We start from the raw sequence: 288,358 nt of genomic DNA, 5'->3' as shown, positions 1-288,358 counted from the left end.
AGGAGTTTGAGACCAGCCTGGGAAACACAGCAAGACTCTGCCTTTACCAAAAAAAGTACAAAAATTAGCTGGGCCTGGTGCTACATGGCTGTGGTCCCAGCTACTGGGGATCCTGAGGTGGCAGGATCCCTTGAGTTCAGGAAGTGGAGGCCGCAGTGAGCTGAGATCATCCTGCTACACCCTAGTTTGGGGGACAGAGAGGCCCCTATCTAAAAAAAATAAGTTATTGGAATTTTGTGGGAACTACATTGACTTGTAGATTGCTTTGGCTAATATTGCCATTTAAATAATATTAAGTCTTCTAATCCATGAACATGGAATATCTTTTTATTTATGTCTTCTTTAATTTCTTTCAGCAGTGTTTCATAATTTTCAGTATATGTCTTTCATCTCCTTGATTAATTCCTGAGTATTTCATTCTTTTTGATGTTATTATAATGAAATTTTCTTAATTTCTGTCTCAGATTGTTCACTGCTAGTGAGTTGAAATGCAACTAATTTTTATGTGTTGATTTTTTATCCTAATACTTTGCTGAATTTGTTAGTTGTGACAGTTTTCTTGAGTGTGGAATCTTTAGGGTTATCTACATACACAATCATGTAATCTGTGAACAGAGATAATTGTATTCTTTCTTTTTGACCTGGATACCTTTTATTTCTTTTGCCAAATTTCTATTTTTGCCTATCTATATTGTCTAATTGTTCTATCTAGAGATCCTAATACAATGTTGAATAGAAATGGGGAAAACTGGCATTTCTGTCTTATTCCTGATTTGAAGAGTAAAAGTTTTCAGTCTTTTGTGATTGAGTGTTAACTGTGTGTTAATTTTTCAAATGACTTATGTTAAAGTTGAAGGAAGTTCCTTCTATTTCTAGTTTGTTGAATATTTTTATCATAAAAAGATGTTTAATTGTGTCAGATGCTTTTGTTGCATTGATTGAGATGATCATTGGGTTTTATCCCTTTATTTTTTATTTATTTATTTTTGAGATGGAGTCTCGCTCTGTCACCCAGGCTGGAGTGCAGTGGCACAGCCTTGGCTCACTACAATCTCCACCTCCCGGGTTCACGCCATTCTCCTGCCTCAGCCTCCTGAATAGCTGGGACTACAGGCACCCACCACCACGCCCAGCTAATTTTTTATATTTTTTAGTAGAGGTGGGGTTTCACCGTGTTAGCCAGGATGGTCTCGATCTCCTGACCTCGTGATCCACCTGCCTTGGCCTCCCAAAGTGCTGGGATTACAGGCGTGAGCCACCTCGCCCACCTCTGGTCCCTTTATTTTGTTAAGGTGGTGTACTATAGTGATTCATTTTGGTATGCTGGAATCATCTGTGCATTCTAGGAATAAATCTTTCTTGGTCATAGTGTATAATCCTTTTAATATGCAGATGAATTCAGTTTCCTAGTATTTTTTAAAGGATTTTTTCATCCGTATTCATAAGGAATATTGGTTTGTACTTTTTTTTTCCTTGTAGCATCTTTGTCTGGTTTTGATATTTAGGCAACATTGGCCTCATAGGAAGAGTTAGGAAGTGTTCCAATTTCAATTTTTTGAAAAAGTTTGAAAAAGATAGGTGTTAATTTTTCTTTAAATGTGATAGAAATCACTGATGAAGCCATATGCTTTGCTTTTCTGGGAGATTTTTTAAATTACTAATTCAATCTCCTTATTAGTTATAGATCTATTTATATTTTCCATTTCTTCATGATCTATTCTAGGTAGGTTTTGTTTCTAGGAATTGGTCCATTTCATCTAAGTTACCCAATGTATTGGGGCCTAATTGTTCATAGTATTCCTTAAAATCCCTTTTATTTCTGTAGAATTAGTAGTAATGTCTTTGCTTTCATTTCTGATTTTAGTAATTTGAGTTGTCTTTTTTCTTAGTCTAGGAAAAGATTTGTCAATTTTGTTTATCTTTTCAGGGAAAACTTTTTATTTTATTGGTGTTCTCTATTGTTTTTCTAGTCTCCATTTCATTTCTTTCTTCTTTAATCTTTATTATTCCCATCCTTCTACTTGTTTTAAGCTTAATCTCCTCTTTTTTCTCATTTTTTTAAAGGCATAATTATTTCTCTCCTCAATCCTGTCAGTTTTTGCTTCATGTGTCTAGGGCTCGGTTTTTGGGTCCATATATATTTATAGTTGTTATTTATTCCTGATGAATTGACACTTTAATCATTATAAAAAGTTCTTCTTTATCTTTAATAACAATTTTTTGTCGTAAAGTCTTTTCTGTCTGCTATTAAGATAGCCACCTTAGCTCTCTTTTGGTTACTATTTGCATAGTATATCTTTTCTGATTCTTTTAAACTACTCGTGTCTTTGAATAAAAAATATGTCTTATAGACAGCGTATAGTTGGGTTAAAAAATCTATTCTGCCAATTTCTGCCTCATGATTGGACTGTTTATTTGCACTTAATGTAATTATGATATGGTCAGTTTACATCTGTCATTTTGTTTTATGTATTTTTTTTGTTCTTCGATTCCTTCATTATTTCTTTGTTAACATTAAATCTCTTATAGAATACAATTTCACTTTCCATTGTTTCTTTTAACGCATATTTTTAGTTCTTTTACTATATATTTTAGTTTACTATATATCTTCTTAATGGCTACCCTGGAAATTACAATCAACATCTTAACTTATAAAAATCTAGTTTGGATTAATACCAACTTAATTTCAATAATTTAAAGAAGTTTGCTCCAATGTAACTCTACCCCGTCTCCTCTCCTTCATGTTGTTATTGATATACAAATTACATTATATATATATATATATATAATGTATCAATGCAGTTTATATTTTTAAAAATAATTATTTCAGTTATCTTTTAAAATATATAGAAGAAAAACAATTAGAAGCAAAAATACATTTAAATCATCTTTTAAATTTACTCTACTCCAAGATGCCACTTACACTACATTGCCTCTGACCCAGTTATTTGGGCACTGTGTGTGTGTGTGTGTGTGTGTGTGAGCACCTGTAGAGCTATAAACTAAAAGATTTACTTCACTAAAGAACCACAACTATGGGATCCCCAGGAAACTTTGACAAAGGTAACTAATATCTGTTGGTGATCATAGAAGGTTATCCAGTTTAGCTCTAATAGTGAAATGAAAGCACCCAGGACCAGTTCCTAGATCTAACAGATGATGATAACGTGCCCAGCATCAATAGCAGTAGTGATGGTGGACAGAGGTATCTTGAGGCTGTTGGGCTTTCAGTGGTGATGCCAACCTCTCAACTTTGGCAGCTTCAACTGTGGTATGAAGATCTGTTCCGGACCACCCAGTGCTCAAAGAGCAACTGGGACTGATCTGTTGGACCTAATCATTCCCTAAATAAGAAACACTGGGAGAGTCAGCATTCTATGAATTTAAATATTAAGATGAGTGGCTTTCTTTTAAATCATAACTAGTGAACAGAAATGTCAATAAATTTAAGCAACACATTTTAGTAAGAGCCCTGCCAGTGAAAAGTAAATGAATAAACAATGATATTGTTTAATAGATTATTTCTCTCCCTTCCAGTGCATTTGCTTGATGAGATTTACAAAGTCTAGAAGCTCCTGAAGAGTGGGCCAACACCTTATGCACCTGCAAGGGAACTCAAAATAATCATAGCAGCTCACACTTAGTCTTACCCTGGGCCAGGCACTGTGCTTCTCAAAGTGTGAGCTGTGGATCGTTGCTGGTCCATGATCTGTTTGTTAATGATCCATGACAATAAGTACACAAATCAAGAATAAACATTTAAACATTTTTATAGCAATTTGACATTGCTGCAACTTGAAGGTAGGTGATCATTTTCACTGAGCTTTACAAAAATGTCAGTCCAAGTTTGAAAAAACCAAAACCAATAAACAAAAACTAATTCTTTTGTTTGGATAGCTTGAAAAGTACTGTTCTATAATATTATTATTTTTTCCACTTTACAGATGAAGAAACAAACTTAGATTAATTACTTGCCCCGGGATACAGTTAACAAGTAGGTGCTGGAATTTAAACCCAGGTGACCTGACTTGGAGTCTGTAGTCTCAGGGACCATACCGTGAGCAGTAAGCAGCAGCTCCTTACCCCATTGACAGACATTTGGCCTCTGGTTGTGGCAGCAGCAGCTTTTAGCAGAGCCCTTCCATTTAAATGACTCTGTCCTTGAGCTGACCAGTCATTGGTCAGGAGGTGAGCACGGGGTGGCTGATGGGGCCTGGCCACTAAGGTGGAAGACTATAGGGCATAGGTATTTGTGTTAATAATCACGTATGTCCAGAAAGCCAGGGGTTCCAGCCACAGAAATGAGGGTTTCAGCACACGGCACTAATTACCATGATTTCACAGCTGTGATCAATTCACGTTTTCGCACTTTGAGCTCAGGCCTGCTCTGTGGGGACTAATGTGAAGAGGTGTAAAAATAAGTTCTGTTTCCAGCCAGATTAATTACAGGCTCTGCTGAGGCCCCAGTGCAGACTGCCTGGACTGCAAGATTGATTGGCTTAGGCCCCGGGTCCAGCTGAAGGAAGGCTACATGGGCTGGCCCAAGGCTGCCCCAGGGGATGCGACTGAAGTCAGAGAGGCAGCCCAGCCCTGCCGCTGTCCAGCTGTGGCTCACCCTGTAGCCTCCTCCTGAGGGCCTTCCCTCCATATGCCACCCATCCATCTCAGAGATGTTCAGGGAAGATTAAAATGAGGCAACGTCTGTAAAAGCCTAGGACATGACACAGAGTGTAGGGGATGCTCAACAGAAGCTAGTTGTAGTGCCGTTATTATCAGTGTTATTTATTTTTATTGTTATTAATTTTCTTTTTTATATATCCTCCTCCTCCTACTAAATCCTAAGTTCTTTGAGAGCAGGGACTTTTTTTTTCTTTCAGAAAAATACAGAGTGCAGAACACAAGTCAATGTGTATGCCTTTGATGCATGATTTTCCAAGCCACTAAATGAATTGTGAAGTTAAAAAGACACTTCTGAGAAACAGCTATAGAAAGCTGCTCACTTTGCCTAGAGACAGAAGTCACAGGTGATGGGGCAGGGGCAAGTCTTTTGTGTGTAAAGAGGTAGATTATGGGTAACAGATGTAAAATCATGTTTTCTGTTCCTGCTGACAAGAGGGGATCAGTACACTTGTTGGGATGAAGTGTGTTTGCCCAAATGGAAGGCTTTGCTAAGAACTTGTGGGGGCTCCTTCAGGGGTGCCCCAAGAGAAAAGGCAGGAATGATGAGTGTGGCTTCATGAGAGCAGGAGTCTCTGCCCCTACTGTGTTGGAACTTGGCAGGAGTGGTGACCACACAGCCTGTCCATGCGCCATAAGTGGGCACACTGATCCAGGTCACCCTGTGACAACATGGCCCCTCCAGAGCCTGCAGGGAAACAGCAGCCCAGCAAGACAGGGGGTGGGGCACCTCTGAACAAAGGTTTGGGCCAATCAAGAATCGGAGCTCCTAACAACAATTACTAAGATGCGTTGAGCTGAGCACTCAATAAGCATCATCTGCCCTTCTTTATCTGATGAGTTCTCGTAACAACCTTTTATGGCAAATACTAATAGCATCCCCATTTTCCATGTGAGGAAACTGAGGCTTAGGTCAGGTAAGTAGCTTTTTCAGTGTTGCTCAAGTAAATACGTTTTAAGAACCCTCAGCCTCACTCTCCTCTTCCTCAGGGCACGCTTTTTTTTTTTTTTTTTCCTTCCTACTGTGTGAGCTGTGGTGGGCATGTTAATCGGGATGCCTGTCTTTCCCTAGTCTTGGGGTCAGGCAAGTGCTTGAAGTCAGGATAAGCAAACTCTCCTTCCTGGGACTCTGAGGAAAGGCTCATTGATGGGGGAAATGGAGGGAGTGGATTCATTCTAGCTCGGCTCCGGGACCAGATGGCCGTGGAGCTCCTGTTATGTAAATGTCAGGGACTATCCTGGCTCCATCCTGCCTGCTTCCCTAGCTGCTGCCCAGCACTCACCTAATAAACATCTTTTGAGCTGGAGTTAGCCCGAATTGGTTTCTGTCCCTTGTGACCACTGAGCCCTGGCTGATGCAGTCACAGGCTGGCGAGCAGAGGTACCAGACTTGGGTCCAGGTGGCCTGGCTCCAGAGCGTGCCCTCCCCATTGCTCCAGGCCAAGCCAATGGGCAGTGGCCACCACAGAGCCCCCTCTATGGAACCCTCAGGATGGAAAGAAGGGACTCTGGAAAGGCCGAGGAGGTCCACTGAGAGTTGACCGACAGGAACCCCTGCTTCTCTGGCCTTCAGTGTGCATAAGGAGCTCAGGTTCCAAGTTTCCAAGTGATGTGCCTCCCATTCCAGCTATATTTACATCTTTTGAGTGATGTTCAGAGGTGGTGGCCTTGGTCCCATCTCCTGATGGCTGTGGGCCTGCTCAGGCCAACATTTTAGCTCCTAGGATGGTCCTGGAGCTATGGCCCACCTTTTCCCCAGGTCTTGACTTTGCCTTGCCTTCGCCACAGTCTGCTTTGTCTCTTGGCTGCCTCCCTCCTGCTCCTAGAAGGGCCTGGTACCAGCCATGGAAGCTGTGATGTGGTGCCGTCCACGGTCAGCAGCTGCCAACTCTACTAACCTGGATGGAAGGACTTAGTTCCCAGGTACAGAAATAGGAAGTTTCAGGAAGCTGGTGAGAGAGAGTGGCTGTGGTTGGGGGCTGCAGTCACACCTGTGTGAGGCTGGCCTATGCTCACCCTTACAAGGGCTGATGCCTCCAAGCAATTGTTCTCCAATTATGTTGGCTTTTCTGATTCCCTTAAAGATTATTCTGCCCAGTTGGCCAGATCCACTGCACGGGCAATCCAATTTGGTTGGGAAAATGCCAGCCAGATCTTTTTCCAATCTCATGTGTTTCTTTGCCCAACCTGAGATTCTTCTATCAGACTGAATTTTTTCCTATTTTTCCTGGCTCATTACATGGCTCTCTGGCCCATCTCTTGGGCATCAGACCTCCTGAAGTCCTGCATTCAGAGTCCCAGAAGGCCAGCAAAGAGGCCCAGGGTAAAAGATAGGGCTTAAAAACAAAATAGAACAAAATAAAAACCTTAGAAAAAAGGCAAAGAATATGTGATTCAGTGAACTCATTCAGCAATGTGGAAGAGATTAGTTTTCAATTACTTTAAATTTGAAAAGCAAAATAAATACTAATAGACTGAAGCAATTCATTAATCTTATGATGCCATTTCTTTTCATTTGATACAGAACATAATTGATTACCACCTATTTATTTTCATTTAATTTTTGAATAGGTGATACATGCATGTGGTTCACAAACCAATAATTATAAAAATGTATACAGAAAGTTTCCTTTCCAACTTTGTTCCTCATCTGCGCTGCCCCACAACCACAATTCAAATGTTTTTCAATGACTAAAATCTGTCTTTCTAACCATATTTGTCCTCCCCTGGGCTTAGTTTTAACTTAATTTTATCCCACAGATTAAAAAAAGCTATTTTATCACATTATCTTTTGAGAAGATTTTTGCTTTAAAAAAATGGTATGTGATACATAACCGAGACTGTGTTGTCATCTTTGAAATTCTTTTCCCTGGTGTTTTTATAAGCCAGAGTCTCCACTGACCTCAGATGACCTGATAAGTTTTGTGTCTCAAAATCCCAGAAAGATTTGTTGAGTGTCAATTGGTATCTTGAGGTCCATGTAGTCAATGATAAATACCATGCCAAAACTCATCCACAGTGGCAATGAGATGTTAAAGCCCTGAGAAGGATCTCTGGCCAGTCATGCCCTCTGTCCCTTTAGGGTCTCAAACTGTCAGTAAGAGCATGTTATTTTAGACCAAACCAGAGAAGTGTCAGGGGACAATGGTGCTCCTTGGGAAATGCCTTCAACTCACATCAACAACCATGCACCAAGCTCTGTGCCGGGTCCTGAGAAGGAAAACATAAGATGGTTGTTAGGTAGTTGGACGTTTTGGCTAGGGGTGGCATGCAGAGAAAGAGGGAGTGAGAATATGCTAGAACAAGAGCAGTAGAAAGAATGGTCTTCAATTCTGGCCACACATTAGAATCATCTAGGGAAGATCTTTAAAACCATTGATCCCTGAGCCTCACATCCTGGAGTTTCTGGATTCTGATTTATTTGATATGGAGTGGAGCCCAGGTATGACGATATTTTAACGTTGTCTCTAGGTGATCTGACTATGTAGCCAGATGATGAACTCTAAGGTCATTAGAGTCCAAAATATTTACTTTGAATCTCATTGAGATACAAAAGCATGTGATTACAACTTGTATAGTGCAGGTTTCACATTACAGATATCATTTTGTTCTTAGAGAGTAAATGGAACAATATAAATGGATTTCCCTTGTGGTATCTGAATAAAGCCATCATATTTATGTGAATTTGACTGGAGCCAAGGTTAAAATGAAAACAAGTAGTGCAAAACCCAGCCCCTTTACAGTTTGGCCAGGATAATTTGGATGGTCCCTACCTTTATGGCTTGTTGTCTTGCCTCTCCCTTCTACATTTCCCTCACTGCTCCTCTCTATAAAATGATCATTACCATCTTCTCTTTGCATCTCAAACATTTCCAGAGCTCCTAGTGGCTTAGAGGGGACACTCGTTCTCCAATTGGTCCAAAGGTCATGTTATGCTTGGAGAAAGCACAGTATATGGCTCTGAGGATATGAAGTGTGTAACTTTTTGTTTTTGTTTTTTTTGAGAGGCAATCTTGCTCTGTTGTCCAGGCTGGAGAGCAGTGGTGCAATTTCGGCTCACTGCAGCCTCCACCTCCTGGGTTCAGGCGATCCTCCTGCCTTGGCTTCTCAAGTAGCTGGGATTACAAGCATGCACCACCATGCCTGTCTAATTTTTTTTGTATTTTTAGTAGAGATGGGGTTTCACCACGTTGGCCAGGCTGGTCTTGAACTCCTGTCCTTAAGTGATCTGCCCACTCAGTCTCCCAAAATGTTGGGATTATAGGCGTAAGCCACCGCGCCCAGCCTAAAGTGTGTAAGTTAATCCAGTGTTTCCCAAACTCATTTGACCACAGAACACTTTTTGTGAACATGGGTGTGAAACATGGTCCACAGACCTGAGCTTGCATCTTGAATGAAGGCAGGTCTGTTTGCACATCCCCAAGATGGCCTTTAATGATGCTCAGATGCTCACCTTATGGCCCTTATGCTCTTGGGTGGCCTGTCCCATCTTGAATCAGGGCTGAGCTGTGTGACCTCCAAGGCTAGCTAATGAAGGGGGTGTGGCTTCCACCTTGTTTTCTTGGGTTGCTTCCTCTTGGGGGAAGCCAGCCACCATGTTGTGAGGACACTGGAGTAGCCCTCTGAAGTGGTCCACATGGTAGGGAAGGGTAGCCTCCCATCTACAGCCAGCACCACTGTGGCTGAGCCACCTTGGAAGTGGACCCTCTGGTCACAGTCCTCCAGCTGACCAGCATCTTGATGAGAACCTCATGAGAGCCAGAAGTGCTAGCTAAGCTCTCTCAAATTCCTAACTCACAGAAACTGTGAGAGTTAATCAATGTTTATTGTTTTAAGCCACTACGTTTTGGGGTAATTCGTTATTTGGCAATAGGTAACTAACGCACCTGGAGATTTTACTTTTGGGTCTCAGTTTCCTCATCTGTAAAGTGGGCATTACAGTACCTTCTTTGTAAGGTTATCATGCCAATCCTAAAAGGAGAAAATGCCTGACCTATAGTATGTGATCAATAATTGGTAGCTATTTTTATGAGCTCTTCTCCATTCTGATCGGTCTTTTTTATTTCAATTGTCTTAAAACTTCATTGTACAATTTCATTTTAACTATTTATGCCTATATTTGTAGTTACAACTAGATGGAAAGCTTATTGTCTTTCATTTATTTTGTCTCACCTGACAACACGTAGAAAACAGTCTTTTGGTTTCGCAGTGTAAGTGATAACAGGTGGGCTGTTTAAAGGCTCATTTTGTTGTGTCTCCTTTGGGGATCTTGCTGACCATCTCTACCTGCTACTTCATCTTACAGCCAAGTGTGAGGCCTGCCCTCTGCTATATAACTATGCTTTAGAGCCACAGGACAACCTCTTTCTTATTCCTAACCTTGGGGGTCCCATCTTGCCAGGTAAGGGGTAGAGATCTCAGGTGACAATGAACCTTAGTAGGAGCCTTACTGCTCAAGTCCTGTGGTTCCCTTTCCCTGAAAGGCTTCCAAATCTCTCCACTTCTTTGTCCCCACCACTACCACCCTAGGCCAGGCCACCATTATGTCTTGCCAGGATTGTCTCCCCACTCCCTGAAATTATGTCCGATATTTCAGCTAGAATAATATTCCTAAAGTTTAAATTTGATTATGTCATGTCCCTGCTCCAAACTCTTTTAAATGATTTACAAGACCTCACGAGTTCTCATGTCTGTTCACCCTTCCAGTCCCAACCCCCCACAATATCTATTTGCAGTTCCCAAATGTGCTAATCTGTTTCTAGTCTCTTAAGCTTTGCACATAATTTTCTCTCTGCTTTAGGTCACGTAACATATAAAGTTCCAGAGACTCCTCCAAACAGCATTACCATCAAAAAGCCACGTTTCTTTCATCCCAGATTAGCTGTAGCTGCATAAAATTCCACTATCCACTAGTGAGACACTCAAGAGTTTAATAAGCACTTCTTCCTGTTAGATTACAGATAATTGGCAGGGTGAGTGGGTGGGGGATGGAGAGTTACACCGGAGTCTGGCTTCTTGGCATTAAAGATCATATTGTCCATGTGATTCTCCAAACCATTTCAGTTTACTTGGGTCAGTGGGCAAGAGCAGTTAGATGTTAAGTGAAAGACCAGGTTAGAATTCTGGAGCCCGGGGGTCAATACACGGACCACCACCCAGCCCTGACCCTTCTTCTGAACTCCAGACCTGGAAAGCCAATTGCCAATTGGACGTCTCTACTCACATGTCCTGCAGACAGCTCGAATTTCTCATGTCCACAACCAAACTCATTGTAGGCTCTCTCAAGCCTTCTCTTTCTTTGGTATTATCTCGGTAAATTAATGGAACCATTAGTCACCCAGTCCCTGGGCCAGAAACCTGGATGCCCTCCTGTGCCCACCTCTAAATCTCAAACACAGTCACTTACCGTGTCTTGCATGTTCTGTATGTTGAATATTTCTTCGTGGTGGGTCTTTTCCTTTCTATCCACACTGCTTCTGCCTTGGTTCTGATTGACATCTCTGTCCTGCACCATGGCTACATCAGTTTCTCAAGAGTTTCTCTGCTTCCAATTGTATCTTTCTCCATACACTCCCATAATGATATTTGGAAAATGCAAAACTCTCCTGATTAAAATTCCTCAGTGACTCCTTTACTCTGTAAGGTCACGTCCCACATCCTCGCCATTGCACACAGGGACCTCGATGAGGGGCTCCTGCCCTCCTCTGCAGCCTCCCCTTGGCTGGCACCCCACTCACATCCTACAGCCTGGCCATGGTAAGCTCATGCTGTTATACTGTTCCTGTATCAGGCTGTGAAGTTTCATGACCCCTCACCCCCCACTGCCTTTTTCATATCCCCCTCACTTGGAAAGTTCCCAAACAGCCCATCAAAGGCATCTTAAAGTCCTGAAAGACCTTCTAAGACTTGGCTCAAACACAGGCTTGCTGAAGCCTTTCCTGACCACCACCCCATCCTCTCCCACTTGGCTGAGCACTTACAGGGTGGGTGTTCCCCATTTCAGCAGCAACTGGCTGACTGAGGGAGGGGGTGTGGGGGGATGGAGCTCCAGCCGGGCAGGCAATGATATGAAAAATTTGCTCAGCGGAAATCATCAGTGGAAGGGAGGGTGATCCAGGATTAACTCTACTTTGAATTTGGCACCAACACTTTGGCCCTCAGCCTATATGAAACCAGAGTGGGGCTGAAGGAGATGAGGCTGCTGGCTGGAGGAAATCTCTCCGGGGGATAGCAAAGGGTGGCAGATGTGGTCTCTGGCCCCTTGAACCTTCCATGCTTCTTGCTTTGGTGTTTGTGGAAATCTCAGTGCGAATGTGTGGTGGGGTGGGAGACGGGGCTCAAGACAGGAGAGAGGAAGGGAGAGAGACAAATTCATGAGTGCGGACAGCCAGAGGCTGGGAGGAGGCTGAGGCCTTCAGTCGGGGAGGGAAGGGCCAGGCTCTCAGCTGAGAAGGGGGAAGAGTGCGTCACCTCATTTAAAAACTCTTTACCAGGCAGCTTGACATTAAGATTTGCACCTCCTTTGCACTATCCATCCAGAATCCTGCTTCCACATTGCCCTGGAAAAGCAAAGGTGTGGGAGTGAGCGAGGGGTGAGGCACACCCACCCTTCCTGCCTCCAGCCACTTACCCAAGATTTGGTGACCACAGAGACCCATTTCCCCACAACGGATACCCCTATTTTGTCCGCAAATGAGAGAAAATGGAAGCCTAAGAAAGGAACCCTGCATGTAGCATGTAATCCTGCGGTGGTTGGCTCGCCGGGCCCTAGCACGGGCCCCTGCAGCACTGGCAGTGCTTTCCCAAACACCGCGTTTTTGATTTAACCAATTCAAAAAGGAGTTAACTTCTCCTGAGGAGTTTCACGTAATTGGAAACATGCATTCTGGCAAAGACAGATGGAGAAATTTTTGGTACAACTCCAGCAAAAAGACCAATTTATCAACTGCAGTGGGACTGATGGAGGCTGGTCTGCTGCAGCCCGGGAATTTAGGTAGGCAATGAAGCCCGGGGCTGACGGTAGGTAGGTAGGCAGGCAGGCAGGCAGGCAGGTAGGCAAGTAGGTAGGTAGCTGCCTGAATGGTGACGGCAAGCTGGACAGAAAGGCGCATGGAGAGAGCTTTATAACTAAAAGGAGCAGGCAGTACTGAGAAAATGGAATCCTTTTCCCTAAAGCAATAGCAAACTTTTTCCAGTGAGAAAAATGAGAGGCCGGGCACGGTAGCTCACACCTGTAACCCTAGCACTTTCGGAGGCTGACGTGGGTGGATCATCTGAGGTCAGGAGTTTGAGACCAGCTTGGCCAATATGGTGAAACCCTATCTCTACTAAACATGTAAAAACTTAGCTGGGCTTGGTGGCACATGCCTGTAGTCCTAGCTACTCGGGAGGCTGAGGCAGGAGAATTGCTTGAATGTGTGAGGCAGAGGTTGCAGTGAGTCAAGATCACGCCACCGCACTCCAGCCTGGGTGACAAAGTGAGACTCCGTCTCAAAAAAAAAAAAAAAAAAAGGAAAAAGAAATGTGAGACCGGTGATATGTCAGTGACCAACAGCGGGCTTAATATGATGCTCAGGTGTATAGATGATCAATGTTTTGTCCACACTATGTGGTATAGAGGGGGACAGAAGGTGAGTTCTCTCTGCCACTGACTGACATATTTCTTAGCTTCTCAAAGCCTGATTCCTCATAGATAAACTGGGGACATGGATGCCTACCTGCAGAGCTGTCACTAGGATTTAAAAATTACTTATAAAGCATGCCTGGTATAGTAACTGGTGCTCTGTATGAAGGATGACCTTGCAGGTAACTTCGGATGCCTTGACACCTACCATTTATAAGATCTTGCCAGCCAGCTCAGGAAGGGAGAGGAGGTGCCACCTCACCAAGCATTTAGGTCCCTGGGCCATTTGTTTTGGTGCCTGTGTGGTTGAGGACGTTCCTCGTGAGGAGCTGTGATGCCCTACTTGGCCATGCTCTTCTCTGCTCCTGATCTCACCCTCAAACCTCTGGCCTGGCCTCCGTCAGATCCTGATCTCTACCCTCTGTGCCTCTTCCCTGACCCTAAGCAGACTGCTCTCAGCTCCCAAAGACTTGGGTGTCTTTATTCACCTTCTCTGATTCACAAGAAGCTTCCTGGAATGATTACCATGACTCAATTTCATTGGAAATAAAAAGTTACCCAGTAGCAGCCTGCCCTTTTAACACAACTTCATTTCTGAATTTTAGAGACAGTTCCTTGGTGGTGAAGAGCCAGGCTTTGGAGTGTGCATGTCTGAATTCTAACTCTGGCTCAGTTACTCACTTCAGCAGTGTGACTTTGGGTGAGTCGCTTAACTTCTCTGAACTTCATTTAAATATTTAAATAAACTATAAAGTAAGGGCTGGGCACGGTGGCTCATGCCTGTAATCCCAGCACTTTGGGAGGCTGAGGGTAGGTGGATCATTTGATGTCAGGAGTTCAAGACCAGCCTGGCCAACATGGTGAAACCCCATCTCTACTAAAAAAATACAAAAATTAGTCGGGTGTGGTGGTTCACGCCTGTAATCTCAGCTACTTGGGAGGCTAAGGTGAGAGAATTGCTTGAACCCAGGAGGGGGATGTTGCAGTGAGCTGAGATTGTGCCACTGTACTCCAGACTGGGACAGAGTGAGACTCTGTCAAAAAACAAAACAAAACAAAACAAAAAACAACCCTATAAAGTAAGAATAACAACAACAAGTTCATAGTGATATTATGAAGATTTAATTAGTATCTAGCACTTGGGAAATGTTCAATAAATGGTAGCTATAAAAATAAGATATGTCAACGGGTGTATATCAGTGTGTGCATATGCTATATACACAAATATAAATAATCTCTACCCCTCCTCCAACACGAATCTTTATCTGGGGTCACAGATAAAGTAACCATTCAAGAACCAGGTGACTCAGTTGGGACCTGGCTTCTTTGACATGGAGTCTTGCTTTGTCGCCAGGCTGGAGTGCAGTGGCATGATCTCGGTTCACTGCAACTTCCTCCTCCTGGGTTCAAGTGATTCTCCTGCCTCGGCCTCCTGAGTAGCTGGGACTACAGCTGTGTACCACCACGCCCAGCTAATTTTTTTTTTTTTTTGTATTTTTAGTAGAGGTGGGCTTTCACCATGTTGGCCAGGATGGTCTCGATCTCTTGACCTCGTGATCTGCCCTCCTCGGCCTCCCAAAGTGCTGGGATTACAGGTGTGAGCCACCGTGCCCAGCCGAGACCTGGCTTCTAATGCGAGCACTGCCTCTAACCAGCTGAGTGACCCTGGAGAAGCCCCCTCATATAGATGGTTCTCTAGAGGCTTCTATGAAGTCTGGCCAGAAAGCAGGCACTTGTTATAAACCGAGACGTGGAGCGCCGTGCTAGGGGGCAGGGTTTGGGAAGCAGGGGTCCTCACAGTTTCACGCTTGTCAAGAAGGAGCTGTGTAAAAGAAGGGGAGGGGCCTGCTGCCTTTTGACTCTGCCTCTCCTCCTCCAGCTTCCTTGGCCACCACAGCCATGTGGACTGCAGGAGAGAGGCCTCTCCAGGCTGCCTTTTCCTTCGCTTAGCGCAAGGCTGCTGCCAAACTGAGGCTGCTTGTTTCCTGAGCTCCTACCCAGGTGGTAGCAACTTCCCAGATAAAGCAGGGTCCTCTGTGACCCCAGGAGCCCACCATGTGCTGGAAGTGGTCTCTTAACACTGGGATCAGACCCTTGGGGCTTTATAATCCCGGTTCTTAAGTTGGATATTGGACTGTCATTCTGACACATAAACAGAATACTTGAAAAATCCAGGCCCTAGAAAACCAGGATTAAGGTAAAGTTGAGGTGCAGGGGCAGTGGGGTCTAGAAGAACATGGACTAAGAGGAAGGGAAAGAAGCTAGTATAGATAGCACGGACTAGTGTGTGCCTGACATTGGACTTAGCATGTTACATCTATTCTTATCTCATTTATACTCTTCGACAATAGGCAGCACTATTACCAGTCCCATTTTAGAGATGAAGAAGTTAAGGCTGATAGCTTCAGTGACTTGCCCAAGGTTACCCAACTAGTAAGTCCTGGTGCCAGGATTTGAGTCAAGGTTTTTCTGACTTCACAGCTTAAGCACTAAACCACTAAACCATATGAGACAGCTAAAAGATACTCAGTTCTCTCCACAGCCTTGTGAGGTGCAGGCATCACTATCCTGATTTTCCTGTTGTGAGAAGTATGACCCAGACTTTCCCAAAGATTCCCAGCATGGATTGGAAGCTGGGTCTGTCTTACACCAAAGCCTATGTGAGAGCAGGGCCTTCCTTGTCTCCACGGGACACGTGGAGGGCTGGTTGGCCTTATCTCAGCACAGGGCATGCGTGAGTGCAATTTTGTGATCCCCGCAGGACCGAAGACTTTTAATCATTTTCACAACACTGACCACTTCTGTCCATTTAAAAACAGAAATTTAACATAAAGAGGAAGCATAACATTTGTTGTTACGATTTGTTGAATCTGTTACTGTATTAAGAGAGCCATTTCAACTCACTGAAAGTGTGAGAAGTATTTTGTATTTAAGCAAATAAAAGTCTCAGGAGTCCACTAATAATTATGCAACCCCAAATTTATGGTTCCTAGGTCTCATTGGATAAAATGTGAAGCATAACAACAAACTCGTTAGGTTATGACGCATTAAAAGAATGTGAAAAATTTATTAAAGCAACAGACAATGGTGAAATAGACAGCTTGGGGCCTGATACTTGAGGATGAGAATACGAATTTTGAGTATATGCCAAAATTGCTCTTTGGCAATATTCATTAACATCTGTCACAAAAGGTCAAGAGACCCAGAAAATATGCGTAAAAATAATTAACCACCAGGTTGAGGTGAGCAGGGAAACCAGGCCCAGGGGAGGTGTGAAAAGGCTTTGCAATGCCTGGAAGGCTTCCTCTTCAGTGTGTGGGGGCAAGGAGCGTAGACTCATTGTGGGGATACTTCCTAGGCAAAAATGTAACACCCAATATGCCAATAAGGAGGCCCTGAAAGGAGGGGTTTTCAGCAGTGCCTCCTTTTGAGGATGGTGAAGAGAATCATTTACAAATCTTTATGTTTGCCATTATTGTACTCTCTCAGTTAAGAAATATAATTTTGGGCTGGGTGTGGTGACTCACGCCTGTAATCCCCAAATTTTGGGAGACTGTGGTGGGAGGATGACTTGAGTTCAGGGGTTTGAGACCAGCCTAGGCAACATAGCAAGACCCCGTTGCTACTTTAAAAAAAAATTTAAAAAATTAGCCAGGCACAGTGGCACATGTCTGTAGTCCCAGCTACTTGGGATGCTGAGGTGGGAGGATTGCTTGAGCCCGGAGACCAAGGTCACAGTGAGCCAGGGTCATATCACTGCACTCCAGCCTGAGTGACGGAGTGAGACCCCAACTCTAAACAAAACAACAACAACAACAGAAAAGGAAATACAAGTTTGGCTCTTAAAGTGAATAAATGCCGTCTGGTTCATGTTTTCATGGTTACATTTTAAATAAACTGGGGCTCATTTAGACGAATCCTGGGAATACCAGTGATAGCACTGCTCTGAGCAGCACCTTCAGCTCTTGAAACTACTCCAGCTGTTTGGGTCCTCCCTGCTGAGCTTCCAGACGTCAGGGAGCAGAGACAAACAACTCATGCTGTACCTTGTCCAAATTCCTGACCTGCATGAGCATGAGAAGCAGTTGTGTTTTATACCACTAAGTTTGGGTGGTTTGTTATGCAGCAATAGAAAACCAGAACACGTGGAATCTCCTAAGTTTTAAATGCCATGCCTAATTCAAGATTTTACAGCAACAATGGCAATACCACAACGCTGGCCAATACTGTGCAGACCAAACACGATTGCTGAATCTGTTCCCATAGGATACCAGCTTGAGACTTCAACTTAAAGAAATTATAAATGGTAGGTGGTCGATGACCAGTGGGACAAAAGAGAACCAGCAAGGAGGGCGGAGATTTCTTTGCAGAGAGGTGGCAGGCACAGGGATTAGTGGGGTGCTCAGAATTACAGCAGGTTTTCAAAAAGTGAACGTTAAATGCAAGAAGGTTCTCACTGAGAGGCCAAAGGACCTTAATTGATCTGGAATACATTGGCATCTCATGTACCGTATACTTAGTTTTGGAATTCACTCAAGAAAACCACTGATAGCTATTTCAGATCCACAAATACCAAGTATTTTCTCCTTGCAGGCAATCTCAGTCTGGAGGGTCCCATTTGTTTCATCCTTGCCTGGGAGCAACTAGGCACTGAGTTTTCCCAGGTTGCATTGTGAGAAAACACTAGAATGGACAGGACAAAGGCAGATAGCATAAGGAGACTGGCCCTTAGCAAATAGAGTCCATGCGAATAAGTCTGTATAGACTCAGGACAAATGTAACAAACTCCTACATGGGCCAGAGTTCTCATCTCATGGGTAACTTGTTTCTAGTTACCCCTTGGATTGTGAAATTCATTTATACAAGATTGCCGATCAATTGCAGTTAGCAAAGAGCACAGACCATTTTCAAACACATTACATATTGGAGCAAGAAGAGGTCTTATCATTCAGTCTTCTTGTTTTATAGACAAGGAAAAGGAAGGCCCAGAGAGGGAGAAGGACCTGCCCAAGGTCAAACGGCCAGTTAGTGAGCAATTGAACCTGGAGCTCAGCTTGCCTTTCATTGTGCAACCAACTCATTTTTTCTCTGCTTTCAGTAGCTTTCTGTTTGACTTCCTCTAATCACCTTCAGAGCACCGTTTATATTCTTCTTCATGATTTCAGTAACTTGTGAAGACAGTGTATTTTTCTAAGAAGGCTGAATTTTTCTAAGCCACAACTTTCTGCTGCTTTTATAGAATATTATCTGTGCAAGGCTGTCATGAGAGTGGCTTATGTTGTCTTCTCAGCTCTGATTACCACCGCTGAAGTGGGTGGGCTTATGTGGGCACTTACATTCTATAAGAACCTGGTTCTTACTCCATTTCCAATTCCTAAGTGACTCGACCCAGGAGAGCTAGCCCATCAGCTGGACAGAAACCAGTGATTCTCTCTCAACACTTGCTACCAAGAGACGCAGAAACCATGGCTGGATGGCAGTGAGCTCTTGAATTAAAATGTTATACGGAGCAATGGCTGTGTGCAAGCTGAAGATAAGCAGTAAGATTTAGGGAAATCTGCATTGAAGATGGACAGGGGAGCAAACCTACAGAAAGAAGCCAAGGCAGGATCATGTGGCCTGGAGTGGGCAAAGGAAAGCAGTGCTATCCTCTTGGGGCTCCCCTGCCAATTGTGCTGTGGGGCCTGGCTGATAGCCTTTCTACTTGAACCAGCTGTTTCTTATAACCCACTGATCTTCCCTCAGTGAGCCGTGGCCTAATGGTAGAGATAAAATACGTCAGGTCATTGAATACCTGTAGATTCTAATTTGGCAAGTGTGGAAAGGGCCTGGATGGCATATTTTAAAAGACCTTACTTCACAATTCAGCAGACCAGCCAAGGTCAAGAGCATCGTCCTGCAGAATAAGGTCCTGGCTCCTTGCACGTACACATCCTCTTCTGTGCCTTGGCCTTGTCTGCCTCATTCGCCTTACTTTGCCCCAAGTCCTGCCTCAGAATTTATGCTCTTGAGCTTATGCTCAGAGATTTTCGCTAAGCTTCAGGGCTAAGCAGGATGGAATCCCCTCAAGGGCATCCTCCCCTAAGCTACAGAGCTACTCAAGGGGTCATATCTCCCTCTGAGTCCGCAATTCCTTCCCTCCTCATTTACAACCTTTCTCCATTTTATACCCTAGACTTCCCTCGGTCCTGGGGAAAGCACAGGAGGAATTAGGCCTTCTCTGGGGCCATCCCAGGTCCTCACCTGCCCCCTGCCCCTGTGCTTCCTTCTACCTCCTCCTGGAATCACCCTCTTTCCTACAGGGAGTACCTCCCTTCCCTCCTCTCCACCTGTCTCCCTCCCCCAGCCTGAGACATTCAGGCCAGAAGAACATCCTGGTATCTGCTGGGGGTCAGAAGGCTTTGGGAACAGACCTGAGCTGAGGGTGAAAAAGGGGGTCTGGTGTTCCAAGATGTGTCCTTCACATTCATTATTTTAGCTGACTTTTTTTTGAGCCTAAGAGTAAATGTAAACACCTATCTCAAGAACAGACACTTTACAGGGAGCTGTCTAGTACCACCTTAAGCTGAAATGAGGAAATATTTTCCCAATTAGCAAGACACCTTCTATTTCCTGAGTCTTGAGTGCCTGTTAATAGAGCAGTGTGTGGTTTCCATCCTGCTCACTGGTGGCTTCCTGTAACTTGAAGATACAATATTCTTTTTGGTCTCTGAGACATCAGGAAGGGAACCTAACTTATTGGGTTATCACACTTCTGACGCCCCTGCCCCCAATTCCCTTCTTGCTGCTACTTCCCTCTCCTATGCTAGCTGTTTCCTTTGCCTTGAATCTCTTGTCGTTGCACCCCTTTACCACGCTGACTCCTGTCTTTTTTTTTTTTTAAGAAGGAGTCTCGCTTGGTCGCTCAGGCTGGAGTGCAGTGGCACGATCTTGGCTCACTGCAACCTCTGCCTCCCAGGTTCAAGCTGATTCTCCTGCCTCAGCCTCCCGAGTACCTGGGGTTACAGGCTCATGCCACCACACCCGGCTGATTTTTGTATTTTTAGTAGAGATGGGGTTTTACCATGTTGGCCAGGCTAGTCTTGAACTGCTGACCTCAGGTGATCCACCCACCTTGGCCTCCCAAAGTGCTGGGATTACAGGTGTGAGCCACCTGGCCCGGCCAACAGTTGTCTTGGCATCAACATGACTCCACATTTTTATTTTTCATACAGGACTCTGTTAGTTATTTTGTAAAGGAGACTCTGGACACCAGAAATAGCACCTCCCTCTGGAAGCTTTCCTTGATTTCCTCTCCTTTCTGCTCTCATAGACTCCATGTCTGTCTCCATGGTGCACTGATCAGAGATAAGCACAAGGGCTTGATGATGGCTGAGTGATGGGTTAGTGGAGCCCTATAGCAAAGGGTCTCTTGGCCCCAGGAGTGATAGCATGAGACTACAGCATGATTATAGGTGCCTGGAAGGAGCTGTGGAAAGGGGTGGGTGATGGAGAAGCAGAGGATAATGGACGGGGAGAGAGCAGAGAGGGAGGAGCCACAGCCCATGATGGGGCCAGCCTGGGAAGAGAACTGGCTCTGGAGGTGCATGTTGGGAGGACCTGGAGCAGAGACACTTTGTAGAGAAGAGGAGATGACAGCGGGTACCTGGCAGATGGATGTCTTTGGTCCTGTAGGCTTGTGACTTTCAAATTTGTTTGAACCATAAATCATAATAAGGAAAACATTCTACTTCACAATCCACCAAATAAATATACATCTACATGCTGTCTGAAAACAAGTTTCACAAAAAGTACTTAATTTTACTGCATGTGAAGCACTGATACGTTCTATTCAATTCTAGTCTCTTTTATTGAAAAAAATGCCGGTCAGACCATCTAAATTGATCTTACAACCCCTTAACAGATCAAGTTTGTGCATGTGTGTGTGTTTACCAGCATTTTTTTTGAAAAAATTAAATTCACAGAAAGATTAAAGAACAGTGAACATCCATATGCCCTTTATCTAGATTCATCACTTGCCACATTTAGACTATGTACATGAATATAATACACACATATATGGACATGTACATATGTGTGTACATGTGTACACACACACAACTGATTCCCCTTATTCATGTATAGTTATACTCTAGAGAGTCATAGTGAACACTGAATTAGATAATATGGAACCATTGCTCCTAAGGGAGATAATATGGAACCATTGCTCCTAAGGACTAGATTGCTAAGAGCCTCTGCTGACATTTTCATTAAGCTTGTTTTGTGTGTGTTTGAAGACACTTTATGTAATGTATATTGTTGATTCAGTAACACTGAGCATATGGCCGTTAGTGCTATGACTCATGTCTGAATGAAGCTTCTCTAACATGTATTTTCTCCATGAGGTTCATCACAGCCATCTTGCTCATGGGAACACTAGATAGTGCTTCAGCCTTGTGCGTGGGGCAATCTTAAATAGTGAAATCACCAACAAAAACAAAAATGCAAAAAACGTGCCACTAAATAGACCACAGAAAGGACACTTGTTTACAGTGTGAAACAAGAAGACAGAGTGTTGGTCAACCTTCCTTGACCTCAGCTGAGAATGTTTGCATCAGGTGACTCAAAGTTTTCTTCACTCTGTGTATGTCTGCAAGTAACTATCAAAGCCCTACGAATATTGATTCAGGGGGCTATAATTCTGAAATACATTTTAGCAAGTAGGCAAATCTGCAAATATAGAATGTCAGTGATGAGTATCAGCTGTATGTATGTGTGAAAGTTGCAGACAGTGTGTCTCTTCCCCCGAATGCATCTTTTAAGAATAAGGATATTCTCCAACATAACTACATGACCATTACCCCGCCCAGGATAACTAACCTTCATTCAATAAGATCATCTATTATGCAGTTTATATTCAAACTTCTCCAATGTTCCCCAAGAATTCGAAAAGCTGTTTTTTTTGGGGGGGGGCCTAAATTCAATCAAAGCTCACCCACACATTGCTTTTAATTGTGTCTCTTTAGTCTCCTTTAATCTATACATCTCCTGCCTTTTAAGAAATTGACGTTGGTATGTTTGGAGAGTCCAAGCCAATGGTCTCTTAGAATGTCCCACATCCTAGATTTGTCTGGTTGCTTCCTCATGATTAAATGTCAACGAAACCTTTCGGCAGGATTACCCCAAAGCGGGTATTGTGTACTGCTTTTGCAGGCCAGGAGAAGGCTCCTATCACTTTGTCCCTCTGTTGGTGAGGCTGTTTCATTCCTTCATTAAATTACTGCTGTAGAGAGGGTGTGATGGCTCACGCTTGTAATCTCAGCACTTTGGGAGGCCAAGGCAGGAGGATCCCTTGAGCCCAGGAATTCAAGACCAGCCTGGGCAACATAGGGAGACCCCATCTCTGTACAAAATTTAAAACATTAGCCAGGCATGATGGCACATACTTGTAGTGCCAGCTAATTAGGAGGCTGAGGCAGGAGGGCTGCTTGAATCCAGAAATGTGAGGCTGCAGTGAGTCATGATTATGCCCCTGCACTCCAGCCTGGGGGACAGAGTGAGACCCTGTCTCAGAAACAAATAAATAAAAATGAAGTGCTGCTCTAAGTGAAGTAGGGTCAGTGCTGTAGAGGTGAGGGCCTGAAGAGTGGAGGAAGAACCAGGGATCATTGTTGTGAATGGGGCAGGAAGTCTTAGGGGCTGAATCCCAGCACTGAGAAGCAGCGGCCTCTCTCCCAGGAGCAGAGGGCCTGCATCTGTCCTGGAGCCCTTCCCTTGTCAAGGGCATGAAGAAACACAGCGTCAATGTCTGGGGGCCTACTTTCAAGTTCCAGTGAAATTAGGACAAAGTTCCTTTAGGCTTGATATCATTTCTTTTAAGCCTGGGGCTTGAAGTTAGAGCATTCTAAATGCGTAGGAAACTGTTATGAATAGCAACAAAAGGCAGAGTAACTAACACCTGACATAGCTATTTTCCTTGCCATTGCCTCTGCATGATTTAATATTTAATATGCTTGTGGTCAAACCAAGTCTGAACAGGGCAAGCCTGACGCATTTCTAGCAACACAGCCAGGTGGCCAGGAGCCCAAAGTGATATAACTGCGGTTTACTCACAGGCTTTCAGAGTAACCTTTAGGGCTGGTTGAACTCTCAGACACCACTTAGCATTTCCTAACCATGATCTGTAATGCATTTGGGAAGCCCGTCTGAATCACCCAATTAGATCATGCTTTCTAATGGGCCTCAATGCAGAGATGCTGCCAACAGCTTTGGCAGAGGCACACAGCCCCCTTCTTTACAAGGCATCTTCCACTTTCTGTTTTTGATTTCACTCTCACAACATCACTGTGTTGTATCCCAGGCAGATGGTTACTTTTCCCATTTGCAGATGAGGAATCTGAGGCTCACTGAAGTTAAGTGACTTGTGCAATGTCACAAAACCATTGAATGGTTGCTGTGAGCTTTCAACTCAGGAAAGGGCTTGACTTTCCCCTCAGGTGCCCTTTCCACTCTGGTGTTGGGAGTTAAGCAGAGGCAGACAGGTCATTACTGGATGGGAATTGCCCTGTGAGCCATTGCCAGCTATGTTTCTGTGTTTGGCCTCCAGCAGTGCTTGTCTGATCAGAGACAGGGGTTATGTGGTTAGAACTGGGAAGAAGGCACCCACTAAAATTCTCTAGTGACTTGTTTAACTTTTGTTTTAGGTTTAGGGGTATAAGTACAGGTTTATTATATAGGTAAATTGCATGTCACAGGGTTTTGGTGTACAGATTATTTCATCACCCAGGTAACAAGCAGAGTACCGGATAGACAGTTGTTGGATCCTCACCCTCCTCCCACCTTGTACCTTCAAGTAGACCCCGGTATCTATTGTTCCCTTCTTTGTGTTTACATGTACTCAATGTTTAGCTCCCACTTGTAAGTGAGAACATGGAGTATTTGGTTTTCTGTTTCTTTGTTAGTTTGCTGAGGATAATGGCCTCCAGCTCCATCCATGTTGCTACAAAGGATATGATCTCATTTTTTTTTTTTTTTTTTTTTTTTGAGACGGAGTCTCGCTCTGTCGCCCAGGCTGGAGTGCAGTGGCGCAATCTCGGCTCACTGCAAGCTCCGCCTCCCGGGTTCACGCCATTCTCCTGCCTCAGCCTCTCTGAGTAGCTGGGACTACAGGCGCCCGCCACCACGCTCAGCTAATTTTTTTGTATTTTTAGTAGAGACGGGGTTTCACCATGGTCTCGATCTCCTGACCTCGTGATCCGCCCACCTCGGCCTCCCAAAGTGCTGGGATTACAAGCGTGAGCCACCGTGCCGGGCGATCTCATTTTTAAAAAATGGCTGTGTAGTATTCCGTGGTGTATATGTACCACATTTTCTTTATCCAGTCTACCATTGATGGGCATATAGGTTGACTCCATGTCTTTGCTCACTGTGAATAGTGCTGCAGTGAACATACATGTGCATGTGTCTTTATGGTAGAATGATTTATATTCCTTTGGGTATATACCCAATAATAGGATTGCTGAGTTGAATGGTAATTCTGTTTTGAGTTCTTTGAGAAATCTCCAAACTGCTTTCCACAATGGCTGAACTAATTTACATTTCCACCAGCAGTGTATGAGCATTCCCTTTTCTCTGCAACCTCGCTAGTATCTGTTATTTTCTGACTTTTTAGTAATAGCCACTCTGACTGATGTGAAATGGTATCTCATTGTGGTTTTGATTTGCATTTCTCTGATGATTAGTAATGTGGGCATTTTTTCATATGATTTTTGGCTGCATGTATGTCTTCTTTTGAAAAATCTGTTTATGTTCTTTGCCCACTCTTTAATGGGGTTGTTTTTTGCTTGTAAATTTAAGCTTATAGATTCTGGATATGAGACCTTTGTCAGATGGATACTTTGCAAATATTTTCTCCCCTTCTGTAGGTTGTCTGTTTACTCTGCTGGTAGTTTCTTTTACTGTGCAGAAGATCTTTAGTTTAATTAGGTCCCATTTATCCATTTTTGTTTTTGTTGTGATTGCTTTTGGAGTCTTCGTCACCAAATCTTTTCTGTAGCCTATACCCAGAATGCTATTTCCTAGGGTATTTTCCACAGTTTTTATATTTATGTTTCACATTCAAGACTTTGGTTAATCTTGAGTTAATTTTGGATATGGTGTAAGGAAGGGGTCCAGTTTCAATCTTCTGCATATAGCTAGCCAGTTATTCCAGCACCGTGTATTGTATAGGGAGTCCTTTCTCCATTACTTTTTTTTGTTGACTTTGTCAAAGTTCAGATGGTTGTGGAGGTGTGGTTTTATTTTTGAGCTTTCTACTTTGTTCCATTGGTCTATGTGTTGGTTTTAGTACCAATACCTTATTGTTTTGATTACTGTAGCCTTGTAGTATAGTTTGAAGTCTAGGTATAGAATCATATTGTCTACAAACAGAGATAGTTTGACTTCATCTCTTTCTATTTGGATGGCTTTTATTTCTTTATCTTGCCTGATTGCTATGGCCAGGACTTCCAGTACTATGTTGAATAGGAGTGGTGACAATGGGCATTCTTGTTTTGTTCTGGTTCTCAAGGGGACTGCTTTCAGCTTTTGCCCATTCAGTGTGATGTTGGCTGTGGGTTTGTCATAGATGGCTCTTATTATTTTGAGTTATGTTTCCTAAATGCCTAGTTTGTTGAGGGTTTTTAACATGAAGGGATATTAAATTTATTGAAAGCCTTTTCTGCCTCTTTTGAGATGATCATGTGGTTTCTGTTTTTATTTCTGTTTATGTGATAAATCACATTTATTTGTTTGTATATGTTGAACCAACTTGTGTCCCAGGAATTAAAGCCTACTTGATCATGGTAGATTAGCTTTTTTATGTGCTGCTGTATTCAGTTTGCTAGCATTATGTTGAGTATTTTCGCATGTATGTTCATCAGGGATATTAGCCTGAAGTTTTCTTTTTTCATTGTGTCTCTGCCAGGTTTTGGAACCAGAATGATGCTGGCCTCATAGAATGAGTTAGGAAGGAGTACCTCCTCCTCAATTTGTTGGAATAATTTCTGTAGGAATGGTAGCAGCTCTTCTTTATACATCTGGTGGAATTGGGCTGTGAATCTGTCTGGTCCTGGGCTTTTTCTAGTTGGTGGGCTTTTTATTACTGCTTCAGTTTTGGAACTCATTATTGATCTGCTCATAGATGTGTTTGTAGTAGTCCCTGAGGGTTTTTTGTATTTCTATTGGGTCAGTGGTAATGTCCCTTTTGTCATTTCTGATTGTGTTTATTTGGATCATCTCTCTCTTTTTTTTTCTTTATTAGTCTAGCTAGTGGTCTATCAATCTTATTTATTCTTTCAAATAATGAACTTTTGATTTTGTTGATCTTTTGTATATTTTTGCATCTCAATTTCATTCAGTTCATCTCTGATTTTGGTTATTTCTTTTCTTCTGCTAGCTTTGGGGTTGGTTTGCTCTTGTTTTTCTAGTTCTTCTAGGTGTGATGTTAGGTTGTTAATTTGAGATCTTTCTAACTTTTTGATGTGGGCGTTTAGTGCTAGAATCTTCCCTTTTAATATCTAGTGACTTCCCAGAAGGTCAGGAGGGCTCCCTCTACTGGAAGCATCAAAAGTGGCCCACAGCTTGGTGGTCAAGACCATAGTGTTAGAGTTAGATCGAGATTGGAATCTCAGCTCTGCCTCTTACTGATGTGTGGCCTTGAGCAGTTTGTTTAACCTTGCTCCTTGTAAGTCTTCTTACCTATAAAATGTGGTTTTATAGTTTTTTATGGAGATTGAATTATTGTATGTAAGGTACTTAGATAAGTAGTAGACACTCTACAATTAATAACTGTTATTGTATAATGCACTTAGTAAACACTCAATAAAAAGCCATTGTCATGGCATTGAGACATTTTCATGAACAGTGTTTGCTACTTGCAGACGATGTCATTGAGAACTGAACATATTCTGTGACAGTGTCTCCCAGAGGCTAAAGAAACTTCCTAAGTACAGAAGCCTGTGATTTGCACCTACATAATGTGCTCCATGAGACAGTTTTCCATCATGTCATCAGTTGTGCTTTGAATAAGTGCTGGACAAATGGAGGTAAGAGCTGTGTTTCTTGCCCTCAGGGAACTTATGATCTGGCTGGGGTTGGCCAGTGGGGGAAGGTGCAAAAACCCATGCATAGAAGATAAACACCAAATATGGTAACATTGTCCATATGGAGAGAATTGGGTCCCTTTGGAGTACAGAGAATTAGGGGATGCAAGAGCCCGGGTGGCCAGGCAAGTCCTGGCATAGGAAATGGACTTGAACAGTAACATTAAGTCATTCCTACTCCCTCCTTGCTGAGCAGGAATGAGAACGCGAACTCCCAATGACAGGTACCGACTTGGTGTCAGTTCAGAGGACTTCCCAGGCCTCTCTGCCCTTTGGTGGGGGTGTTACCTTGTGTTCAATTGTAATTCTCTCAGAGGGCCCAGGAAGCTGGTGTGGGTATTAGTCAGGGTCAGGCCATACATGGGTCTGGGAAGCTCTGTCCATCTACCTGTTTGTCCACTCAACTATCTATATTTGTCTATATGTCTGTCTGTCCACATCTGCTCATTTGCCTGTCCATCTCTTCATCTGTTGACCTGTGTATGTCTGTCCTTCCACTTATCTATCCATCTGTTCGTTCAATCATCCATCTATCTGCTGTCTATCTGTGTGTCCACCTGTCCTTTCCATATTTCTATTGCTCATCTTATTCTACAAAAGATTTGCAGTGGATTACAAAAAACACAAGGAAACAAAACAAGCAGACACACACACGCACACAAGTATGCACACACACACAGGATTAGAAAGGTCTGTGAAGCTAAGAAGTTGCAAATGGGAAAGGGGGTAAAACTCAGACTATGTAGAAATGACATAATTGGTTGCTGCTATAGTTGAGCCACAAAGTTGTCTCCTATTTATTTTTACAGTTATCTTCCCTGAAGTAGACCCAGTCTACTATTTGTTTATGAGAAAAAATATTTTTTCTTGTTTTTAGCTCAAAAATAACTTTATCTCATGAGGCTTCCTTCAGTTTCTGGGGAGAGGCAGTTGTTGGTAGTTTTATATGGTGGCTTCTAAGTCAGACCAGCCTGAGTTCATATACTGCATCCATCATTCAACAACTGAGTAACCTTGGGCTCACTGAGTCTTTCTGTGTCATACTTTCCTAATCTATAAAAAAATGGGATAAGCCAAGTATCATCTCGAAGGGCTACAGTGAGGATTAACTGTGATTGTATATATCCAGAACTTAGTAAGGTGTGGGACACGTAATTAATCTTTAATATGTGACAGCACTTGTTATTATTGAACCTAATCAGGTTTTGAAAGCAATCTCTTGAGTGTGGTTGAGCATTAGCATTCACTCAGCTTCTGCATGCAGAAATCATACAGAAAGTCAAGGACAGAGCACCTGTGCCCAGGATAGTGCCTGCTAGCCTTGGATGGGCAGGGTAGACACTCTCATTCTCCAATCTGTCCTGTCGATTAGCAATCTGCTTTTTCCCTGTCCGTCAAGGTCCAGTCATGGGGGAGTACTTAGCCAGACTGCCCTGACCTTGTGGTCCCAGCTGGGAAGCAGAGACTAGGCAAGCTGCTGCGACTCACCTAATCTTCCCAGCAGCCATCCCTTTGTGCTTAAAGATGATAAATTGCATGGGAGAGTAAGTGTGCATCCCTCTCCTTGGCTGCAGTTGCCTCTCTCCCTCAAGCTGTGTATAATAGCCAGCAGCATTTCACTCTTAACCTTGCAGTCTTCCTGGGCCTGATTTGCATCCACAAAGTTTCTATGTCCTATTTAGGAGTTGAACCATCTCTCCTTAGAGATCAAGGGGTGTGGGGCAGGGGACAAGCAGGAGGTGGTGTGGCTTATTCTGTCTGAGAGCAAGAGCCAATAACTCGGTTGTGACTGTGTATATTTGTGTGCGAGGGAAGATAGGGTGAGAATGGAATAATTCCACTTTGTTTTTACTTTTAAGTATTGCACAAGTGGTCTCTGGAGTCCGCTGGCAGCTGGTAGACTTTGATTTAAAAGCAATGAATTATATCCTCCAGTTGTGAGTAAAATTACAAATATCTTCAAGATGTGCAGTGCTCTGAGAAAGGGAGCTCACTCATCCAGGCTCTGTGGATGCCTCCTGTCCAGAGAAGGACACAGCACCTCTCTCTGCAGAGGGGAAGCGGGAAATGGGGAGAAGACTGTGGGGAGCATGTCCCACAACACAGGGACTAGAGAAGAGTACGATTTAGGGACATAGCCTGGATCAGATATGGAGTAGGCAGGAATGGGAAGGCCAAGTGAAGCGACATGGGCCCCTTTCAGGCTCTGCAGGTAAAATCCTCTCAAATTCGTGTCTGGGGAGCAGCTGTGTAGTAGAATACCTGGTATCATCAGGTCGAATGGATGCTACTTGATGAAGGCTTCTTCACCTCAGCAGCAAATATATATATTTGATACAATGTCTCGCTCTGTTGCCCAGGCTGGAGTGCAGTGGTGTGATCTTGGCTCGCTGCAGCCTTGACCTTCCAGGCTCAAGCGATCCTCCCACTTCAGACTCCCAAGTAGCTGGGACTACAGGCACACCACCACACCTGGCTAATTTTTGTATTTTTTGTAGAGACAGGGTTTCACCACATTGCCCAGGCTGGTCTTGAGCTCCTGGGTTCAAGCCATCCTCCCACCTTGGCCTCTCAAAGCACTAGGATTACAGACATGAGCCACTGCATCCAGCCAGCAAATATTTACCAAGTGCCCGCAATATAGAAATAGAAAGTCAAAGCTGGGTGTCATGGTTTGGATCTGTGTCCCCACCGAATCTCATGTCGAATCGTAATCCCCATATTGGAAGTGGGGCCTGGTAGGAGGTGATTGTATCATGGGGGCGATCCTTCAAAAATAGTTTAGCACCATCCCCTTGGTGCTGTCCTCATGATAGTGAGTGAGTGATCATGAGATCCGGTTGTTTAAATGTGTGCGGCACCTCCCACTCTCGTTCTCTTTTCCTTGTTGCTCTGGCCATGTAAAGTGCCTCACTCCCCCTTTGCCTTCTGCCATGATTGGAAGCTTGCTGAGGCCTCCCCAGAGCAGGAGCCATTATGCTTCCTGTATAGCCTACAGAATCATGAGCCAATTAAACCTCTTTATAATTTACCCAGTCTCAAGTATTTCTTCATAGCAGTGCACGAACAGACTAATATGCGGGACATAGTGTCTCCCGCCTGTAATCCCAGCACCTTGGGAGGCCAAGACAGGAAAATGGATTGAGGCCAGGAGTTTGAGACCAGGCTGGGCAAGATAGCAAGACTTCATCTCTACAAAAAATAAGAAAAATGAGCCAGGTGTGGTGGCATGTGTCCGTAGTCCCAGCTGCTCCCAGCTGCTTGAAAGGCTGAGGCAGAAGGATTGCTTGAGCTCAGGAGTCTGAGGCTGCGGTGAGCTATGGTTGCACTACTGCACCCCAGCCTGGATGACAAAATGAGACCCTGTCTCAAAAGAAATTAATAAGGTATGGTGCTCTTGGGATATGAAACCCGTGGATAGGGAGGACCAACTTTTTGTATATATGCAGGTTCCACAGGGCCAACTTCAAGACTTGAGTATGTGTGGATTTTGGTATCCAAGGAGATCCTGAAATGAATCCCCCAACTCTACTGAGGGACTGCTATATATTCAATAATTGTCTTTCAAAGAGGTCACATCTTCTTGGTATAGTTAAGCATACTGCAGAAGGAGGTGAAGCAAGATGTATACTTGGGGAAGGCAACCAAAGGGAAAGGTTGCTGAAAGGGAGATGTGGCCCCTTCCCAGCTAACCCTTTGGCCAGGGGCCCAGCTCCAAGGCCCCTAGTCCAAACACCTGGGAATGAGAACAGTGGGGCATGCCATTTTGAAAAGAAAAAGCACTAATTACCTGCATAGAATAGATATTAAGAAGAGATTTGTCAAGGGATTTCAAAAAAAAAATCCATTGATTTAATAACTAACCAATTTCCTTATGGAAACAATGACATTTCATCAAGCACATGTTTAACTTTGGACATTCAACAATTTGCTGGATAAAAAAGAAACGCATGCGGGAGCACACACACACACTCACTCACTCTTAAATGGTCTGGCCATTGACCCTGTCAATCTCAGTGCTTACAGACCTGGTGAACATGAATGGGAAATTAGAATATAGGCTTTCTTCAATAGGTCTCAGTTTTTATGAACCGTACACAGAGTGTGCATTTTGTTGCTTTGGTGTTGAAAAATTTTTTTTTTGTTTGTTTTAAAATGACCAATCTACCTCATTTCGTACTCACTGAAGAAATGAATCTGTTGTAATCGTAGAGGAAACCTTGGCTTTGTTGGACTTACTGAGCGATACTGTCTTCAACATGGTGCTGTCCTAAGGAAATTTCAAGAGTACTTTTAATCATTTGTGAGCATATAAGTTTAGTTTTAGATGCATATAATATAAAACTCAAACTAGTGACTTAAGATGAATTTTGATATCTTTCCAACAAAAATGTCCAGAGAAGAAAATGGTCCGGGTTGGTGACTCTGTGGCTGTGAGAGACCCAGGTTCTGCCTGTCTTCTGCTTCTTCTATTTGCCAAGACCAGCTCGGTCGGGGAGACCCTAACCAGCGGCGCTAGAGGAATTAATGACACACACAGAGAAATATAGAGTGTGGAGTGGGAAATTAGGGGTCTCACAGCCTTCAGAGCTGACAGCCTCGAACAGATTTACCCACGCATTTATTGACAGCAAGCCAGTGATAAGGATTTTTTCTATAGATTATAGATTAACTAGAACTATTCCTTACAGGAAATAAAGGGATGGGCTGAAATAAAGGGATGGGTTTGGCTAGTTATCTGCAGCAGGAACATGTCCTTAAAGCACAGATCGCTCATGCTATTGTTTGTGATTTAAGAATGCCTTTAAGTGGTTTTCCACCCTGGGTGGGCCAGGGGTTCCTTGACCTCATTCAGGTAAACCCACAACCTTCTAGCGTGGGCATCCTGGCCATCACAAACATGTCACAGTGCTGCAGAGATTTTGTTTATGGCTAGTTTTGGGGCCAGTTTATGGCCAGATTCTGGGGGGCCTGTTCCCAACACTATTATTGGCACATGTTTTCCAACTCAAGGCTACCCATGACCCAAGATGATTACAGTAGCATCTTAGAGTCACGTTCTAGGCAAGAAGGAGAAAGGGAGGAAAGAGCACAAAGGTGACCCTCCCGGTCAAGTAAACTCCTTTAAGATGCTTTCCCAGCAGCTCCAACGATGACTTCAGCCTGTATAGCATTGGCCACATCTAGCTTCAAGGGAGACTGGGTATATTGTTACCCAGACTAGTCCTGGGGTTCTATTAGCGTGTGAGTATGGGAGAATGAGTGTTGGGGAGGAAATAGTCTCTGCTATGAGTTTTTTGCTTATGAACTGACTTTAAAATCCAATCTCCACGTAAGGTAGATCTCCAGTGTAACTCAGAGCCCTCCAGGTCTTCTGGGGCTATTTGTGACTTGCTCATTCCTAGAAGGCAGGTATGCTGACCTGGGCTAACCCAGAGGGCACTAGGGCACCAACTGACATGGTGTGAGTTTGCTCTGCAATTTGGATGGAGAGTAGAAGGGCAGAAAGTAGGTTCTTCATCCTTACTTTATAGAGGAAGAAAGCAAGTATGGCAGTGACAGTTTCTCAGGGACAAGAAGGGCTAGAAACATGGTAGTGCAGGATGCAGGAAGGACGAGGCAGAGCTTTATTGGTGGTTGGGAGGCTGTGGGTGGGGATGGAGGTTGGGGTCTTTAGCACTTTGTATCACCAATGGTGAGTTCTGGGAGCCTTCTGTAGAGGATATGTCAGAAAATGTTTGGGAGTGTATCAGGCCATTCTTGCCTGGCTATAATGAAATACCTGAGACTGGGTAATTTATAAAGAAGAGAGGTTTAGTTGGCCCGTGGTTCCACTGGCTTTACAGAAAGCATGCTGCTGGCATCTGCTCAGTTTCTTGAGAGGCCTCAGGAAGCTAATAGTCATGGTGGAAGATGAAGGCGGAGCAGGCATGTCACAGGCCAGAGCAGGAGCAAGAAGGGTGGGGAAGATGCACATGATTGTCAATGACCAGATGTCCCAGATCTTGTGTGAACTCAGAGCAAGAGCTCATTTATCACCAAGGAGATGGCCCAAGCCATTCACAAGAGATCTGCCCCCATGATCCAAGCACCTCCCACCAGGTTCCCCCTCCAACATTGAAGATTACATTTCAACATGAGATTTGGGTAGAGGCAAATATCCAAACTATATCAAGGAGTGTACAAGTACCCACTTTTGGAGTAGGCACTCTGCCAGGGAGGGAAATGTTTTTCTGCCCGTACACAAATATACGCCTTGTTATATTGACTGCTGGAGTTGGCCAATTTTCTTTTATTCAGCATACCACTCTAGTCTGCCTTTGGTCTGATGTTCTCTTAGAGTTATTCTGAGAAAATATAGCCTGAGAAGATAAGCAGACAAGTAGACAAAGACAAATGTACAGGGATGTTCAATGCAGCATTGTTCAAAGAGTAAAAAATTGGATACAACCTAAATGTTCAAAATGTTCATCAATAGCATATCAGTTAAATTATGAAACAGCTATCTAAAGAATGCTGTGGGGTCCATAAAACCGAAGCCAAGATTTTCTTTTTTTTTTTTTTTTTTTTTTTTTTTATTATACTTTAGGTTTTAGGGTACATGTGCACAATGTGCAGGTTTGTTACATATGTATCCATGTGCCATGTTGATTTCCTGCACCCATTAACTCGTCATTTAGCATTAGGTGTATCTCCTAATGCTGTCCCTCCCCCTCCCCCACCCCACAACAGTCCCCAGAGTGTGATGTTCCCCTTCCTGTGTCCATGAGTTCTCATTGTTCAATTCCCACCTATGAGAGAGAACATGCGGTGTTTGGTTTTTTGTCCTTGCGATAGTTTACTGAGAATGATGTTTTCCAGTTTCATCCATGTCCCTACAAAGGACACGAACTCATCATTTTTTATGGCTGCGTAGTATTCCATGGTGTATATGTGCCACATTTTCTTAATCCAGTCTATCGTTGTTGGACATTTGGGTTGGTTCCAACTCTTTGCTATTGTGAATAGTGCCGCAATAAGCATACGTGTGCATGTGTCTTTATAGCAGCATGATTTATAGTCCTTTGGGTATATACCCAGTAATGGGATGGCTGGGTCAAATGGTATTTCTAGTTCGAGATCCCTGAGGAATCACCACACTGACTTCCACAATGGTTGAATTAGTTTACAGTCCCACCAACAGTGTAAAAGTGTTCCTATTTCTCCACATCCTCTCCAGCACCCGTTGTTTCCTGATTTTTTAATGATGGCCATTCTAAGTGGTGTGAGATGGTATCTCACTGTGGTTTTGATTTGCATTTCTCTGATGGCCAGTGATGATGAGCATTTCTTCATGTGTTTTCTGGCTGCATAAATGTCTTCTTTTGAGAAGTGTCTGTTCATGTCCTCTGCCCACTTTTTGATGGGGTTGTTTGTTTTTTTCTTGTAAATTTGTTTGAGTTCATTATAGATTCTGGATATTAGCCCTTTGTCAGATGAGTAGGTTGCAAAAATTTTCTCCCATTCTGTAGGTTGCCTGTTCATTCTGATGATAGTTTCTTTTGCTGTGCAGAAGCTCTTTAGTTTAATGAGATCCCATTTGTCGATTTTGGCTTTTGTTGCCATTGCTTTTGGTGTTTTAGACATGAAGTCCTTGCCCACGCCTATGTCCTGAATGGTATTGCCTAGGTTTTCTTGTAGGATTTTAATGGTTTTAGGTCTAACATATAAGTCTTTAATCCATCTTGAATTAATTTTTGTATAAGGTGTAAGGAAGGGATCCAGTTTCAGCTTTCTACATATGGCTAGCCAGTTTTCCCAGCACCATTTATTAAATAGGGAATCCTTTCCCCATTTCTTGTTTTTGTCAGGTTTGTCAAAGATCAGATAGTTGTAGATATGCGGCATCATTTCTGAGGGCTCTGTTCTGTTCCATTGATCTATGTCTCTGTTGTGGTACCAGTACCATGCTGTTTTGGTTACTGTAGCCTTGTAGTATAGTTTGAAGTCAGGTAGCATCATGCCTACAGCTTTGTTCTTTTGGCTTAGGATTGACTTGGCGATGCGGGCTCTTTTTTGGTTCCATATGAACTTTAAAGTAGTTTTTTCCAATTCTGTGAAGAAAGTCATTGGTAGCTTGATGGGGATGGCATTGAATCTATAAATTACCTTGGGCAGTATGGCCATTTTCACGATATTGATTCTTCCAACCCATGAGCATGGAATGTTCTTCCATTTGTTTGTATCCTCTTTTATTTCATTGAGCAGTGATTTGTAGTTCTCCTTGAAGAGGTCCTTCACATCCCTTGTAAGTTGGATTCCTAGGTATTTTATTCTCTTTGAAGCAATTCTGAATGGGAGTTCACTCATGATTTGGCTCTCTGTTTGTCTGTTATTGGTGTACAAGAATGCTTGTGATTTTTGTACATTAATTTTGTATCCTGAGACTTCGCTGAAGTTGCTAATCAGCTTAAGGAGATTTTGGGCTGAGACAATGGGGTTTTCTAGATATACAATCATGTCATCTGCAAACAGGGACAATTTGACTTCCTCTTTTCCTAATTGAATACCTTTTATTTCCTTCTCCTGCCTGATTGCTCTGGCCAGAACTTCCAGCACTATGTTGAAGAGGAGCGGTGAGAGAGGGCATCCCTGTCTTGTGCCAGTTTTCAGAGGGAATGCTTCCAGTTTTTGCCCATTCAGTATGATATTGGCTGTGGGTTTCTCGTAGATAGCTCTTATTATTTTGAGATACGTCCCATCAATACCTAATTTATTGAGAGTTTTTAGCATGAAGCGTTGTTGAATTTTGTCAAAGGCCTTTTCTGCATCTATTGAGATAATCATGTGGTTTTTGTCTTTGGTTCTGTTTATATGTTGGATTACATTTATTGATTTGCATATGTTGAACCAGCCTTGCATCCCAGGGATGAAGCCCACTTGATCATGGTGGATAAGCTTTTTGATGTGCTGCTGGATTCGGTTTGCCAGTATTTTATTGAGGATTTTTGCATCAATGTTCATCAAGGATATTGGTCTGAAATTCTCTTTTTTGGTTGTGTCTCTGCCAGGTTTTGGTATCAGGACGATGCTGGCTTCATAAAATGTGTTAGGGAGGATTCCCTCTTTTTCTATCGATTGGAATAGTTTCAGAAGGAATGGTACCAGTTCCTCCTTGTACCTCTGGTAGAATTCGGCTGTGAATCCATCAGGTCCTGGACTCTTTTTGTTTGTTAAGCTATTGATTATTGCCACAATTTCAGAACCTGTTATTGGTCTATTCAGAGATTCAACTTCTTCCTGGTTTAGTCTTGGGAGGGTGTATTTGTCGAGGAATTTATCCATTTCTTCTAGATTTTCTAGTTTATTTGCATAGAGGTGTTTGTAGTATTCTCTGATGGTAGACTGTATTTCTGTGGGATCGGTGGTGATATCCCCTTTTTCGTTTTTTATTGCATCTATTTGATTCTTCTCTCTTTTCTTCTTTATTAGTCTTGCTAGCGGTCCATCAATTTTGTTGATCTTTTCAAAAAACCAGCTCCTGGATTCATTAATTTTTTGAAGGGTTTTTTGTGTCTCTATTTCCTTCAGTTCTGCCCTGATTTTAGTTATTTCTAGCCTTCTGCTAGCTTTTGAATGTGTTTGCTCTTGCTTTTCTAGTTCTTTTAATTGTGATGTTAGGGAGTCAATTTTGGATCTTTCCTGCTTTCTCTTGTGGGCATTTAGTGCTATAAATTTCCCTCTACACACTGCTTTGAATGTGTCCCAGAGATTCTGGTATGTTGTGTCTTTGTTCTCGTTGGTTTCAAAGAACATCTTTATTTCTGCCTTCATTTCATTATGTACCCAATAGTCATTCAGGAGCAGGTTGTTCAGTTTCCATGTAGTAGAGCGGTTTTGAGTGAGTTTCTTAATCCTGAGTTCTAGTTTGATTGCACTGTGGTCTGAGAGACAGTTTGTTATAATTTCTGTTCTTTTACATTTGCTGAGGAGAGCTTTACTTCCAACTATGTGGTCAATTTTGGAATAGGTGTGGTGTGGTGCTGAAAAAAATGTATATTCTGTTGACTTGGGGTGGAGAGTTCTGTAGATGTCTATTAGGTCCACTTTATGTAGAGCTGAGTTCAATTCCTGGATATCCTTGTTAACTTTCTGTCTCGTTGATCTGTCTAATGCTGACAGTGGGGTGTTAAAATCTCCCATTATTATTGTGTGGGAGTTTAAGTCCCTTAGTAGGTCACTCAGGACTTGCTTTATGAATCTGGGTGCTCCTGTGTTGGGTGCATATATATTTAGGATAGTTAGCTCTTCTTGATGAATTGATCCCTTTACCATTATGTAATGGCCTTCTTTGTCTCTTTTGATCTTTGTTGGTTTAAAGTCTATTTTATCAGAGACTAGGATTGCAACCCCTGCCTTTTTTTGTTTTCCAGTTGCTTGATAGATCTTCCTCCATCCCTTTATTTTGAGTCTATGTGTGTCTCTGCACGTGAGATGGGTTTCCTGAATACAGCACACTGATGGGTCCTGACTCCTTATCCAGTTTGCCAGTCTGTGTCTTTTGATTGGAGCATTTAGCCCATTTACATTTAACGTTAATATTGTTATGTGTGAATCTGATCCTGTCATTATGATGTTAGTTGGTTATTTTGCTCGTTAGTTGCTATAGTTTCTTCCTAGTCTCGATGGTCTTTACAATTTGGCATGTTTTTGCAGTGGCTGGTACCGGTTGTTCCTTTCCATGTTTAGTGCTTCCTTCAGGAGCTCTTTTAGGGCAGGCCTGGTGGTGACAAAATCACTCAGCGTTTGCTTGTCTGTAAAGTATTTTATTTCTCCTTCACTTATGAAGCTTAGTTTGGCGGGATAGGAGATTCTGGGTTGAAAATTCTTTTCTTTAGGAATGTTGAATATCGGCCCCCACTCTCTTCTGGCTTGTAGAGTTTCTGCTGAGAGATCAGCTGTTAGTCTGATGGGCTTCCCTTTGTGGGTAACCCGACCTTTCTCTCTGGCTGCCCTTAACATTTTTTCTTTCATTTCAACTTTGGTGAATCTGACAATAATGTGTCTTGGAGTTGCCCTTCTCGAGGAGTATCTTTGTGGCGTTCTCTGTATTTCCTGAATCTGAATGCTGGCCTGCCTTGCTAGATTGGGGAAGTTCTCCTGGATAATATCTTGCAGAGTGTTTTCCAACTTGGTTCCATTCTCCCCATCATTTTCAGGTACACCAATCAGACGTAGGTTTGGTCTTTTCACATAGTCCCAAATTTCTTGGAGGCTTTGTTCATTTCTTTTAATCCTTTTTTCTCTAAACTTCCCTTCTCTCTTCATTTCATTCATTTCATCTTCCATTAGCGATACCCTTTCTTCCAGTTGATCGCATCTGCTACTGAGGCTTCTGCAATCTTCGCGTAGTTCTCGAAACTTGGCTTTCAGCTCCATCGGCTCCTTGAAGCCCTTCTCTCCATTGGTTATTCTAGTTATCCATTCTTCTAATTTTTTTTCAAAGTTTTTAACTTCTTTGCTGTTGTTTTGAATTTCCTCTCGTAGCTCAGAGTAGTTTGATCGTCTGAAGCCTTCTTCTCTCAACTCATCAAAGTCATCCTCCATCCAGCTTTGTTCCGTTGCTGGTGAGGAACTGCGTTCCTTTGGAGGAGGAGAGGTGCTCTGTTTTTTAGAGTTTCCAGTTTTTTTGGTCTGTTTTTTCCCCATCTTTGTGGTTTTATCTACTTTTTGTCTTTGATGATGGTGATGTACAGATGGGTTTTTGGTGTGGATGTCCTTTCTGTTTGTTAGTTTTCCTTCTACCAGACAGGACCCTCAGCTGCAGGTCTGTTGGAGTTTACTAGAGGTGCACTCCAGACCCTGTTTGGCTGGGTGTCAGCAGCGGTGGCTGCAGAACAGCGGATTTTCGTGAGACCACAAATTCAGCTGTCTGATAGTTCCTCTGAAAGTTTTGTCTCAGAGAAGTACCGGGTTGAATGAGGTGTCAGTCTGTCCCTACTGGGGGGGTGCCTCCCAGTTAGGCTGCTCAGGGGTGAGGGACCCACTTTAGGAGGCAGTCTGACCGTTCTCAGATCTCCAGCTGCGTGCTGGGAGAACCACTACTCTCTTCAAAGCTGTCAGTCAGACAGGGACATTTAAGTCTGTGGAAGTTCTTGCAGAGTTTTTGTTTGTCTGTGCCCTGCCCCCAGAGGTGGAGCCTACAGAGGCAGGCAGGCCTCCTTGAGCTGTGGTGGGCTCCACCCAGTTCGAGCTTCCTGGCTGCTTTGTTTACCTAAGCAAGCCTGGGCAATGGCAGGCGCCCCTCCCCCAGCCTCGCTGCCGCCTCGCAGCTTGATCTCAGACTGCTGTGCTAGCAATTAGCGAGACTCCGTGGGCATAGGACCCTCCGAGCCAGGTGCGGGACACAATCTCCTAGTGTGCCGTTTTCCAGGCCCGTTGGAAAAGCGCAGTATTAGGATGGGACTGACCCAATATTCCAGGTGCCGTCTGCTTCCCCTTTCTTTGACTAGGAAAGGGAACTCCCTGACCCCTTGCGCTTCCCGAGTGAGTCAATGCCTCGCCCTGCTTCGGCTCGCGCACAGTGCGCTTCACCGACTGTCCTGCACCCACTGTTAGGCACTCCCTAGTGAGATGAAACCAGTACCTCAAGCAGAAATGCAGAAATCACCCGTCTTCTGTGTCGCTGGGGCTGGGAGCTGGAGACCGGAGCTGTTCCTATTCGGCCATCTTGGCTCCACCCTACTCAATTGTTTAAAGCTGTAAGTAGCTTTAAAAAAAGTTTTTTTGGCTTCAGATAATTTGTGGCACAGCTGGAGCTGTATAGACAACTAACCCTGGCTTCAAGATGAGTTTAACTTTGAGGCTTCCTTAAGATGGGGCCGGTTCCGGGTTCTTCACCCCTCCTTGACTGGGCACTGTCTGAAACTGATGTCTCAGGTCTGCCTCTACAAACTACTGTATGTTGAGAAAGTCCTGTAACTTTCCCATGCCTCAGCTTCCTCATCTGAAAGTCGAAGCCAAGATTTTCTATTCACTGGCATAGAATGAGCTCCATGACATATCTCAGAGTGATAAAAGGGTCACAAGTCATTCATTTATAGTAATATCCCATTTATATAAAATGTTAAAAAATATAATCTATGCATATTTGTGCACAGAACAATATCACAAAGGATGTGTCCCAAGATGTTTGACATGATGACATTTTATTTTTATTTTTTTGTGACGGAGTCTCACTCTGTTGCCCAGGCTAGGGTGCAGTGGCGCAATCTCAGATCACTGCAACCGCCGCATCCTGAGTTTAAGAGATTCTCCTGCCTCAGCCTCCCAAGTAGCTGGGATTACAGGTGTATGCCACCACACCTGGCTAATTTTTTGTATTTTTAGTAGAGACGGGGTTTCACCACATTGACCAGCCTGGTCTCGAACTCCTGACCTCAAGTGATCTGCCTGCCTCGGCCTCTCAAAGTGTTGGGATTACAGGCATGAGCCACCGCGCACAGCCAGACATGGTGATGTTTTAATCTTTTATTTTTTTTATACTTCCCTGTGTTGATTGAACATTCCAAGGATGTGCTGTCTTTATAATCCAGAAGAAATTAGGAATTTAGAATTTAGGAAAAAATACACGTATGTAAAAAACTGGAAGAAAACCCTCAAATGGCCATACCTTTTGGTTGGAATTATAGATACATTTTTTTTTCTCCTTTCTTCTCTTTTTTACCACCAGACTTTCTAGTGTGATTATGATGTTTATAATAGAACAATGACTTAAAAATAGTACTAAGAGATAATACTAATTGTTTTCAAGGATGGTTATAGATGCTTTTGCATTCATAGTTGTATATCTACATAACAATTCAACCTCTCTTGCATCCAGAAGCCTAGTCAAGAAGGCAGGCACATAAACAATGGACCTTAAACTAAGGTGACAAATGAGACATCAACAATAAGAACAAGGCCCCATGGGGCCACCGAGGAGGCACCAGGATCTCTGATCAAGCCAGTAGTGGGGTGGCAAATGACAATAAAAGAATATTCATTTGTAGGAATGGATTCATAAGTCAAGGAGTTGAGACAGACCCCATAGGTCATCCAGTTTCTTTCCTGTGAATGTAGCCATCTCCTCCCTTATATCCCATCAGAGGGAAGTCCGTCTTTTCTTGAACAATTGCAGTGACCAGCAAGCTCAAAACCATGGACGTCTGCTATATCCATTGCTGAATGCTCCATTTATTAGAAAGTCCCTGGTCATAGTGATCTCAACTCAGTCTCTTTGAAACTTGTACTCATTGTCCCTCTTTCTATTTTGTGGGTTAACAAGAGGCAGGTCTCTTCAACCATGACTGAATGCCCTTGGCAGTGGCTTTCAAACTGTCCAGTGAAAGCCAGGTTTCCCAGAGATGCCTCTTCTAAATGCTCCATTTTGAACTGTGTATATTCCTTTACAGAGTGAGGTGGGCACTGAGAACTTCAGCTCGGGTCGGGGCTGGCCAGCTCTGAACCTCACAGGAACAATAGTTCTCTTGCCTTGGATCTGCCTCTCTGTGTACAGTGGGGGCCCAGGACCTGTCATTCTTGCTACCCCATCTCTCATTGTGGCTTCTATTTCCTAGGTCCTCGAGGATTTTTCTCGTTTCCCAGTCTGACTTTGTAGCCTTTTGCTAACTTTCTGTGCAGAGATAGTTTTCTATTTTCTGCTTAAGTTAGTCAAAATCAACTTCTGTTGTTTGCAACCAAAGAACCCTGTCTGGTACAGATGGCATTCACTTCTTTATCATAAATAGATATTACATTAATCACTTATGTTAAGATTCTGGTTAACCAAATCCATCCTTACCCCACTGCACCCCGATTACTTTATACTGAGGCTGTCACTAAGCCAGATCTGTCTATCCTGTGCATGTGGAAGTGATCTTTTATTTTTACCCTTTAATCTGTCTCCATTACATTAAATTTTGTTAATTTGGTCAATTTCTGTTGGGGTTACTTTTAATCTGGATGCCTGGCTTTCATCTATCACACTTATCTAGGTTTTGTGTTATCAGCAGATGTCACAAAATAACATAATACATCCATGGACCACTGTCTAGATTCTGACTTATTTGCTTCTGAGTTTGATAATGCCAAGTGATGGTGAGAATGTGGGATGCCGGTGGGGGTATAAACTCATACTGCCACTTTGAAGACAGACTGCAGGAAATTAAAATAAAATTAAAAATGGAGATACCTGGCCGGGCGCGGTGGCTCACGCCTGTAATCACAGCACTTGGGAGGCTGAGGCGGGTGGATCACGAGGTCAAGAGATCGAGACCATCCTGGCCAACATGGTGAAACCCATCTCTACTAAAAATACAAAAATTAGCTTGGTGTGTTGGTGTGCGCCTATAGTCCCAGCTACTCGGGAGGCTGAGGCAGGAGAATCATTTGAACTCGGGAGGTGGAGGTTGCAGTGAGCTGAGATTGCACCACTGCACTCCAGCATGGGCAACAAAGCAAGACTCAGTCTCATAAAAAAAAAAAAAAAAAAAAAAAAAAAAAGGGAGAGAAAAAAAACCCACGACAACAAAAACCTACACCCTATAACAGAGAAATCTTATTTCTAGGTAAAACGGAAAAATTCCCTTGTCCCCCTTGCAGGGTGTGCAATGGGGGTATGGCTCGCTTCTTTGGTGCCCCACTGCTCAAACCTCCATGGGGAGCATGCAGACAGGCAGGCTGTGGGGCTCTGACCCCACAGCGGTGTCTGGGGGTGAATGTTTACCTGAAGCCCCAGTGGGCGTGTGTTACAGGGTGCTCTTTCAGTTTAGCAGTCCATAGGCAGCTTGTGTTACTCAGCTGAATTAGACCCCTGCCTTATCGCAAGGACGGAGGGCTTTCTGTATCCCGGGGTTTTTGCCTTGGTGTACCGGAAGAATCAGATCACACATGTGCTTGGAGAATGAGTGCAAGGTTTTATTGAGTGGAAGTAGCTCTCAGAAGATGGGGGAGCCAGAAGGGAGATGGTTTTCCCCGGGAGTCAGGATGCCCAGCAGCCGGGCTGTCCTCCGTCTGCCCTAGCCAAACTGCATTGTTCCAGGGGTCGATGGCCTGCCATTGTGTTCTTCTGCCAGCATGCTCCTCTCGACATCCTCTCGACGTCCACCTGCTTGTGTGTGCTTGTTGTTCTTCCACTGGTGTGTTCCTCTCGAGATCCAGCCACTTGTGTCTCTTTTCGCTAGGGTCTTAGGGTTTTTATAGGCACAGGATGGGGGTGTGGCGGGCCAGGGTGGTCTTGGGAAATGCAACAGTTAGGTATGAAAACAGGAGGGCCTGTCCTTACCTAGGTCCATGGGCATAGGCCCAAGGGTGGAGCCCTTGCCAGGGATTCTGCTCTTCTCCTCCCAGCACTTCCCTGCCCCCCTCCCATGTCATAAGTATACATGCTAAATAAGGTCTTCCGCATGGCACATAGAGCTAAGTATTAGAATGCAGATTGTAATAACAAAGTATTAGAAATGATGTACTGTATTCATAAAATGAAATATTGTTTTAAAAATAGATTAGATCAAATTTATTACCGTGGATAAATCTCAAATATATGATGTCAAATGAAAAAAAGGAAATAGCAAACAAATATACCTGGTATAAAACCATTTGTGAATTTAAAAAAAAGAAAAAAATACCTATGTGATTTTGGATACCTCTATGCATGGTAAAAGTTTAAAAACATATGGAAGGGATACATATCAACTTCAGACTAATGGTTATCTCATGGAGAAGAAGGGACAAGAAAGAGATGGTGTGAGAAGGACTGATTCTATAATGACTCTATAATGATTTATGTGGAAATCTTTTTAAAGTAACCTTTTTATAGATTTTTATGGTTATTAAAGCACTCAGTGCTGCAGATGACAATTTGGGGTCATACTGATCTGGGTCCAGTTCTGGCTTCAAGCTGTACAACCACAGGTAAATTGTGTAAGCTCCATCAACATCGGTTTTCTCATCTGTTAAATGGGAACAATAATTAAGCCTATTTTACAGACTTGCCATGAGAGTGGAATTATATTAGATACCTAAACTCTTGAGCATGGTGCTTGGTCTGTAATAGCGCTAAATAAATGTGAAATATTGGTTTCTTTCCTCTTGCTGAGGCTAGTGAAGCATAAATGGAAGAGGGTAGGAGTGGGAAGTGGTAGGATGGGGAGGGCAGGGAGGAGGATGAATAAGAGTTTCATTCACAGCCGATGTGGGGAGCAACACCATGGGAGAGAGGAACTCTGTGAGTGAGAGACGGCACTGAAGGAGAACGCAAGGAGTGAAACAGCTGGAAGCATTAGGGAAAAACAACCCAACACAGCAAGTAACCCAGTCCAGTGGAATGAGCTGGGAATCATGGCAGACCAGAGACCAGGAGAAGAAAATATATTTACACTCCTGGAAGGAAATGCAAATGGCAAGACAAGTCCCCAGACTGGAGCAAGCAGGCTGGCCCTGCATCCCTGCCTCTCCCTGGGGGCTTCGCAGTCCCCGAGTCTGCCTTTAGCAGGTTACTTCTTTCTTAATCCTTTTCAACTTTACTCAGATTCTGTCAGGAAACTAGATGGAATAGGCGGGGCTACATTTCTCTTGAAACAGTCTTTGACCACCTTACCCTGTGCTTTCAGGAATGCTATGGTTTGAATGATGGTGTTGCCTCCAAAATTCAGGTGTAGAGGCTTAATGGCTAGTGTGATAGTATTGAGAGGCGGGTCCTTTAAGAGGCGATTAGGTCATGAGGCTCCTCCCTCATGAGAGGGATTAGGGACCTTATAAGAGGGCTTGAGGGAGAGGATTTGCTAGCCTTTTCTTTGTGTCTTGCCCTTCCACGTGTGAGAATGAAGCAAGAAATGCTCACCAGATGCCAGCACCTTGATCTTGGACTTCTCAGCTTCCAGAATTTGTGAGGAAATACATTTTTGTTCTTTGTAAGTGGCTCAGTCTCAGGTATTTTGTTACAGTAGCACAAATGGCTTAAAACACAGGAAATGCATAAAGTGTGGTGACCCTATAAAATTCTGTGCTCTTAAAACCCTGAAAAGCTGGTATGAGTGAGGACCTTCAAAGATAACTCATTGCTTCAGCTAGAGAAGGGCAAAGGCTGGCCAAGTGACTCTCATTACCTTTTACCTTGAATCCTGCACCCCATTCTCCACTTTTCCACCTCCTCTCTTTCCCAGTTCAGTTTTATTTTTCTGAGATAGAGTTCAAATTTTATCATTCTTCTGCTCAAAAACATTCAATAGCTTCCCCATTGTCCTCAAAATTAAGGACTAGTTCTTTGGTTTAACCTTCAGGAACCTGCCTTAATTTTACCCTAACCTATTTTTCTAGCTTTTCCAACTTATTTTTCCTCTAGACTGATTCTTACATCACTACATTGCAGCTCCCCCCAACATTTACTGCTTTTCCATCTTTGTTCTTTTCATCATGTGTTCCCTCCATCCTCCTATTTCCATGTGTCCAAATTTTTCTCATCCTTCATAGACTACTTCAAATGCCATTTGCTTTGTAAAGCATTTTTGGATCCACTTTCCTTCTTCCCCTAGCTGGATGTAAGTATTCAGTTCAATTTTACTTAAGAAACTATTGAGATTGGAGTCCAGATTGCCAACTAGATGCAACCAGGAAAAGCTTCTTCCACTGAGGGACAAGACCATCAAGCAGACCAGCACACTCCAAGATCTTCAGTAGGAAGGCACTGAGAGCAGCAGATGGGGGACAGACAGAGGGAGGATGCAGGCCCTGGGCTGAAGTGGGGAGGTCAGTGGGGACCCTGCATGGGGTTGCTGAGCACCAGGACTCATTCCTGGCCGCAGGAAGTTCCTGGAGAAGGAGTGAGTTAAATAGGTGTGGAGCGGCCCACTCTCACCATGGACTTCTGGAATCCTAGCTGCATGAGACCCTATGACCCCCTGGGCATTTGAGCTGGCAGCGAGAGCTGCTTGGGGAGTTGGTGGGGACAGGTCGCTAGCCATGCAGAGCCCAGAGGGTTTGGTGCAGGAATGGCTGCAGTGGAGTATATTCAGGAACCCCCATCCTCCAAGGCTCACCATGCTCCTCTAGGTGCCTGTGACCTTTGTTGACTGTCAGTCCTGGACAGAGCAGGGCTATGTTGCCTGTGGGATGGGCAAACCCCATGTCTGAGCACCCCCATGTCTGCTTGCCTCTCCTTGGGTTCCTGCTTGGCTGTGCCCACTTGCAGTACAGCCTTAGATGCCCAACTAGGGCATTTACCAGGAGCCACCACCATATCTCCTTCATGAGCACACCCTGTGTAACCACTGGAGAGCTTCTGCAGATGGGCCAGCATTGGCATGCACTCACTTGCGGCCTCCTCCTGTTGGTTTGCAGGTGGGCATGGGTGGACCTTGCCACCCTGCTGCCACTGGTGCATATGCACAGACCTCACTGCCATGCCGTCACTGGACAAGTGCACACACGTGGTCTTCACCACCCCATTGCCACCAGTACCCAAGTGTGCATGCTGACTCTGCTGTGCCACTGCACTGCCACCCCCCTGTACATGCAAGTGGATTCCATTACACTGCAATTACTGGCACATGTGCATACATGGACACTGCTGCTCTGCTGCCACCCGTGCATGCAAACACTGCCATGCCACCACCCTGCTGTTGCTAGCACATGTGCATGAGCATGGACCCTGTTGCCACCACTCTGATGAGGCATTTTTTGCCAGCACCCCCAAGCAGAGTGTTGTGGCCAGTGGACTGGGAACACCTCAGCCCCTCCAGTGCAGCAGGTGCTTAACCTTGAGGGACCAGAGAACAAAGAAGCTGTGGGCCTGGTCCCAGCCCTTCTGGGTTAGAGAACACAGGCCAGGAGTGCTAAGCTGAGCCTTGGCTCCCTGAAATCCTCCAGAAATGAAGCCAGTATATTGAACCCAACTTAAACCACAGTCAAACCCTCAAGGGTATCAAGGATATAAAAGCAAAAAGCCCCATCCAAAAGACAGCAATTTCAAACATCAAAGGAACATCAGTTCACAGAGATGAGAATGAACCGGTGCAAAAACTCTGGCAACTCAAAAGCCAGAGTGTCTTCTTACCTCCAAAAGACCACGCTAGTTCCCCAGCAATAGTTCTTAACTAGGCTGAAATTGTTGAAATGACAGACATAGAATTCAGAATTTGGATGGCAACAAAGATCATCGAGATTCAGAAGAAAGTTGAAACCCAATCCAAAGAATCCAGTAAAATTTTACAAGAGCTGAAAGACAAAATAGCCATTTGAAGAAAAAACCAAACTGATCCGGTATAGCTGAAAAACTCACTACAAGAATTCCATAATACAATCATAAGTATTAACGGCAGAATAGACAAAGCTGAGGAAAGAATCTCAGAGCTCGAAGAATGGTTCTTTAAGCCAACTCAGCAGACAAAAATAAAAAAGAGTGAAGAAAACCCTTGAGAAATATGGGATTATGGAAAGAGAGACCAAACCTATGACTCATCGGCATCCCTGAAAAAGGAGGAGAGTGAGTGAGCAACTTGGAAAACATATTTGAGGATATTGTCCACAAAAATTTCCCCAGCCTTTCTAGAGAGATTGATGTTCGAATTTAGGAAATTTAGAGAACCCCTGCCAAATATACAAGATGACCAACCTCAAGACACATGGTAATTCAGATTCTCCAAGGTCAATGTGAAAGAAAAAAATATTACAGGCAGTTAAAAGAAGGGGTAGGTCACCAACAATGGGAGCCCCATCAGGCTAACAGGGGAGTTTTCAGCAGAAACCCTATAAGCTAGAAAAGATTGGGGGGCCTATATTTAGCAATGTTAAAGAAATTTTGACCATGAATTTTATATCCAGCCAAACTAAGCTTCATAAGTGAAAGAGAAGTAAAATCCTTTTTAGACAAGCAAATGCTAAGGGAATTAGCATTATAACCAGCCTTATAAGAGGTCTTTAAGGGAGTCCTAAACATGGAAATGAGTGACTGTTACTGGCCACCACAAAAACACACACACTTAAGTAATAGACCCTTGACACTATAAAGCAACTACACAATCAAGCCTAGATAACAACCATCTAACAATATGATGATAGGATCAAATCAGCATACATCAATATTAACCTTGAATGTAAATGGGCTAAATGCCCCACTTAAAAAGTGCTGAGTAGCAAGTCAGATAAAGAAGCAAGGCCTAACTCTATGCTGTCTTCAAGAGACCCATCTTACATGCAATGACACCCATAGGGCCAAAGTAAAGGGATGGAGAAAAATCTATCAAGCAAATGGAAAACAAACCAAAAAAAAGGTTTTATATTAAAATATAGCAGGGGTTGCTATTCCTATTTTTGACAAAACTGTCTTTAAACCAACAATGATCAAAAAGGACAAAGAAGGGCATTACATAATGATAAAGCATTCAATTTGACAAAAGGACTTAACCTAAATATATATTCCCAACACTGGAGCACCCGGATTTGTAAGACAAGTTCTTATAGACCTGCAAAGAGACTTAGATAACCACACAATCATAGTGGGAGGCTTCAACACCCCACTGACAGTATTAGGCAGATCAATGAGGCAGAAAACTCACAAAGATATCCAGGACCTAAACTCAAACTTGACCAAATGGACCTAACAGACATCTACATAACACTCCACCCAAAAGCACATGGCATACACTCTAAAATCAACCACATGCTCAGCTATAAAGCAATTCTCAACAAATAAAAACAAAAACCTGAAATAATACCAGCAATACTGCTGGACTACAGTACAATAAAAAAATCAGTACCAAGGAGATCTCTCAAAACCATGCAATTATATGGAAATTAACCTGCTCCTGAAGGCCTTTTGGGTAAACCAAGAAATTAAGGCAGAAATCAAGAAATTCTTTGAAACTAATGAAAACAGAGATATAACATAGTAGAATCTCTGGGATACAGCTAGAGCAGTGTTAATAAGAAAGTTTACAGTGCTAACTGCCCACATCAAAAAGTTAGATCTCAACTTAAAAACCTAACATCACACCTAGAGGAACCAGAAAAACAAGAGAAAACCAACCCCAAAACTCACAGAAGAAAAGAAGTAACCAAAATCAGAGCTGAACTGAATGAAATTGAGGCACAAAATAAAACTATACAACAGATGAACAAAACCAAAAGTTTGTTTTCTGAAACAATAAAATTGATACATTACAAGCTAGGGTAATAAAGAAAAACAGAGAAAAGATCCAAATATACACAATCAGAAATGACAATGGGGACATTACCATGACCCCAAAGAAATATAAAAAACCCTCAGGGACTATATGAACACCGCTATGCATAAAAACTAGAAAACCTAGAAGTGGAAAAATTCCTGGAAACATATAACCACCCAAGATTGGACCAGGAAGAAATTGAGACCCTTAGCAGACCACAATAATGAGTCCCAAAGTTGAAGCAGTAATAAAAAGCCTACCAACCAGAAAAACCCTGAACCAGTTGGATTCATGGTTGAATTCTACCAGATATATAAGGAAGAGCTGGACCAATTTTACTGAAACTATTGCAACAAGTTGAGGAGGAGTGACTCCTCTCTAGCTTATTCTGTGAGGCCAGCATCATTTGGGCAGAAACATAGTGAAAACAGAAAGCTTCAGGCTAATATCCTTGATTAACATACATGCAAAAATACTCAAGAAAATACTAACCAACTGAATCCAGAAGCACATCAAAAAGCTAATCCACCATAATCAAGTAGGCCTTAATCATTGGGATGCAAGGTTGGTTCAACATATGCAAATCAATAAATGTGATTCATCACATAAACAGGATTAAAAACGGAAACCACATGATCTCAATAGAAGCAGGAAAGACTTCCAGTAAAATTCAACTTCCTCTCGTTAAAACCCTCAACAAGCTATGCATTAAAGGAACATACGTAAAAATAATAATAGCTATCTGTGACAGACCCACAACCAGCATCATACTGCATGGGCAAAAGCTGGAATCATTCCCCTTCAGAACTGGAACAAGACAAGGATGCCCACTCTCACCACTCCTATGTAACAGTACTGGAAGTCCTTGCCATAGTAATCGGGCAAGAGAAAGGAATAAAACCCATCCAAATAGGAAGAGAGGAAGTAAAACTATCTCTGATTGCCAATGATATGATTCCATACCTGGAAATTCCCATAGTCTCTGCCTAAAGGCTCCTAGATCTGATAAACAACTTCAGCAAAGTTTCGGGATACAAAATCAATGTACAAAACTGGTAACATGTCTATATACCAGTATTGTTCAAGCTGAAAAACAAATCAAGAATGTAATCTTATTTACAATAGCCAAAAAAAGAATAAAATACCTAGGAATACAGCTATCCAGGGAGGTAAAATATCTCTACAGTGAGAATTCTAAAACACTGCTGAAATAAATCAGAGATAACACAAACAAATGAAAGAACATCCCATTTGTTTACAACAAGAATTACAAAACACTGCTGAAAAAAATTGGAGATAATACCAACAAATGAAAAAACATCCCATGCTCATGGATAGGAAGAATCAACATTGTTAAAATGACCATACTGCCCAAAGCAATGTACAGTTTCAATGCTATTCCTATCAAGCTACCAATGATGTTTTTCACGGAATTAGAAAAAACTATTCTAAAATTCATACAGAAACATAAACAACCCAAATTGCAAAAGCAATCCTAATAAAAAAGAACAAAGCTGGAGGCATCACACTACCTGATTTTATTTTACAAAACTAACCAAAACATGATGGTACTGGTACAAAAACAGTCACATAGGTCAATGGAAAAGAATAGAGCACCCAGATATAAAGCCACATGCTTACAACCATCTGATCTTTGACAAAGCTGACAAAAACAAGCAAAGGGGAAAGGACCTCCTATTCAATATATGGTGCTGGGATAACTGGCTAGCTATATGCAGAAGAATGAAACTGACCCCTTCCTTTCATCATATACAAATGAAAGGACCCCTTCCTTTCACCATATACAAAAATCAACTCAGGATGAATTAAAAATTTTAAAATAAAACCTCAACCTATAAAAACCCAAGAGGAAAACCTAGGAAATAGCATTTTGGACATAGGCCTTGGCAAAGATTTTATGATGAAGACTCCAAAGCAGTTGCAACAATAACAAAAATTGACAAGTGGGACCTAATTAAAGAGTTTCCACACAGCAAAAAGCAAACAAATAAGAAAAACCTATCAACAGAGTAAACAGAAAACCTACAGAGTTGAAAATATTTGCAAATTATGTCTCCGAAAAAGGTCTGGATGTTAGCATCCAAAATCTGTAAGGAACTTAAATTTACAAGCAAAAAACAAACAACCTCATTAAAAAATGGGCAAAGGACCTGAATAGACACTTTTCAAAAGAGGACATACACATGGCCAACAAACATAGGAAAAAAATGTCCATATCACTAATTATCCAAGAAATTCAAATCAAAACCACAATGAGATACCATCTCACACCAGTCAGAATGGCTATTATTAAAAAGTCAGAAAATAACAGATGCTGGTGAGGTTGTGTAGAAAAGGTAATGTTTATATACTGCTGGTAGGAATGCAAATTAGCTCATCCATTGTGGAGAGCAGTTTGGAGGTTCCTCAAATAACTTAAAATAGAGCTAGCATCCCACTTAGCAATCCCATTCCTGGGTATATACCCAAAGGAATAGAAATCATTCTACCACATAGACACATACATGCATATGTTCATCACAGCACTATCCACAATAGCAAAGACATGGAATTAACCTAGATGCCCATCAACAGTGGACTGGATAAAGAAAATGTGATACATATACACCATGGAATACTATGCAGTTATAAAAAAGAACAAAATCGTGTCCTTTGTAGCAACAAAGATGCTACTGGAGACCATTATCTTATGTGAATTTACATAGGAACAGAAATCCAAAAACCACATGTTCTCACTTAGAAGTAGGAACTAAACATCGAGGACACATGGACAAGTAGAAGGAACAACAGACACCAGGGCCCACTTGAGGGTGAAGGGTAGGAGGAGGGTGAGGATAATAAGAACTCTCTATTGGGTACTATGCTTATTACCTGGGTGATGAAATAATCTGTACACCAAAGCTGCATGACATGCAATTTACTCATGTCACAAACTTGCACATGTATTCCCTGAACCTAAAATGAAGGTTGGAAAATAAAAAAAAAGAAAAAAGACACTACTGTGCCAGCTGGGCATGAGAGGCAAAAAAGAATAACACATGGTCCCTCTCCTCTATCAGGAACACCTAGTCAGGAAGGCAGGCATATAAACAATGAACCCTAAGCCAAGGTGACAATAAGATATCATCAATGAGAACAAGGCCCTAGGGAGCCACCATGGAGTCAACAGCATTTCTTGCTTCCTAACTTTTCTCTGATTCTTCTCTTGTCCATTTCCCCCACCTTAGAATTTCTTTTATTATTATTATTATAGTACTTTAAGTTCTGGGGTACATCTGCACAACGTGCAGGCTTGTTACATAGTATACATGTGCCATGCTGGCCTGCTGCACCCATCAACCCATCATTTACATTAGGTATTTCTCCCAGTGCTATCCCTCCCCCCACCCCCACCCCACAACAGGCCCTGGTGTGTGATGTTCCCCACCCTGTGTCCAAGTGTTCTCATTTTTCAGTTCCCACCTATGAGTGAGAACATGCGGTGTTTGGTTTTCTGTCCTTGTGATAGTTTGCTCAGAATGATGGTTTCCAGCTTCATCCATGTCCCTGCAAAGGACATGTACTCATCCTTTTTTATGGCTGCATAGTATTCCATGGTGTATATGTGCCACATTTTCTTAATCCAGTCTATCACTGATGGACATTTGGGTTGGTTCCAAGACTTTGCTATTGTGAATAGTGCCGCAATAAACATAAGCGTGCATGTGTCTTTATAGTAGCATGATTTATAATCCTTTGGGTATATACCCAGTAATGGGATTACTGGGTCAAATGGTATTTCTAGCTCTAGGTCCTTGAGGAATCACCACACTGTCTTCCACAATGGTTCAACTAGTTTACACTCCCACCAACAGTGTAATAGGATTCCTATTTCTCCACATCCTCTCCAGCACCTGTTGTTTCCTGACTTTTTAATGATGGCCATCCTAACTGGTGTGAGATGGTATCTTATTGTGGTTTTGATTTGCATTTCTCTAATGATAAGCATTTTTTCATATGTCTGTTGGCTGCATAAATGTCTTCTTTTGAGAAGTCTTTGTTCATATGCTTTGCCCACTTTTTGATGGGGTTGTTTGTTTTTTTCTTGTAAATTTGTTTGAGTTCATTGTAGATTCTGGATATTAGCCCTTTGTCAGATGAGTAGGTTGTGAAAATTTTCTCCCATTCTGTAGGTTGCCTGTTCACTCTGATGGTAGTTTCTTTTGCTGTGCAGAAGCTCTTTAGTTTAATTAGATCCCATTTGTCTATTTTGACTTTTGTTGCCATTGCTTTTGATGTTTTAGTCATGAAGTCCTTGCCCATGCCTATGTCCTGAATGGTATTGCCTAGGTTTTCTTCTAGGGTTTTTATGGTTTTTAGGTCAAACATTTAGGTCTTTAATCCATCTTAAATTAATTTTTGTATAAGGTGTAAGGAAGGGATCCAGTTTCAGCTTTCTACGGATGACTTGCCAGTTTTGCCAGCATCATTTATTAAATAGGGAATCCTTTCCCCATTTCTTGTTTTTGTCAGGTTTGTCAAAGACCAGATGGTTGTAGATACATGGCGTTATTTCTGAGGCCTCTGTTCTGTTCCGTTGGTCTGTATCTCTGTTTTGGTACCAGTATCATGATGTTTTGGTTACTGTAGCCTTGTAGTATAGTTTGAAGTCAGGTAGCGTGATGCCTCCATCTTTGTTCTTTTGGCTTAGGATTGGCTTGGCAATGTGGGCTCTTTTTTGGTTCCATATGAACTTTAAAGTAGTATTTTCCAATTCTGTGAAGAAAGTCATTGGTAGCTTGATGGGAATCTATAAATTACCTTGGACAGTATGGCCATATTTGCAATATTGATTCTTCCTATCCATGAGCATGGAGTGTTCTTCCATTTGTTTGTGTCCTCTTTTATTTCGTTGAGCAGTGGTTTGTAGTTCTCCTTGAAGAGGTCCTTCACATCCCTTGTAAGTTGGATTCCTAGGTATTTTATTCTCTTTGAAGCAATTGTGAATGGGAGTTCACTCATGATTTGGCTCTCTGTTTGTCTGTTACTGGTGTATAGGAATGCTTGTGATTTTCGCACATTGATTTTGTATCCTGAGACTTTGCTGAAGTTGCTTATCAGCTTAAGGAGATTTGGGGCTGAGATGATGGGGTTTTCTAAATATACAATCATGTCATCTGCAAACAGGGACAATTTGACTTCCTCTTTTCCTAATTGAATATCCTTTATTTCTTTCTCTTGCCTGATTGCCCTGGCCAGAACTTCCAACACTATGTTGAATAGGAGTGGTGAGAGAGGGCATCCCTCTCTTGTGCCAGTTTTCAAAGGGAATGCTTCAGTTTTTGCCCATTCAGTATGATATTGGCTGTGGGTTTGTCACAAATGGCTCTTATTATTTTGAGATATGTCCCATCAATACCTAATTTATTGAGAGTTTTTAGCATGAAGGTTGTTGAATTTTGTCAAAGGCCTTTTCTGGATCTATTGAGATAATCATGTGGTTTTTTTTGATGGTTCTGTTTATGTGATGGATTACATTTATTGATTTGCATATGTTGAACCAGGCTTGCATCCCAGGGATGAAGCCCACTTGATCATGGTGGATAAGCTTTTTGATGTGCTGCTGGATTCGGTTTACCAGTATCTTATTGAGGATTTTTGCATCGATGTTCATCAGGGATATTGGTCGAAAATGCTCTTTTTTCGTTGTATCTCTGCCAGGCTTTGGTATCAGAATGACGCTGGCCTCATAAAATGAGTTAAGGAGGATTCCCTCTTTTTCTATTGATTGGAATAGTTTCAGAAGGAATGATACCAGCTCCTCTTTGTACCTCTGGTAGAATTTGGCTATCAATCCGTCTGGTCCTGGACTTTTTTTGGTTGGTAGGCTGTTAATTATTGCCTCAATTTCAGAGCCTGTTACTGGTCTATTCAGAGATTCAATTTCTTCCTTGTTTACTCTTGGGAGGGTGTATGTGTCGAGGAATTTATCCATTTCTTCTAGATTTTCTACTCGATATGTGTAGATGTGTTTATAGTATTCTCTGATGGTAGTTTGTATTTCTGTGGGATCGGTGGGGATATCTCCTATAGCATTTTTTATTGCATCTATTTGATTCTTCTCTCTTTTCTTCTTTATTAGTCTTGCTAGCAGTCTATCAATTTTGTTGATCTTCTCAAAAAACCACCTCCTGGATTCATTGCTTTTTTGAAGGGTTTTTTGTGTCTCTATCTCCTTCAGTTTTGCTCTGATCTCAGTGATTTCTTGCCTTCTGCTAGCTTTTGAATTTGTTTGCTCTTGCTTCTCTAGTTCTTTTAATTGTGATGTTAGGGTGTCAATTTTAGATCTTTCCTGCTTTCTCTTGTCCCCCTTCTTACAATTTCTTCTCTCTACACCTGTCGGAAGGTTGACTCTGACTGATAGTTTCCTCCCCTGCTTCAACCCCTCCAGAATCTTTCTTTTGTACATGGAGTAAAATCTAAACCCACCATCCTGACTTACAAATGCCCCTCGAAACGGCCCTTGTCCACCTTTCTGACTTTCTGGACTCCATTATCTGCCTCTACCTCCCACATTGCTTTAGCACACTAACCTTTCTGTTCTTTAAACAGCCCAAATGTTTCCCTTTTAAGACTTTGAACCAGTTTCCCCCTTTATCTATAATGCTCTTCCCTCCTCACTCTTGCCATTTCATTATCTGTTTAAATATCTCCTGCTTGGTGAGCACTTCCCTGACCCATCCAGCCATAACCAGCTGTCCAACTGCACTCTTACAGATCATCGCTGGCATTTGTCCTATTTGGCTGTTGATCATCTGTCTCTCCCCCTAACATAAGATCCTTGAAGGCAGAGGTCTTGCTATGTGGTTCATAGTTGCAGCCCCAATGCTGTAATGAAACAAGGCTTGGCACAGAATAGGAACTCAGTAAATGTTTGATGAATGATTGAGTAATAGAAAGATCTCATAGAAGAGTTGAGAGAGGAAGTTTATTATTGCAGGGAACAGCATTTTGGACAAAGGGAACAGCATAAGTGAAAAGGAATGAGGAGAGTATTAATAATTAGATAGCTGCATGTACTTCCCAAATGTAACATTTGGCTCATTTCATTAAAATTGCTTGTTAAATTGGCTTTCACTAAAGACTGTCAGTTTCTGAGGGCAGAAGCCTCATCTGTCTTGCTTACCACTGCATTTTCGGACTGAAGACCCATTGTGGGTTCGCAACTGTTGTAATGAATAAATGAAGGGAATAAAAGAAAGAGCAGTGGGACACAAGGCTGGAAAGATACTGTGAAGCCTCATTGCTAAGGGTTGAATGTTGAACAAAGGAGGTTTTATTTTTGTCCTGTAAAAAGTGGGGAGCCAGTGAAGGTTTTCTTGTGTGTGTGTTTTTTTGTTTTGTTTTGTTTTTGAGATGGAGTCTTGCTTGGTCACCCACGCTGGAGTACAATGGTGCAGTCTCAACTCACTCTGCTTCCCGAGTTCAAGCGATTCTCCTGCCTCAGCCTCCTGAGTAGCTGGGACTACAGGCATGTGCCGCCACATCTGGCTAATTTTTCTACTTTTAGTAGAGATGGGGTTTCTACTAAATGCTGGCCAGGCTGGCCTTGAACTCCTGACCTCAGGTAGTCTATCTGCCTCGGCCTCCCAAAGTGCTGGGAGTATAGACGTGAGCCACCACGCCCAGCTGTGTGTTTTAATTTTTTAATAATTATGTATTTATTGTATAACTTTAAATTTTTTTTTTTTTTGAGACAGTTTTTTGCTCTTGTTGCACAGGCTGGAGTGCAATGGTGTGTGATTTTGGCTCATCACAACCTCCGCCTCCCGGATTCAAGTGATTCTCCTGCCTCATCCTCCCGAGTAGCTGGGATTACAGGCATGCACCACTGTGTCCAGCTAATTTTGTATTTTTAGTAGAGATGGGGTTTCTCCATGTTGGTCAGGCTGCAGGAGGCTGAGAAGAAAGGTATAGTGAAGTCCCATACACCATTTACCCAGCCCCTTCCAATACAACCATAGCACAATATCAAAACCAAGAACTTGGTGTTGGTACAATCCATAGAACTTATTTAGATTTCACCAGTTTTATGCATGAATCTGTGTGTGTGTCGCTTCATGCCATTTTATCACCAGTGTAGTCTTCAGTAACCACCATCACAATCAAGATACTCAACTTGACTGTTGACTATCTTGGAAATGGTATTTGTTGAGTACCATTGCCACAAAATTCCCTTGTGTCACCCATTTGTAGTCACACTATGCCCCCATCCCTAATGCTTGGGAATTGGTAGTATATCCTTCATCTAATTAAGTTATTTCATAATTGTTACATAAATAGAATTATGCAACATGTACCCTTTTAAGATTGGCTTTTTTCAGTCAGCTTAATTTCCTTGAGGTTCACTCAAGTTGCAGTGTACATCAAGAGTCCACTGCTTTTCATTGTGCAGTGGTATTCCATGGTATGGATGTACCAGTTTGTTTAAGCATTCATCATTTAAAGGACATTTGGGTAGTTCCCAGAAGATCTTTACTTAAGGGAATAATAGCATGCTGACTTTTTTCCTCTAAGGAGAGAATTCTAGAGGCAGGGGAAGAAGGAATTTGACTAGAATAGTACTTAGTATAAAGAAGAGAAACAGAGACAAGTAGGAGGTCATTTCAATAGGACAAGAGGGAGATGAGGAGTGGAACTAAGGAAGTGGCAATGAGGATGGGGAAGAGGTCAGAGATTCAAGAGAGATTTCTGAGGTAGAATTGACAGAAAGGAGTTGGCAGGAATTTGATGTAGAAGATAAGATAAAATAAATCGACAATCCCTTAAATTGTTCTGGCTTGGTTAACTGCAAGATTGGTGATTCTATACACTATGATATGCTATTCAGGAAGATGGGGCATTTAAGGAGGAGAAAAACGAATCCAATTTTGAGCACCCAGAGTTTGAGATGCTTAACAAGAGATCCAAGTGGTAGTGCCCAGGGGTTCAGGAGAACTACCTGGGCAGGAGATGCAATGGAGAAGCTTCCAGAATACAAGTTATATTTGGATCTATGGAATGGATGAGATTGTCTGAGGAGTGCCTGAAAGTTGAGTAGAGAGAGAGCTGAGGACATAAGCTTGGGAAATCAACATGGAATGCTATGAAGGCATCAAAACAACGACAGGGAAAACTGTTGTACTGGCCATCAGGTGATCTTTGGGTGATCTTTGCACAACCAGTCTCAGTAGACAGCATGATGGGGCAGGTGAGGTGATGAAGGAGAGATGAAGCAGTGGAGGCAAGTAGTGAGAGCTCTGAAGAATTTGGGAGCTGGGAGCTACCTGCAGGATCTCACCAAGATCCCCACATACCTGGTGCCCCCTGTGGCCATGGGGGCATACACCAATCCACCAGATGTAGCTTTTCTGCAAGTCCATATGTGATCCTGGGACTGGTCTAAGTTTAGCTCTTGACTAACACCTACTTGCCTTCTTGGGGATAGACTAGGAATGTTGCTTTGGGTCTGAGAGATGAACAGGTCTGTGAACTGAGGTCTTGATACTAAGTGAAGAGAGAAGAGATAAGCAGGGGCTGGCAGAGCTGATAGAGTGAGGTCCCTGAGGAGTGGGAAGAGACTAGTGGAGAGATCTGTGTTGGGGGAAGCATATTTCTTTCCTCAGAATCTGAAAGTAATTCCATCAGGATGGGAGAGATGATGACAGTTGTGATGTGCAGGAGAGAGGGGCTTAGGCCACAACGTTCTCAGTGAGGTAGGAGGTCATTGAAGTTGAAAGCAAGAAAGTAGGGGTGTTCCATAGGTCAAAGAGAGTGATAAAGATTCAGAGCAATGCTGTTTCTCTATAGCACCTGTCACCACCTGACATAATACTGGTGTGGGATTTGGCTGTTTTTTTTTTTTTCTCAGTAGTATATAAACTCCATGCAGACAAGTTGTCTGTCTTCTTCACTGTATATCTCAGCATTTAGAATCGTGCCTGACACAAAGTAGGACTTGATAAATATTGAGTGGATGAAAGAATGAACAAGGAGGAGCAAAATGACTGGTTAGCATCACAGAGGGCCCAGCTGCGGTGGAAATAATTCCTTCCTTTTCTGCTCTGGCCCTCTCGTCTGTACTTGTCCCCTGTTGCCTTGTAGCTGAGTTATTTCTAGTCATGTCTTGTCCCCTGTCCTGCACTGAACACTCTTTGGGGCTAAGTCTGCAGCTGATCCATCCTGCTGTGTGCACAGGTGGTAGGTATTCAGAAATTATTTGCTAAATGAATTGATATGTGAATGGAATGTTAAGCAGCTTCAGTTGTTGCAAAGGTCCTTGTTTTGTTGCATTAAAATCTAGCTTCTTGTGACTTCTATACATTAGTTGACATTTTGCCATTTGGAATAAATGAAGCCTGTTTCTTCTACCCTTAGCCAGCTTTTCAAGTGTTTGAATCATTGCGGCGTCTCCCACACTTTCCCAGGTAAAGGCATGTGATTCTTGTGACTGCCCCTCCTATGACTGGTTTCCAAGCCCCCTGGCATTCTGGTCTCTCTGGGATAGGAACTCCCGTAGACACCATCAGACTATGCCTCTGCAGGGACCCGGGCACTCTGGTCCAGCACACATAGAAATGGCCAGAGGCCCTGTTTTTTAATCATCCCTTTCCAGAGTTTTACAGTCAACCTATAAAACTGTGAGGTCCAGTGAATTCTAAAATTAGAAGCCAGTCTGTCATTGGAGCTGACTTCTATGCCAGCAGTGAGGTACATCTCTGCCCAGCAGGACCTGTGACCCTGAGCCTGTTAAGCTGGTAGCACTTTGCAGAGAGTTGTACTTTATTCCTTTTTGGGAGGTGACAGGCAAGTGCCTCTGGCATTCCCCCTCTGTATTTTAACAGATGAAGATAATAAATAAGGCGCCCCTACATCCCTGGGGTCGGGGACAGACAGAAGCCTCCTTTTCAGCACTGCTGGGCAGAAACGGCTTTTGGTTGGAGCTGTTTTGCTGAAACTCTTCACTGTCTTTACCCCTTAGGACCAGGCTATATGGGGGGTTCATTAGCTCATATCTCAGGTTTCAGTCAGAGGGGAAGAAACTGGCCTCCAAGGAGCAAGGCTATGACCCTTATAGATAACCCAGCAGGGTCTATTTTTAAATTTATTGAGAGATAATTAGCATACAGTAAAATACATAGCTCTTAAAGGCTCAGTGCAAAGAGTTTTGAAAGTTGTAGACACCTGCTTAAACATTGCCTAAAGTAAGATACAGAACATTTCCATAACCCCCAAGGCTCTCTGGTGCCCCTTCCCAATGTAGTCCACCACCTTCCTAACCACTTTCTGCCTTCGATTATGATAGACTAGTAATTTCTGTCCTTGGGCTCCATGGAAATGGAATCGTACAGCATTCACTCTTTTGTGTCTGTCTTCTTTTGATCAACACAATGTTTTAGATTCTATCATGTTGTTGTATCTATCAGTAGTTTACTCCTTTTAAGTACCAAATAGTATTTCATTTCATGAACATACAATTTATTTATCTGTTTTCCTGTTAACAGATGTTTGGATTGTTTAAAGTTTTTGGCCACTGTGAACAGAAGCTATAATGAATCTCTGTGTGCAAGTCTTTGTGTGGACATACGGTTTTCACTCCTGCTAGGTAAGTATCTAGAGTAAATGCATGAACCTTACAAGAAATTTTCAAACAGTTTTTCAAAGTGGCTATGCCATTTTACACTCTTCTGCCCCACCCCACACCTGTCCCCAATAATGTATGTTCCAGTTGCCCTACATCTTTGGATGATGTCTTCCAAGTTTTATCCACTCTAGTGGGTATGGAGTGCTATCTTATTGTGGTTTTCATTTGCATTTTCTTATAACTAATGATGTTAAGCATTTCTCAAGTGTTTTATGGGTCATTTGTAAATCTCCTTTGGTGAAGCGTCTTTTCAGATCTTTGCCCAATTTATAACTTGGATTTTTTTGTCTTTTCTTGATTTGTAAGATTTCTTTATGTATTCTGGATTTGCTCAATATTTGCTGTGTGTGTATGTAGCAGTGTGTGGCCTGTGCCCTATTTCATCTTCTTAACGGTATAATTGGATAAGGAGACATATTTAATTTTGTTTATATCAATTTATCAATTTTTGTCTTCTATGGTTAGTGCTGGCTGATCTAATTTTCATATGAGAGACTCTTTTTAGCTGTGAGAGACAGGAGGTCTGAGATACCAGAAAGAACTTGGAATAATTGGGAGTGGAAGGGGCTGGTAGAACCTTCACCTTTTAAGGTTACAGCAGCCCTGCAGCTTGGTACTTGGAGAAGGCACAAGGTTAGTGAGTAATCAGGAGACCTAAACTCAAGGCCTGGCTCAGCCATTTACTACCTGAGTGACCAATTTATCCATCTGTAAGACGGGGGGTTGTCGCTGAGCTTACTCAGCCCATATCACAATGGGCTTTGAATAAACTGAAAGCCAAAAGGCGTTCAACAAGTGATCATGAGTATTATAATACTATAACCCCCATTATATTATAACCACCATTACATTATAACTACCATTATATTATAACCACCATTATATTGTAATATAATCACCACCACTCTTAGTATCATCCACCCTACAGTGGTCTATTGTCTTGTTTGTGTTATTTAATTCCTGCTTCCCTGTTTCTTACTCCTGAGTATTTCATGTTCAAAATTATTTTTCTTGGGGGACAGGTGGGAAGGAAAGACTGTAAAACTTGAATCCATTTTTTGTCACTTGTTTGTATTTCCAGAAAAAACACCCTTGAGCTGTACTAGTCCCATGGTGCTGTGTGCTGGGTGCTGAGCTATGCAGTGGGAGCCTCACATGAGAATCTGAGAGGTTCACAATGGATGGGGACACAGAGTGAGCCCCTGAGCACACTGCCACGGGTGTCTAGCCTTGTGACCTCTCATGGCTGCTTTTGTGATTTTTGTTCCCCCTCTACATCCCCAATTTTTAACATAACCTTTCACCAAAAAACTCATGTGATTGTAGGTAATTTATTTTGTCAGGAGTCAGACCTTACTTTCCCACAAGTTAACATGGGTTCATGAATTACATACAACCAAAAGTAACTGCCATTAACCTGTGCAGTTTTATAATTGGCTTTTTTAAAATGTCGAAAATGTTACAGGTATCCTGCTCCTACCTCTGAGAAACCCGAGCAGTCTGAGACCTTGGAAGGATGGTCCCTGCTCACTGCAGTCCACGTCTTTGAGAAGAGCTACAAGAGGGCAATCTTTCTTTTTCCTTGCTTTAAAGTACAGTCCCTCTTAGGAGCAAAGGGGGCAGGCAGGGAGTCTCTTTATGATGCAGATTGCCCATTTGTGGTGGGAATGATCTAAAGTTTTTGATAGGTGGAAAACATCCACTCCCATGGTACCCAGATGAGTTTAGGCCTAGAACTGTTAAGCTGGACCATACAGGCTGCACCTCCTCCAGCCAGACATGGGGGTTCAGCCTGATAGCCCAGGGCTCCTTGTTATTGCCCTCCAGAGGAGTGTTCAAAACGTAAAAGTGGTCTGAGAAAGGCAGCAATCTTGTTTTTTCATGTCTCCTTAGTTTATGGAGAAGCCAAAAAACTCCATAACAAATATTCAAATCCAGACCCTGTCTCCAACCTGAGATGGGTCCCCAGAGCCTGAGTGAGATGTGGTATAATCTGGAGAGGGAGGAGATGAGGGCAGGATGAAGTGGCGTGGGAGGTGGGGTGGTAAGTGTAAGGTCCTTGCCTGGCTGTGGCATCAGCAGTGAGTCCAGCAAGCAAAGGGTGTTAAGGGAACGAACTTGATCCTTGAGGCCTCAAAGCAGGAGTGGTCTCTGTTCTCTGTGTATATCTGAGAGAGGAGTTGGGAGGTGGGGAGGCAGCAAAGATAAGAGGCCAGTGGCTGGGTGTCATATTACAAAGCTGAGAGGAAGAAGCGAAGAAACGAAGAGCTCTCACAATAAAGATCAGAGAAAGCTGTGATTATGCAATATGCCCACTGCAGACAGACAGGCGGCACTGGCCCTTCATCTTTCTTAACCTCAGATTCCGAGAGAGCCTTTGTAGCCTGGTCAGTCACACACAGGCATGGGCTGGGCTGGGGTGAACGTCAAAGCCCTAGCAGGTCTCACTCTGGATAAGAGGGTAAACCTGGGGAAAACCGAACACATTTCCAGGTTAGGGAACTGATGCTCAGCCACGAGCCGAGCCTGGTTATCAGTTCCCCACATTTAGCCCCCTTCAAGTTGCCTCCACCCTCCCAACCAAGTACCCCAGGCCTCTAAAGCTCCAGCACTGCAGATGGTAGCGTGTGCAGGGCCCCAACCTGCCACACACTTGGCAGGCCCCACCCAGACGCGTGCCAACTTGAGCTGGGTAAAGAGTGAAACCGCAATCCATCCAGCAGTTGTTTTGTCTGCATGACACCAAACCAACCAGTTATTTACATTGGTGCCACATGGTAAGGAGAGCTATTTTGACTAAAACCAGCTCCTTGGACATTGTGGAGCCTGCACTTGGTACCACATGGAGGGAAGGTAAAGACGTATGTCAGAGACTTCCTCAGATTCAGGCTGAGTCAAACATCACTGCCCTGACTGAGACTGGGCACTGTTTTGGGGTGCCCCAATCTTAAGGCGTCAAGCACTTTTGTTCACTGCCACAGCTCTGAGTATATGTATGGCCTCTGTGGGTGTCCCTGGGTGCCCGGAGTTACAGAGAGCAGAAGGAACACTGTGCTGGGCTTGCAACTGAGAGGATTAGAAACCAAAGCAGCACAGACACAGATCCTCACCTAAGACAGCACTTGGCATTGGAGACGGGTTGCAGGGAAGCCAGTCTCTGGGTCATAACCTGGACGTGGCTTATCCCCAGGGTGGGTTCTGAGTAAATGTCAAATCACCAGCTTCTCAGGTAGGCAAATGCCAGGAATAAATGTGGACCATGGGGAAGGCACGAGAAACATCCTGCCACTTCCTAACTGTAGAACCTTTGCTAGATGAGGCCTCTCCTGTGGTCATCTGAGGTTGGTCTGTTGATTTCTGAGGTCATGTCAAATGGCTCAGATTCTAGATAATAGACTTAATCTTTTGACAAAACCTGGAGGCAATGGAAGGGAAAGAGCTCCACAAAATACCTAAGATGTCCGATTAATTTTCCCTCACCCACGCACACGCATAGAGGGCTTTAGACTTTTGGACAGTTTTCCCATTCATCACGTTGCCTTTGAATGCTCTTGCCCTAGATATCCACAGAGCCAGCCGCCTGTCTCAGCGAGGCTTCCCTGGATACCTGACCCCATGTTTTACCGGCTCCATCTACTCCTGCCACTTCCATCTCCCTTCCTGGTTTTATTTCTTTACTTAGCACTTACTATAATTTGATATACAAAATATTTTCTCATTTGTCACATTCATTGTCTGCTTTCCTCACTAGAGTGCAAACTCCGTGAAGGTGGGGAGGTTTCCTTGTGCACTGCTTGTTCACTGCTGTACCCGGTGAGCACAGCACCTGGCACATAGTGAGTTATTAATACATACTTATCAAATGACTAAATCATTGTTTTATGTTCTTTGAGTAGAGATATGTTATAGATGAGGACACTGAGGCAGAATGTATCTACGCTCATTTCCAATGACTAGGTTTGGGATGGGCTGAGAGCTGTGCTTTCTGCTGAGAAAGTGCTCTTATCTCTTCCGAGCAACCATGTTCCTGAGAGGTGGGTCCACTCATGGTGTCACCACACACATACTTTGCCCTCAGATGTCAGCCTGGTGACCCGTGGCACCATCTGGCACCATCTGGTGACCAGTGAGGAGAGCTGGGGGGTCATCAGTGGGCTGCTGAGGTGAGCGATTATGGGGAAGAACAGTTTCTAAGTGAATGCAAAGGGTTGGACCAATAGTCTGGGCAAGTACCAGCGGAGCACTCAGCCTGCCAGGTCTGTGCCCAAAAGTGGAAGTGGGGCACTGAGCCAAAAGAGATGGTTAGCCTTCAGGACTGGGACTAAGAGTGGGGAGTGCTGTGGGTGGAAGCAGAAGGGCCACAGGAGGGAGGGGAATCCTCACACACTTTTTAGGCTTGGAAAGACACAACGGCCTCAAGTCAGACTGGTCAGGCCTCACCTCTAGGAACCCTGATCTATTCAAGCTCTTAGTTCAGCCTCCTGAGTAGCTGGGACTATAGGCGCTTGCCACCATGCCTGGCTAATTTTTGTATTTTTTGTAGAGACGAGGTTTCGCCATGTTTGTTGCCCAGGAAGTCTCGAACTCTTAGCCTCGGGCAACCCCCACCTGCCTCAGCCTCCCAAAGTACTGGGATTACAGGCATGAGCCACTGCACCTGGCTGATGGTGATTACTTTCTTTTGACACTTGAAATATTTCACTCTCTTTTGCTTGCATGATTTCTGATGAGAAGTCTGTTGTAATTCTTACCTTTGCTTTTCTAGGTATTTTTTTTTTCTTCTTGCAATATTTTCTTTTTGACTTTGATTTTCTGTGATTTAAATATAATATGCCTAGGTGTAGATTTTTTGGTGTTCATCCTGAGCTTCCTTGCTCTGTGGTTTGGTGTGTGTCATTAATCATGAGAAATTTTCAATAATTTTTGTTTCAAATGCTTTTTTTCTGTTTTTCTTCTCCTTCTGGCATTTGCCTTATATATATACCTTTTGTAATTTTCCCACAGTTTTTGGATATTCTATTTTATATTTTTCACTGCTTTGTCTCTTTGCCTTTCAGTTTTGTAAGTTTGTACTGACATTTCTTCAAGCTCACTGGTTCTTTCCTCAGTCGTATCGAATCTATTGATGAACCCATCAAAGGCATTCTTCATTTTTGTTACATTGTTACATTGATTTCTAGAATTTTTTTATTCTTAGAGTTTCCATACCTCTGCTTATAGTATTCATCTGTTCTTGCATGTTGTCTAATTTTTTGATTAGTACCATTAGTATATTAATCATAGCTGTTTAAATTCCTGGTGTAATAATTCCAACATCTCTGCCGTATCAAAGTCTATGGATGTGTTTCAAATATGTTCCACTGACATGTTTGTCTCTCTCTCCATCAATACTATACTCTCCTGATTGCTCTAATTATATAGTAAGCCTTAATTTTGAGAAATGTGGTCTTTTCACCTTATTCTTCTTTGCCAAGGTGATGTTAGCTATTCTAAGGCCTGTGCCTTTCCAATAAATTTTAGAAGAAACTTATCTACAGCTACAAAAAAATCCTTTCTGGGAGTTTTGGTTGGAATTGAATTAAACCTATATATCAATTTGGGAAGAGTTGACGTCTTCACTGCGTTGAGTCTTCCAATCCATGAATATTGCATATCTCCCCATTTATTTAGGTCCTCTGATTATTTTCACCAGCATTTCATCAATATTTTGTAATTTTCAGCATTCATATCCTATATATATTTTCTTAGATTTATGCCCAAGTATTTCATTTTCTTTAGAGTAATTATAAGTGGTATTGTCTTTAATTTTACTTTCAGCATGTTATTAGCATATGTAAGTATAAAATGATTTTTGCGTGTTGACCTTGTATTCTGTGACCCTGTTGAATTAAATTATTGGTCCCAGGAGGTATTTTTTAAGAAATTCCTTGGGATTTTCTATGACAGTCATGTCAGTCATGACACTTGCAGATAACTTTATTTCTTTTCCAATCTAGATGCCTTTGTTTTCCTGCCTTAGTTCAGTGGCTATACCTTCCAGTAGTATGTTCAGCAAGAATGATGATAGCAGACATCCTTGGTTTGTTCCTAATCTCAGGAGAAAGCATATAGTCTTTCACCATTTCAGTATGAGATTAGCTGTAGACTTTTTGTAGATTTTAAAAAAATCAAACAGGCTGGGTGCGGTGGCTCATGCCTGTAATCTCAGCACTTTGGGAGGCTGAGATGGGTGGATTACCTGAGGACAGGGGTTCAAGACCAGCCTGGCCAACATGGTGAAACCCCGTCTCTACTAAAAATACAAAAAATTAGCTGGGCGTGGGTGGTGGGTGCCTGTAATCCCAGGTACTCGGGAGGCTGAGGCAGGAGAATCGCTTGAACCCAGGAGTCGGAGGTTGCAGTAAGCCGAGATCACGCCATTGGACTCCAGCCTGGGTGACAAGAACGAAACTCCATCTCAGAAAAACAAACAAACAAACAAACAAAACCAAAACACAAACAGGAAACAGTTATTTTCCTTCTAACTTGCTGAGTTGTTATTTTTTTAATCATTAATGGGTATTGGATTTTCAAATGTCTTTCTGTGTCAATTTATATGATACTATGATTTTCCATCTTTAGCCTGTTGATATATAGTTGATATACTGATTTTCAAATATGGAACCACTTGCATATCTGAAAAAAAAATCCTACTTGGTCATTGTAAATAATTCCTTTTATTCATTGCTAGATTGTTTGCTAATTAAAAATTGGCATCTAAATTCATGAGAGACACTGGTCTGTAATTCCTTCTTTTCTTCCTTTCCTCTTTTTATTTATTTTCATACTGTCTTTTTTGGAATTTGTACCAGGATAATACTGACCTCATAAAATGAGTTGGAAGTGTTTCCTACTTTTCTATTTTCTGAAAGAGACTGTATAAAATTGGTTACAATTTTTCTTTAAAGGTTAGAATTCTCCAGTGAAACCATCTGGGACTGGGAGATTTTTTTCTTTGGGAGCTTTACATTGTGAATTTATTTAGTGATTATGTGACTATTCAGATTATGTTTCATCTTGGTGGTGTATTGGTAAGTTGTGTTTTGTTAAGTTTGTAAGTGTGAAAATTATTTATAGTATTCTCTTATTATTCTTTTAATGGCTGCAGAATCTGTGATGATATCTCATGTTTTATTCCTGATATTGGTGATTTGTTTTCTCTTTCATTAGTCTTCCTAGAAATTTAGCAATTTTATTGATTTTTAAAAATGAGTCATCTTTTTAATTTTCTCTATTTTTCTATATTCAATTTTATTGATTTCTGCTTTGATCTTTATTATTTTCTCCCTTCTGCTTGTTTTGGATTAATTTTGCTCCTTTATCTAGTTTTTTTATTGTAGTTTTAATTACACTTATATTATTGTCATTGAGGTCTTTTCATATAATTAAGTTTATTTTTATTTATATATATATTTTTATTATTAGTATACTTTTAGGGTACATGTGCACAACGTGCAGGTTTGTTATATATGTATACATGTGCCATGTTGGTGTACTGCACCCATTAACTCGTCATTTAGCATTAGGTATACCTCCTAATGCTATCCCTCCCCCCTTCCCCCACTCCACATCAGTCCCCGGAGTGTGATGTTCCCCTTCCTGTGTCCATGTGTTCTCATTGTTCAATTCCCACCTATGAGTGAGAACATGCGGTGTTTGGTTTTTTGTCCTTGCGATAGTTTGCTGAGAATGATGGTTTCCAGTTTCATCCATGTCCCTACAAAGGACATGAACTCATCATTTTTTATGGCTGCATAGTATTCCATGGTGTATATGTGCCACATTTTCTTAATCCAGTCTATCGTTGTTGGACATTTGGGTTGGTTCCAAGTCTTTGCTATTGTGAACAGTGCCGCAATAAACATACATGTGCATGTGTCTTTATAGCAGCATGATTTATAGTCCTTTGGGTATATACCCAGTAATGGGATGGCTGGGTCAAGTGGTATTTCTAGTTCTAGATCCCTGAGGAATCGCCACACTGACTTCCACAATGGTTGAACTAGTTTACAGTCCCACCAACAGTGTAAAAGTGTTCCTATTTCTCCTCATCCTCTCCAGCACCTCTTGTTTCCTGACTTTAATGATGGCCATTCTAACTGGCATGAGATGGTATCTCATTGTGGTTTTGATTTGCATTTTTCTGATGGCCAGTGATGATGAGCATTTTTTCATGTGTTTTTTGGCTGCATAAATGTCTTTTTTTTTTTTTTTTGATACTGCTACTTGTGCTAGCCCATTTACTTTATTTTTTTGTTTTTTTATTTTAATTTTTTTTTAATTTTTTTTTTAATATACTTTAGGTTTTAGGGTACATGTGCACAATGTGCAGGTTTGTTATATATGTATCCATGTGCCATGTTGATTTCCTGCACCCATTAACTCGTCATTTAGCATTAGGTATATCTCCTAATGCTGTCCCTCCCCCCTCCCCCCACCCCACAACAGTCCCCGGAATGTGATGTTCCCCTTCCTGTGTCCATGAGTTCTCATTGTTCAATTCCCACCTATGAGTGAGAACATGCGGTGTTTGGTTTTTTGTCCTTGCGATAGTTTACTGAGAATGATGTTTTCCAGTTTCATCCATGTCCCTACAAAGGACACGAACTCATCATTTTTTATGGCTACATAGTATTCCATGGTGTATATGTGCCACATTTTCTTAATCCAGTCTATCGTTGTTGGACATTTGAGTTGGTTCTAACTCTTTGCTATTGTGAATAGTGCCGCAATAAACATATGTGTGCATGTGTCTTTATAGCAGCATGATTTATAGTCCTTTGGGTATATACCCAGTAATGGGATGGCTGGGTCAAATGGTATTTCTAGTTCTAGATCCCTGAGGAATCGCCACACTGACTTCCACAATGGTTGAACTAGTTTACAGTCCCACCAACAGTGTAAAAGTGTTCCTATTTCTCCACATCCTCTCCAGCACCTGTTGTTTCCTGCTTTTTTAATGATGGCCATTCTAACTGGTGTGAGATGGTATCTCACTGTGGTTTTGATTTGCATTTCTCTGATGGCCAGTGATGATGAGCATTTCTTCATGTGTTTTTTGGCTAAATACATGTCTTCTTTTGAGAAGTGTCTGTTCATGTCCTTTGCCCACTTTTTTGATGGGTTTGTTTGTTTTTTTCTTGTAAATTTGTTTGAGTTCATTGTAGATTCTGGATATTAGCCCTTTGTCAGATGAGTAGGTTGCAAAAATTTTCTCCCATTCTGTAGGTTGCCTGTTCACTCTGATGGTAGTTTCTTTTGCTGTGCAGAAGCTCTTTAGTTTAATTAGATCCCATTTGTCAATTTTGGCTTTTGTTGCCATTGCTTTTGGTGTTTTAGACATGAAGTCCTTGCCCACGCCTATGTCCTGAATGGTATTGCCTAGGTTTTCTTGTAGGATTTTAATGGTTTTAGGTCTAACATGTAAGTCTTTAATCCATCTTGAATTAATTTTTGTATAAGGTGTAAGGAAGGGATCCAGTTTCAGCTTTCTACATATGGCTAGCCAGTTTTCCCAGCACCATTTATTAAATAGGGAATCCTTTCCCCATTTCTTGTTTTTGTCAGGTTTGTCAAAGATCAGATAGTTGTAGATATGTGGCATCATTTCTGAGGGCTCTGTTCTGTTCCATTGATCTATATCTCTGTTGTGGTACCAGTACCATGCTGTTTTGGTTACTGTAGCCTTGTAGTATAGTTTGAAGTCAGGTAGTGTGATGCCTCTAGCTTTGTTCTTTTGTGTTAGGATTGACTCGGCGATGCGGGCTCTTTTTTGGTTCCATATGAACTTCAAAGTAGTTTTTTCCAATTCTGTGAAGAAAGTCATTGGTATCTTGATGGGGATGGCATTGAATCTATAAATTACCTTGGGCAGTATGGCCATTTTCACAATATTGATTCTTCCAACCCATGAGCATGGAATGTTCTTCCATTTGTTTGTATCCTCTTTTATTTCATTGAGCAGTGGTTTGTAGTTCTCCTTGAAAAGGTCCTTCACATCCCTTGTAAGTTGGATTCCTAGGTATTTGATTCTCTTTGAAGCAATTGTGAATGGGAGTTCACTCATGATTTGGCTCTCTGTTTGTCTGTTATTGGTGTATAAGAATGCTTGTGATTTTTTGCACATTGATTTTGTATCCTGAGACTTTGCTGAAGTTGCTTATCAGCTTATGGAGATTTTGGGCTGAGACAATGGGGTTTTCTAGATATACAATCATGTCATCTGCAAACAGGGACAATTTGACTTCTTCTTTTCCTAATTGAATACCCTTTATTTCCTTCTCTTGCCTAATTGCCCTGGCCAGAACTTCCAACACTATGTTGAATAGGAGTGGTGAGAGAGCGCATCCCTTTCTTGTGCCAGTTTTCAAAGGGAATGCTTCCAGTTTTTGCCCATTCAGTATGATATTGGCTGTGGGTCTGTCATAGATAGCTCTTATTATTTGGAGATACGTCCCATCAATACCTAATTTATTGTGAGTTTTTAGCATGAAGGGTTGTTGAATTTTGTCAAAGCCCTTTTCTGGATCTATTGAGATAATCATGTGGTTTTTGTCTTTGGTTCTGTTTATATGCTGGATTACATTTATTGATTTGCATATGTTGAACCAGCCTTGCATCCCAGGGATGAAGCCCACTTGATCATGGTGGATAAGCTTTTTGATGTGCTGCTGGATTCGGTTTGCTAGTATTTTATTAAGGATTTTTGCATCAATGTTCATCAAGGACATTGGTCTAAAATTCTCTTTTTTGGTTGTGTCTCTGCCAGGCTTTGGTATCAGGATGATGCTGGCCTCATAAAATGAGTTAGGGAGGATTCCCTCTTTTTCTATTGATTGGAATAGTTTCAGAAGGAGTGGTACCAGTTCCTCCTTGTACCTCTGGTAGAATTTGGCTGTGAATCCATCTGGTCCTGGACTCTTTGGTTGGTAAGCTATTGATTATTGCCACAATTTCAGAGCCTGTTATTGGTCTATTCAGAGATTCAACTTCTTCCTGGTTTAGTCTTGGGAGGGTGTATGTGTCGAGGAATTTATCCATTTCTTCTAGATTTTCTAGTTTATTTGCTTAGAGGTGTTTGTAGTATTCTCTGATGGTAGTTTGTATTTCTGTGGGATCAGTGGTGATATCCCCTTTATCATTTTTTATTGCATCTATTTGATTCTTCTCTCTTTTCTTATCAGTCTTGTTAGCTGTCTATTAATTTTGTTGATGTTTTCAAAAAACCAGCTCCTGGATTCATTAATTTTTTGAAGGGTTTTTTGTGTCTCTATTTCCTTCAGTTCTGCTCTGATTTTAGTTATTTCTTGCCTTCTGCTAGCTTTTGAATGTGTTTGCTCTTGGTTTTCTAGTTCTTTTAATTGTGATGTTAGGGTGTCAATTTTGGATCTTTCCTGGTTTCTCTTGTGGGCATTTAGTGCTATAAATTTCCCTCTACATGCTGCTTCAAATGTGTCCCAGAGATTCTGGTATGTTGTGTCTTTGCTCTCTTTGGTTTCAAAGAACATCTTTATTTCTGCCTTCATTTCCTTATGTACCCAGTAGTCATTCAGGAGCAGGTTGTTCAGTTTCCATGTAGTTGAGTGATTTTGAGTGAGTTTCTTAATCCTGAGTTCTAGTTTGATTGCACTGTGGTCTGAGAGACAGTTGTTATAATTTCTGTTCTTTTACATTTGCTGGGGAGTGCTTTACTTCCAACTATGTGGTCAATTTTGGAATAGGTGTGGTGTGCTGAAAAAAATGTATATTCTGTTGATTTGGAGTGGAAAGTTCTGTAGATGTCTGTTAGGTCTGCTTGTTGCAGAGCTGAGTTCAATTCCTGGGTATCCTTGTTAACTTTCTGTCTCGTTGATCTGTCTAATGTTGACAGTGGGGTGTTAAAATCTCCCATTATTATTGTGTGGGAGTCTAAGTCTCTTTGTAGGTTACTCAGGACTTGCTTTATGAATCTGGGTGCTCCTGTATTGGGTGCATATGTATTTAGGATAGTTAGCTCTTCTTGTTGAATTGATCCCTTTACCATTATGTAATGGCCTTCTTTGTCTCTTTTGATCTTTGTTGGTTTAAAGTCTGTTTTATCAGAGACTAGGATTGCAACCCCTGCCTTTTTTTTGTTTTCCATTTGCTTGATAGATCTTCCTCCATCCCTTTATTTTGAGCTTATGTGTGTCTCTGCACGTGAGATGGGTTTCCTGAATACAGCACACTGATGGGTCTTGACTCTTTATCCAATTTGCCAGTCTGTGTCTTTTAATTGGAGCATTTAGTCCATTTACATTTAAAGTTAATATTGTTATGTGTGAATTTGATCCTGTCATTATGATGTTAGCTGGTTATTTTGCTCGTTAGTTCATGCAGATTCTTCCTAGCCTTGATGGTCTTTACAATTTGGCATGTTTTTGCTGTGGCAGATGTCGGTTGTTCCTTTCCATGTTTAGTGCTTCCTTCAGGAGCTCTTTTAGCGCAGGCCTGGTGGTGACAAAATCTCTCAGCATTTGCTTGTCTGTAAAGTATTTCATTTCTCCTTCACTTATGAAGCTTCGTTTGGCTGGATATGAAATTCTGGGTTGAAAATTCTTTTCTTTAAGAATGTTGAATATTGGCCCCCACTCTCTTCTGGCTTGTAGAGTTTCTGCTGAGAGATCATCTGTTAGTCTGATGGGTTTCCCTTTGTGGGTAACCTGACCTTTCTCTCTGGCTGCCCTTAACATTTTTTCCTTCATTTCAAGTTTGGCGAATGTGACAATAATGTGTCTTGGAGTTGCTCTTCTTGAGGAGTATCTTTGTGGAATTCTCTGTATTTCTTGAATGTGAATGTTGGCCTGCCTTGCTAGATTGGGGAAGTTCTCCTGGATAATATCCTGCAGAGTGTTTTCTAACTTGGTTCCATTCTCCCCATCACTTTCAGGTACACCAATCAGACGTAGATTTGTTTTTTTCACATAGTCCCATATTTCCTGGAGACTTTGTTTGTTTCTTTTTATTCTGTTTTCTCTAAACTTCCCTTCTCACTTCATTTCATTCGTTTTATCTTCCATCACTGAAACCCTTTCTTCCCGTTGATTGCATTGGCTCCTGAGGCTTCTGCATTCTTCACATAGTTCTCGAGCCTTGGCTTTCAGCTCCATCAGCTCCTTTCAGCACTTCTCTGCATTGGTTATTCTAGTTATACATTCATCTGATTTTTTTTTCAAAGTTTTTCACTTCTTTGCCATTGGTTTGAATTTCCTCCTGTAGCTAGGAGTAGTTTGATCATCTGAAGCCTTCTTCTCTCAACTCGTCAAAGTCATTCTCCATCCAGCTTTGTTCCATTGCTGGTGAGGAACTGCGTTCCTTTGGAGGGAACTCCCTGACTCCTTGTGCTTCCCAAGTGAGGCAATGCCTCGCCCTGCTTCGGCTCGTGCATGGTGTGCTGCACCCACTGTCCTGCACCCACTCTCTGGCACTCCCTAGTGAGATGAGCCCAGTACCTCAGATGGAAATGCAGAAATCAGTCATCTTCTGTGTTGCTCGTGCTGGGCGCTGTAGACTGGAGCTGTTCCTATTCAGCCATCTTGGCTCCACCCTCCTTTATCTAGTTTTTTAAGGTGGGGTCTTAGCTTATTGATTGGAGATCTTTCCTCTGTTTTAATATAAGCATTTAGTGTTATAAATTTTCCTCTAGGCACTGCTTTACCAGTATCCCACATGTAGTAAATCCTCATTTAATGTCATCAATATGTTCTTGGAAACTGTGATTTTATGCAAAAGGACAACAAAATGAAACCAATTTTACCTAAGGTTAATTGATATAAACAAGAGTTAAGATTCTTTGGTGTCTCTGGTCACAAACCCTGTCAAACTTCTAAATAAAGACCCAGATTATTCTAATATTGAATGTTGGAATAAATACTAACTCTATATATTTAAAACACAAGTAAGATACTTGCTCAGTTGTTCCAATTCAAGGTCTCGGGTGGCAGGTGCCTGTCCTGGCAACTCAGTGTGCAAGGCGGGAACCATCCCTGACAGGATGCCGTCCCAATGCAGTGCACACTCACACACCCACACTCATCCTGGCACAATGTAGACATGCCAGTGGACCTAACAGGCACATCTTTGGGATGTGGGAGGAAATCAGAGTACCAGAAAAAACCCAGGAACACGTAAGGACAATGTGCAAACTCCACACAGGCAGTGGCCCCAGCTGGGAATCAATTTATTTATTTTTCTTCAGTGTTACAATGAAACAACATTGGATGAAATGACTTTATTCAAGGACTTGCTGTATTTTGAAATGTTGTATTTCCACTTAGTTTTGTGATTAAAAAATTTTCTTTTGAAACTTCCTCTTTGACTCACGGATTATTTAGAAGTGTGTTGGTTTCCAAGTGTTTGGAGATTCTCCTGTTATCTTTCTGTTATTTACTTGTAGTTTAAATCCACTGTGGTCCCAAAACATACTCTGTATGATTTCAATTATTTTAAAATGTTGATGTTTGTTTTATGGCCCAGAGTACGGCCTCTTGGTATATGTTCCTTGAGCAATTGAAAATAATGTCTACTCTGCTGTTGCATGGATTATTCTATAAAGGCTGATTAGATATGATTGATGGTGTTGATGAAAATTCTTCTATATCCCTGCTGGTTTTCTGTCTAGTTGTTTTATTTAATTGTTGAGAGAGGAGTGTGGAAGTCTCCAACTGTAATTGTGGATTTGTCTATTTCTCCTTTCAGTTACGTCAGTTTTTGCTCTGTTTTGAAGCTCTGCTGTTTGTGCATACACATTTAGGGTTGTTATGTCTTCTTGGTGGATTGTCATAAAATGTTCCTTTCTGTCTCTGGTAATTTTGTTTTATAGGTCTATCTTTCCAGTTTTAATATAGCCACTCCTGCTTTCTTTTGATGAATATTTGCATGATACATCTTTTTCACCGTTTTACTTTGAACCTACCAATGTGGTTGAATTTGAAGTTAATTTTTGTACATAAGAAATATTAGGTCATTTAAAAAACCATTTGTTCCCCTCCACCCCATACACACTTAAACACTCTGTCAATCTCTGTCTTTTGATCAGTATATGTAGATCATTTACATTTAAGGCAATTCTTGATACCCTAGAGCTTCAGTATGCCATTTTATTATTTTCTATTTGCTTCCTCTGGCTTTATTATTCTGCTTTTTTTGCCTTCCTGTGGGTTTTAAAGAATTTTTTTAGAATTTCATCTTGATTTATTTATTGCTTTAGAGATATACGCACTCCAAATATATAGTTTTTGTAGTATTTGCTCTGGATATTACAATATACACCTGTAGCATATCACATTCTTCTGGTACCAACATTTTAGCACTTTGAATGAAGTATGGGAACCTCATTTCCATTTAGGTCCTTTTATCTTTTCCACTTTTCAATATCATTGTTTTGAGTATCAAATGGTATTATAATTTTTGTTTCAAGTATCAAATATGACTTATAAAACTCATGAGGATTGTCATACATACCCTTACTTTTTTCCTGATGCTCCGAATTTTCCATCATTTACTTTGTTTAAAACACTTTATTTAGCAAATCTTTACAAGTATATCTGCTAGTGACACATTCCTGACATTTTCTTTCATCTGAGCATGTCTTTATTTTTTCTTCATTCATTGAGGTTAGTTTCACTGGGCATGGGATTCTGGTTGACAGTTCTTTTTCTTTCTGCACTTGTAAAATGTTGTGCCACTTCCTTCTGGCCTCCTTGGTTTCAAATGGCAAATCCTGTCAATTCAATTGTGTTTTCCTGTAGGTAAGGTGTTGGTTCTGTTTTCAAGATTTTGTCTTTAGTTTCCAGACATTCAATTATGATGTCTTTGCATTTATCCTGCTTAGGTTTCAGTTTCTTGAATGTGTAGGTTTATGTCTTTTACCACATTTGTTAAGTTTTCAGCCATTACTGTTTCAGCCTTACCCTCTCTCCTTCTGGAACTCTGATACAAATGTTGGCTCTTTTGTTAGTGTTCCACGGATCCCTGAGACTCTATTATTATTTTTTCCAGTCTGTTCTGTTGTTCAGATTGTGATCAAATTCTGTCAATCAATCTGTCCTCAAGTTTACTGATTCTATCCTCTGTCATCTCCACTCTGCTATTGAGTCCATACACTGAGATTTCTGCTGTTGTATTTTTCAGTTTAACAATTTCCATTTGGTTCTTTTGTATAACTTCTATTTATTTGCTCAGATTATATATATTTTTTCATTTAAGATAATTTGTATTTGGTTTCTGACACATTTTAGAGTGGCTGTTTTAAAAATCATCTTAATGTTGACATTGACTTTTCTCATTGAAATTGTGATTTTCCTGGTTCTTGGTGAGATAGGTGATTTTTAATTATATCCTGGACATTTTGTTTATTATATTAAGAGACTCTGGGTCCTATATAAATCTTTTTGTTTTAGCAGGCAGTCACCTGTTTAGTTTCAGCACCCAGATCTGGCCTGTGTTTGGGGTGGTGGGCCCAATGACAACTTAATTTTCAGAGCTTTTGTGGTGTGTTATTTTGATGTTTCCAGTCAGGGAGGCCTCTTTGTTCCTCATGCCTGAGACAGCCCTGGCTGGGTATTTTTTGTGGTGGAATCCTTCCCATACCGTCTGGCTGTTTCAGTGTCTTTGGACAGGGGAGGGGAGTCTTACAGCAGCTGTGGCCAATTAGCTTCCCAGGATGAGCTGCCTGTTGTGGCTGGGTCCCTCTTGCTGTTTTTGCCTGACCAACTATCTTTCAGGGGTGAGGGGAGTCTCAGGCCTAGCAGGAAAGGTCATTTATTACTGGCGGAGCTCTCATCAGTCCATCTTGCTGATGGTTCCTGCTTCACCCAGTGGTGTCAGAAGGCTTCTCATTGATCAGGGAAAGGGGCATTTCTGAGCTGCCTTGTGTTGCTAGTTGGGAAATGTCAGGCCTTGGGTCACCTTCTTCTACTGGTGAGGAGATGTAAGATGCTCTGCCACTGTGTTGTTCCCCCCACTCCTAGAGTTCTCTAAGCCAACTTCACTGCCTCTTATCCCCTTTCAAGATTCTCTTTTGGCTGTCTGTGGTATATTTACAGGATTTATAGTTGTACTTAGCAGAGAGCAGCATGGAGACACAAGTCTGCCATTTTGTAAACCAAATTCTCAGTCCAGTTATTTTTATATTCATCATAGCTTTCTGATTTCTGATATGATTTTCATAAATTTGAGATACCCAGCCCAGACACAAGAATTTAGGAAAGTGGATGGTCCTCACATACTGCTTTATTATGAAAGAAGTATTGTCTTACCTATTTTAAGAGGAAAAGTTTAAAAAAAAAAAAAAGAACCTGTGGTCAGAATGAGGTGCCAGCTGAATGTACCCAGGACACAAGATCTATTGTGAGCATTAAATGAAATACTACATGTAATACATTCATCACCAGTGCATGCATGCAACTAAGTACCCAATAAATGTTACTGTTCCCACTCTTCTACACAGCCCAATTTTTCCCTTCTCTGTTTAAAGTCCTTGAGGACATTAATAATTTGTCTTTTTCACCTTGTATCACTAGGGTCTGGAACAGTACCTGGCAATGAAAAAGTTTAGCTGCCTGAATAACATTTTATCACTTTTAACATTTGCATTTCCCCAAGCCATGCTCTTTCCTTCTTTTCAGTTTTTTTTCTTAAACTCCCTGTGATTCAGTTTCTTGTACGAATTATAATGCTTACTTAAGGCTTTCCCCTCTCTCTACTCACTTGCTGTGCCATCAAGCAGGAAGCGTCTTGTGTTCATGTATTTTGATGATTCTCTGCTACTTAATCATACCCTTCTTGGGAAAACGTACACATTTCCTTTCCTCCTGAAAATTTTAGGCAGTAACAATCACAGCCCCTGTGATCTAGCAGAGAAGGCACATTTCTTTGTAGCACTCATTTTATTTGCTTAGAGTAATGGAACTACCTCACAAGTTTTTAGCTGATTTATTCACTTCATAGCAGATAAAGCGGCTGCAAGGAGAAGCCCTAAATTTAATTCCAAGTTACTGTAATCTAATATCAAGTCTAGACTATAACAACTAGCATTTAAATCTTAATGTCGCCAAAGCCTATATATTACCATGTAAAATTCAACTCCAGAAAACATATATTTTGCTTTAACAAATGTTAAAATATATTTTGATCAAAAAATGTGTATGTGTTCTGGTGCTGCACTATGTGAACACACATTAAAGAACAATGCTCAGCCGGGTGCGGTGGCTCACGCCTGTAATCCCAGCACTTTGGGAGGCCATGGCAGGTGGATCACCTGAGGTCGGGAGTTCGAGACCAACCTGACCAACATGGAGAAACCTCGTCTATACTAAAAATACAAAATTGGCTGGGCGTGGTGGCGCATGCCTGTAATCCTAGCTACTTGGGAGGCTGAGGCAGAAGAATCACTTGAACCCGAGAGGCGGAGGTTGCCGTGAGCCAATATTGTGCCATTGCACTCCAGCCTAGGCAAAGAGGGTGAGACTCTGTCTCAATAAAAAAAAGGAGCAATGGTCATCCAATACCATCATTTCTGTGTACTTCATTGGGATTTCAAAACAAAACTTTCCAAATTACAACCCAGAGCCCTCTGTCAATTAATTCTACCATAACATCTGACATTATGGAGTGCAGAGCTAGAGTTCATGGTATTTAAAAACAAACAAACCTGAATGCAACATGAAGGTGGCTCAGGAACAGGGTAAAATGCTAGCTCAGGGTAAGTCAGCACAGAACTCAAGAATACTTAGAAACTTACCTTATGAGAAATCCTCGCAGCCACAATAGATGTTGAAGAAAGTAAACATTTTATCCAACTTTATTATTCAGGGAATAAAAATTATTTACTAAAATTTTTTTGTAATGAATTTTTCTTTGCATTGGAATAGGCGGTTTGTAAAGATGTTCTCTGTGTCGTTAAAACATGAGCTGGCACTTTGGGAGGCCGAGGCGGTATCACCTGAGCTCAGGAGTTCGAGACCACCTAGGGCAACATGGTGAAACCCTGCCTCTACTAAAAATAAAAAAAAAAAATTAAGCGGGTATGGTGGCACGCACCTGTAGTCTCAGCTACTTGGGAGGCTGATGCAGGAGAATTGCTTGAGCCCCAGAGGCGAAGGTTGCAGTGAGCCGAGATTACGCCACTGCACTCCAGCTTGGGCTACAGAGTGAGACTCCGTCTCAAAACAAAAACAAAACAAAAATGAAAACAAAACAAAACATGACCTGGAAGGAAAATACGAATTAAACACTTGCCACCAAAATTTGGATGAAGACACATAATATTCCTAGAATTATTTTTTCAGCAGAAACAATAAGGCATTGGTTCAAAGATACACATTAGATCCCTTCGAATCAATGTGATGTCATGAAAAGTAGAAAAGCACAAAGGAGATAATCTCTTAAATTCAGTGCTTTTAGATTAAGACTGTTTTAAAAAAGTGAAATTATCATTGTGTTTCTTTAATATTTAGAGAGAAATCCTTTCTGGACTAAAGTAGTGTATGTTTTTGAATCCCTTTGAAATAGAGATTAACTTTACACAGAGGGAACCTCAGCCAACTTTCAGATGGCAAAGCTGTAGTAGTCATGACAATCTTGTCATATCAAATACATTTATATGACCTGAAAAGCACTGATGTCTTGGTATGTGTCTGGGGCCATCTGGGTATTCTGGTTAGAATGGTCCAAACTTAGATAAGAAAACCTCACACAATCGAAGTGATCTGATGGTTCTTTGACATAAGAATACTGACTATATCTCATTCCAGGAGCACAGTGAAAACATAATGCCTAAGAAAATGAAGACTTTGTATCTAAAGCATGACTTGTTTGGTAAATAAATAACAGACATTAGAAAAAAAGTATTTTAAAAAACCACTTTTCCTAAAAAGACAGACTGACCACGGGTTCTGACTAAAAGCTCAAGGTTCAAATTCAACATTAATTATACTCTATGAAATTTCCAACGTTAGGCAGAGACTGGGATCATTAACTAGAACAATTCTACAAAGGGCAATATTGCTCTGGTGGGATGGTTAATTCTGCAGAATGGCATTTTATTTAACAGACAGCATGGACTTCATACGTATCCATTATCAGTGCCTTGAAAACCAAACAACTTTAAAAGTTAGCAGCAGTTTCTGCAAGTACAAAAATACACATTTATTACATAACATATGGTAGTAAAATTTGTCAAGATATATTATACAAACTCAAAGCATTTTAGATAAAGCATCAGTCTAATATATTATAGATTGATGGAGTATAATAAAATGACATATAGTCTGTCTTCAAATCATACAATATAATACTTTACAGCAATATTAACAAACTATTCACATTAAGAATTACAGGAGTATCTAAGGGAACACAGATAGTAGGAATGGTTATTAAAAACCCTCAGCAACTATTTTCTTCTATGCTTCAAAGTGGGTGATTTTTTACCTGCTAATATGAAAAAAAAAAAAGGCAATTTCTTCCAGAAAGACACTCCAAGCCATAAGAGCTTCATTCACATCTTGCAGTTCTGACAGTAGTATGCCCTAAGGGAAAGGGGAGTCCCTGCTGACTTTATATATTGTACCAAAAAAGATGCATATGGACACTTAGGAGTCTTAATATGTGGGACTGGTTAGTTATAAAGTGAAATCGACTTCACATCTGTGACTCAGATGGCCAGTGTCACGAAGTAGCTCTTTGGATACAGAGTTCTAAGAGATCACTGTAATGGTTAGCGTAAACAGGGCCATGTCCCCAAGAGGTAGGTAGCACCTATAGCTAATACTGAAATAACTTCTTCTGTCTTAGAGAAAACATTTTTTTCCCCTATAAATGAAAATGCAAACTTTAGAACAAAAAAGATAGAACATTTGATATGACCATTTTCTGGTGATTAATAAGACAAATAATCTGGAATAAGCTAGCTTGTGAGAGAAAGATCCATCTAATGGTGAACTAAAGAGAATAAATGGGCTCAGAGCAACTTCTTACAGGTAAGTACTTAATGTGAAAGAAGATGCACATCATTTTTAGTGCCATCCCTGCATACTAGTTGGCAAGGCCTGATAATCTATTCCTAGGTGATGAGATGTACTGCTGTAACCTTTAAGTAAGTCAAGAAAGCGGAGAAAGGTCCATGGATATAAAATAAACCAATGGAATATAAGCCATGAAACATTTGGGGCAAAAATATGGAACAACGTCTGGAAGTGAAACCAAAGCAAGTGGCTGTCTGAGAAGGCCTGGTAGCCACTTTGTTGGGTATTCTATTGTGGGACTCCTTATAACCTGCCAACCTCAATATTGCTCTCTCAATTGCCAAACTATAAAAATCAGAAAAGGGATGATTTATAAGTATGTTTTTTCTGGCTGACTGTAATCTAAGAGGCAGGACTGTGCAGAAACATTTCAGCAAAGTGATGCCATGGTTTGATCACATGCTAACAGCATTCGTGTAATTGAGAAAGGACAGTTGTTGTGGTCTTTTCCTCTACATTGAGAGTGAATGCTGTCACGAGGTCACCTTCTAAATAGAAAAAGTTGCATTTCTGAAGAATGCTCCTAGTCAGAGACACCTTTGAAAAGGGTACTGAAATGAGCAGCCATTTTCATCTTTCTCCTCACAACTCTGTTTCCTGAAGCCTTGCAAAGCACTTCAACACGGATGAAAAAACAAATCGACAAATACAACCAACAAAACTGATAACATGGTACCGATGGCTTTTGAGTCACTCTGTTTTTCTCCACTCTAGCTGTAGCAACGGGCTGGTTCATGGAATGATTCTGTAAGGACATGTGATTAGTAAGATCCCACAAAAATGGCCACTGGCTTAGATTTAGGGAAAGATTTTACATGATGTTCTTCATTACTGGACACACTTAATGTTTGCTTAGTGGCATTTTCCTTGCCTACTTATTAAAAACATTCCATGGAATGTAGATGGTTTCTCTGTACCCTTCCCCTCTCTCCTCAGGCCCCTATTCCTCATTCCTGATATCTTGGTCTTTTCAGGACATCAATCTCACAGACTGTTCCCATAAGTGGTTCCTCTACAGAAGATGCTTTCTCTAGCTCTCAGTTAGTATCTCTAAAACCACATGACAGGACCAATCCTAACCTTTAATAAGAAAAAGCCTCCCAAACACTTAGGTGACAAAATTTTTAGCATAAAGTATTTGTCAAGTAGTCTCGATAAAGAGAATTATTTCGTTGTCCTAAGTATTAGCAATGATAATCCTTATGCTACCTCTCCCAGGTATCTTATACAAAAGGGTCATAATAATTATTGTCTATTAATTATTATTAACCCAGTTTCTGTTCTTGTGGACATCAGATTCTTATTATGGTTAAGTGTCTTTGGTTAAATACCTGTCCTCAATGTCGCAGACCAGTGTAGGCCCTGACTCTGGGCTGGTCACATCCTCTAGAGTCCAAGAGCTGGCTGAGGCTCTTTCCCAAGGCAGAGAACCAGAAGAGCTCTGACTACCAGGCTCTATTTCCTCATGTGACTTCATGCACAGCTTAAGTCTGCTCTCCACCAGGCTGAATGGAGAGCTACAGTGTCTCTCTGAGTCCTGGAAGGGAGAAGAACTACACCTTTGGGCTGACTGCACAGGAGCCAGTCCTTCAGCTGCCCTTAAGGGCAAGTCTTTTTGTTCCTCTTGCAGTGAGCTGGCTTCTGGAACACCAGAAGCATGTGGGGGTGGCTCTAAGGGTCCTTTTGGAGAAGCTATTTTCTTTTCCTCTGGTCTGGCTGCCTTTGCTTTCTTTTTGAGGGACCAGTTTTTCAAACTGGCCACACCATTTCTCAACCATGTGCTGGGATGAAGAGTTACAGAATGCATTTGTGAATGCCACTCCATGGTGTCCTTCTTTGTATAGGCTGGGCGGCTGCAAGCCTGCCCTGATGAGGGACCGGGCATTCCAGAAACATGGCTGGCATTGCTAAAGTCAGGAGAAAGCTCTTCCTGTTTTCTCTGAGCCTGAAAAGTGCAATCTATTGGAGAGGAAGTCTCAGTGGGTGTAAACACAGAGTGTTCAGAAATCTGAGAAAAAGCACTGTCTTGGGAGCTTACTGATGAGCCGGATGGGGAAGTGCCTGGGGAGGATAAGCTGGAATAGCTGGTCCTTGGGCAAAGGTTTAATCTTGGGGGTAAAACCTTCTCAGTGTTTTGGTTTGTGGCACTACTCTTGCCCACCTCAATCCCCATGACTAAACTCTGATTAATAAGCTTCTGCCCCTCCATTTGCAAAGACTTATGCCGTTTGAGATAATCCTCCTCTCCATGCAAGAGACCGGCTTCACAGCTGGTTTTATGTTGTTTCTTTGAATAAATTCCCCTGAGATAGGTCAGCTTACGGTTCTGGTCTTCTATGTTGGGCTCTGAGCAGCGCCGATGTGTCCTTGGACCCTTGAGGGCATCTGCTGTGTGTGGTGGGGAGTATCCAGATGTAACCACATCAAAGGGCTGGTTCTTGGAATGATTCTGTGAGGACATAGGACTATAAGACGCCACAGAAATGGCCACTGGCTTGGACTTAGGGAAAAGTTTCACATGATTTCCTTCACTGCCAGACAAGCTTTTCTTCTTAGTGTTTTGAGTAGCGGCATTTTTCTTGCTGACATCAGTGCCTGTGACTAAACTCTGTTTAAAACATGTCTTTCCCTCTTCCTGGAGGGGTTGATTCTGCTTCAGATAGTCTTCATCTTTTTGAGAAAGAATTTCATCACAGCTGGACTTGCGTAGCTTTTTCTGATAAAACTCCCTGAGGTAGGAAAGCTTTGAATCCAGATAGTCGATGCTGGGCTCTGAGCAACGCCGGTGTCGCCTCAGGCTTTTTGCAGCATTTGCTGCAGCTGTGGACAGGTAGCTGGGTGTGCACATGGCAGACGGGGCCCTGGCATGATCCCGCAGTGGGATCTTTGTGTACACTAAAACGTTCACCGGCTTGGATTCAAGAGGCCATTTCATTTGAACATCTTCATCTTTAGAATGGGCCAAGTCAAAGTCGCTTAGGGTTAAAAGGCCTTCCACCTCGGGCTGGTCAAGATCATAGTCACTGAGGGTTAAGACAGAGTCCATGCTTCTGCTCCCTTGGCCAAGTTTCTTTACCAAGTCACTGCATGGTGCATCAACATCCTCATTTAGCTCATTTTCCAAGCTGTCATAGGAGGAGTCATTCAGTTGAAAGCAAGAAATATCTGTCAGAAAAATTAAACCATGATTAACATATTTACTTACCACAAATATACTCATGCTTCCTTAAGAACAAACTATGGTGCTTAGCTGAATTCTCTTTTCATGTGGAGTGTTTAAATTCCTACTCTCAAGAAAGAATCTTTCACAATCTCAATTGTTAGTGAAGAATAAAAATAAAATTGCTGGGATATAGGAGATTTATCTCAGTTCCTGACGAATGGGCTTTCCTTAAGTAACATTTTCTTAAAGCAAGGAACATGTCATATGACCAAGAAATGGTAAAAAAAAAAAATGAAGGAATTAATGCCTTCATAGTATAAGTATATCCAGATTCTTAGTAAGACTCTGCCTTCTAACAGATTGCTCGTGTTATACATACTTAACACTAGTCTTGGGGAAACCATTTACTAACTCTAACAATGTCTCTTAATATCCATAACCTTATTTAATCTTTACAACAACCATAAAAGTTAGACATTATTTTTATCCACATTTTAGAGATAAAGACGATGTTCAGTGGCATAGAATAGCTGGCCAAAGATAACATATCTAGTACTTGATGGCACAAAGATTCATATTCTGAAGGCAGCTGTATGTCTTCGAATTCAGTGTTCCCCCACCCTCCCAGCCAAATGATGCTAGTTGTTTCAAACTGTTTCATAGCACACCAGAATTCTGAGGTGTCTGAGGGACCAGTACGAGGAAGGAGAGGACGAAAAAAAACCAAAAAAACAAAAACAAAACACTCATGCCTCCACTACCTCTGGGCTTTCTACACCAGTTTCAACCACAGCAGTTCTGTTACATATATTAGGGTTATTCATAAAGTTAAAAAGCCCATCAAAAAACATCATGCCACAGCATGCTGCCACTAACTTATTGAAGGCTGGAACCTAATCTTTATATAGTTCTTAATCCCACTACACTGTTAACATATGCTGACCTATTGGCAGGCCATCTAAGGAAGGATCAAAAAGCCCTGGGCCCCACTGACCTGGATCAGAGGCTCCTTTCACTTTAGTTGCTATGGGCTCCAGGAAAACCCCTATCCCAGCATGTTTACAAAGAAAACCAATCCAATTATTCACAATACCTGAGGCATTCTCTCTAGTGTCACATCTCACTGAAACCTCTCTGAAGAGGGAAGTGATTTCTTCTCCAAATATCCTAAGGCAGTTCTCAATCAGAAATTGTATAAGCAGGGAAACCTGTAAGAAAAAGGACAAACGAAGTACTACTTTTCATATTACATGTTTATAAATCACATTTCATATATAAATCCTGATTTTTAACAAAAAGCACATGTACCCAGAGAAAAATTCATATCTACTTTAAAAGTACATTAAACAGTTTTCCCTAAAAAACTATGATACTTTTAAAAGTAGTTTGGGCATAGAAATGTAATCAGTGGACTAAAGTTATTATTTGTAGCCCTGGCTTAATGTTAACAGTTTATACCAATGGCTCTGTCTGTAAAATTGGGTGAAGAAATAGATTTTGTTATTAAAATTTATAAAGAATCATTAGACAAAGACTTATGAAAACTATTTCTTGTGTAAAGGGCAGGCTGTCATAAGCTTGGGAAGAGGGCTCATCCGCGAGTGCACTGTGAAGGAGAAAGACACCTAGGAAGAAAACTTGTGTTCCTGACAGTCTCTACCCAAGCATTTGGCTGACAGGTCTATCCATGTACTGCCACCTTCTGATAGGCTCCCTAACAAGAGGTGCTTGCCGGGAAAGGTAAGAGTTTATTAGGGAGCTTTGTGACTCCACTGAGAAGTACTGGAACCTTTCTGAAGTTTCCTTGCCCCAGCAGCTGAGGCCAAGGGGCAGGAGAAATGTTAAGAGAAAAGGGAACTGATATCCCCACACCCCTTATTAACTGTCAGGGACTACAGGAGTGTGATTTCAAGTAACTACTGTATTATCACCGACTCCATTTTATTTTTAGACGAGGACACTGTGGGTCAATGTAACTTTGCCCAAGATTGTACATCTGGCAAGGGGTGGAGCTGAGAATGGAAGCTTAGCTGTCTTAGCTCCAAAGTCCTTTTTTTTGTTGTTTAAAAAATCATATCAGCTGCTTTATCACTTTACGATTTTAGTCATAGTGTTTAGCCTCCTTAAAGGGAAAAGAGAAGTAACCCATCTGCTATCATTTTCTACTTCACGAATCACTTTCCTATAGTCTACTAGTAAAGTCAAATTTATAAGGAGGTATACTTATTTAAGAAATCATCTTTTAGAATACCCCAAATTTTAGTTTCAAAATGGGGACTTAGTCTCCCAGGGCATAAAAATGAAAAACTTCATTACCTTTTTTGTAAATTCGTTTTCTAGTTCTGGGCTGGAGGAAGTAGGAGGCCAAAGAATACTTGGAGCGACACACACAGCTAAATTAAATGCAGTCATCTGATTGGATGAGGAATGTTGCTCAATGTTGTGTAACACCCCAAAAAGGTACCTTAGGAGAACAACATTGGCTCTCGGAAGCTGGTCTAATAGCCTAAAGACAGAAAAGTTACTCTTTAAGCAAGACATTTCATTTAAAAACTTGTAAAGACAAGCAACTCTCACTTTGAATGGGGAAGAGGGCAAATCAAGAACACAGTTCAGATACGCAAGAGTTTCAGTTAACATGGTACCATACAAAGTGAGGACTCCTGTACAGAAAGAAAAAATAGGCATTGGGAATTTATTTTTTGTTTTTGTATATTGTCTTCACATCTCAATGAAAACGTAAAAGAATGCAGAAAAATGTTTCATTAAAAAAAAATGCTGCCTGAAATATTTCCCTGAAACTAGCAAATGCAAACTTAGGCCAATCCTGTAACATTTCAGAATATTTTCAACCAAAAACGACAAAAAGCTTTCTGATAAAATTAAACAGCAATTTATAAAATGCTCCTTTATTTCCAAGTGGCAACACAGAAATGCTGTCTCTTGGTAAGAACCCAAACCTTAGCTATCAAGATGTCCAGGTCCATTTTGAGAGCTTATGCTCTGCTCCACCAGCTTCCAAGGTCAATTTTGTCCCAAATCTGTTTCATTGTATCACTTTCACATATAAGTTGCTTATAGTAGATTTTCTCCTGTTCTCATGTTGTAATTGATAAGAGATTTTTCAATGATCAGTCAGCAAACATGACTATTATCCAAAAAAGTTACAAATATACTGATATTCATGACTTTTTTTTTTTAATAGAAACCTGCAACCTAGGGAAAAGAAGATAGTCTGACTGCTGCTTGCACAAATAGCAGGGAGGCCTTTCTTCAGTACAATGGACTGACAATGGGCATAGGTTTTGTAAGGGTAAGTTATGAAGGACTTTGAAATAGAACAAAAGATTACTGGGTGTATTCAATGGAAAATAAGGCAACTAGCATAAGCTTTTGGGTTTTCTGCTTCTAAGGGGCCCTAATATTTTTCACAATAAGAGCTATTTTACAACTCTGTGTAAGTTGTAACTAACTGATAGCAGTGCATCTAATACTTGTCTAAAGATGTGAAAATTCCTGTCTGGTGGAGAGAGAACTGATTTATCTGCACCCCTGCCCTGATAGAAAAGGTCAGTTTTGTTTGTATTTATTTGCAAATTCACTTTAGCATTTCTGATTCATATATATATGTGAATATATATATGTGAATATATATGTGAATATATATGTGAATATATATGTGAATATATATATGTATACATATGATTTAAACTTTGAAATCTCCCTTGAACTGGTTGTAACATCTTACTAGTTCCCGCAAAAACGATTTAAACAAAATATTTCATGTGTTTATATCTGCATGAGTCATAATTTTACCTTTTTCCAAAAAATCCTTTAACAGCTCATAGCACATATAGCAACACAGTTTAGAATCTGATGCTCACTATCTGAATGGTTTACGCCAAACTATAATGGAAGTGGAGGTGGTATTTTGTTAAACGGCCTTGGTTTCTGGTGTCTTCAGCAGCTGTACTATGTTCTACTGGCGAAAGATGTAGATAATTCATATATGAAAGTTGCTTAAGAAAAAACTGTACTAAACAAGCAAATGCAAGTAAATAATATTGAGATTCTTCAGTATTCACAGAACTAGAAATATTGCTTTTTGTTAAGGGACATTTCTTTCCTACTCTCTTATAATGCAGGAAACGTCCAGGAATGGGCAATTCTACCAGCAATTTCCCTTTGCACGAGTAGAGACAGTACATCCTTTGTGATCAGACGTCCTTTGCAACTCTGCTTTTCCTTTCCTCTTTTCAAGGACTTAACTGCGTCTTTGCTGTGCTTCCACCACACTCTCCAAATCTCTCTTCTAGCATTGATTGTACTGCATTCTAATTCTTGATTTTTCCATCTACCTTACCAGACTGAGTTCTGTGAGAAGACAGAATAGGTCATTTTCTCTGTATGACTTCAGTTGGTGAATGCAATATATGATGAGTCGTCTGGTTAAATATTTACAAAAATTAAGATCATAAACTGAAGACTGGGCATATAGTATTAGCTAGTGGACTAATGGATTTCAGCTCCTATCAGATTCAGGTATATGGAAGGTGTACAATGTTCAAGTATTACAATGTTTAACTATAAGATTAAGGAGGAAAACAATGACAAACTAGCATAAATCTATTTTTAAACTGGTCTACATGGATATGACTTTGATAGCTGTCATTATTTTAATAAATAATCTTATAAAATATTTTTAAAGTATTTTTGAGATGACCAAATTAGAATAATTACCTTTGAACAGTATTTATTTTCTCTTCATCATTTCCTTGATCCATTACAGAGACCCAGTGATCATAGAGATCTGATGAAAAAATACTTCCTGGAATATTTCGCAGAAAATCCTTAAATAGATGGAAAAACAAATATTTCAAATCATTATCCTCATGCCAAATATGTATTAGAGAAAGCAGAAGACATTTTGTTGAAAAGTTCCCTTAAGTACTCTCTTCTGTGAACTACACAGAGCTCTACACCAACTCTACATTGACTTGGGGACACAGAAACATGTACTTTGATTTTTTTTTTATTGTACTTTAAGTTTTAGGGTACATGTGCACAATGAGCAGGTTTGTTACATATGTATCCATGTGCCACGTTGGTGTGCTGCACCCATTAACTCGTCATTTAGCATTAGGTATATCTCCTAATGCTATCCCTCCCCCCTCCCCCCACCCACAGCAGTCCCCAGAGTGTGATGTTCCCCTTCCTGTGTCCATGTGTTCTCATTGTTCAATTCCCACTTATGAGTGAGAACATGCGGTGTTTGGTTTTTTGTCCTTGTGATAGTTTACTGAGAATGATGATTTCCAGTTTCATCCATCATGTCCCTACAAAGGACATGAACTCATCATTTTTTATGGCTGCATAGTATTCCATGGTGTATATGTGCCACATTTTCTTAATCCAGTCTATCGTTGTTGGACATTTGGGATAGTTCCAAGTCTTTGCTATTGTGAATAGTGCCGCAATAAACATACGTGTGCATGTGTCTTTATAGCAGCATGATTTATAGTCCTTTGGGTATATACCCAGTAATGGGATGGCTGGGTCAAATGGTATTTCTAGTTCTAGATCCCTGAGGAATCGCCACACTGACTTCCACAATGGTTGAACTAGTTTATAGTCCCATCAACACTATAAAAGTGTTCCTATTTCTCCACATCCTCTCCAGCACCTGTTGTTTCCTGACTTTTTAATGATGGTCATTCTAAGTGGTGTGAGATGGTATCTCATTGTGGTTTTGATTTGCATTTCTCTGATGGCCAGTGATGATGAGCATTTTTTCATGTGTTTTTTGGCTGCATAAGTGTCTTCTTTTGAGAATTGTCTGTTCATATCCTTTGCCCACTTTTTGATGGGGTTGTTTTTTTCTTGTAAATTTGTTTGAGTTCATTGTAGATTCTGGATATTAGCCCTTTGTCAGATGAGTAGGTTGCAAAAATTTTCTCCCATTCTGTAGGTTGCCTGTTCATTCTGATGGTAGTTTCTTTTGCTGTGCAGAAGCTCTTTAGTTTAATTAGATCCCATTTGTCAATTTTGGCTTTTGTTGCCATTGCTTTTGGTGTTTTAGACATGAAGTCCTTGCCCATGCCTATGTCCTGAATGGTATTGCCTAGGTTTTCTTCTAGGGTTTTTATGGTTTTAGGTCTAACATGTAAGTCTTTAATCCATCTTGAATTAATTTTTGTATAAGGTGTAAGGAAGGGATCCAGTTTCAGCTTTCTACATATGGCTAGCCAGTTTTCCCAGCACCATTTATTAAATAGGGAATCCTTTCCCCATTGCTTGTTTTTGTCAGGTTTGTCAAAGATCAGATAGTTGTAGATATGTGGCATTATTTCTGAGGGCTCTGTTCTGTTGCATTGATCTATATCTCTGTTTTGGTACCAGTACCATGCTGTTTTGGTTACTGTAGCCTTGTAGTATAGTTTGAAGTCAGGTAGTGTGATGCCTCCTGCTTTGTTCTTTTGTGTTAGGATTGACTCGGCGATGCGGTCTCTTTTTTGGTTCCATATGAACTTCAAAGTAGTTTTTTCCAATTCTGTGAAGAAAGTCATTGGTATCTTGATGGGGATGGCATTGAATCTATAAATTACCTTGGGCAGTATGGCCATTTTCACGATATTGATTATTCCAACCCATGAGCATGGAATGTTCTTCCATTTGTTTGTATCCTCTTTTATTTCATTGAGCAGTGGTTTGTAGTTCTCCTTGAAGAGGTCCTTCACATCCCTTGTAAGTTGGATTCCTAAGTATTTTATTCTCTTTGAAGCAATTGTGAATGGGAGTTCACTCATGATTTGGCTCTCTGTTTGTCTATTATTGGTGTATAAGAATGCTTGTGATTTTGTATCCTGAGACTTTGCTGAATTTGCTTATCAGCTTAAGGAGATTTTGGGCTGAGACAATGGGGTTTTCTAGATATACAATCATGTCATCTGCAAACAAGGACAATTTGACTTCCTCTTTTCTTAATTGAATACCCTTTATTTCCTTCTCCTGCCTAATTGCCCTGGCCAGAACTTCCAACACTATGTTGAATAGGAGTGGTGAGAGAGGGCATCCCTGTCTTGTGCCAGTTTTCAAAGGGAATGCTTCCAGTTTTTGCCCATTCAGTATGATATTGGCTGTGGGTTTGTCATAGATAGCTCTTACTATTTTGAGATACATTCCATCAATACCTAATTTATTGAGAGTTTTTAGCATGAAGGGTTGGTGAATTTTGTCAAAGGCCTTTTCTACATCTACTGAGATAATCACGTGGTTTTTGTCTTTGGTTCTGTTTATATGCTGGATTACATTTATTGATTTGCATATGTTGAACCAGCCTTGCATCCCAGGGATGAAGCCCACCTGATCATGGTGGATAAGCTTTTTGATGTGCTGCTGGATTCGGTTTGCTAGTATTTTATTAAGGATTTTTGCATCAATGTTCATCAAGGATATTGGTCTAAAATTCTCTTTTTTGGTTGTGTCTCTGCCAGGCTTTGGTATCAGGATGATGCTGGCCTCATAAAATGAGTTAGGGAGGATTCCCTCTTTTTCTACTGATTGGAATAGTTTCAGAAGGAGTGGTACCAGTTCCTCCTTGTACCTCTGGTAGAATTCGGCTGTGAATCCATCTGGTCCTGGACTCTTTTTGGTTGGTAAGCTATTGATTATTGCCACAATTTCAGAGCCTGTTATTGGTCTATTCAGAGATTCAACTTCTTCCTGGTTTAGTCTTGGGAGGGTGTATGTGTCGAGGAATTTATCCATTTCTTCTAGATTTTCTAGTTTATTTGCATAGGGGTGTTTGTAGTATTCTCTGATGGTAGTTTGTATTTCTGTGGGATCAGTGGTGATATCCCCTTTATCATTTTTTATTGCATCTATTTGATTCTTCTCTCTTTTCTTCTTTATTAGTCTTGCTAGTGGTCTATCAATTTTGTTGATCTTTTCAAAAAACCAGCTCCTGGATTCATTAATTTTTTGAAGGGTTTTTTGTGTCTCCATTTCCTTCAGTTTTGCTCTGATCTTAGTTATTTCTTGCCTTCTGCTAGCTTTTGAATGTGTTTGCTCTTGGTTTTCTAGTTCTTTTAATTGTGATGTTAGGGTGTCAATTTTGGATATTTCCTGCTTTCTCTTGTGGGCATTTAGTGCTATAAATTTCCCTCTACACACTGCTTTGAATGTGTCCCAGAGATTCTGGTATGTTGTGTCTTTGTTCTCATTGGTTTCAAAGAACATCTTTATTTCTGCCTTCATTTTGTTATGTACCCAGTAGTCATTCAGGAGCAGGTTGTTCAGTTTCCATGTAGTTGAGTGATTTTGAGTGAGTTTCTTAATCCTGAGTTCTAGTTTGATTGCACTGTGGTCTGAGAGACAGTTTGTTATAATTTCTGTTCTTTTACATTTGCTGAGGAGAGCTTTACTTCCAACTATATGATCAATTTTGGAATAGGTGTGATGTAGTGCTGAAAAAAATATATTCTGTTGATTTGGGATGGAGAGTTCTGTAGATGTCTATTAGGTCTGCTTGTTGCAGAGCTGAGTTCAATTCCTGGGTATCCTTGTTAACTTTCTGTCTCGTTGATCTGTCTAATGTTGACAGTGGGGTGTTAAAGTCTCCCATTATTATTGTGTGGGAGTCTAAGTCTCTTTGTAGGTCACTCAGGACTTGCTTTATGAATCTGGGTGCTCCTGTATTGGGTGCATATATATTTAGGATAGTTAGCTCTTCTTGTTGAATTGATCCCTTTACCATTATGTAATGGCCTTCTTTGTCTCTTTTGATCTTTGTTGGTTTAAAGTCTGTTTTATCAGAGACTAGGATTGCAACTCCTGCCTTTTTTTGTATTCCATTTGCTTGGTAGATCTTCCTCCATCCTTTTATTTTGAGCCTATGTGTGTCTCTGCACGTGAAATGGGTTTCCTGAATACAGCACACTGATGGGTCTTGACTCTTTATCCAATTTGCCAGTCTGTGTCTTTTAATTGGAGCATTTAGTCCATTTACATTTAAAGTTAATATTGTTATGTGTGAATTTGATCCTGTCTTTATGATGTTAGCTGGTTATTTTGCTCGTTACTTCATGCAGTTTCTTCCTAGCCTTGACGGTCTTTACAATTTGGTATGATTTTGCAGTGGCTGGTACCAGTTGTTCCTTTCCATGTTTAGTGCTTCCTTCAGGAGCTCTTTTAGGGCAGGCCTGGTGGTGGCAAAATCTCTCAGGATTTTCTTGTCTGTAAAGTATTTTATTTCTCCTTCACTTATGAAGCTTAGTTTGGCTGGATATGAAATTCTGGTTGAAAATTCTTTTCTTTAAGAATGTTGAATATTGGCCCCCACTCTCTTCTGGCTTGTAGAGTTTCTGCTGAGAGATCCACTGTTAGTCTGATGGGCTTCCCTTTGTGGGTAACCCGAGCTTTCTCTCTGGCTACTCTTAACATTTTTTCCTTCATTTCAAGTTTGGTGAATCTGACAGTTATGTGTCTTGGAGTTGCTCTTCTTGAGGAGTATCTTTGTGGCATTCTCTGTATTTCCTGAATTTGAATGTTCGCCTGCCTTGCTAGATTGGGGAAGTTCTCCTGGATAATATCCTGCAGAGTGTTTTCCAACTTGGTTCCATTCTCCCAGTCACTTTCAGGTACACCAATCAGACGTAGATTTGGTCTTTTCACATAGTCCCATATTTCTTGGAGGCTTTGTTTGGTTCTTTTTATTCTTTTTTCTCTAGACTTCCCTTCTCACTTCATTTCATTCATTTCATCTTCCATTGCTGATACCCTTTCTTCCAGTTGATCGCATTGGCTCCTGAGGCTTCTGCATTCTTCATGTAGTTCTTGAGCCTTGGCTTTCAGCTCCAGCAGCTCCTTTAAGTACTTCTCTGTATTGGTTCTTCTAGTTATACATTTGTCTAAAATTCTTTTTCAAAGTTTTAACTTCTTTGCTTTTGGCTTGAATTTCCTCCTATAGCTCGGAGTAGTTTGATCGTCTGAAGCCTTCTTCTCTCAACTTGTCAAAGTAATTCTCCGTCCAGCTTTGTTCCATTGCTGGTGAGGAACTGCATTCCTTTGGAGGAGGAGAGGCACTCTGCTTTTTAGAGTTTGCAGTTTTTCTGCTCTGTTTGTTCCCCATCTTTGTGGTTTTATCTACTTTTGGTCTTTGATGATGGTGATGTACAGATGGGTTTTTGGTGTGGATGTCCTTTCTGTTTGTTAGTTTTCCTTCTAACAGACAGGACCCTCAGCTGCAGGTCTGTTGGAGTTTGCTAGAGGTCCACTCCAGACCCTGTTTGCCTGGGTGTCAGCAGCAGTGGCTGCAGACCAGTGGATTTTTTGTGAACCGTGAATGCTGCTGCCCGATCATTCCTCTGGAAGGAGTACCCGGCTGTGTGAGGTGTCAGTCTGCCCCTACTAGGAGGTGCCTCCCAGTTAGGCTGCTCAGGGGTCAGGGACCCACTTCAGGCAGTCTGCCCGTTCTCAGATCTCCAGCTGCGTGCTGGGAGAACCACTACTCTCTTCAAAGCTGTCAGACGGGACATTTAAGTCTGCAGAGGTTACTGCTGTCTGTTTGTCTGTGCCCTGCCCCTAGAGGTGGAGCCTACAGAGGCACGCAGGCCTCCCTGAGCTGTGGTGGGCTCTACCCAGTTGGAGCTTCCTGGCTGCTTTGTTTACCTAAGCAAGCCTGGGCAATGGTGGGCGCCCCTCCCCCAGCCTCGCTGCTGCCTTGCAGTTTAATCTCAGACTGCTGTGCTAGCAATCAGTGAGACTCCATGGGCACAGGACCCTCTGAGCCAGGTGTGGGATATAATCTCCTGGTGTGCCGTTTTTTAAGCCTGTTGTAAAAGCGCAGTGTTAGGGTGGGAGTGACCCGATTTTCCAGGTGCCATCTGTCACCCCTTTCTTTGACTCAGAAAGGGAACTCCCTGACCCCTTGTGCTTCCCGAGTGAGGCAATGCCTTGCCCTGCTTCGGCTTGTGCATGGTGCGCTTCACCCAATGTCCTGCACCCACTGTCTGGCACTCCCTAGTGAGATGAACCGGGTACCTCAGATGGAAATGCAGAAATCACCCGTCTTCTGTGTTGCTCATGCTGGGAGCTGTAGACCAGAGCTGTTCCTATTCCTGTACTTTGATTTTCTTATAGCAAAAATCATTGGTATAACTGGAGTCTTCATTATGGTGGGAAAATAAAGGACAACTCATTTGGCTGAAACTTACTGTTTGCATATATTTTAGTGAACTACTATGACACGACAAGGTCTGGCAGTAAACCATCCTAAATTCCTTTTCCCCTGTCCCTTAGATGGCTAGTTCAAGGAAATGTACCAAGGTATATGTGAGGTTCATTGTCTGGTAGTCATTCATTGAATCATTCTATATGCATTTATTCATATGTGCCAAGCACTATTTAAGTTGCTAGGGATAGAGAAATGAATAAAACAGTCTCTCTTATCTTAGAACTTTATATTCCAGTGGTATTAGTGCACAATTGCATTGAGAGGTACTTAAGATTTCTCCCTGTATGCCCTGTAGAAAGGCTCTCATATATTTGGGGAGAGAGAACATTTCAGCTGATGGCTGGGTTCTAGAAACTTAGGCAGCACACCCATGCCTGATGTACGCTAAATAACATGTCCACAGGATATTTATCCTTTTCTAGGAGACCCTATTCTGCTGAGACCACTGGCAGGGCTGAGTGTGGTAAGGCTGAACTATGACACAAACAGGATATGACCAAGGACATTTGTTGTTTAGCTTTTGTTGTAAAGCTTAAAAATAACAAAATTTCGTTCTTGTCCTGGTCCTACAGAGTTGATTCTAGGCCAACTGTCTCTCTTGCTTTTGGTACGGCATTACCAAGGTCAAGCTTGCAGTCTGATCTCCACCTTAGTAAACTTTAGGCAGAGTAAACTCAATATTGTGTTTAAGCTCCATACCCATGGTTGGCTACCCTCTTGCAATTTCCTGCTTACAACATGAGGACAGGTGAAAGTCTGCAATTGGGCAATTTTAACTCTTGCTAAACCAAATCAGTAATTTTATCTATGTGCCTTATTAGAGGCAACACACAACTTGTTACTTAGATGTCACGTTTATAACAGTAATATAGAAGCTGTGATAACTTACTGTTACAATTAGCTGATTATGTGGGCATCTTTCCCACTCGCTTATGAGCTCCTCCAGGGTAGGGACAGACCCTTACCTTCTTTGTACATGTCAATGCCAAGCACAGTCCTAGCCATAGTAGAGGTCATTAGTGAACTGCTGCTATATTGCATATGGCCAAATATTAATGGGGGCCACGAGAAGGCCAATCAACTGTAACTGAGATTTTAAGATAATTTGAAAAGGCTCTTTGTAGTCATGTCACTTTATTACTATCCTTTTTTTTAGAATGTTTAACAAGAAGGAAGACTGACTAATTCAGTCTTCTTCTAGCAGAAATGTACCTGCATGCTTGTGATTCAGGTATATCATTACAAAAGTTACCTCTTTTTGGGTCAAGTGATTGAATTTTCATAATTCCAAACTAATTTTAGCTGCTGTACCCACTTTAGAAGTTAGATTTAGAAGAGGCAAAAATCTGTTATTTCAAAATGTGGTAGGGACAATAGCTCTCTTTTTAAATCTCAGTGGAAAAAATACTTATGATCTGTCTTGAAGAAAAACATCATTAACATCTTAAACCTACACTTGAAAGATAATAACTCGTAACATCTCAATGAACTCTCCCACAGCTGGAATAACAAGTTACGAAATACAACCATCATCACAGCTGAGAAGGATGTGAGAGCCAATTCTGCACTGCAATCACCAGCTCACAGCACTTAGTTGAATGTCTCCTCTCCTCCAAAACCAGAGCCAAGGCCATCAGCAGAACCCCCAAAGTCATTTGAGATGAGATACTGCAGGATTAAATATGAACTTTTCGTCAAAGGTTTGATGGATCAAAGTTATAGTGTCTTCAGCAATTTTCATCCAATTATAGTTTGAAGAGTTAAGCTATAACTTAAACTAAACTTATATTTAAGCAAAACCAGCATAAGTGAAAAAAAAGTACCACTTCAAAACAGATTTAAAAACAAGAAATAAAAGCTTAAAAACTTTTGCTAAAAATTATCTTCCAAATATTCCATTTGGAAGAAAAGGGGGTAAAACATACAATAAAATGTTAATTACTTGGAACACATTTAACCAGACTTTTCAATCATTTGGATCATTTTTTGTCTTTTGGTTATTTTTGAACAAATATTTCTGCAATTTGAAACATAATTTAACTCTTCCAGAACCATGCTTCTTTGCAATAGCATCAACAGTTTAGCACAAAATTTTAAGAAGTGTAATGCTATGAAGAATAGTATAGTAAGAAATGGTTGTTAAAGAAAACTGTTTTAAAACACAAGCTTGGGAGGCCGAGGCAGGCAGATCATGAGGTCAGGAGATCGAGACCATCCTGGCTAACACAGTGAAACCCCATCTCTACTAAAAATACAAAAAAATTAGCCGGGAATGGTGATGGGCGCCTGTAGTCCCAGCTACACGGGAGGCTGAGGCAGGAGAATGGCATGAACCTGGGAGGCGGAGCTTGCAGTGAACCGAGATCGCACCACTGCACTCCAGCCTGGGCGACAGAGCAAGACTCTGACTCAAAAACACGAAAAACAAAAACAAAAAAACACAAGCTTTACTTTTGTAAACTAAGAGATATATATAAAAAAGAAAAATTTATCATGCATAAAAAGCCTTGGCATATATATCTGGCTACATATTTTTACATATGTATATTTGTATTTTACATATACATATTTTTATTGTGTTCCAGGACTGAAGAGTAATCATAAACCCTGTGCAAAACAGATGAGATGACCTTAGCTTCAACCCTCCAGTTCTCTTGCATGATATTTAATTGCAAAAATCTATTGCAGGGTTTAAGAGCAGATATGGCTTATTTATCCAGAAACATCTGATTGTATATAAAGTCATGAAGTAACATTATGGGCACTCAGCTGGAGTAGGGGTATGCAAAAATCTTCTTCACTATATTTTCCTTTACTTGGTTTTCACGTTTCAGCCTGAGATACAGGCTGGGGCCTTGTCTTGACCCCTACCTCTGGTGCATTCCAATCCTTTGGGAGGTGGGAGCCTGACACAGGTCTGCAGAAGATACTGCGCTAAGGTCAAAAGCTCTGCTTAAAGCTCATTTTGACTGTAGGTGTTTCCAAAAATGTAAAGCATTTCCAAGAATGTGGGGGCAGAAAACATTTCAGAACTCTCTATCTCTGTAACTATGGATGTGACTTAAGTAACAATGGGTAAAGTGTAAGAACCATAAAGAATGCCAAGTGTGGTAAAAGTAAAAGAAAACTTAGATGCTGAAATCATTCCTACTCCACTTTTAAAGTAAAAGGCATTAGGCTGGGTGCGGTGGCTCACGCCTATTATCCCAGCTCTCTGGGAGGCTGAGGCAGGCGGATCACCTGAGGTCAGGAGTTTGAGACCAGCCGGGCCAACATGGTGAAACCCCATCTCTACTAAAAATATAAAAATTAGCTGGACCTGGTAGTGCATGCTTGTAATCCCAGCTACTCGGGAGGCTGAGGCAGGAGAATCACTTGAATCCGGGAGGTGGAGGTTGCAGTGAGCCGCGATCATGCCACTGCACTCCAGCCTGGGCAACAGGCTGTGAGACCCCGTCTCAAAAAAAAAAAAAGTAAAAGGCACTAGGGGACAAGGGAAGGCATGATGATTATGAAAATAAATGGAATTTTCAGTGATCTCAGCAGTTTTTTATTTCAGTTGTGAGGCAAATGTTTATTATGGCAAACTTCTTTAACTATTTGAAAACTGCCTTCATTAAGAAGGTAGTGAGATAGTGAGGAAATCATAAGTAGGATGTCTGTTTTGGTATACGTGTGTTTTTGGATTTTTTAAACTTACAATTTTTATTTTTTACATGGAGTGGCAGAAGTAAAGATGAGATTAGTGTGGGATAAAACATTTAAAAAGCATATTTGATATGTCATATCATCAGTAGTAGCTTTTAAAGTCCAATGTTGACTTTGTGAAATGCTTTTATAACATATACTTTTCAGTGTTAAAAATTATGTTAATAAATGTATTATGGGTCTTTGCAAATAGAAATAATGTTCATAATGAAAAAGTAAAACACCCTTTTTCTCTAGAGCTACACCATGGGGTGGATAAAGGGATAACTCTTCTTACCTTTAAGACAGATGCTATCACAAAAATAGATTCGCAGTCTAGGTGTACTTCGACTCCAGAATTCAATTTCTCTTTTAGTTCTCTGCAGGATTTCACATTGGCTGATTGCCTGAAGATACCTTTGGTGAGAGGTCCTTTTTGATTAAGAAAGAAAAGCATATCCTATGGGGAAGCAAAGGAAAATAAACAAAATGACACTTCACACACACAAATAAGGGAATGTATACTTGCCCTCTTTGGATGCCAGAGGCTAGGGTGTGCTAGGGTAAAAGCACTGAAGGATTGGAGCTAAATAAATGGCTGGAAAAGATTAAAGTCACCTTTTTGGAGAGTGGAAGGTGGTTACCAGGAGCTGGGGGTGGTGGTGAGGTTGGTGAGATGTTGGTCAAAGGATACAAAATTTCAGTTAAGAGGAATAAGGTCACATGATCTATTATATAACATTATGATTATAGTTAATAATGCATTATATTCCTAAAAATTTCTCAGAGTGAATTTTAAGTGTTCTCTAATTTTGCTTTCTATCACTATGTCCTCCTTACAGTGTAAGAAGAGAATGGGTTTTGAAGACAGGCAATCCATGGGATTCAAAACCTAGTTATGCCACTTAGTTACTGTGTAACATTGAGTACAGTACTGAGGCTTTAAAACAATTTGTAAAGGGATGGGATGATGACATGATAACAACTATCCCCTAAATTTGTTGTGAAGAATAAATAAAGTGGTTAGACAAGTGTCTGGCATTTATAGATGCATAATATAGTACAAAATGCCATATATCTAGTATAGTGCTTGAAGGATACTGGAGACTCAATACTGCTTAGCAGTGATTATTTAAAATATCAACTGGAGATAATATAAACCCAGTGGCTTTCATCTGACTCACTCTATATACAAAAGATAAATAAATGCTGGGGAATGTATCTTTATGCATGAGCACTTGAAATAGAAATAAAACGGATTTAAAAACCTAAGTGTAGGATTGAGTAGTTTCTGTTGCTACAATGATCAAAGAAGACTTTGAGAACAATGTGACGTTCAAGAAAGGATTTGTGAGGAATAATGTGAATTCTCTGTCTGTAGGGCAAATTCTGCTTTATCTGAGCAAGCTTACGTGGCTCTTTCCTAGGTTATCTCTTCCTATTATGTCTTCCTTCTGATTTCACAGTAGCTAAATCAGATTTTGTTATTTGGAGGAATAATAATGAAGATTCTTAGCCAAAGACAGTGGTGTCTATAATTTTTCCATTTGGGGACAGATTTACCTCGCAGAGCTCTCCTTTCCCAAACACGCTTTCCCATCAGTTTACAGACCAAAATGAGCCTTACCATGACAGGTTTGGGCAGATTGTCGTTCTCACAAATATTTGGCAGAGAAATTCCAAAGAGCTGTCCTGGCATAGGTGATGTTGGCGATGTGGGCAGGTTGTCCAGGTGAGTGCTAGAACCTCGCCAGAAGGCCCAGTTTATGATAGATCTTCTCCTTTTAAATGTCTTATGACCTGAATCTACGGAAGAAGTGAGCTTATTAGAAAAATGAGTTTCATTCACTTAATCTTATTTCTATAATTTCCATTTTATGGTATGTTTGTTGCTGTGGCTCAAAGAGAAAAAGATGCTAATAGATGGCTTTTGTCATCGACAATTCAACTTATAAAATTTCATTATGATATCTTATAAATGAAAGACAAATCAATGAAGGAAGAATCAAATGTTTGGGTTCTTCTCCTATCCAGTTTTTGGACATCACTGGTCTGTTTACTTGAGTTTTGGCACTACATTTTCAAAGATGAAAGACTCCCTTATTGAACTGTTACAACTGAAAACAAAAAGCATTTCATACAAACCCATTTATTTTCCCATTTTAAAGATAAGACTAAGCATATGAAAAGTTTAAATAAGACTATAGTTAAATATTGAGAAAAAAGAAAGTGTGAAGAGGGAAAGATAAAGGTGGAAGGGGAGAAGGACAAGATGAAAGGGAAAAGGAGGAAGAAAAAGGAAGAAGGAAGGGAAGAGGGGAGAAGAAAGAGGAGAGGAGTTTTCTCTGTTAAGATGTTCTTTAGAAATGAAGAATGCTTTAGTATCTGACATCCTACTCTCCTCTTGAGAACACTGACAGGAAGCTAATGTCCTAAAGTTTTTTCCTTTCTTTGCAACTGTAGACTTTTATGTTTCTTTTCAGTTCTTGATTTTGAAGTATGTTTAAGGAAGCATGGATGGACACAAACATGAGTGAGACTTGCCCTTACTGATGAAGTTTATAATCTAATAGGGATGAAGAACTGGTTGGGGTGGGGAGAAAAGGAAGTATGTTAATACATATAATGTCATGAGGTAGGAACAAAGTACTAAAAGCATTCAGAGGAAAGTAAATCACATCTGGTCAATAAGAGGGAGGGGGTGATCTTGGGGGTCTTGCATTTGGCTTGGATTTTGAATGAACAAGATTTTAACAGATAGAGCATCTGGCATAGTGCCTTCCATCTAGTAAGTACTCACTAAATCATTATTAAACAATTATTGAAATTGAGGAGGGATTTAAGTAGAAAAAGACAACATGAAAAAGAACAGGCAGAAGAAAGGTCAACAGTAAGGTATGGTTTTATACCATAGTGCCAAAATGTTTTTGGTGTCATTTGTGTCTAATTTTAATATGAAGTTTAACAGGTTTGCTTATGATTTAATACATAAAAAGCTCTTTAAGGTTACACTTTTAAAAGTGGCTGACCTTTCTGTCCCCTCTTCCCAACAGATACATACAAGTAATAACTATAAACTCTGGAAAACCAACCAAAATAAACCTAGCTGAAGGCACTAAAGAGTGAGCAAAAAGAAGGTAGATATAGAGGTCAAAGTGCGACACTTGGATGAAGGGAATGGCATAGCACTGGGTGAGTTTTCTAATCTTACAGCTTTTAGGCTGAGAGCAGGCCCCCGGGTAATGGGGGTAACCAAAAGTTGAGAAGAAACCTGTACTCTTACTGGCTTCAAGAACTAGAGAAGGGAGACAGAGGTACCCACAGCTGGAAAGTGAGGGGGGATCCCAGAAAGAAGAAAGCCTGATAGTGGGAGCCCTAAATATTATGTATAAATTCTGCCCACATCTCTGGCTAACCCCTGAAGCTTGCAATCATGGGGGCAGATTCAAAAGAGCTTGAAATTAAGGTTGACAGAACTGAGATGTGAGGAGCCATAATGCCTAGGCAGTACCCACTCATGGTTTGACTCCATTTTCTCCAGTGAAAGTACACGATAATTGGTAATTAGACTGGCTGTGTGGCACTGTTCTTACACTAAACTTACGCAGAGATGATGTTCCCAACATTCCTTGATAATGAAATACTGAAGGATTGATCTTTTCAAGGAGGACACAGTCAGCAGTCTTGTCATTCCAGACATGTTAATTCCAAAGAAGTCTTCTATATTGTTTGGCTACCTTAGCATTTTATTTCCTTAGAATAACCTACTTAACTAAATATTTAAAAAGCCAAGTTGTGGGAGGATAAATAAATAAGCAAGACTTTACCAAATGGCCTTAAGATAATCATCTACACACTACTTCCTTGAAATACAGCAAATGCATCATCAGTGTACACACACAGGTATATAAAGCTCTTTGGCTCTAGTCAGGAGCCTCTCTGCACTCCCAGTTCAGACACTTATTTGGACCAAGTTACTCAACCTCTTTTCTTTCCTCAACCTTAAAATGTAAAGGATATGAATTAGCCCTCAAAGGCTTATTGAAAGGATTGTATAGGATAATCTATGAAAAGTACTACTTTTTGTCAATGACAAAAGTCACAGTGATCTTGATGAATGCTGTCAAGATACCAATCTCCTCCCCACAAAGAGGACAACCTCTCTGCACCTACTCTCCATGTGGTTTCACAGCCTTCGGCAGGTATCCAGATATGAAGGAATACGAATACTCCACTTAACTAAAGCAGTTTCTTCCTGCTCTGACATTCTCAACCTCCATTATTTAAAATACAAAACAAAAACGGAAAAGGAAACTAAACCTTTTCTGAAGTCCACGAAGGGGTTCCTGTATGTCTAGCAAGGTCAATCTATGCAAATATGTGTTTAATATATATGTGAATATATCTGTTGAGTACTTGTGCTCAGTCTTGGTTTGCTCACATTTACTTGATTTTTATTTATTTTTTTTTTAGAGATGAGGTCTCACTATGTTTGCCCAGGCTAGTCTCAAACCCCTGGGCTCAAGCAAGCCGTTGCCTCGGCCTCCCAAAGTGCTGGGATTAAAGGCGTAAGCCACTGCACCCAGCCCTGATTTTATTATTTCTAAAACAATCAAAATAAAAACTTATTTGATTTTTTAGCTTTCACACATTTAAGAAGAATGCTCTATCAAAAAGTTATATACTCAGCTACCCTATGAGTGTTGACAGAGGATAAAGTAGAAATTGAGTCCTTTACTTTATCATAAATACTTTCAGCTGTAACCATGCCTTTTGCTATATGTACACACGACATTCAACCTGAGTGTTCAGGATTCCTCTGGGACTGAGATAAAAAAATTTCATTAAAGTTTACTTTCTTACAGAGCTTTTAATGCACAGATCTTGCTTTCTAAATGTCACAAAGGCTAATGAAAAAACGTGCTATTGCTATAAAAAATGAGGGACGTAAATGTAAAGCAAACTAAATTCAAGTAAATCTAGCTTTCCTAAATGTCCCTGGCAAGATTCAAGTTAGTGTGTTTACATGCTTAAATAACTGAATGTTAAAAATTACAGTTCTTAAAACTTTGTGTTTATATAATAATCATCATAACAACAAAAAATGTTAAAAATTCTACTCTGGACATGTAACTCCCCAAATTAAGAATATCCCCATCTTTTTTTTTTTTTTTTTTTTTTTTTTCCCTACAGTAGAAAACACAGAGATGAATACAGGGTAAACAGAAAAAAAGATGTATCCCATATTTTACCAGCCACCATACAAGTTCAATTCCAGTTCAGTCCTAGGTCTGAAGCAGGTGTGGAAAGTGAACCTACTTTGGGCATAGAGCTGGGAGTTCAGGACAGACTGGAACTCCAAGAACTACTTCAGACTACACTCACAAAGATTCCATTTAATTCCGGAACTCTTCCATTCCACTCAAGTTTTTCCATACTAGGGTTGAGTAAGCTATTCAATCTTTTGTTTAATTTCTACTCTGTTCTATACACTAGACTAAGCCCTGGATGAGTTCCCAGGTCTTAAGGTCATTGTCTAAAGAGACAAGTAGATTATATAAACAGATAATGTGATTTTTTAATGTGTTACACTAGAGATATGTATAAAGTGCTACCTGCCTGAAGGAACAAAGATTTCCTAGAAGTAATGATGGCAGCAGGAGGCTGTCTGGAGTGGCTGCTGCCATCGCACTGGCTGTAGCAGGGAAGTGTGGCCAGGGCTGCAGGATTCACGGAGCTGGCAGGGGCTGGGGACAAGCGGGAGCCCTGCCCCTTCTGAGTTGGGGTGGGAGGTCCCTGGGTGCCATTGCAGACATCCAAGCCATGGCTGTGGACCCTGGCATCCCTGGGCTCTCAGGACCTGGGAGCAGGTGGGAACCCTGCCCTCCCGGGTGGAGGTGCAGCCACCTAAGTTGTGGTTGCATGCCTGAGCTTCCTGCTCCACAGAGCAGGTAGGAGCCTTGCCCTCCCAGGAGCTGCAGCTGCCCAAGTCATGGCTATAGACCAGGCCTCCCTGTGCTCTTGTGTGGGGACAGGTAGGAGCCTCACCCTCCCAGGTGTAGCTCCAGTCACCCAAGTCATGGCTGCAGACCCAGGCCTCTTGCTCCACAGAACATGCAAAGCCCCATTCCCCAACACAGCTGTAGCCAACCAAACCAGCTATAGACATAGGCATTTCTGTACTCTCGGGGGCCCTTAAGGCCACCCTTGCCCTCGCAGGCTCAGAAGTGCCTGCTACCATTGCCTGGCTTCTCCCTGCTGTCGGCACCTGCTCTGATCATGGTGCAAAGTTGGGTGAGTCCAAGTGCTATTGCAGCCCAGCCAGGTTGTGCAAACACTTGGGGCAGTGCTGACATGCCAGCCCCCTGGTGCCTTGGCCTGCTCTGGACTTTGGGTGCCAACAAGCATAGGAGGGAAGCCGATCAGGGGCTGAGGCAGCTCAGTGCTGGCCTGCAGGTGCCCCCTGCACCTATAGCCTGGGCACCGTGAACAGCAGCAGGAGGCAGAAAGGTTCCTGGGCAGAAGGGGGTGAGTCCCTGGTGAGGCCTACTTTCAGGCCAGGGAGGGCCTGAAAGCTGGGGGCTGGGCTGCCAGTCCTGTGAACTGGAGTGGGAACTTGTGGTGCTTTTTCTGGGTCTGCCCATGGACAAATAAGCATGCTCTTCCTCCCCTCTGAGGCCCATAAGACCCCTAGGCTCAGCCAGAGCTGAGCAGATGTCCTGACAACCAGCTGCAGAGAGGACTACTCACTCCAGGGCCTCCTTTCTGCTGAAAGCTGCAGACGTGAGGATGACCGGCCTGCAGAGAGGAGCTACCCACTCCAGGGCCTCCTCTCTGAAAGCTGCACAGATGATGAAACAACCAACTACAGGGAGAAGCTACCCTCTCTGCTAGGAGTTGCACATCTGATGGGATGACCTGCCTGCAGAGAAGAGCTAACCTCTTTGCTAGGAGCTGAACACTTGACGGGGCACCCTGGCTGCAGAAAGGAGCTGCCCACTGTGGATATCCTCTAAGCTGTTACATTGCTCAATAAAGCTCCTCTTCATCTTGCTAACCCTTCACTTGTCTGTGTACCTCATTCTTCCTGGTCACAGGATGAGAACTTGGGACCAGCTGAATGGCAAGGCTGAAAGAGTGGTAACACAAACAGGGCTGAAACATGCCCCTTGCTCACCACATTGTGGGTGAAGAGAAGAAGATAAGAGCTGTGGCCCTTTGGGAAGCCCAGACCTAGGAGCTCCCTGAGCAGGGCTGTGACTCCCACTTTGGGTCCCCACAGTTCCTGGCATCTCCAAGCTTCTGGGCACAACTGTGTTCCCTAGTTCCAGTCATGGAAGCTGCTGGTGGTGTGCCTGGTCTGGCTGCAGCCTTGCAGACAGCCAGCACCCATGCAGGCACGTGAAGCTGTCTGCTCTGCTGCAGCAGCTGGTATGTCTGTGTGCAGTGGCCAGGCCCCATGCTCACTCACGCACCCCTCACCACTCCACACCTGACTTGCCTCTGGCAGACATAGGATCCAGGCCAGTAGTAAGAGCCAAGTGCTGCCTGCAAGGCCGAGTGGGTGGAATAAACCCAGTGGCCTGAGAAAATCTTGGGCAAATGCGTCACTATCCACAGAGATTTCTGGCCAGAAATGTGACAACCCCAAGGTGTTGTAACAGTAACATATAACAGTAACCTGTAACAGTAACATGTGAGTTGGGCCTTGAGGTCAGAACTTTGAATGTCGGTATCTTGAACCTCCACAATTAACACTAGAGCTTTCCCACTGGGGATCAAACATTCCAAAGACAAGTTACAGATCTAAGTCTCAGAGGTGGCCTTCTGAAAGATCTATTGCTGTTATGTTTTCAGTGTAAGGCTATTTACTAGGAGGTCTTCTCTATACTGAGGCAAAAATTTGAAAAACAGATTGGCAATGACTATGCTCACCGATGGTTATGCCAGTTAACAGGGATATTTTGTGAAAGCTAATTAGAGAAAGCTTTATATTTAGTTTAAAAATAAAATATTGTTCTCAGACAATATTCTAACAGAAATCATTAGATTTTAACCCTTTGTTTCCAGGGGAGAAAACAAGACATGATTTTCCACATAAGAGACCATGCAAAATACCCATTTCCTAGGACTAAGCAATTTAAGAACTTATGAATTCTGTGGATTTTAAATATACAGGCCACAAACAAGTGTGAAAGATTCTGACTATAACAACTGGCACTTGGTAAATAAGGCAAAATTCTATGTTTATATTATGTGCCAAAAAAGAAGTATTAGCTCATTTTTCCCCATTAGAAGTCAGGTTAATAGCTGGTACGTATGTGAACAAGGGAGCATGAAGTAACTCTTGCTCAAATTAGAACATGACAAAGATGTAACAGGCAAAGGAATGAAGACAAGTCGAATAAGATGGCTCTGTTACTTGTGTGAGCTCTGTTATAAAATCTGGTAGAATATAGAGTCTTTAGCTGGCATGTTTTTAATTATGCATATTTTAATCATTCAATCAGAGGGCACCAACTATGCTTCCTGGACTAAATCTGGCTTGCCACCTCCCTTTGGATAACTTGTGAGCTAAGAATGGCTTTTATATTTTTAAAAAGTTGAAAAAAATTCAAAAGAATAATATGTAGTAACACATAAAAATTATACGGAATTTAAACTTTAGGCCAGTCGTGGTGGTTCATGCCTGTAATCCCAGCACTTTGGGAGGCCGAGGCGGGTGGATCGCCTGAGGTCAGGAGTTCGAGACCAGTCTGGCCAACATGGTGAAACCCCATCTCTACTAAAAATACAATAAATACTGATTTTTGTATTTGGTGGCAGGTGCCTGTAATCCCAGCTACTTGGGAGGCTGATATAGGAGAATCGCTTGAACCCGGGAGGTGGAGGTTGCAGCGAGCCGAGATTGTGCCATTGTACTCCAGCCTGGGCGACAAGAATGAGACTTCGTCTCAAAAAAAAAAAAATCAAATTTTACTGTCTAGAATAGTTTTACTGGAACATGACCACACTCATTCACGTAATGTCTATGGCTGCTTTCACTTCACACTCAATAGCAGAGTTAAGTAGCTGTGACAGAGATGCTATGTGGTGCGCTCATTACTTTGCACTGCTGCTCAGGGCACTACAAATTGCAGTGACCCTGTTACATCTTGACTGTTTCAAGTGCCACATGTATCAGGATACCACAACATCTTTTTTTTTTTTTATTACTTATCATGTAAAAACAATAAAAGAAAAGTGGACTTCTTCTAATGTTAAATTTTTAAGGCAAAGTGAAATGCAGGTATCTTTGTTATGGAACTAATGGCAAAGTATTATGTTTACTGTGCAATGAAGTAACAGCTGTGGTTACAGAATATAATATATGTCAATGGTTAACAGACCAATGGTTAATCACAATGCTCCCAACTCATAAGAAAGCAATGGATCAGAAAAATAATATTTAAAATGAAATATATCATTACTGCAGAATTCCCTCACAAAAATAAAAATGAGGCTACAATAAAATTTAAGTTTCTGAGTGGCTCATTTGTTAGCCAACCAAGGAAAGCCATTTACCCATTTACCAATGGTGAACTGATTAAAGCTGTGTGCTTGCAGTAGATTAAGAAAGGGGTCCAGAGAAACTATATTTAAGATTATCAGCCTTTTAGTAAGAATAGATGATTGAATAGTTGAGGGCATTAGGAGTAATATCAATAGTAAACTAAAAAACAAGGCAAGTGACTTTCCTTGGTTCTTGATGAGGTGACAAATGTTACCAATACCACTAAGTTGTTTAGTCAAGAAGTCAATGCTGAGTTTGAAGTGACTGAAGAATTAACCTTGAATAGTCTGCATAGAATAACTATGGGTAAGAATATTTTCAAAGCATTTGAGGAAACAATAATTCAGTACAACCTGAAGTGGAATCTGCTGTGTTATATTTCATGGTAATGAAAATGTGTGGAGCAGAAAAAGGTGTAATTTGACAAATTTAGAAAGCTTGTGAAAATTTGAAGTGTTTAATACCTATGATTATTCATTGTATTGTTTTGATCAGTGGTACTATCTGAAAAACATGGAAATCTGTCAAGTGTTACTGGATCAGTACTGCCAACAGTGAACTTCATTTACTCTCATGGACTTAACTATTGTCAGTTCTGCGAATTTTTGTTAAAAATAGAGCCTAAATGTTAGCCTGCATTATGCTATCACACAGCATCTCAATGGCTCAGCACTGCTAAAGTTTCATAGTGATATTTTGAACTCAGGGCCCAGATTGAACTTGTTATGAATGAGAAGAACAGCCTTCAACCTCTATTAATGGACACTAAATGGCTTTGAAAGTTAGTTTTTGCTGTAGATACGATGATGTTTCATAATAAATCCAACCTAAAATTACGAGGCAAAACAGTGCCTACATACAAAGTTTTTACTGTAGTAATTTTCAAAACAATGAATGTTTCATTACAAGTAATATCAAGCTGCTTTATATACTTCTTGTGCCATCAAAAGTTAAAACAAGAAGCAAGATCTTGATTCACATACAAATGTACAGCAGATATGTTTCTTGAGTTCAAACTACAGTTCGAGCAGTGTTTTACCAACCTCGATGCAAGAGCAAAGGTGGTTTCCATATCTCAAAATCCATTTCACTATGCAACTGAAGAGCTTCCACCTAACCTTCAACTGAAAGTGATTATCTGCAATGAAATGATATGCTAAAAGGCAAATATCAAGAGAAGACTCTAACAAAATTCTACAAATGCCATATCAAAGAGACATATGCTCAACTGAAATTAGATGCTTGTAGGATGATATCAGTATTTGGCAGTACCTATGTGAGAAAATATGTTTTCAAAGATGAAATATAAAAATTTTATTATAGATCAGAATGTTTGTACTCAATTTTGATGGCTAGATCACTAACTTTAAATTCCAACTAAGTGAAATGTTATCCCTCCAAAAGAATTCACTTCTCACTCATTAGATTTGTATCACATAAAATTGTATTCAATTGTTGTTATATTTTGAATTCTATCAATAAAATTTGGTGGAAATTTGTTTTTTCTCCTGTTATATAACACTTACATAATATCCTTGATTTGTGATACTGACCTGCAAAATTTTACTATCTGGCCCCTTACAGGACAAGTTTGCTGACCCCTGATCTAAATCACTGGTTTCTAAAGCAGTTGTTCATCAAATTCTTTTGTATTTAAAAAGAAACAACATTAGTGGTTCACCTATAATTTTTTACACAGGCGATTCTGATGCTCTCAGCTGGCCCTTGGCATCACTGGTCTATAGTTATTCCATCCCTAATCCCATTTACCATGAATCATTTACAGCTGGAATCATCTAGCCTCACTTCCAATAGAGAGAAACTAAGCAGAGGATGCCTGCAATTTAGTTGAGCAAGTCATTAGCAAAACTGGTTAAAACCCTTAGGATTCCTGATTCCTGATTATTATAAAATAAAGTTGACAAGGGACCCAGAAAAATAGTTTTGGAAAACATAGGTACAAAGGTAGAAGAGTAGCAGATTATTATTCTCCTCAGCCTAGTTATAAAGATACCCTCTGTATCTTTAATGAGCTAACAACAGACCTATTATTCATTCATTCAATAGATATTGATTGAATACTTATTTGTATATGCCAGGCACTTTTCCAGGTACTGGGGATATAGAAGCGAACAAAAAAGACCAAAAGCCCTGCCTTCAGGGAGCTCACATTTTAGTGGATGGAAGACCATGATGTCTCAGTGTTCCCTGTTCCAAATTACCCAAGGTGAGTGAAAAATTTTAGAGTCCAAAACCTCAATTTACTATTATAGAGAGATGACTGTTAACAAATTCAAGGTAAATTTGTATATCTGACGTTGGTAGGATGAGGGAGTCCCTGATGACTGATCTACTGATTTACCGATGACTTCGGTAAAGTATAAAGTTTGAGGCTAGGTTATCAACAGAAAGTGACAGGCTGGATGTACATGAGGGTGGAAATTTATATAAGACAGTTGACTCAAGTAGTTGGAGAATGCTGCACAGAAACAAAGTTAAGACTACTCACCCAGTATGAAATACCCATTAAGGTTGGTCATTAATGATACCAAGTAGCCTTGATGCTATATGATTTCTTCCAACAGGGCACAGAGTTCATCTAGAGATGAGATTTTAGGAGGTGTATAGGAATGTAGAAAAGAGGGTCAAAGAAACAGAAGTTTTCTGCTAGACAGGGATGATCATGATAACCATGGAATTTAAGTTGCATAAGGAGGAAAGTAAAGATGGACAGGGGGACTAACAGATGGAGAAAGTGGTAGAGTTTAGTAAGTTTGAAAGAAGCAGAAGGAGTCTGGGCTTCCAGAGATGAAAAATAGAATGAACAAAGGCTGGCTGAAGAAAACAGATGGTGGTTACAACTCTTTTGTCCAATAAAATGTCAAAATCTTGAATCAAAGGGGCGAACAGGAAAATAAGTTTCACAATGCTGTTACAATTTCTTGATGTAGTTATTTCAGAAACTATATGTTTTAGTATGAAATATAAATTAGAAATTAACTTCAAATGCATTAGAGGAGGTTCTGTTTAAAACAATCTTGGAGTGTATTAACACTTAAGGCAAAAAAAAAAACTTTACAATGAGTGCTGATTTAATTTGTTTTTTCTAAGTTTAGATAGCTACATACAAATGTTTCTTAAAGTAGGGTTGTTCTGCAATGAAGATAAAAACAGTATGAGCTAATTTTTCATTAATGCTATACCAGCTGAATCACATACAGATGAAGAATTTCAGATTTTCCCCTGGCACTCAGACGATGCCAATAATCTGTCAAGTGGCAGGAAGGTAGCCTCAGTGATCTCTCAAGGTCTATGCCATCCCTTTAAACTTATTATGCCTGGGGTCCAAGTTTGGTCCTTTGCAAAATGCGAATCCATGGGTCTCCCAGTTGGTTCACATTGACAAAGGTAGCTATAGAAATTCACAATCAATTTTCTACTATCTCACTCATACTTTTTGGTATCAATTTCCTTCTGTTGCTTATACAATCTTCTTTTCAGACAGAGCTTAAAGCTCAAACTTGGGTTAGGGTAAATTACAGTTCTCTTATATTGAACATCACTTTTATCATTTCAGAGTCTTTATTGTGGGGTGGGTAAGAGACTGCTATGTTCACAGGGAATTCATATTAGATTAGTGGGCTAAGGAGAGACTTCTGTAGAAATCATCTTAGTCTTCACATACTTATCAGCACCAAGAATCCAGGTAGGGCATCACAATCTTCTGACACCCATCACTGACAGGCTCCTTTTTATAATGCAACCATTTAGAGAGAACACACAGTTGGAGTGTATTACAGTACAAAGAAGGCATTGAAGCACCTGCAGCACTCCTTAGTGCCTTTGACTCTGCAGTAGGAATAAGGTTAAAGGGGAAAGAATGGTGAAGAAAAAAGGAACAGACTGTATTGCTGCTGATTCTTAGTCAATCATGCCTATTGCTGATTTATAAAACCATCTTCTTCTAAAAGTCCATCTTTCTTTTTCAAAATACTTAGCAAATTCCAAGAAAAAACACCTCATCTGGCGGGAGGTTTGAGTCTTTGCCTTTGTACCAAATTTATGTTCAGGAATGAAAACTTTTGCTAGAAGCAACTCACCACTCAGTTGCTGGGCTGCAGCCAGGCGGCTGGGCTTCAGGATGAACTGGCACTGCATCTCTCGGGGGAGCTGTTCCATAAGGAAGGGCTCTTGGAGGTTGAAAGGGGTGGTAGAGTCCTTTGATCCTGGTGTCAGGAGTGCAGTGTCTCGAAGATGGCTCATTTTAATTCCATATGGATATTCATGCCCTACACAGAGACAAATCTAAATGTAGACTTCAGGCTGACTGGTACTGTTAGCATGTGTACTACAAAATAGGAATGTATTGCAATTTACTCCTGGGACTTTTGGCATAAAGAATCCCTTTGTTTGACAGAGTGATCATTTACACTCTTACAGTTGGCAGACCAGTATGCAGGTGGTCCTACCAAAGTAGTTTTAAGGGGAGGAGGGAGAAAAAGAAGAAAAAAATCTTTGAAGATTATCTTGTTTGGAATGAATGCACAGATCAGTTTGCAAGTTCCATAATGCTGACTTTTCCAATGCGTGCATCTAAGAATAATTAAAGGTATTCTACTGTCTCCTTTGACATTAACTAGATCTATAAATTTTCAGCAAATACATGTCCTTGCTCAGTCTCAAATCTATGATTTAAAATATTTTTTCTACCTACCACAGAAGTATAAGGATCTATATATGTCAAGTATCACTATTATTATTATTTAATACAAGATGTTTGCCTAAAAACATTTCATTAATTTTTATTAGTTATACAGTTAGTTACTCAAGAGCATTGGGACTGGTTTGATTTATGCTTCCCTCTCACTGCTGCCCTCTGAGATTGATGTTCAGAGGCAATAATCAGAATGAAGACTGCAGGGGATCAGAAACACAGAAACAGATGCAAAAAGGAATGTACAGACTATAAAAACTAAACCCTGGACATCTGACTACAGCATGATTTTAACTCTTTAGTATTCTAAGTAATTACATCCTTTTAATGTAACCCTCAAATACCACTGTGATGTAGATTTTTTTTTAAGTACAGAGAGCAAGTTCCCTTCTATTCCTGACTTATCACTAAATGTAACTCAGCGAACTCTTACTCTTCCTTTTCAGCTGGTCTAGGCATACAGTGTCAATGTTTCATTAATATCAAGTACTACAGCAACTTCCAGAAATTAAGACAGAAAAAGGCTTCTATGACAATAATAAAACAAAATCAATTGATCAAAATAGCCTGGAGCTAATCTACAATTGATGTTTGCAGAACACATTAAAATAATGATTAAGCATTGCTGCTAAATCATGGGACAATAATGTCCTATGTCCCATTGTTTTTCAGTAAGAGCTAGTCAGGAAGCCTGGGGCTGCCATAAGCCTAAAAGTTACCATCTACATAGTTTTCATTAATATATTTTATTAAAACAATTATTTTAAGTGTTTGATTTTTAATAACTTTATTGCTAATTGACTATTACAAAAATGACAACATTAAAAACCTGAAATACAGTCAATTTTGTCTTTAGCTCTGTGCATGATCACTTTCTGTATTCTAAATCTGACATATATATTTGTAGAAAAGTTTGGTTTTAGATTACTAAGATCACTTGAAACACTGAATTACACAGTTGTGACCTCATAGATAAATGAAAGAATTACATGAAATAATGCATACAATATGCTCTGCACAATGTCTGACAGGTAGCAAGCATTTTAAAATTGTTAACAGAAATTGTCATCATCATAATTATCATCGTCATCATCTCAAGAACTGGTAAAGATCCTTTCCTTTATTTTAATTGTTCTATTTCTGTTAACCACACTGAATGAAATTACTGCTCAAGAAATATTTTTTAGCTAATGACTTAAGGTAAAATGTAACATATTTATCAATAATTCCTCATGACAAATGCTGGAAAATCTGACTAGAGAAATAGCAAAATAATTTAGTTATTGAAGTAGCAGATAATAAAGACTTTTAGGAGTCTAAATGGGTTAATCTGATTTTCTTCATGATGCTTAGGAAGGTTCTGGGTACATAGCAGGTATTACATACTCACTGATGAATTAGGATGCATGGCTATATTTTAGATGGTCTTCCATAGAGGCACATAGTAGGTAAGGAAACAGGAAATTAAAAAACTGAATATGAAAAATAAATGTATGGAGAAAAATAAATGCCAACACATCTTTCTTTCTTAGAAAAAAATTTAAAAAGGTTTGGCAGGATAACTCTTGTTTGTCAAATGAAAAAGCAGAGAGAAAAGTTTATATTTCTCTTCCCAACTATACCATTAGCTGCTTGAATGAGGAGATATTATTTGTCTAGTACATAGTAAATCTTTGATAGATATTTATTAAATGAACACCATGAAATTTCATATTTAATAGTATTTAAGCTTAAGACCATATGACCAATTCTTGGAGACACTTGGAATTATAATTAAAAGGCAATCAATGCTATCTTAGACTTTTGCAAAAACTTACCAATGAGTGGGTATGGAGCCTCTTCTTTGCCAGAATTGACCCACAACTGGTAATCTCTCTCAGAGCCCTTAGAGATAAAAGTTAAATGTCACAATAAATCTTTCACATTTGATACTTGAATGAGGACACATTTTTTTTTGCTTATGTGTCCTCCCTCCTGCCCCCTAATCAGTGATGGTTAGAGATCCACGAACTGCAGTGGAATCAGGCCTTCACTATATAGGTAGCCTACAGAGTGTAAAATCATAGCTAGGCCCCTTTACGAAGGAAAAACAATCTTCCTGGCTCTTAAAGGCTAATCTCTTCTTTAGAGTCCTGACTTCTGCTATGTCCCTCCACTTCTCAGAGACTATTGGGCTTAACCTCCAACATGCCCCTGCAAAGACAACCTTATTATCCAGAAAACCACAAACACTGCTGTGTCTATGATTAAAAAGTAATATCTCAAAGGCTGATTATTAGCTCAGCTGCTTCTGAGCAGGAGAATGACCAAGAGGCTTTGAGGACATAAGTAATTGGCACAACCTCTACTGGCTTTAGTTTAGGCAAGTTCAGTCCTGGGGAAAGAAAGGACAAGAATTCTGTTCTAGAGAATAGGCCCAGTCATAGAAAACAAGAAAATTGTTCACTAGCAGAATTATAATCCAGCAACATTATAAATCCCACTTGAAAGAAATGATACTAAATTATACAGATTTTGCTGAATCCTCTAGGAGGGATAAAACAGAAATGTTTTAAATGAAGCTAGAACAGGTAAGCCTGTTGGCAATATTTGATATCCTTGCCTTTAGCTTCTGAGAAAAAATCATGGCCCTGCCCTTATAATACCATAAAAACCATTCCACCCCCCATACTCAGTTTATCTGTTACTTCCTCCCTGTCCCATCCCTCCTAGTCAAAAAATTTATTGTAAATAGGAAGGCCAATCTAATAAAAATACTTTCTTTTTATATATTGTCTGAAAACACTGTAATAATAATCCCTTAACACTGGTATAACCAAATAGTCTCAATTCCTAATTAAATTAACAGTTTTTTTTGGTCTGAGATTAATAATTTTATCCAAAGGAAAAGCATAGATAAGAGAATGAATCATGTCAGTAGTTCCTCTACATACCTCTAAAACTATCTACTTTCTTCCAAAGTATACTCATATAGCTTAGAAATTAATGGAGGTGCCTACTTTACCCAGTGCATATATTTAAAATGTAATCAAATTTATATTATTAAATTTAACTAATTATCAGATTATCCCAAATTCTGGTTGTCCTGAGTTCTAAAGGGCTTAACTACAGTACTGCGTATAAGCAAATCTAAACACAATTAATAATACTATGGCATGTCTTAAATATGTGTCATGAATTGCTCTGGAAACAGTGCTCCTTGAATGATGTAACGTGACACATATTTAAGACATGCCATAGTATTCCACAGTATTATTAATTGTATTTAGATTTGCTTATATACAGTGTACTTTCATATTTACAGAGAATCTCACTCAAGGAATAGTGTTTTTAAGTGCTTCCTTTAGTTATCATCCTTTTGAAAGTCATTCCCTTTAATGAAAGTACTCATTGTGTGGTGTTTATACAACTGGTAGGAAGGTGATGAGGACAGTCTTCCAGTTCTCTTTCCTCTACCTCATCCTAAAATGTTCTAATCTTCTCCACTCCTAAAATTCTCAAAAATTCACCTCTAACACAGAAAACAGAAAGGTACAAAGCTAAAAGTAAAACAGGGAAGAATGTGGTGTGCACACTAAAGCTCTCCAAATCCATGATCTAATTCAAAGCTTGTCTTTTTATTTACCAATTTATCAGAGGTATTAGCCATATCATCCCTAGGACTTATAGCCAGCCAATATGGTTTTATGTAAAAATTCTACTATAGAGCAAATTCTTCAGAATTCATCATCCTAAGACTGACTGAGTCTTGGGATAATAACAGGATAATTACATAGGGGAAAAGTCAAATTGTGACCAGTAGCAAGGGGAGAAGGAGGATGAAACTGTATTAAGAACTTTATACCAAAAAATTTTTTGTATATATAGATATATGGCATATATAATAAAATACATATTGTCACTTTAAAATTATAGTCCAATCTTAAAATTTTCAGTTCACACAGATTTTAAAATAGGAGAACAGCACCACCCATATATTAATCATATTAAAGCTTTACCATTCTTATTTTCTATATTTTGGGGAGTAAAATATGACTTTGGTATCTCTAATAATCAGCTGTCTTATGATGGAAGGAAAATACATAAATAATCAAAGTTTATTTTTAATTAAGAATGTCTAGCAGAATAACTTACAGTTATCCCTAGCATTGGTAATGACATGTTGATAACTTCATTCGCTGTATCTGAATTCATTACTGTTATAGTTTTAGACTGTAGAAAAAAATTAAGAAATATAGCTATAAAATAATGAATTTTAAAACAGGTTAACAAATAATCATTGTCAAATGATTATCGAAAGGCAAATCTTGATTTCAAATGTGGAGAGAGTAAAGCATAAGATTTAGGTAGAACACAAACCGTTGATTATAATTTGCTTTCATTCCCTTATAAATTATGCCTTCTAATAAAACATTTCTCTTAAAGGATGCATGGCTTACAGAATATAAAAGCTTAAGCAAATAAGAAAGACTAAATATATTTCAGAGAGAGTACATGGACCCAGCTCCCAATTAAAAAAATAAATCAGTGAGGTTGGCTCTCTGTCTTATTTCCATAATTGTATTTCCATAAGGCAATGGGTAATTAAAAAAAAGACAAGAGCTGAATCTCTTTCTATTTCTTCCTTAGTAGTGTTTTCACAATACAGGGTTTTATTTCTTTGCATGGCATAAAGTCAGGTTAGGTAAAATCAGGAGAATAACTGGTTACAAAAGACATTTAAAGCTTAGAATTTTAAAAAGTCACTATTGAGAACTTGCCATGTGTCACAAACTGTGGCCACTAAGATTTTAATTGTTGAAATCTTTGGAGGACATAAAACCAATGAGTCTAGAAGAACTGAAAATTTTAGAAAGCTCAATTCTATTATCAACTCTGCCAATGAATAGAGTATCTGTAATCGCTCTGTGCTAAACTATATTGAATACTTTTACTTAAAAATAGACAATTTGCAGCAAACAGTAAAAGAGTTAACAAGCTCATGCCTGTGATCCTAGCACTTTGGGAGGCCGAGGTGGGCGGATCACGAGGTCAGGAGATTGAGACCATCCTGGCTAACACGGTGAAACCCCGTCTCTACTAAAAAAAAAAAAATACAAAAAAAAAATTAGCTGAGCGTGGTGGTGGGCGCCTGTAGTCCCAGCTACTCATGAGGCTGAGGCAGGAGAATGGTGTGAACCCGGGAGGTGAAGCTTGCAGTGAGCCGAGATTGTGCCACTGCACTCCAACCTGGGTGACAGAGTGAGACTCCACCTCAAAAAAAAAGAGTTAACAAGATTCTGAGATATCTATAGAGATTGCTGAATTCCAAAATACATTATTTAAATATAAAACAATGTTATGTTGTAAAAAAAAAAACTTGCTACATACATAGGTTTTTACTCATGAGAATTATAAGATTAAATCAGCAATTAGGGCTGTGTCCCTGATAGAGAAGGATTAAATGGCACAAAAAAGTAGCATAAATACAAAAATGATATAAAAATAAAGGTAAATGAAATCTGATAATTCATTATTTATCCTTCCATTAATAGAATTTCTTCTCTATGAGTGAATTATTTCATATGACAAATTGCCTCTAAAAATTGTTTAATTGAATTTTAATTTAAAAAAGCATTTTAAATGCACAATTTCAAACTGTGTTCCTGGTAGCCCCCAGGATTGTGCAAAATTGTCTCAGAGTGAAACAGGGAGTCTTTGGGGCGCTCAACCAGTGTCTGTCTTCTACCAGAGTGTCATAGGTATAAGACATACTGGGCTTTAAATTGAGAGGTAATTTTAAAAAGGCTTCTGATTTTTAAAAAGTCTAAATTTTTTCCATTTAATTTAAAGAAACTCTCCCATGAAGTCTTGTAATGTGAAGAATCTATCCTCCCAATAACCTGGTTTCTAAGATAATAGTTTTTCTTAATACTAGCCACATATGTTCAAAACATAATTATAGAAAGTATGTTTTTTTCCTACATGCCTTTCCAGTATATAAAACAAATGAATTTCAGCAGGTAGAACTCTTTGGCTAGTAAATAACAGACAAACTGAAAATGTGGCAATTTTGTTCCATATTAGCATAATTTACTGACAAGGTGTGTATAAGTAGAGGGCAAAGGCAAAGAATGCTTCCCACACATGCACTCCTATTTGGGGGAACTGCTCTGGAGGCAGGGCTCCCTGAATGAGGGTCTTGTTATGAAAGCTACTTTAGAGAGCAAAGGACAGAGTATGTCACATCATCCTTGACTTAACCAGGGTACTAGTGATAAAAACAGAGCACCCAACCTGACCACATCTCTTATCTTCTCTTCCAAAATGACAGTGGGACATCAGTCCTTTCTCAAGTACACACTTTCCATATACTGAAAAGAAAGTGTTAAAAAAAATTAAGGGATTTTCCAGGAAACCCTGAATGTAACCAACTGCCACAACTGAATCAAAGCAGACAGAAAAAAACAGGGTTTTTGTTTTGTTTTGTCTTACATTGCTACAGGAGATCTCTGTAGTCTCATACTATAAAAATTTGAGTATTTCCCTCAGTGACATCTGGCATTCAGGAGTTGGTCAGAACATTTGCATAACTTTTGCTTTTGGCCAAAACATAACTATTTTGCACTACATATTTTTCCACACACAAATAAACTATTCTGTGTGATCTAGAGCTGCTGTGAAGTATGACAGTTGATAGTATAAAATATTCATTAGTTTTCATATTTTTCATAATTGATAACATTTATCTCTTGTACTATGATTTCAGTCATCAAATTATACATAATAGCTGGGGTTAAAGACTTAATATTTATTTGACCAATATGATGAACACTGTGAAGTAGTACAATGCTGATCCCTTAAAAACGTCACCTCTCCTAGATCATCTTCCTATTAACCTAAGGGATTCAATCCCTAAAAACTTAAAGAATGAAGAACTTTTCAAAACCACTTTCTGCTTAAGAAGTGACAAGTTGGGAAAAAATTGCTTAATAATAATAGGAAATACTCCTTGTGGAAACAGCTTTACTACAAGCCTCTGCAGCTGCTATTGAAAAGATTCAGAGAAATATTCATGCCAGAGGGAGGAAAGAGGCACGTCACAAGCAATGTTCTTTCCAAGCGTAAATGTTTACTACTGTAGTTCATATGAATTTCTCTTGCTTCATTTTCTCTAGGGTTCATTTTTCATATATATGAAGACATACATATAACCAGGAAAATGCATTTTCCCCTATGGTATTTCTAAATGACTACCTTCCATAGCACATACACAGTCTGCCTGCCTGCCTGCCTGTCTCTCTTCTTATCCATAGTGTTCTGTCTTATGCAGGGACTTGGAATTTAATTTTCTGGCTTAGAAACACTTACATAGGCACAATTCCCAATGTCCTTGGCGAAGATTTTGAGGGGAATGCTCTTCGGGTAGTCCTTTTCTTTCTCTAGATTGATGTATCTAATCAAATGCAACAACAACCCAAAACAACACTGAGTCAGATGGAATTCGCTAATGGCTTATTTTAAAAATCAACCTATTCTGCTAATATTTCCAATATACTTATATGCTAGTTTTTAAAAAGATGAGAAGACTCAGCAAAGTCAGATTACATTATGGGTTGGAAGAGAATAAAAAAATTTCAGGACATTAGGCATGGGCACAAAAAAATAGGACAGGAATGTCAAGTGAGGTTTGAGAGAAGCACAATCAGGTTAGGGCACCTCTGGGTAATGTCTGTCTTCTTTGGACAGGTCCAGCACCTTACTGGTAAGTATAGGAACATATATAATAAATATTTTAGAAGGTCAAACCAAAGCAATGGCCTTGTACTTCTCATTTAACTCCCCAGTAGGGTGTAAATCTTGGTTATCCTATTGTGTGGAGAGGGAGAGAGGACAGGAGGGAGGGAAGGACTGTAAGTCTAACGCATGAGCCTAAGTCAATCATTTTAGTCTGCATGCTCAATGGTAGGGATAATAACTACCATTATTTTTGAGGTGCTTAGCAGAAAACCCTGCATTTATGGAAACTTAATACATACTTTGAGGAAACTGTTAGCTCCAATTGGTAGGCTGGAGACAATGGAAAGGGAGAGGAGATTATTGACTAACTTCTGTCTAAAATGATTTAACTAGACCTCAATGTTCTCTTTCCTAGAAAGTTAAGAAATACATATAATGAGAGAACATTATTTGTAGCAAGTAAGTAGCTAGTGTACGACATAAACAGCAGCTTATTTAGAGGACAAATGAACAATTTCTACTAAGGAGAAGGGGAATAATTTGGGGCACATCTCTGCAGAAAAGGTCTTAATTCGTTTATTAAAGGTTAAAGATTAAAAATATGAATACTGAAAAAATACCTCTGAAGGAGAGAGAGCCATTTGTCCTTTTGTTCTGGAGAACTGCAATCAAAGAAAATGGAAGAGAAAAATTAAACCACATAAAATACAAATGCTAACAGATTTAGGATTGTCAATCCAGATGAAAATATCAACAGCCTGTTGTTACTAATACACTTGTACACATAAGCTGCAACCTTGGTATAATTGTGTTCTAGAGAACTCTGCAGTGGAAATATCCCTTTGGAAAAACTACAGTCAAATGTAGTTGTATTAAATCCTTTTGGATGGATCTAAGACAAACTCTCTTTTCTACTTTACTGCTTTTTTACAAGTGGTGTTATATCAGTGTGAGAGAGTTCCTATAGTGGAAAGAGTACTTCATTTGGAATCTAACACTTGATTTCAAAATTATATGCAAGCTAGACAATCATGGGCAAGTCATTTAACCTCTAAGCCTCAGTTTCTACATCTATGAAACTGGGTTAGTATTTTTGTAGCTCAAACGGCCATACAAATAGAAAGTATGCTTAATAATGAGAACACAGAAATTAAGAGAAATTTGGCATGTGGATGGAAATCTCTTTGCCCAGAAACCAGTTTGTTGTTAGGAAAAGAAACATTTAAAAAAAATACATACAGCAAGATTATGATTTAGTAAATTTGTTCACTGAAAACTTATTCTTAATAACTATAACCTTCTAAGATCAATCCATTTGCAACTAAATTAGTATTAATTTTTATGCTGATTTCACTATTACATTTAATTCTTCAGATTAAAAATAATTTAAAGTTTATTCCTATGTGGCCTTGTCACTAACAAGCTTTTAAAATCATATTTCTCTCTCATATTTTTAAAGACGGGGTCTTGCTCTGTTGCCCAGGCTGGAGTATAGAGGCATGATCATGGCTCACTGTAGCCTTGAACTCCTGGGGCCCAAGTGATCATGCTGGCTCAGCCTTCTGAGTAGTTGGGGCTACATATGCATGCCACAAGGCCTGGCTAATTTTCTAATCTTTTTAGTGATGTTGGAAATCCTAGTTATTTTATTATTTCCAAAAATACATTTATTCACTAACTTTGTTGTTTAGCAATTTTCTCCATAAGCAATCTCCCAGGATTGGTCATCAGAAAGTGTATCACACGTTTTTGTTTTTGTTTTTTACCATTGAGCATACATTTTCCATCTTTTACAATTCCTTACTATCTTTTGATGTATTCTCTTTTCTAAAATAGATTTTCTAGGTTCACTTATGTCAAATCTTGGATTTATTTAGCAAAAATCTGTTGAGAAACAGATAAGAGGTTTACTTCAGACCTGCTTTTTTCAAAGCAGTTAAAGAAAATTGCCCCTTTAAGACTCTTAGTATTTTTTTTAACTTTTAACTGAAATAAAAGATACATGGAGAAAACTGCACAAAGCTTACATGTACAGCTTGAAGAATTTTAACAAACTGAACACACTCACATAAACCAGCACCCAGATCATGAAACAGAAAATCACCTTGGAAGGTCCCTTATGTTCTTTTCCAGGCAGTAGTTTCCACTATCCTGACTTCCAATAGCACAGAACAGTTTTGCATGTTTGAGTACTTTATATAAATGTAACCATAAAGTATATACTATTTTGTGTCTGGCTTCAACATTATGTTTATAAGATTTAATTATATTACTACATGTAGTTTTAGATAATTCATTCTCTTTTTTTTCTTTTTTTCTTTTTTTTTTTTTGAGACGGAGTTTCACTTTTTTTTGCCCAGGATGAAGTGCAATGGCACAATCTCGGCTCACCGCAACCTCCGCCTCCTGGGTTCAAGCAATTCTCCTGCCTCAGCTTCCCAAGTAGCTGGGATTACAGGCATGTGCCACCACGCCTGGCTAATTTTGTAGTTTTTAGTAGAGACAGGGTTTCTCCATGTTGGCCAGGCTGGTCTCGAACTCCCAACCTCAGGTGATCCACCTGCCTCGGCCTCCCAAAGTGCTGGGATTATAAGCATGAGCCACTGTGCCTGGCCAATTCATTCTCATTGCTGTGTTCCCTTGTTTGTTTGAATATATAGCATATATTACTTCAAAATATAAATTATGAAGTGTGTCAGGTTAATGTATGGAGATTGATTTGTGTAATCTTCTTGTATATTTCCCTTTCCCCCCTGCTCTATACCTGAATCCAGGACTCCCTCTCTTTAGTGATTCTTAATCTCAGGCATTTTTACAGGACTAAAAATAGAAGTACTTCAAAGTCAATGACTATCTCTGCGTTTTATAAATACTTAAACCCATTAAAAAGACGTAAGATCCAGGACAGGAGAAAGCAGTGTATCTTGGAAAATAAAATAAAAAGGGCATGGCAGATTAGAAGATTCTCTCAAATTATGGAGGAGATAGAGGCCTGTCATCACTGAGAGTGAGCCGGGAACCATATGTCACTCAGTTAAGGTGCCCTAAGGAAACAGAAAGAACCCAGAGGAAATGGTTTTAAGGAGTCATTAGGGAGGCTGGGTCCTAGGCACCAAAGTTTTTATACTGGCAAAGATACCTTCCACCCACCCCCTGCCCGCCCTTATGGCAAAGAAGCAGAACATCTCTGGATATACAGGGACAACTCTGGGCATAGGAAAAAATGTCAACAGTGACCACAATAGACTAAAGTCAGAAGCCCTTTATCTGTTTTGGAGGCATCTTAGAAGTCTCCTGTATTCTAGTTCTACCTTACAAAAACAGCAGTTCCAGTAAAGAAGAAAATCTGATTTCCTACCAGCCTGGCAAAATGGGGGTTTAAGATGAGTTTCAATTTGATTTATAGATAAACACACATACCTGAGTTTGTAGTCTAAGATTCACAGTAGGTACTTAAGTTAAAATATTATTTTCTGATTCTTATAGACAGACCATTGTCAGACTCAAGTACTTCCCGTGTCTTTTGACTAATTTTCCCATTCTATCATACCATTATTTGTGAAATCAAGGTGCAGCACCTATTTTTCTGGTGAATCAGAGTATATGTAGTGATAGAGTATATGTAGAGATAGAGTATATGTAGAGATAGAGTATATGTGGTGATAGAGTATATGTAGTGATAGCATATATGTAGTGTTAGAGTATATGTAGTGATAGAGATGAAACTCCTTTTGGGCTTTTTTGAGATGTGACTACCCTGTTTTCCAAAGTAAGGCATGAAAAGCTCACATTGATTGTCTGCTTTTTCCTCAATTTGACTCAACTGGGAGGTTTTCAAAGATTCTGGCAATTGTCAGTCTTAGATTTCAATGCTATTAGTTTTTACTTTTTATTTTTATTTTCTTGAGACCGAGTCTTGCTCAGGCTAGAGATATTGCCCAGGTTGGAGTGTAGTAGTGCAATCACAGCTCACTGCGGTCTTGAATTCCTGGGTTCAAGCAATGCTCCTGCCACATCCTCCCAAGTAGCTAAGACTACAGATGGGTACCACCACGCTCAGCTATTTTAAACATTTTTTTAGAGATGGGGTCTATGTTGCCCAGGTCTATGGCCTCAAGCAATCCTCCACCTCAGCCTCCCAAGTAGCAGGGACTACAGGTGTATGCCACCATGCCTGCATAATATTTTGACTTTTTTGTAGAGACAGAATCTTGCTATATTGACCAGTCTGGTCTCAAACTCCCCCCCTTCATGTGATACTCTCACCTCAGCCTTTCAAGCAGCTGGGATTACAGGCACCAGTCACTGTGTCTGGCTACATTTACAAAAAATAGTTATTACAGTAACTGGATAGTAGAGACTGCTTCTTTAACCTGCTACCTGATGGAATTTTAAACGGATGATGACCTAGATTTCCCTAACATTTCCAATGATTTCCACTCCTTCCTAAAGATCTGAGCTTCCCTCTTGTATTTCACTTCAGTGTGAAAAACTTGTGTTAACATTTTTTTTTGGTAGGACAGTTCTGCTAATAAATTATTATAGTTTTTTAAAAAACTCTTCATTCTACCTTCATTTAAAAATAGTATTTTTGCTGAATATTGTATTCTAGGTTAAAAGGTTTTTGTTTCAACACTTTAAAAAATATATTCCATTGTCAGCTGGGCGCGGTGGCTCACGTCCGTAATCCCATCACTTTGGGAGGCTGAGGCGGGCAGATCACCTGAGGTCAGGAGTTTGAGACCAGTCTGGCCAACATGGGGAAATCCTATTTCTACTAAAAATACAAAAAAATTAGCTGGGCGTGGTGGTGTGCACCTGTAATCCCAGCTACTCAGGAGGCTGAGGCAGGAGAATCACTTGAACCCGGGAGGCAGAGGTTGCAGTGAGCCGAGATCATGCTATTGCACTACGGCTTGGGCAACAAGAGCAAAACTCCATCTCAAAAAAAAAAAACAAAAAAAAAGTTCCACTGTCTTCTAACCTCCATAGCTTCTAATGAAAGGACCATAATAATTCAAATGTCATTTTTCTACTTGTAATACATTGTTTTTATCTGACTGCTTTCAAGATTTTTCTCTTATCTTTGATTTACAGTTGTTTATAACATGACCAGGTATAGTCTTCTTAATAGTCACACTGTCTAGGGTTCAGTGAGCTGTATATTTATGCCTTTTACCAAATTTAGGTAGTTTTTAACCACTATTTCTTCAGCCCCATTTCCTCGCTCCTCTTTCTGTAATTCCAGTGACATGTATATTATACTTTTTGATATATTCCCACAAGTCCGTGATACATTTTTCCTTTAAAAAAATCTTTGTTTTTTTTCCTGTTCCTCAGATTAGACAATTTGTATTGATAAATCTTCAAGTTCACCAATTCCTCTTTCATTTCCATTCTGCAAAGAAGGCCAATCAGAAAATATTTTATTTAAAATATTTTAGTTTTCAGTTCTAGGATTTTCATTTGGCTCTTTTTAGTATTTTCTATTTCTCTGCTGATATTTCCTATCTTTTTATTAATTTAAATTGAATTTTCCTTTTACATGCCATGCTTACTTATGAAAGCTGTTTTAAAGTTCTTTTCCGGTAATTCAACGTATGAATCATCTCAAGATTGGTCTCTATTGATTATCTTTTTCCTTGTTCTTCACACATCAAGATATTTTAGATTGTATTCTGGACATTACAAATGTTTTGTTTTGGAGACTGTATTCTGTTATATTTGTGGAACAGTGTTGATATTTTTGTTTTAGCATAAAGCTAACTTGATTAGATGAAGCTACAAACTCTATTTCATCTGTGATGAGTTGCAGCTCAGTTCAATTCTTTCAGTCTTAGCTTCAAGATGCTTTGAGTCTATCTCATGCATGTAGGGTTTGGTGATCAGCCAGAGATTTGGGCAGGGTTTATACATAGAATTTGGAGCTTCTCTTCTCTGCTACTTTCCTTTTTGAGATTCTCCCCCTCATCTCACAATAGCTGTGGATGACATAGCTTCTGTCCTCTGGTTCTTCAGCTCAGAAAGATTGTTTTTGCCAGTTTTAGTTGTTCTACACCATGATGTAACTGTACCCTGCCCTCAGGCGAAGGCCTTAAAAACAGGAAACTCACCCAGTACTTGTGCCTACTTCCAAGTTTAAATTCCTCTCCAAAAGACCTCACACTCTGCCATATCAGAGGCAGAACTCCTCAACACTTCACTTTTTTAAAAAAATAAATTCAGAAATTTTAGATTTCCGTAAAAGTTACAAAGATAATATAGAGATTCCCTACATAGTTCTCACGCTGTTTAAGTTCAGAGGAATCTAAATGTTATTCTTTTACATTATCATGGCCCATTTGTCAAAACTAAGAAACCAATATTAGTACATTACTATCAAACTCTTGACTTATTTCAGATTTCACCATTTTTTCCATTAATGTCCTTTTTCTGTTCTAGAAGCTAATCTAGAATACCACATTATAATTATTATATCTCTTTAGTAACTGATCTATGACCATTTCTCAGTCTTTCTCCGATTTTGTTTTTTTGACCATGAAGATTTTAAGGAGTGCTGGTCAGGTATCCTGCATAATATAGCTCATTGTGTATTTGTTGAATGATTTCCTCATGATTAGACTGGAGTTAAAGGTTTCTGGGAGGAAGATCACAAGGTTAATTGTTCTTCTCATCACAATATATCAAGGAGTACATGTTATCTACATGACATCACTGGTGATATTAACCTTGATCATTTGGTTAAAGAACCATAGTTTAAATATAATAATACAGGTAAAACTTGTTTCCACATTTTCCCCTCTTCTTAAAAAAAAGAAGTTTCATGAAAATTCCTTGATTAAAAATGTCATGTAGTCACACCCTCACTTAAAATTACTCCCTTTCACCTGTAACTCCAAGGAGATTAAGCAATAGGAAATGATAATATCTAGAGAAATCTGTCATGGAAAAGAAGATATGCTGAGAATGAAACAAACACATTTTTTTTTTCCAAATCAGTTCTTAAAATCTTGTGGTGGGCCAAATAGTGCATAATAGCATTTAATGACATGCCTATCTTTTAATAAAAGATTAACATCGTGGAAAATTTAAGTTGTCTGGTTTTATGATGATGTCCTAGGAGTTTTGTGGTGGCAAGAAGAGAAGCAGAATAAAAAGCATCATGTGCATGTGATGGACACTAACTTTAAGTGTAAAACAAATAGTGGAGAGGTTGGGACACAGTTATTCAAAATCACAGGTGTGATTGTGATTGTTCACTCTGAACTGGACAGTGCCAATTAAGCATGTTCATTAGAAGAGGACAAATATTCTGTATTCATACATTCTCCAACCCCATCCTAGCGTAGGAGTAAGTCTTGGGAAACTCTGACTCCTTAAAATCATACATTTGCTTTTTATTGTCACATCTCTATAGACACCAACTCAAAACCTGCTATACAATTTGGGCAACAGTATTTCATGACACTAGTTTTATTTGTATAATAAAACACTATTTAAAAATTCAGGAGTATAAACCACTTATTGAAACTTAATTGGACTATACAATTTGCTCCAATGAAAGTCTTTTTCAGTGATTTGAAAAGACTGATAAGACTTGAAAGCTCAATATGTAAAACAAATACCTACATATTAAGGAAGGGGATGTTGAAGAGGGGGTCCTAAAGATGGGACTACTCTATTCCCCTTCCATATTCCTGGAAGTTCCTGTTGTTGTTGTTGTTGTTTTTCACAAAAATAACTTGTCAAACCAAGGTACATGATCCTAAGAGTTCCCAATATTTACCATTAATTTTCACATATTTTAATCAAAAGCCCATTGGGAGAAATATATGGCATACAAGTATTTTGGTTGGGTGTATTTGTCAACAGATGAGTTATTGACTTAATTAATACACAATCAGAATAAAATATTTCCCTGTTAAAAATTAGAGGAACAACATTTGATTACTTTTTTTAAAAAATTTCCATCCTAGAAATTATCACAGTAGCTAACCCAGGTAAATAGAGGACAAGCTGTGGTTCTTACCTGAAAGTGGCCACAAAGTTCACTGTGGGCCAGCCCAGAACAAAGGATTTCATGGCATTGGTGTTGCCTTCTCCCACTTCATCTACACAGCTTGCTGTCCACATATCAGTTAATTTAATTTTATTTTTTATCTTAAAGTTATTGTTATATCTAGAAAGATAAAAACCAAACAGAACCTTTTGTTATTTTGTTTCTTAAATTTTATGGGAGCTTCTCTGGAAGGCATCATCCTCAGCAAACTAACACAGGTACAGAAAACCAAATACTGCATGTTCTCACTCATAAGAGTGAGAGCTGAACATTGAGAACACATGGACAGAGAGAGGGGAATAACACACACGAGGGCCTATTGAGGGGTGGGGGATGAGGGGAGGGAACTTAGAGGACGGGTGAATAGGTGCAGCAAACCACCATGGCACACGTATCCCTATGCAACAAACCTGGACATTCTGCACATGTATCCTGTTTTTTCTTTTTTCTTTTTAGAAGAAAAAGAATTTATGGGAGCTTCTGTACTTGTGATAAAAGGACCATTTTCACTAATCATGGGCAAAGTGTCTTATTCATTGTTTTTATCTTCAGTGCCTAGAAGAGTAAACTAAAACAGGGTTGGCTACCTTAGCCCAAGAAGATCTTTGAAACATTGGTGAAACAATTAGTCCTCATGCCTGCATTTACGGCAAGAAATAGCCATAAACTGGCCACCTTATTTTTCTATATGTCAAGAATTGCATTTGGATCAAAAACCTAACTTCAAATATACTGCTGTTACAAAATATTAATTCATTTATTATTTATAACTTGCTCATTTCCAAAACAATTTGAGTGGCTGAAAACAGAAAATACACAGGATTTATTAAAATGTTTATAAAATTTTCATTTTAAGAGAGATGCACTAAAAAAACCCTGTAGTTAGAAGAATTTATAATATATTTTCAATGAAGTGGTTACAAGATTTTCTAGACTTTAGAAGCATAGGTTATTTTAAATTTCCTTTCTTAGATTTTCTTCAACCATTTCCCCTTATATTCTGGTTAAAAGTAAAAATCTGCATCCCCCAAAAAGAACCTAAACCAAACTTAAAAAAAAAAGTAGGGTTGACACAATTAACATTAATCTCTGGGGACCCTGAAGGTGATCTATTTTAATTCAACTGAAATTGCTTTTAGACAATTTCTACCTAATCCCCGTAGACTCCTGATATGGAAACCACCATATCTCTTGACCTAATTGTCAGATTTAACGCTAGCAGGGACCTGAGACTTAAATAGAAGGCACTGAGAAGGATAAAGAGAATGTTCAGGGAAACATGGGCACTTCTTGGCATTCAGAACCATTTGTGTAAATACTAAAAGTTAAAATGAAATCAAACGTACCTTATATGGAAGTATCCCTAAAAATTCCTCTGATTCGTGGAATATTTAAAGCTAAAATTTTTCAGTGGAATTCGTAAGATGAAAAAGGATTTTGCAGGAACTGAAGGAGAATCTAGATTCAAAGCCTTGTTTATGCTTCCCATAGAATTTAAGTGTAATAGAAAGCACCTTGTGGCATAATGGCTTCTTTCTATATTTCAATATTTTCCACCCTATTGTTATGAATCTTTACATTTTTAAAATAAAACAGACCCAATTACAGTCCAAATCTACTTATTGATGCCAACTGTTTGGGTAATATAAAACTAAAACTACATATATTTGGAAAAAATAGGTATCCTTCTATATTTGTTTTCACATATTTTGTATTTTCTGATGCAAGTCTCTATCTTAGTAGATACTGCAGGTATCATGTGGGAACATCCACATCCGTTGACCTGGAAAAAAAGTCAGCCCAAAGATCCTTTCCCTAGATCAATAAGGTGCTACATTATCCACCCTGACTTCCAAAACAAGCAACTGTCTAAAAGTATAAACAATGACCCATTCTCCTATAATAAAAATAATGGCCAATATTTATTGAGAACTTACCATATACCATTGTTGTAAATACTTTACACACATTATTTAGTTTGATCCTCAGGAATTTTATAGGTAAGGAAATGGAGTTGTAGAGCGGTTACCCTGCTAAAAGTCACACAGCTTAAGTAGCAGAGCTAGAATTTAAACTTGGACAGTGTTGACTTCTGAGCTTTTATGTATGCTCTTAACCACTAGGCATCTATAAAAAGTCCTGGATATCACTATTCCTGTAAAGCACCTGAAACCTGGGTGAAATTATATTTTCCATGAAGTTCTCTTCAGCTTTTCAATCTTTGGCTTTTTTTTTTTTAATCTCTCCAGAGCTACAAGGCTTTCTGATGTAGCTATTATGGAGGCTGAGGAAGAAATCTCATGAACACTTATGAACATAAAGCTAGATAGACTAGTTTGAAAATATTTAAAAGAAGTATTCCAATAAAGCTTTATATTAAAATAGGCATTCTTGGGGTCATAGAATGCTTCTTCAGATTTTTCACTTTCAATTTCCAATAGTATTAGACTATAGAAATTAAAAAATGCTAATTTAATGTGAACCGGCTCCAATAACATGACAATGACTATCTCCAATAGTATTAAGACAAAAGGAATTAAAAAGTGTGAATCCAATATGAACAGACTGAACAAAACCCCCTGAAAATAATTTTTTTTTTGAGACAGAGTTTCGCTCTTGTCACCCAGGCTGGAGTGCATTGGCGTGATTTTGGCTCACTGCAAACACCATCCCTCAGGTTCACGTGATTCTCGTGCCTCAGCCTCCCGAGTAGCTGGGATTATAGGTGCCTGCCACCATGCCCGGCTAATTTTTTTGTATTTTTAGTAGAGATGGGGGTTTTGCCATGTTGGCCAGGCTGGTCTCGAACTCCTGACCTCAGGTGATCTGTCTGCCTCGGCCTCCCAAAGTGCTGGGATTACAGGTGTGAGCCACTGCACCCGGCCAAATTCTTTGGCAACGTAGTCCCTTACTACAAATTTATTAAGCTGACAGATGTACTTTGTTTTCCTATCCTCCTATCTTCATACTGGAAAAAATTCCAGTGAATTGATGAAATACACAGGATTCCAGGGAGATTTCTCCCCATTCTAAGATAGGGATGTCTTATTAAATACATTTTGGGGTACAGCTCATTATATATTCCACAAACATCTGATGCTAATTCTATTAATAAATGTATTTCATCTTCTTCACCTAAACAGAACTCATTCCTATTTACTATTTGCTTATTCTCCTAAAATATGATAATAGTGATGGCTTATGAGGGTGTGAGGTAAATACAGTCATTTCTCCATTCTGTAAATCCATATGGGTGCTCAATGGCTATTATCAGAGAGAATATTAACTTCTTTCTAAACAATGTTTGTAAAACAGGTCCTGTTTTTTAAAAAAGAAAACTCATGATTTTATTGGAAAAGTAACTTATTTATCTTCCAAATGAGTATCAAAAGTGGTCCCCAATACCCATCTGGCTTTAATACTTTACTAATTTAGTATGGAAAAGAATTACCATAAACTCAAAACAATTTTCAGCAAACATTGTCAGCATCCAGTACAAAACAGATCAAATATAATAATTTGGTCAATAGAAGGAAGCATTTAACACCTGCTTTATTGTTGTACTTACTAAAATTCACTAAATAAATATGTAGCAGTTGATTGATTATTTATCCCACTCAAGTTTATTTCTCTAGGCCCAACCTAAGGACTGAAAGCAGTATCTAAAAGAAGCCTGAAGATGAGCTGATGTAATATGGAACCTAAGGTCCCCTCCTTGTCTCCTATGGCTCAGTAAGAGACTTAAGTGCTAATTTCAGATTATTTCAACAAATTAATTGATCCAGGGTAACACTCAATCCTTCATCCAAGGGTAAGAAGCGACTCAGAAGACACAGGTTTGGAATTACAGGGACAATTTGCTTTTGGTTGTTATTTCATAAAAATTAAGTTCTTTCGTATTAAGAAGGATCTGTGAATATAACTAACTGTTTGCTATGAGAATGATCATGTAATCAATTTCCTAAAAAATGGTGGTCAAAATTTTTGCAAAGTGGCAGGATTTAATAATAATAATAATAATAATCTCAAATATCTACGTTCTATCTCAGGGGTTTTGGATTTATGCCAAAAAATAACTTAGATCATTCACACTTTTAAATATTCCCAATGGGTATAAGTACTTAAAATAATCTTTCATAATTTGAACCTATTAAATAACAGCATTTAAATCAATTGATAGAGTTTTTTTCACTTCACAAAAACATTAAAGTGGACATTAAAGTTATCTCAAAAGCAGTGTATGGGAAAAAGTGGTATAACCTTATGTGAGAAAGGGACAATCAAAATAAAAAGTCAGCTACAGAAGCAGATGATGGGTACACATTTTGCCAATATATCTAAAAACAGTTTCTAGTGGAAAAGAAACTGTCTTTATATAAAATATTTTTAGCAAAACATAGGTTCCATAAAAACAACTTACATGGTAACAGTATACAGAACAATAAATAACCTCAGGTAAAAAAACAGAGGTCCTCTATTCTAGTTATCATTGTAACTGCTAAGGGGAAAAATACCCAAAAAAGGTGAAGGAAAATACATTCTTCCCTAAGAGCTGAATGCATGCTACAAGTAAATAGTCTTCAAGATCTTAAAGTTCAGAAAATTGGTTATTATAAAAAATTTTTGTTGTCTATTTATCTACCTCCAGGCTGAGGTATACACCTAATGAGTACTGTGTGCTAAAAAATATAGAAAGAGCCAGCCATTGGAAGTAAGGCCTGGATTCAAACCCCAGCCCTCCCATTTCTTAGCATATAACAAACCTTCCTGAGCCTCAGTGTTCAATATCTGAAACAACTCTTATCTTGGGGAATTGTTAGGATAATTAAACGAAATCTTTGTGATTCTCCTATTATAATATCTAGCATAAAGAACTCATCCAATAATTTTTAAATAAGGGAATAACTGTTTTTTGAAAATAATGACTTGTTCCTCTATTAATAGTTTCCCAACTTAGAGCTTCAAGTGGACCTAGTGCAAAGATGTGACTGGAGAAACTTTTTCGTTCTCTTTATTCCTATAATACCATATCCACTCCAAATCTATATCTGTAGGCACTCCTTCATTCTGAAACAGTTCTTATCTTTATGCTTGTCTTTAATTAAAAAAATGTATAAAAACAGTTCACTAAGCATTCTACACCATTTCTTATAAATGGGTATTTAGTTGGAGCCTTTTACTCATCCACGTGGGGAGGAACTCAAGCCTCTGGCCACAAGCCACTGAGTAACTAAGGCTAACAGCATCCACTTGAGTGAGCTTGGAAGTAGATTCTCCAGCTCCAGGCACACGTTGAGATGACTTTAACCCAAGCCAACAAGCTTGAGGGCCCTCGTGAAGGCTTGTAAGCCAGAAGCATCCAGTGAAACACTCTCAGACTCCTGACTCAGAGAAACTGCATGAGATATTTATAGTTTTAAACTGTAATGTTTTTGGGTAATTTGTTAAATGGCAATAGATAATATAGCCTACACAGGTCCTTATAACCTAACCCTTGTCTACTTCTCTAATCTTAATTCATCTTACTCTCCTTGGCTTGTTATGCTCCAGTTACACAGGCCTTCTTTTGACTCCTCCAAGCGCTAAGCTTTCCCCAACTACCTTTGCACCTGCTGTTCCCTCTCCCTGGAATGCTCATCCTCCCAATATCTAAATGGCTGATTGCTTTTCATCCTTCACTGAATTTTTCCCCTGACTACACCCACCTAACATATATGCCATCTTTTACTTCACCCAGCACCCTATTTTCTTCATAGTACTAATCACAATTTGTCATTTTCCCTCACCCCATGCATAAGACTGCAAGCTCCCACATTAGAATATAAGCTCCCAAAGAACAGGAACCGTACCCATCACATTCTTCATTGAATTTCCTACATTTATTGAGGACATGGCAGAGAACAGGACCTAAATAAACACTTCTTGAAAAAATGAACAATCAATTTTTTTTTGCAAAAAGGGGCATAAAATCACTTTAGATATTACCTATAGTAACAAAGGCAAGACATTCTTACAGTAAGCATTGAGTAGAAAGGGTATCTTTGTCAGTAAAAGTGCAATTTTATAATGATAATCAGGAGTATATCGTATACGTACTTGATTTTGGCCACAACAAACAAATCATTGAATAGGAAAAGATGCCGCTCCTGCCTCTGGAGGCCTCTTTTGAGTTCTGCCCGGCCATCAATCAGCAGAGTCCTACTGGAGCACACAAATGATGACAGAAATGTGCATGTGTCAACACTAGCAGAAGGACTTTCCCTGTAACAGATCAAATGCCACAGATCAGTCAAATGATCATCTTATAGTTGGTCAAGAACTACAAAACTCTGTAATATTTTTTAACACAATGGTATAGCATCCTAACTGGTCATGAGTCTATTTGCCACACAGTTGTCTTTAATATTTCATTATGAAAATTTTGAAACAAAGAAAAGTTGAAATAGTTTTATAATAAATACATGTATATGTATCTCAATCTAGATTCTACCATTAGTATTTTATTATACTTGCTTTATCAAATACCTATCCAACCACTCATTGAATAATTCATTTTATTTTTGGCATTTCAGTGTAAACTACATACAGGCAGTACATATCCCCCGAATGCTTCAGCATACATATCATTAACTAGAGTTCAATTATTTATTTTGAATTTTTCTTTTGATATAAAATTTACATACAACAAAATGCACAAATATTAGGTGTATATCCACTGACCTTTGACAAATGTACTTATCTGTGTAATCTAAGCCTTTAACAAGATTTAGAAAGTGATCATCACTCCAAATAATTCCCTCTTGCCCCTTCTCAGCTATTATATAAAGTAACCAAATATAGTCTCTATGGATTGGCTCATGAGTTGTTTATTTCTTCACTGCAGGCTGAGACCTGTCAGTTCAAAACCTCACTAGTACCAAACTTAAATTTTTATATATCGAAGTATTTTAAAAATAGCCCAATCAGATTTTTAGCCAGTAACAGCCTGCCTGCTTTGCATACTCCATCAAACTACTCCCAGTACCTCCTGGCCACTGAAAAGAGAGTGTCTGTGGTTATGAGACCCCCAAGCTGCTTATGCCCTTTAGAGCTCTCTGACCTAGCCATTCCTCACTACTGAGGAATGGACATGTACTCTCCAGAAATATCTGCTCTGATTCTCTTCTCCCCTGCCCTCTTCCCTTCTGGATGGTGGCCCCTTGCCATAAGCCTCTGGACAGTCTCATACTGTGAGGGATTTACTCTCTCATGCAATCCTGTACAATATGTTAAATCTTTGATCAGATCCCAAATACCTCAAACTCCTTATACCAGTCAATCCTGACTTGATCACCCCAGAGGTAACCACTATTCTGTTTTTTTTTCCCATGGAAGACTGCCTGTTCTAGAACTTTATACAAATTGAACCACAGTATCTGTTCTTTTGTATAAGATATTACTTCCTCATCATATTTTTGGAATTCATTCATGTTATTACATTTATCAGTAATTCATTCCTTTATCTTACTTAGGTATTCAACGTATAAATATACCAGAGTTTATTCTTCTATTGTTGTACACTTGGGCTGTTTCCAGTTTTTAGCTATCATGAATAAAATGGCTATTAAACATTGTTACTAGTCTTTTTGTATCTATGTTTTCAATTCTCTTGGGTAAATACCTCAGAGTGGAATTGTTAGGTCACAGAGTAGGTATATGTTTAATTTTAGAAAAACTACCAGTTAGTTTTCCGTAACAATGGTACCATTTTACATTCTCAGCAACACTGTAAAAGAGTTCCAGTTGCTCCACGACCTTGCTAACATTTGGTGTTATCAATCTTTTGAATTTTGGCCAGTTTAGTGGATGTATAGTAGCCTTTAATTAGGATTTTTTTTTTCTTATTTTGAGATGGAGTCTTGCTCTGTCACCCAGGCTGAAGTGCAGTGGCACGATCTCGGGTCACTGAAACCTCTGCCTCCTGGGTTCAAGCAATTCTCCTGCCTCAGCCTCCTGAGTAGCTGGGATTACAGGCATGCACCACCACGCCCAACTAATTTTTGTATTTTTAGTAGAGATTGGGTTTTGCCATGTTGGCCATGCTGGTCTCGAACTCATGACCTCAGATGATCTGCCTGCCTTGGCCTCCCAAAGTGCGAGGATTACAGGTTGAGCCACCACGCCCAGCCTTTAATTAGGATTTTAATTTGCATTTATCTGCTAATTTCTTTCACGTTCTTACTGGCCATTTGCATTATCTTCATTGGTGAACTGTCTTCAAATCTTTTGCTCATTTGAATCAACTTGGGTTATGTGTTATTATACACATATTATCTATTGAGTTGTAGGAACTTTTTTATGTATCCTAGATTCCAGTCCTTTGTCAGGTTATGTGTTTTGGAAAGTATTTTCTCCTAATCTGTTGCTTGCCTGTAAACTTTCTTAACCATGTTTCTGACAAAAGGTTTTAAATTTTGATGAAGTTTATCAAATTTTTTCATATGGTGTTTACTTTCTGTGACCTTTCTAGGAAACTTCCACCTATCCCCTACTCATCAAGATATTCTCCAATGCATTCTATTAAAATATGTATGATTTTTAGTTTTTACATTTAAGTCTATGATCCATTCCAAATTAATTTTGCTTAATAAGGTAGAGGGCCAGGTTCATTTTTTTCTATATGAATACTTCATTCTCCTAGCACCATTTACACCAAAGACTTGGTGCTTACTTATATGTAAAGTAAGTTAGTTGGACTAGGACTATAAGATCTTTAAATTCCCTTCCTCAATGGATTGCTTTGGCACCTTCTTAAAATTATGACCATAAAGCATAGGTCTATTTCCAGGCTTTCTATTCTGTTGCACTGATTTATTGATTCTTATGCTATAACCACACTGTCTTACTGTTCTATGTTTATAGTAAATCATAAAGTTATGTAGTGTTAAGTCCATCAACTTTTTCTTTCTTGAGACTGTTTTAGATAATCTAGGTCTTTTGCATTTCTATATGTTTTTTGACTCACCATTTTTTCACTTTATCATGGTGTGAAACTGATAGGCATTCAGTAGAAACTGTATTTCAGATTTTGAATTTTACTCTTTTCCTGTGCTAGCTTTGGTGTATTAATGCATTTTCTACTCATTATATTCTCAACATATGATAGATTTATTGTGACATAACCCATTGTAAGTCAAGGAGCATCTGCACATTTTAGAGATTAACAAAGATGAAGAACAAAGGAGGGAAAGCCTATTGTGGCTGGGGAAGAAGAGATTACCTCAGTTTCAAATGTACTGAGTCTGAAATTATCAGTCGGCTAGGTGGTATGGCAAAATCAGGTAGGCATGCAGCACTTGGAAGAGATGTCAGAAGCAGAGATGTCATACAAAGACAGGTGCATAAATAACTGTTCATAATGGCTAGAACTGCCAAGGGAAGGAGCACAAAATAAGAAAAAAAGGCAGAAACATATCCCTGAGAAAAGATGTAAGTTGAAGAGATGAAGGGAAGAGAACCTATGAACAAAGATGGAGACTAGTGAATGAAGTAGTAGAAAAAGAAAAAGTAGTGGTGGTCAGGAGTGCTGAAACTGACAGAAGGGGTAACAAGCTGAGGTCTGAAAAAGTGTCTCAAGGTAAAAAGTCATGAGGTGGTCATTAAGACCTTTGAGAAAACAGTTCCAGGAGAATGGTGTAAGCAGAATTCAAATGTCTGGAATTTGAGGAGTAAAAGGATGAGAAGTGAGGAACTACAGGCAAAACTCTTGTTGTTTTTTTAGCAGCTGAACACTAGAAGGTGACTTTAAGGATTCTAAAGTGGGTACAGCTGGTGAGGAAGGACAGGTAAGAGAGAAACAATCAGCCCTGAAGGTAGGTATTACTATCCCTCATTTTACAGATTTGAAGCTATTTAGGGTAGCCAAAATATACTGCTACTAAGGTGATTTACAAGTATGGTTTCATGTGCTTTAAAAAATTCTATGTAGTCTTTCAAATGGACAAACACTGCATTGACTCAGCTTCCTCCTCCAGCCATGGTGATTGAGTTCAGTGGTTTAGGATTTCATGACTTGGGTGGAGTGCTAATCCAAGCCTTTTTGCTAAGTAGTGTGATATGGCAAGTTATCTGGTTGGCTTAGTTTCCTATATGTAAAGTATGTTAGTTGGACTAAGACTGGAAGATCTTTAAATTTCATTTATAATTTATATATGGGACTAACTAAACGTGTATCCAAAAGGTGGAATTAAGATTACTGATGAGAGAAAAATGGATAATGGATATGATTGGCTATGTCTGTGAGAACACTCCAATCCTAAAATATAGTTTATAAATGTGTAGTTAAGCATATTTGAGAGTCACTTCAGGGAAACAATCCAGAGCTGAACTAAATTAAAAGCCATGCAAAAGTCATAATAATGACAATGAGGACAGTTTTTTTTTAAATTAGTCTAATTAAATGAGGAGCTCAAAGAACAAGTATTTCTCAGGGTCTCCATCAACGCATAAGGTGTAAGAGGCCATGACTTGTCACCTCAATTATCAGGTCCACCTGGCAGCTATAAAAAATCAGAATTATGGCTTATCTATGTTTCTTGGGTTCGAATAGTATGGGTCACAGTGTCTGATCTCCCCTGAGTATACTAAAAGTATGAGGACCATACACTATCCTAATAGCTCTGAATTAATCCCCAGTGATCAGCCATCCCTTTCTCTATTACATTCTCATTGTGTGGACTCCTGAACAGCATCATCATCATCAACTGGGAACATATTTTAAAAATGCAAATTCTCAGGCCTTCCTCAGGTTTATTGAATCAGAAACTCTGGAGGGTTGGCTCAGCATCCTGCAGTTTAACAAGCCAGTCAGGTGATTCTAACGCACATTGAAGTTTGATTCTAACGCATATTAGATCAACTCTCTTCATGAGTCTATAACGCATTCTAGCTCTAACATTGTAAAATTCTACAATAGTGTATTCCAAGTAAGTATAAGTAGGTTATAGTTCTACTTCAGCTAAGTTGAACTTTTGAGAGTTATTCCATCATTTCCTGTGATTTCTCAGCTATAGCTACCCCTTCCAAGAAGTGAAGTCTATTATGCTCACTAATTGCTAATTAGCCACATATTATGTATAACTTAAATACATATAGGTGAATGATAAGGCAAGTAAATAAATCAAAGTCATGTGAAAGAAAAGGGAAAAGGAGTTTCTATGCTTGATATTATAGGTTGGAATTAAGCAGAGAACAAAGAAGGCCTACATTCACCAACACACAAAAAATCCTTTCTCAAGTTCTTCTGGGGGAGTGGAAGAAGGTATAATAGAATCTTTTAGTATGTAGTGATTTTCAAATATAAAGAAAACAAAAATAAAGCTTTCACTTGTTGAAACCGAGCAAGGACAAGGCTACCAAGCAATGAATGGATGAAAGAATGGCTAAAATAATATTTTGCTGAGCTTTAATTTTTTAATTACATAACAGCAAAACTTTGCAAGAGGAAAAATCATCTTTTGCATTTTGGTTTAGGTATCCAACAAATAACTGCTTCTTGATTATAAGAAGAAGCCATCAGATTGCAGTATGGCTTAATCTAGGGACTTTCAAACCATTAATCAAAGGGTCTGAGGATAGTTTAAGTTTTGTGGGCCATACCATGTCTGTCAAAACTATTCAACTCTGCCCCTGTATTGCAAAATCAATCATATATATAAATGAACAGGTGTGGCTGTGTTCTAAGAAAACTTTATTTACAAAAATAGGAAACCTGTCTGGGTCATGGTTTGAGGATCCCTGGTTTAAACAATACTTTCAAAACATTTAAATGTTTATAAATAAAGGCTAATCTGAAGTAAGTGGAAAATTATTATTATTATTTTGCTTGGGGTTGGCCTAGGCCAAAGATTAATTAGGCTATTTTAAAAATAGTTTACATTTTAAAGCAATTCCAAATGATTTTCATACACAATAACTCATTTTCCTCCTCATGATATTACTTTCAAATAAGTGGACTGATGCTGGTGTCAGGGAGAATTCACAACAAAATTAAACGATTTTCTTTTTCTGTGTGCATCTGTCAGGCTGTCATCTTAAAAACCTATATGTAAGTGTGGCGAGAGATGCCTGAAGACTTTAGTAAAAAATTCATGCCGTACACTGAAATAAAAGTAAACATCTCAACACTCACATAATTTAAAAGGAAAAAATTTTCATGGAAGGAAACAAAAACACAACTTTTGTGTTTTTTAATACAATATTAAAGTCTCCTATTTAAAAATGTATTTCTCAATTTTATGACTCTGAAGTGTTTATTTTTATTCTGAGTGAAGTGTAGATGTGTTTATTTTACTCTTTTAGAGTATGGAAATGGGGAAAGGGTAAGACTATAACCTTCTATTTAGCCTTTTAATATAGCCTGATTAGGACTTACAAGTTATAATTAACAGGACTCTAAAATAATCTAACAAATCCAAGCAGAGTCTAGGAATTCACCTGTTGCTTGTTTTTTATGTATTAACATTCCATTTTCAAATGGGTTTGTGAACCATTTCTGAAAAGCAAAAACAAGTTTTAGAAACGTAAAAACTAGAAAACAGCTTTCACAAAACCTGGCCACAGTAATATATCAGTATTTATAACTAAAGTTTATTCTAAAAATGAGTTCACTTTCAGGTACAGTTTTAGAGCCAGTATTGCTTAATCACAAATTACAAAGAAAATAAAATTCAGAATACTTGGAAATGTCTATTTTTATTAGTAATCAATTAGAGATTACGATAACAAGTACTAGATAGGATCTGGATAACCTTAAAGCCTGGTAAAATAATTAGCACATGATCACCGATTGATACCTGTTGAATAACTACATAAAATTTACCTTCCCAAAATTTACCCATTTCTCAAAGCCCATTCCAAATGTCAGTTCTTCCATGAAAACTTTTTATCAACTGGATTCTTGCTTGGCATCTCTTATATGACATCTAGCACCTATGTTCTGCTTTATATCTCATAAATATTCTCATTCAACATTCATTGTGCATACAATTACCATATAATAAATTATTTGTAATAGTGATAAGGGTTGTCTTTGCTGGGTACCTGCCATGTGCCAGGCATAGGAGCTAGACTGGGTCCTTGGCCTCCAGGAGTTATCAATCTGATAGGCAAGTCAGACAAGTAACATGATGATAAACAAGTGATGTAAGTACAATAAAAGAAATGCAGAGTGCAGGAGCACAAAAAAGCAAAAACAGGAGACCCAATCTGAGATTGCATTGGCTAGGAAAATTCCTTGGAGGAACCAAAGTCTAAAGGATGAACAGAGAGACCAATGAAGGCTGAAGGGCACTTTAAGAAGGAACAGCGTGTCAAATATGAACCTTGTGTTTCAGTAACTGGAAAATTCAGAAAGGCAGGAGTTATAAAGGCTTGAGAAAGATTAGCAGCAGATGAGAAAGGGGTACAGTCATTGGTGTTTCTCCTATCATGTAAGGGCTTAGATTTTATCTGGAAGCACTACAGAATTTTGAGCAGGACACTGCATTTTGTAATACAGGTTGAGCATCTCTAATCTGAAAATCCAAGATCCAAAATGCTCCAGAATCCTAAAATTTTTGAGCACCACTATGGCACCATAAGTACAAATTCCATACTTGGCCTCAAGTATACAAATTTTGTTTTATGAACAAAATTATAAAAATTGCATTCAGGCTATGTATGTAAAGTGTATATGAAATATAAATAAATTGTGTATTTATGCTTGGGTCCCACCCCGAAGATATCTCATTATCTACATGCAAATATTCAAAAATTAAAAAGCTGAAATTCAAAAATAAAAAAATGAAATTCAAAATACTTCTGGTCCCTAGCATTTTGTAACAGGGATACTCAACCTGTACATTGAAGAATACACAGGAAGGCAACTTAGAGGGAGTGAGACCATTAGGAAGTTATGGCAGTAGTCTTAGGTAAGAGATGTTGCACACCCAAGTTGGCAGTGAGAAAGGGATATGAAAGACAACAGAAAACATAAAAGATAGAGATTGTTAAAATTAATACATTGATTTACTGGGGGTGGGGTGGGGTGAGCTGGAGATGAAATTGACCAAGAAAAAGAATATAACCTTACTGTCCAGGCTTTATTTCCTTATTTTTAATTTTCATTCAACAAATAACTGAGCATCTATATGTACTGTCTAGACACTGTGCTATATTAACATATGGAGTAAATAAGTTTGATTTTTTCTCTACTTTTATGGAACTAGTTTAGCTGCTTGGCTCAGTTTCTAGTAGAGGTTGGAAACTGCAGCCCACACTCATATTTTATTTGACACCCTGCCCCACAAGAGTTTTAAAAAACATTTGATTTTGAATGTCCAGTTAGCCACATTCCCTCTCTGTTACTTCTTTACTCTGTCTACTGAACCTCCGAGTTCTCTGAAAGCATTAAGTCTACGGTTCTTGTGCTAGTGTGCTTTTTTTTTTTTTTTTTAAACAAAAACAAAGAACTAGTATAAAAAAACACACATAAAATATCCCACTGTGACCATTTAAAAATGCATAATTCAGTGGCATTTAGTACATTGACAGTGTTGTAAAACCATTATCACTATTTAGTTCCTGAGTATTTTCATTACCCCTAAAGAAAAACCGTATAGGTTTTTCTATAAGCAGTCCATAAGCTTTCAGCTTATAGTCCATAAGCAGTCTATAAGCTTTAAGCTTATAGTCTATAAGCAGTCTATAAGCTTTTCTATAAGCAGTCATTCCCCATTCCCCCAGTCCCTGGCAACTACTACCATCTTTCTGTCTCTATGGAGTTGCCTATTTCGGGTATTTCACATCATGTGAAATGAGGCTACAAAAACCACACTCAACATCAAAACTCTATCTTATTCAGCAATGCAATCCTATTATTTATTTATGACTATATTGGACACCTAGAATTAAAAGTATATTATATGGAAATCTAATCTATGGCAATTATCTGTCTTAATGCGATCAAACATGAGAAAGTACTATTACATTCTATCATCTTGATAAAATCACATTGAAATTACCAAAGAAAATAACATATAGTGATTATAACAATGTGATTGTATGTAATATGTACTGTAACTTCAATGATTAAATAATAAATCGGGGGGAGGAGGGAGGGATAGCATTAGGAGATATACCTAATGTATATGACGAGTTAATGGGTACAGCACACCAACATGGCACATGTATCCACATGTAACAAACCTGCATGTTGTGCACAGGTACCCTAGAACTTAAAGTACAATGAAAAAAATAAATAATAAATCATGTAGCTCATAGTCTGAATTATGACTTGTATTATGAGAACAGAGCCTAGTGATAATAGTAATACCAGCATCAAAACGAATGAAGACAGGATAAGGGATTGGTAAGATAGGTGGACAAATCGTTAGATAAACAGAGTGAGCAAGGGCTTAAAAGCAAGAAATATATAAAGGAGCACTTTTAAATTATCAAGATGCTGATGGGAGCATATGTGATACAATGAGATCAATACATCCACAATGATACTAATATTTAAAGACCAAGGAAAACATAAACATTAAGTAAGTAAGGACAGAATAGAAAGAGGGAAGGAGAGAGTGAAGGTCAGAGAAGGACACTAATACACAGAGTCACACTGACAGAGTGAGATCCATACACAAAGTTATTATTTCCAAAGAAGAGAGTAACTACATAACTTCCTCATAACCTTGACACAGAAGTTGTGTAACAACATCTATGAGGAATTCACTTAGTACAAGGCACTTGATAAAACATTATCAAGAAGGAAAGGAACAAGATTTTATGAGCATTGTCTCTAAAGACTTTAAAAGGAAACAATTTATATACGAATTATATATAGTGATGCAAGACGACTAATCAAGAAAAAAACAGAGTATTTGAACTTCAAAGAGCCTAGTGAAAATAGCATCCCTTTAAGAATAGTTCTGCTTCATTATGTTTTCTTCCCCCCAACCCTCAGAGGCTGTAGTGAGCTATTACCATGCCATCACACTTCAACCTGGGCAATGGAGCAAGACCTTATCTCAAAACAAAAAGGGAAACAAAACGAAACAAAACCAACACAAAACCTTCATTATGAAAGAATCAGTAGAAACAGATCCCAACTAAAGACTGGAGAAGTGTCTGTTCATGTCCTTTGCCCACTTTTTAATGGGGTTGTTTTTTTTCTTGTAAATTTGTTTGAGTTCATTGTAGATTCTAGATATTAGCCCTTTGTCAGATAAGTAGGTTGCGAAAATTTTCTCCCAATTTGTAGGTTGCCTGTTCACTCTGATGGTAGTTTCTTTTGCTGTGCAGAAGCTCTTTAGTTTAATTAGATCCCATTTCTCAATTTTGGCTTTTGTTGCCATTGCTTTTGGTGTTTTAGACATGAAGTCCTTGCCCATGCCTATGTCCTGAATAGTATTGCCTAGGTTTTCTTCTAGGGTTTTTATGGCTTTAGGTCTAACATGTAAGTCTTTAATCCATCTTGAATTAATTTTTGTATAAGGTGTAAGGAAGGGATCCAGTTTCAGCTTTCTCCATATGGCTAGCCAGTTTTCCCAGCACCATTTATTAAATAGGGAATCCTTTTCCCATTGCTTGTTTTTGTCAGGTTTGTCAAAGATCAGATAGTTGCAGATATGTGACATTATTTCTGAGGGCTCTGTTCTGTTCCATTGATCTATGTCTCTGTTGTGATACCAGTACCATGCTGTTTTGGTTACTGTAGCCTTGTAGTATAGTTTGAAGTCAGGTAGCATGATGCCTCCAGCTTTGTTCTTTTGGCTTAGGATTGACTTGGCGATGTGGGCTCTTTTTTGGTTCCATATGAACTTTAAAGTAGTTTTTTCCAATTCTGTGAAGAAAGTCATTGGTAGCTTGATGGGGATGGCACTGAATCTATAAATTACCTTGGGAAGTATGGCCATTTTCACAATATTGATTCTTCCTACCCATGAGCATGGAATGTTCTTCCATTTGTTTGTATCCTCTTTTATTTCATTGAGCAGTGGTTTGTAGTTCTCCTTGAAGAGGTCCTTCACATCCCTTGTAAGTTGGATTCCTAGGTATTTTACTCTCTTTGAAGCAATTGTGAATGGGAGTTCACTCATGATTTGGCTCTCTGTTTGTCTGTGATTGGTGTACAAGAATGCTTATGATTTTTGTACATTGATTTTGTATCCTGAGACTTTGCTGAAGTTGCTTATCAGCTTAAGGAGATTTGGGGCTGAGACAATGGAGCCAAAAAACACATGAAAAAATGCTCATCATCACTGGCCATCAGAGAAATGCAAATCAAAACCACAATGAGATACCATCTCACACCAGTTAGAATGGCCATCATTAAAAAGTCAGGAAACAACAGGTGCTGGAGAGGATGTGGAGAAATAGGAACACTTTTACACTGTTGGTGGGACTGTAAACTAGTTCAACCACTGTGGAAGTCAGTGTGATGATTCCTCAGGGATCTAGAACTAGAAATACCATTTGACCCAGCCATCCCATTACTGGGTATATACCCAAAGGACTATAAATCATGCTGCTATAAAGACACATGCACACGTATGTTTATAGCAGCACTATTCACAATAGCAAAGACTTGGAACCAACTTAAATATTCAACAACGACAGACTGGATTAAGAAAATGTGGCACATATACACCATGGAATACTATGCAGCCATAAAAAAATGATGAGTTCATGTCCTTTGTAGGGACATGGATGAAATTGGAAACCATCATTCTCAGCAAACTATCACAAGGGCAAAAAACCAAACACCGCATGTTCTCACTCATAGGTGGGAATTGAACAATGAGAACACATGGACACAGGAAGGGGAACATCACACACCAGGGACTGTTGTGGGGTGGGGGGAGTGGGGAGGGATAGCATTAGGAGATACACCTAATGCTAAATGACAAGTTAATGGGTGCAGCACACCAACATGGCACATGTATACATATGTAACAAACCTGCACATTGTGCACATGTACCCTAAAACTTAAAGTATAATAATAATAAAATTTAAAAAAATTTACTGGAGGCTTTTTGCAACGCAGTAACTTGAGAGAGAATGGAGCTTTGTAAAAGAACGGTAGCTGTGGGGTTTTAGTAAGAAGCAGTTCTATTCTGGAAATATTTCATAGGTAGTACTTAATAGGATTTAATTATAGATTGATTTGTGTGTGTGTGTGTGTGTGTGTGTGTGTGTGCATGCGCACACATGCATGCAACTGGGTTAAGGATGGAGATAAGAAATTTGGTTTGAAACACCTCTTAGATATCAAAATGGGAATTTAAAATCTATGAAAGAGATCGGGTCAAGTAAGGAGTTAGTATAGGTGGAGAACAGGTTCAAGTACTGAGCCCTGGGGACACCAACCTTTTGAATTTGGTAAAAGGAGAAACTAGCTGAGGGAAAGAGCTGTCAGTAAACAGAACTAAGAAACCAAGGGAAGAAAGGACAGACAAGGGTTTCCAACACTTCAGAAAGGTCAAGAAAGAGAATGTGAGCATTATGAAGGTCTCCAGTGATCAAGAGAAGAACAATTCTGGTAGGCATCCATGAAGAAATGATTCCAATGTGGTTTTATGTTAACAACAAATTTTCATAATTTTTGTTATGCAAAGGCACTAACTTGTTCCAAACCCTACTCAATTTTTGGAAAAAGTTTTGTTAGAAAGATAAAAAATAGAAATGGAAACACACAAAAGTAGTTTCAAAATCCAAGGAAGGAATGGTTTTTGGCCTTTAATTTGATAGAGCTATTTACAAAGCTCTAACAGTATTCTCTCACTATAACAGATAAATAAAGTTAATAGAACATAAAATCTATTCATAACTAGAATAGGCATTCTCTCATATGTTACAGAAAATTCTCCCCTACAGTGCCAGGAAAGCATCTCCCATCTGAGAATGCAAAGCATGCTTTTTGTGTGTGTGTGTGTGTAATTCAATTTTACTACATTAATAAATAATATTGAATCTTCCATCATCCAATTTAAAAATATGAGCATTTTACTAAAATTTAACATGCTTATTCACATGTGAATTGTTTTGTGGTTGTTTTACATACACTGCTGGTGTAATCGTGGTTAAATAAATTCATGTTTTTTTTTCTTTCTTTAAATATTGCTTTGAACAACTAGCTGAGTATGGACAATTAGAGCTTTTTAAAACACCAGCAGTTTTCTGTAAATTGGTGTTGAAGAATCAATTGATATGTTATAAAGAAAGGAAGTCAGAACACTTTGACAGTCTATTTCAGTTTTCAAGAAGAATGTTTTAAAACTACCTTATATATTAAAGCATTGAATAACTACCAAAAAGCCTAGGACATTTTTTGTTTCAACCTTTGGGACCGCACAATCTTCCTTTTTACCAAACCCGAACTCAGTCAGTGATATATATAATATATATGTATGCATATAGACATATATGTGTACAAAGTCCTTAAAGACTTATGTGTATACATCTACATGCATATGTGTATATGTGTGTATGTGTGTGTATACATATATATATATATATATGTGGATATACGTGCATGAATCTGAATCCTTGATAACTGAGGATTAAACAGTTGTTAGAGACACCAGTAATTATGATTAGGGACAGAAGAATAGACTTATAAGTTCCACACCATAACATGAATTTTTTTTTTTTTTTGAGACAGAGTCTCACTCTGTTGCCCAGGCTGAAGTGCAGTGGCTCAATCTTGGCCCACTGCAACCTCCGCCTCCTAAGTTCAAGTGATTCTCCTGCCTCAGCCTCCCAAGTAGCTGGGATTACAGGTGTGCACCATCATGCCCAGCTATTTTGTATTTTTAGTAGAGATGAGGTTTCACCACGTTGGCCAGGTTGGTCTTGCACTCCTGACCTCGAGAGATCCACCTGCCTAGGCCTCCCAAAGTGCTGGGATTATAGGCATGAGCCACCGCACCCAGCCCAGGAAATGTTTTTAAGTCAGTAAGTCTCCTATGTTAGCCTGAAATAAAATATTCTCGTCTTTTTTGATAAAAGTACCCCAAAATTCAGGTAACTGAGGTTTCCAAGTAAGTTGATTATTTACTTTACAGTATTAAAATTTATTCTAGGTAGAATAAAAGGCATAACATATTAAGAAGACACTAAAGTTTTAGATACGGCTGCCTTAACATCAAGTGTTTCATGCAAGCCTGTGCTGGGGAATCTAATTTTGACATGTATCTTTTGAAACATTAAAATCTAACATTTTAATTTAAATACTTTCTACTTGCAAACAAAAATAAAGCCAACCCTTAAAATAAAAGCTTTAGATGACTTTTAAACAGTAAAGAGAAACAATTTTTATACTTACTATTGTTTGTTTTCCAATTATTAAGCCTTTTTTTTTTTTTTTTTTTTTTTTTTTTTTTTTTTTGGAGGGGGTCTTGCTGTGTTTCCCAGGCTGGTCTCAAACTCCTGGCCTTAAGTGATCTTTCTGTCTCAGGCTCCCAAAGTGACAGGATTACAGATGTAAGCCACCATACCCAACCAACCTCTTTCATTTCATTTCACTATCACCAAAACAAGAAACAAAACAAAAAACAGAAATCCTCTAAATCGATCAGGCACAAGTTGACTGCCATCAATATGTATTGAAAACAAAGTATTTAGACGTAAAAATGAGACAAGCTTAAAGGTGGTATCATAGAAAAGAAGTATATTAAGGGAGTTCAAATACTAAGAGTTTAGGAGTCAGAACGTGTCCTTCCAACGAGGCGGTGAGCTGGGAAGAAGTGGGGTGGGCAGAAAGGAAGATATCAGAAAAAACTTTACAGAGGAATCAGTATTTCATTTGAGTCTTTCAGAGAGTTACATTTTAGACAAAAGAAAAAAACTGTAGAATAAAAAGATGTGTGACATGCTAAAAGTTCACAAAGCTACTTATTGCAAAGCCAGACCTGGAAAAACGGTTTCCTGAAGCTCAAAACAAGTAGATTTTGGATTAGGCATAAAATTTTGGACAGAAGCAGCAGTTTTGACAGTATTTTTTTAAATCTAGTTTTACTAGATCTCTATTTTTCCAGTTCTCTCATTGAATGAAATAGGTCATAATGAAAAAAATTTGCTAAAAGGTCACTGAGGAGAATAAAAATTCCATAGCTTATGTTTAAATTACCTACATTTCTTGATCTTTCTCCTCTCTAAGCACATAAACTATATGAAATCTTTAAAAAAATCTCTGTGTCCCTGGTATATGAGCAGTATCTGACTCATAATGGGTGTTATAATTATTTGTTGACTAATATAGTGTGCTACTTAGCACTTAATTATACATCTTTCATATTTTCTACTTATTTTGTATCTATATGCCATGTTTCCCCAGCTGGATGGTAAGCTCCTAGGGGGCACTTTAATTACAGTATGTATCAAGATAGGATGCAAATCTTATTTCTGAACCCCTGTTCCTAGAACTGTGCCTAGTACAGAGGATTCAAATGTTGCAGAATTAATAGCTAAACAAAACGGCATCCTTAGTTTCTTCTATAACTACAAAAGTAGAGAAATCCTAAAGCCACTTTGATATGAATCTGTGGTGCTACAAATAATTTTTAATTGGAGTAGAGTGGGGATGGGAAAGGGAGGTTTTTCTTTCTTTTGGTTGGTAATCACCACAGTTCCAGTAGCCCAATGGAATACAGGATAAAGAAAGTAACTAACTCTCTTTAGTGGAGGCAGACTTATCTGCTTATGTGCTCCCATTCTCCACCTTTATGTCTGTAGTCTCACCTCTACATCCACACCACTCTATTGCTGGAATTATATTCCACTAGTGCCTCTAAATAAAAATTAAAAAAGGAAGAGGGGAGAATTCAGGAAAGATGAGTACTTCATGCAATTTAGTTCATAGCAGCGGGGATTTTTTTCAAGTGATCAAAGCATTCTAAAAAGTGAGAAAAAGTTAAAAGCTATTAGAAATAACTTTAGCCAACATGGGCAACTCTCTTGCCCATGCTAACAGACTCTAATTCAGACTTACCCCTCTCAAAGACCTGGGTTGTGTATGCATGTGCTAAGATGCCCAATGTAGTTTTGGAATTCTAAGCCCTGATGCGAGGACAAATCTTTCAATTTTGCTACTTACAAACTATAAAGCTTGGCCACATGGCACTTATTCTAAAATTGATCACATAATTGGAAGTAAAACGCTCCTCAGCAAAGGCAAAAGAACTGAATTCATAACAGTCTCTCAGACCACAGCACAATCAAATTAGAACTCAAGATTAAGAAACTCGCTCAAAACCACACAACTACATGGAAATTGAACAACCTGCTCCTGAATGACTCCTGGGTAAATAATGAACTTGAGGCAGAATCAAGAAGTTATTTGAAACTAATGAGAACAAAGAGACAATGTACCAGAATTTCTGGGATGCAGCTAAAGCTGTGATAAAAGGGAAATTTATAGTACTAAATGCCCACATCAAAAAGCTAGAAAGATATCCTAACATCACAACTAAAAGAACTAGAGAACCAAGAGCAAATAAACCCCAAAGCTAGCAAAAACAAGAAATAACTAAGATCAGAGTGGAACTGAAGAAGGTAGAGACACGAAAAACCCTTCAAAACAACAACAAATCCAGGAGCTGTTTTTTTTTAAATTTAATGAAATATTAATAGACTGCTAGCTAGACTAATATGGAAGACAGAAGAATCGAATAGATGCAATAAAAAATGATAAATGGGATATCACCACTGACCCCACAGAAATATAAACAACCATCAAAGAATATGATAAACACCTCTAAGCAAATAAACTAGAAAATCTCGAAGAAATGGGTAAGTTCCTGGACACATACACCCACCCAAGACTGAACTAGGAAGAATTTGAATCCCTGAATAGACCAATAATGAGTTCTGTAATTGAGGCAGTAATAAACAGCCTACCAACCAAAAAAAAAAAACCCCAGGACTAGACAGATTTATAGCTGAATTCTACCAGAGGTACAAAGAGAAGCTGCTACCATTTCTTCTTGACCTATTCCAAACAACTGAAAAGGAGGGACTCCCCCTAACTCATTTTATGAGACCAGTATCATCCTGATACCAAAACCTGGCAGAGATACAACAAAAAAAGAAAACTTCAGGCCAATATCCCTGATGAACATTGATGCAAAAATCCTCAATAAAATGCTGGCAAATTGAATCCAGCAGCACATCAAAAAGCTTATCCACCACAATCATGTCGGCTTCATCCCTGGGATGCAAGGCTGATTCAACATATGCAAATTGATAAACGTAATTCATCACATAAACAGAACTAGAGACAAAAACTACATGATTATCTCAATACACGTAGAAAAGGGCCTCAATAAAAATACCTGGTTTATTGTTAAAAACTCTCAAAAAATTAGGTATTGAAGAAACACATCTCAAAATAATAAGAGCCATTTATGACAAACCCACAGCCAATATCATACTGAATGGGTAAAAGCTGGAAGCATTCCTTTGGAAAACCGGCACATGACAATGATATGCTCTCTCTCCATTCCTATTCAACATAGTATTGGAAGTTCTGGCCAGGGTGATCAGGCAAGAGAAAGAAATAAAGCGTATTCAGATAGGAAGAAAGGAAGTAAAATTGTCTGTTTACAGACAACTTGATTCTGTATCTGAAAACCTCCTTCATCTCAGCCCAAAAGCTTCTTAGGCTGATAAGCAACTTCAGCAAAGTCTCAGGATATAAAATAAATATGCAAAAATCACAAGCATTCCTATAAACCAACAACAGACAAGCAGAGAGCCAAATCATGAATGAACTTCCATTCACAATTGCTACAAAAAGAATAAAATACCTAAGAATTCAGCTAACAAGGGAAATGAAGGACCTCTTCAAGAAGAACTACAATCCACTGCTCAAGGAAATCAGAGAGAACAAAAACAAATGGAAAAACATTCCAGGCTTATGGATAGGAAGAATCAACATCGTGAAAATGGCCATATTGCTTCAAACTATACTACAAGACTACAGTAAACAAAACAGTATGGTACTGGCACAAAAACAGACACATAGATCAATGGAACAGAACAGAAAATTCAGAATTAAGACTATACATCTATAACCATCTGATCTTTGACAAACCTGACAAAAATAAGCAATGGGAAAAGGATTCCCTGTTTGATAAATGGTGCTGGGAGAACTGGCTAGACATATACGCAGATAATTGAAACTGGACTGTTTCCTTACATCTTATACAAAAATTAACTCAAGATAGATTAAAGACTTAAATGTAAAACCCAAAACTATAAAAATCCTAGAAGAAAATCTAGGCAATACCATTCAAGACATAGGCATGGGCAAAGATTTCATGATGAAAATGTCAAAAGCAATTGCAACAAAAGTGAAAATTGACAAATGGGGTCTAATTAAACCAAAGAGCTTCTGCACAGCCAAAGAAACCATAATCAGAGTGAACAGACAACCAACAGAATGGGAGAAAATTTTTGCAACCTATCCATCTGACAAAGGACTAATATGCAGAATCTACAAAGAACTTAAAACAAATTTACAAGAAAATAAAACAACCCCATTAAAAAGTGAGCAAAGGACATAAACAGACTTAAACTAAAGAGCTTCTGCACAGCAAAAGAAACTACCATCAGAGTGAACAGGCAACCTACAAAATGGGAGAAAATTTTCACAATCTACTCATCTGACAAAGGGCTAATAACCAGAATCTACAGTGAACTCAAACAAATTTACAAGAAAAAAACAAACAACCCCATCAAAAAGTGGGCGAAGGACATGAACAGACACTTCTCAAAAGAAGACATTTATGCAGCCAAAAAACACATGAAGAAATGCTCATCATCACTGGCCATCAGAGAAATGCAAATCAAAACCACAATGAGATACCATCTCACACCAGTTAGAATGGCCATCATTAAAAAGTCAGGAAACAACAGGTACTGGAGAGGATGTGGAGAAATAGGAACACTTTTACACTGTTGGTGGGACTGTAAACTAGTTCAACCATTGTGGAAGTCAGTGTGGCGATTCCTCAGGGATCTAGAACTAGAAATACCATTTGACCCAGCCATCCCATTACTGGGTATATACCCAAAGGATTATAAATCATGCTGCTATAAAGACACATGCACACGTATGTTTATTGCGGCACTATTCACAATAGCAAAGACTTGGAACCAACCCAAATGTCCAACAATGATAAACTGAATTAAGAAAATGTGGCACATATACACCATGGAATACTATGCAGCCATAAAAAATCATGAGTTCATGTCCTTTGTAGGGACATGGATGAAACTGGAAATCATCATTCTCAGTAAACTATCGCAAGGACAAAAAACCAAACACCGCATGTTCTCACTCATAGATGGGAATTGAACAATGAGAACACATGGACAAAGGAAGGGGAACATCACACTCCTGGGACTGTTGTGGGGTGGGGGGAAGCGGGAGGGACAGCATTAGGAGATATACCTAATGCTAAATGACGAGTTAATGGGTGCAGCAAAACAACATGGCACATGGATACATATGTAACAAACCTGCACATTGTGCACATGCACCCTAAAACTTAAAGTATAATAATAATAAAATTAAATTTAAAAAAGTGAGCAAAGGACATAAACAGACACTTGTCAAAAGAAGACATTTATGTGGCCAAGAAACATATGAAAAAAAGCTCAACATCCCTGATCATTAGAAAAATGCAAATCAAAACCACAATGAGATACCATCTCATGCCAGTCAGAATGGTGATTATTAAAAAGTCAAGAAACAACAGATGCTGGCGAGGTTGCAGATAGGAATGCTTTTACACTGTTGGTGGGAATGTAAATTAGTTCAACCATTGTGGAAGACAGTGTGGCAATTCCTCAAAGACCTAGAACCAGAAATACCATCTGATCCAGCAATCCCATTACTGGGTATATACCCAAAGGAATATAAATCATTCTACTATAAAGATACATGCACACATACCTTTATTGCAGCACAATAGCAAAGACATGGAATCAACTCAAATGCCTATCAATGATAGAATGGGTAAAGAAAATGTGGTACATATACACCATGGAATACTAGGCAGCCATAAGAAGGAACAAGATCATGTCCTTTGCATGGACATGGATGGAGCTGGGTGCAAACTAACACAGGAACAGAACACCAAACACTGCATGTTCTCACTTATAAGTGGGAGCCGAACAATAAGAACACACGGACACAGGGAAGGGAACAACATACCCTGGGGCCTGTCAGGGTGGTGGAGAGGGGGAGCATCAGGAAAAATAGCTGATGCATGCTGGGCTTAATACCCAGGTGATGGGTTGATAGGTGCAGCAAATCACCATGGCACACATTTACCTATGTAACAAACCTGCACATCCTGCACATGTACTCTGGAACTTAAAATAAAAAAAAAAAACAAAGCCTGGCATATACTCAAAAATATTTGCTGGACTGAAGCCCAAACTGAACTGAAGGAAATCAAGAAACATTAAAGTAGTCACCCACTGAACACCAGTTATGGGGAGCCATCATATTAAAAGTCATCATTCTCAAAAACATTTTCCTTATGTTCAAATTATCAAGAGATTAATCACAATGATCATAAATTAGTGCTAAATAACAAATGTCTTAATTTCTATTTTACTTAAAGTCTTTAAAATTTTAGTAATAATGAAATACTTATAAGTAACTGCTGATGCACATTAAAGTGTGAAAACCACATATTAAAAGCCAGGCAAAATAAAATTGATAGCTTAACTAAAACCAAACCACATTTTAAGTCATTTTTCACATAGCTAAAATGACATCATTCCCTTAACAAAGCAGAAAGCATGTATTGCATCTGTGTTGGTAGAACGAGCAAACACACATGTGGTCTGATTTATTTCCAGACTGTGAGAAGTTTAGTGCAATGCTATAAGGTCCTTCCTCTGAACATTCAGGGTAAGTGCTAAAGCAAAATTCCCCAGCATAAAGGCCTACCTGGAAAGAGAGGTTACAGGGAAAGCTCTCGACCAATTCTATCATTCCCAATACAATTATATTGTACATAAGTTCCACATGTTTCTCAATCTAGAGGTTGGGAGAAGATTTGAGAATAAATCTTTAAGCAGAATACAATTAGATTCCAGTAGAAGTTTCATTCTCATTCTTTACAAAAAGCTTCTCCACTGACCCCAGCTCTGGATATCTACATGGTGAGTTAGTATTCCACAAAAACAGATTTGAATTAACTACATTTGAGCTACTCTAGACTATATTCTTCTTTATTTAGCACCAGGAAGCTAAGCAGTCAGTTTTCTGAAAGAGAAGAAAACAAAAAGGGGATTGGGAGAAAGCCTTCTCCTGGAACCAGAACTTAATGTGCCCAAAACATCAGCAGAACAAATCAGAGTCCCTTCTTTCATGAAGCTAACAATCTAATGAGACACATGAAATAATCAGGGAACAGAAAATTTTAAACTACGTGGTACCAACTCTTAGTAGGAAGAGTCACTGTCTTATAACAGAAAGAATTATAAAGTTTAGTGAGAATGAGATTTAAATCTACCTTATCAATTAATTACTAGCAGTAAAACCTGGAGAGAGGAAGCATGAGAGACCTATATGTGAATTACAGCCAGGATTAATGTGTTTTGCATTGGAATGCTAACGTAAGCTCCACAATGCCAAAGGTTTTTGTCTTGTCTTGTTTACTGCTGTGTCCCCTGAAGCGCTTGGCCATAGGAAATCATAAGGAAATTTACTAAATAAATTATGATTATCTATCTTGTTATGGTCTTGTAAAGCCCCTTGTAGACAGTCATGGGTTTCCTCTGAAGGTGGCAGATACTGTCAGGGTTAGTGATCAAGGAAGAGTCAGGTCTTTGAAGTGGGTGAGAGTATCTACCTCTGATCTCTCACTCTTTAATCTGGGAGCTCCTTGGGGTTGGCATAGAGATGACCAAAAAAGAGGGGAAAGAACAAGTCCTATTTTATAAATGGTATTTCCTAAGGCTATGTGATTGTCTCTATTTCCCTTAGGGCCAGGCATTTCTCTGAGTATCTTCCATGGGATGTTAATAGGTGTCTAAGATCAGGGAGGCCTTTCCTGACTAACCTAGTCACTCTAATTGTCCTGGTTTATTTTCTCATACGAGACATGAGAACAACTTTACCTTCTACTACTTTAATTTGTTTGTGTGTTTTGCTATCCACATCCCTCCACTAGAACGTAAATTCTATAAAAGCAGGGGCCTTAGTGTGTTGTCTGGGATGCTAGAGAGTTTTTCTCACTGTTGATGCTCTCTCTGCTTTCAACTTTCAGCAGTCTCTAAATGCTAGGACTATGTGGAGGGGGTGGGGGGAGTCTCCTGTAGCTACTGCTTCTCCTCTAGCAGTAGACTCCTACTGCTTGTTACTCAGCATTAGGCTTTTGGTGGGAGCACGTGGGATTCTTAGTCCTTACGCTGAGCCTGTGTACCTGAGCCTCTGAGGTAGGGTCTTCGCATTTTCCTGCCCCTCCTCAATCCTATGGCTATCAAATTCTACTTTGAATTGGTGGAAGCTCTTGGGCAAAAGAGTTTCCAGCTTCTCCTTTAGTGGTAGCAGACCTCCCCTTTGTATTGGTGCAGAATTGAGAGACCAAGAGGCTTTTCCGCCTCTCCCATATATGGCCTTTATTTCTACTTCTTCCCCAGTGGGTATTTGCCTGAGTCCTCTTAGTAAGGGAGAGAGTTCCCTCTCCAAGAGGCAGATGGGTTTTGCTTCTACCTCTCCCCAAGAAGTAACAGAAGTTCACCTAGGCCCTGGGAATGAGAGGGTTTGCTGCTCCTCCATTGTGAGTATTAAAAAAGTTCTGAGAAAGAAGCCAGGGCTTCAGGTGTCTTGCCGAGTCAACAAATAAACTTTTGCATGCTCATCCACTGAGGTGGGCTCTCTTCCATCTTCTGAACTACCTCCAAACTTTTTTTGGGAGAAAATCAGCAGAGGCCCATGGAAAAGAACTCGCATATGAACGTCAACTCTTTTTGTGTTCTGGGGATCCCAGTTACTAAACTGATACTTTAGCCCATACTTGGTGCCTTTAAGAAATGCATTCAACTTTTAATTGATTTCTTTTTACCCATTTTGTTGATAGCTACCTCTTCCTCCCATGCTCTTCCAAAGGTAAAACATTTATGTATCTTATCTCTTTTTAGAGGGGCTTGCTACTCTGAAATTCAGTTCACTTGGTTGTTTTACAAAGTCAGTTCACTAATGGATTCAAGAGAGGTTATAATTTTTAAGATTATATAGCCTTTATTCATTGCTAAAATAGAAATGATGGTCTCTTGAGGATTTATTTTATTAAGGAAAGCAGCAGCTTTTAGCCATTTAATATATATATATTTTCAATCCTTGGTCCTTTAATATGTGAGTTAAGTTTTTGTTGTTAAGTCCATTCCAGTTCTAAATTTCTGATTCCGAGATCACAGAAAGGAAATATAAAGCTGGAGTTATCAGGACAAGAGAATAAGAAACTAAACCTGGCTATGAGGTAGTCACTGACCACTGAGAGGCAGAAACCTAAAGAAATGATTATGTTAAAATGTGTGGTGAAGGAGATATAGTTTACATTAAAAAAACATAAGGGAATTTAGTGTGAGCAGTGGGAGAAGCTTGAAGAGGAAAAATAGGATGATCTGGCCAAGAAAAGTATCACAAGGCATAAGCTGAACTGATCCTTGAAGTAATTATCTAAGTAGACAAACAGAAAGGGAGTATATTGAAGGTAAAGGGAAGCAAACAGACCTTAGAAATGTCTAGGGCTGGCCAGGCACAGTGGCTCATGCCTGTAAATCCTAGCACTTTGGGAGGCTGAGGTTGGCAGATCACCTTAGGCCAAGAGTTCGAGACCAGCCTGGCCAACATGGCAAAACCCCATCTCTACGAAAAATACAAAAATTAGCCCGGTGTGGTGACACATGCCTGTACTCCCAGCTACATGGGAGGCTAAGGAAGGAGAATTGCTTGAACCCAGGAAGCGGAGGTTGCAGTGAGCCAAGATCGTGCCACTGCACTCCAGCCTGGGTGACAGAGTGAGACTCCGGCAAAAAAAAAAAAAAAAAAAAAAAAGAAAAAGAGAGAGAGAGAGAGGAAGGAAGGAAGGAAATGTCTAGAGCTGAAGTATGAGGAGGAAGTTCTAGGAGATGAGAATTAAGAGCGAAAATTTAAGAGTCAGACAGACCTGAGTTTGAAACTGGACCTACTACTTAAAGACTATGTGACTTTGGATAGTTGAGTAAGCCTTTTAAACTGCATTTTACCAGTCTGTCAGATAGAAGTATTCATGCCTACTCCTCAGGGTTGTTGTGAGGATTAAATGAGATAATCCAAGTAAGGCACTTACCTAAACACATCTGGAACACATCTGTGCTGAATATATAATGGCTGTTACTACTGATAGTAATGGTTCTCCATCACAGAGTAGTAGTAGCACTACACATCCTCTGCAGCCCTATTCATTTGGGACTTTTCTAGAAACCTGAAGGAGCCAGAGGGTCACATGCTGTAGGAAAACATTTGTCTCCCTGTGGCTCGAGAATAATTCTCTTCTCCCTTAAGGTACTACAGTTCCTATCTCCTCGTTGGCACAAAAACTAGAGTGTATATTTAAAAGTAGCTACAAAGAAAGACCTTCCTACTAGAAAACAGTAAGTAATAATTTCTGCCTGACAAGTAGGAAAAACTACTAATTTCATCTGTTTCTCTGCATCTATGTGGGAAGGAAAGAGGACAAAAAAGGGATAGGCTAAAAAATCATTCTTATTTACAGGGTAGAGTTTAGCCTAGGTTTACATAATGCAAATACAGTGAAACACAGACAATATATTGTTAGGCAAGGACTTCATTTCTGCACCGAGAACTGAGGTTTAATCCATTCCTCCAGCATCCAAGTACTCAGGTTGTTGTTGTTTATTGTTTTTTTTTTTTTTTTCATGTCTTGGGTTACCAGAGCCTGCAGTAGCTCTCCAGACACTTAGTGATCCTAAAAAGGCTTAGAAATTGCCCTTCAAGTGTTGCTAAGGAGTTAACTATATTACCTGAAACTCATTCCCTGGGCTATCCCTCCTGGCTACCGCTTAATCACTTTTAAGTAATTTAACCTAGAAAATACCCTAGGTCAGTGGTTGTCGAATTTTTAAGCCTATATCAGAAGTACATATAGGGCTTGTTAAAACACAGAATGCAAGTTTCTACTCTTGGAATTTTTGACTCATTATGGGGCAGGGCCCTAAAATCGGCGTTTCTAACTTGTTCCAGGTGATGCTGATGCTCCTGAAGCTAGGACCACACTTTGGGGACCACTACCCTGGGAAGTTTTTGTTTTCACAGAGTGGTGTACCTTCCAGGTACCTAAAGGGTGAGTCAAGAGACCAGTCACTGGCCTACAGAAAGAACTGTGTGAACCAGATACAAGTACATAAATAATAACATGGTAAGCCATGTGCTGAAAAAAGAGATGATTTGTTCTTCCAACAGTTTTCAAAAGGGGTTGAATCTGCAGGTTTAACTTGGGGGTAGGTGGAAAGTGCTGGCAGGTCAACCTTTTTATTCATATTATTTTCACTAGATCCTGGGAGCACAGAGCCAATTTTTCCAAGCCCATCGACAGATCTACCCTGCCTCCTATACCAAGACAGAGTGGTTATTCCCAGAAGTACAATCCCTAAGGACAAATATCCTGACCTCTTCGCAAAGTCATTCCTCTCAGAACTAAAAGAGGTTACTCACATTCTCAGGTGAATATTTTCAATGCCTTAGGAAACAAGCAGGTGCTGTTGCTATTCTTTTGAATGTCCTCTGTATGATTATGTTGGTCTTTTTTTTCATCCATTCTCTTATTTTTAAGGCTAAATATGAGAAAAAAGTTGGGGCTAGAATGAGGACAATGAAAAACTTGGGCCCTATCTCTAGTTCTAACACTATTTGCTCTGTAACCTTAGGCATCCAATCTCTCTCTTTTACACTCGTCATTCATAAAAGAAAATGCCCGGTGAAAACTGACTGCAGATTTCTATGCCACAGATTCTGATGCTCAGTTCAGAAGTTTACATAGTTCCAAAACAAATATATCAGAAGACCATTGTCAAACCAGTAGTTTCACTTAAAAGTTATTCCATCTGTTCAGTGTTTGCTGGGGGTTAAAAAATAAAAAGCTATTACTGATTCCATCTTCTTTTCCTGTCTTTATCCTATTTTCATTTTAATAAAAAGCAGATAATTATTAAGTCCAAGAGGAATTAGTCTATTTAGTATCCAGGTGCACAAATGTAACCATAAACTCATTTTTATATAATAAATGAAGAACTTACGTGTTTAGCTGAAACACAGAGGGGAAAAAACTCGGGGGGAAAACAGCAGGAGGACAAGAAATTCATTCTCACAATTTAGTTGAAAAAGGCCTTTAAAACCAATGAATTAAATTTGCAAGTTCAGTAATAGTTTACTTCTTACTGTAATTCTGACATAAAAATATTATCTGGGTACAAATGCCCAGTTTAAGAAAAATTCAGTAACACTCTCATCATTAACACATCCAAATTATGCTTAAAAAACTGATATAGTAAAAAAAATTCAACATTTGTTTTTATATAAAGAACATTTTTTTCTCTATACTGCACTGATGAATTCTTATTTTTATATCATGAATTTCCTATGTTTTCATAGCAAAATAAACATAATTCAAATTTATTTAGCATAACATATAATTTAAAATGTTTTACTTCACACCAATAGATATTTAAAAGTACTCTGATATAACATATTAAGACACGGTTAGTGAGGCTGTGGTAAAAACACATATTCTTCTATGTCACTAGCAAGAATGGAAATGGTACAACCCTTATGAGGGAAAAGTGGTAATATTTAACAAGAGAGTATACAGCAATCCACTTCTGCAATGTAGAAAAAATACAAAAGATATAAGCACAAAGTTTTTTCACTGCAGGATCATTTATAACAAGAGATTGGAAACAACATAATAATTCATCAGTAAGGAACTGGCTGAATGAACCATGGCATACGTAAGCAGTGAATTTCCAGGAAGCTGTAGAAAGGGAAGAAAAGTATCTCTATGTACTGGTAAGGAGTAATCCTACAGCTATATCGTTATGTGAAAAAATAGGGTGGAAAAGTATATAGTATATTTTTGTTTATCTAAGATATATATATATATAAAATTCATAGTTGCTTATATCAAAAAGGTTAAAATTTTAAAGTTACCAATGAAAGGAGAAAAAACAGTGTTGAGGAGACAGAAATAGAAGCTGAAATTTATCTGAATACATCTTGTTTTAATAGATTCAACTTGAACTATGTAAATGTTTACATAATTATAAAATAAAATAAAAACTTTGTAAAACTATACAAAATAAAATTAAAACAAATTAACCAAAATTTGTGTCCAGTTAGTAGCACAACCACACATAGAAAAACTATTCCAAGTGACTTTAAAAAACACTAATATGGTTATACATTATTATTAGGATATACCATAAAGATAGTTGCCAAAACAAATCTTAAACAATTTCCAGGAATCATATTGGTAGTGGTAGTGTTGATACTGTTTTTCTGAAACTATTAATAGTCTGTATACATTATAAGATAATGTGAGTAATTATGTGATATTTTAATTCCCACATTCCCAGTGTCATTGAGAGTGGTATTTTCAGCATAAAAGAAACGAAACATGAATGTTAACATTAGACTAGGTTAACTTAAACAAACATCTGTAGTCCTGAATCTGAATTGGAAATCAATATAAACTCAGTCATGACATATTTTTTTCTCTAAAGATAATTTTCCTTATTATGTGCACTGAAAAGACCTGGAAGTGATGAACAACCTAGTAGAAATGAATGACCCTCGTCCAGAATGTAGTCTTGGAGAAATACCTGATTTCAGGTCTGAAGTAGGAAATATACAAGATGAACCAAGAACATCTTGTCATATTAAAAATACTCTTTTAAGCAATCCTATATATCAAAGAAGAAATCAAAAAGAAAATTAGAAAAGTGTTGTAAACTTAATGAAAAGAAAAACATACTACATCTCAGAATTTGTAGAATACCAATAAAGTAGTACTTAGGGAGAAATTTATGGTATTCAATGCCTAAATTAGAAAAGATCTTAAAACCATTACCTCAATTCACACCTTAAGAAACTTAAAAACAATAGCAAATTAAGTGCAAAATATGAAATGTAATAATATCAGAGTGGAAATCAATGAAATAGAAAACAGAAAAGTAATAAAGAAAATAAATGAACTAAAAGCTGGTTCTTTGAGAGTACTCATAAAATTGTAAAAACTTTGCTAGACTGTTCAGGAATATGAGAAAATACACTAATATTACACTATATATTATATAATACTAATATATACAATATACTATATAAGACATTAATACTATAATTACAAATATCAGGAATTCCAAAGGTAACATTGCTACAGATGATACACAGGTTAAAAGGATAATAAGGGAATATTATGAAAAACTATATGGCTATAAATTAGATAACTGAAACGGAAAAAAAATCCTTGAACTACATAATCAACCACAGCTTACTCAAAAAGAAATAAACAACCTTAATAGTATTATTAAGGAAATTGAATATTTAGTTAAAGCCTTCCCACAAAACAAAGGAACAAAAACTCCAAGCCCAAACAGCTTCACAGTTGAACTCTACCAAATACTAATGAAAGAAATAAAACTAATTCTATACAAACTCTTCCAGAAAATTTAAGGGGAGAGAATAGTTCCCAATCCAATCAAAAGGCCAGCATCATTACCCTGTTATCAGAACCAAAGACATTATACGAAAAGAAAAGTGCAGAACCAACACCTCTCATGAATACAGAGGTAAAAATTCTAAAAATACCCATCAGCAAACTGAATACAACAATGTATGAAAAGGATACTACATCATGACCAAGTGAAGTTTATCCCAAGAATGCAGTCATTTTAACACTAAAAATTAATCAATATAATTCACATAGTACAAATTTAAAAAGAAAAATCATGTGATCATCTCAATAGGTAGTGATGGTGAAAAGCATTTGACAAAATGTAATACTCATTCACGATAAAAAGTCAGCAATCTAGATATAGAAGTGAACTTCCTCTTTCCTCCTAATATTAGGAATAAAACAAAGAGGTCCACTAGAACCAGTTCTCTTCAACATTTAACTGCAGATTTTGGCCAGATAAATCAGGCAAGAAAAGGAAATAAAGGGCATCTAGATTGTAAGGAGGAAGTAAAACTGTACTTGTTCACAGATAACATGGTAGTCTATGTGGAAAGTTCAATGGAATCTACAAAAACAATCCACTGAAGCTAACAAGTGAGTTTAGGAAGGTTGCAGGATATAAGACACACACATATATATATACATATATATATACACACACACAAACACACACATATATGTCAATATCAATTGTATTTCTACATATAGAAAACACACATTCAAAAAAATCAAAGAAGGGGCCACGCGCAGTGACCATCCTGGCTAACACAGTGAAACCCCGTCTCTACCAAAAATACAAAAAATTAGCCTGGTGTTGTGGCGGGTGCCTGTAGTCCCAGCTACTCGGGAGGCTGAGGCAGGAGAATGGCGTGAACCTGGGAGGCGGAGCTTGCAGTGAGCAGAGATTGTGCCACTGCACTCCGGCCTCGGCGACAGAGTGAGACTCCGTCTCAAAAAATAAATAAATAAATAAATAAATAAATAAATAAATAAATAAAGATACTGTTTACACTAGCAATAAAATATAAAATACTTAGGGTAAATATGAAAAAAGATATAAAGCACCAGTACACTACAAACTACAAAACACTGCTGAGAGTTATTAAAGAAGACCTAAATAATGGAGAAATATATCTTGCTTCTATGTTGGAAGAGTCAATATTGTTAAGATATGAATTCTGCCTCAGCGATCTATAGATTCAGTGCAATTCCAATCAAAATCCCAGTAGGTAATCTGCAGAAATCAGAGTATGTTTTCCAATTAAAATAGAAGTAAATTAAGAACTAATAACAGAAAGACACCAGGGAAGTACCCATAAAACAATAACCCATAGGTATAAAAAGAAATCATGGGGAAATTAAAAAACATTTTGAATGGGATGTAAACAAAAACACATATGTAAAAATGAATTCACATATCCAATTTTATGAAATGCAGCTAAAACAGTGTTATATTAGAAAACACAAAAGGTCTAAAATCAATAATCTGAGTTTTTATTGTAAGAAACTAGAAAAAGGAGAATAAAATCCAAAATACAGGCAAAGAAGGAAATAATGAAGAATGAAGGTCATTAAAATAGAGATTCCTGTTCCTGATTATGCTAGAATAACTTAATCTAATAACAAAAAAAGAAAAAATATATAAAACAAAAATTTTCAGACATTAGACAACAGAAACACAGAACAATGATTCCTAAGAAAAGAGAAAAAAATGAGGTGAGGTCTAAGATTGTCCCAGATAGCAGCCTAGAGAGAGATTCCATTGCACAGTGCAGGGAATAAGAAGCCAAACAGAGCCCAGCTTGAGAAGACAGAGTTGAGAAATCAAGGAGGCCAACTTGGATAGAATTCACAAAACAGAATGCCTTGAGAAAAGAGCTGTCCAGAGATAGAGCTCAGAGATCTGCAAAATATTCCTCACAAGTTTCATCTGAGAACTGATCAGTGCATGTATGCGAGGAAATTACCTGAGGCTGGGAAAATAGCCACTAGGAAAAAGCAGGTAGGACAATACTCTAAAACTCATAGGGCTGGGAAGAATTCATGTACCCAAAAGCCAAAGTAGAGAAACCTAATGAATATTAGGCAAAGATGACGTGATTGTTGCTAAGGCAGAAAATCCTAATGAATCTCGAGAAATGCTACCAGATAAGTGAATTTAATACAGTCACTGGATACTATATATATATATATACTATATATATATATATATATATACACACACACACACATATATACACCCACACGTGTATATGTGCATGTCCATAGACACACATATACACACACGCATATATATACACATACACACACTATGATTCATTCCACATACTACCAATGAACAATTGGAATTTGAAATCTAAGAACAGTGCCATTTACAACAGCATCAAACAATATAAAACACTAAGAATAAATTTGACAAAAATGTGCAAGACACTGAGAACGATACAATACTGAGAGAAATAAAAGCTCATTGAAATAAATGAAGAGATACCATGTTCATGGATATAAAGACTCAATATTGCTAAAATGTTGATTTTACCCACACTGATATCAATGAAATGCAATCACTGTTGAAATCAGCAGCACTATTATTGTAGAAATTGTCAAGCTGATTCACAAAATATATGAAAGCTTACAGAACCTAAAATAGCCAAGTTTGAAAAATAAAAACAAAGCTGAAGGACTTGCAGAACATGTTTTAAAACATATTTTAAAGTTACTATAATCAGAAAAGGGTCATATTGGCATGAAGAACAGCACAGAATCCAAAGTAGACTAACACTTACATAGCCAACTGATTATAAACATACCTTGTTTTATTGTGTTTCACCTTATTGTACTTTGCAGATATTACATTTTTTACAAATTGAAACTTTGTGGCCATCCTGCATCAAGCAAGTCTATCAGCACCATTTTTTTTCCAACAGCATATGCTCACTTCACATTTCCATCACATTTTGATAATCTCACATATTTCAAACATTTTCATTATTATTACTATTTTATCTGTTATGGTGATCTGTGATCAGTAATCTTTGATGTTGCTATTGTAATTGTTTTGGGGCACTGTGAATGAACACATGAGTGATAAGAATGTGATATAGCCTTATTGCTGATATGGGGAAAGTTTTAGGGATCAGGATAGATCAAACCAGCCACAACATCTCCTTAAGCCAAAGCCTAATCCAGAGCAAGGCTCTAAGGCTCTAAATCTCTTCAATTCTATGAAGGCTGAGATCGGTGACTAACCTGCAGGAGAAAAGTTTGAACCTAGCCGAGGCTGGTTCATGAGATTTAAGGAAAGAAGCTAACTCCATAACAAAAAGTACAAGGTGAAGCACTACATGCTGATGTAGAAGCTCTAGCAAGTTATCTAGAAAATCTAGCTAAGATAATTGATGAAAATGGCTACACTAAACAACCAAATTTTAACGTAGATGAAACAGCCTTATATTGGAAGAGAATGCTATTTTGGACTTCCATAGCTAGGGAGAAGTCAATGTCTAGCTTCAAAAGACAAGCTGACTCCTTTGTTAGGGGCTAATGCAGCTGGTGACTTTAAGTTGAAGCCAATGCTTATTTACCATTCTGAAATTACTTTCTGCTAAATCTACTCTGCTTGTGCTCTATCAATGGAAGAAGAAAGTGTGGGTGACAGCATATCTGTTTACAACATGTTTTATTAAATATTTTAAGTCCATTGTTAAGACATATTGCTCAGAAAAATAGATTCCTTTCAAAACATTACTGCTCACTGATAATGCACCTAGTCACCCAAGAACTCTGATGGAAATGTACAAGGAGATGAATGTTGTTTTCATGCTGGCTAACAAAATACCCACTCTGGCAGTGCATGGATCAAGAAATAATTTTGACTTTCAAGTCTTATAGCTGCCATAGACAGTGATTCCTCTGATGGATCTGGGCAAAGTAAACTGAAAGCTTTCTGAAAAGGATTCACCATTCTAGATAGCATTAAGAACATTTGTGATTCATTTGAGGAGGTCAAAATATTAATATTAACAGGAGTTTGGAAGAAGTTGATTCCAACCCTCATGGATGACTTTGAGGAGTTCAAGACTGCAGTGCGGGAGGTCACTGCAAACGTGGTAGAAACAGCAAGATAATTAGAATTAAAAGCGGAGCCAGAAGATGTGACTGAATTGCTACAATCTCACAACAAAGTTGCTTCTTAAGGATGGGTAGAGAAAGTGGTTTCTTGATGTGGGATCTACTCCTTGTAAAGATGCTGAAATGACAACAAAGCACTTAGACTTAATTGATAAAGCAGTAGCAGAATTCCATAAACTTAACTGATAAAGCAGTAGCAGAATTCAAGAGGACTGACTCCAATTTTGAAAGAAGTTCTGTGGGGAAAATGCTATCAAACAGTATTGCATGCCACAGAGAAATCTTCCGTGAAAGGAAGTCAGTGTCTCAAACTTCATTGTTGCCTTATTTCAAGAAATTGCCACAGCCAACCAACCTTCAGCAACCACCATCCTTATCAGTCAGCAGCCAACAACACTGAGACGAGACCCTCCACAAACAAAAAGTTTGTATGATTGGTTGCATTTTTAAAAAGCAATAACATAGTTTAAAATTAAGGTATACAAATTGCTTTTTAAAGTTACAATGCTGGACTGTGTGTGGTGGCTCACACCTGTAATCCCAACACTTTGGGAGGCTGAGCTGGGCAGGTTGCTTGAGCCAAGGAAGTTGCAACTAGGCTGGGCAACATGGCAAAACTGTTTCTACAAAAAATAAAAAAAAATTAGCTTGGCATGGTGGCACACACTTGGAGTCCCAGCTACTCAAGAGGCTGAGGTGGGAGGATCACTTGAGTCCTGGAGGTGGAGGATTCAGTGAGCCAAGATTGCACCACTGCACTCCAGCCTGGGCAACAGACCAAGACCCTGTCTCCAAAAAAATAAAAGGAAAAAAGAAAAGAAAGAAAACATATAATGCCATTGGCACACTTAATAGACTACAATATAATTTATACATAACTTTTATATGCACTGGGAAACCAACAAATTCATGCAACTCACTTTATTTTAATATTTGCCTTTTTTGGTAGTCTGTAATTGAACTTGCAATATCTCTGAGGTATGCCTGAATTTGACAAAGGTACAAAGGCAATTAAAAGGGAAAGGATAATTTGCTCAAAAATGATGCTGGAACAACTGAATAGCCATGCACAATAAAAACGAACACTGACCCTTATTTCATAAAATATATAAAAATTAACCCAAAATGGATCATAGTTTTAAATATAAAATCTGAAACTATAAAACTTCTAAAAGAATACATAGCAGGAAATTTTGTCTTTGGATATAGAAAAAAATTAAATAGAACACAGAATGCACAAACTCAAAGAAAAAATGATAAATTGGACTTCATTAAAATCTAAAACTTGGCTCTTTGAAAAACATTATGAGAGAAAGGCAAGTTATACACTAGGGTAAAATATTCACATGCCATATGCCCAGCAAGGCATTTATATACAGAACTGTGCTGCCAGTAGAATTTTCTGAAATTATGGAAATATTTTATATCTGCACTGATAGAAAGCCACTACTCATATTTGGCTAAATGAACTCTTGAAATGTGTTTAGAGTGACTTGGGAACTGAATTTATATATTCAATTTTAGTTAACTTGAATTTAAATTGCCAGTGGTTAGTGCCTACCATACTGGATAGCACAGATTTGGAACATATGAAAAACACTTAAAACTCAACAGTAAGAAAAAAAAAGAAACCAACACAAAATGAGGAGATGTGAACCGACTCTTTTTTTAAAGATTATCTAGGGATATCAACTAAGCTCATGAAAAGATGCTCAACCTCATTAGTTATCAGGGGAATACAAATTAAAACCACAAAGAAATATAAGAATGCACACATAGAATACTTAAAATTAGAAGCTCTGACCAGAGCAAGTGTTGACAAAGATGTGGAGCAACTGTAACATTCACACACTGCTAGTGGAATATAAAATGATACAACCACATTAGAAAATAATTTGGCAGTTCTTAATATATACAACTACCTTACGACCCAGCCATTCCACTTCTTGGTACTTATTGAGAAGTTTGAAAGCATATGATGTAAAAGTACACACAAATACTTGTACATGACTGTACAAAGCAACTTTATTTTTAATCATAAAATTTAAAAAACTCTACTGTCTACTAACACATAAAAGAAATAAAGAGGTTTGGGTATACCTACACAGTGCAATAGTACCCAGTAATAAAAAGTAGCATGGTATTTATATAAAATTCTCAAAAATGCAAACTAACCTATCAAGTAGCTCAGTGATTGCCTGAGGATAGGTTGGCAGTATCAAGGAAGGATGGATTGCAAAGGTGCACAAGGAAACCTTTGGAGGTTATGAAAATGTTCATTATCTTGATCATAATGTTGGTATATAACATATAAAAATTCATCAAAATCACACACTTTATGTGTGCTTTATTGTACATAATTATACATCAATAAATCTCTCAAAAATAAATCAATGAAATATAAAGTCAACACAATACAGAAAAGCTACAAAACTAGAGGCTGGTTCTTTAAAAAGATAAAATTCATATGCCTTTAACTAGACAGATCTAGGGGGAAGAAAGAGAATTTTGAAATTACCAATATCAAGAATGAAAGAAGGAACATTATAGCTCCTACACACATTAAAAACATAATTAAAATATTATGCATAACTCTGCATCAATTGACAACTAGGATGAAACAGACACATTCCTCGAAAGACACAAATTACCTGAACTGACTCAAGAAGAAACTGAATACTCAATAGTTCCATATCTATTAAATAAACATCATAATTAAAAATCTTTCCACAAACAAAACTCAACCCTAGATAACTTCAATGATAAATTCTACCCAACATTTTAGGAAGAAATAATGACATTCCTTCATACAATCTTTCAGAAAAAGGAAGTGATAGTTCCCAACCCATTTTATACCAAAACCAGACAAGATAATACAGGAAAACTGCAGACCTCTCTCTCTCATGAACATAGACTGAAAAATACTCCATAAGCCCACAACCCCTTTCTAACCACAAGAAAACATCAGACAAATCCCAATTGGAGAACATTCCAATTAACTGACCAGTCTTACCCCAAACTGTCAAGGAACAAGGAAGGTCTAAGAAAAACTCACAGTTTAGAAAAGCTAAGAAAACATTATGACTAAATCTAATGTGGTATTCTGGGTAGGATCCTGGGATAGAAAAAGTACTCTAGGTAAAAGCTAAGGAAATCTGAATATAGTATGGCCTTTAGCCAATAATGTAATACTGGTTTATTAGTTACAACAAGTATATTGTAACATTGTAAGATGCTAAAAATATAGTACACTGGTTGAGAAATCTGCAAAAACTCTGTAATATTCTTTCAACTTTTCTATAAATCTGAAATTACTCCAAAATAGAAATTTATTTAAAAAAATCAATGGAATCAACCATATTTAGACTAAAGCAAAGAAAAAAAAAACCCCAACAACATGGTCATCTCAAAGTTGCAGAAAAAAGCATCTGACGAAATTTAACACACATTCGTGGTTTAAAAAAAAACACCTCACATACTGGAATTAAAGGACACTTCCTCCACTTTATAAAGAACATCTACCAAAAAATCCTAAAGCAAACATCATACTTAATGGTGAAAGACCGAGTATTTCCCTACTTAAGATCAGCAATGAAGACAATACGTCTGCTCTTACCACTTTCAACAATACAGTAGAAGTTTTAGTACACTGAGGCAAGCAAAGGAAATAAAAATCAAACACATTAGAGTGGAAGAAGTAAAACCATTTTTAGTCACAAAGGGAATGAATGTGTATGTAAAATATCCTGAAAAATCTACATTAAAGCTAATAGAGCTTTTTTTAGATTAAAGAATAGGTCGATAACAAAAAAATCAATTGTATTTCTATATATTAGCAATGGACAAATGAACATGAAATAAAAAAACAGTCATAATATCGACAAAAACATGAAGATTTATTAGAAAGCTAAGTAATCAAGATATTATGATATCAGTAAGGATAGACATGTAGATTGATGGAAAAGAATTGCATCCAGAAGTAGATGTATACATATATAGCCAATTGATTTTCTACAAAGGTTCCAGAGTGAAAACATATGTACTTTTTGAGAAAGTACATTGGGAAAAGAAATTGTATTTCAATCAATTTCTTTGATTGCAAAGAAATTGCAGTTGGTACTGCAACAACTGGATATCCATAGGAAAAATAATAATCCTCTACCCTTATTTTGTGTTCTGTTTTTTCCCCATCTTTGTGGTTTTATCTACTTTTTGTCTTTGATGATGGTGATGCACAGATGGGTTTTTGGTGTGGATGTCCTTTCTATTTGTTAGTTTTCCTTCTACCAGACAGGACCCTCAGCTGCAGGTCCGTTGGAGTTTACTAGAGGTCCACTCCAGACCCTGTTTGGCTGGGTGTCTGCAGCGGTGGCTGCAGAACAGCGGATTTTCGTGAGACCACAAATTCAGCTGTCTGATAGTTCCTCTGAAAGTTTTGTCTCAGAGGAGTACCCGGCTGAATGAGGTGTCAGTCTGTCCCTACTGGGGCGGTGCCTCCCAGTTAGGCTGCTCAGGGGTGAGGGACCCACTTTAGGAGGCAGTCTGTCCGTTCTCAGATCTCCAGCTGCGTGCTGGGAGAACCACTACTCTCTTCAAAGCTGTCAGTCAGACAGGGACATTTAAGTCTGTGGAGTTTCTTGCTGAGTTTTTGTTTGTCTGTGCCCTGCCCCCAGAGGTGGAGCCTACAGAGGCAGGCAGGCCTCCTTGAGCTGTGGTGGGCTCCACCCAGTTCGAGCTTCCTGGCTCCTTTGTTTACCTAAGCAAGCCTGGGCAATGGCGGGCGCCCCTCCCCCAGCCTCGCTGCCGCCTTGCAGCTTGATCTCACACTGCTGTGCTAGCAATCAGCGAGACTCCGTGGGCATAGGACCCTCCAAACCAGGTGCGGGACACAATCTCCTAGTGTGCCGTTTTCCAGGCCCGTTGGAAAAGCGCAGTATTAGGATGGGACTGACCCGATATTCCAGGTGCCGTCTGTTTCCCCTTTCTTTGACTAGGAAAGGGAACTCCCTGACCCCTTGCGCTTCCCGAGTGAGGCAATGCCTCGCCCTGCTTCGGCTCGCGCACAGTGTGCTTCACCGACTGTCCTGTACCCACTGTTAGGCACTCCCTAGTGAGATGAAACCGGTACCTCAAGCAGAAATGCAGAAATCATCCGTCTTCTGTGTCGCTGGGGCTGGGAGCTGGAGACCGGAGCTGTTCCTATTCAGCCATCTTGGCTCCACCCCCAATCCTCTACCCTTATTTTATACCATAGACAAAATTAATCAAACTTGATCCCAGACTTAGTAGAAAAGAACATAGGATAACATCTTCGAGACTTTCAAGTATTCAAATGTTTCTAAGATAGGACACAAAATCAATAAGCTTTACAGCTTTATAGAAAAAAATTAATTAGACTTTATCATAATTAAAAACTTCTGCATCTCAAAAAGTACTGTTAAGAAAATGAAAAGACAGATTTAGAGGAAACATCTGATTATATATATTTGACAAAGGACCTATATCCAGAATATATAAAAACTCTTTCAACTCTACAAGTTTACACATTAAAAAATGGGCAAAAGGTTTAAACAGATCACTTCACAAAGAAAAACATACAAATGGGCAATAATTTTATAAAATGATGCACAATATTATTTGTCTTCAAGAAAATGCAAATTAAAACCACAAAGTGATGGCACCATACACCCACCAGATGGCTAATTTTTTTTTCTTTTGAGATGGAGTCTTGCTCTTGGCTCACTGCAACCTCCGCCTCTCATGTTCAAGCGATTCTCCCATCTCAGCCTCCCAAGTAGCTGAGACTACAGGCATGCACCACCACACTTGGCTAATTTTTTCATATTTTTAGTAGAGACAAGGTTTCACCACGTTAGCCAGGCTTGGCTGAAATGTTTTAAGGTGTCAAGCCAAAATGTTGGTCTTGGCTAAAATGTCTTAAGCTATTATTACTAAGTTTTGGTGAGGATGTGAAACTGGAATTCTCATACATTGTTGATAGGTATGTAAAATGGTACAACTACTTTAGAAAATAGTTCTGGTGATTTCTTTTAAAGTTAAACATTACATGACCTAGTAATTCAATTCTTAGGATATTTACCCAACAGAGTGAAGACATACGTCCACATAAAGATCTCACAAATGTTGATAGCAGCTTTCTTCATAGCAGCCCCAAATACCTCAAATATCTCTCAACAGAATAAACTAATTGTTGCATATCCATAAAATGGAATACTAGTTGGCAATATCAAAACAGAACAAACCTCTGATACATACAACACAGATACATACAACAAAAAAAATCCTGCTGAGCCAAAAGGGACTAACACAAAAGAAATATATAAGACAAAAAGAGGGATATTTCCATTTGATAAAAGGTATAATACACCAAAAGATCCTAAACTTTATGGACCTAACAATACATGTTCAAAACACAGAAAGCAAGAAACTAATAAGAAGAAATTTACAAGTCCACAACTTAAGTGGGAAACATTTCACAGCCCTTTTAGCAAATGACAGAGCAAGAGGACAAAATATTAGGAAGGATATTGATGATTTACATAATCAATAACATACTTTAAAAACATGTATCTAATACAGTACTCATAAAAACAGCTACATTGTCAAGTCACAAAAAAATTTTAAAATCAGATACGATACAACCATATTCTCTGATACAAGCCATAAACTTAGGTATCTACATTACAAATTATGGCCATAAAAGAAAACAAAACCAAATAAAACAACATTTTAACTTACTGCTTTATACTAGGAAATATCTAAAGATAAGTAAATAAAAGAATTACACTAAGCAGTGTAATTTATAAAAAGAATTGTTGGCCTCCAGAGTTAGAGATAAAAGTCAGTGATTGGTAAGTGGCAGAATCATTTCTGAATCATTGTGTCACTTTCATTTAAAGTGATGATCTCTGATCTGTCCACATGGAGCCAGAACAGACAGAACCTTATGGCCACCATATTGTAACAGTTAAGTTTCTTAAACCTAGTCCTTGGTACAGTCTTTATCTTATCAGATAGAAAATTCTCAAAACAGGCAGTCTAATATGATGGCTAAGGTAACAAATTTTAGAGTCAGGGAGAAGTAAATTTAAATTTCAACTCCATTACTTAATGTTGTGAGAACTAAGGCTATTTTTTTTTTTTTTTTGAGACAGCATTTCGCTCTGTCACCCAGGCTTGAGTGCAGTGGCATGATCTCGGCTTACTGCAACTTCTGCCTCCCAGATTCAAGCAATTCTCCTGCCTCAGCCTCCCGACCAGCTGAGATTACAGGTGTGTATCACCACACCCAGCTAACTTTTGTATTTTAGCAGAGATGGGGTTTCACCATGTTGGCCAGGATGTTCTTGATCTCTTGACCTCATGATCCACCTGCCTCAGCCTCCCAAAGTGCTGGGATTACAGGCGTGAGGCACCACACCCAGCCGGCTATTTTAAATCTCTAAGATTAAATATCTTTATTTGTAAAATGAAAAAGCCATTCAACAATGTATACACGATGTACTTAGTTTAGAACCTGGCACCTGGTAAGCACTCCGTTTAAATTAAAGCAATTATTAATACAGGTTGAGCATCCCTGACCTGAAAATCCACAATCTGAAATGCTCCAAAATTGGAAACAATTTGAGCGCCTACACGATGGCATAAGTGGAAAATCCCATACTTGATCTCATGTGACAAGTCACAGCCAAAATGCAGTCAAAACTTTTCTTTATGTGCAAAATTATTTAAAATATTATATAAAATTACCCTCAGGCTATATTTATAAGGCATATATAAAACATAAATGAATTTTGTACTTAGAAATTCCCAAGATTTCTCATTATATATATATGCAAATATTCCAAAATCCAAAAAAAAATCTGACATCTGCAACACTTCTGGTACCAAGCATTTTGGACAAGGGATTCTCAACCCTTATTACCAATACTAATATGTTGTTCTACACCTCAAAACTCACCATGTTCAAAACTTGTCCACCTTCTTGATTAGCCGATCAGTTAATGATTGATGTCATCACCATCTACCCAGTCTTCAAAAACTAGAAACTTCATTCTTAGCTCCTCTCACTTCCTTTTCTTAATTGTGATAATGAATTATGTATATCATCACATTTTTTTAATTATACTTTAAGTTCTGGGGTACATGTACAGAATGTGCAGTTTTGTTACATAGGTACCACACGTGCTATGGTGGTTTGCTGCACCCATCAACCCATCACCTTTACATCCAAATCTTACTCTCACTTCTAAGTATCTCTATTTTTCCTCTTCACTGCTTCAGTTCAGATTTTTATTACCATTTGCTTCAGTGATGTTCAACTGTGTTCTAAATGGTCTACCTGCCTTGTCCGTCTTCCAATCAGTTATTTGATAGGGCCAGTTTTCAAAAACACAAATCGTATTACTAACTTTGATTTTCTCAGAACATTTCCCTACTATATAGAAATCTAAGGCCCTCAGACTGACAGAGACCACTTCTAATCTGGTCCTTATTTACTGTATTGGCCTCATTTCCTTTCTCAAAGTTTGTCATGCCTTTCTACACACTTTGAGCTCTAACTTAAATTCTCATTGCTAGAACATTGTATCATCTGTTGTCTCTGCTAGAGCAGTGGTTCCCAACATTTTTGGCACTGAGGACCAGTTTTGTGGGAGACAATTTTTCCATGGATGGTGGGGAGTTGTGGAGGAGGAGGAAGGATGGTTTCAGGATGAAACTGTTCCACCTCAGATTACCAGGCACAGGCTTTAGATTCTCATAAGGTGCCCACAACCTAGCTCCTTCACATGCACAGTTCACAGTAGGGATTGTGCTCCTAGGAGAATCTAATGCTGGTGATCTGACAGAAGACGGAGGAGCTCAGGTGGTAGGTAATACTTACTTGCCTGCCACTCACCTCCTGCTATGCTGCCAGGTTCCTAACAGGCCACGGACCAATACCAGCCTGTGGCCCGGGGATTGGGGATCCCTGTGCTAGAGGACTCCTACTCATCCCTCAAAACCCAGCATAGATAGCAGTACCTCTATGAAGCTTTCCCTCATGTCCTAAGGCAGCTGCTTTGTTCTCCTGTTTCTACCTTAATTATAACACTTATAGTCTATTCAAGTAATTTACTTCTGATAATTTTTTTTCCTCCACCAGGCTATAAGATCCTTGAAGGCAAGCACAGAAAAGCAGATCTAATTTGATAGAGTGCCTGCCTCATGGTGAGCAGTCTTTGAATGAATCACAACATTTTTGTAAGGAAAAGCTGAGATGCTGAAAATAAAAATATATGGTATTACAACTCCCGCACATTTATTCCACAACTCTCTACTTCATGTTAGAAGCTTAAACAAATCCATATAATTGTATATACTTTCAGCATGTTTCCATATGAGAAACACATCAATACAGCAAGTGGAGAATATTTCAACCATATACAGCATCACATTGATCATGTTTGTCAAGAGCTTTAAAATACATAAACTTTGAAGCTGAATGACAGAAAAAGGTATTGTTTTAGTCTGTTCTCATGCTGCTAATAAAGATACACCTGAGACTGGGTAATTTATAAAAGAAAGAGGTTTAATTGCCTCACAGTTCCTGAGGGCTAGGGAGGCCTCAGGAAACTTACAGTCATGGTGGAAGGGGAAGCAAACATGTCCTTCTTTACATGGCAGCAGCAAGGAGAAGTATCGAGCAAAAAAGGGAAAAGTCCCTTATGAAACCATCAGATCTCATGAGAACTCATTCACTATCACGATGGTAACCGCCCCCATGATTAAATTACCTCTCGCCAGTTCCCTCCCATGACATGTGGGGATTGTGGGAACTACAATTCAAGATGAGATGTGGGTGGGGAAACAGCCAAACCACATCAGGTATAAAGGTTGATATCCCTGAATATAAACCAAAATTTTTTTTGTACCTCCTTGCATTTTCCAAATTTTCCAAAATGTACATATATTAATGATAAAAATATATTCAAAAATGAAAAGTAGGTATTCTATAAAACCAAAATTATAAAGACACTTAAATCTCTTAAAATAAGTTTTTTTTTTTAAAAACTGACAAATAAAACATACAGATTTATGGTGCACAACATGATATTTTGATATATGTATACAATGTGGAATGGCTAAATCAAGCTAATTAACATCATTTTATAGACTCTACATCACGGAAATCTGACAAAGGATCACAGTTGGATTCAATGCATAGAAATTATTCTTTTCCAAAAACAAAGTTAGACTTGATGAAAAAACATACCAACCCAAAGGCATATAAATACAAAATACAGAATGAAGTGGACAATTGAGTTTGGTCTTCATTATCATGATGTTTCAGGTTCCAGTGCTTTGGGGCCTTACAAACTTCAAATTAAATCCTTTAATCCTATACTTTGCTTTGCATATACACATATAATATTAAGAACAGAATTTGACAATAAAGAACTCCTAAAACTTGTTAATAAAAACTCAAATAACCCAATTAAAAATGCCTTAAGTTTTAAATAGAAATTCCTCCCAAAAGACATACAAATGACAAACACATGAAAGAATGCACAACATCATTAGAGAAACACAAACCAAAACCATGATAAGGCCACAGACGTTGTGAACCATGCCTGTAATCCCACCACTGTGAGAGGCCAAGGTGGGCAAATGGCTTCAGCCCAGGAGTTTGAGACCAGCCTTGGCAAGACAGCGAAACCCAGTCTCTACAAAAATTAGCCAGGTGTGGTGGTGTGTACCTGTGGTCCTAGCTACTCAGGAGGGTGAGGTGGGAAGATCGCTTGAGCCCAGGATTTTGAGGCTGAAGTAAGCCATGATCATACCTCTGCACTCCAGGCTGAGTGACAGAGCAAGTCTCTGTCTCAGGAGAAACAAACAAATAAACAAACCCCACAATAAGCTCCTTCTTCATATCCACTAAGTTGGCTATAATAAAAAAGATAGAAAATAACAAGCACTGTTAAGGATGTGGAGAAATTAGAATGCTCAAATATTGCTGGTGGGAATTTAGAATGGTCCCACTGCCTTGGAGAATAGTTTGATGGTTCCTCAAAAGATTAGAGTTACCATAAGACCCAACAATTCCACTCCTAGTATATACCCAAGAGGAATGAAACACATGTGCAAACAAAAACTTGTACATGAATGTTCATGGCATTATTCATAAATAGCCAAAATGTGGAAACAACCTAAATGTCCATCAATTAATGAATGAATAAACAAAATGTGGTATACCTATCTATACAATAGAAAGTAATAAAGTACTGATACATGCTACAACATGGATGAACCTTGAAAACATCATGCTAACTGAAAGAAGCTAGCCACCAAGACCGCACAGCACACAATTTCAGTTATTTGAAATGTCCAGAAGAGTCAAAGTTATAAACACAGACAACAGTTGAGTGGTTGCTTAGAGCTGGGGATGTGCAAGTGCAGTGGGAGAGAATAGGAGTGACAGCTAATGGCTATGCATTTCTTTTTGGGGGATGAAAATGAAGATTTTGGTGATGACTTCACATCCCTGTGGATATAGTAAAAACCACTGAAGTGTACACTTTTAACTGGTGAATTATACCATAAGAACTGTATCTCCATAAAGATGTTGTTTTGTTTTGTTTTAAAAAAGATGTTGTCTGGCCCCTTTTTCAACAAATTACCTGATCTGGGGAACTGGCCTTTTCATTTATAAGCTGGAATAGTATCTGTTTCCACCTTTCCACCTCTAGCTGTAAGAATACATAAAACATTAATACATGAAAGAAACATTCTAGAAAGCTAGTTTCACAACTTGAAAATGACTGTATTGATCTATTGCTGCAATAACGAATTACCCCAAACACAGCATCTTAAAACAACATTTATTTACTTATTCATTTATTTATTTTTTCTGAGACAGGGTCTCATTCTGTTGTCCAGGCTGGAGTGCAATGGCACAATCACGGCTCACTGCAGCCTCAACCTCCTGGGCTTAAGCAATCCTCCCACCTCAGCCTCCTGAGTAGCTGGGATCACAAGGTGCACACCACCAAGCCCAGATAATTTTCACATTTTTTTTTTTTGTAGAAACAGGGTTTTACCACGTTGCCCAGGCTGGTCTTAAACTCCTGAGCTCATGCAATTCCACCCGCCTTGGCCTCCCAAAGTGGTGAGATTACAGGCGTGAGCCACTGCACCTGGCCAAACAAATATTTATTACCCTACACAATTTATAAGGATCAGAAACCTGGAAGTGTCTTAGTTGGGTGGGTCTTAGGTCTCTCATGAGGTTGCAGTAAGGTTTCAGCCAGGGCTGGCTGCAATCTCTGAAGTCTTGACTGGAGTGGGAGGGTCTGCTTCCAAGAGCCTTCATGTAGCTATTAGATCCTTCAGTTTCTCATCTTGTGGGTTCCTCCATAGGGCTGCTCATGACATGGCTTCCTCCAGATCAAGTGGTCAGAGAAAGTATGACAGCAATCAAGAAGGAAACTCCGCCTTTTGTAACCTAATCTCGGAAGTGGCACATCGTTACTTTTACCAAATCTTAATGGTTACACAGAGCAACTCTGATACAGTGTAGCAGGGATTAGACAAGGGTATGAATACTAGGAGGTGGGAATCACTGGATGCCATTGTGGAGGCTAGTTACCAAAACGACATGATAACAAGTAGACCAGATTTTACATAAGCAAACGTTTGACCTTTGCACTGAAAGAGGATACTACTTACTCCTCAACAGTGTGACAGACACACTCAGAGATGTTTTATGAGTTGCAATAAAAGGGTGTGCAAGAACATCCATACTGATTTTCATTCTTTTTGTAACTGAGGTATGCTTAGAATAATGAAACACAAAACTGTAGAGCTGGGGTGAAAAAACTACTAGAAGAATTTAGTCAACTTTACTCTCCCCTCCCCTATCACCAACAGATGAGGGGAAAAAGTCCCAGTCATGGAAAGAATGGGTGACTCCACCAGGGTCACATAGTGCTAGAGCAGGAGACTAGAATACATTCTCTGTGTTTTCTCATCATACTCAGAACTATGTATCAGAAAACCAAAGGCAGTGACTCATAATCCAGATGACATAGTGTACATGTAAGCATTAATATACATTAAACAGCTGGTCACTCCAGAATGGACATTTCTTTCTGTGGCTTTTTAACACTAGTTGTGTACACTTTCTCAGGCAGCGGTAGACTCTTACCCTCTTTCCATCCAACTAAGAGTTGACCTATAGTCAAGTTGAGGCAAGACCTAAACCTGGAACACTCGGCAAATTAGACATTATGTGACAGGAGACCCTAAAGATTTATATATTTTTAATAATTTTATTTAATGAAAAATTATATAACAGTTACAATATGCCAAATACATTATAATATTAACTCATTTAATCCCCTATGAAGTCATCCCCATTTTACAGATGAATAAAGTGAGGCCTGAAGAGGTTAAGTAACTTGCCAAAGTTCTCACATCTGGTAAGAAGAAGGGCCAGGGTTCAAACCCAAAAAAGAATGGCTACAGAGTCCACACTTTCTTAACCACAATAATATGAAGCTTCTCGATAACAGTAATAATTGTTCTTCTGCTTCCCTAATATGTCTTTTTTTCAAGGTTCTGAAGGAAGGTCAATCATGTAATGCCAAAACTCTGAGAAATACTAGCTTTCAAGTTGTACAGGTGAAGAGAGTATCTAGTCCAATATAGTAAGGATGTCATAGGACAGACTGCTATCCCTATGAACAGGGGTGAGGAAGGGCAAATAAACATGCACTAATGAGGTAGTGCTTTCCTGGTGCCAAAATGCAAGATACAATTGAATCATAACTGCAATTAGCAAATTAAGCTAAAGTTGAAATTAAGAAATTAAATGGATATGTTGTTCTGTAGCTACAAAAATAAATTAATTTGACCCCGTCAAAGCCCACTAGAATGTGGAGAGACTAAATTTAATCTCCTAAAGATTTCCTCCCAGAATCATACCACAAGAAAATTAGCACACTGCACCACAAACAGAAGCATCTGATCATTTTTTAAAGAGTATGAAAAGTAGTTTGAAAAGAATAAAGCAATATATGGGCCTGGAAACCTTTTGTCTAACAAAGTAATGAGTTCCATTTTGGTAAAAAAATTTGCCAACTTTGCCACTTTATAAAGCAATTGCTATCTCTTTTCCTTATACCTGAATTTTACAACTTTGAAAAATGTTCCTTGCAAGGAAAAAAAAATGGGGTTTTGCAAGCTACTGGCAATCTTCACGTATTAAATTTCTACTTTGGTGTTCTCATCATATACCTTGGATCATTCACAGATCTCTCAATTAAAAACCTCACAACGTATTGTCCAAAACTGTAGGAATGGACCTTATGTAGAGCCAGTTGGCATGTTATGCAAGACAGCACATGGAACAGTGTTTGACATAGAATTTTTCTAAAATAACATGTCAGTATAGTTTATTGTAATTTTGAAAAGGTCTTAAACATTTTCAAAAATTCCTCTGAAGTTCAAAATTTTATTTAAGTCTTATACCAAGAAACCATATCTAGGTATAGACCGTTTGTAAAATTCCAAAAAGTCTGGTAACTTCTCCTTTAAATTAATTTTTCCTTTAAGTGATGTCAATTGTTATTACAACTACCTTAAAGTCTCAGCATGAGAGTGGCCTTCATGAGGTCGTTGAGTTCATTTCCATTACTATATCTGGAAGGTCCACACTAAACTGTCACAGGTAAAGGCAGTTTTTCATTCTGTTATGAAAGAAGATTTTACTACAATCCTCAGTAAACCACGCAGAGTATAAATGTATTTCCTTCATTCGAAAGTATGATAAGCTATTATCCACTTTAGGCTAATACTGAAGTTATCATGCTAACATGACAGAGGAAAAAGGAAGTGGAATAATGAGGAATTTGTAGAACACAATGGGGGAGTGTCAGAGTAGGACAATGTGAGCATGGTGGTGTGTGGTCATGCACAATAGGAGTGAATGAACCCAAAGGAAGTGGAAGCCAGTAAGCAAATGGCTGCTTTCCTAGTTGCAAACGCCTTCTGACTGGGCTCCCTCACTCTATTATCTGTACCCTAAACCAGCCAATTCTATATGTACCTAATCTTGACTCACAGCTTTGGCACATATAAACCTCCTGGAGCCTCTTCATCTTAAGCGACTGAGCAAAGCAGGTCAATCCTCCGTGGTTCAAACCCTCATTTCCCAGAGTCATTCTAGGCATATTGAGAACCTCTACATAGGGAGAACTCTAAAGTTGTCAGGGTCTACCAAGAATAAATCCAAAATATCCTGAGTTAATCCTGCTTTAGGTCAGACCTAGAAATATAATTGTCTTGCTAAAATAAATTTAATATTAGACTCTAGCAGGCTTCCAAATTCTCCATCTTTCATCTTTTTAACTTCCCATCTGCTATGGTCTTCAAGGTCTCTCTACGAGAATGTGTACTTCCTTCTGCTGTTACTACTGCTACTACTACTAACAATAATAAATAGCTTACATACATATGTAGCGCTGATTATGTACTAGAGACAACTTTAAGAACTTTACGTATATAAGACTCATTTAGTTCTCCTTAAAATCCTATGAGGTAGGTATTATTATTATCTCTGGTTGAAAAACTTACCCAGGATCACACATAGCTAGTAAGGGGAAGTACCAGGATTCAGACCTGGCAATTTGGTTTCAGAGTCCATGCACTTAGGTACTGTATCATATCCCTTTAAGACCAGACACCTGGGTTCTGGTCCTGTCTCTGACGTTAATCAACTATGTGACCTAGAGGAAGTTTTTGACTCAATTTCTGCTACTTAATGAGGCAAGATCAATGATCCACTTTTAGTTATAAAATGCTGTGATGATAAAGTAGGTGCTTTTTATTAACAAGCTTGACATTAATAGATGAGCCAGAAGGCTTGAGTCTTAAAAATTATATAGCTATTATATAATAGAAGGGAAGAAGGGAAATAATAACTAAGTTAATATTCTAGGCATTTTTACTTATTTCCTCATTTTATGTTCTATGATGTAAGCATTATGACCCATATTTTACAGAGGAAAACATTGAGACTCAGAGATAATTTATCCAAGGTCACACAGATAATCAGGATGGAGTGCCAGCATTTAAATGCAACCAAAGACCAAGTACTTTCTCTTATACCACAATTCTTCCCTGATGTTGTCTTTCCCTCCTCTCAGCAGAGATTTAAAAAGTAAGTACCTAACACAAAGTCTTGCAAACAGCCCAAACGCAATAAATTAACCTGGAGGTGGAGATGGAGATAGACAAATGAATATCAACTTAAAAGTGGTAACAGGTTGTTACCCAAAACAGAAGTGGATACATTTTTGTGCAATTTCCACAAGGTAGGCTGTTCACCATATCAAAATGATACATTTTTGAAGGGAAAGTTTATATGACTTGAATTCATTCCTAAATAAACAATGAAGAAATACCATAACAATGCCAATATATATGAGATTTCTAAAGCATACACATGAGCTCTTGTGGTATTTTGCTGCATGAAATTACTTCCTAACAATAACAAAGAAACATTTTGTTAAAAAAAATCTCCGTTTTCCCTATCAAGACTTTCACAAATGCCAATGAAAAAGTAAAGTGTCTTATACATTAAGGGAAGTCAGGAAAGTCAGAAACTACTGTGCTAACTTATTAAATTCCTCTTTTGGTTTGCAGATGGAGACATTAATTTATTCACGAATTCATCCAACAAATAATAACTGAATAGCAAGTATGTACAAGGTATTATTTTATTAATAAATATGTGCTAGGACATTAAACATGCATATAAGGAGATTCCAATGAAGTGTGATTGAGTGCTGTGATTAAAAGATATATAGGGTGGTTATCACACTGTGCTCCATAAATATGTACAATTATTATGTGCCAATTTTTTTAAAAAGGTACTATTATGACTCCTATTTCACAGATGAGGAAACTGAGGCTTGGAGTAACCAGTTGTTATAGTCTGAATGAGAGCGATCGTCTTTATAGATTTTTAACTATACAATTCTCACCCAAGTTCAAAAGTTGCAACTTAATTACCAGTGTGATAATATTAAGAGGTGAGGCCTTTTGGAGGTGATTAAGTCATGAGGGCAGAACCCTTATGAAGAGAATTAGCTCCCTTATAAAAGAAGTACAAGGGAGCTGTTTGCCCCTTCCATCACATGAGGACACAGTAAGAGATGCCATCTTAGAAGTGGAAAGCAGCCTTCACCAGGCATGAAACCTGCCAGTGCCTTAACCTTGGACTTGCCAGCCTTCAGAACTATGAACAATAAATGTCTAATATTTATATATAAAAAGATATATACTGTGTTATAGGAGCATGGATGTTATTTATGAAGAGTTAGAGGAGTTTTTGAAGGAAGTGACATTTGAGAGAAGGTAGAGAGTATGATGTGTTTAGAAAGCTGCAAATATTAGCATTCGGAGTATAGATACAGAAGTCTTGTTTTTGCTAACAAGTTGATTTTATTATATTAGTGAACCTTTAAAGTAACAGTATTCAGAAACTATTCAAAATTCTTTCTTACAAAAGGGAAAATGACAGCTGGGTATATTAAAACAATGTTCACATTGATTATCTAGACATATTCTTGGTACATATTAATATACTTTAATTTTTTAGCGTCTGAGTAGTATTTTTCTGAAAAATGTAAATTAGTTCAACTCCTATGAAAAACAGTATGGCAAATTTTCAAAGAACTAAAAATAGAAATACAATTCAACCCAGCAATCCCATTACTGGGTATCTAAACAAAGGAAAAAAACTAGTTTTATCAAAAAGACTGCACTCTTATGTTTATTGAAGCATTATTTACAATAGCAAAATCGTGGAATCAATCTAAGTGTCTATCAACAGTGGATTAGATAAAGAAAATGTGCTACATATATACCATGGAATACTATGCAGACATAAGAAAGGATGAAGGATGAAATCATGTCCTTTGCAGCAACATGTACGCAGCTGGAGGCCGTTATTCTAAGTAAATTAACACAGAAAAAGAAAACCCAAACTGTATGTTCTCACATATAAGTGGGAGGAAACAATGGGAACACACGGACAGAAACATGAAAACAAAAGACACCAGGGACTCCAAAAGAAGAGAGGGAAGTGGGGGGCAAGGCTTGAAAAACTACTACTGGGTATTACATTCACTGTTTGTGTGATGGGTTCAATAGAAGCTCAAACCCTAGCATCATGCAATATACCCATGTAACAAACATGCACATGTACTCCCGAATCTAAAATTTAAAAAATGAAGTTGAGGCTTTTATCACCGAAAAATTATATGAAACAATAAAATTAAGATCATATTGGAAAATAAACAGTCTTCTGGGAAATCTTTTGATTTGTTGTATTCAACAAATAATTATATGACCATAAAATTAGAAGAAGTTTAACAAATAACATATTTCAGCACTTTCATTTGATTTTTAAGAAAACCAAACCCTTCAACATATGTGCTTAGTCTTATCTTAACACAAGGATGATTATGACACAATGTTAGATCATCTTTAAACACAGAACTGAACACTACTGTGTCAAAGAGAAAAAGTAGTTGACTGCAGCTATGTAACCACTTACCTTAGAAAACCTCTAACCTTCTCAGTATGAAAGATGTCTGTCACATTTCCTAATATAATAATTACTTAGAGAAACCACCTCCAGCAGCTCTGAATGGTGCCACATTAAAAAAAAAGTTAAAATCTGTGAACTGCCTCTCCTTATGTACTCTATGCATTCACCAAAGAACACTGGAGATGAAACTACCTTTAACACGGAAATACAGTTAACTCATCAGTTAATTTAAATCTTTCTTTCTCTTTAAATCCAGCTCTTGTTCATTAAATTACTTTTAAAAAGAATTCTTTGAAATCTCCTGCAGATTTAGACACAAGCTTTATCATCTATTTACTATTTAGTAAAAATAGTAAGGTTCTACAGCAATGCCAAAATCAAATATAGATGTAATTCAAAAAATATAAAATGTCAATAAATAAAACACTATTCCTTTGCTGTCTGCCCAAACACTGCCCACAAATCTTTTGCAGTCTAGTTCTCATGTTACATTTCAAGAGATAGAAATGATTTTGGGGGAAGGCTATGAGAATTTTGCTGTATAAAGTACCACTTGAACTAGATGTGTTATCATCTTGGACTTCAGAAATTTCTCATATTTCTGGAGTATAATGGATAGAAAAGCAAAATTCTACTTCCAAAATTTGCATTATTTGTAACAACTTTGGAAAAAGAAGTATATCACTGAATACTACTATTTAGTTTTATCCTATAAAATTTATTTAAGTTTTAACTATAGGACTTATTTAAAACAGCAAGCTCATTAATAATTCATAAAATCTGATTTATGTAACTTTTCAGGTACATTATAAAAAAGTGGACAAAATTCAAAGACTTTCTTGAATGTTTATGATAATAGGATTTGATCTCCAAGTTTTTGAAAAAACTGCAAGAGACTTGAAAATAACTAATACATCTATGTTTAAGTGATAATTTAAACACAAGGGAAAACAAAAATCTGAATCACTTCTGAACAGGCAAGAATTTAAAAGGAAATACAAATGATTAATAGTAGTTACCCCTGGGGATGGAATAGAGACTTTACTTTTTGTTTTATACACGTCCATATTGTTTTCTTTTATAAGAAATATGTATTACTTTTGTCAATTGTAAATACTTCCTTAAAATTCTATCTTGTATTCCTTTTTCCTAAGCAAATAAACATAAAAGCATTCTTTTATATCATGCAACAGTGGTCCTCCACCAAGCACTCATTAGAATCCTATAGATAACAGTATTATTATTATATTCTATACTTAAAAATCTATAAAGATGATAGCTCTCATGTTAAGTGTTTCTACTACAATTTTAAAAAAGAGTGCACAGAATTAACTATGGATTTGAAAAATATGCCGATATCTGTATCCCACTCTAGAATACCAAATTAGAAAGGCTTAGGAATCACTAAACTAGAGGACCCTTTCAGGTTCTTTCTAGTCCTGAAATTGTATTGCTTACAAATATTTTGCATACCTTCAGAGTACAAGCACCAAGAGCTACACAAAGTAAAAGCATAATCTCCTCTTTATAAGATTATGAGAGAGGTGAAGGTCCCATTCCCTAGCATTATGCACCCTAATTACTGATCTAGAGAAATTTCCAGGAAATTAACTGAAGATTAAAACATATGTACACATATATATACACACATATATGTACACACATATACACACACATATATGTACACATATATATACACACATATATGTACACATATACGTACACACATATATGTACACATATATGTACACATATATGTACACACATACGTACACATATATGTACACACATACACATATATGTACACACACATCTATATGTACACACACACATATATATGTACACACACACATACACACACATATATATGTACACACACACATGTACACACATACACACATATATGTACACATATATACACATATATACACACATATACACACATATATACACATATACACACATATACACACATATACACATATATGTACACATATATACACATATACGTACACATATATGTACACATATACATATATGTACACATATATGTACACATATACATATATGTACACATATATACACATATATACATATATACACTATATATACACACACACACACACGCACGCACACATATATTTTAAGACAGGGTCTGAGTGCAGTGGCACCACCGTAGCTCACTGCAGCTTCCAACTCCTGGGCTTAAGTGATCCTCCCACCTCAGCCTTCCAAGTAGCTGGGACACACATCACCATGCCTGGCTAATTTTTTTTATTATAGAGACAGGGTCTTGCTATGTTGCCCAGGCTCAAGTGCTCCTCCCACCTTGGCATACCAAAGGGTTTGGATTACAGGGATGTGCCACCATGTTCAGCCAAACAAACTTTTTTCCTTACAGTTATTTTGACACAAAACTCATCATATTTTGCTACTACTAAGAATCTGGGAGAACTGGCTCTAATGTAAGCACCAATTCTTGAAGAAGTGATAGGGAGGCAGTGTGGGGAAGGGCATTGTTGTATATTATTATATTGGTTCTCAACTTAGAACAATAAGAAGTGGCATTTTTCAGTGAGTCAGATAAGTGTTAGCATTTTCCCTAGCATGGCACTTCATCTGTATCAGCAGTTCTTGATTCTATTAAACCCAATGACCCTTTGTTATATACAAGTCTATATATATGTTTAAATTCCTCTTTTTATATCCTGAAATGAAATTCACAGGTATTTTTAAAAAGTCAAAAATAATAAAACACTCTAACAGTAACATAAAGAAAAAAATGAAAGTTCTTAATGAAGTATGTATTTCAATAAGTACATGCTCAGACATGATTATACTAAAGACAATTAAGTAGTCAGATGCTTACAACTAGTTACAATTAATATACTCAAATTTAAGAGAAGTCAGATAAGAAATTTCATGTAACAAGCATAGAAAAATGAAGCCCAGTGATTTTTAGAAATGGTTCCAAACAACACAAAGTACAATTATCTCTTGATGTACAAGGTAGCTACATTTCTGAAAAATTTAGTGTTTATTGAAATGTATAAAAATACTTTGTGCTTATATATAAAATAGGTTACAGGCATAGATAATTGTATAAAGATTTTTTCCCCCTTCATGCATATGCTATACAGGGGACTTTCAAAAGCTACGCAGGAACCTGCCATTCTTCTCTTCGCAGGATGTTCTGTGCTTTCCATGATGCCTAGCATCCCTGGCTGCTGCCACTAAATCACTGACCAAACATAAATGTTCCACAAAATTCCAAAGTGTACCCTAGAGGTTAGTACCATCCCCCGCCCCCACCCCACTGTGAACCACTGGTCTGCATAAACTTTCAGTACCTGTATATATACTTATCGCAGATTCTCACCCTGGGGTAGATTGGGGAAAGATGATTACTGGTTCCTGATCTCAGGCTAAAGCTTCTATAAGGACTACTTTTAACTGAAAAACCTTAGCACACTTCATACTCACAAGCTTCCAATAAAAAATTTTACCCCAAACTGTGTATTTGTTAAAAACTTTGTTAAAAAATAAACAATAAATTTATTTTTACATCTATAGTAGAGAATTAAAGACAGCTATACTGATTCTGTTTCCTCTATCCACCTGCACTGAAAAAATACTGTCCCTTGAGGTTTCTAGATAATCAGTGTTAAACTGTGAAGATACAACCATTCTCTTTTATTCACACTAAAGCAAGGATACACTGATGCAAACAATGCAAAAGTCATTTATATATGACACTGAAATATATTACTGTATTTTTATTTGGCAGAATGGCTTCCTAATTAAATTTTGATTAGGCATCTATTAAAAGGACTTTACATTTCTTGATCAACCCAGTGACTAAAGTGTACGTCTTCTAGGGGTAGGTGAGAAAAACTACTGAGTCTGAGAACTTGCTAAGTGCTCGGAAGAAAGTGATGTGAGTATTTTTGTACATTTCACTTGTTGGGATTTGGATATATAACTTATTTTTAATACTGAAAAACTTCCATACTTTCATATAGATGATTTTTTTTTTTTTTTTTTTTTTTTTTTTTTTTTTTTTTTGGAGACAGAGTCTCACTCTGTGGCCCAGGCTGAAGTGCAGGGCGTGATCTGGGCTCACTGCAAGCTCCGCCTCCCAGGTTCACGCCATTCTCCTGCCTCAGCCTCTCCGAGTAGCTGGGACAACAGGCGCCCGCCACCATGCCCGGTTAATATTTTGGATTTTTTTTAGTAGAGATGGGGTTTCAACGTGTTAGCCAGGATGGTCTCTATCTCCTAACCTCGTGATCCGTCCGCCTTGGCCTCCCAATCATACAGATTTTATGTTAAATTAGCACGATTTGAAGAAATGTCATAGTTATAGATATATCCTCGCTTTAAATAAAGTTGGTAAAGCCTTCACTTTACCTAAAAGGATTCACGGCTTAGAGAAAAATTATTGTAACATTCCTTTGAACATAAAAACTCTTATGAGTTAAAATGCCATTTAAAAATGAATGGATTAATGAATATTTGAATTTGAAAAAATTAGTGAATAAATTAATATTTGAATTTGAAAAAATTAATGAATAAAATAATAATGACTATTCAATTTCAACACATTATGAAAGACTCTTAAAATGTCTATTGAAATGTTACAGTAGGTAGCTAGTCAGGTGTGAGCGGGGCAGGAGAGGGCTCCCCGCAACACGCACCAGGAGTATTGGGTGACCATCAGTTGATGGTCAGGTGGTTGTTAACCATTTTGCTCAAGTAATAATTGGTCACAGCTGGCACCAGGGAAAGGCGGTCTCGTAACAGAGAGAAAACACCTGAAACTGATCAGCAGCTTCCCAATGAGATCCCAGAAGTATGCCAACATACAAAATCCCCAAGTTAAGAGGTCAAGCTGCGTACTTGTTTTCTCAAGTTGCCTGCTTGGCCCTCTTTCAAGTTGTACTTTCCTTTCTTTCCTTCCTGTTCTAAATCTTTTCAATAAGCTTTCGCTCCTGCTCTGCAAAAAAAAAAAAAAAAAATGTCTATTCCAATGTCCATTGAAATAGTAATTAGCCTCCATTGGTGAAATGACTCTGTTAACAGGTATTTAGCTTATTTTTCCACTTTGAATTTCACTAATTTAACCAATAATGCCTAAAATAAATCAATATTCCATTTTAAAAAATAATCCTAATATGGTTATCTTCCTTCATATCTAAAGTTGGTAAGAAAAACTGCCTTATCCATGCACAACAATCACTTTGTGTTGATTTAAAAATATGCAGTTTTGTGCAAAACAAAACATTCATTTTTCAGTATTTTGATTTCTATTTTATAAGTAAACTTTGTTAAAATGTGGAACTTGCAAGTTTATATACTTTTTGGGGTGAAATTCACTTTTGAATCAGTTTTAAAGCAACTGAGCATATATACCAGCTAGGCCCTATTAACCTCATAACAAAAGTTGTATTTTCTACTCTTAAACAGAATTCTGGCGGTGATAACAACCTCTACACATTAAAGAATATGTGATCTGAAAAACTCTTCGTCTAATATAAAGTTCCAAGCACATACTGAATGTGTAATACAAAGCTTTGCACTTACCTGGTAGCAGGCCGTTTTTGTAGGGCTTTATCCAGGATAAGAGATGGAGCGCTCCTCCTCCTTTCCGCTAGTGTTTTCATTTTCTGTTGATGAAACAAAAATGAAGACCACGTGGCTTGTAAGGCAAGACAATGTTGATTTTTTTTTCAATCCAATTTAACAAGTTTTGCATTGCCTATCTTTGCCTATCAAGGAGCCTACAGTTTCATTATGGAGACAAAACTGTAACATCTAAAATAGGATAGTTAAAAAAAAAAAAACAGGACAGTAAGTGTCAAAAAGTGGTAAAGGCAATAAGTATTTATTGTGGTCAGAGAATAAAGAGGTTAAATGTTTACCAGAATATTTGGGAGAAACACCATCATAACCATTATTACTGGCTATCATGTGTCCGGCTCTATGCTAAAGGCTGGACACGGATTATCTTATTTATAAACCAAAATGTCATCCGGGTAGATACTACTATCTTTATTTCACAGGCAAATTTGGCTTCAAGAAAAGACAAGGAGAGGAAAAAACAGTTAAAGCAAAAGCACAGAGACTAGAGTTTTGCATAAATATTAACACACTTGGGAATCCCTTCTTCCAAATAGACTTTTTTAAAACTGTAACTTCAAACAATAAAAAATCTTTTTTTTCTAGGTGGTATATAAATATAAGAAGGTGGTAATCTGTTCCAATGACCTAAAATTGCAGTAAATGAAGTTTATTCCACTTGAATTATTCAGATAATTACTCTCTAAATTTAGTCTTATATATTTAACACATCTAGATACAGCCACTAGAAGCAGATGAGTAAAATTAACCATATATAGTCACAAACAGCCATGAGCGAAGTTCAGGCTGTATTATCAAAGCCATTCTTCTCACCCTATATCTCTATACCCTTTCATCCCATATCCCTCTCACCCTGTATCCTCGCCAAAGGTCTTACCCACTACCTCTAGGCCAGTCATGCTTGGGAACTGGATGTTGCTCCAATGGGAACCATATAAAACTAGGCAGCTCAGTGTCGGTACCCTATTATGTGATTCATAAAGGAACTGCTTGCAGTTTTTAAAGTAAAACAATGATCCTAGCATAGGAATAAAGAAAGAATCACCCAGTGGGAAGAGGATGCTAGACTTCTTTGGCACAATTCTTATCCCACAAATTCTCCATGCTCCTGGGGATCTCTCCCAAATTATTGTCACCACTGCTCTGGCCTCAGTGTTGCTATTCCACTCATTAATCTTTTGGCTCACACATGGAAGCTATAGGCACAAATCTCCTTAGCACAGCTGAGACAACAGCTGGAATAATTATGTAAAACATTAATAAATGAGAGGAAACACATGGGTTAAAAATAGACAATATCAAACATCTCAATTGGGAGTTATTAACCACAAATCAATTTCAGGCCAGGTTACTTACATAAAAATTTTTTGCATGATGTATATGTGATGTCTTCCTTCTAGAGAAACAGCCCGGAGTTATCATCAGATTCCCAGAAAAGTCTAATCTTTTCCAACACTGGTGATTTCAATAACCTAGTTTATATATTATAGAGTGCAAGCCCTATCTCACTGTTTTCATTACTCACACCTCTTAGGAACATAATCCTCAGGAATCTAATATCCTTAGGCTAGTGTGACTGCAGAGGTTACAAGGAGAAAGGAAAACTGGGAGATAAGTATTTGTATTGCAAGGTACAGCAGCACTTCCTCATGTGAAGAGTCTCAATACTGCAAGATTGGATTGATTGTACTAAGAAAAGTGGCAGTTTGTTCATATCCATCAAGCTATGTTCCAGATTTTTTGCAGGGTTCTGTTTCACCTTCAGGCCTGGAATTAATTCCTACTCTATCCTGATTCCCTTTACAGGACCGAATTACTACTTTGAAGTGTGAAATGTACCCACTCTTGTAAGCTTTACCTTTGTCCCTCACACCCTCTGTCTGCTTTGACCTTGAGGATCTGCCATTCAGCAGCTTTACATCTGCTTTCTCTAACCTTCTGAAATTACTGTCAGCAGATCCAAGATTCTAAACTAGATCTTCATTAGTACATAGTTTCTAATTCTGAGCTCCTTGGCTTTCAGGTTTATGAAGAATTTGGAAAGGATTCAAAAGACAGTGTAAAATGACTTAAAATGTGAAGAAAAAGAGCCTATGAAACAGGATAAAATGATCTGAGATTCTTCATTTAGAAACAGTAATAATCTCAAAATTAATGCAGAACTATAATATGGAGGAAAGTAAGCATCTTCCAAGGAAGATGAGGCAGAAAGAAATGGGGAGAAACATGGAACGAAAATCCAGGTTGTCCTTGGGTAGTGGTTTGTTGAGAAACCTATAAAAGTTGTGAACTAAATTTTGCATGCAACTTCAGGGGTTCAGAACCCCCATAAAATGGATTCCTTAGGGATTTATGAACCTCAAGTTAAGAAACTTTCTGATGTAAGAAAATCCTCCCAAGAATGATAGCTGTTAAACATGAGAATGGATCATCAAAGAAGGGTGACAAATTTTCTTCTGAAAAGGTGCTTTTGAAATGGGTGTTTTTCATGGAAATCTATTGTAGAAGATTATTTGTATAATAGTGAATAGACTGTATTTTCTGAGTTTTAAAATTGTCAGATGTATAAGGGTCAAATGCTGAGTGTAGCCACCTCATCCAGCTTGATTTATATTGAAGAGAATGCAATCAAACTACCAGGAGGTAGTTTGTTTTTATTTCAGGTTCCATTGTTCGTACTCAGACTTATTCTATCATTAATGAGATGTGCAACCCAAGGCAATTCAGCCACTTCTCTGGGCCTCCATTTCCTTACCCACAAAATGAGACAGTTTGGACTACATAGTCACTTAGGTCCCTTCTATTTCTGATAGTCCCACATTAAGTGTCCACCAAAGATTCACCATGGATATGCAAGAAAATAAACATTACATGAACCATACATTTAGGATTCACAGGATTCATTCTAAATAACAAAAGGTCTTACAAGCAGCCAATATAACCAGGGGCTTAATAGATACAGATATTAATTCATTCAAAATATACTTATCTCTTTCTTTTGCTTAAAAGTGTAACCAAACAAAGGGCCAATAATAACTTCAAAACAAATTCACTGATCTCTGAAAGAATCTGTTCTCAGGCAATGAAAACTTAGATTTTCTTGTTTACAACTATGTGAAATACATCAAAATAGAATGAAACTATTGATTCTTTTACAGGTGTATAATAGTACAAACTTATCAGGACAGGTTTATGTTATGCTTATCTTAGCACCAACAAATTTCACAGTTGTTCTGTGACAGGGATAACTATAATTCTTTGCTTCACAGAAAACAAGGTAAACTTCAGACAGTATATAGTATATATTTTCTGTTGTACTTGATGTTTTTAACTAGATGACCTCATAAACACTGGATACCACTGTGAAATAGAATATTTTTAAAAGGTAATGTTTTAAAGAAATGATAAACTATACCTTTAGGCAAAAATACCCAATTAATTAATTGCATTAATCTTTCGGGAATGAGTTTGATATTGTATCACTTACCTAGTGTTAAGTAGCCCCAAAAACTAAATAAGAATTTTATGTGAGCTACGAAACAAATCTATCTCTCTGTCCCCCAAATGGGAAAAAATGAGGAGGAGAATGGAAGAAGTTCTAAAATGGAATAAAGAGTGATTAAATGTCAAAAACTGTTGTCTATTTACAAATGGCCTTTATTAGGAAAGTATAACATGAATACTACAGAGAAATTATTAGGTTGGTGTACAAGTAATTGCTGTTTTTGCCATTACTTCCAATGGATCTTTGACCTTCTGCTGTATCCTCTGCAGTTATATTCAGTACTGTAGGTCAAAAAACCTATTATGCCTAACAGTAAATGAATAAAGGTCATAATTGAATATGAGTACCAAATGCCAGGAATTTTTTATCTTTTACATTTAAATAATAACACAAAACTGCAGCAACATTACCAACTAATCTGCAAGGTGCTTTCTACTTCAAGTCATTTTAAATACATGGATTAATTACATATTCAACTCCCTGTGTTCCTGCATATACGATGCCTCAGTAGTAGCATTTCACATTATACTTATGTTTCTGACCCTTTCTAGAGAGCAGGGGCTATATCTTCTTCCCAAATTTTCTCCCTTCCTTCAACAATTTTTCACTGAACTCTACTCTGTAGCAAGCATATTTTTGCATTCCCAAATCCTGGTATAATGCCTGGAACAAACTATACACTCTATAAATGAGGGTTTTATGTGAAAAAAACCCCACTAATTCACCACATAAATACCACCACCCCCAAATGCACACATACGAAAACAAACCTTTAAGGAGCTCTGCTGGAATGGTATCATTAAGAAAAATGTAAGCATTTGCTATGGAACTAGACAGCAAGAGTATACCTGTGCAGTGCAAACTACACCTTTTGAACATAGTGTTGACACTTATCACTTTGAGCTACATAGTAAACATCTGCCTGATAATAAAGTTAATCATTTGTCAACAAATAAATGGTGCTGAGATAATGGGATATCCACATACAAAAGAATAAAGTTGGACCCCTACCTCAAACCGTATACAAAAATTAACTTAAAGACCTAAAAGTAACAGCTAAAAACTATAAAAATCTTAGAAGGAAACACAGGCATAATCTTGTCATCTTGGATGAGGCAGTGGCTTCTTATTAATAGATATGACAACAAAAGTACAAGCAACAGAAGAAAAAATCTAGACACTGTCAAGATTTAAAATTTCCATGCTTCAAAAGACACCACTAAGAAAGTGAAAAGACAACCCACAGAATGGGAAATCTTTTATTGTAAATCATATATCTGACAAGTGACTTGTATCTATTATAAAGAAATATTAAAACTCAATAATAAAGGCAAATTGCCCAATTAAAAATGGGCAAAGGATATGAATACAGTCTCCCAAAGAAGATATACAAATTGCCAATAAGGATATGAGAAAATGCTCAACATAATTAGCCATCAGGGAAATGCAAATCAAAATTACAATGAGATACCACATCACACACATTAGGATGACTATAATAAAAAAAGATAATTATAAGGGTTGGTGAGGATTGGAGACTGGACTCTTATACACTGCTGGTGGGCATGAAAACTGGTAAGATGGAAAACAGTTTGGCAGTTCTTCAATGGTTAAACATAGAGTTACCATATGATCCTGCAATTCTACTCCTAGGTACATATCCAAGAGAAATAAAAACATATGTCCTCAAAAAGACTTGCATATGACTGCTTATAACAGCATTATTCATAATAGTAAAAAAGTGGCAACATCACCAATGTCAATCAACTGATGAATGGGTAAACAAAATGTGCTATATCTATACAATAAAATATTACTTGGCAATAAAAAGAAATGAAGTATTGATACATGCTACAACATGAATGAACCTTGAAAACATACTAATTGAAAGAAACCATTACAAAAACCATATATTATATGATTTCATTTATATAAAGTGCCCAGAATAAGCAAATCTACAGAGACTTAAAGATTTGTTCCTCCCTAGAGTTTGGGGAGACAGCAGAATTGGGAGATGATAGCTAAGGGGGTTCAGTGTTTCTGAGGTAATGAAAATATTCTAAAATTGATTGTGGTGGTGAATGTACAATTCTATGACTACACTAAAAGCCACTGAACATAACTTTAGGTGGGTGAATTGTATGGTATGCAAATTGATTTGGTTAATACCAAAGAAACCTAACTACCAAATTACTAAACCACTGGGCTCCAGCCCAGCAAACTGGTCCTTAGCCATAAGTTATAATTTTCTTCTTATCACAATCATCTGAAATATATGAAAATGGAAAATTTTTTTATCCCATTTTTTTTTTGTACAAAAAGTTTCAGTGGCTCTCCATTTGAGTTCTTCAGAGATCTGAGGAATTTGCCCACCTGCTTATTGTTTTAATTAAAAATTTTTAACAATTCTAGATTCATGTGTATGTGCATGTTTGTTACATCAGTATATTGTGTACTGGTGAGGATTGGGCTTTTAGCATACTCATTACCCAAATAGTGAACATTGTATCTGATAGGTAGTTTTTCAACTTTTGCCACATTCCCACCCACCTCCCTTTTGGAGTCTCCAGTGTTTATTATTTCCATCTTTATGTCCATTTGTATCCACTGTTAGATCCTACTTATTAGTGAGAACATGTGGTATTTAATTTTCTGTTCTGAGTTAGTTCATTTAGGATAATGGCCTCTAGGCTCCACCATGTTGCTGCAAAGAAAATTATTTCATTCTTTTTTATGGCTGCATAGTATTCCATGGTGTATACGTATCACATTTTATTTATTCAGTTAACTGTTGATGGACACTTTGGTTGGCTCCATGACTTTGCTATTGTGAGTAGTGCTGCGATGAATATAGAAATGCAGGTGTCTTTTTCTGTTTAGGTGTCTTTATAATATAATGATTTCTTTTCCTTTGTGTAGATACCCAGTAGTGGGATTGCAGGATTGAATGGTATTTCTATTTTTAGTTGTTTGATAAATCTCCACATTGTTTACCATAGATGTTGAACTAATTTACATTCCCATCAATATTGTATGTTTCCTTTTCTCCACATCCATGCAAACATTTGTTTTTTTTTTTTGACTTTTTAATAATAGCCATTCTGATGGGTGTAAGATATCTCATTGTAGTTTTAATTAGCATTTCTCTAATTAGTGATTTTTGAGCATTTTTTCCCATGCTTTTTGCCACTTGCTTTTCTTTTTAGAAATATCTGTTCATGTCCTTTGCCCAGTTTTTAATGGAGCTGTTTTTTTCTTGTCGAGTTCTTTCAGTTCCTTGTAAGTTCTGGATACTAGTCCTTTGTCAGAGGCATAATTTGTGAATATTTTGTCCCATTCTGTAGGTTGTCTGTTTACTCTTATTATTTCTTTTGCTTTGCAGAAGCTGTTTAGTTTAATTAAATCCCATTTGTCTATTTTTATGTTGCATTTGCATTTGTCTAGTTTCATTTTTCTGCATGTGGCTAGCCAATTTTCCCAGCACAATTTATTGAATAGGATGTCCTTTCCCCATTGTTTATTTTTGTTGGCTTTGTTGAAGATCAGTTGGTTGTAGTTATATGGCTTTATTTCTGGGTTCTCTATTCTGCTCCATTGATCTATGTATCTATTTTTATACCAGGACCATGCTGTTTTAGTTGCCACAGCCTTGTAGTATAATTTGAAGTCAGGCAATATGATGTCTCTGGATTTGTTCTTTTTGCTTAGGATGGCTTTGGCTATTTGGGCTCTTTTTTTGGTTCCATATGAACTTTAGGATTTTTTTCCTAATTTTGTGACAAATGAAATTGGTAATTTGATAGAGATTGCATTGACTCTGTAGATTGCCTTGAATAGTATGGGCATTTTAATGATACTGATTTTCCCAATCTATGAGCATGGGATGTTATCCCATTTCTGTCATCTACGATTTCTTTCATCAGCCTATTTTGTTAAGGGTTTTTATCACGAAGGATGTTGGATTTTACTGAATGCCTTTTCTGCATCTATTAAGATGACTGGATGGTTTTTGTTTTTAGTTCTGTGTATGTGGTAAAACACATTTATTGATTTGTGGATGTTGAACCATCATTGCATCCCTGGGATAAAACACACTTGATCATGATAAATTATCTTCTTCATGTGCTATTGGATTCGGTTTGCTAGTATTTTGTGGAGGATTTCTGCATCTATGTTCATCAGAATATTGGCCTATAGTTTTCGTTTTCTGTTGTGTCCTTCCCTGATTTTGGTATCAGGGAGATATTGGTTTCATGGAATGAGTGAGGAAATAATCCCTCCTCATTGGTTTTTTAGAAGTTTCAGTAAGATTGAATACCAGTTCTTTGTATGTTTGATAAAATTCAACTGCAAATCTGTCTGGTCCTGGGCTTTTGTTGTTCTTGGAAGATTTTTACTACTGATTCAATTTCATTACTCATTATTGGTCTGTTCAGGACTTCTATTTCTTGCTGTCTCAATCTTGCAGGGTTTTATATTTCCAGGAATTTATCCATCTCCTAGATTTTCTAGTTTATACGCATAGAGGTGTTCACAGTAGTCTGTGATGATCTTTTGTATCTCTATGTTATCAATTGTAATATCACCTTTATCATTTCTGGTTGTACTTATTTGAATTTTCTCTTTTTTCTTGGTTAATTTAGCCAGCAGTCTGTCATTTTTGTTTATCCTTTCAAATAACCAAGTTTTTGTTTCACTGATCCTTTGTATCTTTTTTTGTCTCAATCTCATTTACTTCTGCTTTAATCTTTGTTATTTCTTTATTTGTGCTAGCTTTGGGTTCCAATTGGTCTTATTTTTCTAGTTCCTTGAGGTGTGACATCAAGTTGTAAATTTAAGATCTTTCTATCTTTTTGGTGTAGACATTTAAAGTTATAAACTTTCCTCTTAGTTCTACTTTTGCTGTATCCCTGAGGTTTTGATATGTTGTCTATTTTCATTTGTTTTGAAATTTTTTTTATTTCTTAATTTCACTGTTTACCCAAAGGTCACTCAGGAGCAAGATGTTTAGTTTCCATGCAGTGTGTGTTTATGAGAGTTCCTCTTGGTTTTGATTTCTAATTTTACTCCACTGTGGTCCGAGAAGATACTTGATATGATTTTGATTTTTTTGAATTTATTGAGACTTCTTTAATGGCCAAGCATATGGTCGATAATGGAGAATGCTCCATGCAGAGCTGAGAAGAATGTATATTCTGTGGTTGGCTAGAATGTTCTGTAAATGTTTGTTAGGTCCATTTGGTCTAAGTTCAGTTTAAGTCCAGAGTTTCTTTGTTGATTTTCTGCCTTGATGATCTGTCCAGTGATATCAGTGGGGTGTTGAAGTCCCCCACTATTATTGTATTACTATTAATGTTTTCTTAGGTGTAGTAGTATTTGTTTTATGAATCTGGGTGTTCTGGTGTTAGGTGCATATATATTTAAGATAGTTAAATCTTCTTGTATTGAACATTTAATCATTATATAATTCTCATTTGTCTTTTTTTTCCATTGTTGGTTTAAAGTCTGTTTTATCTGATATGAGGATTGCTACTCCTGCTCACTTTTGTTTTCCATTTACATGACATATCTTTTCTTACCCACTTACTTCCTGTCTATTGTGATTTGCCACCATTCCTCCCCTATTCCTCTGGTGTCCTCCTTAGGATTTTCACATAGTAAATTCTCAATAGTTGTGTATTAAGTGAATGAATTAACATATCCAATATCTGAGATTTTAAGGTGGTAATACAAGTGTGCTTATGTAGAAAAATGAAGTTGTAAATAGGTAACTGAAGAAAAAAACTTTTGTTGTTTTATTTTCAACAATGCAGAAAACACTTTTTATATAAAAACCTGTATGTAGGCTCTCACTGGAATTTTAACTTCATGACAGCCAAGAGATATAGTACTATTTTTGGAACCTCTAAATCACTCTGAATCTGCTCATTATTAGTTCTCACAGAGATTAAAGAAAAACAAAGCATATCAAAAGGAAGGAACAGGATGAAAGATTAAAGTTGGAGGTGAACTGCAATTTTTCATGCTTTGTTTTGTTCCAGTCACTTTATGAGGAAAAAAATCAAGCATTTCAGTTGAATTATGGATGCTGAAGTCACTTTCAAGCATTTAAAATAAGCACAGTATTAAAATAAGGGCACTGGGAAAGCTTTTATAGAACTCTAAATTTTCAAGGCTAGAAAAAATAAGTAATCAAATTAACAAATTAGCTTATTCAAACTTGACTATTAATTCTTTTGTGGCTAGTCTGTGCAATTTGGTAAGCATTAAAGTATTTCTTGTCTTCCCTATATGCCTGTAGCATTTACTTGTGGAGACTTATCCAAGCCACTGAATAATTATACTTCAAAGACACTGGCTCTGTAAGGGAAAAAGATAATTACTTTTAATCTTGCACCTTGCTTCTGGGTCCTACTATCACAACAAGGTTTTGACCACTAGGTAAGCTGAAGCTTCCTGCTACTGTCAGTTTGGTCTGTGATAAACATGATCTTCTATTTACCCATAAATCATCCCAACCAGGACCACTTTAAACATTTAGCTAAAATAAATGTAATCACAGTACAGACTACTGTAAGTGAATATATGTTCCTTTCTGAAGGAAGAATTGATTTTACTTTCCAGCTCTTTCCTCTTTCCGAAGGACTATTACCATGTTGAAATACGACAATAAACATGATAATCTATGTAATGCAGAAGAATAGGCACTAGGCTAGGAGACATTGGACCTTAATTCTGGACCCTAGTTCTACCACTTAATTTCTCAGATTTTCTCTAAAATGGACATAATACTTGCCCTACTCACTATATATATATTCATTCATATATATATGGATGAAAGTCCTCTGAAATGAAAAGCATTGTGATAATGTAACAGACAGTAAACTTTAAAGTGCTTAAGTGCTGTACATAAATAAATATAAGGATATTAGAATTTCCCTTACACATTATGCTTTGTTTCCTTGCCTCCATCCCCACACATGCAGGATTCTGGAGCATCACTATGGGCCTTCACGTTGGCTGGACTTTTTTTCTTTGGCAAAGCTACAAGTTTCAACCTTTGGTCATGATCATCTTTAAGTAGCACCCTGGAATAGGTAGAGTCAATCACCAATGTTCTCTGCCTAATAGTTTCTTACAGGGCAGGGCTCCACTACATTTTTCACATAATGGTCCATACAAAATGATATTTGTACAACCATAACACTCTATGATAAACAAAGGGGCACCCTGGCTCCCCAGTATCCATCCACTAGCCTGAGGGCCAAGGGGCTAATTGTCAGACACATCCGCAACAGTTGGGAAGCTTTGCCTTATGGTAGCCCCTCATTGTCTTCAACACAGAGGGGAAAAGTACTGTGATCAAATCCTAAAACCATAATGGTAAAAAACAAACGGACTATATCAAATGAGAATAAAAAGCAGATCCACGTCTATCTAGATTCAGACATAGTGTTACCTGGTGATGGCTATTGTTAAAGCTGAGGTTCAAAAGAGTGAATGTAGCCATAGGAGAGGAAATAAAAACGCTCTCCTAGGTGTAAATTAGGACTCAGGTAAATAAGGAAAGCAAAAGGCCACAGAGCAGCTGCGTTTTCCAGATCTTTGATATGTGAGCTGATGTGGGCACACATACATTCCATTTTCAGAGTCCACACACAAGTGACCAGACATCCAAAAACAAGTTTTACATTTCAGTTGTGTCATGTGACAGGTGTCTGTCAAAATTAGGTCAAGGCTGCTCTCAGCACACCACTGACCTACAGTGCTGATGAGGCTATTTCTGCTGTCAGTTAGATGTTTCTAACATAAACTTGTCCTAGATAAAGAAAATAAGATTGAAACAAAATATAATATAAACTGGGCTGTATTGACTACAAGCCTCATTATTGATGGTTGACCGAAGGCAATCATCTCTGCTACCTTTCCAGCCTCTTATATTGTGGCAGAGTCTCCTGTAAGTAAACAAAAGCTAAAGATCCACCCTATCCTAGTTTGCTTCAGAAAACTGTTGTAGTTGCCACTAACAAATTGAGCATTCTCTCTGCAGGCTTTCTGCACACATCAGGACCTCTAGAATCCCTGTGATCCTAAACACTTGAAGTACCAACAGAACAGGAGAGCAAACTTTCCCTTCACTTAAAGTTTACTTTAAAGGTTTATACCAAATGCTCTGAAGACATGACGGGTATGAGTAATAAAACTCCATTGAATCATAAAAATATATATTTTCTCAAAGCACTCTGCATATTATGAGTATACAAGTGTTATGTACACATATGTACACACACATAACTTTGATATTATATACCTATTTTTGTGACACTTTATAATGTATTTTAGTGGCAATTTAAGTTGAAATCTAGTATATTTTCAGCTACAGACACCTTCTAGAAGGCAAGTTTTACAATTACATATTTTTGTTAAGTTGTATGTAGTCCCATAAGGCATAACATGCCTTTACTTTGAAAAGAATAGCCACCAAGTCCTGGATGGAAAGGTAAGAACTGTGAAAGAATTCAGACTTCTAAGTTATTGATTGGAGAGGATTTCATTTCTGTAGGTACCATCAGTTTTCTCAGCTCTCCCCCATCTACTGAACATGTTCCATCTTTTGTCCTGCAGCCCTTTCGCCAAATCATAACCCGGGAGAATGCTGAAGGAATAGAGGATGATAAATTGCTTCATGACAACCTTCACTTCAGAACTAAAAGCAACAACTGCACTAACTATTTAGGTATCTATGACTTGTGAACTTTCAGTCTATGAATTCCAACTGCCTATTTTAACTTAGGGGACTCAATCTTCAAAATTAATAATTACTTTTTACACATGTATAAGAAGATTATCCTTAACTTTTATTTTATGAAACTATAATTTATTGTAGTCTATGAACTTTAGAGTCACAAAAATTAATTTTTCTTCTGCCATGGTAAAATGCACTACTCCATTCACATTTTAAGTGAGCATAACTATGGCCACAAAGTTTTTTCCTCCAGACTCAGTGAAGCAGTTATATAAAAGTTAACTGAGTTGAGAGAGTCTCAACTGGGTTTCCACATGATTTTCCAGTGGAATCATCTGAGGCTTAGGATTCAGTGTACCCACACATAACTTTGAAATATACTCTTCTGAGTTTGTCTGGAGAATACGCCAAACTTCCCAATAGCAAGCAAGGCTGAGGTATCAGCATTAGAGATCAGGCCTGGCTAAGAGCTCTTGAAATACATCTGTCTTATACAAAACATCTGAAAATGTCAGACACCAAGGCATAAAAATCACCAAAGTAATTAGACCAGTGATTGTGTCATTGATTGTCACTCTAAGTCGATGTTTACCTAATATTTACCTAATGGCAGCAGTGAACATAACATTCAATGGTAGACAGAGAGGGTAGAAATGCCACTCTCCAAAGAATGTATACTACTTGTTTCAACTGAGAAAAGGCCCTCAATTGTACTTTTCTCAGCTGGTTATATATAATTCAAACCTACTCTCCCCTCCCTGTATCTTATGTTACAAACAATAACAAATGCAGCGATAGTCTCATAGTCTCGTTGAAAAGAGAAATGGAGTTGGAAGAACTGGATTCAAATTCCAGTTTTGCCACTTACTACTACACTGTAGCCTTGACATGGTTCAGTTCCTTCTTTAGGAAAAAATTAACACCTACCTCATATAACTGATGTGTTTTGAATATAGTTAAGCATTCACTTAAAGAGGTTTTTAAATTTTCTTTATTCTTCCATAAGTTATAGCCAACCCTTGTATTTTTATTCAAGTTCCCCCTCATGATATTTGATATTTATGGCTTCCAATGATGACTGCTTTAAAGGATGGTATACATTCATATGCATGTACATGTTCTGATGTTACATTTTTTAAACTCAAACTCCTTTTGTTGCTTTACACCTACTCTCACATGGCAAGATATACTAATAACTCCTGCACTTTTGCAAAGTGTTTCCATTTACCTTTCATGACCCATAAAAACCAACCTTGTGAGATGTGCAGGATAGAGGTCATTACTCCATTTTGCATACAAAGAAATGAAGCCCAATCAGAAGTTCAGAGGTCACATGAGGGATAACAGAGGCCATTCCTGATTAATCTAATTTTATTTTTATAATTCTAGGATCCTCCCTGCCAAAACAAGCTCATGTATCTGACTTCATGCAATTCATTTTGTGAGTAACACCAGATAAGAATTGAGTAGGATACTAGTTTAACTATGGGTATAATATTTTTCTCAGTATTGAAGAGTAAAACTAAAGCTTACTCACTAAGATGCTTAATTCAAGCCCCAGTATAAGACACACACATGGTCCAAGTTAGCCCTTGGGGGTGTTCATACCACGAGGTGTTATAAACAGATTTGGACCCAGAGAATTAGAAAGAAAAGGCAGAATGAAGTTTACAACAGCAGCTGCTACATTTAAAAATGTTAGAGCTATTTTAAAATTATTTTCCCTTGCCTGGCTTTCCGGGCCTATAAGTCTCTTTTTCCCCATTCCAACACTCATCCTATTTAAAGATTTTTCAATTAGTATATGAAACCAAAAGGTCAGAATATTTGAGTCTGATACAAATCATTCGTAACTAAAATGATTCGAATATGTGCTTCCACTTCATTAAAACTATTCTGTGAAAATGTGGATATCCTCAAGGATGTATTATTCCAGAATTACTTAATGTATTATCTATGCTTTATCTATATGCTATTATATTTTAGAATCCAATTTTTAGGAATTACGGTACAAATTTATTGTATATTCTTTGGAAGTGCCTCAGTGATAGAAAAATCTTTGTCTTCTGAGAGTGGATTTGATTTTTGGAAACAATGAAATCCTCTGACTAGTGAGTAGAAGCGAGTGATCTAGCTAGGCAATTCTGCTTGAGAGTAAAATAATATATGTGGCTATAAAATAAAGAGACTGACTTCATTTACAGAATCTACATACTAGCTCCTCAAACATACCTACCTCAGGACCTTTGAACTTAATGCTCCCACTTCTTTTTACAGCATGGTCTTTTTAAGCCATAAGAGAGTTAAGGGACACTTAAAAAAGGCCTTCCCTGAACACCCTAATGCAGAATGATCTAACTCAACAACCACATTTGTCTAATTCAGGGTTATGTTTGTTCCTTTAATAACAGTTATCACCATTTATTTAATTTTTTTTGTTTTTTTTTTTTGTCTCTTCCTTTGACCCATGCTGTCCAATACAGTAGCCACTAGACACATGTGGCTCTTTAGATTTAAATTCAAGTTGATTATAATTAAGAAGCTTACAGACAAAAAAAAAGACAAATTGTATTTCACCAAAAATAAGAACTTCCGTTCTTTTGAAAGATACTCTTAAGAAAGTAAAAAGACAAGTCAGACTGGGAGAAAACACAATTAAAATTGGGCAGAATATTTGGATACTTCACCAAAGATAACGTATGGATGACAAATAAGCACATGAAAAGATGCTCAACATCACTAGTCACTGAGGAAATGCAAATCAAAACCATTAGATACCTCTTTACATCCATTAGGATGACTGTAATCAAAAAGGCAGATAATAATAAGTACTGGTGAAAATTTGGAGTAGGTGGACTCATATGCACTGCCAGGGGGATTATAAAACCACTTTGGAAAAAACAATTGAACAGATTCTTAAAAAGTTTAATATATACCTAAAATATGACCCAGCTATTCCACACCTAAGTATTTACTCCCCCAAAATGAAGTCCATGCAAAGACTTGTACATGAATGTTCACAGCAGTTTTATTTGTGATAGCCTAAAACTAGAAATAATCCAAATGCCCATCAACAGATGAATGGATAAATTGTGGTCCAGTCACATGATGGAATACTGTTCAGCCATGAAATGAACTATTGATACATGCAAAATCATGGATAAACCTCAAAGTAATTGTATTGAATGAAACAAGCCTGATAAATAAAGAATATAAAGTATGATTACATTTACAAAAAATCTTTGGAAATGTGAATTAACCTACAGTGACAGAAAACAGACTAGTGGTTGCCTGGGAATGGAGAGGGAATTCAGGAATTAGAAAGGGACATGAGGAAACCTTGGGGGATGATGAATATATTCCTTAGCTAAACTCTGGAGATGGTTTCATAAGTGTATATATATGTCAAAACTATTAAATTTATATACTTTAAATATGTGCAGTTTATTCTATGTCAATTATACTTCAATGAAGCTGTTAAAAAAATTTTTAGTTTCTCAGTCATGCCAGCCACATTTCAACAGCTCAATAGCTACATGTAGCTAGTGGCTACTGAATGGACACTGTAGATAACGGAGTTCCATCATTACACAATGTACCACTCAGTGGCACTACTCTCCCCTAGTTAGGAGAGAGGAAACTACACCACAGAGACTCACCACTTGTTTCTCTAAACAAAGTTTTATTACAACACAGCTATGCCCATTCATTTCTTCATTGTCTATGGCTGCTTTAGCACTATAATGGCAGAACTGAGTAGCCTGTAACAAAGGGCCTACAAACCTTAAATATTTAGTATCTGGTCCTTTAAATAAAGGTTTGCTGACCCTGCTCTGAGCCATAAATTCTGAGGACAGGGGACATATCTGTCCTGTTCACTGCCGTACATAACCCAACTAATATTTATGGAAAATCTAATATATAGCAGACACTATTCTAGGTGCTGGAGAGGCAGTCTTAAGCAATACAGATAAGGTCCCTATTATCATGGTTTTCAATCTGGTGAGGGATGTGGGTAACAGATAACAAGCAAGTAAATAAGAAAATATCAGGCAAGGATGAATGCTAAGATGACAATAAAGCAGAAGGTCTAGAGAATGACTGAGGAGCACTTCCACTTAGGTAGTCAGTGGCAGGCCTCTGCTAGAACCTATGATCTGACAATAATATGAAAGTCAAGACTGCAAGGACCTGGGGCTGAAGCACAGAGAAACACCATCAAGGCCTCAAAATAAGAATGAATTTGATGACTTGAAATATTAAGAGGAAGAAGGCCCATATGGTTGGAGAATACACAAACAAGGGGGGGGATGCATAGATGAGGTGGGAGAAGTATACAGGGCCAAGAAAAAAGGGTCCGAATTTTATTATAAATGGATGAAAAGCCACTGCAGGATTTTAAAGAGGTAAGCAACATGATTAATTTACATTTTAAAAGATTATTCTGGTGCTAAGTGGTGACTGGATCAAAGAAGGGCAAGAAAGGTGTTAGGCAAGTTAAGACATTTCTGCAAAGGTACAAGTGAGAGATGGCGGCTTGGCTTGGACTACACTGGCAACAGTGGAGATGAAGTGGAGAAATTCAAGGCACATTCGGATTGACAGTAGCTTCCCTGATGGATTGGTTGGTGCAGAGAGAGGAAATGAGTTGAAAACGAATCCTAGATTTTTGGCTTGAACAACTGGGACACAAAGGTATGAATTACAGACATAGGGATATTGCAAACAGTAAGTGCTAACACTTATTAAATGTCTATTGTATGTCATTATTCACTGAATTTCACCTTTAATCTTCCCAACGATGTTGGAAAGGTAAGTACTGGTTTGTTAATGTGTGAAACTGCTAAGTTTCATAACAAACGACAGCATCTTATGGACAGTGGCTATGATAAGTAAAAAGAACGTGGGAAAAGAGCGAAGCAACCCTTCATTTATTGGACAAGTATTACTTGATAAATGATAATAAAGCTCCTCTTTAATGCTTCCTCCCTTTGGCAGTGTTATACCCTTAGTAAAAAAAAAAAAAAGAAAAAAAGAAAACTGTTCAGAAAAATAAATCTTTGATTTTCTTCCAATTCCTTACGTTTACAAAAATAAAATGTTTTAAGTTTAAAAATTTATGTCAGTAAATGTAGGGCTAGCCTGATAAATTCGCGTTTTACTTGGGAAGACTTGACTACACACAAATACACTCCCTCCATCTCCGAAGGGGAAAAGCGACAAGGACAAACCGCAGCCTCAATACATCAAAGGCTGAGCCGGCACTACAGCCCATACATCATCAAGTTCACGGACACCCCTAGATGGCTCGGTGACACGGTCAAGGTCCTTGGGAACTCCCACACATTTCTATACTTGGCACACCGATCACCTCTCTTCAACTGACCTCTAGCCAACCTAAGATCCTGGTGGGAAGATTTATGAAAGGCAGTAAAATCAAGACAAGCAGGGAACCTGCGCAACCCCTTTAAGTCTCTAATGAAACAAATGCAATCCCTTAAGATATTTCTTAAGGAAAAGCTAAAAGATGCCTCTAATCGCAACTTGTTTCCAGAAAAGCTGGAAGGGCACCACTAAGACAAGGAAAAAAAAAAAAAAAAAGGCCAAATATCGGAACGTCTTATGCTGGGGGCGGGGGTGGGGAGGCGGGGATAGGCAGACAGGGCTAGAAACACCCAAATCAATTCCTCAGGGAGCGGAACGGCAGCGGCCGGCAGCCCGCGGCCCACGTGCACTTGTTCAGGGAACCGTTCCAACGAAACCTGACCCGGATCGGAATCCTCCCGCAGCACCGCGGCCGTGTTTATCGGAATGGAACGCTACAAGTTGTCACCTGCATCCCCCTCCCAGCTTTGACAGGGAACACGCGCTGCCCCCACGCCCACACCGACACCCGGATCCCCATCCAGCCCGGCCAGAGTCCCAGGGGCCAGGGGACCAGTGCAGGGAGAAGGTCCCCCGCCTCAGCCCTCAGGACCCCCAACCACAGCCCACCCGCCCCCACCCTGCCCGGTTCTAGGCCCGGCCGAACCCACATGTCCCCGTATAGTGTCGACCGTTATCATCCACAGTCGCCCCTCAAACTGTGACCCCCACCTCGGAGACCCGGAATCATCCAGGACCCTAGTGTGGGGGGCAGTACTCCCCATACCTGCCCCCCGAAAACTGCCATGGAGCAGCCGCGCCTCGGCGGGCAGGTGAGGGGGCCGAGCCCACCAGCGCCGCAGCCCCGCCGCCTACCTTCTTCAGCGCCGGCTGCCGCTCCCGGGCAGACATCGCCGGCCCTGACTTCGGGGCTGACCCCGACAAAGGGCAGTCAGTGCTCGCCCAGGCCACTTCGGGGGGCCCAGGGGCACGGCGAGGGGTCGGGGAAAGGCGATCGCCCACTCCAGCCCGCGCGCCTCGACTGAGGGAGGAGCCGGGCTGCGGATCCGGCGGCGGATGGAGACGGGAGGGAGGCTGCGGGGTCGCTCGGGGAGAGATTAAAGCTCTAGAAACGGAGAAGCGGGCGCTCTGCGGGAGGCGGCGGCGCTGCCGGCCGTCAAGGGCGGGAAGTGTTCTGGGACTCTCCTTAGGGGCCGCGAGCCTCGAGCGTCAAATTCCCGCGGCGTCCGCCTAGCGCGCTGCTGTGGCGGGCGCGGAGGGCGCGCGCCGGGAGTGGGGGCTGCGGCGGAGGGCACGGGCCCCCGCTCAGCGTCCTCACCTTCTTGGTGCCGCTGCCTCCCGCGAGCCGAGACACTCCTGTCAGGGAAGAGGAGCGCCCCGGCTGTCCCCCTAGAGTCTCCTGCTGGGGGGACATCGCTTCCATGAAGAAAATCTTCAAACAAATCCCAGCCTAGGAGGAGGCTACACGATCATGTCCGCAGGCTGCCGGACGGAGGGGCGAGGACGCGCGAGCCGAGGCGCGGCTGCCGTGCTCAGGCGGGGAGCCGAGCTCCGGGTGCTGGCCGCGCGCCTCCCGTCGGGGCCATCTACCTCCGCCTGCGCTCGGCACCGCGGGCAGGAGGCGAGTGCAGCGGCTACAGCCGTCAGCGCCGCTGCCCGCCCCGCCTCGGGCCCGCCCCCTCCGCTCCGGGCGCCCCGCGCCGGGGCCCGCCCCCGCAGCCCTCCTCAGCCCTCCTCCAGCCTGGGCCCTCCTAGCCTCGTCCCAGCCTGCGGCGCGCCTGGCGGGCGTCTCTCTCTATATATGTTAGCGCACCGGCCACCAGCTGACCTTTTCGGTCTGTGACTCCGCGTAGGGGCAGCCCGCAGGAGCTCACCGGCCTGTGTCACGCATGGGGGCCTCTAGTGCACGGACACGCGCCTCTCCCGCCACCTGCCCACTCCCACCAGACCCCATCCCTTCCCGCGCCGTGCTCGCGGCGGAAGGCGCCGCTGCAGCGCGTGCATCCGCGGAGCGGTGGCGACCTCAGCCTGAGCAGAGGAGTTGCAGTGATTCCTGCCTCGCTTTCAGCGGACTGCAGAGGGAATCCCCCACCCCACCCCACTGGGGATAGGGTGGCACGTCGCAGAGTGTCGCAGCTGTACAAATTTGGAAGCCCACAGCATCGCCTGACCTCTTGTGCAATCCCTAACGCTAGCCTGTCCGGGTAACCCTGAGTGGGCTTCTGCAGCCGGTCATGTCAGCGGCCTCTGCACGTATGCACCCGCGGTTTCCGCTGTCTGCAGGCTGCAGAGACGGGGGCATTCCAAACGTGAAAGCGCAATGAAGGAAAATGCAGACAGAGCGAGGACGCCGAAATTTGGCTAAGCTATTGAGAAGGCTACAATATGTGGAAGTGTTTATCAGATATCTGCGCCGAGAGCATAACTTCCTGTCAGCCCAAATAGTGGCAAAAATATTTTAAAGGCCAAAGAATAATCAGAGGGAGAGGATTTGGAGCTGACCCGCGTTGAGCTGAGTGTTGCTGCACTTTGCAGGGCTCGTTGACTGGTACGGATGATTCGGTAGATGGCATTCTTCCCTTGGAGTCAGGACTAGAGAAGCAGTGGCGGATTAGTGAGGAAGGACACCACACTATGATATTAGGTTGTGGAAGGGGTGTTGGTTTGCTTTTGTGGTAAGAAGAAAAAAATCGAGGTTCCTCCCAGGTTAGGCTGTTATTAGGACAGGTTGTAGAAGAATAGGGCTCTGGCCGGCTCTGTTCCGAGGAAGGGATGCTGTCCAACACACACTCGCGCGCGCACACATTATCACCACCATGCCCAGGAATGGTTTATTGTGGAAATAATAGGGGGAAAATGTTCCAGCCCGTTTTAAGCCTTGTCCACGTCATATTGTTTAAAGTAGGCTTACATAGGCTTTATAAATCACACACACGCATAAATCACATATATGATTTATAAATCATCTATTATTGTGTTTATGTATGTGTGCATATACACTCACAGTTTGCAGCTGAGACCCATGTGCAGCGACAGGACTTTGCCCCCACCATAGAGTTTGTCATGAATTCTACAATGCAGAGGGCTTTGCAGTTCCTTTCATTCCTTGCTGAAATCATCCACTTACAACTCGTTAGCCTCTTTTTGTTCCTATCATAAATGCCCGCTCCCAATTTTCCTTACTCTGTTTTATTTCGATAACACTTATCTCCTAATATATCATGTAATTTACTTAGTATGTTTAGTGTTTATTATCTATATCTCAGAGAAATGCAAGCTTCCAGAGGGCAGGAATCTTTTGTAGGTTTTTGTTGTTGTTGTTCTTTGTTGTATACCAAGTGCTTGAAGCAGTGTCTGGTGCAATAAATGTTCGTTTGCTAAGGGAATTAATGAGGCACACAAGGGTTATGAGATAGATCTTAGAAGGGCCAGACTGGTAGAGTTGGTTGTTTCACTCCGAGTGCCCCATGTTTCTTTTTGTGATCTTTTTTCCGCAGGTTTCTTTTTGTGATCAATACTACATGTTCCAAATCAAAGTAGTATTTTACTGCATATTTGGAAAACTCACTTTTACTTCTTAATTTTTAAGTGCTTTTACTTGAAAACCCATTGGTTTTGGTTTGCATAGAAAACTGTCCCACACCTAAAGAAAACTGACTTTGCTCAGATTAATACAATCACCAGAGTCGTGTTTTAAGAACACAAATTTGATCATATCACTCCCCTGATTAAGTCCTTCTTTGGCTCCTTGTGTTTACAGAATAAATTTCAAATGCCATAGTGTGATATGCAAGACTGCCTATAAACAGACACCCTTGCCTCCACTTGTTTCTCTTGTCATTTATTGCTCCTCTTCAACTCTCACCCTATTGCCTGTCACGTTGAATTCGCCAAGAACTCACCTTCCAAGAACTCGCCTTGCCTTCTCACATCTTTGTGACTTTGAACCTGCTGTTTGCATTGTGTGGGAAGTTTTCCTTCTATGTTTCCAACCCCTGTTACTTTACACTTAAATATCTAATACTTGGTGCATAGTAAATGCCCAGTAAATATTTGTTGAGGAAATAAATCTCTCAGACTTGAATCAATAATTACCTTAGAAAAATCTTCCTGACTTTATTTCTCCTTACCTAGCTACCTCCACACACCAACCATACACATGGGGCATCTACTGTAGGTAACATTTATTGATTGCTTACTTAATGCCAGTGAGTACCTGTAGGTAACAGGTAACATTTATTGAGTGCTTACTTAATGCCAGACAGTGTTCTAAGCATTTTACACACATTAATTTACTTATATCTTTATAATCTATGAGGTAGCTTCTTTTACTACCCCATTTTATAGATGAGAAAACCAAGCTACAAGGATATTAAGTAATATGCTCAAACAGCTAATAAGTAGTCTTGCCAAGCTTGGAACATGGGAAGTCTGCTTCAGAACCTGTGTTCTTAGCCACGTGGCCAACTGCCTCTCCTGTGTATATTTCTTTGTCTTTATAACACATATTACATTATACCATTACCATCTGTTTTACTTGCCTTGAAATAAAAGATCGTATTTTGTCTTTTCTTCTTTATGCCAGGCACACAAGTATGCTCTCAATGAATTTTTTTTTCAATGTCTTACCTTTTAAAGAATGGATGCAATATTAGAAACAACCATCTTCATCTCCATTATTATGCTGTACAGTTTAAGGAAGATACTCTGATGGGAAAGAAACAATTCTGGACTGTTCATTAGACTGTGAAACTATTTTCCATGCACTAGGAATGTTATGTTGTAGAAAAGGGTGGTGCCAGAAAACAAAAATGATAAGACAGTTAAGGGAGAGTGATGACCTATGTCTGACAAAAGCAGGAAGTATCCAGCATATTTCGAAACAAATCTTAAAGCAAACTACTAGGAATAGCAACACTTAACAGCTGGGAAATGCCAATAGCAGACCTTTAGCAGAAACTAAGAATGAAACCAAAATGTTTTGCCAACCATTAGATTAAATAACAGTGAAGAAATTTAACTATAAAAGGAAATATTTGGGCCAGGTACAGTGACTCATGCCTATAATCTCAGCACTTTAGGAGGTTGAGGAGGGAGAATTGTGTGAGGCCAGAAGTTCGAGACCCAATCTCTACAAAAAGTAAAAAAAAAAAAAAAAAAAAAAAAAAAAGTGGGGTGTGGTGGCACATGCCAGTAGTCCCAGCTACTCAGGAGGCTGAGGCAGGAGGATCGCTTGAGCCCAGGAGTTTAAGGTTACAGTGAACTATGATTGTGCCACTGCACTTGAGCCTGAGTGACATAGTGAGACCCTGTTTGTTAATTAAAAAATAAAAATGATGTTCATGAAACTCATTCATTCAATGTATATTTATGTGCAGGATACTGTGCCAGGTGCTTGGGGTACAATCAAGATGAATCCCCAGAAATAGTCCTTGCAAACCCCAAGATGCACACAAGAATCATTGACTGCTGTCTAAATACCCTACATAAGTGATTGCAAACTGATGGCCATCTGGGCGAATTCTGGCAGGTTTTTCAACATATGCACTTTCTTTTCAAACTTATTACTAACCTTAAAAATCAAAATATTTCAAATAGAATTCTGGGTTCTCTTGAAAAAAAAAAAAACCAAGAAGTGAACAACATTAAACTCAACTTCTCCAAGGAGCCAATCAGCTAAAACTGACTCATAGCTGTGTTATTTCATTAAATGCTCAAAACAACCCTAAGGGAAATGCACTCTCATAGTCATCACCGTCCCTAGTGCTGGGAAACTACAAACAAATAAGGCAATGGAAGGTGAAAAAGTGGCAAGAGACATAGAGAAGAGGCCAGGGAATGAGAAACACAAAGTGGGTGCTTTTTTAAAAAAAGTGAGCCAAAGTAATAGAGTTTTTCAAGAACAGAAACGGTTGACAATATCTTTTGCTGCAAGAGAGTAAGCTGGTAAAGACTAAAGTACAACAAGAAGAGAGAAAGTTGAGACTACTCTCTCAAGAAGCTTGGCCCAGAATGAATATGAGAAAGGGCAGGAGCTATCAAAGGAAGATGGGATCTATTTTATTACTAAATTAGAAGACAGATCTGTTAAGAGTGAGGCAAGATGTTAGTCTTCACTTGGAAAACAAAGCCAGAAGGAAGTGTGTTTCTAGAAGGAGAAAGTGATCAGCAATGTCATGAAAGATGACTGAAAAATATATACTGAGTTTATCAACCAGCAGGTCATTGGTGAGTTTATCTGGAAAGGCTTGAGTGAAATGAATGGACCAGGGATTTAGAAGAGAGGAAGAAGTGAAGACAGTGAATGTGCACAACCCTCTTGGGAAGTATGATTGGGACAGGGAGGAGAGAGAGCTGGAGAGGATAGGAGTTTGGAGGGAAGCCATATGGGTGTAACTGTAGACATGAGTATATTTAAATAGTGATGGGAAGACATTAGGGGTGACCCAGAAGCTGAAGACACTGGGACCAATGGGATGGGAATGGGACCGCTAGGGCAAAGATAGAGGAGTTAGCCTAGATCAGAGCAAGAGCAGTGCTTTCATTATCATAATAGCAAAGCAGGAAAGAATGAGTGCTAAGATAGAAAGCTCTACTGATGTGTTCTATTTTCTCTATAAAATACGAGGCACTGAATACAGTTTGAGGCTAGGAACTCAAAACATGTGTGTCCCATTTGTGAATCAGTGAATTCTGCTGAGATTGGGCAGCAGGGCGAATCTAAGGGTTGGAGGTTGGAGGAGAGTTGAATGTTCTAAACAGACACTGAAGAATGAGAATAAGCAAGAATAAGTTTGCATTGAGGGCTCAGCCGAAGTATGAAGCCATGAATTTATAATGGACTGCCTACACAGCCTATGGTTTCTCTTCAAGGATTCATTCAAGGAGAAGGTATGCCAGCTGAGTGTGATGAAGAAGAATAATGCAAGAGAGTTGAGAATGCTGGTAAGAGAGCAGTTGATGGGGAAGACCATGGCCTGGGTTCTTCCTCACTCTTTAAAAATCACTAACATGTCTTTCTTCTGGTTTCCTTCTCAAATAATTTTGTGGTCTTATTTCTTTTTTCTTCCAGCCCTGAAACACTCAGGGATTCACCCTCACTCTTCCTGGTGCCCTTGGAACCCTCTGTGATTTTGCCCTCATTCCTTGCATGGAATACCGACTAAGTCCTTTTTAATTACTTCCCTGACTACCTCCCAAACCTCCCTACTGATCACCCAAACTGACTCACTTATATGCTGATATGATTTGGCTGTGTCGCCAACCAAATCTCATCTTGAATTGTAGCTCCCATAATCCCCACCTGTTGTGGGAGGGACCCAGTGGGAAGTAGTTTAATCATAGGGGCAGGTTTTTCCCATGCTGTTCTCATGATAGTGAATAAGTCTTATGAGATCCAATGGTTTCATAAAGCACAGTTTCCCTACACACGATCTCTTGCCTGCCACCATGTAAGACGTGCCTTTGTTGTTCCTTTGCCTTCTACCATGATTGTGAGGCCTCCTCAACCATGTGGAACTGTGAGTCCATCAAACCTCTTTTTCTTTATAAGTTATCCAGTCTTGGATATGTCTTTATTAGCAGTGTGAAAACAGACTAATACATATGCCTTGTAAACACGTCAAACTCCAATAGGTCTAAGGCTGAATTAATATTAACTGCTTATCTCCTTCCCCCACCCTCACCAGTTCTCTGTAACTTCCACCACCATCTTCCTCAGTAGCTGAAGCTTAAAACCTTGTGAAAATGACAGATTTCGCTTTATCTTCAAACCTATTCAACAGCCTCTCACCCCACTGCAGCCCAGTCACTCTCATTTGACTACACAATTGACCACCAAGTTCTCTTTACTCTCATTTTGTACACCTGAGATCTTTCCCTTCATTTTTATTTGCAGCCATACCCACAGAAAATTTCTGTACTCGATTTTTTTTCCTAAAGAGTTTTCTTCCCCATTCATACATTCCTGGGGGGAATAAAAAATGGTGCAGTTTGGTGATTCATAAAAAGATAAACATAGAATTACCTTATAACCCAGAAGTTCCACTCGAGTGCTGGGTATATACCTCAAAGAGTAAAAAACAAAGACTCAAACAGATACTTGTATGCCAGCGTTCGTTGCATCGTTATTCAAAATAGCCAAAATGTGGAGACAACCCAACTGTTCATCAACAGATGAATGGATAAATGAAATGTGGTATATACATACGATGGAATATATTCAGCTTTAAAAAGGAATGAAGCTTTGATACATGCTACAGTATCAATGACCCTTGAAAACATGCTAACTAATATAAGCCAGATACAAAGGACAAATATTGTATGATTCCACTCATATGAAATATAGATATTTCATATTCTAGAGAATAGACAAATTTATAAGAAGTAGGTAAGAGTTTACTAGGAGCTGGGGAAGAGAGGAATAAGTTATTGCTTACTGATTACGGAGATTCTGTTTGGGGTGAGAAAAGAGTTTTGGAAATCGATGGTGGTGATGGCTGCACAACATTGTGAATAATTAATGCCAATAAACTGTACATTTAAAAATGGTTAAAATGAGAATAATAACAAAAAGTCTCCTTGCTTATACCCTTGCCTTCCTCTAAGCAATAACACATATTCCATCTTTCTCAAACACCAGTCTGATCATGTCTGTGTGCTCCTGGAAACCTTCAGTGGCTCTCCATTACTCTCGGTACTCAATCCAGACTCACAAACGTCCTATCAGATCTTCCTGCCTGCATCTCAGACATGAATTCTTGCCTATCCCTGACCTGCACTCAAGCTTCTTCCTTGACCCTCAATTCTGCAGAGCAAGAAGACAGCTGTGTAGAGCCTAAATGCTTCTCTAACCAGTCTAAGTGACACACAGAAAGCCTTGTGACTTTTTGTCATTTGAGAGCACCAATGGCTCAGCTCTCGGGGATGACTATGAGCCTTGATATAAGAGAGCTTTTGACCTTAAGTAATTCTCAGGACCAAATGTGGAGCTCTCTTTCTCTTTCTTTTATTGGAATCTCAAAAGGGGCTATTTCCTCAAAATACATAATCCCATTTCTAAGAGAGGAAGTTTATAGGCTGGAGTTAGGGAACAGAGAGGAGGAAGAAAGGAGAAAAGGGAGTATAAGAGAGAGGGTGTTTGGAGCTAGGGCTGGAAAAAGAGCTTGGGGTCACACTGTGAAGGACCTTGGATTCCATGGTGAAAATCTGGACATTATTTTCTAGGGAAAGTGGTAGACAGCAGACTGGCATTCGATGAGTGCCTGCCATGTGTTAGGTATAACTTACATACTTCATTGTTACCAAAAAGGTAGGTATTATTATACTCATTTGAAATATGAATATGAGGGTTAGAGAAGCTAAGTGACTTTCTGAAGTCATGCAATCAATAAGTGGCAAAGCCAAGATTTGAATTCAGATCTGATTGGGTTCAAAACGTATCTGCTTACAATATCAACAGTTACAGTATTAATAATAGCTGCCATTCATTGGTATTTAACTTTGAAGGATAGGGAGATATAAATTTGGCAGTCAAACACTGTTCTAAGTACTTTATACACTACCATCACCTTCAGAAACAACTCTAATGGCTTGTGTTTTTAAGCCCACTATACAAATGAAGAGCCACGTACTTAGAGATATTAAGCCACTTTTCAAAGATCATATAGCTACTGAGCAAAAGAGCCAGATTTAGACCCAGGACACCAAAGCCCATGTTCTTAACTACTAAGACTTGATGGTACGGTCTTCTTTTTGTTCCTTATAACTGGAGAGCATCATAAATTGTGTTGCACTCATTTTCATGTGACATAAAACTAAATACGACCCCAAACCCTCCTCCTTAGTCCACGATCAGCTTGCTTGCTGGTCAGAGGCTTAGCCTCATCATTTTAAAAATGTATTTTACAAAGTAACTTGATATTTTAACAAGAAACAGCAACAAGGAGGAGGAATGTCTGTTTTCCATCAAAGTTCAGATTGCTCTGTGAACCAGACCAAATTAATTAACTATTCATCATTTATTGTCTACTGCATGCCTCATGCTCTTGCCCATTCTTTAATGTGACACTTCTCTCTCTCTTGCAAATCACTTTGGGTTCTTTTCTTTTTCCTTTTGGTTTTTCCAAGGCATTTCGATTGACTAGATGTTTGTTAGTTCTGTCTATGTTTATGTTGTAATCCTCTCCAGAGATTTGTGGAAATAGCCCTTGTAACCATACTCCTAATTCACTGCTATATTTGCTGCAAAGTTGATTATTGTCTGTGCTGATATGGTAGAGTTAGGGAGCTTGGTCCCATGGTAAGTTTAGTGAGTTGTGCAAGATTGTTCAGCTTAACAAGTGGTGGAGCAGCATTCCAATCCAGTTCTGACTCTCAAAAATATAAGATTTCAATCCTTTTCCTTAAATCCTACTTAAGTTACAAGTAAAAATAAACTGTTGCATATTTTCAATAGAAAATAACAAAAAATGATATTGATAATTTTAAAAAGCACTATTTTAAAATGCTTACATCAAATAAAAGAGAAATAAGAAATTAGATACAGCCATTCTGAAAGATTTTTACTTTAAAGCATATTTCACAACGTGTGCTATAGGGAACAGGAGTCCCTTACGATGCTTTACAGAAAAGGGTTCCAGAGTCAAACAGGTTTTGTAAATACTGCTCATGTGATAATTATAGCGTATATTGTAAAATGTGTATATTAAAATCATTGATATATGCTGCAAAGAAACACTCCTAAATTCCTTCTTAATTTTTTCTTCTGTCTCTATGTAATTAATGTACTAATATAGTCCTAACTATATTAGTATGGTGTTACCAAAAAGGTAGGTATTATTATATTCATCTGAAATATGAAGATGAGGTTCAGAGAAACTAAGTGACTTTCTGAAGTAACACAGTCAATAAGTGGCAGAGCCAAAATATCTATATCTATATCTATCTATCTCTCTATATATCTTGGTATATAAAATATCTATATATATGTATATCTTGGTATATATATCTATAGACCTATAGATATATATACTGTATATAGTTAGTACTAACATAGTTAACATGATAATATAGTCCCATCAGCAACACTGCTAGTTACACAATGAATTTTCTCTTTTTTAAAAATTGTTAAGTTTAAAGGTACATGTGCAAGTTTGTTACACAGGTAAACTTGTGTCATGATGGTTTTTTGTATAGATCATTTCATCACCCAAGTATTAAGCCTAGTACCTATTAGTTGTTTTTTTTCAATCTTCTCCCTCTTCCCACCCTCCACCCTCCAAAAGGCCGCAGTGTGTGTTGCTGCCCTCCATGTGTCCATGTGATCTCATCATTTAGCTCCCACTTTTAAGTAAGAGAACTTGGTATTTGGTTTTCTGTTCCTGTGTTTGCCAAGGATAATCACATCCAGCTCTGTATGTCTCCACAAAGAGTATGATCTATTTCTTTTTATGACTGCATACTATTCCATGGTGTATATGTGTTAATACCACATTGTCTTTATTCAGTCTATCATTGATGGGTATTTAGGTTGCTTCCATGTTTTGCTATTGTGAATAGTGCTGCAATGAGCATACATGTGCATGTGTCTTTACAATAGAATGATTTCTAGTCCTTTTTGTATGTACCTAGTAATGGGATTGCTGGGTCAAATGGTATTTCTTTCTTCAGGTTTTTGAGGAATCACCACACTGTCTTCCACAACGGTGGAACTAATTTGCACTTCTACCAACAGTGTATAAGCATTGCTTTTTCTCCACAACCTCGCCAGCATCTGTTATGTTTTGACTGTTTAATAATAGCCATTCTGACTGGTGTGAGATGGTCTCATTGTGGTTTTGATTTGCATTTCTCTAAGGATGAGTGATGTCGAGCTTTTACTCATATGATTGTTGGCCACACATATGTCTTCTTTTGAGAAGTGCCTGTTCATGTCCTTTGCCCACTTTTTTATGTTTTTTTTTCTTGTAAATTTGTTTAAGTTCCTCATAGATGCTGGATATTAGACCTTTGTCAGATGCCTAGTTTGCAGAAATTTTCTCCCATTCTGTAGGTTTTCTGATTATTCTGTTGGTAGTGTCTTTTGCTGTGTAGAAGTTCTTTAGTTTAATTATATTCCATTTGTCAATTTTTGCTTTTGTTGCAATTGCTTTTGGCATCTTCATTATGAAATCTTTGCCTGTACCTATGTCTGGAATGGTATTGCCTAGGTTGTCTTCCAGGGTTTTTATAGTTTTGGGTTTTACATTTAAGTCTGTAATTCATCTTGAGTTAATTTTTGTATGTGGTGTAAGGAACGGTCCAGTTTTGCTCTTCCGCATAAGGCCAGCCCATTCTCCCAGCACCATTTATTGAATAGGGAATCCTTTCCACATTGCTTGTTTTTTTCAGGATTGTTGAAGATTGGATAGTTGTAGGTGTGCAGTCTTATTTTCAATTTCTTCATTTTGACTCATTTGTCTAAGTGTCTGTTCTTGTACCACTACCATGCTATTTTGGTTATTGTAGCCCTCTAGTATGGTTTGATGTTGGGTAATGTGATGGCTACAGCTTTGTTCTTTTTGCTTAGGATTGCCTTGGCTATTTGGGCTCTGTTTTCATTCCATATGAATTTTAACATAGTTTTTTTCTAGTTCTACACAATGAATTTTAATGGAATGGGGATGGGAGAATGGGGTATGCTCTCATTTAATCAATTCCTCTCCATTGGTTTCTTTCTTTTGGCACAAAATATACTTAAGTCTTTACAACTTTTTTAATATACATTTTTTCAAACAACTTTACTTTTAGTGTAGTTTTAGCTTTACAGCAAAACTGAAAGGGAAATACAGAGATTTTTCCTCGACCTCCCCTCCCTTAGACATGCATAGCCTCCCTCATTATCAGCATCCCTCACCAGAGTGGTATATTTGTTACAACTGATGAACCCACCTTGACAAATCATAATCATTCAAAGTCCATAGTTCACCTTAGGATTCACTCTTTGTGTGGTAAATTGATTTGCTATTTTCTTAATGATTTCCTGTTTTCAATTTCATTGATTTCTGCACTAGTTCTATTCTTTCTTTTCTTCTGCTTGCTTTACATTTAATTTGTTGTTCTTTTTCTAGTTTCCTAAGGCAGAAACTTAGATTTTCAATCTTTCTTTTTTTCTAATATATATGCCCCAATGCTGTAAATTTCCCTCTAAGCACTAATTTTGCTGCATCTCACAAATTTTGATAAATTGCATTTTCATTTTTATTTAGTTCAAAATATTTTAAATTTTTTTGAGGTTTCTTTTTTGACCACAGTGTTATTTATCATAAATGTGTTATTTAATCATGTTTTGGTATTTCATAGATATCTTTCTGTTCTGTTTAATTCCATTGTGATCTGAGAACAGACATTGTATAATTTCCATTTTTGTAGATTTGTTAAGGTGTATTTAATTGCCCAGAGTGTGGTTTATCTTGGTGAATGTTCCATGTGAGTTTGAGAAGAACGTGTATTCTGCTGTTTTTGGTTGATGGAGTTTATAGATGTCCATTCTATCCAGTTGATTGATATGCCCTTACTGATTTTCTGCCTTACGAATCTATCCATTTCCGAGAGGAGTGTGTTGAAGTCTCTAACTGTGATAGCAGATTCATCTGGTTCTCCTTTCAGTTCTGTCATATTTTTTGCCTCACATGGTTTGATGCTCTGTCGTTAGACATATACATATTAAGGATTGTTCTGTCTTCTTGGAGAATTGACACCTTTATTATTATGTAATACCCCTTATTATCTCTAATGTTCCTTGCTTTAAAGTCTTACCTGTCTGAAATTAATGTAACTACTGCTTTCTTTCGATTAATGTTAGCATGGTATGTTTTTCTCCATCTATTTACTTTTAATCTGTATGTGTCTTTATATTTAAAGTGGGCTTATTATAGACAACATAAAGTGGAGTATTTTTTAAAAAATAACTGTGACAATCTCTGTCCTTTTTTTCTTTTTTTCATCATACTTTAAGTTCTGGGGTACATGTGCAGAATATGCAGGTTTGTTACATAGTTATGCACGTGCCACAGTGGTTTGCTGCACCCATCAACCCGTCATCTACATTAGGTATTTCTCCTAATGCTATCCCTCCCCTAGCCCCCAACCCCCGACAGGCCCTGGTGTGTGATATTCCCCTCCCTGTGTCCATGTGTTCTCATTGTTCAACTCCCACTTATCAGTGAGAACATATGGTGTTTGGTTTTCTGTTCTTGTGTTAGTTTGCTGAGAATGATGGTTTCCAGCTTCATCCATGTCCCTGCAAAGGACATGAACTCATTTATGTCTGCATAGTATTCTGTGGTGTATATGTGCCACATTCCCTTTATCCAGTCTATCATTGATAGGCATGTGGGTTGGTTCCAAGTCTTTGTTATTGTGAACAGTGATACAATAAACATATATGTGCATGTGTCTTTGTAGTAGAATGATTTATAATCCTTTGGGTATATACCCAGTAATGGGATTACTGGGTCAAATGGTATTTCTGGTTCTAGATCCTTAAGGAATCGCCACACTGTCTCCCACAATGATTGAACTAATTTACACTCCCACCAACAGTGTAAAAGCATTCCTTGGCCAGGTGTGGTTGCTCACGCTTGTAATCCCAGCACTTTGGGAGGCCGAGGCGGGTGGATCATGAGGTGAAGAGATGGAGACCATCCTGGCCAACATGGTGAAACCCTGTCTCTACTAAAGATACAAAAAATTAGCCAGGCGTGGTGGCGGGCACCTGTAGTCCGAGCTGTTTGGGAGACTGAGGCAGGAGAATCACTTGAACCAGGGAAGTGGAGGTTGCAGTGAGCCAAGATTGCGCCACTGCACTCCAGCCTGGTGACAGAGTGAGACTCCAGTTATTTCCTGACTTTTTAATGATCGTCATTCTAACTGGCATGAGATGGTATCTCATTGTGGTTTTGATTTGCATTTCTCTAATGACCAGTGATGATGAGCTTTTTTTCATGTTTGTTGGGCACATAAATGTCTTCTTTTGAGAAGTGTCTGTTCATATCCTTCACCCACTTTTTGATGGGGTTGTTTTTTTCTTGTAAATTTGTTTAAGTTCTTTGTAGATTCTGGATATTAGCCCTTTGTCAGATGGATAGATTGTAAAAATTTTCTCCGATTCTGTAGGTTGCCTGTTCACTCTGATGATAGTTTCTTTTGCTGTGCAGAAGCTCTTTAGTTTAATTAGATCCCATTTGTCAATTTTGGCTTTCATTGCCATTGCTTTTTGTGTTTCAGTCATGAAGTCTTTGCCCATGCCTATGTCCTGAATGGTATTGCCTAGGTTTTCTTCTAGGGTTTTTATGGCTTGGGATTTTACGTTTAAGTCTTTAATCCATTTTTAGTTAAATTTTGAATAAGGTGTAAGGAAGGGGTCCAGTTTCTGTTTTCTGCATATGGCTAGTCAGTTTTCCCAACATCATTTATTAAATAGGGAATTGTTTCCCCACTGCTTTTTTTTGTCAGGTTTTTCAAAGATCAGATGGTTGTAGATGAGTGGTGTTATTTCTGAGGCCTCTGTTCTGTTCCATTGGTCTACATATCTGTTTTGGTACCAGTACCATGCTGTTTTGGTTACTGTAGCCTTGTAGTATAGTTTGAAGACAGGTAGAGTGATGCCTCCAGCTTTGTTCTTTTTGCTTAGGGACAATCTCTGTCTTTTAATTGGTATGTTTAGGCCACTGATGTTTGAAATGATTATTGATATAGTTGAATTAATATCTACCATACTTGTTACTGTTTTCTATTTGTTGCCCTTGTTGTTTTTTTCTATTTATATCTTCCACTCTTTTGTAATTTTAACTGAGCATTTTGTGTGATTCAATTTTCTCTTCTTAGTATATATATTTATATATATACTAAGCTATATTTCTTTTTTAAAACTTTTTAAAATGGTCGTCCTAGAGCTTTACAATATATATATTTACAAGTAATCCAATTTCACTTTCAAACAACACTGTATTGCTTTATGGTTAGCACCAGTACTGTATAATTACAAAATAATTATAATTCTTCCCTCCTGTCAATTATATCATTGCTGTCATTTATTTTTCTTATATATGCATATATATGATATATACATAAGTGTGTGTAATAGTACTATTATTTTGAATAAGCTGTTATTTGTTAGATCAATTAAGCCCAAGAATATTCAAGTTTTTATTTCACCTTCCCTTATTCCTTCTTTGATGCTCTTCCTTTCTTTACCTAAATCCAAATTTCTGGCCTAAATTATTTTCCTTCACTCTAAAGAACTCTTTTAACATTTCCCATAAGGCAAATTGCAGGAAATTCCTACTGGCAACAAATTCCTTCAGTCTTATTTATCTGAGAATGTATTTATCTCACCTTCATAGTTAAAGAATAATTTTACAAGGTACAGAATTCTAAGTTGGCATTTTTTTTTTCTTTCAGTACTTTACATATTTTACCCCACTCTCCCCTTGCCTACATTGTTTGTGAGGAAAAGTTGGATGCCATTTTTATAATCATTGCCTCTCTGTAGGTAAGTTGTTTATTTTCTCTGGCTTCTTTCAGGATTTTTTCCTTACTTTTTTTAAATTTAATTTTTTTTGCATTAATCCTGTTTGGTGTTCTCTGACCTTCCTGGATCTGTGGTTTGATCTCTGACACTAATTTGGGGAGATTCTCAGTCATTATTTTTAAAAACATTTCTTCTGTTCCTATCTCTTTTTCTTTTCCTTCTAATATTACCGTTACATGTATGTTACACCTTTTGGAGTAGTCCCGTAGTCCTTGGATATTCTATGCTGTTTTTTCAGTCTTTATCTTTACTTTTCACCTTTGAAAGTTTCCACTGATACATCCTCAAGCTGAGATTCTTTCCTCAGCTATGTCCAGTCTACCAATAAGCCCATCAAAGGAATTCTTCACTTTTATTAGAGTGTTTTTGATCTTTAAATTTTTTGTGTGTGTTCTTTCTTAGGATTTTCATCTCTTTGCTTACATTGCCCGACTATTCTTGCATGCTGTCTACTTTATCCATTAGAGTTCTTAGTATATTAATTATATTTGCTTTAAATTCCTTCTTCTAATCATTCCAATATCTCTGCCATGTCTGGTTCTGATGCTTCTCCTATCTCTTCAAATTCTGCTCTTTGCTTCTTACTGTATCTTTTAAGTTTTGTTGATAGTCAGACATCATGTACTGGATAAAAGGAACTGTTATAAATAGGCCTTTACAATATAATGGAAAGGGGTGATATAATGAAAGAGGGGAAGCATCAGTACTATGACTAGATTTCAGTCTTTTAGTGATCTTATACTTCTGGACTGTGAACTTCACAAATGCTTCTCAGTTTCCTTTTTCTCCTTTAGGTGGGGCAGAATGGCTAGAATAGGTTGGAGTTGAGCATTTACCTTCTTCCAAGTGGAATGCTAGAGGTGACTCAAGCTGGGTATTTCCTTCCCCGCGGATCATTAAGGCCCTGTTAATACTCCAGCAGGTTAGACTCTGGTTAACTAATTTTCCTGACGGCAGAACTTGTGAAGAAGAACAGAGCGTTCTGCCATATTTTAAATCCTTCTTTTGCCAGAAGCATGAGGGGATTTTTTTTCCTGATGTTTACTATGAGGACCTGGTCAAGAGCCTGGAGGTAGAACTCATGAAAATGTGGAGGCCTCTCCAAGACTTGGACCCCTGGAAATTTAAGTCTCATCCTTGTCTGCACTGGGATTCCAGCAATTTGTTAACTATAGTTCAGGTTTTCCTAACCCAGTACTTGTTCCTATGGCAGTTTCCACTTGTGAGACTCTGCTCCAATTAAACTGAGACTCCCTATGTTTGCCTCTCTGTCTGTCCAACCTTGCGGCAAGCAGTTTTCTCTGTGTCCTTTCCCCTCTCTGGATCCAAGAAGAGTTGTTGATTTTTTTTACCCTCTGTTCAGCTTTTTAATTGTTGTTAGGGTGGAATGGCTATTTCCAAGCTCCCTCCATGTGGAACCAGAAACCAGAAATCCAGGTTTTCATTATTCTAAAATAAAACATTTTTTGCAGCATTCTTCCCTCTTGAGTTATCACTTACTACCCTCCCTCCACTTTCTTTTTCTGTTCGTTGCCAACTTTTTGAGAAAGGAATTCATATTCATTGCCTCTACTTTTTCATTGCCTTCCCTTCTTGCTAACATGAGATCCCTTCTATGATTTCCCAATGATCAAATGCAATAACTTTCACAATTAAGTTAAGGATGACTCTTTGTAGCATATGACTTGGCATTCTTCTCTTGGCAGCTATGAAACTATATGTCTCTTTTACTCATTCATTCATTAATTCACTCACTTCACAAGTGTATATAGGCTACCCAGGCTGTGTTAGCCACCATCTTAGGCACTGAAGGTATAAAATGAACAATTCAGATGTGCTTTCTATCCTTCTAAAGCCTGAATTTAGTTGTGTTCCTATTTCTCTGACTTCTTTTTGCTGTCTTCACTGGATCCTCTTTTCCTGCCAATATGTTTAATGTAGGCATCTCCTAAAGTCCTGTCGTTTCTCTTTTCTTACCACATATGTGGGCAAAGACATGTGCACACAAACTGCACACATGCACACACACATATACATTCAAGATGCTGAGGAACAGAAACATGACTTTAGATCCCATAAACATTTGTTGAAAATGTGAATTTATGATTTTCCTAATACTGGATATAACTATAGCATTTTATTATTCTTACTCAAAATGAGGACGGTTCTATGATCTATGAATGAAATAGAGAGGGTTTTGTTTTGTTTCCTGTGATAAATAGGTATGTGTTGAGTGAATGAAAGGCAGAAGTGGATTTCAGAGGACTGTGTCATTTATATGAAAAATAATTTAAGCAATTAGCAAATAATTATTGAGAACAGTTCAGTTTCCTGTTAAGAAGTGCTTAAAAGGGTGGCAAATTATAATTTTATCATAGAATTTTTCTTCCAAAGCATATCACAAAATAAGCAAAAAGAATTTCTTTGTTTGTTTTTAATCTCCTATAGCCACCAAAGAAGGAAAGGAGCATACCCTAAGCTTGAAGTTCTCAAGCATTCAAACCACTATGGGAGCTTTTAAGAATAATATTTGGGCCTGGTGCGGTGGCTCACACCTGCAATCCCAGCAGTTTGGGAGGCCTAGGCGGGTGGATCACCTGAAGTCAGGAGTTCAAGACCAGCCTGGCCAATATGGCGAAAATGATCTATATTAAAAATACAAAAATTAACCAGGTTTGGTGGTGGGTGCCTGTAACCCCAGCTACTCGAGAGTCTGAGGCAGAGGATTGCTTGAACCCAGGAGGCAGAGGTTGCAGTGAGCCGAGATCACGCCACTGCACTCCAGCCTGGGTGATGGAGTGAGACTCCGTCTCAAAAAAATAAAATAAAAATAAATAATAATAATAATATTTAGGTTTTTCCATCAGAGATTCTGATTTAATTTTTCTGGGGTACAACCTGAACATCAAAATCTTTAAGCTTCAGGAATTTTTAAAGCTGCAAAGTTTCATCCAAAGTTAAAATCCATTGACCTAAGCCAAAATTTCAAAACCTGGTTACTTAGAGGGGAAACAATTCTGTAGAGTAGTAAAGAAGAGTAATAGGGCTGCATTCTTCATCTCACTTCAAATCCTAGAGAATGAACTTCTGAAACGGCTAAATATAATTCTGCCCAATATTGCCTAATCTACAAAAAAACCCAACAAAATGAGTAAGCATTTTCATTTATTTTTTCCTTCTGATCAATAATTAGCATGAACTGCAGCTGGAGAGAAATAGGTGATAAAAAAATGAATGGTAAAGCTGCTTCTTTTATGGGAAGGAGGACTCTAGGCTATACATCAATTCAAAGAGTGATCCAAAACTTGAAGATCTTCTCCCACTAGAATAGTATACCATCCTTCACCCCAACCAGAAGCAGAGAATCCCAGTATAGAACATATAATAAAATCTCAGAAGAGATGGAAAAAAATGAGCAAGATGAAACAAAATGGCATGGCAACCATACAAAAATACAATAGCACAGTGTGAAATCATGCATTGCATGCAAAAGAAAGAGACCAACCTAAATGCAAATATAACCTAATGGAACAGGAAGTAATTTTTTATAAAGGCTGCCTTCTATAAAACAAGTAATGAAACAAGTGTTCAAAGATGAGATGACATATGAAATGAAGAGAGGTTTCATACATAAGAAGATGAAATGAGAACCAAAAGCAATAAAATAAATTAAACACAAAAATTTAATCTGAGGATTAAAAAAATCATCCTGTGTTCTTGGTAAATTTAATACTTAGCATCAAGACTTATCTTTATTAAATGGTTACACTTCAAGGTTTCATGAGGGCAGGGAGATTTTTTTTTTTTTATGCTGCTGTATCACCAATGCCTAAAACTGTATCTGGCAAATTGTAGGTACTTAAGTGAATATTCACTGCACGCATAAAAGGATGAGGAACTTCAGATTTCTCCGCAGCCAGGAGAAAACAGATTAATGGAAGTTTGCGAGTAAAAGTGATTCCAGAATTATACCCAGCCAAAATGGTATTCTGAAATAAAGGCAGCAAACAGATATTATCAAATATAATACAATATGGGGAACACAGCATTATTGAAAAAAGATCTTGAAATATAAATCTAGCCAGCTAAGAGATGAATCAAATAATTCATGAATGTAGAAACCATAGTAAAAAGACTTGTGGGTAAGCATTGAATCAACTTAAGTATAAAACCAATATAAAATATTTCAGGTATTATGATAACAAGGAGAAGATGCAAAAATAGTAAAATATTAACAATGTAAAGATAAAAAAGAACTAAAAACTTTTTGAGAGATCAGAGGAGTAGAGAGGGAAAGAAGTCTTAGTCTTCTTTAAAGCATAGCATCAATGGATATTGAATAAAATGGATAATTGTAGGTTTTAAAAAATATGACAGATTTTATTAATATTTCATACTCTTTTTTTAACCCTCATTTCCCACATTAAACCTTAAAGAGCTCTTTTGGAAAATAATATCTTTTGAGGAGAAATATTTTATTTGAATATGACATTCCTTCAATTTACTTGTTTTCTTTTAAAAAATTCCAAGAAAATATGATTTAATTTTTTTTTTTTTGAGATAGAGTCACTGAGGCTGGACTGCAGTGGTGCGATCTTGGCTCACTGCAACTTCTGCCTCCCGGGTTCAATCAATTCCCCTGCCTCAGCCTCCCAAGTAGCTGGGACAACAGGCTCCCGCCACCACACCCAGCTAATTTTTGTATTTTTAGTAGAGACATGGTCTCGCCATATTGGCCAGGCTGATCTCAAATTCCTGACCTTGTGATCCGCCTGCCTCAGCCTCCCAAAATGCTGGGATTACAGGCGTGAGGCAACACGCCTGGCCCATTTAATTTTTAAGTAATTTCTCCATCCATTCATCCATCCATTCATCAATACATACATGTGTTAGTCTGTCTATCTGTAGTTGTATAGAAAATATCCTGAATTATCTTCTCCTAATATTATTAATAGTAATTTCTGGGTAGTGGAGTTTAAAGTGATTTTAAAACTTTTAGTCTTCTGGATTGCTTGATCTCTTATACTTAGCATGTATCATCTTTTAAAATAATAGAGTTATTTTTCTTTAGAGTGAAGAAAGAAAAATAAAAGTTAATCTGCTAAGATGTTAACAGTAATTAATGCTGGGTATGGAAATCTCTTATTTTCATTTTCTTATTGTACTTAACTTTTTTTGTTTCTAAAAAGCGTTAGTGCAAGATTTTTTAAAAAGTCTTTACAAACTTGTTTAGTAAATAAAAGCAGTTACAAATGGGCATATTATGTAAGTTTCACTCTTCAGAATGAAATTTAAAACGAATTTTTCCCTAGGTTCCCTAATTTTAATAGTGGAGAGTTTGATAGTTAAATTGATGTTTAATAAGAATAATCACAAGATTGCATTTGGGAACTGAAGGGAAAGGGAAAAAGACAATGGTCATTTCACAAATGCCTACTGTGTCCTCGGTAATGGACTAAGTCCTTTATTATCTCATGTAGTCTTCACAAAAAACCCAGGAGATGGGCACTATTATTATTCCTACTTTTAGAAATGAGGAGTCTGAGGTTTTCAGACAGTAAATCACTTGCCAGGATTGTGTGAGGCAGGATTCTAACCCAAATTGTATAACTTCAAAGCCCGTTACATTCATTCTCTCATTTAATTCTCATAATCTTTGGAGAATTTTCCCCCTTTAGATCAGGAAACTGAAATGTTAAAAGGTAAAATAATTTCCCCAAATCACATGACAGAGTCACCACTTCTGGGCTTTCCAGGGAGAGACAGTGTGTGCGTGTGTGTTGTATGTGTGTACAATCACATATATGCTACTGCAAAAACAGTATTTTATTTAAAAATTATTACTTTGATTTGATTTCTATCCATTTTTCTTCCCTCTTCACCCTTTCTTGGGAAATATGCTGCACAGAGAAATCATAATTCCTAAGACTTTCCTTAACAACCCAATTGTATGACCTAGTAAACATGCCCAAGGCAATTTTCTTTGAAGATCAGAGCTCGCTTTGTGGTTACAGAGCTTGGGGTTCTAGATGTGCTCCAGAAATGAAAGAAACTAGAGAAGGGCAGAGAGTGTGAGGTTCTCACAGCATAACTAAACACTATTTCTCTACTTAGTTCTTCAACCTAGAAATATTTTTTGTCCTGAGGAAAACAAACAAACAAACAAAAAAACTTAATAAACTGTTTTTTTCTACCTGTTCAGATACTTCATTACTCTCTCTTTGTTTTCTTTCTTTTTTTAAGGCATATTCATACATATACAATTTTAAGATTTAGAATGAAAAGTTTCTACTGAAAGATGGACAGATCAGGAAATGTTTTACAGTATAATTCTATGAAGCAGTGGCCAAGTGCTGTGTTTGTGAATTAGAAAATAGAAAGTAACCTTGACGAGGCAATTGCTTGGAGATGGGTTCTGTGAAAATAAAAAAATGTTTGATACGTGTACAGAATATACTACAGTCAAATTATTTCAGCAATGAGCAAATAAATGAATATAGCTTTTATTTCGTGAATGAAACGGACATAGCGGTTAGTAATTTATACTCTGTTTTATCCTACTGTGTGATAAACCCACATTCTGAGGGAATGGGCAGTGGAAAGAAACTCCTACCATGATTTGAATTTGTTCTTTAGTTTCTTGGAGAGAATGACATGCCTTCCAAGAATCATAAATCGGAAAAAATAAATCAGAGATGCTTCTCTGAAATTTTAAATGTAAAAAACTTAAAACAAATTCTTCTGCAAGCAAAATAGTAAACTTAGATTATCCAGTAATGGATCCAGCATTTAATTAATCCCAAACTGCAGATTATCTAAAAAGCAATTTATATTTGGTTTAGAAATGCGTTAATTTTTTATAATACCAGTAGAGTTTCTTTGCTAATTGTCCTATATTTAGATTAATGTTAAAATGGATCTGATTTCCTACAATAGTTAATGTTGACTGCCTGATTCAGGGAGGCAACTGATCTAGGATTATAGCTTTGCAAATAGATTCTTCTCTGGGTATCAATTAACCTTGAATCTGTTCACTTCATTACTTTCATACCTAGAAGTAGGTTGGGCTAACAACAACATTTTATGAAATGATCATTTGAAGAGACATTTTATAGTTGATTCAAAGTATGAATTCTAAAAATGGCTTTATTCTAAAACAGTCAAGAAAGATACCTGCTGGAGAGGAACAAGTGGCTAGTCCATAAAAATATTTTTAATCTCCACAAGCATATTTATATCATTTTTTTCAGTCACTGTACATTTTAGGCATTTTCATGTACAATATTGCTATCCAATAACTCTTGACTACCTAGAATTTTATTTATACTAGAAACTTATTTAGCCTTAACAATGCAAATTCAAAATCACCTAAATTTATGAATTTGCTCCTGGCACTTTCCTTCTGAGAACCATTAATCCAAATCAGGGAACCTCTGTTCTTAGAGTTCTTAGTTTGCTTCCTGGCTCCATACCCTACGTCTTAACTATGTAAACATGGTCAAATTACTTAACCGCTCTGTACTTCAATTTAGACATATTTAATACTTCAAGGGTTTGTTGACTTGGTATATATGAGATGAATGTAGGTACAAGCATGTTGTGTAATGCAAAGCACTACACAAATGGTATTATTATGATCTTCTGTTTAATGTGGATGTGAATGTCCTGGAACCTTAGTTCTAGGTTGGGGGCCGCAAGTTAATTCTGGAGTTCCTTGACTCTCTAAGCCTTGGGACAGACACAGGATCTCCTGAGAGGAGAAGCAGAGAAGGGGAGGAGGAGAAGAAGGGGAGAAGGGATCCTTCCCTCTTTCCCAAGCCATACAAAAAGACCTTACAAAACCGGAGTATGCAAATATGAGTGAAACAACATGAATTCACATCCCTGTAAATTAAATTTGCCAGGACATTTCTTTCCTATGTGGGCTTTCTTTCCTATTATTAAGGCACTGTAGGCTGTTTCTACAGCTCCAGTGATAAAACATGGCAATGTTAAATTACTGAATGGCACCATAACTCAAGGAACAGAGCAGGAAATGGAGACTGATGAGAAAAGAAAACTTGTGTTTACACATGGAAATGCTTTAGTAATGAGCAAAAAAATGGAAAGAAACAAAATATACATGATTGTTTAATAGGGTTTTTAGCAAATTAAATTTGCAGACATGTGCTTAAGCATGTGGCATTGCTTAAGGGCTCGCCTCGTCAGGTTAGGTGATCAGACAGAGCCTTTGTTTGCACACTGTGTGTGGCAGGGAAGGGAGAGAAATACACATTCATTTTCTGAGGATCATATGATTGCTGAATTAAAGTACCAATATATTTTATTTTAAGTCCTTTGGTTAGAAAGAAATGTTAGGCATCATCCACATTGAATCCAAGGACAAGGTGAGAAAATAATGCTCTGTAGAAAGGAGACATCAAATGAAGACATATGCAATGTATCACAGACTGTGTTGCTATAGGCACACTGTTGCTCTGTAGGAGGATGTTAAGAGGAGTGGAGATAAAATTACAGCTGATACAGCATTTTTATGTTATCTTGACAAGAGCAACAGCAGGATTTAGCTTAACCAAATATTAACACTCTTCCCAAATGCTAATGAAATACAAGTACAGAAATTGGAGGATTCTGAATTTAAGTATTTTATTGGCAGACACTTCACATGCATATCTTGTTTTGTGCTAGAACACCGAGATAGACACAGAATGTATTCACATTCCATGAATGGTCATAGTCAACTTGCTTCCCTTTAAGCCTCCAGCTTTATGTTGGGAAAGAAAGAAGGGGAGAGGGAGAGAGAAGAAAAGAAAAGGGAGGGAGGGAAGGAGAGAAAGGGAAAGAAGGAAGGAAGAAAGGAAGGAAGGGAAGGAAGGAGGGACAGAGAGGGAGGGAGAGAGGGAAGGAAGAAGGAAGGAAAAAAAAAGCAAGAAAACAAGCAAGAAAGAAGAAAATCATGTGCAAACAAGCATTGGTATACCAAACCTGTAAGTAGTATTTGAAGGACTGATCTAAGATTGGGAGGTGGAAAAAGATTAGGTCTTTAAACACACCGCTAAGAATACCCTATGGTGGAGAAGTAACACACAGAAGCACTTTCAGTCCTTTCTGCAGTACATTGCATAATTGTACCTATTGTGGCTGCCTTTTCATAAGGAAATAAATCTAATACAGATGAATATAGTATTAATAGCCTAATGGCCTAAAAAAGCATATGAGAGAGGGGCTCAGCATATTTAAATTTCAAAAATACACTTTTCCCAAACTGCAGATCGGTTGAGGAAAGTAATACATAACAAGATAGGTTGATTTGATCAAATTGTCTTACGGAGTATTTTTCACATAGTTTGATACGTTTTGCATGCCTCTGATAGTTCTGCGCTTTTAAAGCCTATTCGCTTCTCTGCAAAATAAAAATATTATACTTTGACTTTAGAGAAATAGTTTTATGTATCTGTCCATTGCAACTATGGCCTGGTATATTAAAAATATCCTATTTATTTTACAAATCTCTCAACCTGGTAGATTATACAATTACGTTTCAGCCCATTTAATTACTTTCAGGAAAAAAATATCATAAAGATTGATCATCTCACAGAGCATTCCTGATATCGGACCTCAAATCTGGAAGTGGGAAAAATGAAGAGAAGAGAATAATAGTGTTATATTATCCTTCCTGTTGGAGTTTAGTGAGCTCATCTTTACCTATAGGCCTTGCGTAAGAAAAATGTATGCACAAGGATGGCTGAGGAGTGGTTGCTACTCACTCAATTTACATGTTTTCTAAGGAATATATTAAAGTAACTACATTTCCTTCGGGTGTACACCATCACCTCAAATACAACAGGTCTAAGTGAACACCTTCTCTTCCCTGTTATGCTATTTGCCCTTCTTTTCTCTCGGTTGTACAGCCATTCTATCAATAACCAAAGGTCTAAATTTGACTCCTACATTTCTCTTAATTTCCACATTGAATCAAAATGGAATACTGCTTCTCCTTTTGAAATCCCTCTCAAATATACATCTCCTTCCCCACCACACACACACTTTCTCAGCTGGACCTATAACATCTCTTGCTTTGGTTCTTAACAATTTCTAGCTGGTCTTCATACCTCCATTCTTTTCATATTTTGGCCATGCTACAAACTACATAAAGTACCACAGAGGGCAAGGTCAGGGGAGACACAGCTGTGAGTAACTAGCAGCAAATACTCCTGGCTACTGGTATCATATGTGCCTTGGTCCTGAAAAAGAGCCTGGATGGTATACCAGAGAATCCACTAGAATTTACCTCTTGGGATGTACAGATCCTCTTGTTTCACATAGGACATCTGGGACAATCTCCAGGACTGCAGTTGGTCTCTTTTCATGGAAATTTATAAGAGGAAGATTAGTGGGATGCAATACAACCTCTGCATCTACAGCTGTTGTGAAAGTCACACCTCATATCCCTCACTACCCAATCTAGATTCCTTTCATCCTCACCCCAGCCTCTCAACAGGTCTATGTGGCTTAACTGGTGGGCTCAATCAGTCACTCATACCTGAGGGGTATGAGTGACTTGGTCACTACACCCTCCTTAGGCTGTGGATGCAGTACTTGTCCATTTACTATCAAAATTGAGCAGAGGAGTATCACCCCAGTGGCCCACATGTGGCCCTAAATAGAGCTTATCTTGGCCTGGAGAAGGGCACTTTATCCTTGTAGTGTATCACTTCTGTATACCCTCAGGTAGTGGCACTGGCTGAGGCCCTGTGGGTGGGAAAGGTAAACCCTACCTGGAATATGTGTCAATTCCAGTCAAGAAGAATTGCTGTTCTTTCCAGCATTGAGAGAATCCACTGAAATAAACCTGTGAAGTAGCTGGTTGCTAAGTGCTGCATTAGGACTCAGTACTGGTCTTTGTTGCTGGCGCGTGGGACTTTGGCTGTGGCAGTAGCTGAACCAGCAATTGGGCCCATGAATTAGCTTCTCTTTTTATAAACCAGTTGGGCTTGCACTTGTTTGTCCAGTGGCCAGAAGTTGGCTGACATCAAACGCCAGGTCATTCTGTCTACTTAGTTGTTGTTAAATGCCTCTTCTGTGGATGGATGCCCTCTTGTGGACCTTAACATGGGTTACAAAGATCTTCACTCATCATGTTCTCTCCCATACATCTTCTGCATGCCTCTTCTGCAGACTCGTATACAATCATCCAATCTATTTCCTCCAGACCTCTGATCAACTAGCCAAGTCAGTTGTCACTGCCTTTGAGTTTATAACCCTGGTCCGCTTCTCTTTTCATACAAAGTGACTGGTACACTGCTCAAAGATTCCCCTGCATCAGCTTACTTATCTCCTTGAATTGGCCCTACATGGGTTCAATGCAAAATGTACTATTTAAGTCTTAAGATAGATGCTAGAAGAGTACAACCTTGTGACATGGTGGGTCTGACAGAATGAAAAACTGTTCTACCCTCATAGTCATTTGATGTTTCACGATCAGATATTCTCAAGGGCTCAGCAGCACATTTGGAGCTGTTCATTGGGCAGTATGTAATTTTGTGCTATAGATGGTATGGCTTTGTGCAAGAACCCTCAGATCTACTTATGATTCTCCTATTGGTGCTTGCCAGAAACTCCACACAGTGTCTTTTCACACAGAGATACCATAAGGTCTGCTGGGTCATATGGCCCAAGTGGCAAGGCTGTTTACACACAGCTTGGACCTGCTATAGAACATATCCTTCATCTGGGCCACACTGAAAGGTGGTATCCTTACAGGTTACGCAGTACATCATCAGAGTACCATTACCAAATGGGGCATAGGCTACCTCCAGGATTCAAAAAACCAGGTTTTGTGGTTGTTGTTTTTTCATAATAGGAAGCCAAGAGGAATAATTTGTCTTTTACTTTGACAGACTTGTCCTAAGCTCCTCGATGATCCCTTAAACATTTCATCCATCTGGTACATCTTTGAATCCTTATAGGATTTATCTCCCATCCTATACAGTGCATGTTTCTTACCAAGGCCTCCAATGTACTTCCACTTATTGATCATCTTGTTAATTAATTATGATCATTTAACTACTGTGATATTCTGCAGAATGTCCAGATGGTCCAGGTCCCTTTGGACTATATTAAGACAGAGAACAAGAGAGTGAACATGCCCTGGGGTAAGACTGTAGTAACTTTATACTGGTGTCTTTCCCATATGATTGCAAATTGATTCTTATATTCCTTTCAGATAGGGTTAAAAAATGTGTTAATCAGGTCAGTAGCCTTATACCATACTAAGACGGTGCTAATTAGTTTTAGCCACATCTGGCACAGCAGCTGCATTTGGACCTACTACTTTGTTGATTTTGCTTTAGTCTACTTTCATCCTGCAGGACCCATCTGGTTTTTGTAGGGCCCAGACTGGTAAATTAAATGAGGATATGATGTGGGTCACTATCTCTATATCCTTTAGGTCTTTAAGCATGACAATCCTCTCTTTTGTTCCTCCCAGGATGCAGTTTTATTTTTGGTTTACTATCTTTCTTGGTAAACCAAAACTCCTTATAAGGAAGGAGTTTCAGAGGTTTCCACTTAGCCTTCTTAGTATGATATTTCTTGCTCCACAAACCAAGGAACCAATATGGAGGAAATAACCAGGTGGGTCCATAGATCCAATGGATCCACTGTGAGTCAAACCTGAGCCAGAATTCTATTAGTTGGCCTCCATAAGCCCCACTCTAAAAAAATAAATTAAGGATGAATAACCAGGCCTTTAGCCTTCTGGTTATTCATTCATGATTTCTCTTGATGTTAAATATTTAACAATATTCTTGTTGACTGTCTATCTTGCCCATGGGAGTGCCATGTTCTATTAGTCTTGTGATTCTCAACTTGTGATTTCTAAACTAGCAACATTAGTATCACCAGAGAACTTATTTGTTATTCATTACAGCAGGTCCCACCTCAGAACTACTAAATCAGCAAGGTGGTGGGTGGAATCTAGCAAGTTGTGTTTTAAAAAACCCTCCAGGTAATTCTGATGCATGCTGAAGTTTGAGAACAATGGCATTAACTAATGCTTTAGCTCTCTTCAGGTCCAGACCTTCCTGGCTGCCACCCTCACCTTGCTGCTTATTACTGTGATTGCACTTATTTTGCTTCAGACACTTAAGCACAACCACCTGGCTCTAGAATCTCAAGATCACCATTGTTATCAGGGAGCCAGGTTCTGTAATAGCATTTCTTGTAGTCAGCTCAGGCCTGCAGGGGGCTGCTACCAATAGGTAGTGATATTGCTCCCCTTCTCATCCACTCAGCTCATTGGTTATTGCTTTGGTAAATGGAGTGTTCTTCAGATCCTCCCATGGAACAGAGCCATATAGTAGGTGTTATGCTTTGGCTCTGTGTTCCCACCCAAATCTCATCTTGTAGCTCCCATAATTCCCAAGTGTTGTGGGAGGGACCCGGTGGGAGGTGACTGAATCATGGGGGCAGGTCTTTCCCATCCTGTTCTCATGATAGTGAATGGGTCTCACAAGATCTGATGGTTTTAAAAATGAGAGTTTCTCTACACAAGCTCTCTCTCTTGCTGCTGCCATGTAAGAAGTCCCTTTCACCTCTGTCATAATTGTGAGGCCTCCTCAGCCACACGGAACTCTGAGTCCAATAAATTTCTTTCTTTTATAAATTGCCCAGTCTCAGGTATGTCTTTATCAGCAGCTTGAAAACAGACAAATCCAGTAGGTTTTCTGGCCTTTAATGTGGTATATATACTCTAGTCTGCCCATTTCTCTGAGCCTTTTGATTCCTTCTTCTGTCTACCACTGCAGCTGTGGCATTTTACTTCATTTGCTATGAGCCATTGCTTTCTCCAAGCTTCCAAGTACTACCCTGTCAGTGTGTTGGCACTATCTCCCAGTCGTCCCCAATTAGGGCCCTGAGGTTGGTATATCAGACTTGCTAAGGTTGAAGGTGGAGAATTCAACATCCTTTGAAGCTCTGCTACTCTGATTCTTTTTTTTTTTGAGACAGAGTCTTGCTGTCGCCCAGGCTGGAGTGCAATGGCACGATCTCGGCTCACTGCAGGCTCTGCCCCCTGGGGTTCATGCCATTCTCCTGCCTCAGCCTCCCGAGTAGCTGGGACTACAGGCGCCCGCCACCTCGCCCAGCTAATTTTTTGTATTTTTAGTAGAGACGGGGTTTCACTGTGTTAGCCAGGATGGTCTCGATCTCCTGACCTCGTGATCCGCCCGCCTCGGCCTCCCAAAGTGCTGGGATTACAGGCGTGAGCCACCGCGCCTGGCTTCTGATTCTTAAGTTTGTTTCTGCTCTCTAGCCACAGGAGAGGAGAAGAGAGGAGATACCACAAGGATATCTTCTGGTTTTTGTGATTAGCCTTTAATTGATGATTCATTACTATAAGTGTCTTCCATCCAATTCCACATAGTGCTTATAATTAGTACTTCCCCTGTACTTTCCATTGCTTGATAAGTTGCACCCACCAGTGCAGTCCCTTCCATTAGTATTTCACCCCAATTCGCCACTGAAAGTTTAAATAATTGCACCACTGCTGCATGCCTAGGGCCATCCGTATCCCATCACAAGTGAACAAATGCTTTCATTTCTTTGGTTAAATACCTAGGGATGAAATTGTTGTAATGTATTGTCAGTATGTATCTAGCTTTATAAGAAAACTGCCAAACTATTATTCAAGTTGGTTGTCCATATCTACATTCAGTGATGAGGATTCTCATTGTTCTATATCCTCACCAACACTTGATATTATTTTAAAAACAGCTATTTTAGAGGATGTGTAGTAGTATCATGTTGGGTTCAATTTGAATTTTTTTATGATTAATGATGTTTGCTATCTTTTCATGTGCTGATAGTCATTTGTATTTGTCAGGATTCTCCAGGAAAAAAACAGGACCAATAGAAAACAGAATATTTATTTATTTATTTATTATGAAGAATTGACTCATGCAATTATGGAGAGTGACAAGTCCCAAGTTCTGTAGGACTGACAGGCTGGGGACCCAAGAGAGCCAATGGTGTAGTTCCAGCCTGAAAACCAACAGGCTCAAGACCCTGGCTCGACAGGAAGAGCCAATATTTCAATTAGAGTTCAAAGGCAGGAAATAGCCAATGTCTCAGTTCTATGTGAGACGGACAGGAGGAATTCTTTCTTACTTGGTTAGGACCAACCCTTTTGTTCTATTCAGACTTTCAGTTGATTGGATGAAATGTGGTTTAGAGGAAACTTGCAAAACTAAACATGTTAAGCACCTGAACATTTCTAATGTTTTAAAATAATCTACAGGACAAAACTCTTGCCTGTAGAATCAGACTTGGTAGGCTTAGAAGAGGGCTATTTGTTATCAGTGGTGGTGCAGTTCTGTTCCCTGTGCTTTCCCCAAAACAGCCACACAACCTGTACTGCAGGGAAGACTAGAAAGGATTCTAGGACTGCATTTTGCCTACAAAAAACTAAATTATAACATTTGTCTCGACAACAGTGGCTGAAGACAGTTCTAATACCTAATAAGAGTTATTTAGCAAGTGTCTGAAGACTTTATAGTCAAATGGAATATTTATCCTGAAAATAATCCTATTGTGCCTCCCTAAGAAATTCAACTTTCTACTCTCCCAGACAACTATTTCACATCTTCTCTTCCCACCATCCTCCATACTTATTAACCTTTTAGCAGAAGTTTCCATTATCTGGCTATTTGACATCAGCCAATTTCAGGATTTGAACTGTCACTTCCCATATGTAAACTAAAATGTCATGAACACTGGTTTTTGACATCTCTAAGTTAACAAGAAGACAAGAGGATTCTCAAGCCAATTTTTAAGAAGATAATGCATCTTTCTTGTTTGGAGTGATTGAAAAGGAAATACTGGAAAAGCAAAAGATGGCTTAATGAAGTTTTGGGAAAAGATGTCAGTCTGTTTGTAGTAGCAGTGTTTTCATTATTTGGCTGTGATCGTTTCTGCTTTATTTTTGGAAAATAAAATCAACCTAACAGCGTGGCCTCTTGTAATGTTATCTTAGGGCCTCATATACTTCCATCCCTAGAGCCTCCTTCTGAAAGACAATCTCTTGGTGACAAGGGGCTTGAATTTAACGTCATGAGTAAGTTCTCAAAAATCTGTCACTGGCCTAACATCTAGGCTTACCATTAGTGGAAGTCAGTGATATGAGTTTGGGGAGTCTTTTCTGTTTCCTAAACTCTAAAATGTGCCTATATGTATGATCAGATGCTCTATGTAGGGAACACAGTTTCTCTATCACACAGCCGGAATAAAGGTTGAAATGAACTTTAATGTTCATTGATTTCTGGGTTTTGGTCTCACCGACAACTAAATTTTTTTAAATGTTGGAATGCTAGAGGGTGGAAAACAGAAAAAGTTGCTAATTTTTAATTTTGCCAATTAATAACACTCAACGAAACTGAACAAAGAATCCCCACTCTCTAAATATTCATAGTTCTCTTTTCACTTTTTAAAAAGTATAATTTAACACAGAAGGACATAATAACATACTCTTCGAATAGTTTCCCAAGAAAGAATGCTTGAAAAACTTACCCCCTACCCTGCCTACAACGCTCTCACACACTTGGGAACCATGGATCTAATCCAACCATGCAGCTAATGTTCTACAAGATTCCATCCCAATGGTCAGAGTTTATTTGTAAAAGCTTTTAAAAACAGAGAACATGCTATTTTTATAAATACTCCTGAAGATTATATTAGGTCTTTTAGAGGACCTATAACATTGTTCTTCATGATTATGTGACAAGCACTGCTAGGTTCTTTGGCTATAAAGATTCAAGATAGTTCCTGCCTTCAAAGAGTTCACAATCTAGTGACACAAAGGCATATGTAATTATAATGCATGTGGTAAGAAGGAGTATAGAATTCAACAAACTTAGAGTGCACTAGGGATTGGGGTGAGGGTGTCTAGATCAGTAGGACTTTCTGGAAGTAACTCTTTAGCCAGGCTAAGTGTGGGCAGGTGGAGGAAGCATAGACATAAAGAATAGCATGGGCAAATAATCATCAACACTATTTGTGGTGCTTACTATGGGCCAGGCACTTTACATGCATGATCTCAACTGATCCTTAGAACAGTCCCAAGAAGTAAATATTAATGCCTATAAATTACTGAAGCTCAGAGAGCTTAAGTAACTACCCCCCAAAGCCACTTAGCTAGTAAGGGGGAAGAGTCTGGGTTGCAGACAAGCCAATCTGACTTGCCCAAAGCTCTTGCATTTAGAAGTGATGTTATATTGTTAAAGCACAGTGTGTTAAGGTTTTAAGGACAGTATGAAAATCCCTAAGACTATTAAGCTAAATTCACCTTTCTGTACTGGGCAGTTAGTCATCAGTATGAAAAAGCAGGAGTCTGCATTAATTGCCATTAAAATGTTTTGCTAGTAGAGGTCTGCATAACTGATATGGAAGCAGATAGTCCAGTATTTTCATTTTCACTCTTTCTGTAGAGTGAAAATGAAATCTCAAAATGACATATTTTCCTTGTCTTCAACATTTGATGTAGGTTTTTTCCTTTACATTTTTTCTTGTGGCAAAAGACGCACAACATAAAATGTACCATCTTAGCCATTTTTAAGTGCACAATCTGTGGTACTAAGTACGTTCATAATATTGTGCCACTATCAGCATCATCCATCTCTATAATTCTTTTCATCTTGCAAAACTGAAACTCTGTACTCGTTAAATTAAATAGTAATTTCCCATTTCCCTCTCTTCTCAGCCCCTGGCAGCCACCTAGTATAGTTAAAAAAAAAAAAAAATCTCTAAAAACAAACAAAAACTAGCATAAAGGTGACAGAGTCAGATTATAATGAAAAAGTGTTCATTTTTAACTTTGTCCTGTGGACATCTGGATAGTTTGTTATATTTGGATTTAGAGACTGGATTCTAATTGTTTTATTTTATATATTTGCTTTCTCTTCCAGATTCAAGTCACCTACAAGTTGGTGGTGGTGGTAGTGGTGGTGGGGTGTGTGTGTGTGTGTGTGTGTTTGATCATCTGGTCATCTATACATTGGTAAATGGGGTTGAAGAAATGCCCCAGGGAACTGCTCATTCCCTGTGCTGAGGTCTTTTGCCAAGAGAATCACACAAGTCTCAGGTTCTCAAAAAAGCCAATGCTCAAGCTTGCTTTCAGAGGAATGTCTCAAGGATGCTGGCCTCCCTGCAGGCTTCCCAGGCTCTAATAAAGTGAGCTTCATTATCAGCCCTCTTGAGGGCAGGGTGACCTCTTATATCCTCTTTGTGTCCCTGGAGGCACCTTGCACAATGCCTGGCCTATGCTAGATGTTCAGATGCATACTTATTAAATCAAAATGAATTAAACACAGAGTAGGACTATAACTGTTACTGCTTTGGAAAAGCATGGTCACTCTCTCAGACTTATTTTGTGATTTTGTTATTGTGATAATGACAAAAACTCTTTAACACAAGAGGATTTGTGTACCACTTCTTTTTTTTTTAAATACTTTAAGTTCTGGGATACACTTGCTGAACGTGCAGGTTTGTTACATAGGTATACATGTGTCATGGTGGTTTGCTGCACCTATCAACCTGTCATCTAGGTTTTAAGCCCCCTATGCATTAAGTATTTGTCCTAATGCTCTCCCTCCCCTTTCCCCCACCCCCCAACAGGCCCCAGTGTGTGATGTTTCCCTGCCTGTGTACATGTGTTCTCATTGTTCAACCCCCACTTAAGAGTGAGAACATGCAGTGTTTGGTTTTCTGTTCCTGCTGAGGATTTGGTTTCCAAAATTTGGTTTCCAAATAGTTTGCTGAGGATGATGGTTTCCAGCTTTATCCATGTCCCTGCAAAGGACAAGAACTCATTCTTTTTTATGGCTGCATAGTATTCCATGGTGTATATGTGCCACATTTTCTTTATCCAGTCTATCATTGATGGGCATTTGGGTTGGTTCCAAGTCTTTGCTATTGTAAACAGTTCTGCAATAAACATACATGTGCATGTGTCTTTATAGTAGAATGATTTGTAATCCTTTGCAAATATATCCAGTAATGGGATTGCTGGGTCAAATGATATTTCTGGTTCTAGATCCTTGAGGAATTGCCACACTGTCTTCTGCAATGGTTGAACTAATTTACACTCCCACCAACAGTGTAAAAGTGTTTCTGTTTCTCCACATCCTCACCAGCATCTGTTGTTTCCAGACTTTTTAATGATCGCCATTCTAACTAGTGTGAGATGGTATCACACTGTGGCTTAAAAACACCAATAAGAGAACAGGTGAAATTGTATTTCTCTCTAGCCATATGTAGTCTTAGATGAGGAAGAGTAACAAGGTGAAAGTCAATGGTGATAGAGTTTAAATAGGTAGGTAGAGAAGATGAAAAAATAAAAGGAACCAGTAAGGTTAGAAAAGTTGCTATGAGAGCCTATCCTCTAACTATTCCTATCCACATCATGATAAATATGTTGAAGGGGCAGGGCTATAGAGGCCTCCCTCCAAGATGAGGATCCGTTAATCAGCCTCTTCTGAATATGATTATTTAACTGGTTTACTGTGGGCCTCCTTAATCTTATCCCCAAGGTTACAAGAGATCTCATAAAATCAGCAGTTGTCATCCAGATTCACCATGGTTGTTGACACTGTTGACCACAATTTTCTTTTTAAAAATGTAATAGACATATTAGGAACTTTTACCCAATAATTAGAGACCATGTGGTCAATTCTTGTGATTTGTGATAGTTACGTTCTATAAAGTCCCCATGAATGCCGACATGGCAAATATTGAATTATTGGTCCTGGGGGAAATATAAGGTTAAGTTCTTGCAAACCTCTGACCATAATATTTTTATCACCCAATTCATATGTCACTTTGTTTTATGTGTATTTCTATTTAAAGGCACCTTATTTAATATATATTGTTGATTCATTAACGTTGAGCAAGGCCAGTAGCACTATACCTTATGCCTGGAGGAAGCTTATCTAACATGTATTTTCTGTGTAAGGCACATCATGTAGCCTTCTTGCAATTAAGGACACTAAACAGCACTTTATCATTGTTCTTGGAAGCCATTATAAATAACAAAATCACCAAGAAAAAGCACAATAATGCATGCAAAAAAAATCGTGACACTGACTAGGTTGTGAAAAGGACATTTGTTTATAGTATAAGAACTAAAACAAGAAGGCAGGATGTCACCTTGTTTGACCTCAGCTGGGAACGTGAGCATTGAACAACTCGGTTTTTTACTGCTCTGGGCATGTCCTCAAATGACTGTGAATGCACTGTGAGTACTGAGTTTGGGATCACAAATTGTAGTAAGTGAATTCACAAATATGGAATCTGAATAGTGATCAACTATATTCTTAAGCACACATGAAGCATTTACAAATATTGAGTACGTTCTAGGTAAAATAAAAAACAAAACAAAACAAAGCAAAACAAAAACCAAAAAACTCAGCTATCAAAGGACTAGTATTACACAGATTACACTGTGTGTCTACAGCCTAATTAAAGTAAAAACTAACCTTCCGTCAGCTAAAAAAACCCCATTAGAACTAAGTAATACTAGTAGTAGTATAATTCAAAATGTGTGGGATATAGTTAAAGCAGTAGATAAACAGAATTTTAAAAATATATATTTTAACATTTATTGTAGGTTCAGGAGTACATGTGAAGGTTTGTTACACAGGTAAACTCATGATTTGAGGGTCTGTTGTACAGATTACTTCATAACCCAGGTACTAAGCATAGTACCCAATATTTTTTTCCCTGAACCTCTCCCTCCTTCCATCCTACTCCCTCAAGTAGGCCCAGTGTCTGTTGTTCCCCTCTTTCTGTCTATATGTTCTCATTATTTAGCTCCCACTTATAAGCGAGAACATGTGGTATTTGATTTTCTGTTCCTGCATTAGTTTGCTAAGGATAATAGCCTGTCGTTCCATCCATGTTCCTGCAAAGGACACAATCTTATTCTTTATTTATGACTGCATAGTAATCCATGGTGTATATGTACTACATTTTTTTCTATATTTCATTAGTTTGGGGGTGGAACAGATGGTTTTTGATTACATGGATAAGTTATTTTTTTTTTCTTTGAGACAGAGTTTTACTTTTGTTGCCCAGGCTGGAGTGCAGTGGCACAGTCTTGGCTCATTGCAACCTCTGTCTCCCAGGTTCAAGTGATTCTCCTGCCTCAGCCTCCCAAGCAGCTGGGATTACAGGCACCTGCCACCATGCCTGGCTAATTTTTTTTTTTTTGTATTTTTAGTAGAGACGGGAGTTCACCATGTTGACCAGGCTGGTCTTGAACTCCTGACCTCAAGTGATCTGCCTGCCTTGGCTTCCCAAAGTGCTGGGATTACAGGTGTGGGCCACTGCACCTGGCCAGATAAGTTCTTCAGTGGTAATTTCTGAGATTTTGGTGCACCTGTCACCTGAGCAGTGTACACTGTACTCCATGTGTGGTCTTGTATCCCTCACCATCCTATCTTCCCCAGTGAGTCCCCAGAGTCCATTACATCATTCTTATGCCTTTGTGTTCTCATAGCTTAGCTCCCACTTATGAGATCATATGATATTTGATTTTCCTTTCCTGAGTTACTTCACTTAGAATATTGGTCTCCAACTACATCCAGGTTGCTGCAAATGCCATTATTTCATTCCTTTTTACGGCTGAGTAGTATTCTATGGTGTGTATATACCACATTTTCTTTATCCACTTGTTGGTTGATGGACGTTTAGGTTGGTTCCATATTTTTGCAATTGAGAATTGCGCTGCTATAAACATGCATGTGCAGTGTCTTTTTCATATAATGACTTCTTTTCCTCTGGGTAGATACCCAGTAGTGAGATTGCTGGAAAAAATGGTAGCTCTACTTTTAGTTATTTAAAGAATCTCCATACTGTTTTCCACCACGATTGTACTAGTTTATATTCCCACCAGCAGTGTAAAAGTGTTCCCTTTTTACTACACCCATGCCAACATCTATTATTTTCTGATTTTTAAATTATGGCCATTCTTGCAGGAGTAAGGTGGTATGTCATTGCAGTTTTAATTCATATTCAATTAGTGATGTTGAGGATTTTTCCATATGTGTCTTGGCCATTTGTATATCTTCTTTTGAGAATTGTCTATTTATGTCCTTTGCCCACTTTTTGATGGGATTATTTGGTTTTCTCTTGCTGATTTGTTTGAGTTCCTTGTAGATTCTGGATATTAGTCCTTTGTTGGATGGATAGTTTGTGAATATTTTCTCCCATTCTGTGGGTTGTCTGTTTACTGATTATTTCTTTTGCTGTGCAGAATCTTTTTAGTTTAATTAAATCCCACATATTTATCTTTGTTTTTGTTGCGTTTGCTTTTGGGTTCTTTGTTATGAACTCTTTGCCTATGTCAACATCAAGAAGGGTTTTACCAATGTTATCTTCTATAATTTTTATGGTTTCAGGTCTTAGATTTAACTCTTTGGTGCATCTTAAGTTGATTTTTGTATAAGGTGAGAGATGAGGATCCCGTTTCATTCTTCTACATGTGCCTGCTAATTATCCCAGCACCATTTGTTGAATAGGGTGTCCATTCCCCACTTTATGTTTCTGTTTGCTTTGTCAAAGATCAGTTGGCTGTGAGTATTTGGCTTTATTTCTGGCTTCTCTATTCTGTTCCATTTTTCTACATGCCTATTTTTTTTGCTAGTATAATGCTGTTTTGGTAACTATAACCTTGTAGTATAGTTTGAAGTCAGATAATGTGATGCTCTAGATTTATTCTTTTTGCTTAGTCATGCTTTGGCTATGTGGACTCTTTTTTGGTTCAATACAAATTTTAGGATTGTTTTTTCTAGTTCTGTGAAGAATGATAATGGTACTTTACTGGGAATTGCATTGAATCTGTACATTGCTTTTGGGAGTATGGTCATTTTCACAATATCGATTCCACCCATCCATGAGCATGGGATGTGTTTCCATTTGCTTGTGTTGTTGATGATTTCTTTCAGCCATGTTTTGTAGTTTTCCTTATAGAGCTCTTTCACTTCTTTGGTTAGGTATATTCCTAAGTACTCTATTTTATTTTTTACAGCTGTTATAAAAGAGATTGAATTCTTGATTTGTTTCTCAGTTTGGTTGTTGTTGGTATATAGCAGTGCTACTGATTTGTGTACATTAATGTATCCTGGAACTTTAATGAATTCATTTATTTGATCTAGAAGCTCTTTGGATGAGTCTTTAGGTTTTCTAGGTATATGATTATATCATCAGCGAACAACGACAGTTTGACTTCCTCTTTACCAATTTGGATGTCCCTTATTTCTTTCTCTTGTCTGATTGCTCTTGCTAGGACTTCCAGTACTATGTTGAATAGAAGTGGTAAAAGTGGGCATTCTAGTCTTGTTTCAGTTCTCAGGAGGAATGCTTTCAACTTTTCCCCAGTCAGTGTAATGTTTGTTTGTGATAGCTGGCTTTTATTACCTTCAGGTATGTCCCTTCTATGCCAATTTTGTTGAGGGTTTTAATCATAAAGGGATGCTGGATTTTGTCAAATCCTTAATTTCTGCATCTATTGAGATAATCATGTGATTTTTGTTTTTAATTTTGTTTATGTGATATATGACATTTATTGACTTGCATGTATTAAGCCATCCCTAAATCCCTGGAATAAACTCCACTTCATTATGGCATACGATCTTTTTGACATGCTGTTGGATTCAGTTAGCTAGTATTTTGAAGAGGATTTTTGCATCTACATTCATGAGGGATATTGTTCTTTAATGTTCTTTTTTTGTTACATCCTTTTCTGGTATTGGAATTAGGGTGATACTGGCTTCATAGAATAAGGAGATTCCCTCTTTCTCTATTTTTTGGAATAGTTTCAATAGGACTAGTACCAATTCTTTGAATGTCTGATAGAATTCAGCTGTGAATCCATCTGGTCCAGGGCTTTTTTTCTTGTTGGCAATTTTGTTATTACCATTTCAATCTTGCTGCTTGTTATTGGTCTTTTCAGAGTTTCTAGTTCTTCCTGATGTAATCTGGGAGGGTCGTATATTTCCGGGAATTTATTCATCTCCTCTAGGTTTTCTAGTTTGTGTGTGTAAAGGTGTTCATTGTAACCTTGAATTATCTTTTGTTTTTCTGTGGTATTGGTCATGATATCTCCTGCTTCATTTCTAACTGAGCTTATTTGAATTTTCTCTTCTTTTCTTGGTTAATCTCACTAATGATCTATCAATTTTGTTTATCTTTTCAAAGAACGAGCTTTTTCTTTCATTTATCTTTCACATATTTTTCGTTTCAATCTCATTAATTTTGCTCTGATCTTTGTTATTTCTTTTCTTTTGCTGGGTTTGGGTTTGGTTTCTTCTTGTTTCTTTAGTTCCTTGAGGTGTGACCTTAGATTTTCTATTTGCACTCTTTCAGATGTTCTACTGTAGGCATTTAATGCTATGAACTTTCCTCTTAGCACCGCTTTTTCTATATCCCAGAGGCTTTGATAAGTTGTGTCACTATTATTGTTCAGCTCAAAGAATTGTAAAATTTCCATCTTGATTTCATTGTTGATCCAAAGATTACTCAAGAGCAAGTTAATTTCCATGTATTTGTATAGTTTTGAGGGTTCCTTTTGGAGTTAATTTCCAGTTTTATTCCACTGTGGTCTGAAAGGATACTTGATATGATTTCAAATTTCTTTAATTTATTGATACTTGTTTTGTGACCTATCATATGGTCTACCTTGGGGAATATTCCATATGCTGAAGAAAAGAATGTATATTCTGTAGTTGTTGTGTAGAATGTTCTGCAAATATCTGTTAAGTCCATTTGTTGTAGGATATAGTTTAGGACCTTTGTTTCTTTGTTAACATTCTGTCTTGATGACCTGTCTAGTCATGTCAGTGGAGTATTGAAGTCCCCTACTATTATTGTGTTACCATTTATCTCACTTCTTAGGTCTAGCAGTATTTGTTTTACAAATTTGGGAGCTCCAGTGTTAGGTGCATATATATTTAGGATTGTGATATTTTCCTGTTGGACTAATCCTTTTATTATTATATAATATCCATTTTTGTCTTTGTTGTTGTTGTTGCTTTAAAGTCTGTTTTGTCTGATATAAGAATAGCGACTCCTGCTCGCTTTTGGTGTCCATTTGCATGAAATATCTTTCCTCCCCTTTACCACCCTAAGTTTATGTGAGTCCTTATGTGTTAGGTGAGTCTCTTGAAGACAGCAGATTCTTGGTTGGTAGATTTTTATCCATCCTGCCATTCTGTATCTTTTAAGTGGAGCATTTAGGTCATTTACATTCAATGTAGCTATTGAGATGTGAGGTACTGCTCAACAACAATGTTGTTGCCTTAATACCTTGTCGTTGTTGTTTTTTCTGTTGTGTTATTATTTTATAGACCCTGTGAGATTATGCTTAAAGAAGGTTCTATTTTGGAGTATTTCAAGGTTTTGTTTCAAGATTTAGAACTCCTTTTAGCATTTCTTGTAGTGCTGACTTGGTAGTGGCAAATTCTCTCAGCATTTATTGGAAAAAGACTTTATCTCTCCTTCATTTATGAAGTTTAGTTTTGCTGGATACAAAATTCTTGGCTGACAGTTATTTTGTTTCAGGAGTCTAAAGAAGGGACCCAGTCCCTCATGGCTTGTAAGGTTTCTGCTGAGAAGTCTGCTGTTAATTTGATAGGTTTTCCTTTATTGGTTATCTGATGCTTTTGCTTCACAGCTCTTAAGATTCTTTCCTTTTTCTTGAGTATAGATAACCTGATGACTATATGCCTAGGTGATGATCTTTTTGCAATCAATTTCCCTGGTGTTCTTTGAGCTTCTTGTATAGATCTCTAGCAAGGCTGGGGAGGTTTTTTCTCAATTATTTTCTCAAATAAGTATTACAAACGTTTAGATTTTTTTCCTCAGGAATACCAGTTATTCTTAGGTTTGGCCATTTAACATAATTCTAAATTTCTTGGAGGCTTTGTTATTTTTTTTTCTTTGTCTTTGTCTGATTGGGTAAATGTGAAAGCCTTGTCTTTTGCTCTGAAGTTTTTTCTTCTACTTTTTCTAGTCTATCATTGAAACTTTGCACTGCATTTTGTATTTTTTAAATGTGTTTTCCATTTCCATAAGTTGATTGTTTTTTCTGTATGATATCTATTTCTCTAGAGAATTTTTCATTCATATCCTGTATTTTTAAAATTTTAATTGACTTCTACCTTTCTATGGTATCTCCTTGATGTACCACATTTTCTTTATTCAATCTACCATTGAAATGGGCTTTTAGGTTGATTCCATGTCTTTGCTACTGTGGATAGTGCTGCAATAAATGTATGTGTGCATGTGTCTTTTTGGTAGTACAATTTATATTATTTTGGGTATATTTATATTTCCTACTGGGTAGTAGTAGGATTGCTGGGTGCAATGGTAGTTCTTGTTTTAGTCCTTTGAGGAATTGCCCAACTGCCTTCCACAATGGTTGAACTAATTTACACTCCCACAAACAGTGTATAAGTGTTCTCTTCTCTCTGCAACCTCAGCAGCATCTGTTATTTTTTGACTTTTTAGCAATAGCCATTTTGACTGGTTGAGGTGTTATCTCATTGTGGTTTTGATTTGCATTTCTCTAATGATTAGTAATATTGAGCGTTTTTTTCATATGCTTGTTGGCCACATGTATGTCTTCTTTTGAAAACTATCTGTTCAGGTATTTTGTCCACTTTTTAATTTTTTTTTTTTTTTTTGCTTGTATGTTTAAGTTCCTTGTAGATTCTGGATATTAGCCCTTTGCCACATGTACAGTTTGCAAATATTTTCTCCCATTCTGTAGGTTGCCTATTTACTCTGTTGATAGCTAAAGAATTTTTTATAGCTTTAAATGCTTTCATTTCAAAAGAAAAAAAAGTGAGGCTGGGCAAGATGGCTCACACCTGTAATCCCAGCACTTTGGGAGGCTGAGGCAGGTGCATCACTTGAGGCCAGGAGTTTGAGACCAGCCTGGGCAACATGGCGAAACCCTGTCTCTACTAAAAATACAAAAAATTAGCCAGGAATTGTGGCGTATGCCTGTAATCCCAGCTATTTGGGTGGCTTAGGCATGAGAATCACTTGAACCTAGGAGGCAGAGGTAGCAGTGAGCCAATATTGTGCCACTACACTCCAGTCTGGGTGACAGAGTGAGACTCTGTCTCAAAAAAAAAAAAAGGTGAAATTTAATAAGCTAAGAGTAAAACTTGTTAGAAAAGAAAAAAAACTGATCTAAGGAGATTAAAAGTAATGAGATAACAGACTAAAACCCTAGAAAAGCAAAAAATAAATATACTATAATTTAAGTTAATATAGCCAAAAATTCATTGACACATCTCAAATGAAACTGATCATGAAAAAAAGGCAGAACAAAAAAATCTTAGGTATAAAAAGGGGTCATAATACAACATAGTAGAGTTAGTGAGACAATAATAAATTTTACATTTTGCCCACAAACTTTAAAACATATACAAAATGAACATGTTATTCAAAGAGAAATAAAAAAATCAAAGCCCTATAACTTGAAAAAAAATTGCTCAGTAATCAACAATCATCCTGGAATGAAAGCACCTTACTAAATGACTTTGTAATTTCTACAAAACTATAAAGAACAGACTATTTCAGTCCTATACAAAGTCTTCAAGGTGACAGAAAAAAGGAGAAAACATTCCAACTCATTTTGTAGTATTAAATAACCTTGATATCAAATTTGGACATAGTAAAATAAAAGTAAATCAAAGTCCAATCCACTTATGAACAGAGATATTAAAGTATTAAACAAAATATTGGTAAATTGAATCCAGAAAAAATATATAATAATGTAATAGATCATGTTGAAAATGTTTTATCTCAGGAATTTGTGGTCAGATTTATGTTAGAAAATCTAATAATGAATTTATTGCATTAATTGAAAGTAAAAATAAAAATGACAATATTCTCAGTAGATTTAGAAATATCATTTGATTAAAAGTTCTTTGGTAAATTAGGAACAGAAGAGGCAATCTACTTCAAGCTGCAGCAAATAGTTTATATAATGGTAAAATGTTAGAAACATTCTTTGTTGAGTCAGATATAACACAATGTTCTGAAGGTCCCCAAAAAGAAATGAGCAAAAATTGTGTATGCGACTTCTCCAAGGGCTATTGTTATGGTAACTGTGGTTTAAAGACAACAACAACAGATGAAGTCCTGAACTGGTAAATCGAACCTACCCATTATCTTCTGTGGCAGGTCATTTTTTCCTTCTTCAGTTCCCCAGATTGTATCTGAATATTTTGAGTAAGTAAGAGTTGAGGATGTTATTCTAGGATGGTTGGCTTAGGAGTTAAGTGACTAACTCTAAGCTGCCGGCAGTAGCCAAGCCTGGGTGGTTACGTATTCTATAGGAGTGATGGATCTGGAGCTGATCTCTGTGTTCATAAAATTCTTGACATCCAGATGCCAGCAGTTCACAGAAATATTTATCCACAGTGCTTATGAGTGGAAGCTCCTCATCAGGGACCTCCCTAAATCTCTCTAAGGCTGTAGCAGAGTAGCAAAGATTTCTCAGTGTCTGAAGGGAATTGACTCTGGTTCTATGTCATCCCTAGTTTCCTTGGTCTTGTTAAACAGTGAACAGTGAACAGCTGTAGAATCTGGCTGAGCTCCCTGGGGAGGCTTTTATGGGCTGTGCTTGGGATGATTCCCTTTAAACCACTGGGAATATTGAGCTGTGCCTTTGGGGCCTGAATAGTGATAAATGGCATGTGGGACATGGGTAGCCTTCTGGGGAACAACCCATTCTTTCCTTCTTGACTGTCCATCTCTTAGGCATCACAGTGTTCTCTAACTTTTCCTCTTATCTTAAAATAAGTTAGCAATCTAGATTGCCATATGTGAACTTCCAGCTTAAGATGGTGCCAACTAATTAAAACTGCTTTAAGAAACACTGTGTTGGCCAAACAACAATTGCTTGGTATGTATGATTTGTATTATGATTTTTATGTATGTATTTGCATGTATGATTTGTGAGCCAACATTTGTAACCCCTGTACTAGGTTAAGATTGGCTGGGAAGGGCCATATGTGTCCCGTTCACTGTTATATCCCTAGCACTTAGCACAGTGTCTAACATGGAGTAAGAGTTCTGTAATTGATGAATAATAGAAAAATCAGCCCAGAAACATTGTCAAAGAGGAAACGAGAGGAGTTTAACTGGACTTCTGTAAGCTATCACCAGTTTCACTTCTGGGTGTTCACAAACCATTCCTTTTACAGTCTAGAATAATGCCAAGTGACATAATTCACTTTTTTTCTCTTTAGAAAATTAGAATGCTATTTACCTTTACCTATTCTAGGATTCCAAGACTCCTCAACATATTTTTAGAGGCCACTGGTAATACCTAGAATAATTTTATTTGCAAGATTTCTGAGTTCCCTGGTTTTAATCCAGTTAGAAACTGGAACATATTGGGAATGGGAACAGGCAGATTTCTTACAATCTCTGTACCTATCTAACCAATTTCATTCTAACCTTTTCAACATGGAGACCATTCTCCTTGAAAAGGCATAAGTAAAACAGAAATTGAGCAGCCTTTTCTCTTTGTTATCCATTAACATTACACCATCATTTCTAAGTTAGTGACTGAAATTATTATTATTATTGTTAATAACCCATAACCTAATAAATTCCAAAGAATGATCGCATACTTGGCCTGGAATAGTTATTGCAATTTAGTGAAAGAATATCCTGGATAAAACTTGAACCAAAACCAAATAGGACAGGTGGTTTTATTCATTTATTCAACAACTATTTATTGATCATCTGTTATATGTTCAGAAGTATGCCAGGTGCTATGGACAAAGAGTTATGTTTCTGACCTGGAGGAGCTCACAACTTAGTGGATGGGGCGGGGTGGGATGAGGAGTTGGAGAAGTGAGATAATCATCAGACAGTTTAGTACTAGGAAAGAAAGTGGTGATTGTTAGGAGTCAGAATGAGCCATTAAAGATGATTTATTTTTATTCTTTGGTAGGGTTTTGGCTTAATAGATCAAGGAGCACTGTATAGGGAATATATCTGGATTTTAGCAAAATGCTATAGTCTCTTATTACCTAACTTATAAAATAAATACTCAGTAAAATATTATGACAAGCAAAACTTAAAAACATGGACTGAATCATAGTACAGTGAGGTAAAACTTATTTTAATACAATGTGTTGAATATCAAAAGGTTGATTAATACTTAGGTACTAACATGAAGGGATGTCTTTCATGGTACCATGGGGCTCTGTCCTTGACTGTCCTCCTCACAAACCTAGTGAAGAAATGGACGACATGCTCATCAAATTTACATGACACAAAAATCTGGGAGGGAAAGTGAGGATTATGGATGATGTTTAAGATTTAAAGAAATGCTAACAAGTTGGAATGACATGCTTAAAGCAGATGAAATGTAATACAGAAAAAGATACATTTAAAAAATTCGATTGCATAGTACAAGATGGAGAAGAGGTGAGTAAGCATAATTCACATGACAAAATCCAGAAATTTTTCTTGACAATGAGCCCAATTTTAGCCAATAGTTTGATAAGCCTAACAGAAAGTTAATGCATTCTTATGCTATGCTAGTTAAAGTATAATATGAAAATATGCTTGTGCATATGGCTAATTTAGCAAATACCAAACCATATTTAAATTATTTGTTTAGCATGTCTTGACTAGATTGTGAAATTCTTAAATAAAGAGACTGTGAGTTGTTTATTTTCATATTCCCAAGATTTAGCTCATTTCTTGGAATGTTCAACGAATAACTGTCAAATGACTAACAAATAATAATTATGTGTAGAGGCTGCTCTAAGAACTTTAATGTAATTAGCTTAATTACACCTATTGAGGAAAGTAATAGTATTATTTCCATTTTACAGGTGAGAAAACCAAGTCCTCCATATGTGGCTTATGAATTAGAGGGTGCAGGAAAGCAAAATATACAAAAACTCTCGGAATATCAATATGGAAAATAGTTTTAGATTTGTCCCTTCAAGGTTTTCAAAAGACACAAGTAACTTGTCCAGTGTCACATACCTATAAGTGACAGAGCTGAGAGCTGAACCCCCTGAAGTCAAACTTTTAAGCTTATGTTCTTACACACTTTGCTTTACTATAGTGTTTACATAATGATATGCTATTGGACTGAATGCCTCAGAGTATAGTAAGGTTCAAGTGTTAATGGAGATACTTTCCTTTCCTTTCTCTTTTCTTCCCTCTCTCCCTCCTTTTCCTTCCTTCTTTATCCTTTTATAAAAAAGTATTCAAATCGGCTTATAAAAATAAATGCAACCTTTTTTTTAAACAGAGAAATTCTGGCTAAGGGAAAATAGGGGTAGGTAAATAAGATGGAGCCATGGTAAGGTTAGTACACAAAACACACACAGTGAGGTCCTATCTCTGTAACGTTCTTTGTGACTTCTCAACTCCATGTTTGTATAGCTCCTTTCTCTCACCTTCTATTGCATTTCTTGTCTACATGATGCATTTGGCACTCTGTCATACATTTCTAATACTTTTGTGGGTGTAGCTTTCATTTCGTCAATAAGATTATATGCTTCTTGAGGCAGGAACCTTGTCATATCATCTTTCATATGCTTTTGGACCTTAATATAATACTAGATTTACAGTAGCCTCTCTCTAAACATCTGTTGAATTGAAAGGACTTTTAATTATCAAGAGTTAATCAGCATCTATTTCTGGACTTTTCTCAAATCCTTGTTTCTTTCCTTTCTCTTTCTGTTTTCCTGGAACTCCAGGCAGAATTAATGAGTCTCAGTGTTCCTGCAAAAACAAAAACAAAACAAAACAAAACTGTATATTTTAACTATAAAAATTTGAACTACTAGTTATATTTCTGTTTCCTCCTATAGATTGTGAATTATTTGACAACATAACTTATTTATGCTCATATTTCACTCTGAGGTCAATTACTAGTAGATACTAGTATTCAATATGTTTGGGAAGAAGGGGAAGAAAAAGAGGAGAGAGAGAGGATTATTTTTTCCCTTTTGGCCATTCTATTGCTGATTATCAGCAATGCCAGAGAGACAGTAGAAGAAAAAATTCAGGTAACAAAATTTTGCATCTTGAAAGAGTCTTAATGTGGGGGAAATAGTTAAAATTATTTGCTGTCATGAGATTTTAGAGTCTGTATGTTTTACTTTTCTATACCCCTTTTTATAAATAGCATAGTAATTAAGAGTATGGAGCTCTACCAACTGGGTTCCAATGCTGGCTATACTATTGCATAGCTATAAGACTTTGGGCAAGGCATTTATTTCTCTGTGCCCCAGCCTCATCATCTATAAAACGGAGTTAACAAAAGTATCTAAACTTCATAGGGCTAATAGTGTGAATTAACTAAAGATACATAATTCAGGAATAATTTGGAATGGTGCCTACTACATAAAAAGCGCCATAGAAGTGTTTGCTATTATCATGACTCCCCTGTTTTTGAGAGATTGAATTTCTCATCTTGGACTGCAAAGTCTGGAATACCAGCTACTACTAAAGGATCGACTGCTCTTTTTGAGAACTGGAAACACTCCAAGATTTACTTTCAGCCAGGCACTCTGTACTTCCTGGAGCGATGCTGGCCGCAAAAGCAATGGTCATAGAAGATAATGAAGTACCACATGATTGCAAAGTCAAGAATGCCTAACCCCTAGAAACACCCAAAGAAACTTGGTTTAGATTTGCCCTATGCTTGAAAGCCTAATAGGTATGAGGCAGGCAAGCATCCAACTAAGGAGTGGCTCAGGCTATGGAGAGGAAACCCTGGGGATGCGAGGATGGCCCCACAGAGCACCCTGACTCAGCTGTGACATTCCTGACAGCTGGACAGAGGAACTGGCTCCAGGACCTGAATCCAAGTTTACAAATTCCTTATGTTAAAAGCCATGGAACAGAGGCAACTGATGCCATGCTAGATTTTTATTCTTGTAACAACTTAACTTGGTGTAGTCTACTGAAGTTTACAAAAGCTCTTTCCAATATGTTATCTCATTGATTTACTTGTGAAAGATAAAAGACAGGTATCTTTATTAAAAATTCATAATGTAAGCATAAATATCAAAAGTATCATATACATTTACATATTACCCTCAAAATCATTATCAGTCTGTCTTTCTTCTCTTATTCAATGGGGTACTGTTTTTCTTAGAGATATGGAAATATTACTTCTTGGGTCTAGAAATAGAAAAATAGATTAAGGAAAATGGAATTATTGAAAAGCTTACTTCAGCTAGGTGAGAAGGACAGTATTGGTTCCAGAAACAGAGCTCAAATGTGTAGATTTGTCTATACAGCCTCAGCCTGTGCAGAAAGTGATGGTAGACACATGCCTCCAGTCGGATGGTTTGCAGCTTCAATCTCACTCCAAACTCTGATTGGAATCTATTCCAGATCCCATCTTGCCCTAGCTTCCCAAGATACTCACAATTCCAGACACTGTCTACTGCCCATTCCAGATACTCACAATAAGAAGTGGTAATTGAGGAGCAAATAGCCGGCAAATTCGATTCAAATCAATCCAATTCAGCTTTATTGAATTAAATTCAGTTAAACATACCAGTATTGACCTCCTTATAAGTTATACGAATGTAATAATAAACTAGGTTTGGTATTGAGCACACAAAAATATTAATATATGATTCCTGCCTTTAAAGAGCTCATAATTTAATGAATTAGACTTACATAAAGCTAATAAAAGCCAGGTTGTAGGGCATCTTATAAGAGACACAAATAAAATGGGCAATGGTAACACAGAAGAAAGAACAGTTTTTGCTGATGGGGCAAGTTAAGTGCCCTGATATACAACATTTCATATAATCCCATAACGTCATCAAGGTAAAAACTGATTATCCCCGTTTCAGACATGGGGCAATTGAACCTGAGATAAGTTGCCCAAAGTTATGCAGGAAGCGAGGGAACTTAAACTTGAACTCAGGTCTTCCGAAGTTGAAGCTTGTGATTTGCTCACCAAAATTTCACTGATGATCCCAGTTCCTGATGATGGATTTGTAAACTTGCACTATAGGGTTCTTAAGACTATACATACCATGGAAAGGCAAATGACTTATGCTTAGATGGCCATGGGACTACCTTGATGCTACTTCTGGGGGAAACTGTCAATTAACTAAAGATATATAATTTAGGAATAATTTGGAATGGTGCCTGGTGTACATAAAAATGCTATAGAAGTGGTTGCTATTATCTTGACCCCTATTTTTGAAAGATTGAATTTCTCAATCTTCATTTCTTAGTGAAGTCTTGTAGCTGGATGACAATTAAGGCCATGCTAGGGAAATGTGAGTCTCTGCTTGGAGTCTACTCAATAAAGAAGAGATGCAAAATCCCAGAAATCAGTCCCAGGAATGGGCTCTGCCCCCTGATCTCATGTAGTGCTTTTGTATCTGCAACAGATACTGATAGGGCACACCTGTACCACTACCACCATAGCAGCAAGCCTGTGGAGTGTGTGTGTGTGTGTGTGTGTGTGTGTGTGTGTGTGTGTGCCTGTGTTTTCAGGCAGAACAAGTAATGCTATGGACTTGTTCTAGAACCATTTTTCTGTAGACTGTTCATGGCACTCACCTTAGGAAGTTAATACTTCTAAGTGATGCCTAGGCAAACTGCCAGTTGTTTTTGCTTATCATTAATATGTGCTTCTGATTTGGTTACCATGGTTACAGGAAACTTCCGCATTGGCTTTCATTCAAATCAGCCATCCTGTCTTTTATCCATGGTGAATGTTGCACTCTGACCCAGCATTCCAGTCTGGTCCCATCCAAGCAAGGAGCCACATCCCTATGTGTTGTTATAGTTTTCAAGGGTAGTAAATTGTGTAAGGGAGCCCTATATGTTTTTTAAATTATGGTGTACTTTTATAATTAAGTGAAACGCTACCTCTTAAAGGTAAAACAAGATATTTATTCCTAATGGGAGCCTCGAACCCACTTCTGGGAGGGGCCATTAACCTCCAGTGGTGAGGACTTTACCCCCAAGGGGAAAATTAATTTTCTTGGCATTTTTCCTCCAAAGCAATCAGAATTCCTCAGAATTACTCTCCTTCATCACTACATAGTGGGGGATCCTAAATATTATGATTGGTCTCAACTTTGTTTATTACTACCAAAGGCAGAATCACCACCAGCCCATGAAATTACTTCCCATTTTAGCAGGATGACCTTTAGAACTGCCAGCCTTCAAAAAAGTGCCTGGGGAATCCTTAGCTCATTCTTCTGATTTGATGCCTAGCTACCTCTGCCTGTGATACATGAGGCATTCACAGAAGGCACCAGCTAAGATGCTGCAAGCTTGAAAACAGGCATGTGCTTCATGGGTCTGTAATCAGCACCCCACGGGCTTTCCTTCGCCATGGCTTCTCCCCTTCAGCACATGCTACTCATGGAGGTTGTTGGTAGGGCCTTTAAATGTACCTCTCCAACTCAAAGCTGCCCTTGCCATACATTTTTCAGTTTCATCTGCATACAAGTATTGGGCAGGGTAGGTGAGGGATCCACTTACAATGATTGGTCTTGGGCCCCACCACCAGGTTTTGATCACAATAAGAAAATGCTCTTTCTCATTACATATCTTATTTTGGTACATCACTCTCTGCAGTGGCTTCACTTTGTGCTATCTGGAGGGGACCATGGAGAATTATTTTACTTTGAATTTTTGCAATAGGAACCCCTTATTCGGCTCCCCTAAAACTCAGGCAGCAGGCAGCTCTGGCAGTCCCCCAGAGCAAATAATGACCTGGTATTTCAATATTCATTCTGAGCATTGTCTATTCCCCTGGGAGGTCAGGCACATGGCCCTCTAGAAATCAAATAGCAATAAAATCCAGTTTGAGCTGGTCAAAGTTAAGACATTTCGGGGAATGTGGGATTGTTTTTTTCTACAAGCATAAATCTGACCACACCACTGTCTGTAGCTTCTTCTCAAGGACAACAAGTAAAGTTGCTATATTCGGGAATGAATCTGACTTGGGCAAAAGGGCTCAAATTAACTAGTTCCTTGCTTGCCAACCAAATATTTCCCAGAGCCAAAGTCACAGTGAGGATGTCTAATGAGGAAAGAAGAGGTAACAATTCTTATTTGCCTGCAGCCTGATTTCATCTGGGAAAAGTTTAATTTAGTGCTTGTGTAGGCGGGCATGTGCAAATTTGCAGAATAACTTGCATTAACTGTTTATTTACTTGTCCTTTGGAATTTGGCATGCAGCCTGGCAGCCAGTCACTGGCCAACACAGCAAAAGTGGGGAGTAAGGAAAGTTTATTTTAGGCAACCCTGCTGCCTCTTTCTGCTCCTTCTTTCCACATCTGTGGCATTCCCTCCCCCAGGTGTCCTTTCCACATCTGTGGCATTCCCTCCCCCAGGTGTCCTGTTCTCCTCTCTCTCTCTCTCTTGCTGTCTTGCTCTCTATCTCTCAAATTTGCTCTGGAAAATATGAATAAGTCATTTGTTCTAAGTTATGAGACATCATCCCAATGGAACAATAACATCTTTTTTATTCAGCAGTATTAGAAAATGAGGTGTTCTACAAAAATTAAATTTCTAGATCAATAAAAATGGTAATTTTAAGTGCCAATGAAAAAATTAATTGGCTTGGACAGACACATTTAAAAATGCGTTATTTGTATTACTGTCTTCCTTCACAGAGTGCTAAAAATAATAATGAACCAATTGTGCAGCATTTGACACATTACAAAGTGTTTTCATATACATTTTCTCATTGATTTTTCACAAGTTTAAAAGGAAATGTATTAATTCATTTTCATGCTGCTGATAAAGACATACCTGAGACTGGGTAATTTATAAAGAAAAAAAGAGGTTTAATGGACTCACAGTTCCACGTGGCTGGGGTGGCTTCACAATCATGGCAGAAAGCAAAAGGTATGTTTTACATGGTGGCAGACAAGAGAGAATGAGAACCAAGTGAAAGGGGAAACCCCTTATAAAATCATCAGATCTCGTGAGACTTATCCACTCTCATGAGAACAGTATGGGAGGAACCACCCCCATGATTCAGTTATCTCCTACAACATGTGGGAATTATGGGAGCTACAATTCAAGATGAGATTTGGGTGGGGACACAGCCAAATCATATCAGGAAGATACTGGGTTCATGTCTGTGGTGTGGGAATTATTGTCTCAAGTATGAGTTGCTATGCTGTAATTCGTGCTGCACTGTAATACAATGATGTCATACGTGTCTATTCAGGGTGTACAATATTTGCCCCTTGCTCAGGTCCCAATTTACTTGTTATGCTTTCCGGTCCTTGTGGCTGCTACCTCTGTAGGATGAACTCCTATTTCTCATTGCAGGAGATCCTATATCCAGCAGCTTAGACCATCCAATTTGGTTTCATATATATATTCCTCCTTCAATTAACTGCTTCTGACTTTATGCAGGCTGGGAAATCAGATGAATTAGTTTATTATAATAGTGTCTAAAATAAGACCAAAGAAGCTATCCATTTATTTCAGCTTGGGCCTCACACTGACTTTATTTCCAAAATACAAAGGTTTAATATTTTCCTGTCTGACCACATTTTCTCAGGCCATGACCCTGTTCTGGCTTTTATATACTTCCCTATCCAGGCTGGACCTGGTGTCAGTGATGCTCATGATGCCACAATTACGATTCTCAAATTTCTTTACTTCTGAGAGAACTCAACTATTAGCTTTCTCTGATTCTGTTCCCAGGGTGCTGAGTGTTCCTAGGGAAGTTCAGAAAACCATGTTGAATAGTACATTATAACTTAAAGCTTTGTGAAAGTAGTGTATTATTTACAGAAAATATAGAAGATGAATTTTGAAATGGTCCCTTTCCCAATAAAGGAAATAAATTACCAAGGCACCTATAATTCCCATACTCCAACCCAAGCTCTGTTGGGAGGTTTGGCCTATTTCCCTTCAGTTCTTTTTCTATGTGCATACATGCACATGCATGTGTGTGTCTGTATGTGTGTGCATTTAGATAATACTTTCAATTTTTTCTTGTTTTTTACTTGTTTATGTCATTGGCATGTTCCCTTGTCATTGTATGGTTTTTATACCTATTATATTTAATGATTACATAATAATTTGTCAAGTAGTTGTATCACACATATTTTTATGATAATTATCATATATGTAGCTTTTTTATTTTTTATGGTTTGTGATATTATAAATAACTCTGCAGAAAACTTTTATATTTAGGACATTTTCTCTAATTAGGATTGTTTCCTAAACTTCTTAAAGTTGAAATTACTGGATCAAATGGCAAGAACATTTTAAAAACTTTAAGTCTTTAGAATCTTAAGTCTTTTCTTCTTCACTTACATTTTTATCTTTTCCTATTAAATATGCTACTAATTGAACATTATCTTGTGTCTACTTTATGTCAAGCACTAGGGATGACAAGAGGAATAACACATGGTCCCCATCCACAAGAGATCTTCAGTTTGCTGTTATCCTGTGATCAGTGCAACAATGAGATAGCATTTACTTGGAGCAGTAGTGACACAGAGGAGAGACTATCTAGCTCTTGACAGAGGAGACCAGATGTGTGCATTAAATTTTGAAGAATAAGCAGGAATTCATCAGGCAAAGGCACAGATCCTGGAGAATCATGTTGTGTTCTGAAAATTACAAGTACTTCATTATCACTGGAACACAGTGGGGTACAAATAAAACAAGAACATCTGCTACAATTTATTACAAGTTGTGCACCAAGTATTTGCTAAATATTTTATTGACATCATCTCCATCAATCTTAACAACCTTGTGAGGCAGGTATTATTAGTCTCATTTTAGAAAGGAAGATTATTTAGTCATTCAATATGGATAAGTAGTAGAACTTGTATTTGAACACAGGTGCACATGACTGTATCGCTTGTGCGCCTAATCATCATGTTACACTACCACTTGGATACAAGTAGAGTTATGGGAGCTGAGGCTGGTAAGTAAGGAAGGACCAGCTCATAGAGGTCCTTCTAATTCATGCTAAGGAGTATGGACTTTCTGTTCCCCTAATGCGGAAGATTGGTTATTCCCTCTTTTGTTCTCGTGTCAGACCTGTATAGATTTCTATTGCAACACTCATTATACATACCACTAGTGTTATGTCTCTTCCACTGAACTGAGATCCTCAAGTGAAGGGCTTGTTTCTTTTTTACACTTGTCTTTTCTGTAATTAGCTTAGGGCCCAGCAAAGAGCAGGCATGGTATCAATATGAAAGAATGAAGAAATTGTGGATGTTTTTTCTTTTTTTAATTATGCTTTAAGTTCTAGGATACATGTGCAGAACATGCAGTTTTGTTGCATAGGTATACATGTGCCATGGTGATTTGCTGCACTCATCAACCCTTCATCTACATTAGGTATTTCTCCTAATGCTATCCCTCCCCTAGTCCCTCATCCCCCTACAGGCCCTGGTGTATGATGTTCTTCTCCCTGTGTCCATGTGTTCTCATTGTTCAGCTCCCACTTATGAGTGAGAACATGCAGTGTTTGGTTACCTGTTCTTGTGTTAGTTTGCTCAGAATGATGGTTTCCAGCTTCATCCATGTCCCTGCAAAGGACACGAACTCATCCCTTTTTATGGCTGCATAGTATTCCATGGTGTATATGTGCACATTTTCTTTATCCAGTCTATCATTGATAGGCATGTGAGTTGGTTCCAAGTCTTTGCTATCGTGAATAGTGCCACAATAAACACGTGTGCATGTGTCTTTATAGAATGATGAAATTGTGCATTTTTAAGCCAGAACATTGATGTGCTGGAGCAGGCTCTTTCTGGCTTATAATTGTCAATCATTATATTTTCAGAAATTATCTGAGATTGTTGTTAAACACAGCCATATTAAAAATTAAATTATATAGCTTAAAATGAAATATATTATTAAAATCAAAGGTAACGCACACTGTCAAGACTCATAACAATTATTTTACATAATGTAAGCTCTCGAGGGTATTTCACCTATTGCCTTTGTATGGTGGAAATATTGTACAATAGTGAACATCTCTTTTCACCTCTTTACTCACATTGGTAACTTGAAATTGTTCATAGTGCCAACCATCTCTTCTTTTGAAACTCCTCCTTAGATTTTGTGATATTCATTGTGCTAATTTCCCGGTTTCTCTGACCATTCCTCTTTCCTTTACGAGTTCCTCTCTAACCTGTCTTTTAAAAGTTACTTCTGTAGTCCTCTTAAATCTTCTTACTTTTCATCAGTTTTATCTACTTCCAAGGCATCAACTTCTGTCTCTATACAAATGACTTTTTTGTGCATGTATCCAACCTTAGCTTCTCTTTTTAGCTGCAAATGCACATCTCATTTCCAACTATCTGCTGGATATCTTGAACTAGGTATTCGAAAATATGTCTCAGACTTCACCTATCATATAACTGAGACCAACGCCCCATCCCTTGCTGCCATTCTGACTTCCATAATTATGTTGATGACAACTCCTTTATTTAACTTAATTATCAGAGCTTGAATTCTTAACATCATTTTTGTTTCCTTCCTATCATTTCCTCTTGACATTTTTCTTAATCTTTATCTGAGAGTCTTTTCCTTATGTTTTCCTTCCTACTGAATGTGGTACAGTTGAGATAGCTTGACTACCTTTTGTCTTCTACTATAATTACTTATGCATTTATTTTACACTTTTTAGATTAAAAAGTCTTTTAAAAGGCAAGAACTAATATTTAAAACATGCTACCTTACATTGCAAGAGGGACTTCCTAGATGTGATTAAATTAAAGGCTTTGAGATGGGAAGATTATCCTGGACTATTAGAGCAGGCCCAACGTAATCACAAGAGTCCTGATAAGAGGGAATCAGGGGGTATGAGTCAGAGAAGTGAGGACAGAAGATGAACTCCAGCATTACTAAGGGGACAGGGGCCACAAAATGCAGATGATTCCTGCAAGCTGGAAGAAGTAAAGAAATGAATCCTCCCCTAGAGACTTTGGAAGAAGCACAGCTCTGCTGTCATTTAGATTTTAGCACACTGAGACTGATTTTGAATATCTGACCTCTTGAACTGTAAAATAATAAAGATAATAAAGTTGTGTTGTTTTTATCCACTAAATTTGTAGTAATTTTTTACAGTAGTCATAGAAAACAGATACGAGGGATCTTGCTGGAATGTACATTGTAATATTAGGTGATGTCAAAGGCATCAGTTCTTAATGGTGGAATTTGAAGTACCTGTAAATCATTAATAAGATTTTGACTAATGTGATCATGTTTATTAATTATCTATTGCTGTGTAACAAAGTACCCCCAAAACTGGTGACTTAAAACAACAATAGGCATTTATTATTTCTCAACATTTATGTGGGTCCTAAACTCAGAGATGGTTGGCTGGTTGATTCTGGCTCATGATCTCTAAGGTTGCAGTCAAGATGTTAACCAGATTTTCAATCCTCTGAAGGCTGAATGGGACTGGAATATTCAATGCTGAGATTGATGCTAGTTGTCAGTATGAGGCCTCTGTTTCTCTCCACATAGGCTTTTTCATAATAGGACTTCTTGAGCACCCCTAAAACAAGGCGGCATGGACTTCTTCCAGATCATGAAATCCAAGAGACAGAAATCAGCAGAAGCCTTCCTTTTTATGACCTAGCCTCAGAACTCACAAAGCAACAGCATCATGTCCATTATATTGTATTTATTAGAAGTGATTCACCAAGTCTGCCCCACATTCAAGGGGAGGAGGATTAGACTCTCCCTTTTGTTAAAGAATTTGGGGACATGTTTTAAATTCACAACATGCCTTAGAAACATAATAGCTAGAGCAATTACCCATTAACACACATATGGCATCTTGAATTTCACAATAGTACATAAAATAGCGTATATGAGATACTGTATATTTTTATATACACCATCTCAATTGAGCTTTATAAAAATTTGGCAAAACAGGTTATTATTATTACTATGCCCATTTTATGGAGAAGGAAAGTGGAGTTTAGAGACCTAAAGAAATCAGCCAAATCCAGTCTTTGCGACTCCAAAATTCATGCTCAGTTTCATCTTCTACTTTCACTTTTTGTTTCACAGTTGCTTCTTTTCCCCAAAGCACAGATGTCCTTGGTGAGACATAGATGTTGTTGTTACTGTAATTCACATGGTAATCTGCCTCTACTTAATGTCCAGTGACTCTACTGAGAATAAAGAAGAAATGTGCTGATAAGCAACTTCAGCAAAGTCTCAGGATACAAAACCAATGTGCAAAAATCACTAGCATTCCTATACACCAACAACAGGCAAGCAGAGAGCCAAATCATCAATGAACTCCCATTCACAATTGCTACAAAGAGAATAAAATACCTAGGACTACAGCTAACAATGGATGGAAGGAGCTCTTCAAGGAGAACTACAAACCACTGCTCAAGGAAATCAGAGAGGACACAAACAAATGGAAAAACATTCCATACTCAGAGAGAGGAAGAATCAACATCGTGATAATGGCCATACTGCCCAAAGTAATCTATAGATTCAATGCTATTCCCATTAAACTACCATTGGCATTCTTCTCAGAATTAGGAAAAACTACTTTAAAATTCATATGGAATCAATAAAGAGGCTGTATAGCCAAGACAATCCTAAGCAAAAAGAACAAAGCTGGAGGCATCACGCTACCTGACTTCAAACTATGCTACAAGGCTACAGTAACCAATATAGCATGGTACTGGTACAAAAACAGACACATAGACCAATGGAAAAGAATAGAGAACTCAGAAGTAAGATTGCGTACCTACAACAAGCTGATCTTAACAAACTTGACAAAAAACAATGGGGAAAGGATTCCCTATTTAATAAATGATGCTGGAAGAACTGGCTAGCCATATATGCAGAAAATTGAAACTGGACCCCTTACTTACACCATATAAAAAATTAACTCAAGATGAATTAAAGACTTAAATGTAAAACCCAAAACTATAAAAATCCTAGAAGAAAATCTAAGCAATATCATTCAGGACATAGGCATGGGCAAAGATTTCATGACAAAAACGCCAAAAGCAATTGTAACAAAAGCCAAAGTTGACAAATGAGATGTAGCTGAACTGAAGAGATTCTGCACAGCAAAAGAAACTATCCTCAGAGCAAACAGACAACCTACAGAGTGGGAGAAAATATTTTCAATCTATCCATCTGACAAAGGTCTAATACCCAAAATCTATAAGGAACTTAAATGTATAAGAAAAAAAACAAACCCATTAAAAAGTGGGCGAAGGAAATGAACCACACTTCTCAAAAGAAGACATTCATGCGACCAACAAACATGAAATAAAGGTCAACATCACTGATCATTAGGGAAATGCAAATCAAAACCACAATGAGATACAATCTCACGCCAGTCAGAATTGTAATTATTAAAAAGTCAGAGGATGGGTGCAGTGGCTCACGCCTGCAATCCCAGCCCTTTGGGAGGCCGAGGTGGGTGGATCACCTGAGGTCAGGAGTTTGAGACCAGTCTGACCAACATGGAGAAACTCCATCTTTACTAAAAATACAAAATTAGCCAGGCACAGTGGTGCATGCCTGTAATCCCAGCTACTCGGGAGGCTAAGGCAGAATTGCTTGAACCTGGGAGGCAGAGGTTGCAGTGAGCTGAGATTGCACCATTGAACTGCAGCCTGGGCAACAAGAGCAAATCTCTGCCTCAAAAAAAAAAAAAAAAAAAAAAAAAAAGTCAAGAAACAACAAGTTGCAGAGAAAAAGCTTAATGGTGGCAAATTCATTCAATCATTGTGGAAGACAGCATGGCAATTCCTCAAGATCTAGAAGCAGAAAATATCAGTTTACCCAGTAATCCCATTACTGGGTATATAACCAAAGGAATATAAATCATTCTATTATAAATATACATGCACACATATGTTCATCACAGAACTATTCACAATAGCAAAGACATGAATCAACCTAAATGGCCATCAATGATAGACTGGATATAGAAAATGTGGTACATGTACACCATGGAATACTATGCAGCCATAAAAAGGAATGAGATCATGTCCTTTCCAGGGACATAGATGGAGCTGGAAGCCATTATTGGCAAATTAATGAAGGAACAGAAAACTAAACACCACATGTTCTCACTTATAAGTGGGAGCTGAACAATGAGGACACATTGTGGGGGAAACAACACACACCGGGGCCTGTCAGGGGGGCAGAGGGAGGAAGAGCATTAGGAAGAATAGCTAATGGATGCTGCTGGGGGCTTGATACCTAGGTGATGAGTTGATCTGTGCAGCAAACCACCATGACACACATTTACCTTTACAGCAAACCTGCACATCCTGCACATGCACCCTGGAACTTAAAATAAAAGTTTAAGAAAAAAGAGATGTGGGGCCGGGCATGGTGGCTCATGCCTGTGATCCCAACACTTTGGGAGGCTGAGGTGGGCAGATCACGAGGTCAGGAGATTGAGACCATCCTGCCCAACATGATGAAACCCCATCTCTACTAAAAATACAAAAATTAGCTGGGCATGGTGGTGAGCACCTGTAGTCCCAGCTACTCAGGAGGCTGACACAGGAGAATCACTTGAACCTGGGAGGCAGAGGTTGCAGTGAGCCGAGATTGTGCCACTGCACTCCAGACTGGCAACAGAGCGAGACTGTCTCAAAATAAATAAATAAATAATTAAAAAATAAGAGAGATTTAATGATTATTGCTCAGCTGATATGTCCCAGACATGGTGCTGGTTACATACTGATGAGTTCCTTCAGGCTGAGACTTATTCATCTCTCTCTTTTCCTTCTCACCTCTCAAATACTAAAGAGTGGACCTTCAAAGGGCTGGATTTTTGCACTTCTTCTTTTCTCCAGCTATGCTAACTCTTGGATGACGTCATCTAGTTCTGGCTTTAAATGCCATCCATACCCTGATGTCTCCTAAATTTATATGATCAGCCCTGGCCTCTCTCCAGAGCTCCACACTCACTTACCTAGATGCCTACCAGACATCTCTACTTGGCATATTCAGCCCAGCCTTTACAAAACTGTACTTTTGACTTCCTTTCCCCTTAAACCTCTTCCTTCCAATTCATTGTGAATGATGCTTATATTCATCCAGTTACTCAGACCAACAAACTTGGAGTTTTTTTTGACTTGTCTCCTTCTCTCATACCTACTTCATCAGAAAATTCTATTAATTTTATCTTCAAAACCTTCCCCAATCCAACCACTTCTCAGCATCTCTGTCACTAATCCCCCAGCCTTAGTCATCATCCTCGTGCGTAACCTGTTCTAACTCTTTCTGCTTCTATTCTTGTCTGCCCTCCTCTCAGGTCCATTCTACATGCAATAGTCAGGGTGATCCCTTGAAAATATAAACCATATCTTGTCACCCCTTGCTCAAAATCCTCTAGTGGCTTCTCACAACACTCTCTGACCTCATCCCCACCACACTCACCCTTGCTTGCTCCGCTTCAACCACGGGGGCAGCCTTGCCTTTCTGTGAACACGCCAAGCATGCTGTCACTGCAGGGATTCATACTTCCTGTCCCCTCTGCTGAGATGCTCTTCCACCGGACGGCCACCTGGCCTGCTCCTTTACTTCATTCCAGTTCCTTAATGTCTCAAAGAGTCCTTCCCTGGCCACCCTCCTTCCAGCAGACCTACTCTTCACCCTGTATCACTTTCTGTCCCCTTATCCCACTCTATCTTTCTTTAGAGCACTTATTAATGCCTGGCATTATACATATTTGTTGGGTTAGGTGTGGGTTTTTTTTTTGTCTGTATTCTTTAGTAGAACATAAGCAAGAGCTTTGTTTTATTTGTTGAGCTAATAGTAGATACTCAGTAAACATTTTGTGAATGAATTCATCTTTTTACCGTCCTACCAGTACCTAATTCCAAGTCTAGAACAAAAGAACGGCTCGATAATGTTTTATTGGATTATCTCAATTATCCTAACTAACTTGAGATGTTAATATTCTTCTTATTTGACAGAAATATTACATAATTTGCCTAAGGGCACCCAGTTGAACAGAAATTTTATTCCTGACCTCTTCAACTTCAGATCCTCTGTCATTGCCTCTTCCTCCCAGGATTTCCACTTCCCCATTCTGTGTCTGAGGTGTTGGAATGGCTCAAATGACAACTAAAGGCTCCTCTGCGTTGTGTTCATAAGAGGAAGCTAAGGAGAGCTCAGGTAGATGGGATCTGGGTCTCTAGGAACCTAGAGAAACACCATTGGCAAATCCAAGTGCCATATCTTCCCATAGGTGCAGGCAATAGCATTCTTGCCATTTTACTCCTCAAAGAGCTGTCTCAAAATGCATACTGTGAGTTTTTTTCTGGGCAATCAACAAAATTCCCCCAAATAGCAGTCTCAGGCCAAGTCCTGAAGGCTTCAGAGCTCACATCCTGTTTCAGTTCTCTTCAGATCTTGGGAGTGGGGATGGTGGATAAATGGGGTAAATCTTTAATGACATTCTGCATGCTGTGCAGGCCAATTTCAACATTCCAAAGAAGCTGTGAGTGGGAGTGACTGCGGTTCTTCATACTTATAGGAAACATTAGTGAACCAAATAAATTACTTTTCCAAATGTCTTCATATATGTAAGCCTCTGAAATAAGGCTATTTGGTATAGCTATCATTTTCTTTGTAACTACTGCTTCCAAGGCTGCCCAATCTAAAGGGTTCTCTTCAGTAGGTACATGTCTTGGATCCCTAACTAGGTTGGTGACTCTTTGAAAGCAGGGACCACAGTGTACCTTTCCCTGCTGTCCTGTTTTATTTGCTATAATCAGCATATAAGCTCATCTCTGAGGAGGTGTCTGAAATAATCCAGGCCAAAGTAAATACTATATTAGGAAGCTTCCTACCCCACTTTCCCATATCTCATCTCAATCAGGTTTTATAGTCTAGAACAAATTGTGCTGCATTGACCGATTGACTTTTATGCCTGGAGGGAGCTCTGGTTACTTGCCCATCAGCCACAGCATTCCCTGAAGACTTCTTACACAGGTCACATCAGAGAAACTAGGTGTATGCGCAGAAGTCCAATTTCCCACAGAGACTGAAGCCCCTTCCTGAAATCTAGTTCTGGCAATCTGTGGAATTCATAGCCAGCCTCCTATTCTGGGCTGGGCCCTATTCTCCACCTCAGCAAGCTTCTGAGTGCAATTCTGTATTGAACAGAGCTAATTTGCCCATACCCAGTGAAGTATAATATCACCTCTACTTGGACTCCCCTGCCACTGGCTCCACCCACTGGTTTGGTTTTGAAGCATCTCATAGTTTTGGATACTGGATTTAGACAGCAAACTCTGGAACTCAGGAACCTGTTGCCCCAGTACTAATTCCAGTTTCTCACTTTTGTTGCTGACCTATGTTACTGAGTTCTTTGCAAGACTTAAAGCTCTTACCAGAGTTATGACAGCAATTAAGCAGGTACTCAACAATACTAGCTAGAATAAAAAATAAACATTTCTCTGTTGTGAATCTTCATGTAACAAGAAATGTTGGTAACGGAGGTTGATATTTCAAGATTCACCTTGTGGAGGAGAAACTAAAGCTTCCCTTATAGGAGAAAGGAAGATGCTGGTAGATTCAGGAGCTGCACTATATTTCCAGGTATCCTGCTGGCACCATTATCAAACCCTTCAATGCCTCTGACTCAAGGCCCTTAAATTTGACCTGTCAAGGTACTTTAGATCTCCTTAGCCCTCTAAAGTATTACAGAACAATAAAAACTGGACTACTCTATTCTGTGTCACTTAGCATCGTTAGTAAATCTGCCATTTACACCCTTTCCAGAGGTGTTAAATGATGACCATTGTCTCAGTTTAAAAGGACAGCTTGAAAATTCACTTCGTATACAGAGATGGTACTCCTGACCCTAACAGGAGAACATCCACTTACAGTCACTTTCCCAGGAGTGGGGAGCAGCCTGCTCTCCACTCTATGCATTCTCTCACTCAGCAGTATGAGAACAGTCAGAAAAGCACAGGATCTGTTTGGTTTGAGATCCAGTGTTCTCACTTATTGACACTTTAACTTTTTTTGTTTGTTTGAGACAGTCTCGCTCAGTCACCTAGGCTGGAGTGCAGTGGCATGATCTCAGCTCACTGCAACCTCTGCCTCCCTGGTTCAAACGAGTCTCACACCTTAGCCACTGGAACAGCTGGGATTACAGGCCTGCACTACCACACCTGGCTAATTTTTGTATTTTTTGGAGTGATGGGTTTTGCCGTGTTGGCCAGGCTGGTCCTGAGCTCAGGTGATCTGCTCACCTTGGCCTCCCAAAGTCCTGGGATTACAGCTGTGAACCACAACTCCCGGTCGACCCTTTAACTTTTGAGAAGACATTTAACCTCTTCCAGTCTCAATTTTCTCTGAGGGCTGTTTGTGAAGATTAAATGCTATAGTATATATTAAAGAACTTCAACAATTATAAATTTGTTTACCATATTTTTGGATATTTTAAAGATAACAGTAGCCAAGATCAGTAAGATAGTTAGACGTGGTAATGAGACAGAATTTTCCTTTTGTGCAAAGCTAGCCGGCTCATCTGGACATTAAAACCATAAGGAAGTTTTCTTTGTAAGGAAGAAAACTATCTCAGTGGTTTTTTTTTTTTTTTTTTTTTTTTTTTTTTTTTTTTTTTTTTTTTTTTTTTTTTGTGGAAGTAGTTCCTAAGACGTACTGTATCTGAGAGGTGACCCCATGAAATTCCAGCAGGAGAAAGAGGAAGTGATGCAGGAAAGGGAAGGCATCCAAGAAGGGGTGTGTTATGACACCATCTACCAAAGTGGGTGACAGAAGGTTATTCCTATGGGAAAACCCTAGGAAACAGCATGAAACACATGCCTTGGAACTATCCTACTGGAGGCTGAGGGAGCTGGGTGTAATTTGTGCACTCACTCCCATTACTCATTGTTGAAATGAGTACTCACTGCTGGAGGTGATGGTGTTAATTCCTGATACTTCCAGCCTGTGCCCTGTGTGTGTGTGAGTGTGTGTAAAGAGGGTGGCTAGAATTCAGCCTTCTAGAAAAACCCTTAGGTACAGAACTTGTAACTGGAGGTTGTGTGTGGCACACTGGGCAGGATACTGACAGAATCTGCTATGAAATTTATCTGTGGTACAATAGCAAAGCCATGGAGTCAATCCAAATGTCCATCAATGATAGACTGGATGAAGAAAATTTGGTACACACACACCATGTAATACTATCCAGCCATAAAAAGGAATGAGATCATGTCCTTTGCAGGGACATGGATGAAGCTGGAAGCCATTATCCTCAGCAAACTAATGCAGGAACAGAAAACCAAACATTGCTCATTCTCACTTATAAATGGGAGCTGAACAATGAGAACACACAGAAATGGGGAGGGAACAACATACACTGGGGCCTGTCAGGGGAGGGTGAGGAGTGGAGAGAGCATCAGGATAAATAGCTAATGCATACCAGGCTTAATACCTAGGTGATGGGTTGATAGGTGCAGCAAACCACTATTGCACACGTTTACCTATGTAACAAACCTGCACATCCTGCACATGTACCCTGGAACTTAAAATAAAATGAACTTATCTGTCGTATTTGAACTGTATGCCAGGCACAAAATTAAGTATTTTCCTCTAGTTAATGATGATGAACCCATGGCTCAGAGAGCTCATATCTAGTTCTGTACTGAGTTGTAATCCTCTTGAGATCAGGGATTGGCTGGTACCTCTTATGTTCTCAGTGCTAGACACTGGGCCCCACACCTAACTGATGCTCCTTAAATGTTTGAGCTTGATAATTATGATGATAATTTACACAAAGCCAACTGTTAATGAATGAATTGGGAATCATACTTTTATATCTATGATTTACTTATACTTGAGTTTCATAATAACTTTATGAGTTATTATGAGCAAGAATTGTTATTATAAGCTGAATTCTACAGATGAGAAGCCTGGCAGTAAGTCATGATATATTTAAAAGGCTGAAAATAAAGAGCTAAATATTTTTATCTGGAAAATATAACTCACAGAAAAGTTACAGTAATGATAAAAGCTAATAGGTGGTCATTGAGAAAATGTAGTCAACAATGCCTGGAAATTAGAAGCAAAATTCCTTTTTATTTAATAAAGAGCATTTAATATAAATTCTAAAAATGGTTATATGTGTTTTAATTGTTCTTAAACTGTTTTTGTAAAACTGTTGCCACATTTCCAGCATTTTTATGGAAACTTGAGGGGAAAAAATTACTCTCTGAACTTTTCCTTTTCTTATTAAGGCAAATAAACAAATAAAGATGAAACTGTGCATGCATCTGAGACCCAGATAAGGGTTCCTTTGTCGCTCTCACTAATATAGAAAAATCTATTTAAATTTTCTTACTTCCCCTTTCCTTTCAAACCTGATCCAGTTAGTCTTGGCTCCCACCCCCTCCTTCCCCAGTTATAAAACCAAACAGAAAGTTTGTACTGAAGGAACAAGTCCCTGCAGTGACTCAGAGGAAATAAGCATTTATAAACCATGTTTCCCTAATGCCTCAGTACAAACATGACTGTGGCCCAATTCCAGATTGGACAAGGCAACACTCACTGGTGTGGCCCCAGCAAAACTGAGTGTCAGAGGGGGCTAACCAGAAAGAAGACCCGAGCTGCAACTGGCCATGAGGCAACACTACACCTTGGAGATCTTTCATCACCAAGAATCAAAACAACAATGGCTGAAACAAAGTCAGGCAAAGAAATGTTGGACTTTGCTGGAATGGAACCTTCTCTTTGAGTTTTCTATATAGGTTGGCCTGGCTGCAGCTTCCATACTAGCTAATCCCTTCTTAGTGGTGTCTGCGAGTTGTTTTCTTTGTATAGTATCTTTGCCCTAGGTTCTAGGTAGACCATATCTGCCTGGAATACAAAGGGTTACACGGACAGTTTGGTTTTGGCTCTGGAGTCAGTCACATCCAGTTTTGAATCTCAGTCCACCACTTCATATTTTCACTTGACAAATGTTTACTAAGGACTGATTTTGTGCCAGGCCTGGTTCTAAGTGCTGAGAATGAGGAAGTGAGCAAGACAGTCAGGGTCCCTGCTCTCCTGCTGTTACATTCTAATTGGAAGAGCTATGAAAAACAAACAAAAACAAAAACAAAAACAAAACCAGAGAGATTGCCTGGCAGTGATGGTAATAATGCTATAGAAATAAATTAGAGAGTTAGGTTGGGTGACCAGGGAAGGCTTTCACAAAATGGTGAGGAGGAGGCTACTGTGAAGAGATTACATTTAAGCTGGGAGCTTAATCACATGAAAGAGCCAGTCAGGATAAGACCACTCCTGGCACACACAAAATCCTGGAAGAGGAATAATCTTGGCCTATCTGAGGAACAAAAAGAAAGCGCATGTGGTGAGTGAAGGGAGAGTAGTACGAGAAAAGGCTGGAGAATGTGGTAGATGAGAGATGGCCCCTCACTCTTAAAGATGCCTCCCATAGACATGTGGGTCTATTTCCCCTCCTCTTGAATCTGGCCTGGCATCTGACTGTTGTGATCACTACAGCATGGCAGAAGTGATGTGGTGCCCATCCTGAGCCTAGTCTTTAAGACGACTGGCAGCTTTTATCTTTGTCCTCTGTGGCCCTAAACTGACAGGTAAGAAGGCTGAAAACCTGCTGCAGGGCCACATAGATAGGCCCTGAGAACACGTGAAGAAGAGAGGGCCTCAGCTGAGCCCAACCTTTCAACTGCCCCTGCCAAGGTGTCAGACAAGTGAATGATATGGTCTTGGACCAGCTTAGCCACAAACTTAATACCACCACATGGCCTTTACCACCAGTAAAGGCCACACGAGACAGAAGAACCATCTAGCTGAGCTTCGCCCAAAGTCCTAACACAGACAAAAATCACGTGATACAATTCAATGGTTATTGTTTTAAGCCACTAAATTTTGGGGGTGGTTTGTTTCTTAGCAAATGAGTTCCAGAAAAGAGAGAGAGAGAGAGAGACTGTAGCAAGACTACTTTGACCTTGATCCAGGATAAAGAGTTTGGCTTGAGATGGATGAGACGTCATGGGAGGGCTTAAGCAGAAGGTGTAGAGCTTATAAAAGGTACATTGTGAAAATTACATTACATGTAAATAAATAATGATAGTTTGCCTGTTTCCATTTCAGTAAGAATTGTATATTGTTGCTTTTTATTTTTCTTGTTTTACCCCATTATCTAGGGTTTCTGGTTAAATGTTTAATGGAGGTGGTATTATCAGGAATTTTTGTTTTAATCTTCATCAAAAATGGAAGCTTTAACCTTAATTCTAATACTAAATGTTAATCTTATTCTAGACTGGATATTGGATATTGGACTGGTAATTACACTACTAAATTTGATATTTAAACTAAATCTTTTGTTGACACTCTTTTTTGTTGTTGTTAAGTCTTTGAAAGTTTCCTTTTATTACTGATGTGCCAAATTCTTTTTTAATCACAAATGGATTTTGGAATTCATTAAACTTTTTTCAGCCAAAAGAAAGCTCCATGGTATTTTAAAACTTAATTTGAGTGCTATTTGCCCCTGGCTTTCCAGTTCTTTGACCTTGCACAAGTAAATTGAACTATCTGTGTCTTAGTTTCTCAAACTGCAAAACAGGAATAATGATAGTATTTACATCATAGAGGTGTTTGGGGATTAAATAATATAAAATCGTTAACATAGTATGTAGCACCTGGTTAAGGGCTCAATAAATGGTAGCTGTACACAATATGCTATGTGCCAGCATAGTGTGCTATTTTTATGGCTCAGTTTCCACCTGAAGTTCTATATATAGCTGGAGGACACTCCAGCTATATTCAAATTCCTCTCAACTAGTTCAGGAAATCGTTAGAGGAATCATGCACATACTCACATACAGGGCCTTTGTCATCCCAGTTGCATATCCACTAGAATTGGCCAGCCCAACTGCCATTTGGTATCCTCCAGGGCCTCTTCTTCTCTCATAATGGTTCCATGGATTCTCCAAAATGGCAAGCCCTATTAGCCTACTGAACAGTGGCTGCTTTGTCCCTTCCAGTGGGGGACACGCCAGGCTGCTGCCTCTCAGACTGTCTGTTGAGCTGCAGCCACCATCAAGCTCAAGTGGGGCAAACATCCTCACTTTCTCCCCTTTGGAAAGAAACTGCCAAGAGAGTGATTACTTGACCTTCTGGATCCTTGTAGAACTTTCTGTGTTACTATTATATTATAATTTATTTCAGTGACGCCTGTTATAAGGTGATACAGTCCACTTGTACTCTGTGAGCAAACCTGTTCACTGGCCCTCTACTTGGCCTCTGCTCTCTACTTGGCCTCTGATGCCCTTCCCTTCACCCCGCTTCTATCCTGGTTTGTTCCTTAGATGAGTTTTTTCAAAGTTGTGTTGAAAAAACTTTAGTTCATTTCTTCAGACATGCCCCATAAAAGAAAAGTGCTCTTGATTAAATCCCTTTTTCTTTTTACATCTCCATTTCATAGACTCATAGTGCATATCAGCATAGTAAGACCCCAAAATATGCAAGAAGCACTCTTTCACTTGGCTTAATCCAGTATTTCATAAGCCTATTTAAACACAGAGTTACTTTGATCTCTCTGATGAAGAATCCATATTCAATAAACGTTGTTTGAGAAATGCTGCATTACATGCCTTCCCTACTTCCAGGGATCATAAGCTTTTAAAATTTAGTTGTTACCTTACTTCCTTCAGTTACAATAAATACCAAAGTAGTGCAGACTTTCTTGTTCTTCTAGGGGTTAGTCCTATTACATAATGAAAATAGACTGCCTGCATTTGAGTCCTGAATCCATTACTTACTTGCTACATAACTGGGCAAATTACTTTATTGCGCCTCAGCTTCCTTGTATGTAGAATGAAGATAATTGATAGTATTTTTTTCAATAGGGCTATTGTGATGATTAAAAGATATCATGCACAGAAAGTGAGTTCCATACATTCTGCTCATAGATGTTAGTTGCTATTACTGTAACTATTATATGATTGTTATTACAATTATTACTCAAAATGAAAGAGCCAACGGTTAAGGCCTATAAATCTGATTTTTCTGGAGACAAAATGGATCAATACTAGATTTGTCCAGCTTGATTTAAATGTCATCCTGTTTTGTTTTAAATCAGCATGGCTCAACAAAATCTGATTTTAGAATTGATGTGATATTGTACTTATGTATCACTGAAATCAGAAGTTATGTATCACTGATGTGAGAAGAGTGTTAACTAAATATCTTTCCTCTTTCATTCCTATCTATGTAATATATTATGACAATTACATTTGCTATCTTACTAGTGTTAATGCCAAAATAGAAAAACCCAATGTCGATAGTACTATTTAAAATATGCATTTAGTATATTCCAGCCACCACACATCAAATATCCCTGAAAAAAAAAGTATTGGAGAATTGTAAGCCTCACGTTAGCCAATTGTTTATTCTAAGCACTTAGAATCCTCTAGCTGTTAGTTCATATTATGTTCAAGAGAGCTGTGTGTATTGAGTAGGAATCAGCATTAATCTCATTTTCTAAATGAAGACTTCAACGCATATGGAAATTTTATTTTTATATTTCTGATGATGGAAGTGGAAAGACACAGGCTAGTTATCAGGGTGGAGGAAACCATGATTAGGGCCTTTCCAGGATTAGCTGTTACTATTAAGGGTCTTTTGTTTGGGAACTCAGAGAACAGGAGTGGCAACTCTTTAATCCCAGTCACCAGACAGTGTGTACAAAACAGGATCTTCTACTTTATAAAGGAAACATAAGGCCAGTGAAATAGGGAAGATCAGGGTTGAATTGAATAGGGATATGGTTTATCACAAACTAAAATTTAGTGATAGAAGAGACATATGTCCCATAAGTTCCCTAAATCTTGCTCTGTATGTCAGTCTTCCTTAAATTATGTATATATTATAAATAGGAGAAAAGCAGTTTAGATCCTCTATTCAGTGTCTTCTGCCTTTCCTTGCAGGCAGCTGCCCAAATAGGAGGGATTCTGTATATGAGAAAATATTCTAAAAGCTATCCTTGAAAACTTAAACTTATTCTAATGGCAAATGTACATCATACGATACAATCATTTAATAATCTGTTTTATTGTTTTTAAAAAACTCCTAATTTACAAGCAAAAAGCTTTTGGGCAAGGTTTCTTTCGGCTAATGTAATGATGGAAGTGATATTATGATGCACACAGCACAAGGGCTCCTTACAGAATTGTCATTGTTAATATTATTATTTTTGGCTGAATTTCTTGGCTACATTCTCTTTATCCTTGAACAGAATATGGTTTTCTTATGATTGGGAAGGGCAGGAGTCCTAAGAAGATTATTTAACTTCCAGTAGGCAGGGCTGTACCTATCTTGTTCACCACTGAATCTCCAGGGCTGGATATATGCCTGGAACCAGAGAGTCTCAGAAAATATTTGCTGAATAAATGGATGAAGGAATGAGTAGATAAAATGTTTTCTCCTCGAATTATCCAAATAAGCTACTTAGAATTCAAATTACTGAATAATTTTTCAGTCCTCTGCTTTGCTTGGAGACTGAAAATTGCTTTTTGAAAAGTCAGAAATTAATTTGAAGCTCTTTTCAAGAGTAACTTTTTCTAGAATCTAATGTAAAATATAAATATAAAAGATGTCTTATTTCCTATCTATTGCTATCTTCTTAAGTTGTCAAAGGCAAGAAGACAAGTATCTCTCAAATGCAATGCAGACAAACTGCCTACTGCTATTTAATGAAAAGGAAACAAAATTGATCTTACATTGTACTTTTATATAAATAAAAATATTATTTAAACCCTCAAGCCAGAAAACTTCCCTAGAGTAATATTGAATGATTGCTTGGTATTTCTTTCTTTGCAAAAATATCAATATCAACTCTCTATAATATACGAATTTTATCTTCTTTTTCCCAAAGTCAAACCAGAAAATAATTGTTAGTATATATAATATACATAGCTCTTTATTGCTGGAAGTCTTCTCAAAGACTTATACTCTGAGATTTATCTCAAAGGCAATAAAAATAAACTTATAAAAATATTTTATTTGGCAATATATGTTTTCCTGCTGTTTCACAGAACCAAAGAGTGAGAAAAAAGACTCACTGGAAATGCATTTGTTAATAATTTACACACAGAGTATCATGGAATATTTTTCCTACAAATAACTTTATATTAGAGATGAATCTTCCTATAGCTTCTAATTCAAACCGTGTATTCTGGATTTAATATTAGGAGTCACTCTTAACTATCTCACATGAAGGACAGGGAATAGATCAAAGATGTCTCTGATAATAAGGGAATATAGTTATAAAAAGAAGAACCAAAATCAAGAGAAAGATTGCCATAGCCTTCAAAATGTATAAAATTGACAGTGGGATTGTTGCTTTGGATAGGTATAAACTCAGGTTAAAAAGGTTTTTATGAAAAAGAAGGAATCTTTAAAACCTCAAGCAAAGCTACATTTCCCAGCTTTATTTGTTTTATCATTATTGACATCCAAAACACAAGCCACACATCAGCTTTGGAGATTAAGTCTCACTCTGTCCTTCTTGGTGTTTGTGTGTGTGTATGTGTTCTTCCCAAATTAAAGTAATAATTCTATTGCTTTGCAAAATACAAAACATAGGGATTATGGGAAAATGGCCAAGTTTATGGGAAAATGTGCTGGTTTATATATACCATTAGTCTCATTAATTTAAAGCACTTTTCTGTGCTGATATTTTTCTATTCCCTATCCTTTCATTCAGAAAGCACATATGGAGCCTTCCATAAAAGTATGTCAGCAGCTCCTTTACTGAACCCTCTCTGTGGACCCAGCACTGCCTTAGGCTTTATGAGACATGATTCTGGCACTCAAAGATTTCATATTCTAACTGGGGTTAGTGGATGATATGGTTTGGATCTATGTCCCTGCAAAATTTCATATTGAAATATAATCCCCAGTATTGGAGGTGGGATCTGGTGGGAGGTGTTTGGATCATGGTGGCTGATCCCTCATGAATGGCACAGTGCCATCTCCTTGGTGATGAGTGAGTTTATGACAGTTTGGGTTGTTTGAAAGTGTGTGGCACCTCCCTCCTCGCTCTCTTGCTTCTGCTCTGGCCATGTGATATGCCTGCTCTCATGTGATATGCTTTGCCTTCTGTCATGAGTAAAAGCTCACTTAGGCCTCCCCAGAAGACAAGCAGATGCCAGTGCTATGCTTGTACAACTTGCAGAACCATGAACCAATTAAATCTCTTTTCTTTATAAATTACCCAGTCTCTGGTATTCCTTTATAGCAATACAAGAATGGCCTAATACAGAAAATTGGTACTTAGGAGTGGGACATTGCTATAAAGATACTTGGAAATGTAGAAGCAGCTTTGGAACTGGGCAATGGGCAGAAGTTGGAGGAGTCTGGAGGACTCAGAAGAAGGCAGGAATATGAGGGAGAGTTTGAAACTTCTTAGAGGCTGCTTAAATGGTTGTGACCATAATGCTGATAGTGATATGGACAAGTGAAGTCCAGGCTACTGAAGTCTCAGACAGAAATGAGGAACTGATTGGAAACTGGAGAAAGGTTACCTTTGTTATTCTGTAGCAAGGACTTGGTGGTTATATTGTGTCCATGCCCTAGGGCTCTGTGGAAGTTTGACATTAAGAGTGACAACCTAGGGTATCTTGCGGAGGAAGTTTCTATGCAGCGAAGCATTCAAGATATGGCCTGGCTGCTTCTAACATCCTATACTCAGATGCAGGAACAAAGAAATGACTTAAAATTGGAATTTATATTTAAAGGGGAAACAGAGATTAAACGTTTGGAAAATTTGCAGCCTGGCCATGTGGTAGAAAAAGAAAGCCCATTTTTCAGGTGAAGAATCTAGGTGGGCTGGGGAACAACCACTTGCTAGAGATATTTGCATGGGTAAGAAAGAGCCAGGTGCTGATAGCCAAGACAATGGGAAAAAGGCCTGAAAGGAATTTCAGAGATCTCTGAGGCAGCTCCTCCCATCACAGGCTCAGAGGCCTAGGAGGGCTAAATGGTTTCATGGGCCAGACCCAGGTCCCCATTGTCCTGTGTAGTCTTGGGAAACTGCTCCCACATCCCTGCTGTTCCAGCTCCAGCCATGGCTGAAAGGGTCACAGATACAGCTCAGGCTGCTACTTCAGAGGGGGCAAGCCATAAGCCTTGGAGAGTTCCATGTGGTGTTAAGCCTGTGGGCATGCAGAGTACAAGAGTGAAGGAGGCTTGGCAGTCTCTCTATAGACTTCAGAGGATGTATGATAAAGCCTGGGTGCCAGGCAGAAGACTGACGCGGCCGGGCGCGGTGGCTCACGCTTGTAATCCCAGCACTTTGGGAGGCCGAGGCGGGTGGATCACGAGGTCAGGAGATCGAGACCACGGTGAAACCCCGTCTCTATTAAAAATACAAAAAATTAGCTGGGCATGGTGGCGGGCGCCTGTAGTCCCAGCTACTCGGAGAGGCTGAGGCAGGAGAATGGCGTGAACCCGGGAGGCGGAGCTTGCAGTGAGCCGAGATCGCGCCACTGCACTCCAGTCTGGGTGAGAGAGCGAGACTCTGTCTCAAAAAAAAAAAAAAAAAAAAGAAGACTGACGCAGGGGCAATCCCTCACAGAGAACCTCTACTAGGGCAGTAGTATTGAGGGGGAAATGTGGGGTTGGAGGCCCCACGGAGACCCCACTGGGGCACTGCCTACTGGAGCTGTGACAAGGGGGCCACTGACCTCCCAACCCCAGGATAGTAGATCTACTGGCAGCTTTACATCTTGAGCCTAGAAAAGCTGTAGGCACTCAACTCCAACCAGTAAGTGCAGCCTTGGGGCTGAACCCTGGAAATCCACAGGAGTGGAGCTGGCCAAGGCCTTGGGAACCCATCTTTGCTACATTATGTCTTGCATGTGGGACATGAAGTCAAAGGAGATTATTTTGGAGCTTAAAGATTTAATGGAGCTTAAAGATTTAATGGGTTTCAGACTTTCATGGAGCCTGTAGCCCCTTTGTTTTGGCCAATTTCTCTCTTTTCAAATGGGAGCATATACCCCATGTCTGTACCCACACTGTGTCTTGGAAATAAGTATATATTTTTTAATTTTATAGGCTCATAGGTGTAAGGGACTTGCCTTGTTTCAGACTTTGGACTCTGGACTTTTGAATGATGCTGAAACAAATTGTGACTTTCAGGGAACTATTGGCAGGAGATTATTATATTTTGCAGTGTGAGAAGAACATGGGATTTGGGGGGCAGGGGCAAAATGATATGGTTTGGATCTGTGTCTCCACCCAAATCTCATGTTGAAATATAATCCCCAGTGTTGGAGGTGGGGCATGGTGGGAGGTTTTTGGATCATGGGGACAGATCTCTCATGAATGGCTTAATTGCATCTCCTTGATGATGAGTGAGTTTATGCAAGATTGGGATGTTTAAAAGTGTGTGGCGGCCAGGCGCGGTGGCTCACGCTTCTAATCCCAGCACTTTGGGAGGCCGAGGTGGGCGGATCACGAGGTCAGGAGATGGAGACCACAGTGAAACCCCGTCTCTACTAAAAATACAAAAAATTAGCCGGGCATGGTGGTGGGCACCTGTAGTCCCAGCTACTCGGAGAGGCTGAGGCAGGAGAATGGCGTGAACCTGGGAGGCGGAGCTTGCAGTGAGCCGAGACTGCGCCACTGCACTCCAGCCTGGGCGACAGAGCAAGACTCCGTCTCAAAAAAAAAAAAAAGTGTGTGGCACCTCCCTCCCCCTCTTGCTCCTGCTCTGGTCATGTGACATGCCTACTCCCACTTCGTCTTCTATCATGAATAAAAAAGCTCCCTTAGGCCTCTCCAGAAGCTGATCAGATGCCAGCACCATGGTTTTACTGCCTGCAGAACTGTGAGCCAAATCAATCTCTTTTCTTTATAAATTATCTAATTTCAGATATTCCTTTACAGTCAGGCAAGAATGACCTAATACATTGGACGTGCAAGAGAGACACCAGTAAACAAAGTGACACTGTGAAAAACCAAGTGCTCACATAAAAAACAAATAAGGATCCAGAAGATGATGGAAGGTGTGCTTCCATTTCTAAGCCCTTGCTCAGGCTTTTTCTTCCGCTTTGAAAACCACCCTCTTCCTTTAGAAATCCTGCCCATCCTTAAAAACTGGCCCAATGCCGTCTTCTTTAAGATGCCTTTCCTTATCACTCTAGTCAGATTGATCTCTCCCAGCCCTGTAGTCTTACCTTTTTTTATGTACTAATTCTATGGACGTTATTACATATGGGTTCTTATTACAAATATTTACATATATTAGGAAAAAATATCTCCTTTGGTTCCCAAATGGCCAAAACCAGACTTTTTGTATCTTGGGATGGCCCACAGTATCAAAAGCAGTGTCATTCACTTATTGAGTAGGTGATCAATATACTTATTGAATGGATGATTATGTAATTGAATGATTGAGT

The 288,358-nt window shown here is 38.8% G+C and overlaps 1 protein-coding gene across 3 annotated transcripts; it reads right to left on the bottom strand.

Moving 5' to 3' along the window:
• Positions 1-81,349: 81,349 nt before the first annotated feature.
• ARHGAP20 (Rho GTPase activating protein 20) lies at positions 81,350-212,913 on the bottom strand. 3 transcript variants are annotated; one of them, XM_004090569.3, is made up of 15 exons: positions 212,616-212,913; positions 193,605-193,687; positions 136,589-136,753; positions 130,463-130,612; positions 123,054-123,095; positions 122,065-122,149; positions 118,849-118,926; positions 116,532-116,598; positions 114,101-114,289; positions 102,075-102,253; positions 100,746-100,907; positions 90,268-90,377; positions 87,844-88,033; positions 86,621-86,735; positions 81,350-85,529 (listed from the first exon to the last, which is right to left on the bottom strand). In XM_004090569.3, the coding sequence occupies exons 1-15, from the start codon at positions 212,718-212,720 to the stop codon at positions 83,674-83,676; spliced, it is 3,576 nt and encodes a 1,191-aa protein (XP_004090617.2). In that variant the 5' UTR covers positions 212,721-212,913; the 3' UTR covers positions 81,350-83,673. The 3 variants fall into 3 exon arrangements, with proteins under 3 accessions (XP_004090617.2, XP_003253158.2, XP_030685208.1); XM_003253110.3 differs by having other exon boundaries at positions 212,153-212,691; XM_030829348.1 differs by lacking the exons at positions 122,065-122,149; positions 136,589-136,753; positions 193,605-193,687; positions 212,616-212,913 and having other exon boundaries at positions 130,463-130,524.
• Positions 212,914-288,358: the final 75,445 nt, after the last annotated feature.

This window comes from Nomascus leucogenys, chromosome 15 (assembly GCF_006542625.1).
Source record: "Nomascus leucogenys isolate Asia chromosome 15, Asia_NLE_v1, whole genome shotgun sequence".
Lineage (NCBI taxonomy): Eukaryota > Metazoa > Chordata > Mammalia > Primates > Hylobatidae > Nomascus > Nomascus leucogenys.
Note: the sequence above shows the minus strand (reverse complement) of the source record. Positions and strands in the feature narration are given on the sequence as shown.

What these genes read in the sequence shown, in the direction of transcription:
- ARHGAP20 (XM_004090569.3), bottom strand. Translation starts at nt 212,720, where the DNA reads ATGGAAGCGATGTCCCCCCAGCAGGAGACTCTAGGGGGACAGCCGGGG. An exon ending in TGATAGCATCTGTCTTAAAG is followed by an intron (nt 90,378 to 100,745) that starts GTAAGAAGAGTT and finishes CATCTATTTAAG; the next exon opens with GATTTTCTGCGAAATATTCC. An exon ending in CACTAGAGAGAATGCCTCAG is followed by an intron (nt 85,530 to 86,620) that starts GTATTGTGAATA and finishes TTTTTCTGACAG; the next exon opens with ATATTTCTTGCTTTCAACTG.